The sequence below is a fragment of the Limanda limanda genome, chromosome 2 (genome assembly GCF_963576545.1).
Source record: "Limanda limanda chromosome 2, fLimLim1.1, whole genome shotgun sequence".
Classification (NCBI taxonomy): Eukaryota; Metazoa; Chordata; class Actinopteri; order Pleuronectiformes; family Pleuronectidae; genus Limanda; species Limanda limanda.
Window position 1 is genome coordinate 22,436,247 of NC_083637.1, and position 288,358 is coordinate 22,724,604.

A 288,358-nucleotide genomic window follows, 5' to 3' on the forward strand; every position below is an offset into this window, starting at 1 on the left:
AAGTTGAAGACTGATGCTGATTAAATTAGTGTACACACAATCATCTCTCCGTGGATCACCGGTCCGACTTCTCTGAACACGCCGTCGGGTTGCTGCGCGTTGAGAATCAGGAACTTCACAGCATCACAGATCACTTTGCTCTCCACTACCACCAGACTGCTGGCCATGGCAAACACCTTGGTAACGTACGCTGTCAGCCTTAGGGAGGGGAGAGAGGGTAATTGTTTAGTTCTATAAATTTGCTAATGAAATACACCCTCTCATAGTATAGTAGAATATACATTAGGAGACATTACATTACATATTAGAGGATGTTTACGTATGAGTTCATAGATGTTATGATGCCTCACCAGGAGCTACTTTGGTGTTCGGCGAACACAGCAAAAGAGCCATCAGGTTTACGGAAGACAAGCTCGTTGATGTAGCCTGGACACAAACAAAACACACAATGCTTTTACTGAATATAACTGATGACAGTTGTGTGTGTTAAAACTGAGTGAAAACCTTGGTTGTGTATGTGTCTGTGTTGTATTTAGTTAAGCTGCTTTCAGACATGAACTTAACTCCAGATAATCCCTTGACGTTCTACAGGGGAGGGAGCTGTATGTGAGAATACAAATGTCAGAGTGAGAGGCTCCAGAGTTTCTCTAAAAACTAAAAGTTTCTAAAAGCTCGGGATAAAGTTAAAATGAGCCGTTGTGAGCAAGAAATCCTCTGCAGGATTCACTGCTAGCGAGTGGGTGGGTTGATGACGTTTCTAACACACAATAGATACAAAATGAAAAAAGCGTAACGATATTTCACGATGAAAAAAACGTGCCATACATGTAGAAGATGTCAACATAGATTTTAGTGATAAGAGACAATGCTGGTGTTGATATGCTGTAAACAACCCTTGATCTCTGCAGCAAAATGTATATGTCACATCTTGCCACTGTCTGCTGAACCAGCACCCCCCCGAAAGCTCTGGAAATTTGTGTGTTGTTGTGAATGAGTCTAACGGAGAATACCCTGCTCTGTTGTTCATATGTGGAAGAAAAACTTGGGAGAAAGTATGGAACCAATTGTGTGATATTCTCTTGAGTTCAAGTCTGAAAACAGCTTGACTGTTGTAGCTCGGATATGTGGAGCAGGAGTAGTGTGATGGCCGCACCAGCAACCACAATTTGCTTAGTTCTTTTCGCACACGCACCCACCTTTAATTTATTAAATAACTGGACACATTTTGATTTCATATAACATACTTTTATTTATTAAATATTTTCTTTCTGTGATAATTAATTACATTTTCTTTGAGTTACCAGTTCCTGGGGGTTGTCGCTGGAGTCATCTGGCCATTCAGCAAAAGGAGGCACAGCTGCAGCAGGCAACCTTAAATGGTTTTGCGTACTAATTGGACTGCACCATGTATCGTGTTATCATGGGGAAGGACATCATTTAATTATCTCGATTTGTAGTTGTTAATAGGGATGAGCGAGTACAGCATTATCTGTATCTGTATCTGTATCTGTTAACCATATGAATTATCCGTATCCGTACTAGGAGTGGGCGGGGCCTAACCCGGAAGTGGGTGTGATTTAACCCGGAAGTGGGCTGGTTCAACATAACTTTCTTTTTAACTTTGAAATATTTTTATGATTTTTTTATTTTTATTTTTTTTAAATTTATTTCCACACCAGGTGTGTGTGTGTGTGTGTGTGTGTGTGTGTGTGTGTGTGTGTGTGAGATGCGAGGGACGTTCGCTGTCTCCCGGAGAGATGAGCACTCTGTGTTTTTGGTGTGGAAAGACGTGAATTGTATTCGTTTGCAAGTCATACAGACTGGTTTTGTTATTTTCACTTTACATTAACACTTAAAGTTTAGTGCAGTGTAATTGTTTAAATGCCAGTGTGATAATAAATGACAATTTCAAACCATACAAACTGTCATGTTGTACTGTATTTAATAGAGGTTTACTTTACTGTAAAGTAGGTGTGAATGTAGAGTGAAAATAACGGGGCCAGTCATTGTGACTTGTGGACGGATGTGGTTCGCGTCTTTCTGTGCTGGAAACACGGAGTGTTCATTTCTCCGGGAGACAGTGAACGTCCCTCGCATCTCCAGCGCTCCTCTACTGAGCCAATGCAGGTCTCGTGAAAAATTTTCCAAAGACTCGTACCCAAAGACCCAGTCGGGAAATGAACGAATCATTTCTGCTTCCTTGACTGAGCCTATGGAACAGTCCCGATGTGCAGTGAACCTGAGTGACTGAGAGACAGAGAGCTGTTCTGTGAGTGAGTGAGCAGAGCCGTGTGTGACGGGAGGAGCGCTGTGACGCTGTGTGAGGATTTTCATTCAGTCCGAGCACAGATAATGACTCCGATTACTCGTATAATAATCGTACTCGGCAAAAGTGCTTTATCCGTACCGGATACTCGTTTCAGCCGAGTATCCGGCTCATCTCTAGTTGTTAAATCCTTGATTATTGTTTGATATTTATATTTAGTTAATTTCCCTTAGTTAATATTATATGGTCTTGTACTGGGGGTTATGTTGTGGCTGTAGTTTGTTTTCAATGTTAGCATGCTTAAGTCTATCCCCCTCTTTGATTTTGAGTGGCTTGACCAGCCACCATATATGTTCCCCCATCTCAGTTGAGTGGGAGTCTTTCTTTTTTGTGATGCTGTTAACTGGTCTCCAGCAGTTACAGGAGGCTAGTGTAAGAAATTGACTATTTGTTAAAATTTATCTTTTTGGCATTTTGTTAAGGAAAACCAAATTAAAAAAACACCTTTTTTCCAAGAAAAACCCTGTGGCTCTCTTCCTTCTCGGTCCCTGACAGGTAGCATGTTGTGTCTCATTTGTTTTGATACCACTTCAGCCACAGTTAAATTAGATATGTGCGAGTAAATACATCTGAGTGATCTTACCGGTCTTGATATGCTGGAGGGCTGTATTTCGTTTCTGAAAGCCCACAGCCTCCCACTGGTTGGTTTTGTCCAAATAAGTGGTTGCAATGAGTGGTAGGGTCATGAAGATCATGTTCTGCTCTGCGCAGCTTGACGGCTGTTGGATAAGGGTACCCATCGACTGCCCACTAATTGCGTTCTCTACCATTGGAGCAATGTTTTCCATCCCTGCAAGCACACACAAACAGAAAAACCAAAGCACTTTAATTCAACAGGAATTCATGCAAATAAACATGAATTAATTTTACGGGCATGCGATACACGACATGTCAAAATGTTCCATAATCCCACCTGTCACAGAAATCTGTGTGCTAGTAGGTGTGTTCGGAACCAAATCTTTCCTTGGGATTCCACTGTTGATAGTTATCACTTGTTTACCTCCTGAAGAGAGAAACAGGATAAATTCAAATAATAATAAAAACACAATATTATTAAATTACTATCAAATGCAGCTGTTTATGCGGTAAACTCACCGACACCTTTGTTAGAGGGGTCTAGTGGTATAATCTGTTCCTTTTTTACCAGAACACCTTCTGGCTGAAAAAAAACATCACAAACAGACATTACAAATCACAACTACTTTTTAACTAATATATTATGGTGGTTTACAATAAAATACAGAGCAGTTTGTCTGTTAAAATATTCAATCCTTATTGGTCTGGTTCTTCTTCTTCTTCTTCTCAGTTGATGTTGCATTTTGAAAGGGCTGATACAGTTTGCATTTTAAGTCAAAGTAAAGCCCTAAAAGATTTCTGCTTCGCCAAACTTACTTTACCACAGGAGATTGCTGTTTGTTGCCCATTCAAGAAATCACTAGTCACAGTATTTTGCCCCTGACAGCTACATATTTGAACAGGAATAACTTTTGCATTTGATGAAATATGAAAATGAGGACTGCATTGTAGAATTGTAGTTTCTAATGACACAAAAGCTGTGTCCCAATTAAGGGGCTGCATTTGGGATCCAATGGCTGAATCCTTCTCCGGCCAAACCTATCCCAGGATTCATTGCGTGCCAGAGGCAAAGCCAACAAGCTAGGTATATGAGTGGCTGGGCTGCAGTAAGCGCAGCCATAGTAGCTAACGATGAGATGGTAAGAACGGGACAAGCGGGTGACACAAAAAGGAAATCCTTCCCATACCATCTGATTTATGCTAGGCCTTTGCGAACTTCGTGGCTCAGAACCTTCAGATTTGATGGCAGGGGGTGAATGCCTTTAGAGAGCCTGATGGAGTTATTTGGAATAATATTGACACACCTAATGAGAGCAGGATATGTTACAAATTTAAATGGCTACATACAAAAACTCAGGTTACACTGGTTGCCACACATACATCCACATCACACAGTAACAGGCCTCAGGTCGAGTACGTGAAGTTAACCGGCTGCATGGTGAGTGTTATACTTGCTAAAGGCCGGCGCATGCTTCTGCAACAGCGTCTGCGGCTTTTCCCGCAGTTGTGACGCAGGACTCGTCATTCATGGTTTTCCAAGCGTTGATCGTGCTGCAAAGCAATTCCCCGCCAGAACACTAGGCAGAGTAATGTTTTTTGTCGAAGTCGGCTCTTCTTCTTGCCACACATGAAGAAGAGCCGTTTATTTACAGCGCCACGGCGGCTCCTCAGAGCCTATTTCTGGCGGACAAATCCGCCAGTCAGTGACGGGTTATACTAGTGGTCATAGCTTCGGATCTTTTCTGCCAAGTGCTCTTCTATTTGGTCCATTTTCGTTCTTCTAAATCTTCCGTGGTTTCCGCCGGTTCCAGGCATGAAACCGGAAATGCGACTTCGGAAAGGATGTAGTTAGCAGACCAATCACAACCTTGCCTGCTACGTGAGGCTTGCGGAGCTTTGCCATCTAGTTAGAAAAATTGGGCGACGCACGTAAGCACGTAAGAAGGGATAAGTTAGCACGTAAGGGGCCCGGAAGGGCTCTTATGCTTACGGGCCCCTGAAAACGCAGAAGCATGCGCCGGCCTTAAGGTTCTGCCACTTCCGGCAAACATAAACAAAGTTGGAGACCCTCAAGGAGATCAACATTTAGCAAATGGTAAGATCAAGACAGAAAAAAATCAATGACACATCATACAAATAATTCTAAGCCTGGTCACACAGCTTGTCTACACTACTCCTCGCCATTTCTGTCACTCATGACGTGGCCCGTATGACACGCCCACTGACCCCATTAAGGTCTCACTACTGCCCAGACCTATTATGCGGTTATTGCATCTTGCTAACTAACATCTGGCTTTTTCCTGCAATGGGAATGGATACAATCATTTTTCACTCCAGAGTCAAATGGCTCTGCAGCAGACATGGGTTTGATCCGACCGGCAGTGATGGACAGGTGACACCCGGTTGAACGTGACAATTTCGCAAGATAGCAGTTTGTGACATAGAACATGATGCATCGGGGGGAAAAGGTAAACTCCTCTTCTGCCAATAGGAGAGGTGTCATTCACCTTTGTAACAGGTTTACCTGCCTTTAAATACCTGCTTACACCTGCTAAATGTGGTGCCAAAGAGATATATTACAGAGTGTGTTTCTCTTACCACCACCCGCAGCATCTTCTTGACTCCATCATTGAGTGATGAGTCTTTAACAGCTGCTTTGACTTCAATGCTGAATTGTCCTTCCTTCATGGGAATGATGACGAAGGGGACAGATCGTGTGGTGTGTCGCCCGACTCTGACCTCCTGACGATACCTTGAGCGTCTTGAAGCCGAGCTGCATACATGCTCCTCCTTAAGCAGATACACACGCACCTTGGGAAAGACACAGAGATAAATCAATGAGTGAGGTATATGTGGTATGTCGGTCAAAGATCTGCCTCAACAAAATGTGGATTTTTCTTCGATGATACCTCTTATATTTGACAATTTCAGGTAAAAGAAATTAACACTAATTTAATGGTTCAAATTGTTGTCCAAAAGAACATTTTGACCTTGAGAATGCGAAGGAGCCATGTCAGCCACTACTACACATATCCAGAGTTACTTCAGGTTTTCACAAGTAAGATTTAAGACTTTTTTGACCATAATGAATGAAATTTAAGACTTACGTCAATTACGACAGATACAAAGGAATATTGGAGTCATAATTGAAGATAAAGTGAAGTAGCAGAGTAGAGAATAATCCTGGAAACACAAACTATCTAACAAACTACAGGCTGTATCAGTGTACTGTGACAAACTCTGAACAAGGTGTTGACTCAGCTATCAGTCCCATGTTGGTCTTGTTTGTAGTTTTATTAGAGCGTGCTAATATCTACATCACAGAGAAAGAACTACACATATAGAGAGATATTAGAATCTATGAATGAAGCCAAAACATTTCTCTCAGAAATGAATGATGGTAATCTTAAAGTGCAACTGATTTAGAATTAAATGACCTACCTAAACATATTCAAGACTTAGTATGTTGCATTTTACCACATTTAAGACCCTTTACAGCCTAAAATTCAACCAATTAAAGACTTTGTTAGACTTTTTTTCCCACAAAAAACCCTATGAAAGCCAGGAGAAACAACCACATAAATATCTACTTTTGCTTTCTTTGACATCAGTGAGAAAAATTATCATCCTCTCATTGACCCCATCGTGAGACAACAAAGCTTCGTGCTCAGACTTACTGTGATACCATCAGGGGTGTAGTTGTGGAGGATCGCCTTAACTTCCAGCTGCTCGCCACGGACAGCAGAGTAGGGCAGTCTGAGATCGATGAAGAAGTCCTTCCGGACAATCACTTCCAATGGTTCGCCAATGCAGATTCCTTAACGATGAGAAGGATAAGAAGTGGTGAAACAGAGAAGCAAGAAAATGGGGGATGAGAGAGATTTAAGATGATCGTGGTACGACGAGTCCTCACCGTGGGTTCTTGACAGACTGATGCCAGTGAACTGCCAGGTTGTGATTGAGTCATGCAAAGGAACGCTCTTCACAAAGGATGTGGAGGTACTGAATCAAAAAAAACAAGTGCACTGACTCAGAGAGGTTTTCAACGTTGGTGGTGTCAGGAACGAAGTGTAGTATTTTTGAATGTCTATATTAGTTGCCTCACCAGTTCGGTGTTTGTTGCGGGCAAGAAGGCAGTTCGATGTCTGACCACAGCCAACTCTCAGGGAACTTGGTGCGAGAAACAATTTCATTGCTGTCCATGTAACTGTTGTCGTCCTCCTCACCTGGAAAGTCATTAACAAAGAAGGTTACCACTTTGATTGTCTCAAAACCACCAGTCTGACCCATAGATCTTAAATAGAGATGGCCACAAAAGTGAAGCCTGTCTCGGTCGCCACCTGGTGGCTGGCTGCAGTGTACGGGATATATCTGGCCTCCTCTAGGGCTGCCTTTAATGTTGATGACATTTCTTAAACTCGACAGATGCAAAAATGAAGAAAACTTCTGGATGAAAAATCTGTGTCACAGACGTAGAAAACACCGACGAAGATGTCAAAAGAGTTTTTGGCAATAACATTGATCAAACTAGCTACACGTCAAATAAATCGTGTCTGTCCTTTTAGGTAGTTCCTAATACACTGATGTTTGTTCAAGTTTGAATTTTTCTGATGAGTTAAAACAAAATTACATTACTTATTTTATGATGGATTCGTGATTGGTTGAGCGCCTGGCTCCTAGCCCTGATCGCAACTGCTCAGACTGGACATTTTGGATTTGAATTTCTAAATAGTAGAGAAAGCGGAGACATGTCGTCCATCTTTATGTACAATCTATTACCTGGCCTCGGATGACCCACTCAGCCCTCTTCCCCCCTTCCCTCATCACCCATCTCTTACTGCGGGCCAAGTCGAGCTGATCCTGCTTCAATTCGTCACGCAGGTTCTCCACCTCTGTGCAGCAGTGCAGGAAAGCCTCAGCACAGGATGCACCGTCCGAGATGTACTCACTGCGCGTCTGACAAGTGTAAGACAGGGGGGTCTCCCTCATGCCATCCAAGCAACACTCACGCTGCAGTTCATTGGTATAATGACTCACTGGAAAGAGGGTTGAGGAGAGAGAGAGGTGAGAAGGAATGAAGTACAAAATGAAAGGGGAGCTGTTTGGAATAAAGCATTTTAAATTAAGGCAAATTAGAAACAGAGATACATAAACTAGTCAAGTGAGTCTTATCCACCTTACAGCCGTTCAATTTAATTAAAAATTGAAATAGTCATGTGTGGACTAGATAAATTAGAGTTGTGGTTCTTACCTAAGCTGGTCGTGACGTGCATTATAGTGGGAGATCGTTTCCTCCTGGTGAGGACCGGACATTTCCTCTCTGGAAATGCAGCACAGACTTAATGTTAAACAGAGCCAGTGATATAGTTTTACTTTGATCTTGGCGGTTGGATGAAATCAGTTTAATGTGAGAAAGGAAAACAAATAAGAGAAAATCCGTGTCACCTTGTCTGTAGGGAGTCCCCGAGGCAGTGCTGGACTCGAACAACAGGCCGGCATCGTAGAACACACTCATACTGTCCTTCCCTCCGCCGGGTGTGCAGCCTGTGTCATATTTCTCTACAATGTCCGACACCTGAACAGTGTGGAAGTCATTTACACATAGGCAGTGGCGTTTCTACATAAGGGGCAGGTGGGGCACTGCCCCACCAGATGGCGCTGGTGTGCAGAAAGCTAAATACTGCATATCTGAACTTTGTGGCAAAAATATATTTTATTTTATTTTATATGCAAAAAGCCTGAATGTGTGTGTGAATAAACGAGACTCACAAGCATTATAGTCTTGTTTTGGAGTCATTTGATTCGTGTGAGTTTCTGTCTGTGTGTTTGCTTTGTGAAACGCTTCCCTCTTGCCGTCCGTCTCTGCACTGGGCTTTGTGAAACGCGTTTCGCTTGCCGTACTTCTCTGCTGTGGGCACAACGGGCAAGCTGCAGACCAGTGCCATGGGAGCACCAATCAGCATGAAGCACACAGGCCACTGTTAACATTGGAAAGTAGTAATTATGCAGATGGGCCCTACGACGTTTCCCAGAGAGCTACTAGACTCCTAGCGTCAGCGTCACCCGGAAACAGGCTGACGCTCCGGTTCGACGTCACCTGAGCTAACAGGCTACCGCGTCAGTGAACACCACCCGGGTCTGTGATGAGGTTCACTTTTATCGGATGAATAATACATTTTGAAGTTCTGCTTGTTCTCCTGGTAGAGAGGCTGAAGACGTGTGAGCTCCCGTTTCTGAGGTGAGGTTTGTCAAGTTTAGTATTTGTATTTATCTGTAAAAGTAGTGATTCAGTACCTGCTGTACCTGGGTGTTAGCTTAGCTCGGCTAGCCCGCAGGCATCCCTGCAGCAGTAATAGCGATGCTAACGGGACCATAGCCTACGGAGTTATTGACCCGACATGAAGCCACATGATCCGGGCCACCAAGCAGAGAGAAGCGTTCGTTTATGAGGATGAGTGTGTTTGGAGAATAAGCTCCCCCACGTAAGATATCTAATTGATGTACATGTATGACTTTCTATATCTGTTTATTTTTGTTAAATGTTCCTCTAGGATGTCAAACACGAGATAACTGGAATCCAACCAGTCATCACTTCAACACTGACTCCAGGTACAGACATGTTTTCATAACTTACAAACAATCAAAGTAACACATAATAAGTCATCCAGAGGTTTGCTCAAGCAAAGAACCGCCGTGCCAACTTCCTTTTCAAGTGATCCGTATTGGTGAGTCAAAGCTTTTTTTTTTTTGAGCTGAAGGACATGTACAAAGTTTTGTTTAATAAATAATAAAAGTTATTTGAGCTAAGTTATTTGTCTAATCTTTTTACTTTGTTGCAATCATTTTACTTTAATGCTGTATTATAGGAAACATCTTTGTGTTGCGCTGAGTGCTAAAGAATGTGAAATATATTTGAAATAGGATTTCTGCTGCCTGCTGGCACTCAAAATGCAGCCCATAATATATCTTACTGGTGGTCTATATAGGCCTACTGCTTATAATAATCAGCTATCTCTATTTTTGTGACGGTGACATGACGTCATACAAAATTGCCCCACCAGAAATTTCAGGCTAAAATCGCCACTGCACATAGGGATAGAAAAGTTGCGAATCACCATAAGAAAGACGCATTTATAAAGTTCATCAGCAGCATGACTAGGGTTGGGTACCGAGAACTGGTTCCAATATGGCACCGGATGAGTCGCGCGTGGCTGCCGGTGGACAAACTCTTGTCTCTGAGATGCCCGCGTTACGCGTGTGTCAGGGCTCCCGTGCAGGTGTGGGAGGATCTCCACAGGAGACCTCTCCCCGTTGCTGGCTGGCCCCTGCCAGGCGCATCTCCTCCGTGGCGGTGTGCTGCGACCGGCTCTGGGTCGGCTTGGAAAGGCTGGAGGCGGGAGGAACGAAGACAACGCCGAAAAAGGTTTCACAAAAGCTTCTGCATTTTGGGGGGAACGACTGCGGGCCGAAGCCTGACTGCGACAGCCCCCGCCGCGGAGACACGGGGGTCTCCGAGTGATGGAAAAGCGACCCTGAGTCTTCAATTGGCTCAGGCACCGAAGTCAGAGTCACGAGTCAGAGTGTGTGTGTTTTGTATTTATTTTTATTTATTTAAGTATACTGTAAACTTTTGTTCACAGTTCATATATTATTCATAGTTTTACGTTTAAAAAGTGTTTTGTATTTATTTATATTTGAATCTACTTTAAACAGTTCATATATTTCGCAATAAAAAAAGCCTATCTTAAATGTCGTCAAGCGTCGTTTTGTGAGCGTATTTTTTTTTTAAGAATCGGTTCAGGCACCGTTTAGGCACGGGTATCGTTTTAAAAGTATCTGTTAACAGTGTTGTGCAAGTTCACACCTCTCATGAACTAGTTCAAAGTTCAGTTCATACAAGTAAACATGAGTAGTTCACGTTCATAGTTCACCATTTCAATTCTGAACTAGTTCATAGTTCAGTTCATTTCATAGTTTTAAGGTGGAAAGTGAGAATGAAAGACTTTACTTGTTTTTTAAAGGAAACTTTATCCATCACTACCCCTTGTCTTCAACTGTACTTCATATGTATCAATTCCTAAAATAAATGTTTTTTTTAATTATTGCTAATTTTGCCTTTTTATTTATTCATATCCTGCAAACAAAAGGCACAACAAATCATAGTGCTATGCCTTGCTATGAAGCAAATTATTAGGCTAGACCTTAAATTCTATCATTTAATTAATCATTTATAAAATAAATGTGTGGATAGAGGACAAAAAGTTTTTTGGGGGCTTTGTTTTATTTGTCTGCTGCATCTTCAGTTAAATAATGTAGGCTATGTAATATTGTAAAAAAAACAACATGAAATGAAAATTAAATGAAACATAGAAATGAAGATGGCTATTTTTATCGAACAGCTTTAGAGAGGTAGGTTGTTAACTTTTTTAGACAAAGTCCTGAAATATTACTTGGACAGCTTAACAAGTACTGATGACATGCATTTTTTAACTCTTTATACTGTAAACTGCACCCCTGTAGAACTCAGGTGCCCCTCTGTTATGGGACTTACAGACAACACTCTGAGAAAACAAACATGTAAACAATGTTATATCAAAGAATCACACAAGCTTGGTTAGTCCACAGACTAGACTACTGCTTTTTGTTAGCATTTAAAAGCAATTGCTTTTCAAAGTTGGCATCTCCCAACCTGTTTCTCCTGGGCCTAAAGATCTGGCCACCAATGCTGAATAGCCTCTCTACTGGAGCGCTCAAAGGGAGTGCTGTGTTGTATTTGACAAACAGCTTTGTCAGTTTTGGTAAGACTATGTACTCCGTGAAGTCATCATTGGTCTGTGCATCCAGGTAGATGTCCACCTCAGACTTTTTGACATTTGATGGGCGGTTAAATTTGTAAAAGGATTACCTTTTGCTCTCAGAGCCACCAGATGACTTGGCTTGATTAGAGTCCTTAGCTATGTCAACAGATTGAAATTCTTGCTTTAACATCATGCGATATTGCAAGGACTTAATCTCATCCTCCACCCAGTCCACCGTGAATGGCAGTAGTATAGCTGCCAGTATGTTTTCTTTCTTTTCGAGCATTCCTTCCACTCTTGTAGAGAGTGACTGTATCATGTTATGGATCAGGGGACGACATGCAATTAAACCTTGCGTAGCCATAGGCTCGAAACTCTCATCCAATAGGCCATTCAAATCGTTCTTCAGCTGAACAATAGTGGGAGCCAGGATCCCAAGGAATGTGTTTTTCTCCCCCTGAAGGATATTCAGGGCAGAGGCCAGGGGGCTCATCACATTCACAAACTTGTGAATGTAGTCGATTTCTTCTGGAGTAAATCGACGTAGGCCAAACTCATCACAGACAGTGTGCAGGAGGAGTCTGTCATATTCAGGATCCGTAGACATACTGGCCTGGGGAATCATAGTTGCTATGTTAGACAGTCTCTGCATGGAGAGAAACATAGAGTTCCAACGTGTATCATTTGGTGTTACAAAGCCAATCCCAAGCTTTTCCTCAACGAAATCGGAGGCTTTTGGACTCCTTTTCACTCTGTTCCATAGAGCAGATGCCTTTGAAAAGAAGGGCCTCGCTCGCCTTTTGTACTGTCCATCAGATACTTTTTCTGTGTCTTTGGCAACCAGATTAAAGTTGTGAGCCATGCACCTTCTGTGAGGTGGACGGCAAGGATCCTCTAAATCTGAGAGAGGTGCAGGCTCCATCCCATCATCCTCATCTGAGCTCTCACTAGCAGGGCCAGATTCTTCTGATGCATCATCTTCAGGTGCTTCATCAGCTGCATCATTAATGGCAACACTCGCTCCAAAACAGTTGAATGCTTTAACAAGATTTGAAGCGTTGTCCGTCACAGTGCACACAATTTTGTTTTGAATTTTAAAGTCCTTATACACATCTGCCAACACTTTTGGCAGACATCTCTTGAGATCTCTCCTCAGGAGATGGAAAACATTCCGTAACGTTTTAGCTAGACCTCAGATAATATTAGAACGGACTGGTAGTTAGGTTAATGTTCTGTGTTTTCTATGACTTAAGTTCAGCTAACTACACCATGTCAATAAGTATTTAGTTTTCCTGAGGGTCAGTGAACAGGTGGGGGGGGGGGGGGGGCACGTGACAGTTCTAGACCAATGGCTGTGGGGGTATGTGGGATGAAAGGCTTTATTGGCTGATGATTTGGCGTGTCAAGGTGGAATGAGGAAGTGAAATGAAGAATACGGTGGGGTTTGTTGGACTTTAATAAAGCTACACATAAAGAGAGAAGTTTCCTGTCGTCTATAAGCGAGTACGCTAAAATATGAACGTGTTCACCATTGAAATTCATTATTTGTCATTAGGTTGCGTTCAGTTCATCGTTTTCACAAAAGTGAATGCGTATTTTTGCGTTCGTTCATGCACAACACTGTCGGTTAAGCACCGGTATCGGAAAAAAAAAAAAACGATACCCATCCCTAAGCAAGACAGATAACTACAGTATACTGGATATTCATCACTATACATTACTACACAATAACTGTACATTATTACCTCCACCATGGAGGTTATGTTTTCACCTGTGTCTACTGGTTTGTTTGTTGGTGGATATTTTTGTAGGATTACACAAAACCACTGAACAAATTTCCCCCAAACTTAGTGGAGGAACGGTCCTGATTATTATTCTTTGGTCCAAATATGGCACAATTAAGGCACATCCGGTAATTTTTTTTGCTATTCTTTTAATGACAAATAAATAAGCACTTTCTTTTTTCATTTGTATTTGTACTATAATTTCTAGACTATCATATATTTGTGTCAAGAATTCACCCTCCTATTAACATTTTTATTTGTCTTATCATAGTTTTGTATATACTTATCCATTTGTCATTTCAGAACTCAGCCACTCCCCTCTGCTCTGCATTTCTGCCACAGATCCCATTACCAGTCCCACCAACAGAAGCACCTGCCTTCCATCAAATCATTAGTCCCCCAGTATATCTACCTGCCTGTTTCCTTTGTTCCCTGCCAGATTGTTTAGTGTGTTTCTACCTAGCCTTCCAGCGTATCCCTGTTTTGCCTGATCTTTACCTTGACCTGCCTTCTCGTCCCTGGATTCCCTTTTGCCTGCTCCTTGTCGGATTTGTTTGTAACCTGACTGACTGCCTGGCTTCTGACCCCTGCTACGTTAATAAACCAAGAACTCTGCTTATTCCAACTCTGCTTTATTGTCGTGCTTTTGGGTTCACGCTTGCCATTCTGCCGGCGGAGGAATTGTGACCCTCCAAAATAAGATGCTTTCACATATAGACTGACCACAAGATAATCTGACCTTCTCCAGCGCGGCTGTATGTGAGAACGCAAATGTCTAAGTAAAAGACTCGGAGCTGGAGATCCTCTGAAGGTTCACCGGCAAATGGATGGGTGTTTTCATTACCCTTCTAACACGTGACGGATGCAAAAGTGAAAAAAACTAATATCCCAAGATGAAAAAGCAGTGCCACACACGTAGAAGACCCCAATGAAAATGTGAAGAGAGCTTTTGGTGATATGGGACCACGCCACTGTCAATGTGCTGTAAACAGCAAACACAAGATCTCTGCAGCCGGATGAATACGTTACATTTTGAACACGTCTAAAGGCCGGAGCATGCTTCTGCGTTGTCAGGGGCCCGCAAGCACGCAGTTGTAACGCAGGACTTGTTCTCATTCATGGTTTTCCAACCGTTGCACGTGTTGCCATGCAATTCCCCGCCAGAAAACAGGCGGAGTAATGTTTTTTGTCAAAGTCGGCTCTTCTTCGTGTGTGGCACGAAGAAGAGCGATTTATTTACATCGCCACGGCGGCTCCTCAGAGCCTTTTTCTGGCGGAAAAATCCGCCGGTCAGTGACAGGTTATACTAGTGGTCATAGTTTCGGATCTCTTCTGCCAAGTGCTCTTCTATTTGGTCCATATTCGTTCTTCTAAATCTTCCGTGGTTTCCGCCGGTATTATCGGGCATGAACCGGAAATGCGACTCTGGAAATGATGTAGTCAGCCGACCAATCACAGCCCTTGCGGGCGGGTGACGCGGTCAAAACGCAGAAGCATGCTCCGGCCTTAAGTGGAGAATCTCCTCCTGCGTCATTCATTCAGTATGAAAGGCAAACTTTGGAGTCCATGTCTGAAACGACCTATATTGAAAACTTAAGAAGGGCACTTTATTTTAAATTAACCACTTTTGGAAATATTTCAATTGATAATGATAGAATAAAGAAATTGCCTTTTTCTGGGTGAGGCGGTGCTTGTTATTGAGAACGTAGACGGCTTTGTCCACTGCTACCAGTCCCACCAAGGCCTCAGGATCTCCGGTGACCTTCAGACCAAACATCCTGCGAGGCTCGTAGAGCCGACCAGATCTCGAAGATTCCAGCTTCAGCTAAACATGAAGGGAAGGGCGATGAATGAAGGAGACAAGCAGTTTTGTGCTTGATGAAAAACACATACAATAGTATTCCAAAAATTCTGAACCAACTTTTTCATTTTCTGCTTGTCTTGTTTTTTCTCGTAATTAGTTTAACTCTGTTAAAGCAGTGATGTGAGTCTTACCGAGCCAATGCAGGTGTCCTTGACATCCACCCACACAGAGTCTGACTCCACCTCATTGTCAGTTACATGATAATAGGCTATGATGCGGAATGATGGCAGCATGTCTTTAGTGATGGGAACACTCCGGGAAATCAACATTTCGCCTCTTGTCTTGTAACGGCCATGTTGGATCAACTGACCCCTGCTCAGTATCTATGGGCACAGATTCACACATAAGTACTTAAAACCGGAGTTTATACTTTACATAGGTTGAGGTACGAGGCAGAGAAAAACATCTCTCACCAGGTATGTGATGTCTTGATTTGACTGCTTTTTTAGATTGAGTTTGACTATCAGATTGTTTCCTAATTCCACCTCTGTATCCACACCTAAAAAAAATGATATTTTGCAATGAGTGCGAGACACTGAATTGTTCATGGTGCATACAGTACTTTATAATCACAGCCTTGTCCTATCATCTGAAGCAGGCACGTGCACAGACATTTTGGGGGGCAGGTGCTCAAACCCAAGAAAAAGGACACCCATCGCCAAAACTATTTATGAAATTAAAAACAATAATAATAAATAAATAAACTTACTGATTCTCCCTCATTTGTTTTACTAGTTGATGGCCTGATTCAATATAAAAGAGAGCTGCTACCCTGAGCAGCTTGTTGCAGTTCCCTGTCCTTCTGCTTTTAGAGTCTCTCTTTTCTTGGCATTATGCTAAAAATATTTAAATGAAATAAATCAATGTTGTGCATAATAATCAAGAGTGACTTACATAATCTCTATAAAGCTGACAACACAGTACACACACATTTTTGTTTACTGTTTTCTGACAGAGTGGAAGTATAAGCAGCATTACAATAATATACCACAATATACCTCACCAGACTGTCATGTAGCTCAACTTAAGACCTACGTTTCATTTTAATAATTACGATTTTAAATTAAACAAAACTAGTGAGCTTGTCTAATTGTAGAACAGTAAAACTGCCTTTAAATTCTCTGCCTTCCTGCCTGTCTGCCTGCCTGTCTGCCTGTCTGCCTGCCTGTCTGTCTGTCTGTCTGTCTGTCTGTCTGTCTGCCTGCCTGCCTGCCTGCCTGTCTGTCTGCCTGCCTGCCTGTCTGTCTGTCTGCCTGCCTGCCTGCCTGTCTGTCTGTCTGTCTGTCTGTCTGTCTGTCTGTCTGTCTGTCTGTCTGTCTGTCTGTCTGTCTGTCTGCCTGCCTGCCTGCCTGCCTGCCTGCCTGTCTGCCTGCCTGCCTGTCTGTCTGTCTGTCTGTCTGTCTGTCTGTCTGTCTGTCTGTCTGTCTGTCTGTCTGTCTGTCTGTCTGTCTGTCTGTCTGTCTGTCTGTCTGTCTGCCTGCCTGTCTGTCTGTCTGCCTGCCTGCCTGTCTGTCTGTCTGTCTGTCTGCCTGCCTGCCTGCCTGTCTGTCTGTCTGCCTGTCTGCCTGTCTGTCTGCCTGTCTGCCTGTCTGCCTGTATCTCTCTGCCTCTCTCTCTCTTCATTAAACATGGCAAACGTCAGTAAACAGCTGGACAAGGCTTTGAAATCATGGATTTCTTGATTTTTTTTTAATTTATTTTTTATGAAACGTCGGACCGCTAATGTTGTGGTTAATTTATCACCAAACAACGTCAGGGGATTGCACACACACCGTCATTACCTGTTTGTCTGATGCTGCGGGTCAGAGGAGAAGTGGCTGCAGCCGTTTGGCGCTCAGCGCTGCAAGAGGAGGAGGAGGGAGCGGAGGCTTGTGAGTGCCGCGGAGCATGTCGGGACGAAATTCTCACAATAACTCAAATAAATGCCCCGTTAGATATCAAAACACATTGGGGGAAATTGATGACAGAGAGGGTAATTTTTATTCTTAAATATTGATGAATAAAGAAAAAATTGGGCTCCAGCAGAAGGGGCTTTTTTCTCATCCAGGGCAAAGGGGCAGGTGCTTGAGCACCACTAGGGGTCTCTCTGTGCACGTGCCTGATCTGAAGTTATTTAGACTTACCAATGTGGATGTAGTTTTGGCTTTTAGTGTTGTATTTGTCAGCTGTCATGGTGGCTTTTGCTTGTCTCTCAGGTGAGATACGAGGATCTTTGGTCTTGGCCTTCAATGAGGGAAACACATGGTTATAAAGAAATACATATAAAAGATCTCAGCTCTGCACGGTCCCGTCGGATCTCAACATCTCATCCTATTGTTGAATGACACTGACGAGAACTGATGAGGGTTTTAAAGTCCTACTCAAGAATATTATTACATCTTTGAAACTCTTTGTTAAAAAAAAAACCTTGTGTAACGGGGGCAATTCTTAATAAAGTTTTATACTGTAGTGTTATTTCAACCGTTCTGGATGTTTTAATTTACCTGACAGGACGGCGTTGCCTATAGGCTGCGGGGAGGCAGTGAAGTCTATTTAGGGACTCCGTAGCTCTCCCCCTCTCCCTCTCTCTGTCTCTCCCCACTGCCGGTCCTGTGTGTGTGTGAGGAAGTGTAGTGTGGGCGCAGCAGGTGTGGACGCAAATTGTTTGTTGCGGTAAATTGCTGGAAGTCACTGTAATGTTAACGGAGATCACAAAGACAACGTTCCGCAAATATTAACTGCAGTTCTGTCCGTAGAGCCCAGCGTGCAGCTGTGTCTGTGTGTGTGTGTGTGTGTCCGACGGTGTCGGCGTCGCCGTGGATGCATGCTGTAACCTCCTCCAGTAATAAGAATATTACGTTACTTGTCGTCAAGACAGTAAGGATTTTTGATAAACTTGTTTAAATTGTGTGACCTAACTACAACATGTTTGTTTTATAGGGCTGCCTTCAGCAGAATAGTTAGGGTCACTGTTTTTTCCCAACTTTAGATTTCTTTCTGATTATTTGGTTTGATTATTTGTTTCTTTGTTTTATTTTATTTTATTTTTGGTTTATGGCAATGTGCAATATATATTAGGGCTGCTCAATTAATCGAAATATAATCGTGATTACGATTATTGGGTCAAACGATCTCCAAACTACTATAATCGAGTTGAAACGATTATTTGGCAGTTTTTTCTAAACGCACAAGCACATTTCAGTCCCTCCCCTGGAGCATTCAGCACGGCCCCGCTGACTGGCACTCGCTCTCAAGCAGCTGTGAAGAGAAGGAGAAGGTTGTGTGTGTGGGGACCAGAGGTATTTAAAAAACAGCGCGAGTGGAAAAAGGCAGACGGAGGGCAGCCCCGTCTGATCGACTCTTCGAATCGGACGAGCAGCAGCACCACACAGTGTAGCGGCCGCGCCGCGCAGCGTCCATTCTCCAGCGCGCAGCCGCCAGCTGTTCACACCGGACCCGCACGGGTCAGCTCACGATTCTCCGTTTGTTGTTGTATGGAACCTGTTCAATGTCGGGGTTCCGGGGTAAATGATGATGGTCCTCATAGCCGCCCCCCCACCCATCTTTTTCTCTCTCTCTCTGTGTGCTTGTAGTGGGGGGGGGGGGGGGGGGGGGCAGATGGGGACATTTAATAATGAGAGGAAATTTCAAAGTTCTCAGTTACAAAGTGTTTTATGGAGAATGTTGCCATCATTAAGGGTTTGAATAACCACGCACGATATCCTGCATGGTTTCACGGAGGAATGAGACACGCAGCTGTAATCGGTGTTTACCGGAACCGGAAGTGACTGGTACTTCCGGTAAGTCATTAAACAAAATAAGGGCACATTAATAATCGTTTGAATAATCGTGATTTCATTTTTGTCCAAAATAATCGTGATTATGATTTTTTCCATAATCGAGCAGCCCTAATATATATGGTTGACTGGATCTGTGCAATCCAGCTGTAATAACTTGAATAGTGGTGAGTTATTGGCTCCATCAACTAGAGGCCCTCTTTTGTAATTTTGTGGTATTATATCGCTTGCAGTGTTTCTTAAAGTGTGCTGTGTTTGTTTTAATGCATGCTATTTTAGCATTGTACAATTGGGTCTGGAGCCTTTAATTTCTCTCTTTTTAATCTGTTATTGGTATCAAGTCCACGCCAGTCCTTCAACCTTTGCACATGTCACTGTACTGTTTGATCAGTCTTTTTAAATCATTTGCACATATTGAATAAATTGTATATTTCTGAATTCTCAGCCTCCCGTCCTGGTTATTCTGGATACATGTGGTGAACCCAATTGACATTCAACTGTCATCTCTTAACCTTTTTGACCACTCGTAACACCTTAACATGGCTTAAATGTAACACTTCACCTTCCTTCCTACGTCTGTGACTAGGAACGGTGAATATGCTAATATGACCTCTGTGGCGGAGGAGCCTTTTCCAGCTACAGAGGCTTTATCCATACTACTATGTTATACTAAAATGATCTCTGTCAATGTGAGTGCATAGGCTCGTTTCAGGAAAAAACCCATCTATAATAAAACATGAAAGTTACATGACCACATACACTTGTCATGCAAATGCCGGTGTACACAAGAGCTGCTATAGGAATCGATTTTTTTCTCCACGTTGCCGGTTGTATAATTGTACAATGCAGAATTTAACGACACTTGTAATTGATTACCCATGATGCATTCTAAACTGGAGGCCAAGGCTAATGCTGTCTGTTTTTTATTCTCGAATAGGGTCATGTGATAGGCTTCGTTTCCAAATGAGCTGTGTCGTATAAAGAGCAAACATTAAAAAAAAAAAAAAATCAAGAAACTTCAGACACTTACATTGATCTCTAGTCTTTGATCTCCGGCCACTGTGTTGACTGTAAGCTTTGCATACCCATTTGCTGCGGTTATACCCTGCACCTGACCTGGATCCACCACCACTTCAACACCTTGTGCCGGAGTTCCATCTGGATTTGTGACTTCAATCTGTCATCAAGGAAACAAACAGCCAAACTATGAGAATATTCACTTGTATTATCAAAGCATTTAAGCAGTTAATCACATCTTATTAAAGGCAAACAATCTCTATTACATCATTTTGTATGCAGTGTATGTACTGTGCAATAATAGACAGAACAGAACAATGGTGAATGTTAGCACAAAACTAATTAGGGCCACTCAGATCTGGCGAACATGAGCGGACTGCCCAAGTGCCATCATTCCACGCAGTATGTGGGCTGGATGACAGTGGGACAGTGTAGGCTAAAACAATTTTGCTATGTGGGATTGGAATAGTTAACCTGATTTGAGTAGGTATTATCTTACCTTTAAAATACTAACTCAAGACAACAACAACAGCAGAAATAATAATAATAATAATAATACAATATTTATAACTATACATTTTATTTCACTGCTCCTTTACAGACACCCAAAGACACCTTGCGATATATTACTAATAAACACATGAATAATTTAAATGGTTTTGTATTTATATAGCGCTTTTCTAGTCTTGATGACCACTCAAAGCGCTTTAGAGTACAGTGTTTTACATTCACCCATTCACACACACATTCATTGCTTTTAAACAAAAACAAACATTGAAATTGGATTAGTGTTTTGTTCATGTTTTTTTGTACAGTCAGTTCAGACAATATTTGTGATTGCATATATATTATCCATAGATATTTTTATTTATATAACATGGGTAATTTTACTTTATTTCAGGTTGCCTGGTAAAAACTGGTACAAAACGTACAAATACAGCTAACGTTTTTACAGTATTTTGTCTGTGGAATAATGAGCACTGTCTCCAGCATAAACACATGATATGAAATGTATGAATTACTGCTTGTCCTCTGGAATAAAATGTGTTCATGGTGCATTATCACAATATAGAACATCACTGTCATTTTATACAATTTTAAAAACCTGTCAGGGCTTTACCGCAACAGCCAAGGTCATTCCCGGATGAAAAAATTTGGGCGTTTTCTTGAAGTGGATGGTGTAGGGTGATGTGACAATCTGGATACCTCTCAACTCTGCCTCCACCATCTCACCACCTGTGCAGAAACACAAACGCACACCCACCCACAGCCTCATTACATTTGTTCACATTCTAAACTGATATATGAAAATGGTAAATTCTGATGCACATATCCTAAATGAGATTTATATTTTTGCTCATAATGTGGATATTTGTCAATGACATTGAATAAGTCCTTGGAGCTGCTGAATCAGACATGCTGAAATGGCACAAACTCACAGTCTGTCTTTCTTACCGCTCTCTGTCAGCACACTGCCGGCCACAAATATCGGACGCCCCACCAGTTCATTGATATCCTGGAAGGTCTGTGTGATGTGTTGTCTCTTAAGTTGGACCATCCCAGTACCATTCTCGATCTAATGTGACATAAAACATAAAAAACAATTAAACACAGTATAGTGGCACAGTAGAACAGTAAGCAAACAGTTGGAGGTATTGGTCAGTCTGGCTTCATTCTGAACATCATGAATATTTAATATCTGCATATAGGAATGTGACAATGCACTGAAATGCATTGCAACTGGCAAATTGACAGACAGAATTATAGTATGTGCTCACCAATATTCTCTGAAGAGAGCTGGGGAAGCTTATCTTCTGACCATCATTCTGAACCCCAAATACCACGTATGCTGTGCCACTCACCTTTTCACCAAACAGATAACTAAAAGCCAGAAGCAAAGGTTTAAACCCACAAAGAAGAAAAACTGGACAGTTCAAATTGGGATCATAAAAATGTGACAATAACAATAACAATAATACATCAGATTTTTATAGCGCTTTTCAATGCTCTCAAAGAGGCTTTACAAAAATAAGGAAACAATCAAAAAACTCTTTAATACAAATAAATAGAAAATGATAATAGTGAAGTACACTAAGAAAATAAAAAAACTAAATCAAAACAATGGCAGATCCAGGAGTAGGACCAGTGGGCACCACTGGCCCCAGTTGAAATCTGATTGGGTCCTGAAGTGACCATGTCCTGTAAGTGGTCTTTTTATTAAGAAATAAAAAATTTTTATCATAATAATGAAAACAAGGTCAGTAACTCACAGTACCAGCAAACATTTTGAATTGTTAAGACTTTTTATTTTCTAAGCTTTTTTGAAGAACACACTGTGGTTGAACAAGAAACACTTTTCAAAATGTATTCAATGATAAGTGGCTTTGCTTAAAGCTTTCGAGCCAAACAAGGAATGCTTAAATGTGCACCTTACTGGATCAAGATTTATGCATTGATGTTGGATATTTAATTGGTCCAACATGTAAATTGTTGTCCATTTATGGCCCCTGCTTTAGAAAAATCCTAGATCCACCACTGAGCAATGATAACAGACTAAATCAGCAAAAGCTCCAACACATCCTCTAATTCAATCAATCCACTAATGACAACTCTTCTCTGTAGAGCCACAAAACAAAAACCTTCACATACGTAGCTTTGATGTTGATGCTGAGATCCGGACTGTCGACATAGAAGAAGGAGCTAGAAGGCGTCAGTTTCACCTCAAAACTGGGCAGCACTAAAAAATGTAAAATGTTTTATATCAAGTAAGTTTATTGTGGAAGTAGAAATTAATGAATGCTTTTTAGGTTTTACAGTAAATAACGCTTGAGGTAAAAGGGACTCACTATATTCTTTGACCTCGAACTCTGCAGAAAAGCTCTCCTGTGGGTTGCTGTGGAACTTAGCCACAACTTTCCAAAGTCCAGGGCTGCATATATGCACACACACACAGACACACACACACACACACACACACACACGCATGCACACACACGCACGCACGCACGCACACACACACACACACACACACACACACACACACACACACACACACACACACACACACACACACACACACACACACGTGCAAAAATTAGAATTAAAATGTCTGAAGATGAGAAAAACTGGATTTAAAGTACTCAGGTTGACTCTCTAATAAATCCTGAAGTTTGTCACTGTTCTATTATTTCTGTCAGTCCAATAGACTTAAACTGTCAGGTTGTAAATAAAGATTAATAAGCAGACGGCCGCCCAAAATAGTTTAATTTAATTTAATCAAATACTAACCTGACAATCTCAGCGAGTTGGAAAACTCCAGAGTGGATCCCTGATTTCAGAGAGACTGGATCCAGAGGTAAAACGATGCCTATAGGAGTCTAAAAATAAAAAGCATTGGACAACCATTAACACTGAACCCTGCCACTTATAGTGAAGTCTAACAATACAAACAACCAAGAGTTTTCAACGACATCCCTCCGTATTATCAGCTCAATGACAGACACTTGGCTTTTTCAACAATGCTTCTTTACTTGTACAATGAGTGATGGGACGGCTCTTACAACAGATCCCTTGAAACGTGAAATTTTTACTCTGAGGAACAAGGTCCACTAAAGGTATTTTTTAAAGAATTTTAATTCTAAGAATTCGTTGTAGATTATGGTGAAAGCTAGGAAATGATGTGCCATTGAGCTGATTATAATTCAATTTTTTTTTGAAAAATTCAAAGTTAAAATGCAATACCACAAACTCAATGGCAATTGAAGTTTCGTTCCTCTCCACCGGCTCCATGCCGGGCGTCACTGCAAACATCCTGAAATGAACTGACAGGAAGAGAGACAGAGGTTTATCTTACAGTGCAGTCATTGATAAAAAAGAAAGAAATGATGGCCTACTTGCAGAGATATGGGTGAGTTTGTCAGCGCTGAAGTCGTATTGAACTGACCTTTACTGTTTGGGGTGTAGAGGGTCTTGTCAGTCTGGATGAAGATGTAACCAGACAGGAGGGACACCAAGACGACTTTCTCCAGCAGGCGGTCGGGGAACTGAGCTTGTAGGTAGACGTACTGCTTCACGTTGGGGTCCTTGCTAAAGTCTCCAGCAGGGATCTGATGGCAGCATGTAGAGAAATGAGGAAATGTGAACGAGGAGCAGGACGAACATGTGTGAGGAGCATTTTTCTCGGAGTTCATGTTAGAAAATGACGCCAGGTCACAGCAACAGTGGTTCACATACCCTTATTTGTCCCAGTGCCTGGAAGTCTCCTGCACTGGTAAGAGTCACAGATGTGTTTGCCAGCCTGGTTTTCTTGGTTGGATGGTTCATCACGTTGATATCGACCCTGATGTTTCCTCCTGTGCAGTCTTGACACTCCACAAAGACATTTTCGGCCGTTCCTACGCGCAGCAAGTTGGGGGCAGACATCACCTTCCTACAGAGCAGGAGGAAAAGACAAAGATAAAAAAACACACTGTCATCTCTTTGCACTGTGTGCTCATACACGGCAGAATTTGTATCAGACAATGCCAGGGTGTAATCTAGCCCACCTACAGCATGGAATCATGGCATTGAGTGATCTGCTCCTGTTTGCTAGATCTGGGCCACAATTAAACCATAACAATACTGCAAGTCAACCAAAGGTGACCTGAACTTTATTTTGTGGTGTTTGCGCCATAGTCACCATTTACCATATGGGCCACTATAGCTCTACATCCAGATAGCATTTTACCTAGAGCACGGCATGTTTCCAAAGAAGGAACCCATTTGTTTTGGTATATTTGGGCCACTTTTGCTATTTTACAAGTGGGCTATTTGAGGCTCATATCCATTTGTCCAGGCCACACGAAGGCCAGATGTGCAGCAGTGGCCCACATCCATATAAACTGACACTTATTTTACCTATACGAGGTTGTGTTTTCATCTGTGTGTGTTTGTGTGATTGTGTGTTTGTAGGCAGGATTATGCTAAACTACTGTACAAATTACCACGAAAATCCATTTTGTGGAGGGACATGGTGTGGGTCAGAAAAGAACACATGAAATCACACATTTGGAAAACATAAAAAGAGGACAAAGGTCCAGCATTGAAGCCGACTCCTTTCTTAGTCTGACAAATAGGCATATTAAGGCTTTGTTTGACAGCTTGCTGTACTAATTGGATTTGACTATGTTTGATTAGATATTCAAGTTAATAAGCCAACTTAAATGTGTTTACTCACGGGCCAAGATGAGCTATCACTTGTCACTGAAAGCAGGATCTAAATTTGGTATGTCATGTATGATCGAGTAAAAATATATGTTATTTAATGAGTAGATTAAAATATCTATACATATAAATTCCTGAAAATGCATTGATTGACCAATGTTCTGAATTAGTTATATTTTAATTCATTATGAATATATAAATATTAAAATAGCTGCAGGAAATATCCTAAGATGCTTCATAGACTATAGGTCCAATGAGGTTAATGATTCAAATAAGTGAATAAAAATGTTTCAAAAGAGTCTCCGCTCTGATTTCTTTGACAACTCACCACCTGCTGATGTCTATGAATGTGCTGCCTGATCGTATCTGTGTCAAGACACAAGTGCTTGCGTACCATGCTGCGAACGGATCGGGCCCAGTCTACATCCTGGACATAGTTAAACCTTACACCCCAGCCCATCCACTCCACTCTGCATCTGCCAATCAGTTTGCTGCTCCCGCACTGCGAGCTAGACACCCAACAAAATCACGACTGTTTGCTGTCCTGGCTCCTAAATGGTGGAACGAGCTCACCATTGACATCAGGACAAAGGGAGGCTAAAGACACACCTCTTCCAAATACTGTACATCTTGGTTAAGAAGATAATGTCTAATAATAATCCTAAACTCCGGTGTCTACATATATATATATATATATATATATATATATAATAATAACAAAGTAAGTTTAGTTGCACTTATATGTAGGACTTTGTAGTTTGTCTTTTTTTGAAGCTAATTGTACTTACATGGTTCTTGCTGTTCTGAGTTTGTTCCTCATGGTTAAATGCACTTATTGTTAATTGCTTTGGATATAAGCAGTTTACTGACTGAATTTGTTAAAGAGTCGAGGCCCCATCACGTGTGTTTTACCTTAACATTGAAATGCTATGTGATGAAATGTAATGTAAAGTTGTTAATGAACTTTTGGACCTTGGCAGCAGTGTGCGCGCTACTGAATGCTGTCCTAGTTTTGTTGTTTGCTTTTCAGGCACCAACCTACTGGCTCAGAGTCTGTGCTAAAACTTTCATTTATCTAAATTACAAGTTAAACATTTCATCATGTCTCTGGACTTTGTTTGCTTTGTCCTTTCTAACACATCACTGTGCAAACTCAGGACAAAATCCAGCCTTACTTATATGATTTTAAGAACAACATAACCTTGAGTTATGAAACTCAAACTGGACAGGGTAAGAACTAAATTCGTTCACTTCTGAAACCCTCTCCATACCACAGAGGACCAAGCATTAGACTTGGGGGGGCAGAACCTCCTTAATAGCTCTGGATTTCCCCTAATTTATCAGGCTGCACCGACCTGTCCACTTTCAGACCGCTATTCAAAACTCACCTCTTCAGAACTGTCTTCAATGTATAATGATGTTATGTATTTATCCAAGTTCCTTCCAAAGCGCTATACAAATAAGATTCATTAATATTATTATTATTATTATTACTATATGTAAAAAATGTCATATCTCTCTATAAAAAATAGGAGGGGGGGGTTTCTGGTTTTGCCTGTGTCTGCATGGATCCCCTCTAAAAGTAAATGGGTTCTTTCGTTGCCCATGTAAAATTGGAAATCCACTCAGAATGCATTCGCGTTATCCTGCTGAAAAACAAATGGACAGGGATGAAAACATAAACTCCCCGGCAGACGTAACAAAGACAGATCTACTCACAGTGGAGCTCCATCAACCAGTGAGGTGACAAAGGGAAAGGCCAGCGAGGCCAGCAGCCACAGTGGAGTCCTACTCATCCTCCTCGCTGATTCTGTTCTGCTGACAATGTCGACTGTTGCACTGCCGCTGCCTCATTTTTATATTCTCGCCTCCCTCCTCTACATAGTTCACCTCCACACCGACTCACCAGCCCCTTCCCAGAGTTCTCTGAACACATGTCCTCACCTTTGTGAAGATAAAGATAAGAAGAACATAAGAGAATCAATACTGGTCAAAAGAACCGACTGATGCAAAACATACTCACAAATAAACACTGCTTTAGCCATGGAGAGTTTTTTAAATGAGACATAAAAAAAATCTTTTTTTTGTTTTTATTAGAAACTTCCAGTTATTTATAGTTTTTCTGAGATTGCTGATTCAGAACACACACACAGTCACAAATCACACACAAGCAAACACACTCACAGACCTCCAGTGGGAGGGACACAGTGTTGTGTAATTGCTGGTTAAAGTTAAAGGCTTTTTTGGAATGTCGTAATCTGAGAATTCAGGTTCCAATTATGTGGATACTGAATTATTATCTTTTGAATGGTTATGTTCAGGCACTCAGAGGACTTGGTAAATGTTCGTCATCTGGTTAAATTCATTGAAAGATTACCTGTCTGACCCAGATCTTCTGCTGCGTTCTTTGTGTGCCAAACTCCTGAAAATGTCTGTACCTAATTTACCAGATTTCCTAAAACAGCTCCTGTCTAACTCCCAGTGCCACATGTAAAGGGGCACAGACTAGAAAGCCCTACACATACATCTACATACCATTGCCATTATTTTATCAGTTTTTGATCAAACAGGATCGAACAGGATTGAGCGACAACAGATCACTGAAGAAATACTGCAATCTATTGATCACATCTCACAACATGTCAAAACTGTTTAAACTGCATATTGTTTGACTATAAGTTAACTATAACTGAAGTTATCCAATCATGTTTTTACCATCTCAGTAATATTGCCAAAAATTTGATCCAAAAATAACAGGAGCAGAAACAATCATACATGCTTTTATTACCTTGTGCTGTGATTGAAGCAAAGACCTTTCTCTGATCTTCATCTGAATATCCTGAAACGACTGTAGTTTCTACAATTCAACTAAAGCTCAGCAGCCAGACTTTTAAACAGAACTAAGATATATGATCAGATCACACCTGTTGGTTTCCAGTTTTCTTTTAGATTGATTCTAAAATGTATTGATTATTTTTAAGGCTTTTCATGAATCTGGCCCATGGCTAAATCTTTTAATTCCCTATTTACCTCTGCACAGCTTGCGATCTGTGGATAAGGGTTTGCAGTCACTTCCTGAATCCAGGCTGAACACTAGGGGGGACAGAGTGTTTGCCTTCAAGTCCCCAAAGCTCTGGAATGAGAAGCTTACATCTTTTGAGTCTCGGCTATAGAAACACTTTTTACAGAAGGAATATGCCTGAATTTACTTGTTCTTTTACTTCTGTTATTATTATCATTGTCATCTATACACCTCTTGTGAATTTTAACCATTTCTCAGGTAATGTGTAAATCCTAAGGGGAAAAATTAAGACATATTTAGAGCGTTATTATCGGTGAGTTTGGGCAGTTTGGGGCAGATCCTCTACTTATAAAGGATTTACATTTGGTGAATAGGGGTGTAGGCTGATTTGAAACCTGTAACTACCACCAATGTGCGGCTGAGAAAATAGTGTTGCTTTAGCTGAGGCTTGTTTTGATCTAAAAGGACTGTTGGCAGAGGTATGTGGCCTAAAAACCTTTTTATTCAAGAAGGCGTTTTTACTTTGAGTTGAGTTTTAGGACTTTGATTTTAACTATGTACTTGTGGCACTCTGAGATTCTCGGATGAAGAGTGCCTTACAAATACAATTTATTTATTTATTTATTTATTTATTTATTTATTTATTTATTTATTTATTTATTTATTTATTTATTTATTTATTTATTTATTTATTTATTTATTTAGTTATTTATTTATTTATTTATTTATTTATTTATTTATTTATTCTGAGTGCTATTCTTATTTTGCCTTTGACTTATTCTGCCCCAGTGTGTCATTGTTCTGCACGTCAGCACTGTTATTTGGCCATGAGCACAGTTTGTTTGATTAGTATCAATAACACCACAGAGCAGACAGCTTAGCTGACAAACTCAACTCAGCACTTGGCCTCTTCTCTCTGATCATTTAACCCAAGCCTCCATGATGTCTGATTGATGGAATTGATTAGCATTCTCCAAGCCACATATTCTCTGAAGTAAGCTCTGTGAATTAATACAAAAATAAAGACGAGAAAATACTAATAAGTCATGGCAAAAAGAATATGAGGGAGAGAGTGTGGTATATTTTAGCTAATAACTCTTTTGAACATGGTTATAAAACATGATGACATCTTAAAAGCTTAAGCGTCTTGACTCTCTTTGAACACTATTCCAGGTGTTATTCGTTAGCTCTTTCCCCCTTAGAATACTTTCGACCTGTACAATGAAGACGTCTTACACTACAAGATACTAAACATTTCCTTATTTAATGTTATCTCTAGGTTTGGGGCCCCACCTCCCACCTATAAAACTTCTTGCCCTGCAGGGAGAAGACAGACTTCACTATTTGGCCTGGGTGATTTCTCAGAGTTCTAGAGCTCGTCTTGACCTGTACTGCTGTTGTGTAATAAACATCATTATACTTGTAAGTACTGGGTCCGCGGTCCTTTCCTTCATCATCAACTTCTATAACCACATCAACCTCTCGGCCGACCAGAATACACTTCAAGAGGAAGCCACAATTTGATGATACGTGCGCTGAATAAAGTCACAACACCTGCAAATACAGAAAAAAACACTGCAAATAGCGAAAAGGACACCAGAAATGTTTCCAGGGTGATGAACTGTGGCTGCAGTTTAATGCTTTGTGACTAGGGGTGTAACGATTCATTTTAACAACGATTCGATTCGAATCACGATTCAAGGTGACTTGAAATCGATTCAGTTACTTTACTGGACAGTGCAGGCAAAGTTTCCGAGATCCCTGTTGTTTCTTGTAAGGAAATCAGGTTTAAATTAATTAAGGATATTATAAACAAGCAAACAACAATCAATGTCAAATGTATTAACCTTTTATTTGAATCAAGTGCAACCATTTTCAATGTAAACATTACACAATAAAGTGCAACCACCTGCTACTTCTGCTGTTGTTTTCAACATAAAAATAATACAGTATCAAAAATAAAGTGCAACCAACATTTCTTAAGTTTGAATTAACAGTAGGTTTACCTGCTACTTCTGCTGTTGTTTTCAACATAAAAAGAGTACAATAGTAATACCAAAAATAAAGTGCAACCAACATTCTTCAGGTTGAATTAACAGTGGGTTTACCTGCTACTTCTGCTGTTGCAGAGGTTTTCAACATAAAAAGAGTACAATAATAAAGTGCAACCAACTTATTTTCAGGTTAAATGAGCAGTGGTTGAACCTGCTACTACTCTGATTTTAATAAACAAACAGCAGTGCACTAATATTTAACAAAAGATCAGGTGTAACTAGGGTTGCAAAATTCCGTGAATATTCAAAGTTGGAAACTTTCCATGGGAATTAACGGGAATTAACGGGAATATACGGGAATTAAGGGGAATAAACGGGAATATACCGGAATAAACTGGAAATGTTGTGGGTAATTTATACTAACTGTATTTACCTTGTCATATACTGACATAAATATGAACATTTTATTGTGTCATAGGCTGATTTAAGCCCTGAGGAAACTTTGGGCACTTGACTTAATATGCTTCTGCGTCGTTGTGTCATTCTTAACATAGGTCTTTGCACAGTATTTGCAAATGTACACAGCCTTTCCTTCTACATTGGCTGGGGTGAAATGTCTCCACACATGAGATAGTGCACATGGCATTGTTCTGTAGAATAAGTTGAGAAAAAAGTTTGTAAAAAAACACTAATGCAATGCCAGAGATATAAATAGTTAGCCATACAATTGGAACCGCTGTAAACATATTTTACAATTGATGGATAAATGAATGGAAATAGGCTAGATGAACAGATGAACAATCCTCAATCAGCATGCTAATATATTTTCCCAGTAATATCATCGAAACTTACCTGACTAGTCCTGCACACTACAGCAGGCCTCAGTAGCCCTGCTGTAGTGTGAAGGATGCTGGGAATTATCTGTGCATGTGATGGAAGAATGCACAGTGGAGGGTTGAAACTCAACGTGCAGCATGTGCTGCATTCCATACATCTTTAAAATAGAGTTTTGAATGATGTTTTTATTGCTCAGCGGTTAATTTGTGTAGTTTTTTTTTTTTCAAAATTCCCCAAATTCCCGAGCCAAACTTCCCATGGAAAGTTTCCGGAAAGTTTCCGGAAATTTACCGGAAGCTTTCCGCCCCTTTGCAACCCTAGGTGTAACCAACTACTCTTCAATGACTCTACAGATTTTTTTTCAAAAATATCAGCTGATCCACATGATCTGGTCGCAGAACACTTCTCTGTGCGTTTACTATATCCCCAGCAGTACTAAAAACTCGCTCTGCTGGCACACTGGTGCCTGGGATACAGAGGTACCGTTTAGCAAGTGTTGAAAGTAGTGGTAGCTCGTTCTCCTGTGATCTCCACCACTTCGTGGCATTTTCAGTCGAGGCCTGAGGTTTCTGCAGAGCTGGAGTTACCTTCTGCTGCTGCTGCAGCGGTAACACTGCTAGAGGTGCCTAGACTGTCGGCGTTTTGTTTAATCCCATGGCGCCTTAGTAGATGGTTGGAATGATTCGTCGTGTTTCTGTGGTTTTTTATTTGGCTTCTACATATTCTACAAACAGCGACCGACTTATTTAGAACACCTCCGTGTTTGCAAAAGCCAAAATGTTTCCACACTGGATCGATAAGTTGGCTCGTAAATTTCTTGCTCGCCGTCTCCTCCGCCATCCGCCATGCTGTGTTTTGTTGTTGTTCTGAGTTTCGCGCAGCTGCCGGTGCGTACCAATGACGTCACAGACAGGCAGACTGAATCGAGTAACGTTTAACATGTCTAAAGTGCTAAAAAACTAAAAAACAAACACACATCCATACAGTTTTTGTGCTTAAATCCAATGTGCAGTTTCCAAGTATCGATACAAAAAGATTATGTACCATTTCAATCGATTTTTAATCGATATATGTCGTCCGGAATGCTGATTTGCTGAGCACAGATCGATTCAGTTGGATCGCAGGAATATAAATCGATTAATCGACTTAGTGGATGAATCGTTACACCCCTATTTGTGACGTTAGGTCTGCTACTCTTCAGTGGTGATGGAACCTCAGCCAGGTTTATCACTTTTTTGTGACTGATGAAGATGTTTTCCGTATTTGCACGTGTAATTTTTTCAATTTGCAGTGCGTTGAGCTCTCTCGGCCCACATAGATATTCACCAGTTTCTGATTGGTGCAGGCAGGACATGTGACTTGGCTCATTTGCCAGCGCACAGGCAGGTGGAGGAGGGCAGGTGAGGGGCAAATCGATTCAGCCCTCCCGCGTCAGGGCGACTGTTAGGATTTTAAATCTATGTTTGTCTGTGTGTGTGTGTGTCTGTGAAGATGTCAATAGAACTGAACTCTAAGCAGATGCGTCCACGCTGTGGTCGTTGTGTAATCCTCCTGTACCAAGTACTTTTCTCTACAAACTACTGCAAATATTAATTGATCCATAGTGTGTGAGTTCCACATCACAACAGATTACAGAGTTTGATTGAAAAAAGACACTGACAATGAGATTAAGACCATTACATTTTAATCAACAAAATGCAGGTATTAAGGTTTAAATCCTTCACATCTCACAGCAGCAAAAAAAAAAGATTTAAAAAAGAAAGCGTTTTCTCCTGTGTTACGCTACTGCTGACATCCAAAGAGCTGGTACTGCTGGACCATCTCCTCCAAGCCCTGACACGTTGGTCTGTGCTCCTCGACTTGACACTCAGCATCTGTGGGCCAGTACTCGATCCAGGTTCTTTCCCCGAGCACGTACTGATACCTGTGGAGAGCAGAGTGAAATACCACATGTGAAAATATCATGGAACATGATGTCGAAAAAGTGCAGAAACAGTAAATAACATGGGAGCTGCAGTTGTTTAAACACAAAGAAACTTACAATTGATGTTGTTCGTCTCTGTGAATATCCTTTGACGTGCCCATGATGAGGTACGTTCTGTCTTCGCCCAGATCTAAAGAATTCCTGCAGTGTGGATAACTCAGGAATGTGCGATCTTTCCCCTGAGGACCCACATCGAAACTTCCTGCGATTGAAATAAATGAGAGAAGATGCTTTAAGATTGAATGGAGGGCTAATGGAAATGTGTAACATAAATGAATAGTGAGACATCTTAGCGGTCTAACGGGGGTTTACATGCAGGTGCTGGGCTGTACCCCCACTGTTTTTTCCTCTGGTGATGCAAGCTAAGTTAGCCTGCTTCTAGGGGTAGATTTCTACTTAACAACCAGAAATCATCTTTTCATGTGCCCCTCTGCACAAATCTAAATAGATATGCTTTCTTTAAATTGGCAATTATTGCTCTGTGTGCCTACAGAAACAACAATGCAGGAAAAAAGAGCACCTTTTCAACTGGTCAAAAAGAACCTTAACATTCACTAATGGGAATGGATTCAATCTGTATTCAATATATATATTCAATGACTAAGCAGTAGACACTGGTTTTACGAGGCTCTTATCAGCAGTGATAAAAACATGACAGCCGGGTGAACGCACTAATTTGGTAAGACAGCAAGATGAGAGAGCACCTCATGAGTTGGTTGTGACGTCAAGTTCACTCAGTTCAGCTGTAGCTATGCCACCTACCCCTCTTCACACCTACCCTTTTTTTTGGCTGGACTCATCTGACTTCTCAGTTTAGTCCAGAAACAAAACAGCAAGCATCGGACCAAGGTCTGAACCAATGGACCACATTTTTGTCAAAGTTGAGACGGCATTAAAGAATAGAGGACAGATAAAATCGTGCCTGAAGTTTGTAATGCTGCTAGTAATACCAAGAAACCAACTGGTTCATTAATTTTCTCCACCTGCCAAACTGACAACAGGTCTGTCTACAAACTAATCAAAATGAAGTATAGGCAGACAGCCCACATAGGTGATGGTGACAAGACGTTACAAAAAAAACAGAAACCAAAACAACAGATCAATGCAAACAATGTAGACAAGACAAGATCCTGGTTTTGGATCTTGGTACAAACCTTCTGTGAAAACAGCCTTAGAAATATATTCAATAAAACACATGGTGATTTTCAATTTTCGATGGTTCACAGAGGAGATAAATACCCACCTTCTTTGATCACTTCCAATATCCTCATTGTGTAAATGTCAGTAGACAAACCGTCTGTGAAGTTCTCCAGTCTCACTTTGTACACTGAGGACAGACAAGATGCAGATTGTTACCTCACTTATTTGATTATTTAACAATCAGTCACTTACAAAAACACACAATATGTTCAGGTTTAAACAAATCTCAACTCAAGTGCAGAACATTTTTAGTGCATCTTACCGAAATCTATTCTGCTGGTAGGAGTAGTCTCACAAGATTTTTCTGTGCGCAGATCATTGCTGATCTTGCCCTTCTTCTGCATACTGCAGTTCTCTGGAAATAAACAATAGGCACAAAGGAAATACACAAGTGATGACTTGATTAATTGAGAACATGTGTTGGTGTATGGATTAATGAGGTGAGATACTAAAAGGCTGCAGGTAACAGACAATAGAGGATGATGAAAGCACTACATTAGTGTCATGTGTTGAGCGTGTCTTTGCATGTTCTCCCCGTGTTTGAGTGAGATTTCTTCGGTTACTGTGGCTTCCTCCAACAGTCGAAATTTAAGCAGGAGATTGTAGGTGTGAATGTGAGTGTGAACGGGTGTTGTCTCTGTATGTTGGCCCCTGATTTATCCAAGGTGTACCCTGCCTTTGCCCAACGTCAGCAGGGATTGGCTCCAGCATCCCCCCCGTGACCCTCAAAGGATAAGGGGTATAGATAGTGGATGGATGTATGGATGGCTTTTGTCTTCAAAGTGACACCATCCTGTTTACCTTCGGCACATGTGCACTCATCATTTCTGCAGAGCATCAGCAGCTGTCCAGCTTTCCTCTCTGGGTGATAGAATTTCACACAATGTCTGTCTGCAATGGAAAGGAGATATACAGTGGCTTACATCAGTGAAAATCAACAGTAAACACTTGATAGGATATTTTTTGAAGTGTGTGCAATTTGGTGCAGCTTGATTGAATTATGGCAACTGTTAGGCCTTGGGGAAGGTAAGTGCTCTACTGAGTGTCATTCTAAGTGTGTTTGAGGCTTACGGTCATAATATTCATAGACAGAAACAGTGGCTGGCTGTAAGACGCCCACTTTCATCTTCTGGTGAATCCTAAATGTGATCTCCTCTGGTCGTGTGTGAGAAACCTGCGGAGAATTTTTGTAGCAAATGTGATGTAGAGAACGAACAAGGTCTAGAGAAAAAGGGGAAAGGGGGAAGAATGGCTTGCATCTCACCTTGTCCAGGTAGATGATCAGTGAGCCTCTTTCTGACAGGACAGGGTTCATCTCATATTTTGAAATAGTGCGGGCACGACCTTTAGACAACTACACACACAAACAAACCGTGTCAGACACCTTTCCAAACCATTAAACATCTCTTTTCTCACATTGGCTCTATGTGTGTATGTGTGTATCTGTAAAAGCTCTTACTAAGTCCAAGTCATTAGTGTTGACGGTGAAGCCAGTCAGCAAACCGACATCCAAGATTGACATGCTGGCATCTCGCTCCTTGTCCTTATATCTGTGTAGGAAATGTACAATGTTCAATTAAACGAGACAGTTAAAACAATATAAAAAGCACTTCAGTCAGTATTGTTTCTTTATTGTACTTACAAAACCTCTATTTTCAGCTTGTATATCATCTCATCTGCATCCATTTTGTCTGTAAAATCAAATTAACACACAAGCATTAAATCCTCTCTCATAAAGAAAAAAAAACTTGGCAGAATGATGGCGACACAGCAGGAAAAACACAGTTTGCAGTTACACAAAAAAAATAAACGCATACAAGGAAACAAACAGAGAAAATGACAAATGATCACAACAAATAAAAATGAAGAGACAAGCAAATTACCTGGAATGAGCTTCACTGACATGTTGAACTTCTCACAGTCGCTCTCCTTCTCTTTAGGTAGAACATAATACAGCGACACCATCTGTCACACAGAAAATATCACATAAATAAGCTTTTGTCATACAAGCTTTGTTGACACTAGGTTAAAATATATCTGGTCGGATCTGGGATCAATAAAGAACAGATAAACAGCAGATGATAAAAAACATTTTACTTACTGTCATTGTTGCTTCTCCTGATCCTGTAGCAGTCACTTTCACATCCTGGTTTATATCATTGATCTGAGGATATAAAATACACACAAGTACACTCTGGATCAGCAGAGGAAACAAAAAGAAAAGCAACATGCAAGTTTGTGTGTGAGAGTGTGTACTCACTTTAGATGTTCTTGTGGTATAGTGGTTTTCCCGGCTGAAGCTAAACTTATCAGGCTTTGCCCTGCCCGGCAACAAGATATCCACATTCAGATCATACGCTGGTTCTTTAGCACTGGCCCAGTACTCTGCTACAGCCTGGTACACTATGATGGTAGCCTGGAGAAAGAGAAAGAGGGAGGGGGAGAAAATAACACTTTTAAAAACATAAGATATAGTTCATAGGTCCAGATTCATTTACACAACATAAAGTAAGATCTGAAGTTCAACTCAATTAAATCCTTGGGGCAATTTAAGTTGTCAATCTCAGTTTATTTTACCTCCAGCTTTCCTTGTTTTAGTTGATTAATTTGCTTTAATTGATTAATTTGCTTTGAATAACATTTCTTGAACTGTTATTTTGTAAATTATATATCAACCTAAATGTATTCCTGGGTTAAAGTAAAGATTGAATGAATGAATGTCAATTCAAAGGCCTGATAACTAGCTAGAGGTTAGGGCTGTTCGGTTATGGAAAAAATCATAATCACGATTATTCAATCGATTATTATGTGCCCTTATTTTGACGTCTATGCTTTATTCTTTAGATGACTAGAGCGTGCGCAATAAAGTGAATCACTTCCAGTTCAGGTAAACACAGATTACGGCTGAGTGTCTTATTCCTCCGTGTAACCAGGATATCGGTGCAAGGTTATTCAAACCCTTTATGATGGCCAGCCTTAGCCTGGGTGCCAGACGAACTTAGCCCCGCCCACAACATTTGAGGTTGGGAAGTTCAGTCTGGTGTTGCTCCGTTAGGGAGAAACTATGCCCGAACAGAAGCTGTTCGGACCAATCAAATTGTCAGGGCGGGCTTTATACGATGATGGACAGATGATCAACAGTAACGTAAACAAACACGTCACCAAAGAGCACTTGGGTTGAATTCGTTTTCAACAAACATGCCTGCCGCTGGAGAGCTGAGATGTGTAGATGCTGCCATTGAGTCTGTTTCGATATCGCATTCATTTTGAAAGAGGAACAGAGAAACGCGATCAAGGCATGGTGATGCAACTCGGCGTGCACGACGAGGTGGACATTATTTTTTCATCGATAAAACTATTGCATGTTCGCTATGTGGCAGAAGGTTGCCCTGAACGTGGTTGCCCTGAACGCAGCACAGAGAGGACGTTAGCAGCTGGAGGAAGCTGCCCAGAGCTAGCCGCCGCTGCTCGGCTTCATGTCCGCACACGGACCGTCAGTTCACGGGTCTGGGAACCCGGACAGACCCGGGTCTGGGTGAGGGGTTCCGGGAGTGAGGGCGTGACAACAACCAAACTGAGAGGTCGAGAACCGTCAAATCGAGCTAGCTCTCAGCGGCTAGCTGCTCTCTCAGCGGGGCTCAAGAGTACAGCAGCGCTTATTTACAAGTGTAACTGTGGTGGATGTGTCATTTTGTAAATTATCAGTGATCTGCGATCTGTTGCTTTGGTCGTTGTGATGTTTTCACACTTCCGGGTTGGACAGCAGAGGGGGTTGGCTCAGGCATTACAATTGGACCTGCAGCCAGCATCAACGTGTCTGCTTCTTTCATGTCCTTTCCCCTGATTTTAGGTAAGGACAGGTGTTGGAATATGGTGACTGAATGCATTTAATGTATGTTTTAGGTCGTGGTGAGAGCCCTGGTGATTGTATATTTGTTACTGGTAGTTTTGATAGTTTAGTTTTAGGAAGTTTAAAACATCAAAGAGCTGCCCCGATGCGCCATGCTTACTGGGTGAGCCGCAGACAGCGCATGCTCTAGATGTGCGGGCACCGCGCGGCGCTGTGTGTATTGTGTTGTTTGTTCATGAATGCCACATGTGTGTTTTATATCTTGTATATGTCATTTGTACGATTTTCCTGATGTGTTAATATTTGTTCATGCATTACAATTGGACCTGCAGCCAGCATCAACGTGTCTGCTTCTTTCATGTCCTTTCCCCTGATTTTAGGGGCGTAACATTTGGAGGCATTGCTGGGATGTGTGTACGGTCTGGATCAGCTTCGACAGGAAGTAGATGTCCTCAACCGTCACGCAGCCCTTTATAATTTACACAGACATCAACAGCCAGTGGTGAAGTCTCTACAGTGGGATCCTGACAACGTGAGGACGGCGTACATGTTATCTGAGGTGTTATTAAACACCAGGAGAGCTGCTACCAACCTTCCTCGCAAGAGTTAAAGGGACCACAAGTCAACGTTCATCCCCACGCTCTGCTGGAAAGATGAGTTCTTCAGAGATGGAACAGCTACAGCTGGAGACAATCAGAGAACTGTGTGTACTTCCTAGAGGTATTCTGGTGGACTGTTGTGACTTTCTAATCATCGCAGGGCCAGAGTTTGAGTTTGTAACTGGCAAGAGTCGCACTGCTCTCATGACACTTATTTCAAACCACAAACAGAGGGAGGAGCTTGAAGAGCTGGAGGACAAGGGAATGTCTTCTCTACTGCACTTTCAGGATAAAATGGCTGAGCTCCAGGTAGTTGCCTATAGTGACACACAAGAACAAGAAAAAACGCAGGGAGAAGCTGTGAATGAGGAACAGATGAAGAAGGATCAGGAACGGGAAAAGATATGAACGAGATCGAGGCCTTGCAGCTCCAGTTGGAAAAGACACAGAAACCAAGTGAGGAAGATAAGCAAGTGGACAAAGAAAAGAAAAAAAGGTTTTCCAGCAACAACAACGCACAGAGCAGTCCTGTACCTCCCCCATGGCACAAGGATTTTAAAATATCTGGCCAAATCGGTGAACCAGGACAAAAAGAGAAGCTTACATTTTCAAGTTTAGCCCGTCAAATTGAACATGGCCTAAGTAAAAGGTATCCAGAACTTGAGATTGTCGATGCAGTGATAAGAGCAATTTCTCCTGGTATGCAACTACGCAGCTATTTGGGAAAATTAACCTGACATTGGGCACATTGAGACATATACTTCGGTCTCATTATCAGGAGAAGAGTGCAACCGAGCTCTATAAACCACTAACCTGTGAGGTGCAGGGCATCAAAGAAACCCCACAGAACTTCCTTATCCGAACCTTCGACCTGAGACAGAAGATTTAGCTTGCCTCGCAGGAAGCAGAGTCAGGCCTTAAATATGACCCAAGCTTAGTACAGAACATGTTCCTGCACACTGTGTTAACTGGTCTACAGAGTGATAACGTGAAACGTGATCTCCAACCATATCTTGAACAGACTGACATCTCAGATGAGTTGTTACTTGAGCGAATGAATGCAGCGTGTGCATGTGAGGCTGAGAGACAAAGTAAGAGAAAATTAATAGGACAACAACGTCCTGTCATAACTCAGTCAGCCCAGTCCAAAGATACCCCCGTTGAGAAAGAAGAGAAATTGTCTGCCCAACAAAGCTCAGATAAAATCTCCCCTATGGTTCTCTCCCAGCTTGAAGAGATGAGGTCTGAGATGGCTGTACTGAAAGATCTCAAAGCTGAAGTTTCTCAAATCAGAGAGTCTATGCAGCAGCCTCAGTACACACATAGACAATATCCACCAGCAGGTGGGGCCGAGGGCACATCAGTTCAGCAATTTCCAGGCCAGCAGATGCAAGAACCACAAGGATACTGGTCCAATCCTGGTCTTGGACAGCGAGGGGAGACTGCCCAGTACCAGCAGCGGTTTGCCCCACGGCGCAGTTTTCCTCCACCAAACTGTGGACGTATGAGGAGATGTTTCGGTTGTCAACAGCGGGGAACTGAAGAGTATTGCACACACTGTTACAGATGTGGCAGCAGTGAGCACTTCCTGGCTGGCTGCTGGGCTCAAGTTGGAGGGAACACTTTAAACGGGGAAGGGTTGCTCGCACGGGACAGGGAGTGACCAATTACACAACAGTGTCCCCACATTGTGCAAACTGTGGGAAAACGGTTAAAACAGTAACATTAAAGCAATGTGCCTCATGTAAAAAAGTGCTCTACTTTTCAAAACCATGTCAAGTTGATAATTGGCCTGTGCACCAAGAGAAATATGCACCACTTCTATGTATGAACATGAACTCTCCCCCTACAAGAAAAAAACGGGCAAACATGGCTCCACTGGTGGGGAGAAAGTATCTGTTTGACTGTTACATCCATGATAAAAGGGTTCAAGCCTTGTGGGACTCAGGCTCCCAAGTGACAATAATTGATGAGTTATGGAAAGAAGAATACTTGCCTGACACAAGACTAAAAGACATTTCTGAAATACTGGACACAGCCGACACACTAGACATAGTGGCAGCAAATGGTGAAAACATGCCATATGCAGGGTGGGTAGAAGTCACTTTCAGACTAGCTGCAGGAGAAGCTCCAATGACAGAATCGTAGTCCCCACACTTGTAATGAGAGGAAATAAGCTTATTCGACCAATAATTGGCTCGATTGTTATTGAGCTCATTATAGACAGCGAACTGAAACAGTCCAACACCACTGACCGGGAACAGATGGGTTATGCAGTGAGGGCAGTATTTCCTGACCTAGGACAGACTCAAGCAAAAGCCTTTGTGGAACAAATTCGTGCGGAGCAGATAAATGAGTATGCTGTCAAGACAAAGAAGGAGAGGATCAACATCCCGAAACACACGTCTATGCAGGTGGAGGGCCATGTGCACGTGTTCACCACAAGATCACACTGATCATGGAGCCCGATGTGAACCCCTGCTGGACAGAGGGGCTCGAATTCTGTGACACACTCGTAAAAGTGATTAAAGGTAACAAACCGTCCATTATTGTGAGGGTGCAGAACCCCACAGACCATGACATAGTGTTGGCAGGGAGAACTGTGATTGGCACTGCCCAGACCATTCAGGCAGTTTACCCAGCCTCCATATTAGAAGGATCCAGCCCTGCCCCTCACATGATGGATAACATGAAAGTGGAAAGTAACCAAGCCGCTGACGATGCATGGGACCCACCTGTGAATTTGAGCCACCTTAGTGAGTGAGAGCGAGCAAGAGCTCACCAGATGTTAAGGGAGGAGTCTGCCTCCTTTTCACGAGCAGAGGATGACATTGGCTGCGTAGAAAAACTGCAACTCAGAATATCACTGAAAGACACAGAACCTGTTTGCATAAACCTATCTGTCAGTGCCTAAGCCATTATACCGGGAAATGAAAGACTATTTGCATGATCTCATCACACAGGGCTGGGTTCAGAAATCAAATTCACCATATGCATCACCAGTCGTCTGTGTTCGAAAAAAAGATGGGAGTTTAAGACTATGTATTGACTTCCGTGAGGTGAACAGGAAAACTCTCCCGGACCGCCAGCCTATTCCCAGACTACAAGATATCATGGATGGTCTTGGAGGAAACTCATGGTTCTCACTGCTGGACCAAGGTAAAGCCTATCACCAGGGTTTCATGGCCAAAGAGAGCAGACCTGTGACTGCTTTTGTAACTCCCTGGGGCCTCTATGAATGGATTAGGATCCCCTTTGGCCTAATGAACGCCCCAGCTGCCTTCCAGCGTTGCATGGAGGAATGTTTGGCAGGATTGAGAGATGAGATCTGTATTCCATATTTAGATGACACGTGGGTCTTTAGCAAATAATTTAACGACCATGTAGAGGATGTGAGGACAGTATTACAGCGACTACGGCAGTATGGGATAAAGCTGCAGCCGAGTAAATGTGAAGTGTTCAGACTTGAGGTCCCATACCTCGGGCGGATGGTGTCTGCTGAGGGCAGTAAAATGGACCCGGCTGATACTCTGGCTGTGAGAGCTTTAAAGGAGAAGAAGCCAAGAACTGTAGGAGAGGTGAGGGCAGTCATGGGACTTCTGAGCTACTACCAACAGTACATTCAGAACTTCTCTCGAATAGCGGGACCCCTGTATGCTCAACTAGAATCCGACCCTGAGGCATCTAAACAAAAAAACAGCTATGCAAAGACAAGGAATGTAAAAGGAAAAAGCAAAGGGGCACCTTCACACAAGCCTATTACATGGACTGACCAGCACCAGCAGATCCTGGAAAAACTGATCGACTGTTTGGTGGAGCCACCTATACTTGGATTTCTTGACTTCCACAAATCCTTCATCCTGCACACAGATGCTTCAAATCAAGGCCTAGGGGCAGTGTTGTATCAAGAACAGGAGGGACAGTTACGTGTTATAGCATATGCATCCCGCACACTGACCAAAGCTGAGAAGAATTACCATCTTCATTCAGGTAAATTAGAATTTCTAGCATTGAAGTGGGCTGTTACTGAACGTTTTCGAGATTATTTGATTAGTTCACCGTGCACGGTGTACACGGATAACAACCCGCTTACTTATGTATTGTCGACAGCCAAACTCAACGCCACAGGATATAGGTGGGTTGCGGAACTGGCAGATTTTCACTTAACTATCAGATATCGTCCGGGAAAAGAGAACTGTGATGCTGATAGTCTTTCAAGAATGCCCTATGAAATAGTAACAATGATAGAAGAATGTACAGAGGAAATGTCTTCTCCTTCCATACAAGCAACAGTGCAAGCAATGGAAACAGTAGATGTGAACACAGTGTGGTTCACAGGAGCTATCGAGAGTGCAGAGAGAGATGTGGGGGCACCTATGCTTTTCTCTAGATCAGTTATTCGTCAAGCCCAGAAAGACGATCAGAATGTTGGCCCTGTGGTACATGCAAAACAGTCAGATAAGAAGCCGGTGGGGCAGGAACTGAAATTATTCAGTGCTCAGAGCAGAGGCCTGTTTCAGGTAGCTGGTTTTGAGGCAACCCCGAGTTTGTTCGCTCTGAGTTAGTGGAAACTCTGGGTTTTCCGTTTCAGGTAGCAGGTTCAGCGCAACCGAGAGTTAGTTGCTGCGGCAACATACGCCGTGGACCTAACCTGCTCGGGAGGTGGTTAGACCTACTCTGAGTTTGTTGTCTATAAGGCTGAAGGCAGCTCTCCGACAGAAGGAAGTGTTAGAAATGGCATGTCCTTTTCTACGAGAGCCCGTGGACGTAGAGGCTGCGATCCTCAGAAGGAATCTCCGTGAGGAACGATTATTAAGACCCCGGTTGGATATACTTTCTTTTCCTGATAATTTTCTTCACGAGCACTATCGTTTTTCAGCGCAATCAATCATTTATTTAGACCACCTTCTCAGCCCCCATGTTAACTGTCAAACGCACCGGGGGCATGCTTTAAGTTCAATACAAATTATTTGTGTGGCACTCCGTTTTTTTGCAAACGGCAGCTTTCTTTACAACGTCGGTGACGCCGAGCACATTTCAAAGGCAACCGTGTGTCGGTCTGTCAGAAATGTGACTTTGGCACTGAAACGTTTTCTTTACACGTTTGTGATGTTTCCAAGTCACCAACCTATACGAACAATCAAGGAAGAGTTCTACAGAATTGCAGGTAACAGTAGCAACAATGTAGCCTATTTGTTTCTTGGAACGTTTTAATGTAATAAATAATGTGCACAATTTAATTAAATTAATTAATTTGTAATGTTCTAGATTTTCCGGGTGTCATCGGGTGCATCGATGGAACTCATATTCCTATTAAAGCTCCTTCAGTGAATGAAGGAGACTATGTTAATAGGAAGTCCTTCCACAGCATCAATGTGCAGGTACAGGTGAAGGCCTAGACCTTCAGCATTTTAAATTAAAGATACTTAACAAAACAGCCTCTGTATCTAATTATACTCCTCTGCAATTTGAAGGTTGTATGTGATGCCAGAAATATCATCACCCAAGTGGAGGCAAAGTGGCCGGGGTCTGTGCATGACACACGCATATTTCGGGAGTCTAATCTGAGCACTCGCTTTGCCCGTGGTGAGTTAAGCCTATATTTGAAGGATTTAGAATCCATATTTGTTCAGATGATTAATATTTCACCTGTATCGTAGGAGAGTTCGACGGTCATGTTTTAGGTGACAGAGGGTACCCCTGCCAGCCTTGCCTTCTGACCCCGTATGCCGATCCCGTGCCAGGACCACAGCAGCGCTACAACCTGGCGCATATGAGGACGAGAGCCAGGGTCGAAAACACGTTCGGGATCCTGAAGGCAAGATTCCAGTGCCTCCAAATGCTGCGAGTCACACCAGAAAGGGCATGTGACATAATAATTGCATGTGTGGTTCTACACAACATCGCGATTTTGAGAGGGGAAAATTGCCCACCTGCATTTGCAGATGAGCAGCACATAAACCCAAACCATGCCATGGATCCACAGGACGGAAGGGTGGTTAGAGAAAGACTCTGCCAAAATCATTTTGTTTGAGTTTTCTATGTAGTTAAATGTATTTTATTATTTCCGAAATGTTTTCTTTGGCATTCTTTCGCCTTCCTGTATGATAGTAAACTCGTGTGACAGACCCAGCCTCTGGTAGGGGGTGACACTGTTCAACAAAATAACTTGTCCCACCACAGCCCGTGTTCTAATAAAGACAATCTACTTTTTATGAGGATTTCTTTATTTCCTGAAAGCACAAAAAAAAAAAGGTCATTCATATTGGATATGTTTTTGGAGCAGGAAACAGTATCCCAGTTTGTACCTCACCCACCTTTAACTTATGTTCCAAAATTTGGATCTCCAAAGCATCCTTTTGCATCTTTTGCCTAATGTGGTCCATTTCCAAGTCTGCTTTGTTTATTTGTTTTCCCAGATAGATTTTATAGAGCTCTTTGACTGGAAGCTATAGGAATGCAAAAGATGACATTGGATTTCACAGTGCCAAGTACAGCGTTTCATTATAATTCCAGGGAGAATCTTATAGAGGTAAGCTGTGAAGTAGAGCTAGAAGTGGATGGCCTCTCATTGAATTCAATTTCATCCTGTTTGAGAAAAAGAAGATGTCAGTTTTAAACTGTACAACGCTATCATCAACTTTTAGATGTTAATTTTAAAAGGTGTTAACCTCAATAGGCCTTTCCTCTTCCCTGTCAAATGCTGCAGACAATGTTTCTCCATCATCTTCCTGTAATGACATTAACAGTTGTGTTCAGCAATTATCAAGACATTATTAATAATCTGTGGAAGGTGAAGAATTGTTACAATTGCATGGAGGTTGGTGAGGGCATCTGGTTCCAGTAGGGCGATGACGCCATCAGTAACTGGAAGAAGATGATTAGACAGTGAAATTATTACTTGAGCCAGAATATTGCCCCATCTAATTTGCAACGCGCTGGGTTGCATGTACATATTTAATTATTTTGAATAACCAACCTCTGATAAAGGCACTTCTATCCTGGGGGGTGGGGGGATCAGAGGAGCTCCCTCCAGGGATGCCCTCAGCCACAGGACGCATACTCTGTTGGCTGAGGGCCATCTCCTCAGCCTCTGTGAGGGCTGCAGGTGGTGGACCCCCTCCAGTCTTCCGGGCCTCTGCTTTTTTTCGATTTGCTAACATGGAGGAAAATGTTACCCTAATATTCAGTAAGCGCTATTTTGAAGACACATATATATGTATATACACATACATACATACACACACACATACATACATACATACATACATACATACATACATACATACATACATACATACATACATACATACATACATACATACATACATACATACATACATACATACATACATACATACATACATACATACATACATACATACATATAATGCATTTTGCCTAGGAGTAGCCTTCTAATATATCTAAATCCTATTAAATATTGGCAGTGTTGGGGTGGCTGAGAAATGTACTACTTACATTTACTGCTTAAATATAGACCCATCACATGTTGAATATAGCTGTTAAATTAGGTAGAGCAGGCAAAACAGCACAATTGATTTGATTTCAATTAAACATTAGTTTACCTGTTTGAACTATATTTTTGTACTTCATTTTCATTTGCTGCCAAGTCCTCTTGGGGCAACTCGGGTTGTTCCTGTGTAAATTGACACACACACACACACACACAATTTACATATTGAATAAGTGGAAGATATTAAACTTTCCTCTTATTTTATTTTACTATTTTATTTTACTCACGCATTGACTTGTTTGGCTATTTCCTGCCAAGCTCTCTCTCGCGCTGCCGTGGCGGTATTACTTTTTTTGGTGAAAATGGGTACCTGCTCGGCATATGCGTGCATTAATATTTCCAATTCCGTGGGTGAAAAGTAACTGGATCTACGTTTTTGGTCCATGTTTGATCATGTTATCAGAGATCCATTGATGATGGCTCTTTATAGTCAACAGGCACGCCCCCAACCCAGCGTGAACACACTCAGAGTTGATTAAGCCAACGCTGATCACCTGTTCTGAAACCAAAAACCCAGAGTTGCTTTTCAACCCTGAACTCTGAGTCAACCAACTCAGAGCGCAGGATTAAACTCAGAGTATGTTAAACCAGCTACCTGAAACAGGCCTCAGGTGTTTACTCAGGGATTGGGAGAAACTCAGCCTAGATGGAGACGGTATACTTCACCGAGAGACTGCCAACAGAAAACAACTGGTGCTACCAGAGAAGTACAAGGCAACATTTCTGAGACAACTTCACAACGAAATGGGACACCAAGGTATGGAACAAACAACATCCCTCATTCGAGATCGTTTCTTCTGGCCACACATGCAGCAAGAGATAGAGCATTACGTGTCTCAGATTTGTACATGCCTCAAACAGAAGAAGCCCTCTAGACAGACTTGAGCCCCTCTCACTCCCATCGTCACGACGCAGCCATTTGAATTGATATCCATTGACTTCCTACACTTAGACAAATGTAAAGGGGGTTATGAATACATACTGGTGATAGTGGATAATTTTACACGATTTGCACAAGCTTATGCTACAACTTCTAAATCAGCCAAGACAGTTGCAGATAAGGTGTTATGATTATGCACTGAAGTTTGGATTTCCTTTGAGAATTCACCATGATCAGGGAGCCGAATTTGAAAATCAGTTATTTGCACAGCTACAGAAGAACTGTGGAGTGATTGGTTCAAGAACCGAACCGTATCACCCAGAAGGGAATTGTCAAGTCGAACGTTTAAACAGAACACTGCTGCAAATGTTGAAGACGCTCACTGAAAAGCAGAAATCAAATTGGAAAGAGTCACTACCCAAGCTCATTTATGCATATAACAGCACGCCCTGTGAAGTTACTGGATTCTCCCCATTCTATCTCCTATTTGGGAGGTCACCAAGGCTGCCTGTTGATTTAATGTTTGGTTTGACTCCTGAGACAGGCACTGCAGATCATCAGGAATATATGAGAAGATGGAAACAACAGATGCAAGAGGCTTATGACATAACAGCAGAAAATGCAAAGAAATGCACTGAGAGGAGCAAGATAAACTATGACTGCAAAGTAAGGAGTTCTGTGCTGCATGAGGGTGACCGTGTCCTCGTTTGCAACCTGACACCCAGAGGTGGGACGGGAAAGCTTCGGAGCCACTGGGAGGATTCCATTCATAAAGTCATCCGTCAAATGGGAAAAGACATGCCCATATATGAAGTACTGCCGGAGCAAGGTAAAGGGAGAGGAAGCAGGATACTACACCGTAATCTCCTGTTGCCATGTGACCACCTTCCGCTAGAGATCCAGCTAAAGCCTGCAACATCAAAGAGACAACTAACAGCTCGGACCAGCAGAGACAAGAAGGAACCTTATCAAGAAGAGGAGGAGAATGATAGTGACGATGATGACTACGATGATGACTGTGGGTATTATCAGTTGCCCAGGATTCAGCCTCAGCCTGTGATGAAGCCACGGGTAATCACAGACAGAGAGGATGCTGACAGGGAACTCACAAAATGTGCAGCATCAGTGTCAGGACATACCCCAACCGCAAGAGGCTCAGGACAGAGGAGTGGCGTTGGATGAAGAGGAGACATTAGGCTAAGGAGAGAGAGTTGAAGAAGAACTTGCTTTGGGAGAGAGAATACAAGCACCGCCGTCACCTGTTCCGAGTGAAAATAACAGAGAAACTGAAACAGGATGCCAGCGACCGGTGAGAGAGAGACGACCACCGAGGATTTTCACATACAACCAGCTAGGCAACCCAGTTTGTAACAGCGTTGGACCCCAAAGCAACTTCAGGTACTGGTGCCCGCCAGGATCCTACAGAGCAATCCAAGGAACAAGCATGTGGATGGCCCCAGTGCAGCAGTTTAACTACCAGCCTGTTGTTCCTCACCGAGAAGGCATTTATGCACACGCCCCACATACACTCATGGACTGTTAAAGAAAGCAGAGTGCTCAGATATCCATACACTCATGGACTGTAAAAAAAAAAAAAAAACCTTAGTGTTTATATAAATATGCATTCATGGACTGTTGAGAAAGCTGAGTGTTCCGACAAGCTTCATGAGATGATGAACTTTCTATGAGCGTTGTATGTAGACCATATGTGTGGACCATTTAAAAAAGAAACAGTTGCATTATATGCCCTTGCTGACTACTGTAAACATTGATATGTTATATTAATGTTGGCTATGATGTCGGGACGACATCTGTGTTGAAGGGGAGTGTGTGGTGGATGTGTAATTTTGTAAATTATCAGTGATCTGCGATCTGTTGCTTTGGCCTGTCTGCGATCTGTTGCTTTGGTCGTTGTGATGTTTTCACACTTCCGGGTTGGACAGCAGAGGGGGTTGGCTCAGGCATTACAATTGGACCTTCAGCCAGCATCAATGTGTCTGCTTCTTTCATGTCCTTTCCCCTGATTTTAGGTAAGGACAGGTGTTGGAATATGGTGACTGATTGCATTTAATGTATGTTTTAGGTCATGGTGAGAGCCCTGGTGATTGTATATTTGTTACTGGTAGTTTTGATAGTTTAGTTTTAGGAAGTTTAAAACATCAAAGAGCTGCCCCGATGCGCCACGCTTACTGGGTGAGCCGCAGACAGCGCATGCTCTAGATGTGCGGGCAGTGCGCGGCGCTGTGTGTATTGTATTGTTTGTTCATGAATGCCACATGTGTGTTTTATATCTTGTATATGTCATTTGTACGATTTTCCTGATGTGTTAATATTTATTCATGCATTACAATTGGACCTGCAGCCAGCATCAACGTGTCTGCTTCTTTCATGTCCTTTCCCCTGATTTTAGGGGCGTAACATAACCATTGAACGGATTCGGTTTAACTGCCACAAGAGTTGTTCATCTTGTAATAAGATCTCAATGAGGAAACACGCTGTGTTTTGTTTTTTTTACTGTGGTATCGAAATTGGCATCGAGAATCGTGTTATTTTACTGGTATTGGCACCTACTACTGAATTTTTGGTATCTTGACACCCCTACTTACAAATGGTAAGATAAAGTCTTGACTGTCTCGACGCTTAACATAGGTCACATACTACGTTGCTCTGATTAGTTGTAGGTCTATCCAATTGAGGGTTCCGTTGAAACATGCCCCACAATCACAGCCCAATGGAGCGGTCTCAGACTCATATTCTGACTAGAATTATGAGTAAGACAACGTCAGGCTAGGCAACCCTAACACTCTCCAAAAAAACACTTTGTAACTGAGAACTACAAGCACACAAGCAGACAGACAGAGAGAGAGAGGGGGGGGGCTATGAGGACCATCATCATTTACCCCCAATCCCCTACATTGAACGGGTTACATACAACAACAAGCGGAGAATCACGGGCTGACCGGCGCGGAGAAATGCGGGTCCGGCAAGAACAGCCGGGTGGCAGCGCGTAGAGAATGGACGCTGCGCGGCGCGGCCCCTCCATTGTGTGGTGCTAATCCTCGTCGTATTCTTCGAATCCGAAGTGTTCCCATACAAGAGAACTTCTTCAACCCTTTTCGTCAATCAAACGGGGCTGCCCTCCCTCTGCCATTTTCCACTCGCGCTGTTTTTTAAATACCGCCGGTCACCACACATACAACTCGCCTCCTTCACAGCTGCTTGAGAGTGAGCGCCAGTCAGCTGGGCCGCGCTGAATGCTTTGGGGGAAGGACTGAATTGCGCATGTGCGTCTCTTTCGAAAAAAGGCCAAATAATCGTTTCAACTCGATTATAGTAGTTTGGAGATCGTTTGACTCCATAATCAAAATCACGATTAAAATTCGATTAATTGAGCAGCCCTACTAGAGGTGCATATTGAGAGAGTGCTTTGTTACCTGAGTTGATCCAAATCCTCCGCCCACTTTCTGCTGTTGGTTGAACCATCTCACGATAGGTCGGGCTTCTTCGAAGGCCTTTATCAACAGAGGGGGAGAAAAGGGTTGAAGTCCCTGTGAGTGAGCATCGGTTTTGATTGGGTTTTCAGTAGGGATGCACCGATCCGCTTTTTTCACCTCCGATACCGATATTTGAGGTTTAGTATCGGCCGATACCGATCCGATACGATATAGAAAAACAGCGTGAAATTATGGTAACAAACTGTAAGTTTCATTGGGGGGAAAAGACTGGGATCATGAGACTTGACTTAAACATTTCTTTCCTATTTTTTTAAAAACAAATAAACAGATAAAAATGTACTGAATTACTTATTTATTTAATAATTGTGCACCAGTTAAACAATCTTAATCATAAAAATATAGTGTGACTGGTTCAGTTCAATTAGGGTAAATAAATAATAAAATAATAAAGGAGCTGAAATTGAGAAAACAATAGCTTTACGAGCTTGGTTGGTAGACTTTCAAAATAAATAGCTCTTTATATAGTTTAGTGCAAATGGGGATTAAACATCCATTACAAAAGCATCAAAACAATAGCTTCTCTAGCTTGGTAAAACAACAGCCTCGACTTGTGGCTGAAAACCCTGAGCAGGCGGCGGTGGGGGTCGTCTCCCTCTGCTAGCTAGCCAGCTAGCTCACACAGCCACACAAACAGCGGTCCGTCGGAGAGCCGCTCCCTCTGTTAAAAATAGTCTGAGTCCAAATGTTACTCGTCGGTGCTCGGACCCGTGTGCCCCTCGCCTGTCTCTGTCGGTGCAGTGGCTCGGCCCCATGCACCATGCCCGTGCTTTAATCCCGGTTAGCTGACTTTGTAGCTAGCAGACGGCGGTGCTACAACTCTCACGTGAAATTTGCTTTATGAGGTTTGTCGTATTATAACTACACGTTTTAGTACCACCCCTCGGAACATTCACTTTACAGATGTTGCACGTAGCCGTGGAGCTTGTTGGCTGAGGTAATAGCTCCAGATAGCCGATCCTTTCGCTCGCTCTATTTTGTAAACACTGTACGCTCCGCACGGCGTGTTGCTTGCCTATGACGTCACTCACAGCGCACAGTATAGAATTACACTGAATAGATCAGCCGATATGGATCGGCCCAATGTCACTGATACCCGATCTAGAAATTTCTTAAATATCGGTACCGATACCGATACAAATATCGGATCGGTGCATCCCTAGTTTTCAGAAGCCCACCATGTAAATTAGTTGTTTCTATCATTGGAATTCTTCCTTGCAGAGACATGGCGCTCTCCTGATACAAGTAATCGATTATCAATGGTTAGCAGTGTTTTTGTACTGTACAAGAAAATTGCAACCAGCATAAGCACAGGCCAAGCAAGCAGCCCATTCCAAATTGTTATTTCAGAACAGGCACTGCACTAGTATAATAATCCCTCCAGCCTTTTAATGAGGAGGCATGGCTTGTGACTGTTATTGTGTGTAGCTCGACATGCTGGTCAAACACACATACTGTAAGTGGGACATGCTTACCCCGACCTTGACCAGAGCCAGAAGAGCGTAAGCTGTGGCCTCCAGAGTGTAAACACGTCCCTTAACTACAGGCCAGTGGGACAGCTCTGAGGGGGATTAAACAGACAAAGTAACTTTTTAATACAAAGACGAACTTGTGACACACTTCAGTGACTAAGAATATCTAATTTTGCCTAAAAAATGAAATAAAAACAGGAGGAATTGGAAAATGTGAGCAAATACTAGCTTATTTACATGAAAAATCCAAATTATAATGGATTACTAAGGCAAATACAGATATTTAACATTTAGTTTTTAATATATGCATTTATGTTAAATATTTCTGAAATAAGACTTGATATTCAACGATAAAAAATATATACTTTACAGGCAACAATGTTTGTTTAATTGTTAGCAGGATAATGCAAAAGCTATTCAACTGATTTTCATGAAATTATGTGGAGAGGCGGGGCATGACAAAAGAAAGAAAATATTACAATAATGAATTTTGGTGCAGAGTTGGATCCGGGGACTGACATATTTGTTAACATCTCAGTGAATAATCCATGGATCTTGATGAGACCAATCAGACTTTTAAGGGGACTAATAGTCATGAGTCATTATAATTTGGTGAAGATGCAAATAAAAATCTGGATCTAGTGAACTTAAATGTGGTTTCAGAATGGGATTGTTGGGCTTTGGCAGAGGTATGTGTTATATTATTGGCTTAAATCTTCCCATAATATATATGTTGTTCGGGCTCTAATTAATTATGGATGTGTTTTATATTTGCTTGTACACATCCATATACTATTGTTGTGTGGCAGCACCTGGAGAAGCGAACTTGAAGAGGACTTCCCGGTTCAGTTTGCCTTGGTTGGCCAAGGCGTAGGATGTCATGGCAACAGCATATGGGTTGGTGAGGCTGGCCAAACGCCTCTCCAGGTACCTCACCGCTTTGTCTACACTGCCTGGAAGACTCTGAGCATAAGGAAAAAAAGAGGATGAGGGGAATCACAATAATACATCTTACACAATGCATTGCAAGAAGTAGAAAGTACAGATATTTGCTGATACATACACTACCGTTCAAAAGTTTGGGGTCACTTAGAAATGTCCTTATTTTTCAAAGAAAAGCACTGTTTTTTTCAATGAAGATAACATTAAATTAATCAGAAATACACTATACATTTTTAATGTTGTAAATGACTATTCTAGGTGTAAACGTCTGTTTTTTTAATGAAATATCTACATCGGTGTATAGAGGCCCATTTCCAGTAACTATCACTCCAGTGTTCTAATGGTACATTGTGTTTGCCAAACGCCTTAGAAGACTAATGGATGATTAGAAAACCCTTGAAAACCCTTGTGCAATTATGTTAGCACAGCTGGAAACTGTTTAGCTGGTGAGAGAAGCTATAAAACTGGCCTTCCTTTGAGCTAGTTGAGTATCAGGAGCATCACATTTGTGGGTTCGATTATACTCTCAAACTTGCCAGAAAAAGAGGACTTTCATGTAAAACTCGCCAGTCTATTCTTGTTCTTAGAAATGAAGGCTATTCCATGAAAATGTTCTACAACGGTGTGTACTACTCCCTTCAGAGAACAGCACAAACGGGCTCTTACCAGAGTAGAAAGAGAAGTGGGATGCCCCGGTGCACAACTCAGCAAGAAGACAAGTATATGAGAGTCTCTAGTTTGAGAAATAGACGCCTCACAGGTGCTCAACTGGCAGCTTCTTTAAATGGTACCCACAAAACGCCTGTGTCAACGGCTACAGCAGGGGTGCCCACACTTTATAGGCTTGTGAGCTACTCTTGAAATGACCAGCTCAACAAGATCTACCGAAAAGATAATGTTGGTATCAACCCCCATATCTGAGACTGGCCAATAAAAAGAAAGGATTGATATGGGCAAAAGAACACAGACATTGGACAGAGGAAGATTGGAAAAAAGTGTTATGGACAGACGAATCAAAGTTTGTGGTGTTTGGAACACACAGAAGAACATTTGTGAGACGCAGAACAGGTGAAAAGATGCTGGAAGAGTGCCTGACGCCTTCTGTCAAGCATGGTGGAGGTAATGTGATGGTCTGGGGCTGCTTTGGTGCTGGTAAAGCGGAAGATTTGTACAAGGTAAAAGGGATTTTAAATAAGGAAGGCTATCACTCCATTTTGCCACGCCATGCCATACCCTGTGGACAGCGTTTGATTGGAGCCAATTTCCTCCTACAACAGGATAATGACCCAAAGCACACCTCCAAATTATGCAAGAACTATTTAGAGAAGAAGCAGGCAGCTGGTATGCTGTCTGTAATGGAGTGGCCAGCGCAGTCACCAGATCTCAACCCCATTGAGCTGTTGTGGGAGCAGCTTGACCGTATGGTACGCAAGAGATGCCCATCAAGCCAATCCAATTTGTTCGAGATGCTTCAGGAAGCGTGGGGTGAAATTTCTACAGATTACCTCAACAAATTAACAGCTAGAATGCCAAAGGTCTGCAATGCTGCAATTGCTGCAAATGGAGCATTCTTTGACGAAAGCAAAGTTTGAAGAACAAAATTAATATTTCAAATAAAAATCATTATTACTAACCTTGTCAATGACTTGACTATATTTTCTATTCATTTTGCAACTCATTTGATAAATAAAAGTTAGAGTTTTCATGGAAAACACGACATTGTCTGGGTGACCTCAAACTTTTGAACGGTAGTGTATATCACTGCATGAAAAGAAGCGTTTGTGTCAATCTGTGTCGCAGAGAAGTGTTGGCACATCCTTCGGTTAACGACTTTCACACGTATCTGCAGGCAGCAAAGGAAACGCTCAGGGTTCCTGCAGTTGTCAAGCCTGTGAGCTGTTGAGATTTGACCCCCCCTGCTCCAACTCCTAGAGGACGCTTTCACATGCAAATGACAATGCTCTGAGCTTCACAAATGCAAATCAGTTTCCCTGAGAGCAGATAACACCAATGTGTAAGAGGCACCAACAAGCTATCTGGCTGAGTAAACCAGGCTTAAAATAAATATTAAACCTGAAATTTTAAATTGTTCTTAAGTAAGTAAGTGTGCTATAATGAATTATATTGTATACCACGAACAAAGGTCAATGCAGTCAAAAGAAATGAAACAATGCACTTTATTTCAAATTTTTATTGTCATCCAATCCTAAATCTCAACAACTGTACAGAGTGGCATGATTACAGTCACTTTTTCAATTGTGCTGGTTAAATGCACAGAGGAAGTGTAAACCACACCTCTACCAGCAAATAAATGATGCTGGGTATGATCATCTGTGTCCTGTAAGCTCCAAACTTCTACTGGCTTTCCATAAAAATATCTGTCCTCCCAAAATACTGGCATCAAATTCACATGTCAATGGCAAACTAAGCTGTTCCATGAATTATAAATGGTACCTTTTCACCACTACTTTCAAAATTGCTATGAAACATTCATTGATTTAATGATTTATTTTTTCAGTGTAATATTTAATCCCCCATGGACTGCACAGTGACAAAACACAGCAGCCGGCTGTTTGGATACAACATACATCTCCACTCAGTTTGATTATTATTTTAAATATAAAGGAGACACAATATAGAGCTTAAATTCCTTCATAATTTGAACTTCAATTGTCTAATTGTTGTTATTAAACTTTCTCAGTATTCCATTAAAACAGTCAACACTTTTATCCAAAGCGACTTACGATAAGTGCATTCAACTATAAGGTTACGAACACAGAACAGCGTGAATCATGTGTGTAAATGTACTAAACACCACAAAAAATAAACCTGGCCTCAGTCAAATACTTATCCCATATGAAGTAACCGCTGCTCACGTCACCCGCTCGCGTCATCAGCTGATGGACTCGTCCAATCAGAGCCTCGTAAACGCCGTGCAGCAGCGTTGAGTGTCCCGCAGACAGGAAGCGGGTCGTGTTTAGCTTGTCCCGTACGAGTGACTCTGTCTTCGGGGTGAATAACTTGCTGAAGTCGACACGACGCTGTTCCCTGGAGGAGAAGATGAGTGCGTGTGGAGGCAGAGCCGCGGGCCCGGTGTGGACGAGTCGAGGCGGAGAAGACGGGCGCACAGTCCCTGAGTTACGGTGAGCTAGAGACGCCATGCTAACCACTAAGCTAACCCTACATCTGAAAGCATGTCCGCCACTCTTTGGGATAGCGAGAAAGTTGCTAAAATACGAATACAGCATCGAGTGCTGGAGCAGATCTAGTGCATGTGTAAATATGTATGAATTACTTAGATATAACAGTTTGTTCTCGTTAAGTTTTTTCATCAACGTGACTTTTTTCTGTATGTTTTCACAGCCTCAGCCCCCCCCCCCCCCCACACACACACACAAACAAAGAGGCTGAGACGCTGTAAGTCCGGATTTAAAGTGCAGAAAATTAAGCCATTGAATGAAAGTAACTGTTTATGAATTGTTTTGGTGTTTTCTTGCTGTGGATCTTCCAACGGTGATGCAGCGCGGCTATTTCCGTTTATTAATAATAAAGTCATGTTACATGTGTTGTTTTCCAGCTGCCTGTCCATGGCGTACAAAGACACACTATGAGCCAGTATGATCCGACCAGACCTTACATCAGCATTGAGGAGTTGTCGGAGAAGAAAGAGGGTAAGGTTATATTCATTAAATAATTTTCCAGTTACATGTAAAGGTGTATGTTGTAATTGAACTGTGCTAATTTTACTGAATGTGTTTACAGCTGATTGAAGCGGGACAGATGACATGGATCCATCCTTCCACAGCCAGGAGTGCACCGACCTGTGTCCCACACTTCATATAAGACTGGAAGCTACACTGATCTCACAGCTACACACCACAGACGTCTACACACTGGAGAAGAGTCCCACAAAGAAGTCATGACCCAGAGGCTGCAGAGAAACATTTCAAGCCTCATCTGAGTTTTTGTACAATATTTTTGCTGTATGTAAATAAAGCTTTCACTCCACATATACCTTGTTCACATTTGTTCCCTGTACAATATGTTCACCTATAACATCAAGCATCACATGAATGTTTAGTTTTAATTAACTGCAATGCTTTTGGTAAAGGCTTACTTATAAATAATAATAAATATTAATATATACATTTTTATTATAAATATTGTGTGGGAGGGGCTTACCCCACGTGCGGAATGCTGTGACCCAACGTGTGCACTGCAATGACCCATAAGGTGACCAATAGCAACACTTCTACCAACCAATCACGAGTGACATTAGTTTCAAGGGTCTGTGGTTTCCTCCAATGGTGAGTAGAGAGAGGTTCTAGCCAGCGGCTGGACTCCGATTCATATGCTAATTAGATCACACGTCGCGATCGGTCCGCGAGGCTCAGCGAGCCCCCCCGCGGCTCTCTCCTTTGTTCTCCAAATCCCCCTTAAGGTCCGCAAACGCCGATAGACCCACCTTGTCTTCACTGGCGAACGCCGAGGTAACATCATGGAAACAGTTGGTTACAGCAGGGGATTAGGCCTGTCCGTAGATGTTCACTGTGACAATAATACTGCTTTTCGTCTAGTGTATTTTGTGGTAACCCTGGCCCTAAAAGTGAAAAGTACCTGAAAATTCTACTTAATAATAAACTTCAGTACATTATCAAAGTAAATGTACTTTTTGAGCAGTAAATCTGCCACAAGTATTATTGTAACTGTATGTGCCGTGCAAGAACAGGAAGGTTGACAGGAGGGGCAGTTGTAAATAAGGGGGCAGGGCTCAGCCAATGGTTTCATAATGAGAAGTGAGTAAACGAAGAAATACAAGATAGCCAGTACTCACACTAACATTGGCAGCACATATAGTCTGTGACTCCTGCATGGCGATGAGGATGAAGGCCGTCATGGAGGCATCGGAATCGGAGCCACGCACATCACCCTACACACACGTATTTGTATATGGTGATATAATTTGTAATGTTATTCTTCATGTCCATTAAGTTGAAGACTTATGTTGATGAAATTAGTGTACACACAATCATCTCTTCGTGGATCACCGGTCCGCCTTCTCTGAACACGCCGTCAGGTTGCTGCGCGTTGAGAATTAGGAACTTCACAGCGTCACAGATCACTTTGCTCTCCACTGCCACCAGACTGCTGGCCATGGCAAACACCTTGGTAACGTACGCTGTCAGCCTTAGGGAGGGGAGAGGGGATAATTGTTTCGTTCTATAAATTTGCTAATGAAATATACCCTTCCTCTCATAGTATAGTAGAATATACGTTATGATACATTACATTACATATTAGAGGATGTTTACATATGAGTTCATAGATGTTATGATGCCTCACCAGGAGCTACTTTTGTAGTTGACGTACACAGCAAAAGAGCCATCAGGTTTACGGAAGACAAGCTCATTGTTGTAGCCTGGACACAAACAAAACACACAATGCTTTTACTGAATATAACTGATGGCAGTTTGTTTGTAAAAACTGGGTGAAAACCTTAATTGTGTATGTATAGGGGACAGGTGATAATAAATATTTAACCAAAGACGATTTACACTAATGGGCTTTAAGGAGCTGTGGGGTTACCAAGGTAACGAGTGCACTGGGGGTGGTTAAAAGCTGATGTTTTGGTGGTACCCGGAAGTCTCTGTGTGGTCGATTTGTTTGTGAAAATAAACACACGCCGAGAGGCGCACAAAACTAGAAGATCTCCGGATTACATGATTCCCTCGACTCCTACATTGGTGACCTTGATTACGCTGGACGTGGCGATAAACGCAGTCGCGCTTAAGCTCCCGGAGTTTTGGGAATCGCAACCAGTGGCCTGGTTTGCTCAGATGGAGGCGCAGTTCGCGCTGAGAGACATTACAGCGGATACCACTAAGTATTATTATATTGTCGCGGCTCTCAATAGCGCAACAGCGGGCAGAGTGGTGAGCATATTGGAAAATCATCCAGAGCACGATAAATATGGTGCGCTGAAGGATCACCTGTTGAAGGCTTTCGGGGTCTCCGACTCTGAGCGCGCCCGCCGGCTTCTGTCACTTAACAGCCTCGGCGACTCCAAGCCTTCGGAGTTATTGGATAAGATGCTGTCTCTCCTGGGAAACCACAAGCCGGCGCTTCTGCAAGGACCGCACCTGAGTCGGCAGATGTTCAAGCAGCTGCCGACTCAGGTGCGGTCTGCTTTGGCCAACACGAGCATCACGGATTGCCGGGCACTGGCTGAGGAAGCCGATAAGTTTTTCCTGGCGGGACAGCAGAGCTGCGCGGCAGCTTGGGACTCACCCGGTGACGGTCCATGGCGCCACGGGGACACGGCCGTGGTCAGCGCCGCAGCTGTGAAGAGGCAACAGAGCTCCCACCTGTGTTTTTACCATGCATGGTATGGTTCTAAAGCTAAACGGTGTTGCTCCCCATGCAGTTACAGCAAGATGGGAAACGGCTCGGCCCGCGCTCACTAGCTGCCATGAGCGCCGGCAGGACATGCAAGTTGCTGTTTATTCAGGATTCCATTTCTGGCAGGGCTTTCTGTGCGACACGGGAGCGCAGATAAGCGTCTTGCCCGCATCACAAGTGGACATGCTGAGCGACAGGCACAGGCCCCTGCTGCAAGCTGCCAACGGCACCCTCATCCGCACCTACGGGATAAGGTACGTGGAGCTGTGTTTTGGGGACCAACATTTCAGCTGGGACTTTATAACAGCCAAAGTTACTGTTCCCCTGCTAGGGGCAGATTTCCTGTGCAATTATGGGCTGTTAGTAGATATCAAAGGCCACCGCCTAATTGATGCAGTGACTTTTTGTTCTTATACCTGCTCAATCGGAGTATCAGACTTTGTGGGGGTGTCCAGCATTATACCTACCACGGATGAGTTCCACCGCCTCCTGATACAATTTCCGAGCTTAACAAAGCCCACGTTCTCATCTAACAGCACCAAACATGGCGTGGAACATCATATGTCTACAGCAGGCCCACCAGTTCATGCCCGTAACCGGCACCTAGACCTGGTAAAGCTGGTGATTGCTAAGGCTGAGTTTGAGAACATGGAGCGCCTTGGGATTATTCGTCGTTCCAGTAGCCCATGGTCTTCACCGCTGCATATTGTGGCAAAGAAAGGCGGTGGCTGGCGCCCGTGCGGCGATTACCGCCGGCTCAATGACTCAACAACACCCGATCGTTATCCTGTCCCTCATATCCAGGACTTTTCTGCCCGTTTGGCTGATAAAGTCATATTTTCCAAGGTGGACCTAGTCCGTGGCTATCACTAGGTGCCTGTGCACCCACTGGATGTACCCAAGACAGCGGTTATCAAACCATTTGGCCTCTTCGAATTCCTTCGGATGCCGTTCGGTCTTATAAAATGCAGCACAGACTTTCCAGCGACTGATGGATACAGTACTGAGGGACCTTCCTTTTTTATTTGTTTATCTGGATGATATACTGGTGGCTAGTGCTTCTAAGACAGTGCACACGTCTCACCTTTTGACACTCTTTGAGCGACTCAGTCAGCATGGCCTGATTATAAACCCAGCCAAGTAACAGTTTGGGCAAAGGACGGTGCAGTTCCTCTCCCTTCAAAGGTGGAAGCTGTAACAAATTTCCCATGCCCACTCTCAGTGAAGTCTCTGCAGGAGTTTTTGGGCATGGTGAACTTTTACCACCTCTTTATTCCGCATGTGTTACGCCCCTAAAATAAGGGAAAAGGACAGGAAAGAAGCAGACACGTTGATGCAGGTTTCAGGTCCAAGTGAGAGCCCTGGTGATGTTCTATTTGTTACTGGTAGTTTTGATAGTTCGTTTTAGGAAGTTTAAAACATGAAAGAGCTGGCCCGATGCGCCATGCTTACTGGGTGGGCAGCAGACGGCGCATGGTCTAGATGTGCGGGCAGCATGCGGCGCTGTGTGTGTGGTGTTGTTTGTTCATGAATGCCACATGTGTGTTTTTATATCTTGTATATGTCATGTGTACGATTTTCCTGATTTGTTAATATTTGATCGTGCAATACACTTGGACTTGAAGCCTCCATCAACGTGTTTGCTTCTTTCCTGTCCTTTCCCCTGATTTTAGGGGCGTAACACATGCAGCACAGCTAATGCAACCCCTTTATGATGCTCTGAAGGGTAAAGCGGCCAGGCACGCAGTGATTTGGACGGAGGAAAGGAATAAAGCGTTTGAGGATGCTAAGGCAGCTTTGGCTAAGGCGACGATGCTGGCACACCCCGCACCCAATGTACCGACATCCATCACGAGCGATGCTTTGGACTATGCAGTTGGAGCGGTGCATGAGCAGTGGGTCAAGGGGGCCTGGCAGCAGTGTTTATTTTGGCAGCTATTTTTTATTTAGTCTTAGTCTTAGACGAAAATGCATATTAGTTTTAGTCACATTTAGTCATTTTTATCCTTCTTAGTTTTAGTCTAGATTTCGTCGACGAAAACTAATTACATTTTAGTCGTTTTTGTCACATTTAATAGCCACATTAAACTCCTTATCTTCCCTTCTCGGGCCCAGGGAACCCCTGTGTCTACAACTGCATACTAGTCTAGCTTTCAGTACTTAGGTTGTCCATTAGATATCCCTCCTATAGGTCTATAGCAGGGGTCGGCAACCTTTACTATCAAAAGAGCCATTTTGCCCCCTCTTCCCCCAAATAAAATTTGTCTGGAGCCGCAAAACATATTTGATAACAAAGCTGATAAAATTTTATATAAAGTTATACTATACTAATCTGTAGATTATTGCATTTATGAAATTATAGAACAACAATAAAGAAAACTGTTGACATTTTATTTATTTTTACCTGTTACAACAAAGGGAAACACCAAATGCTTATGAAGAGGAGAAGAAAATACACAGGCAAGTGTAGGCCTACTTTGAAATAAATTAAACGCAGAACTATGTAGGGTTATTTGAGTCATCCCCATATTTGTGGGAAATGTATGAAATAAGAAGTACCCTATTTTGAAATAAATAAAAACATATAGCTGCAGCCTATATATTTTAGTTGGCGAAATGTGAAAACAAAAAGTGAGCTGATTTACAGTACATTCTATAGAGAGCTGCTAGGCCGCTATCATGCCGTCCGACACTTTCGTTTCCTGCTAGAGGGCCGAAGTTTCACAGCGTACGTGGACCACAAGCCTTTGACGTTCGCCATGGTTAAAGTAGCAGAGCCGTGGTCTGCCCGCCAGCAGCGCCAGCTTTCCTTCATTTCGGAGTTTTCAACAGATATACAACATGTGGCAGGCAAGCACAACCCGGTGGCTGACTGCCTCTCCCGAGTGATCACTGGAGCCGTCCAGCTTGGTGTGGACTATGATTGCATGGCAGCAGATCAAATTTCGGATCCAGATGTTCAGGCGCTGAGGACGGCTGAGACAGGACTGAGGTTGGAGGATGTTGCTTTTGGTGCTGCTGGCACTACACTCCTATGTGATGTTTCCACAGGCCAGACACGACCAGTCTTTCCCACAGGATGGAGACGACTGATTTTCGACGCTGTCCATGGCCTGTCACACCCAGGAAAAAGACCTTCACAGAAGTTGGTAGCAGCAAAGTTTGTCTGGCATGGACTTAAAAAGGATGTGCGGAAGTGGGCTGAAACATGTGTGGTGTGCCAACGCTCTAAAGTCCACAGCCACACTAAGGCCCCCCTGGCACATTTCTTAGTACCCGAAAGAAGGTTCGACCATGTTAACCTGGACCTGGTTGGGCCCCTGACAACCTCTCAGGGCTTCACACACCTTCTCACCATGGTTGACAGAACCACACGTTGGCCGGAAGCTGTGCCGTTGGTGTCAACAGCAGCGGCTGATGTGGCTCGGGCATTTATCATCACCTGGGTTGCTCGGTTCGGCGTCCCATCTGACATTTCGTCTGACCGGGGCCCGCAGTTTACATCTGAACTCGGTGGCAGAGAACCTGGGGACTAAACTTCACCGCACCACGGCATACCATCCACAGGCTAAGGGGCTGTGCGAGCGGTTCCACCAATCTATGAAAGCTGCTCTACGTGCCAGCCTCAAGGACGGTAACTGGGTCGACAGGCTTCCATGGGTCATGTTGGGGCTTAGGACCGCCACTAAGGAAGACCTACAGGTTTCATCTGCCGAGTTCGTGTATGGCCAGCCATTGAGAGTCCCTGGGGATTTTGTCCCTGACACTACAGTTTCTTGGTCAGCAGCACAACAACGAGCTACGCTCCTGGACAATGCCAAGGTTTTCGCACCAGTTCCCACATCGCAACACAGCATCCCTCGTTCTCATATCCCTGTCAAACTTCATTCTGCGGGATATGTGTTCATTCGTCAGGACGCTCATCTTGCCTCTGTCTGCTGAAGACAGAGGCAAGATGTGACATATAAATGGAGAATCTCCTGCTGTGTTGTTCATATTTGGAAGAAAAACTTTGGAGAAAGTACGGACCCAATTGTGTGATATTCTCTTGAGTTCAAGTCTGAAAACAGCTTGAGTGTTGTAGCTCGGATATGTGGAGCAGGGTAGCATGTTGTGTCTCATTTGTTTTGATACCACTTCAGCCACAGTTAAATTAGGTATGTGCGAGTAAATACATCTGAGTGATCTTACCGGTCTTGATATGCTGGAGGGCTGCGTTTCGTTTCTGAAAGCCCACAGCCTCCCACTGGTTGGTTTTGTCCAAATAAGTGGTTGCAATGAGTGGTAGGGTCATGTAGATCATGTTCTCCTCTCCGCAGCCTCCTGGCTGGCGGATTAGGCTACCCATCGACTGCCCACTGATTGCGTTCTCTACCATTGGAGCAATGTTTTCAATCCCTGCAAGCACACACACAAACGGAAAAACCAAAGCACTTTAAATCAACAGGAGGAAACTTGCAAATAAACATGAATTCATTTTACGGGCATGCGATACACGACATGTCCAAATGTATCATAATCCCACCTGTCACAGAAATCTGTGTGCTAGTAGATGTGTTCCGAACCAACACGTTCCTTGGGATTCCACTGTTGATAGTTATCACTTGTTTACCTCCTGAAGAGAGAAACAGGATAAATTCTAGAAATAATAAAAACACAATATTACTACATTACTATCAAATGGAACTATTTATGTGGTAAACTCACCGACACCTTTTTTAGAGGGGTCTAGTGGTATAATCTGTGGCTTTTTAACCAGAACACCTTCTGGCTGGAAAAAAAAAAGCAGAAACAAACATCACAAATCACAACTACTTTTTAACTAATATATTATGCTGGTTAACAATAAAATACAGAGCGGCTTGTCTGTTAAAATATTCAATCCTTATTGGTCTGATTCTTTTTCTCAGCTGATGTTGCATTTTGAAACGGTGATAGAGTTTGCATTTGAAGTCAAAGTAAAGCCCTTAAAGATTTCTACTTCGCCAAACTTACTTTACTACAGGAGATCGCTGTTTGTTGCCCATTCATGAAATCACTAGTCATCATCAGTATTTTGCCATCGACAGCTATATATGTGAAAAGCAATAAGGAAATAGGAAAATGAGGACTGCATTTTAGAATTATAGTTTCTAATGACACAAAAGCTGTGTCCCAATTAAGGGGCTGCATTTGGGATCCAATGGGTGAATCCTTCTCTGGCCAAACCTATCCCAGGATTCATTGCTTGCCAGAGGCAAAGCCAACGTGCTCGGTATACGAGTGGCTGGGCGCAGTAAGCGCAGCCATAGTAGCTAACGATGAGATGGTAAGAACGGGACAAGCTGGTGACACAAAAAGGAAATCCTTCCCAAACCATCTGATTTATGCTGGGCCTTTGCGAACTTTGTGGCTCAGAACCTTCAGATTTGATGGCAGGGGGTGAATGCCTTTATAGAGCCTGATGGAGTTATTGGGAATGATATTGACACACCTAATGAGAGCAGGATATGTTGCAAATTGAAATGGCTACATACAAATACTCAAGTTACACTGGTTGCAAACGGCTGAAAGCAGCCACACATGCATCCACATCACACAGTAACAGGCCTCAGGTCGAGTACGTGTAGGCAACCGGCTGCATGGTGAGTGTTATACTTGCTATGGTTCTGCCACTTCCGGTAAACATAAATAAAGATGGAGACTCTCAAGGAGATCAACATTTAGCAAATGTAAGATCAAGACAGAAAAATCAACGACACATCATACAAATAATTCTAAGCCTGGTCACACAGCTTGTCTACACTACTCCTCGCCATTTCTGTCAATCATGATGTGGCCCGTATGACACGCCCCCGACCCCATTAAGGTCTCACTACTGCCCGACCTTATAATGCGATTATTGCATCTTGCTAACTAACATCTGGCTTTTTCCTGCAATGGGAATGGATACAATTGTTATTCACTCCAGAGTCAAATGGCTCTGCAGCAGAAATGGGTTTGATCCGACTGGCAGTGATGGACAGGTGACACCCGATTGAACGTGACAATTTAGCAAGACAGTAGTTAGTGACGTAGAACATGATGCACCAGGGGGGAAAAAGGCAAACTCCTCTTCAGGCAATGGGAAAGTGTCATTCACCTTTGTAACAGGTTAACCTGCTTTTAAATACCTGCTTACACCTGCTAAATGTGGTGCAAAATAGATAAATTACAGAGTATGTTTCTCTTACCACCACCCACAGCATCTTCTTGACTCCATCATTGAGTGATGAGTCTTTAGCAGCTGCTTTGACCTCAATGCTGAATTGTCCTTCCTTCATGGGAATGATGACGAAGGGGACAGATCGTGTGGTGTGTGGCCCGACTCTGACCTCCTGACGATACCTTGCGTGTTTAGAAGCCGAGCTGCACACATGCTCCTCCTCAAGCAGATCCACACGCACCTTGAGAAAGACACAGAGATACATCAATGAGTGAGGTATATGTGCAGTCGGTCAAAGATCTGCCTCAAGAGGATGCGGATTCTTCTTCGATGATTCCTCTCATATTTGACAATTTCAGGTAAAAGAAATTAACACTAATTTAATGGTTCAGATTGTTGTCCAAAAGAACATTTTGACCTTGAGAATGCGAAGGAGACATGTCAGACACTACTACACATATCCAGGGTTTCTTCATGGTTTCACAAGTAAGATTTCAGACTTTTTTGACCATAATGAATGAAATGAAGTAGCAGAGTAGAGAATAACCCTGGAAATACCAACTATCTCACAAACTACAGGCAGTATCAGTGTACTGTAACAAACTCTGAACAAGGTGTTGACTCAGCTATCAGTCCCATGTTGGTCTTGTTTGTAGTTTTATTAGAGCGTGCTAATATCTACATCACAGAGAAAGAACTACACATGTAGAGATATAAGAAGCTATGCATGAAGCCAAAACATTTCTCTTAGAAATGAAAAATGGTAATGATTTAGAATTAAATGACCTACCTAAACATATTCAAGACTTAGTATGTTGCATTTTACCACATTTAAGACCCTTTACAGCCTAAAATTCAACCAATTTCACTAGACTAAAAGCAGTATTATTGTCACAGGAAATCTCTTGGGACAGGCCTAATCCCCTGCATTTACCTACGGTTTTCATGACGTTACCTCGGCGTTCGCCAGTGACAATAAGCTGAGAGAAACGACTTGAACGTCCCTTATGGGGGATATGGAGAACAAAGGAGAGAGCCGCGGGGGGTCTCGCAGAGCCTCGCGGAGCGATCGCGACGTGTGATCGAATTAGCATATGAATCGGAGTTCAGCCGCTGGCAAGAACCTCTCTCTACTCACCATTGGAGGAAACCACAGACCCTTAAAACTAAATGTCACTCGTGATTGGCTGGTAGAAGTGTTGCTATTGGTCACCCTATGGGTCATTGCAGTGCACACGTGGGGTCACAGCATTCCACACGTGGGGTAAGCCCCTCCCACACAATATTAATAATAAAAATGTATATATTAATATTCATTATTATTTATTAGTAAGCCTTTACCAAAAGCACTGCAGTTAATTAAAACTAAACATTCATGTGATGCTTGATGTTATAGGTGAACATATTGTACAGGGAACATATGTGAACAAGGTATATGTGGAGTCAAAGCTTTATTTATATACAGCACAAATATTGTACAAAAACTCAGGTGAGGCTTGAAATGTTTCTCTGCAGCCTCTGGGTCATGACTTCTTTGTGGGACTCTGTGTGAATCTTCTCCAGTGTGTAGACGTCTGTGGTGTGTAGCTGTGAGATCCAGTGTAGCTTCCAGTCTTATTTGAAGTGTGGCACACAGGTCGGTGAGCTCCTGGCTGTGGAAGGATGGATCCATGTCATCTGTCCCGCTTCAATCAGCTGTAAACACATTCAGTAAAATTAGCACAGTTCAATGACAACATACAGCTATAGATGTAACTGGAAAAATTATTTAATGAATATAACCTTACCCTCTTTCTTCTCCGACAACTCCTGAACTCCTCAATGCTGATGCAAGGTCTTGTTGGATCAAACTGGCTCATAGTGTGTCTTTGTACGTCATGGACAGGCAGCTGGAAAACAACATGAGTAACATGATTTTATTATTAATAAATGGAAATAGCCGCGCTGCATCACCGTTGGAAGATCCACAGCAAAAAAACACCAAAACAATTCATAAACAGTGACTTACATTCAATGGCTTAATTTTCGCACTTTAAATCCGGACTTTCAGCGTCTCGGCCTCACGCGCAGTGACCGCCACGTTGTGTTTGTTTCTGTGTGTGTGGGGGGGGCTGAGGCTGTGAAAACAGAGAAATAAGTCACGTTGATGAAAAAACTTAACGAGAACAAACTGTTACATCTAAGTAATTCATACATATTTACACATGCACTAGTTCTGCTCAAGCACTCGATGCTGTGTTCGTATTTTAGCAACTTTCTCGCTATCCCAAAGTTGCTGGCATGCTTTCAGATGTACGAGTTAGCTTAGTGGTAGCTAGCAATGGCGTCTCCTAGCTTAGCTCTTACCTTAACTCAGGGACTGTGCGTCCGTCTTCTCCGCCTCGACTCGTCCACACCGGGCCCGCGGCTCTGCTTACACACGCACTCATCTTCTCCTCCAGGGAAAAGCGTCGTGTCGACTTCAGCAAGTTATTTACCCCGAGAACAGAGTCACTCGTCCCGACCATGCTAACAAGAGCCGCTTCCTGTCTGCGGGACACTCGACGCTGCACGGCGTTTACGAAGCTGATGACGAGAGCGGGTGACGTGAGGTTTTCACAGTAAATCTCCACAACTGTCCTTGTCATCTTAAAGCAGCGGTTACATCAGCTTTTAAACCTTCATATGGGATAGGGCTGAACGATTTGGGGAAATAATCTAATTGCGATTTTTTCCCCCCAATATTGCGATTGCGATTTAATACGCAATTTTTTTATTTGAACCAATTTTTTTCCCCCAACAAAACGTAATGAATGATTTAAATATGACCAACACAATATTAGATACATTTAGTGTTAAATAATATTTAAAATTATAGGTGTCTTACTGCTCCCAAGTCAGAAACATTTCACACAACTGAAACATAGAATTTGCCTCTACTATACTTTGAAAATATTTTGTAAAATCAAAGTAAATAAAGTTATAAATAAAAAACGGAGAAATGCACAGGCCACAAAGTCAATCAGTACAACTCTATGTATAAACAGTTTCCTGAAGTTAATGAAATGGTCCCACTCCTCAGACTGTGATTTTTAACCCTTTCGAACACAAGTCACGTAACAGACAGAGTGTGTGTGTGTGTGTGGAGCCACAACACAGCAGACATGAGGCGGTGTAAAGACTATGAGCATCCCGGTCATGTCCGGGTGGTCGTGTAACGTACGGAGGCGCCGGGCCTCAGCAGGAACACCCCAATGCTGAACACCTCCGTCTCGCCGATGTGCTTGTAGGTGACCGGGGGGGTCTGGAGCCCCGCCTCCCCGGCGCTCGGCTCGCCGCCCCGGAGCTCGGCTTGCTTTTCCGGGGAGCGATTTTCAGGTCCGCCGCCCACAACGCGATCACCAGCGAGATGAGCTTGCTCTGTGTTTGCGCCACGTAGGTGACGCAGGCCTGCTTCGCTATCTTCTGGATCAGCGGAGTTGTGTTGTCCCGCGGCAGTCTGGCTGCGGGTGCGGACGGTAGCCCGATGCGCTACTCTCATTCGCACGTAATAATCGCGTACGCTGGTATGTTTTGTCACTATAATTCATGGAAAACAGCTTAGTGTGCCATTGACATGTGAATTTGATGCCAGTATTTTGGGAGGACAGATATTTTTATGGAAAGCCGATAGAAGTTTGGAGCTTACAGGACACAGACACATCATACCTAGCATAATTTCTTCCTGTTGAGCGGATTGCTGGTAGAGGTGTGGTTAACAAATCCTCTGTGCATTTAACCAGCACAATTGAAAAAGTGACTGTAATCATGCCACTCTGTACAGTGGTTGAGATTCAGGATTGTTTTGGATGACAATAAAAATTTGTAATAAAGTGCATTGTTTCATTTGACAGCATTGACCTTTGTTCGTGGTATACAATGTAATTCATTATAGCACACTTACTTATTTAAGAACAATTTAAAATTTCAGGTTTTATATATATTTTCAGCCTGGTGTACTCAGCCAGATAATTAAGTTGCTGCCTCTTAGAAAAAGGTGTTATCTGCTCTGAGGGGAACTATCCTGATTAGCATTTGTGAAGCTCAGAGCATTGTCATTTGCATGTGAAAGCCTCCTCTAGGCGTAGGAGCAGGGGGGTCACCTCACAACAGATATCAGGCTTGAAAACTGCAGGAAACAGGAGAGTTTCCTTTGCTGCCTGCAGATTCGTGTGAAAAGCTGTTAACCGAAGAGTGTGCCAACACTTTCCTGCGACACATAATGACACAAACGCTTCTTTTCATGCAGTGTTTAAGACTTTGTTAGACTTTTTTCCCACAAAAAACCCTATGAAAGCCAGGAGAAACAACCACTGAAATATCTACTTTTGCTTTCTTTGACATAAGTGAGAAAAATTATCATCCTCTCATTGACTCCATCGTGAAACAACAAAGCATCGTGCTCAGACTTACTGTGATAACATCAGGGGTGTAGTTGTGGAGGATCGCCTTTACTTCCAGCTGCTCGTCACGGACAGCAGAGTAGGGCAGTCTGAGATCGATGAAGAAGTCCTTCCGGACAATCACTTCCAATGGTTCGCCAATGCAGATTCCTTAACGATGAGAAGGATAAGAAGTGGTGAAACAGAGAAGCAAGAAAATGGGGGATGAGAGAGATTTAAGTTGATCGTGGTACGACGAGTCCTCACCGCGGGTTCTTGACAGACTGATGCCAGTGAACTGCCAGGTTGTGATTGAGTCTTGCAAAGGAACACTCTCTTCACAATGGATGTGGAGTCACTGAATCAAACAAAAAAAATGCACAGACTCAGAGAGGTTTTAAACATTGGTGGTGTCGTGAACAGAGTATAGTATTTTTGAATGTCTATATTAGTTGCCTCACCAGTTCGGTGTTTGTTGCGGGCAAGAAGGCAGTTCGATGTCTGACCACAGCCAACTCTCAGGGAACTTAGTGCGAGAAACAATTTCATTGCTGTCCATGTAACTGTTGTCATCCTCCTCACCTGGAGAGTCATTAACAAGGAAGGTTACCACTTTGATTGTCTCAAAACCACTAGACTAGTGTTAATTTCGTTGACGAAAACTATGACGAAAAATATTCGTTAACAACCTTTTTCCTGTGACTAAGACGAGACGAAGACGTAACGAAAACGGATCTTTGAAAATAAAAACTATGACTAAATCTATTTCAACTTTCGTTGACAAGACGAGACGGGACGAAAATGTTGGTGGTTGACTAAGTCACAATAATTTTTTAAAACATCATCGGATCAGGCCGTCATGAAGAACCAGGACCGGGCGAGTGTGTGTTTCTGTGTGTGTGTGTGTGTGCTCCCAGATAGCGCATCGGTCCCAGGGCTCCGCCCCCACGCACTCGCTCAGAGACACAGTGAGATCAGAGCTCGTTCACGTGAAGCAGGCCGGTCACTGACTCACCGGCTGCTTCCTAACTATGGAAACAGTGAAAACACAGAGTTTCTTTGCTCAGGGATCAGCGCTGCAGCTTCTTGATCAGAGCAGAGGCTGCAGTTGGTTTCTACCGAGCTTCAGTATCTGTGTTCGCCTCCAGTCTGATCTGCTTTCACTTTTTGTTTTCACATTTCGCCAACTAAAATATATTAGGCTGCAGCTATGTTTTTATTTATTTCAAAATATGGTACTTCTTATTTCATACATTTCCCACAAATATGGGGAGGACTCAAATAGCCCTACATGGTTCTGCGTTTAATTTATTGCAAAGTATGCCTACACTTGCCTGTGTATTTTCTTCTCCTCTTCATAAGCATTTGGTGTTTCCCTTTGTTGTAACAGGTAAAAATAGAAATAAAATGCCAACAGTTTTTTATGCCAAATTTCATTTGGGGGGGGAAGAGGGGGCAAAATGGCTCTTTTGATAGTAAAGGTTGCCGACCCCTGCTATAGACCTTTAAGGATATCTAATGAACAACCTAAGTACTGCAAGCTAGACTAGTATGCAGTTGTAGACACAGGGGTTCCCTGGGCCTGAGAAGGGAAGATAAGGAGTTTAATGTGGCTATTAAATGCGACTAAAACTAGACTAAAATGTAATTAGTATTCGTCGATTAAAACTAGACTAAAACTAAGGATAAAAATGACTAAATGTGACTAAAACTAAAATGCATTTTTGTTTCAAGACTAAGACTAAGACTAAATCAAAAATAGCTGCCAAAATTAACACTGCACCAGTCTGACCCATAGATCTTAAATAGAGATGGACACAAAAGTGAAGCCTGTCTTGGTCGCCACCTTGTGGCTGGCTGCAGTATACGGGATACATCTGGCCTCCTCTAGAGCTGCCTTTTATGTTGATGACATTTATTAAACTCAACATTTATTAAACTCGACAGATGTAAAAATGAAGAAAACTTCAAAAAGATACAAATATCTCTAGATCATAAATCGGTGTCACACAAGTAGAAGACATCGACGAAGATGTGGACATTTTGGATTTGAATTTCTAAATGGTGGGAGTAAGCGGAGACATGTCGTCCATCTTTATGTACAGTCTATTATCTGGCCCTGGATGACCCACCCATCCCTCTTCCCCCACTTCCCTCATCACCCATCTCTTACTGCGGGCCAAGTTGAGCTGATCCTGCTTCAATTCGTCTCGCAGGTTCTCCACCTCTGTGCAGCAGTGCAGGAAAGCCTCAGCACAGGATGCACCGTCCGAGATGTACTCACTGCGCGTCTGACAAGTGTAAGACAGGGGGGTCTCCCTCATGCCATCCAAGCAACACTCACGCTGCAGTTCATTGGTATAATTACTCACTGGAAAGAGGGTCGAGGAGAAACAGAGGTGAGAAGGGATGAAGTACAAAATGAAAGGGGGGCTGTTTGGAATAAGGCATTTTAAATTAAGGCAAATTAGAAACAAATATACATGAACTAGTCAAGTCCGTCTTATCCACCTTATGGCCGTTCATTTATATTCAAAATTGAAATAGTCATGTGTGGACTAGATAAATTAGAGTTGTGGTTCTTACCTAAGCTGGTCGTGACGTGCATTATAGTGGGAGATCGTTTCCTCCTGGTGAGGACCGGACATTTCCTCTCTGGAAATGCAACACAGACTAAGTGTTAAACAGAGCCACTGACGGAGGATATAGTTTGACTTTGATCTTGACGCTTGGATGAAATCAGTTTAATGTGAGAAAGGAAAACAAATGAGAGAAAATCAGTGTCACCTTGTCTGTAGGGAGTCCCCGAGGCAGTGCTGGACTCGAACAACAGGCCGGCATCGTAGAACACACTCATACTGTCCTTCCCTCCGCCGGGTGTGCAGCCTGTGTCGTATTTCTCTACAATGTCCCACACCTGAACAGTGTGGAAGTCATTTACACAAAGTTGCGAAATTAAGGAAATAAATCAAGTTCTGAATCACCATAAGAAAGACGTATTTCTAAAGTGCATCAGCAGCATGACAGATAACTACAGTATACTGGATATTCCTCACTATACATGTACATTATTACCTCCACCGAGGAGGTTATGTTTTCACCTGTGTCTACTGGTTTGTTTGTTGGCGGACATTTTTGTAAGCAGGATTACAGAAAACCGCTGAACCAATTTCCCCCAAACTTGGTGGAGGAACGGCCCTGATTATTATTCTTTGGTTCAAATATGGATTAAGGCACATCCGGTAATTTTTTTGCTATTCTTTTAATGACAAATAAACAAGCACTATCTTTTCTCATTTGTATTTGTACTATAATTTCTAGACTATCTTATACTGGGCCTTGGCGGAGGAATTGTGACCCTCCAAAATAAGGTGCTTTCACACCTGACCACGAGATAATCTGACCTTCTCCAGCGCGGCTGTATGTGAGAACGCAAATGTCTAAGTAAGAGACTCGGAGCTGGAGATCCTCTGAAGGTTCACCGGCAAACAAATGGGCATTTTCATTACCCTTCTAACAAGTGACGGATGCAAAAGGGAAAAAAAAAAATATCACACGATGAAAAATCGGTGCCACACACATAGAGGACCCCGATGAAAATGTGAAGAGAGCTTTTGGTGATATGGGTCGACACCACTGTCAATGTGCTGTAAACAGAAAACACGAGATCTCTGCAGCCGGATGAATACGTTTCATCCTGCCTGCTGCACCTCCCCTCACAGGAACGCTTTAGAGATTTTCTGTGCTGTTGTGAACACGTGTAAACGCAGAATCTCCTCCTGAGTCATTCATTAGGGCCCAAGCACCGAATGGTGAGAGGCCCTATTGAATCAGTAAGGATTATTATTATTTTTCCGGCAAAAGGATGGGCTTTTTGAGGGCTTTAACGTGCTCAAAAAGTTTCTAAACTTTGCAGTAAACTAGTAAGTGGTGAAAATTTACGTATTCTGGAGTATTTGGAAATGGGCGTGGCAAAATGGCTCAACAGCGCCCCCTGGAACCCAGCCCCTAAGTTTCCACATAACCGATTTTCACCAAAATCGAGCCAGAGGTGTTTCGTGACAAATCATGAAAAAAAGTCTCATGGGGCATTATGAAAAACGCAACAGAAAGCCCGCCATTTTGGATTTAGTTGCCATTTTGGCCATTTTGGCCATTTTTGCTTTGACGTACTTGTCCCAGGGCTTTCATCAAATCAACTTCAAATTTAGATGAGTGTCATCACAACAAGATGGAGAAAAAAACTGACTTAAAAAATCAACTTTTCGTCACACCGTGTGACCGTGGCGTGGCGTCAAAGTTTGATTAAACGCCATCAAAACTCGAGGTTCTGTACCTCACACATATTTGGTCCAATCGGGTCCAAACTACACACATAAGACAAGAGTCTGATGACATCTCCACAGAAATCATGACTTTAAATCACAGCGCCCCCTGGTGGCAACAGGAAATGTCTTGTTTTTTGCATGTCTTACACTTGGATTTATTCCTTCTCATTCACTGACCTCAACCATGTCAAACTGTATCAAATGGGTCTCAAGACATTGATAATGAAGACATAAGATTACTGTGACTTTTCGTCAAACGCCATATAAATGGCGTGGCATCAAAGTTCATCAATTGGCCGTGAAACACGGAATTGCTGTAACTTCCGTGTTCATGGTTCCATCTCACTCAAACTACATGTGTGTTTTAACATCCCCCCCTGAAGATAGTCATATGGTTCTAAGAAATTGGCGTGGCAAAAGAACTGACTAGCTAAAGGGCAGCCCCGGCACTACGATTGACCGACATGTACAAAAATCCATTATGGCATGTGTCTTTTCATAACAAACAAATAAGTCTCTTGGATCAATATGTTAGACCAAACAGGAAGTCCGCCATTTTGAATTTAGTGGCCATTTTGACCATATTCACCATTTTTAATTTGACATACTTGTTCCGGGATTTCATCAGTTCAACTTTAAATTCAGATGAGTGTCATCACAACAATATGGAGTTAAAAACTGATTTAGGGATAGATTTTTCGTCACACCGTGTGACCGTGGCGTGGCGTCAAAGTTAATCAACTCGCCGTGAAACACGGAATGCTGTTACTTCAGTGTTCATGGTTCTATCTCACTCAAACTACATGTGTGTATCAACAGCCCCCCCCTGAAGATATTCATATGGTTTTAAGGCCGTGTGACCGTGGCGTCGAAGTTTGATTAAACGCCATCAAAACATGACTAGAGTCCCGGCCTGATGACATCTACACAGAAATTATGACTTGAAATCACAGCGCCCACTGGTGGCTACAGGAAGTGAAGCGTTTATCTTTATCACAGAGAGGAAAACACATCCAACGCGGAGACGTGCGCTTGGTCATCGTTCGCTCTCTCCCCGGACCACAACAGGCTTCAACGTGCGGGTGCTCGGGCCCGCAAGTGCTACAACGTAGCCCTAGTTCAGTATAAAAGGCAAACTTCGGAGTTCATGTCTGAAACGACCTATATTGAATTTTTTTTTAATTAATCTCCTTTGGAAATATTTAAATTGATAATGATAAAATAAAGAAATTGCCTTTTCTGGGTGAGGCGGTGCTTGTTATTGAGAACGTAGACACTTTTGTCCACTGCTACCAGTCCCACCAAGGCCTCAGGATCTCCGGTGACCTTCAGACCAAACATCCTGCGAGGCTTGTAGGACGGAGCATCTGTAGAAGATTCCAGCTTCAGCTGAACATGAAGGGAAGGGCGATGAATGGAGACGAGCAGTTTTGTGCTTGATGAAAAACACATACAAAAATTACAGAACCAACTTCTTCTTCACACAACTCTGCTTGTCTTGTTTTTTGTCTCGTAATTAGTTTAACTCTGTAAAAGCAGTGATGTGAGTCTTACCGAGCCCATGCAGGTGTCCTTGACATCCACCCACACGGAGTCTGACACCACCTCATTGTCAGTTAGATGATAATAGGCTATGATGCGGAATGATGGCAGCATGTCTTTGGTGATGGGAACTATCAAGGCAATCAACACTTGGCCTCTTGTCTTGTAACGGCCATGTTGGATCAACTGACCCCTGCTCAGGATCTAGGGGCACAGATTCACACATAAGTACTTAAAACCGGAGTTTATACTTTACATAGGTCGAGGTACGAGGCAGAGAAAAACATCTCTCACCAGGTATGTGATGTCACTGTCTTGATTTGACTGCTTTTTTAGATTGAGGTTGACTTTCAGATTGTTTCCTAATTCCAGCTCCGCTGTATCCACACCTACAAAAATGATATTTTGCAATGAGTGCGAAACACTGAACAGTTCATGGCGCATACAGTACTTTATAATCACAGCCTTGTCCTACCATCTGAAGTTATTAAAGGCCGATATATGCTTCTCCGTTTTGACTGACACGGACTGAAACGGACAAAGGAACGCCCTCTCCGAGCGCCTCTGAGAGCTTTTCGTGCACCTGATTTTTCTAACTATCCGTGGGCATGGCGGAGAGCCTCGGGACAGCCCTTGGCTGTGATTGGTCCGCTAACAACAGCATTTCGGAACGACATAATTTCCGGACCTCAAACTTCCTGTTTCCTTCCCTGTATCACAATAAACCCAAACACAACTATGATTCTACGATAAATGTGACATGTGTGTTAAGCCAGCGGAGTTGTCCAGCTGACGGTGGCTGGTTAGAGCACTGACCGTGTGTACGGTCACATACGGTTATAACGAACTTTCATAACGGCGGTGGAAACAGCGCAAATTCCCGCTGTCACGACTTTAATTCCACTTCTATCATGATTCATGACACTGTTTCTCAAATACCGACAGGTTAGAAGCAAACACTGGGCAGTAGTTAGTATCAGGAGTCCCTGCTGACTGTGTGTGGAAGCTGGAGGGGAAGCTACCTGCCTCCGTGTAGCTTCAAGCTCTGGGATTACAGTTCAGAAACAAGACCGGGGAACCGCTGCGCTAAGAAACGATAACATCAGCATTTTGACCCGCTGGGTGTCACTTTATTTCATTTAGTTGCCATCGTTCACTGTATGTGAGGAAAGCCGGGAAGAGGTAAATCATATATATATATCTATGAGGTAAATAAACAAACGTGGACTTCTTCTACCCACAAATGAGGTAGGCTTCTCTGAGCTCGTCTTCTGTGCGCCACCTACTGTTTGGCGGTGAATTGTTTTCTCGACGTACAGTTGTCAGAGAAGCATAAATCAAAAAGAGTCCGTGGGATCCGTGCGTCCCTCCGCGTAGCCGGGGAAGCATACTGGAGCCTTTAGACTTACCTATGTGGATGTAGTTTTGGCTTTTAGTGTTGTACTTCGCAGCTGTCATGGTGGCTTTTGCTTGCCTCTCAGGTGTGATACGATCATCTTTGGTCTTGGCCTTCAATTAAAGACACACATGGTTATAAAAAAATACATATAAAAGATCTCAGCTCTGCACTGTCCCGTCCGATCTCATCCTATCATTGAATGACACTGACGAGAATTGATGAGGTTTTAAAGTCCTACTCCAGAAGTTTATTACATCTTTAAAACTCTTTGTTGAAAAAAAATCCTTGTATCACCTTAAGATGGCTTAAATGTAACACTTCATCTTCCTTCATCCTACTATGTTATACTAAAATGATCTCTGTCAATGTGAGTGCTTTGGCTCGTTTCAGGAGAAAATCCCATCTATAATAACACACAAATTACATGACCACATACACTTGGCATGCACATGCCGGTGTACACAGGAATTGCTCCAGGAATGGATGGTTTCTTTCACATGTTACCGGTTGGATCATTGTACAATGCAGAATTTAACAACACTTGTAATTGATTATCCAATTTTGTTCTACACTGGAGGCCAAGTCTGATGCCGTCTGTTTTTTCTTCTGGAATCGGGTCATGTGATAGGCGCCTGTTTCTTAACGAACTGTGTCATGTCATTAGCAAAAATTAAAATCAAGAAACTTCAGACACTTACATTGATCTCTAGTCTTTGATCTCCGGACACTGTGTTGACTGTAAGCTTTGCATACCCATTTGCTGCGGTTATACCCTGCACCTGACCTGGATCCACCACCACTTCAACACCTTGTGCTGGGGTTCCATCTGGATTTGTGACTTCAATCTGTCATCAAGGAAACAAACAGCCAAACAATGAGAAATATTCACCTGTATTATCAAAGCATACAGTTAATTACAGCTTATTAAGGGCAAACAATCTCTATTACATCATTTTGCATGCAGTGTATGTACTGTGCAATAATAGACAGAACAGAACAATGGTGAATGTTAGCGCAAAACTAATTAGGGCCACTCAGATCTGGCGAACAGGAGCGGACTGCCCGAGTGCCATCATTCCACGCAGTATGTGGGCTGGATGACAGTGGGACGGCGTAGGCCAAAACCATTTTGCTATGTGGGATTCGAATAGTTAACCTGTTGATTTGAGTAGTAATTATCTAACCTTTAAAATACAAAATCAAGACAACAACAACAGCAGAAATAATAATAATAATACAATATTAATAACTATACATTGTATTTCAATGCGCCTTGACAGACACCCAAAGACATCTTGTGATACATTACCAATAAACACATGAATAATTTAAGCAAAACCAAACATCGAAATTGGATTAGTGTTTTGTTGATTTTTTTTTGTACAGTCAGTTCAGACAATATTTGTTATTGCATTTATATTATCCAAAGATATTTCTAATTATATTACATGGGTAATTTTATTTTATTTCAGGTTGCCTTGTAAAAACTGGTACGAATTAACGTACAAATACAGCTAACTTTTTTACAGTATTTTGTCTGGAATAAAGAGCACTGTCACTGTCATTTCATATAATTGTAAAAATCTGTCAGGGCTTTACTGCAACATCGAAGGTCATTTCCGGTTTGAAAAATTTTGGCGTTTTCTTGAAGTGGATGGTGTAGGGTGATGTGACAATCTGGATACCTCTCAACTCTGCCTCCACCATCTCCCCACCTGTGCAGAAACACAAACGCACACCCACCCACAGCCTCATTACATTTGTCCACATTCTAAACTGATATATGAAAATGGTAATTTCTTATGCACATATCCTAAATGAAGTTTATATTTTTGCTCATAGCGTGGATATTTCTCAATGACATTGAATAAGTCCTTGGAGCTGCTGAATCAGATATGCTGAAATGGCAAAAAAACTCACAGTTTGTCTTTCTTACCGCTCTCTGTCAGCACACTGACGGCTACAAATATCGGACTCCCCACCAGTTTATTAATATCCTGGAAAGTCTGTGTGATGTGTTGTCTCTTCAGTTGGACCATCCCATTACCATTCTCGAGCTAATGTGACATAACACATAAGAAACAATTAAACACAGTATAGTGGCACAGTAGAACAGTAAGCAAACAGTTGGAGGTACTGGTCAGTCTGGCTTCATTCTGAACATCATGAATATTTAATATCTGCAGATAGGAATGTGACAATGCAATGAAATGCATTGCAACTGGCAAATTGGCAGACAGAATTATAGTATGTGCTCACCAATATTCTCTGAAGAGAGCTGGGGAAGCTTATCTTCCGACCATCATACTGAACCCCAAATACCACGTATGCTGTGCCACTCACCTCTTCACCAAACAGATAGCTAAAAGCCAGAAGCAAAGGTTTAAACCCACAAAGAAGAAAAACTGGACAGGTAAAATTGGGATCATCGAAAAGTGACAATAATAATAATAATAATACATTAGATTTATAAAGCGCTTTTCAATGCTCTCAATGCACTTTACAAAATAAGGAGACAATCAATAAACTCTTTAATACAAATAAAGAGAAAATGATAATAACAAGTATACTAAGAAGATAAAAAACTAAATCAAACCAATGGCGGATCCAGGGGTAGGACCAACGGGCACCACTGGCCCCAGTTGAAATCTTTTTATTTTTTAAGCTTTTTTGAAGAACACAATTGTTGACAATACACCACTGTTCACACACATACACACACTTTAACGTGTAGTCAGATACACATAGCGTAAACACACAAACATAACACATAGTTTTTCTCCTGCTTCTCAACCTCAGAATGGTTCATACTCCTTAAAAAGGGAGTCTGCCTTAGAGGACAGATAACAGGTTTTCAAACCTCTGGCTTCATGAATCACTTCATTATATTAGTTGTGAGACTCCCTCACACACACACACAGCGGACAGATTAGACTAGAGATTTTCATGCCTTTCTCACAGTTTTCTATGACCTCACTTCACACACACATAAAATAAGCGCACACACGAGGCAATATGCTCATGAACTTTAGTAACCGCGACACGGCTTGCACGTCATCACGCAACGCCAGGAGGAGGACCAAACGACGCCAGGAGGACGACCCGACGAGATCCGACCAATCCCAATCCAAGAAGAACTTCTGTCAAGCCCAGTATCGATATATAAGCTTTGTACGCACTCTGACTAAATGCCATTTTCCTGTACAGGATCAGTGGACCATGCATGATCATTTGCTAGACACCGCAGTTTCCTGACCTGTGACCTCTGAATAAACTTGATTAATTTTAACTTGAGAACGACGCCTCCGGCCTTTGATTTCCACCCGCAACAAAATGGTAGCATTGAGGATGGTTTTAGACGATTGGAAGAGCGGAGTGGAAACAACAAGTCGGGGAGGAGGCCGTCTCTCGGACGGGAAAGAATCGTCCTGAAGTGACTTGTATTGCCTTGGGAAACTGATCAAACAGCGCTGTACTATTAAAAGGTGAGCAGAGCCTATTTAATTGAAATCTGCATATTGTTGTGATAGAGAAAACCTAAATTTTTGATCAGAAGTCCTGAGGGTTAGTACAAGTTACATATGATAAATTTAACAAAGTAATTAAAATGGTCTGAAAATGCTGTGTATTATGCAATGGTGACGGTTGTATTTTAATAAAGAAACGAAGACACACACTGTAAATAAATATGCCTGATCTCCAGGTTTGTGTTTGAGTAGTAGTTTCAATTTTCACTAATCAGGTCTCCCACTTCAAAAATAGAAACGAAGACAAAACACTGTAAATACATATGCCTGCTGTCCAGGTTTGTGTTTGAGTAGTAGTTCAAATTTTTCACTAATCAGGTCTCCCACTTCAAAAATAGAAACGAAGACAAAACACTGTAAATACATATGCCTGCTGTCCAGGTTTGTGTTTGAGTAGTAGTTCAAATTTTACACAAATCAGGTCTCCCACTTCAAAAATAGAAACGAAGACAAAACACTGTAAATACATATGCCTGCTGTCCAGGTTTGTGTTTGAGTAGTAGTTCAAATTTTACACACACACTGTAAATAACTATGCCTGATCTGCAGGTTTGTTGTGTGAGCAGTAGCTAACTCAAATTCGGTATCCCACTTAAAAAAGACAATATATATGACAATCAGTGTTGGAGCCCTGACACCAGGCCAGGGATGGAGGTCACGTGCCACCCGTGGATGTTTTGAGATTGAAATGTCAAGTTATATGAAGATTTTAACTGCTCTTACTGCAGCTCTCTCGAATCAGGTCTCCAGGGCCCTGGCGACTGATCCGGAGGAAGCTGCAGAACCGAAGGTAAAAGTAGGTGACTGGATAAGAGTCAAGGTTCACAAGAGAAAGTGGCCAGAACCCAGGTGGACTGGACCGTACGAAGTGATGGAGGTTACTTCACACTCGGCCCAGGTTAAAGGTAAATCAGGCGCACCTTGGCACCACCTGACACATTGTACCCCAGCACCTTCACCTTCCTGCCCTTTGGCTGAAATAAGAACTGATTTGAATAATGCCACAGGAGCTTTACAAACCAGACACACCATTGTTTCAATTGGGCACAAATAACGGAAGGCTGTTACGAATAAGGATTTGAAAGAGGAAATTACTTATATAAAAATTATTATACTACTATTGATTATATAATATAGAGAGGATGTGAAGTAACTAGTATGAATGGAAGTGTGTGGCTGTTGGACTGAGTGACTGGTAGAAAACCTTGGGGCGCGGCCCTTTGAATCTCAAAAGAGGGAGTCCGGTCTCTGCCCGAAATTTTAAAAAAAAAGGTGGCAGAGAGCGCGCTTGGGCTGTGAATGTTCGTGTGCTTGTGTGCAGGGAGATAACTCCCAGTGTGTGTGGGAGTAGGAGTGTTTGTGTGTGTGTAAACGAGAGAAATGTCTCAAGGTCAGCTGGCTGACTGAAGACACAGAAAAAACTGACGGAGCGACAAACTGACTGGAAAACGACTTTTTCCTAAACTAGTGGGTGGTATATGCGCTTGCCATCTGATATATGTTGTATGTATGAACGGGAGGGGTAAATGTGTTTAGGACTTGCCAAAGAAAGATTAAGACTTGCACAGCAGAGGATGAAAAGGGGGAGGGCCAGAACTCTTACAGCTTACAACTGGCGTTAAGATCACAAAGAGGCTTGGTTGTTTGTTTTTATGTAATTTGTTTGTTTGTTTGTTTTTAATATTGCTCCATTCAGAAGTAATGAATTCCAGAGGGAATTGTTAAAATTACACTTTTTGGCACAAATTTGTTCTTTCAGATATTTCCAAAATATATCTTATCAATTAGAGGAAAGCAGAAAGGTTCTGGCCTCCAAAGTTCTATATAAAACCCAATCATTTGATCTTATTTTATTTTCTACCTGATGATAAATTCAAACTTAACTTTAAACTTAATTCTGTGCTGCCTAATTCCATATTCATATCATCCACTTAAAATTCAATAGTCAAGACATGTTTAATCTATTTACAGTTGGAATTTAAACTAGAAGTTTGATTCAACCCCCATGTAACTCTGGAGAGTCCTAAAATAAATATGTTTCACCATTGAAGAAGAATAAATTAAAATCCAGTTAAAGGTCAGAGGTCAAATACACTTTAACTCATAGCCGGTTTCATCTTAAATGAAATGCAGAAACCATAATACAAGGCCCTCTGGTTACACACTTATTTGAATGTCATATCTATAATTAGATTTAAATTTATTTTGGACCCTTTAACTTTCAAACTCTGGAAAGAAGGTTTTTATTTTGTTGTTTTGTTTCACCAGTTATCTTAACATCTATGGCTCTTAATTTGAAAGGTGATGGTAAGGTCCAATTATTGTTTTTATTTCATCATGAAGGAAATTGTGGCAGAATAACTTTTACATTGTTTTGAATTGTTTCAGCTGTCAACTCTGAGACGTTTGATTGAATCTAATCTCTCACACATTTGTATTTTGTATGTGATTCCTGTTTTATCACAGGACAGTTTGACGTCAAAGCTTCTGAATTATCGTGTTATGGAGCAGTCAATGAATTTTGGAAAATGGCTTGAACTCAAATACTCAAACACTGTCATATATGCTGCATATTGAAATTCAACTTGTTTAACCTTTTATTTTTAATGGTCCACTGATTTGGCCGACCACACCTCAAAAGTTTTATGAAATTGTTGAATACAAAAAGAGGGTATGTATGTTTTGATTTGATTATTTTGTTTGTTTCTTTTAATTATAAATTTATATAATCTACTTTAATCTCAATTACGCATCGCAGTAAATTAATAATTTTTCTGTTTGTCTTCCTTTCAAACTCTGGGAACTGGGCTTCATGAATTCCACAACTCACTCCCATCCGGTGTTAACTCCACCTCCTCCACCACGACCGACAATACGCCCTGCGTCTGGCTTGGTACAGTGCAAGCTCAAACACATGGCCTGTTGGCAAGTATTAATTCCACGAAAGGATCTTTACAAGGCTAAGATCCAGATCATTGACTCTTAAAGACTGAAAAAGCCTCACTGACAATTCTTGATAATTTTGTTCCTGGAGCAGATCTGAAAAAAGCTGAAATCTGCATAGATCGCTCCTGTACCCTGTATGGTCACACAGACACGAATGGCCCTGGCCCCTTCTACTGGCAGGGAGGGTTATGTGTGTACTGATAGGAAGTGATTGAAAGACATTTTTTCCAAACTGCCCCTGGTGGCTGGGTGACCAGTGCCCTCTCCACCTCTACGCACCATGACATGACATAGCTGTAGACTCTGCTCTGATGAAGGAAAACGTGCCTCATCCCCAGCTGTTCTGTGGATGCTGAACTGGGGATGGATGCTGTGGTTGCTGTGGATGCTGAAGGGGAAACTGATGCTGTGAAGCTGAAGCTGAGGAAGATGGAGATGACGACGCGACGATGATGATGAGGAGGGGGACGGGTTTGCACTGGATGGGATAAAGGTTGAGGGGAACATGAACTCGCCAGTAAGTGGTCAAACCCTAAAGGGGGATTAAAAGAGAGTCTGGAGGGATTTCAACTTTTTAACTATAGTCTGTGTCTGATTGAACTCTTAAGCAATAAAGATAGAAACAGTTTTAGCTAGATATTATACTTCATACAAATGATTTCAATAACTGTTGCTGCTTAGTGATAATAATGAAACTTTCACCTGTTCTCACTTCTCGTTCTGATTAAAGCATAATTTCCTTGGCTACATTAGACATCAAACAGAGTTACAGGAGCTGCCTCTCCTGGGGCAAAGTCAGTCTGACATTGTTTGGGTTCAGTTTGTTCCGAATGTTTACAGTCAGGTTTGTTTTGAGATTTTTTGTTTGCTGGCTGTGATTCTTTGAATCACAGCTATGTTTTGACGTTTTTGTTTTTGGGTTTTACTGAGTATTAAGTTGGGTTTGTTTTTCTGCCTTGCCCTTTTCTGCCCTTTGCCTTCCCAGTGTTCTCCTGCCTTTGATTTCCACCCGCAACACAATGCGGTTGAACAAGAAACACTTTCAAAAATATATTCAATGATAAGTGGCTTTGCTTAAAACTATCCAGCCAAACAAGGAATGCTTAAATGTGCACCTTACTGGATCAAGAGTTATGGATTAACGTTGGATATTTAATTGGTTCCTGATGTAAATTGTTGGCCATTTATGGCCCCTGCTTTAGAAAAATCCTAGATCCACCACTGAGCAATGACAACACACTAAATCAGCAAAAGCTCCAACACAACCTCTAATTCAATCAATCCACTAATGACAACTCTTCTCCGTAGAGCCACAAAACAAAAACCTTCACATACGTAGCTTTGATGTTGATGGTGAGATCCGGACTGTCGACATAGAAGAAGGAGCTCGAAGGCGTCAGTTTCACCTCAAAACTGGGCAGCACTAAAAAATGTAAAATGTATTATATCAAGTAAGTTTATTGTGGAAGTAAAAATGAATGAATGCTTTTTAGGTTTTACAGTAAATAACGCTTGAGGTAAAAGGGACTCACTATATTCTTTGACCTCGAACTCTGCAGAAAAGCTCTCCTGTGGGTTGCTTTGGAACTTAGCCACAACTTTCCAAAGTCCAGGGCTGCATGCACACATACACAAACACACACACACACACATGCAAAAATTAGAATTAAAATGTCTGAAGATGAGAAAAAACTGCATTTAAAGTACTCCGGTTGACTCTCTAATAAATCATGAAGTCTGTCACTGTTCTGTTATTTCTTACAGTCCAAAAGACTAAAACTGTCAGGTTGTAAATAAAGATTAATAAGCAGACGGCCGCCCAAAATAATTGAATTGAATTTATTCAAATACTAACCTGACAATTTCAGCGAGTTGGAAAACTCCAGAGTGGATCCCTGATTTCAGAGAGACTGGATCCAGAGGTAAAACGATGCCTTCAGGAGTCTAAAAATAAAAATCATTGGACAACCATTAACACTGAACCCTGCCACTTATAGCGAAGTCTAACAATACAAACAACCAAGAGTTTGCAACGACATCCCTCCGTGTTATCAGCTCAATGACGGACACTTGGCTTTTTCAACAATGCTTCTTTACTTGTACAATGAGTGATCCCTTGAAACGTGACATTTTTACTCTGAGGAACAAGTTCCAGTGAAGGTATTTTTTGAAGAATTTCAATTCTAAGAATGTGTTTTAGATGATGGTGAAAGCTAGTAAATGATGTGCCATTGAGCTGATAATAATTCAAATTTTTTTTGTAAAATACAAAGTTAAAATGCAATACCACAAACTCGATGGCAATGGAAGTTTCGTCCCTCTCCACCGGCTCCATGCCGGGCGTCACTGCAAACATCCTGAAATGAACTGACAGGAAGAGAGACCGAGGTTTATCTTACAGTGCAGTCATTCATAAAAAAGAAAAAAATGATGGCCTACTTGCAGAGATATGGGTGAGTTTGTCAGCGCTGAAGTCGTATTGAACTGACCTTTACTGTTTGGGGTGTAGAGGGTCTTGTCAGTCTGGATGAAGATGTAGCCAGACTGAAAGGACACCAAGACGACTTTCTCCAGAAGGCGGTCGGGGAACTGAGCTTGTAGGTAGACGTACTTCTTCACGTTGGGGTCCTTGCTAAAGTCTCCAGCAGGGATCTGATGGCAGCATGTAGCGAAATGAGGAAATGTGAATGAGGAGCAGGACGAACATGTGTGAGGAGCATTTCTCTCGGAGTTCATGTTAGAAAATGACGCCAGGTCACAGCAACAGTGGTTCACATACCGTTATTTGTCCCAGTGCCTGGAAGTCTCCTGCACTGGTAAGCGTCACAGATGTGGTTGCAAGCCTTTTGTTCTTGGTTGGATGGTTCATCACGTTGATATCAACACTGATGTTTCCTCCTGTGCAGTCTTGACACTCCACAAAGACATTTTCTGCCGTTCCTACGCGCAGCAAATTGGGGGCAGACATCACCTTCCTACAGACCAGGAGGAAAAGACAAAGAAAAAAACACACACTGTCATCTCTTTGCTCCATTTGCTCATACAGGGTAGAATTTGTATCAGACACCGCCACAGTGTCATCTAGCCCACCAACAGCATGGAATCATGGCAATTGAGCAATCTACTCCTGTTTGCTAGATCTGGGCCACAATTAAACCATAGCAATACTGCGAGGAAACCAAAGGTGACCTGAACCTGTTTTGTGGTGTTTGGGCCATAGTCAACATTTACCATATGGGCCACTATAGGTCATCCAGATTATATTTACCTAGAGCAGGGCAGGTTTCCAAAAACGAACCCATTTGTTTTGGTATATTTGGGCCACTTTTGCTTTTTTACAAGTGGGCTATTTGAGGCTCATATCCATTTGTCCAGGCCACACGAAGGCCAGATGTGCAGCAGTGGCCCACATCCATATGAACTGACACTTATTTTACCTATATGAGGTTGTGTTTTCATCTTTATGTGTTTGTTTGATTGTTTGTTTGTAGGCAGGATTGTGCTAAACTACTGGACAAATTACCACGGAATTTTGTGAAGGGATGTGGTGTGGGTTGTTGGGATTTTAAATTTGTATATGCCTGTGTGTGTGAGATCCCTCCTTTCACACCATTTCATGGTCAGAAAAGAACCCATGAAATCTTCATATATTTGGAAAACATCCTGGACATAGTTAAACCTTACACCCCGGCCGTCCACTCCACTCTGCATCTGCCAATCAGCTTGCTGCTCCCGCACTGCGAGCTAGACGCCCAACAAAATCACGACTGTTTGCTGTCCTGGCTCCTAAATGGTGGAACGAGCTCACCATTGACATCAGGACAAAGGCAAGCTAAAGACACACCTCTTCCGACTACACCTTGGTTAAGAAGATAATGTCTAATAATAATCCTCAACTCTGGTGTGTACATATATATATATATATATATATATATTTAAATATATATAATACAAAAAAGTAAGTTTAGTTGCACTTATATGTAGGACTTTGTAGTTTGTCTTTTTTTGAAGCTAATTGTACTTACGTGGTTCTTGCTGTTCTGGGTTTGTTCCTTATGGTTGAATGCACTTTTTGTAAATTACTTTGGATAAAAGCAGTTTATTGACTGAATTTGTTAAAGAGTTGAGGCCCCATCACGTGTGTTTTACCTTAACATTGAAATGCTATGTGATGAAATGTAATGTAATGTTGTTAATGAACTTTTGGACCTTGGCAGCAGTGTGCGCGCTACTGAGTGCTGTTCTAGTTTTGTTGTTTGCTTTTCAGGCACCAACCTACTGGCTCAGAGTCTGTGCTAAAGCTTTCATTTATCTAAATTACAAGTTAAACATTTCATCATGTCTCTGGACTTTGTTTGCTTTGTCCTTTCCAACACATCACTGTGCAAACTCAGGACAAAATCCAGCCTTACTTACATGATTTTAAGAACAACATAACCTTGAGTTTTTAAACTCAAACTGGACAGGGTAAGAACTAAATTCGTTCACTTCTGAAACCCTCTCCATACCACAGAGGACCAAGCATTAGACTTGGGGGGGCAGAACCTCCTTAATAGCTCTGGATTTCCCCTAATTTATCAGGCTGCACCGACCTGTCCACTTTCAGACCGCTATTCAAAACTCACCTCTTCAGAACTGTCTTCAATGTATAATGATGTTATGTATTTATCCAAGTTCCTTCAAAAGCGCTATACAAATATGATTCATTAATATTATTATTATTATTATTATTATAAGTAAAAAATGTCATATCTCTCTATGTAATAAAAAATAGGGGGGATGGATTTGCCTGTGTCTGCATGGAGCCCCTATAAAAGTAAATGGGTTCTTTCGTTGCCCATGTAAAATTGGAAATCTACTCAGTATGCTTTTGCGTTTTCCTGCTGAAAAACAAATGGACAGGGATGAAAACATAAACTCCCCGGCAGACGTAACAAAGACAGATCTACTCACAGTGGAGCTCCATCAACCAGTGAGGGGACAGAGGCAAAGGCCAGCGAGGCCAGCAGCCACAGTGGAGTCCTACTCATCCTCCTCGCTGATTCTGTTCTGCTGACAATGTCGACTGTTGCACTGCCGCTCCCTCCTTTTTATATTCTCGCCTCCCTCCTCTACTTAGTTCACCTCCACACCGACTCACCAGCCCCTTCCCAGAGTTCTCTGAACACGTCATCACCTTTGTGAAGATAAAGATAAACATAAGAGAATCAATACTGGTCAACAGAACCGACTGATGCAAAACATACTCACAAATAAACACTGCCATGGAATTTTTTTTCAAATTAGACATAAAAAAATGCTTTTTTTTGTTTTTATTAGAAACTTTGAGTTACTTTTAGTTTTTCTGAGATTGCTGATTCAGAACACACACACTCACAAGTCACACACAAGCAAACACACACTTACAGACTTCCAGTGGGAGGGACACAGTGTTGTGTAATTGCTGGTTAAAGTTAAAGGCTTTTTTGGAATGTCGTAATCAGAGAATTCAGGTTCCAATTATGTGGATACTGAATTATTATCTTTTAAATGGTTATGTTCAGGCACTCAGAGGACTTGGTTAATTTTCGTCATCTGGTTAAATACATTAAAAGATTACCTGTCTGACCCAGATCTCCTTCTGCGTTCTTTGTGTGCCAAATTCCTGAAAATGTCTGTACCTAATTTACCAGATTTCCTGTCTAAAAACAGCTCCTGTCTAACTCCCAGTGCCACACGGCTCCATGAAGTAAAGGGGCACAGCCTAGAAAGCCCTACACATACATCTACATAGCATTGCCATTATTTTATCAGTTTTTGATCAAACAGGATCGAACAGGATTGGGCGACAACAGATCACTGAAGAAATACTGCAATCGACCACATCTCACAACATGTCAAAACTGTTTAAACTGCATATTGTTTGACATATTGTTTGAAGTTAACTATAACTAAAGTTATCCAATCGTGTTTTTACCATCTCAGTAATACTGCCAAAAATGTTATCCAAAAATAAGAGTAGTAGAAACAATCATACATGCTTTTATTACCTTGTGCTTTGATTAAAGCAGTTTCTACAATTCAAAAAAAGCTCAGCAGCCAGACATTTAAATAGAACTAAGAGATATGATCAGATCACACCTGTTGGTTTCCAGTTTTCTTTTAGATTGATTCTAAAATGTATTGATTATTTTTAAGGCTTTTCATGAATCTGGCCCCGGGCTAAATCTTTTAATTCCCTATTAACCTCTGTGCAGCTTGCAATCTGTGGGTAAGGGTCTGCAGTCACTTCCTGAATCCAGGCTGAACACTAGGGTTAGGGTTCACCTTCATCATAATCCATCATAATGTTCATTTAAATTTTATGAGAGGCTTCTGCATCACATTCCCATTCCGTTTTTGTTCACAGTATTTGCTTGACCAGATTTTCTTGTGACTCAATTTAGCCAGTAGAAGCACAGCATTTCAGTTACCGTAAAATTGTCTGTTATTACTGTCACAGTTCCTCTGGGCCTTTAGTGCCCTTCCCCCTCTACTCTCTCCTTTTCCCCACAGGTGCTGCTCATCTTGTTAGATGACTCGGCGGAGGCTCACCAGAGAGCGCACCTGCACTCATCACGCTGGCCTATATCTACCCTGGCTGTGCACCGAGTCATCGCCAGTTCGTCCTCGTCACTACCGTTGTAGTTATTCGTTCCTGGCCCCGCTATCTGTTTCTGGATGAGACCTCTGATCGTAACCCCCGTCTTTCTTTGCCTCTGTTCACTAGGACTTAAACCTTGGACCCTCCTGTCTACCTCACGGCTGAAGACCTCACGGAGCTATCAGCTGTCCCGTCATTCTGTTCTCTCCAACTTCAATAAACACCCTTGAACGCACCACCCTTTTTGGCTCTGTGTTGCCTCTGCTCTGGGGTCCCTCTCGAGACCTTAGTTGTCACAATTACTGCTGCAAATATTAATTGATCCATAGTGTGTGAGTTGTCCTAAATTCCACATCACAACAGATTACAGAGTTTGATTGAAAAAAGACACTGACAATGAGATTAATACCATTACATTTTTATCAACACAATGCAGGTATTTAGGTTTAAATCCTTCACATCTCACATCAGCAAAAAAAAATGATTTAAAAAAGAAAGCGTTTTCTCCTGTGGTACGCTACTGCTGACATCCAAAGAGCTGGTACTGCTGGACCATCTCCTCCAAGCCCTGACACGTTGGTCTGTGCTCCTCGACTTGACACTCTGCGTCTGTGGGCCAGTACTCTATCCAGGTTCTTTCCCCGAGCACGTACTGATACCTGTGGAGAGCAGAGTGAAATACCACATGTGAAAATATCATGGAACATGATGTCGAAAAAGTGCAGAAACAGTAGATAACATGGGTGCTGTAGTTGTTTAAACACAAAGAAACTTACAATTGATGTTGTTCGTCTCTGTGAATATCCTTTGACGTGCCCATGATGAGGTACGTTCTGTCTTCGCCCAGATCTAAAGAATTCCTGCAGTGTGGATAACTCAGGAATGTGCGATCTTTCCCCTGAGGACCCACATCGAAACTTCCTGTGATTGAAATAAATGAGAGAAGATGCTTTAGGATTGAATGGAGGGCTAATGGAAATGTGTAACATAAATGAATGGTGAGACATTTTGGCGGTCTAAAGGGGGTTTACATGAAGGGGCTGGGCTGTACCCCCACTGTTTTTGCCTCTGGCGATGCAAGCTAAGTTAGCCTGCTTTTAGGGGTAGTTTTCTACTTTACAATCAGAAATCAACCTTTTCATGTGCCCCTCTGCACAAATCTAAATAGATATGCTTTCTTTAAATTGGCCATTATTGCTCTGTGTGCCTACAGAAACAACAATGCAGGAAAAAAGGTCTGGCTTTTGTCTGCAATGGGAATGGATTCAATCTGTATTCACTTCCAGGGCAAATGACTAAGCAGTAGACACTGGTTTTACGAGGCTCTTATCAGCAGTGATAAAAACATGACAGCCGGGTGAACGCACTAATTTGGTAAGACAGCAAGATGAGAGAGCACCTCATGAGTTGGTTGTGACGTCAAGTTCACTCAGTTCAGCTGTGGCTATGCCAACTACACCTCTTCCCACCTACCCTTTTTTCTTGTCCGGACTCATCTGACTTCTCAGTTTAGTCCAGAAACAAAATAGCAGGCATCGGACCAAGGTCTGAACCAATGGACCACATTTTTGTCAAAGTTGAGACGGCATTAAAGAATAGAGGACAGATAAGATCGTGCCTGAAGTTTGTAATGCTGCTGGTAATACCAAGAAATGGTTCATTAATTTTCTCCACCTGCCAAACTGACAACAGGTCTGTCTATCAAAATGAAGAATAGGCAGACAGCCCACATAGGTGATGGTGACAGGACGTTACAAAAAAAACAGAAACCAAAACAACAGATTAATGCAAACAATGATGCCAAGACAAGATCCTGGTTTTGGATCTTGGTACAAACCTTCTGTGAAAACGGCCTTAGAAATATATGCAATAAAACAAAAGGTGATTTTCAATTTTCGATGGTTCACAGAGGAGATAAATACCCACCTTCTTTGATCACTTCCAATATCCTCATAGTGTAAATGTCAGTAGACAAACTGTCTGTGAAGTTCTCCAGTCTCACTTTGTACACTGAGGACAGACAAGATGCAGATTGTTACCTCACCTATTTGACTATTTAACAATCAGTCACTTACAAAAACACACAATATGTTCAGGTTTAAACAAATCTCAACTCAAGTGCAGACCATTTTTAGTGCATCTTACCGAAATCTATTTTGCTGGTAGGAGTAGTCTCACAAGATTTTTCTGTGCGCAGATCATTGCTGATATTGCCCTTCTTCTGCATACTGCAGTTCTCTGGAAATAAACAATAGGCACAAAGTATACACAATAAGTGATGACTTGATTAATTGAGAACATGTGTTGGTGTATGGATTAATGAGGTGAGATACTAAAAGGCTGCAGGTGACAGACAATAGAGGATGATGAAAGCACTACATTAGTGTCATGTGTTGAGTGTGTCTTTGCATGTTCTCCTCATGTTTGCGTGAGATTTCTTCGGTTACTGTGGCTTCCTCCAACAGTCGAAATTTAAGCAGGAGATTGTAGGTGTGGGTGTGAACGGGTGTTGTCTCTGTATGTTGGCCCCTGATTTATCCAAGGTGTACCCTGCCTTCGCCCAACATCAGCAGGGATTGGCTCCAGCATCCCCCCGTGACCCTCAAAGGCTCAGGGGTATAGATAGTGGATGGATGTATGGATGGCTTTTGTCTTCAAAGTGACACCACCCTGTTTACCTTCGGCACATGTGCACTCATCATTTCTGCAGAGCATCAGCAGCTGTCCAGCTTTCCTCTCTGGGTGATAGAATTTCACACAATGTCTGTCTGCAATGGAAAGGAAATATACAGTGGCTTACATCAGTGAAAATCAACATTAAACGCTTGATAGGATATTTTTTGAAGTGTGTGCAATTTGGTGCAGCTTGATTCAATTATGGCCACTGTTAGGCCTTGGCGAAGGTAAGTGCTCTACTGAGTGTCATTCTAAGTGTGTTTGAGGCTTACGGTCATAATATTCATAGACAGAAACAGTGGCTGGCTGTAAGACGCCCACTTTCATCTTCTGGTGAATCCTAAATGTGATCTCCTCTGGTCGAGTGTGAGAAACCTGCGGAGAAATTTGTAGCAAATGTGATGTAGAGAACGAACAAGGTCTAGAGAAAAAGGGGAAAGGGGGAAGAAAGGCTTGCGTCTCACCTTGTCCAGGTAGATGATCAGTGAGCCTCTTTCTGACAGGACAGGGTTCATCTCATATTTTGAAATAGTGCGGGCACGACCTTTAGACAACTACAAACACAAACAAACCGTGTCAGACACCTTTCCAAACCATTAAACATCTCCTTTCTAACATTTGCTCTATGTGTGTATGTGTGTTTCTGTAAAAGCTCTTACTAAGTCCAAGTCATTAGTGTTGACGGTGAAGCCAGTCAGCAAACCGATATCCAAGATTGACATGCTGGCATCTCGCTCCTTGTCCTTATATCTGTGTAGGAAATGTACAATGTTCAATTAAACAAGACAGTTAAAACAATATGAAAAACACTTCAGTCAGTATTGTTTCTTTATTGTACTTACAAAACCTCTATTTTCAGCCTGTATATCATCTCATCTGCATGCATTTTGTCTGGACAAGCAAGATAACACACAAGCATTAAATCCTCTCTCATAAAGAAAAAAAATCTTGGCAGAATGATGGCGACTCAGCAGGAAAAACACAGTTTGCAGTGACACAAACAAAATAAACGCATACAAGGAAACAAAAAGAGAAAATGACAAATGATCACAACAAATAAAAATTAAGAGACAAGCAAATTACCTGGGATGAGCTTCACTGACATGTTGAACTTCTGACAGTCGCTCTCCTTCTCTTTCGGTAGAACATAATACAGCGACACCATCTGTCACACAGAAAATATCACATAAATAAGCTTTTGTCGTACAAGCTTTGTTGACACTAGGTTAAAATGTATCTGGTCGGATCTGGGATCAATAAAGAACAGATAAACAGCAGATGATAAAAAACATTTTACTTACTGTCACTGTTGCTTCTCCTGATCCTGTGGCAGTCACTTTCACATCCTGGTTTATATCATTGATCTGAGGATATAAAATACACACAAGTACACACTGGATCAGCAGAGGAAACAAAAAGAAAAGCAACATGTAAGTTTGTGTGTGAGAGTGTGTACTCACTTTAGATGTTCTTGTGGTATAGCTGTTTTCCCGGCTGAAGCTAAACTTATCAGGCTTTGCCCTGCCCGGCAACAAGATATCCACATTCAGATCATACGCTGGTTCTTTAGCACTGGCCCAGTACTCTGCTACAGCCTGGTACACTATGATGGTAGCCTGGAGATAGAGAAAGAGGGAGGGGGAGAAAATAACACTTTTAAAAACCAAAGATATTGTTCATAGGTCCAGATTCATTTACACAACATAAAGTAAGATCTGAAGTTCAACTCAATTTAATCCATTCTGACGTCTATGCTTTATTCTTTAAATGACTAGAGCGTGCGCAATAAAGTGAATCAATAAAGTTATTCAAACCCTTAATGATGGCCACTCTTAGCCTGGGTACCAGATGAACTTAGCCCCGCCCACAACATTTGAGGTTGGGAAGTTCAGTCTGGTGTTGCTCCGTTGGAGAGAAACTTTGCCCGAACAGAAGCTGTTCGGACCAATTAAATTGTCAGGACGGGCTTTATACGATGATGGACAGATGATCAACAGTAACGTAAACAAACACGTCACCAAAGAGCACTTGGGTTGAATTCGTTTTCAACAAACATGCCTGACGCTGGAGAGCTGAGATGTGTAGATGCTGCCATTGAGTCTGTTTCGATAGCGCATTCATTTTGAAAGAGGGACAGAGAAACGCGAACAAGGCATGGCGATGCAACTCGGCATGCACGACGAGGTGGACATTACTTTTTCATGGATAAAACTATTGCATGTTCACTATGTGGCAGAAGGTTGCCCTGAACGTGGTTGCCCTGAACGCAGCACAGAGAGGACGTTAGCAGCTGGAGGAAGCTGCCCGGAACTAGCCTCCGCTGCTCGGCTTCATGTCTGCACACGGACTGTCAGTTCAGGGGGAAGGGAACCCAGATAGACCCGGGTCTGGGTGAGGGGTTCTGGGAGTGAGGGCGTGACAACAACCGGACTGAGAGGTCGAGAACCGTCAAATCGAGCTAGCTCTCAGCGGCTAGCTGCTCTCTCAGCTGGGCTCAAGAGTACAGCGGCGCTTATTTACAAGTGTAACCATTGAACGGATTCCGTTTAACTCCCACAAGAGTTGTTCATCTTGTAATAAAGATCTCAATAGTAAGGGCATTTTGGCAGATATTTGACCAATCTGGGAACTAAATCCTTACCAAGAAATGTCTTCACAATTGTGTTTAGGAAGGTGTGTAATATCATGTCTTAAAATGTTGAAATTCAACTCCCGTGGGAAACCTCCTAAAAAATTGATCAAAGTTGGGGTACCTGTAACCGATTTTTGAAAAATCGAAAATGTTAAATTTGGCTTTAAGTAACTTGTGAGGGGTCAAACTAGGGTTTTTTCATGATTCTGAGTTGATTGCAAGCATTAGTTTTTCACAAAAACCACTCCTTAGTGCAAAAACAGCCACCCCCATTTTTCCCACTCACTGCATTTTCAGCCATTATTCACGAATTAAGGGTTCCAAACCCCCCTGCCTCCCCAAAAACAATAAAAAATAAAAATAACCCAGTTAACACCATGAAAAATTCTATCTTTTTTCTATTTGTCTAAAGCAATAGCCTCATGGAAAGGTAATAATTGTCAGGGCAGCATTAGTTTTTCACCAAAACTGCTCCTTAGTGGAAAAACAGACATTTGAATGTCACACGCTTCATGTGTCAATGTCTGAGTAACAATTGTCAGGGTCGATCAGAGTGGCGTCCCTAGCAACAGTCTACATAGCAACGTTCTAATGTAGTTAGTAGCTAGTGCTAGACATGCTGAAGCCATTTGCAACCGTCTTTGATGTGCGTCGTTGACAGACACTACTTTTTCTGTCTGATATGTAAGTATTGTACATCCTTTTTTAACAACTTGAAATAATTCATGTCACTACATTGATACTATGCAAGTAACATAAAAGTTGGCAACCTAGCTCACTTAGTTGGCTAACAGTAAATAACACAGTTAGCTATCTAACGTTAACTCCCACTTGGCTAAGCCTTGTTAGCTGGGTAACTGTGAATAACATGGTCAGTTAGCCAACTCTTATGTGTGTATTAGACACTCCAAACTGCATCTGATGGCAAACTGCACCATTTTATTTTCTTGAATGCCTGCTGACTCCCCCATTAGCTATATAGCTAGGTTACAGCAGTGTATTTTCCTAGAGAGGATTTTTGCAGTTAATGTTACTGTAAAGCTGATCTCCTGTTTTCCTCTTCAATATAATATATTAGACAGAAGTTATTCCTGCACATGACAGAGTTGTCTTTATTGTCACAAAAATACTTTACTACGTAATATTTAATATAATATAAATTATATTCTACCATGTTTTACTGTGTAGGACATTATAGTCTAGCAGTATGGATGAAGATGTTGCTCTTCCACCTATGCTCAATTGCTTCATCTGTGAAGGCCCGGTGACGCCAGCTCAGAGGCTCACACAGGCAACTCTTAAAGGCTACTCTACTTTTATGGAACATGCAGAAGCAGAAGAATTCTTTGCAACCAACCTGCCCATCTCTACATAGATAACCCAGAGGCTGCCAGAAAGAGATATAGAATGCCGGATAATTTGACTGCAGATAGACTAAAGAAAAGCTTGCTGAAGACAGCACGGAGTCGTGGGGACGATTGGAGCACTGAAGTCGTTGGACGCCTGGAAGGGATCAATGACTTGGTGGCAGAGGAAACTCTGTATCATTTGCGCTGCAAAGTTCTTTTTGAGACAGGTAGTCATTACTCTGAGATTGAAGATAGAGGACAGAGGAAGAGAGGACAGAAGAAAATTGATGAGGAGCGAGAGGCTGTTTTTAATGAACTCTGTGAATGGTTAGACTCAGAACTTGAGCATGGGGTGATGACACTTGATCAAGTCCATGAAAAGCTGCAACAGTTTGATCAGTCACCAGATAAGAGCCTCTCTTATTCAAAGAAATGGCTAAAGAAGAAACTCGAAGCGAAATACCATGACACATTGTATTTCACATCACAGGAGAGAAGGGCAGCTGTGCTCTGCCTCAAATATAACACTAGCAACATTCTGCGAGAGCATCATGCTAATCTTGAGCTTGGAGATGAGAAGACTCAGATCATAAAGACTGCACTAAAATTCATATGCAACGACATTGCCATGATTGATCTAGATCCAAAGTCATACCCCACTGCACACAGCATGACTGATATCCATAGTCAGCTGGCACTTGTTCCTGAGAGCCTTGAGATGTTCTTGAAACTGATAGTGAAGACAGATAAAGGAGTAGCTGTTTGGGGGCAGAACTTTATAAAGGCCTCTCGGCCTCGGTCAGGAGTATTGCCATACCAGATGGGGCTTGCCATACAACTGGATCATAGATTTGGGTCAAAATGGATGCTCAACAAGTTACACCAGCTGGGATACACTGAGTCTTACTCAGAGACACAGAACTACAAATACTGCTTCATCAATGACAGGAGCAGAGATGGCATCTCTGATACTTCTGGCACTCTTGATACCATTGTTGAAGAAACTGATGATCAGACAGATGATGAAGTTGAGGTTGATGCTGCGCTTGAGCATCTATCAGTTAGGGTTGATAGGGTTCATTGTTTTTGGGGAGGCGGGGGGGGGTTGGAACCCTTTATTCGTGATCAACTCTTGCAATCAACTCAGAATCATGAAAAACCCCTAGTTTGACCCCTCACAAGTTACTTAAAGCCAAATTTAACATTTTCGATTTTTCAAAAATCGGTTACAGGTACCCCAACTTTGAGCAATTTTTTAGGAGGTTTCCCACGGGAGTTGAATTTCAACATTTTAAGACATGATATTACACACCTTCCTAAACACAATTGTGAAGACATTTCTTGGTAAGGATTTAGTTCCCAGATTTTCATATGTTGCCCTCACTACAATGAGGAAACACACTGTGTTTTTTTTTTTTTTACTGTGGTATCAAAATTGGCATCGAGAATCATGTTATTTTACTGGTATTGGCACCTACTACTGAATTTTTGGTATTGTGACACCCCTACTTACAAATGGTAAGATAAAGTCTTGACTGTCTTGACGCTTAACATTAGTCACATACTACGTTGCTTTGATTAGTTGTAGGTCTATCCAATTGAGCGAAGAGGCATTTTTTTTCCTGGTTCCGTTGAAACATGCCCCATAATCACAGCCCAATGGAGCGGTCTCAGACTCATATTCTGACTAGAATTATGAGTATGACAACGTCAGGCTAGGCAACCCTAACACTCTCCAAAAAAACACATTGTAACTGAGAACTACAAGCACACAAGCAGACAGACAGACAGAGAAAGAGAGGGGTGGGGGGGGACTATGAGGACCATCATCATTTACCCCCGAGCCCCTACATTGAACGGGTTACATACAACAACAAGCGGAGAATCGCGGGCTGACCGGCGCGGAGAAATGCGGGTCCGGTGATAACAGCCGGGTGGCAGCGCGTAGAGAATGGATGCTGCGCGGCGCGGCCGCTACATTGTGTGGTGCTAATCCTCGTCGTATTTTTCGAATCCGAAGTGTTCCCATACAAGAGAACTTCTTCAACCCTTTTTGTCGATCAAACGGGGATGCCCTCCCTCTGCCATTTTCCACTCGCACTGTTTTTAAATACCGCCGGTCACCACACACACAACTCGCCTCCTTCACTTCACAGCTGCTGGAGAGTGAGCGCCAGTCAGCTGGGCCGCGCTGAATGCTTTAGGGGAAGGCGGTGGACTAGTGGCAGAAACTTGGACTATGGGCAGAAAAGGTCTCTGGTTCGTCTCTGGTTCGACTCCACGGAGAAACAACAAAAAGACAAACCTGGATTGATCTGTCCAAAAATCCAAGAGGATTCTCCCTACCCTGTCTAGTGCCCCTGAGCAAGGCGCCTTACTCCCCCAACATCTGCTCCCCTGGCGCCGTACATGGCTGCCCAGTGCTCTGTGTGTCCTGCACCAGATGGGTTAAAAGCAGAGGTTAAATTTCCCTCCTTGCATGAGTGTGCTTGTGCATGTCTGTGCATGTGTTTGGGACAAATAAATGTATTTTATTCTTAATCTCTTAATCTTAATTGCGCATGTGCGTCTCTTTCAAAAAAATGCCAAATAATCGTTTCAAATCGATTATAGTAGTTTGGAGATCGTTTGACCCCATAATCAAAATCACGATTAAAATTTGATTAATTGAGCAGCCCTACTAGAGGTGCATATTGAGAGAGTGCTTTGTTACCTGAGTTGATCCAAATCCTCCGCCCACCTTCTGCTGTTGGTTGAACCATCTCACGATAGGTCGGGCTTCTTCGAAGGCCTTTATCAACAGAGGGGGAGAAAAGGGTTGACGTCCCTGTGAGCGAGCATCGGTTTTTATTGGGTTTTCAGAAGCCCACCATGTAAATTAGTTTTTTCTATCATTGGAATTCTTCCTTGCAGAGACTTGGCGCTCTCCTGATACAAGTAATCGATTATCAATGGTTAGCAATGTTTTTTTACTGTACAAGAAAATTGCAACCAGCATTAGCACAGGCCAAGCAAGCAGCCCATTCCAAATTGTTATTTCAGAACAGGCACTGCACTAGTCTAATAATCCCGCAAGCCTTTTAATGAGGAGGCATGGTTTGAGACTGTTATTGTGTGTAGCTCGACATGCTGGTCAAACATACATACTGTAAGTGGGACATGCTTACCCCGACCTTGACCAGAGCCAGAAGAGCGTAAGCTGTGGCCTCCAGTGTGTAAACACGTCCCTTAACTACAGGCCAGTGGGACAGCTCTGAGGGGGATTAAACAGACAAAGTAACTTTTTAATACAAAGACGAACTTGTGACACACTTCAGTGACTAAGAATATCTAATTTTGCCTAAAAAAAATGAAATAAAAACAGGAGGAATTGGAAAATGTGAGCAAATACAAGCTTATTTACATGAAAATCCAAATTATAATGGAGAACAAAGGCAAATACAGAGATTTTACATTTATTTTTTAATATGTACATTTATGTTAAATATTTCTGAAATAAGACTTGATATTCAACGATAAAAAATATATACTTTACAGTCAACAATGTTTGTTTAATTGTTAGCAGCATTATGCAAAAGCTATTCAACTGATTTTCATGAAATTATGTGGAGAGGGGGGGCATGACAAAAGAAAGAAAATATTACAATGATCAATTTTGGTGCAGAGTTGGATCCGGGGACTGACATATTTGTTAATATCTCAGAGAATAATCCATGGATCTTGATGAGACCAATCAGACTTTTTAGGGGACTAATAGTCATGAGTCATTATAATTTGGTGAAGATGCAAATAAAAATCTGGATCTAGTGAACTTAAATGTGGTTTCAGAATGGGATTGTTGGGCTTTGGCAGAGGTATGTGTTATATTATTGGCTTAAATCTTCCCATAATATATATGTTGTTCGGGCTCTAATTAATTATGGATGTGTTTTATATTTGCTTTTACACATCCATATACTATTGTTGTGTGGCAGCACCTGGAGAAGCGAACTTGAAGAGGACTTCCCGGTTCAGTTTGCCTTGGTTGGCCAAGGCGTAGGATGTCATGGCAACAGCATATGGGTTGGTGAGGCTGGCCAAACGCCTCTCCAGGTACCTCACCGCTTTGTCTACACTGCCTGGAAGTCTCTGAGCATAAGGAGAGGAAAAAAAGAGGATTTTTCAAAGAAAAGCACTGTTTTTTTCAATGAAGATAACATAAAATTAATCAGAAATACACTATATACATTTTTAATGTTGTAAATGACTATTCTAGGTGTAAACGTCTGTTTTTTTAATGAAATATCTACATCGGTGTATAGAGGCCCATTTCCAGCAACTATCACTCCAGTGTTCTAATGGTACATTGTGTTTGCCAAACGCCTTAGAAGACTAATGGATGATTAGAAAACCCTTGAAAACCCTTGTGCAATTATGTTAGCACAGCTGGAAACTGTTTAGCTGGTGAGAGAAGCTATAAAACTGGCCTTTCTTTGAGCTAGTTGAGTATCAGGAGCATCACATTTGTGGGTTCGATTATACTCTCAAACTTGCCAGAAAAAGAGAACTTTCATGTGAAACTCACCAATCTGTTATTGTTCTTAGAAATTAAGGCTATTCCATGAAAATTTCCTACAACAGTGTGTACTACTCCCTTCAGAGAACAGCACAAACGGGCTCTAACCAGAGTAGAAAGAGAAGTGGGATGCCCTGGTGCACAACTCAGCAAGAAGACAAGTATATTAGAGTCTCTAGTTTGAGAAATAGACGCCTCACAGGTGCTCAACTGGCAGCTTCTTTAAATTGTACCCACAAAACGCCTGTGTCAACGTCTACAGCAGGGGTTCCCACACTTTATAGGCTTGTGAGCTACTCTTGAAATGACCAGCTCAACAAGATCTACCGACAAGTTAATGTTGGTATCCACCCAAAAGAACACAGACATTGGACAGAGGAAGATTGGAAAAAAGTGTTATGGGCATACGAATCAAAGTTTGAGGTGTTTGGAACACACAGAAGAACATTTGTGAGACGCAGAACAGGTGAAAAGATGCTGGAAGAGTTCCTGACGCCATCTGTCAAGCATGGTGGAGGTAATGTGATGGTCTGGGGCTGCTTTGGTGCTGGTAAAGTGGGAGATTTGTACAAGGTAAAAGGGATTATAAATAAGGAAGGCTATCACTCCATTTTGCCACGCCATGCCATACCCTGTGGACAGCGCTGGATTGGAGCCAATTTCCTCCTACAACAGGACAATGACCCAAAGCACACCTCCAACTTATGCAAGAACTATTTAGAGAAGAAGCAGGCAGCTGGTATGCTGTCTGTAATGTTGTGGGAGCAGCTTGACCGTATGGAATGCAAGAGTTGCCCATCAAGCCAATCCAATTTGTGGGAGGCACTTCAGGAAGTGTGGGGTGAAATTTCTACAGATTATCTCAACAAATTAACAGCTAGAATGCCAAAGGTCTGCAATGCTGCAATTGCTGAAAATGGAGCATTCTTGGACAAAAGCAAAGTTTGAAGAACAAAATTAATATTTCAAACAAACATCCTTATTTCTAACCTTGTCAATGACTTGACTATATTTTCAATTCTTTTTGCAACTTATTTGATAAATAAAAGTTCGAGTTTTCATGGAAAACACGACATTGTCAGGGTGACCTCAAACTTTTGAACGGTAGTGTATATTTTGTGGTAACCCTGGCCCTAAAAGTGAAAAGTACCTGAAAATTAATCTACTTAATAATAAACTTCAGTACATTATCAAAGTAAATGTACTTTTTGAGCAGCAAATCTCCCACAAGTATTATTGTAACTGGATGTGCCATGCAAGAACAGGAAGGTTGACAGGAGGGGCAGTAGTAAATAAGGGGGCAGGGCTCAGCCAATGGTTTCACAATGAGAAGTGAGTAAACTAAGAAATACAAGATAGCCAGTACTCACACTAACAGTGGCAGCACATATAGTCCGTGCCTCCTGCATGGCGATGAGGATGAAGGCCGTCATGGAGGCATCGGAATCGGAGCCACGCACATCACCCTACAACACGCATAAGCCCAAATTTAATTCTATTTGTATATGGTGATATAATTTGTAATGTTATTCTTCTTGTCCATTAAGTTGAAGACTGATGTTGATGAAATTAGTGTACGCACAATCATCTCTCCGTGGGACACCCTTCCGACTTCTCTGAACACGCCGTCAGGTTGCTGCGCGTTGAGAATCAGGAACTTCACAGCGTCACAGATCACTTTGCTCTCCACTACCACCAGACTGCTGGCCATGGCAAACACCTTGGTAACGTACGCTGTCAGCCTTAGGGAGGGGAGAGGGGATAATTGTTTCGTTCTATAAATTTGCTAATGAAATATACCCTTCCTCTCATAGTATAGTAGAATATACATTATGAGACATTACATTACATATTCGAGGATGTTTACATATGAGTTCATAGATGTTATGATGCCTCACCAGGAGCTACTTTTGTAGTTGACGTACACAGCAAAAGAGCCATCAGGTTTACGGAAGACAAGCTCATTGATGTAGCCTGGACACAAACAAAACACACAATGCTTTTACGGAATATAACTGATGGCAGTTTTGTTTGTAAAAACTGGGTGAAAACCTTAATTGTGTATGTGTAGGGGACAGGTGATAATACATAATTCACCAAAGACGATTTACACTAATGGGGTTTGCACACTTAAGGAGCTGTGGGGTTACCAAGGTAACGAGTGCACTGGGGGTGGTTAAAAGCGGATGTTTTGGTGGCACCCGGAAGTCTCTGTGTGGTCGATTTGTTTGTGAAAATAAACACACGCCGAGAGGCGCACAAAACTAGAAGATCTCTGGATTACATGATTCCCTCGACTCCTACATATGTGTCTATGTGTTGTATTTAGTTAAGCTGCTGTCAGGGGGGGGGGGGGGGGGGTTGTCAGAGGCTCCAGAATTGTGGAGAGAGTAAAAGAGTTAAAGAGTAAAAGCTCTGGATAAGGTTAAAATGAGCCGTTGTGAGCAAGAAATCCTCGGCAGGATTCACTGCAAGCGAGTGGGTGGGTTGATGACGTTTCTAACGTGAAAAATATACAAAAATGAGAAAAACAGTACAGATATTTCGGGATGAAAAGCTGTGCCATACATGTAGAAGAAACTGACAAAGATGTAAACAGAGATTTGAGTGATAAGAGACAATGCTGGTGTTGATATGCTGTAAACAACCCTTGATCTCTGCAGCAGAATTTTTATGTCACGTCTTGCCTCTGTCTGCTGAAGACAGAGGCAAGATGTGACATATAAATGGAGAATCTCCTGCTGTGTTGTTCATATTTGGAAGAAAAACTTTGGAGAAAGTACGGACCCAATTGTGTGATATTCTCCTGAGTTCAAGTCTGAAAACAGCTTGAGTGTTGTAGCTCGGATATGTGGAGCAGGGGTAGCATGTTGTGTCTCATTTGTTTTGATACCACTTCAGCCACAGTGAAATTAGGTATGTGCGAGTAAATACATATGAGTGATCTTACCGGTCTTGATATGCTGGAGGGCTGTGTTTCGTTTCTCTAAGCCCACAGCCTCCCACTGGTTGGTTTTGTCCAAATAAGTGGTTGCAATGAGTGGTAGGGTCATGTAGATCATGTTCTCCTCTCCGCAGCCTCCTGGCTGGCGGATAAGGCTACCCATCGACTGCCCACTGATTGCGTTCTCTACCATTGGAGCAATGTTTTCCATCCCTGCAAGCACACACACAAACAGAAAAACCAAAGCACTCTAAATCAACAGGAGGAAACGTGCAAATAAACATGAATTCATTTCACGGGCATGCGATACACGACATGTCCCAAAGTACCATAATCCCACCTGTCACAGAAATCTGTGTGCTAGTAGGTGTGTTCGGAACCAAAACGTTCCTTGGGATTCCACTGTTGATAGTTATCACTTGTTTACCTCCTGAGGAGAGAAACAGGATAAATTCAAGTAATAATAAAAACACAATATTACTACATTACTATCAAATGCAGCTGTTTATGTGGTAAACTCACCGACACCTTTTTTAGAGGGGTCTAGTGGTACAATCTGTGGCTTTTTAATCAGAACACCTTCTGGCTGGAAAAAAATTAGAAACAAACATCACAAATCACAACTACTTTTTAACTAATATATTATGCTGGTTAACAATAAAATACAGAGCGGTTTGTCTGTTAAAATATTCAATCCTTATTGGTCTGATTCTTTTTCTCAACTGATGTTGCATTTTGAAACGGTGATACAGTTTGCATTTGAAGTCAAAGTAAAGCCCTTAAAGATTTCTTCTTCGCCAAACTTACTTTACCACAGGAGATCGCTGTTTGTTGCCCATTCATGAAAACACAAGTCATCATCAGTATTTTGCCACTGACAGCTTTATATGTGAAAAGCAATAAGGAAATAGGAAAATGAGGACTGCATTTTAGAATTGTAGTTTCTAATGACACAAAAGCTGTGTCCCAATTAAGGGGCTGCATTTGGGATCCAATGGGTGAATCCTTCTCTGGCCAAACCTATCCCAGGATTCATTGTGTGCCAGAGGCAAAGCCAACGTGCTCGGTATACGAGTGGCTGGGCTGCAGTAAGCGCATTCATAGTAGCTAACGATGAGATGGTAAGAACGGGACAAGCTGGTGACACAAAAAGGAAATCCTCCCCAAACCATCTGCTTCATTCTGGGCCTTTACGAACTTCATGGCTCATAACCTTTAAATTTGATGGCAGGGGGTGAATGCCTTTATAGAGCCTGATGGAGTTATTGGGAATGATATTGACACACCTAATGAGAGCAGGATATGTTGCAAATTGAAATGGCTACATACAAAAACTCAGTTTACACTGGTTGCAAAGGGCTGAAAGCAGCCACACATACATCCACATCACACAGTAACAGGCCTCAGGTCGAGTACGTGTAGGCAACCGGCTGCATGGTGAGCGTTATACTTGCTAAGGTTCTGCCACTTCCGGTAAACATAAACAAAGATGGAGACCCTCAAGGAGATCAACATTTAGCAAATGTAAGATCAAGACAGAAAAATCAACGACACATCATACAAATAATTCCTTGGCTGGTAACACAGCTTGTCTACAGTACTCCTCGCCATTTCTGTCAATCATGACGTGGCCCGTATGACACGCCCCCGACCCCATTAAGGTTTCACTACTGCCCGACCTTATAATGCGATTATTGCATCTTGCTAACTAACATCTGGCTTTTTCCTGCAATGGGAATGGATACAATTGTTATTCACTCCAGAGTCAAATGGCTCTGCAGCAGACATGGGTTTGATCCAACTGGTAGTGATGGACAGGTGACACCCGATTGAACGTGACAATTTCGCAAGACAGTAGTTAGTGACGTAGAACATGATGCACCAGGGGGAAAAAAGGCAAACTCCTCTTCAGGCAATGGGAAAGGTGTCATTCACCTTTGTAACAGGTTTACCTGCCTTTAAATACCTGCTTACACCTGCTAAATGTGGTGCAAAAGAGGTATATTACAGAGTATGTTTCTCTTACCACCACCCACAGCATCTTCTTGACTCCATCATTGAGTGATGAGTCTTTAACAGCTGCTTTGACCTCAATGCTGAATTGTCCTTCCTTCATGGGAATGATGACAAAGGGGACAGATCGTGTGGTGTGTGGCCCGACTCTGACCTCCTGACGATACCTTGCGTGTTTAGAAGCCGAGCTGCACACATGCTCCTCCTCAAGCAGATCCACACGCACCTTGAGAAAGACACAGACATCAATGAGTGAGGTATATGTGATATGTCGGTCAAAGATCTGCCTCAAGAAGATGCGGATTCTTCTTCGATGATTCCTCTCGTTTTTGACAATTTCAGTTAAAAGAAATTAACACTAATTGAATGGTTCAGATTGTTGTCCAAAAGAACATTTTGACCTTGAGAATGCGAAGGAGACATGTCAGCCACTACTACACATATCCAGGGTTTCTTCAGGGTATCACAAGTAAGATTTCAGTCTTTTTTGACCATAATGAATGAAATGAAGTAGCAGAGTAGAGAATAACCCTGGTGTACTGTAACAAACTTGGATCAAGGTGTTGGTAGACTAATTTATCAGTCCCATGTTGGTCTTGTTTGTAGTTTTATTAGAGCGTGCTAATATCTACATCACAGATAAAGAACTACACATGTAGAGATATAAGAAGCTATGCATGAAGCCAAAAAAATTCTCTTAAAAATGAAAAATGGTAATGATTTAGAATTAAATGACCTACCTAAACATATTCAAAACGTAGTATGTTGCATTTTGCCACATTAAAGTCTAAAATTCAACCAATTTAAGACTTTGTTAGACTTGTTTTCCCACAAAAAAACATATGAAAGCCAGGAGAAACAACCACTGAAATATCTACTTTTGCTTTCTTTGACATCAGTGATAAAAATGATCATCCTCTCATTGACTCCATCGTGAAACAACAAAGCATCGTGCTCAGACTTACTGTGATAACATCAGGGGTGTAGTTGTGGAGGATCGCCTTTACTTCCAGCTGCTCGCCACGGACAGCAGAGTAGGGCAGTCTGAGATCGATGAAGAAGTCCTTCCGGACAATCACTTCCAATGGTTCGCCAATGCAGATTCCTTAACGATGAGAAGGATAAGAAGTGGTGAAACAGAGAAGAAAGAAAATGGGGGATGAGAGATGCTTAAGATGATCGTGGTACGACTGAAATTCACAGAGTCCTCACCGCGGGTATTTGACAGACTGATGCCAGTGAACTGCCAGGTTGTGATTGAGTCTTGCAAAGGAACGCTCTTCACAATGGATGTGGAGACACTGAATCAAACAAAAAAGTGCACGGACTCAGAGAGGTTTTCAACATCGGTGGTGTCATGAACGAAGTATAGTATTTTTGAATGTCTATTTTAGTTGCCTCACCAGTTCGGTGTTTGTTGCGGGCAAGAAGGCAGTTCGATGTCTGACCACAGCCAACTCTCAGGGAACTTGGTGCGAGAAACAATTTCATTGCTGTCCATGTAACTGTTGTCGTCCTCCTCACCTGGAGAGTCATTAACAAAAAAGGTTACCACTTTCATTGTCTCAAAACCACCATTCTGACCGATAGACCTTAAATAGATTTGGACACAAAAGTGAAGCCTGTCTTGGCTGCCACCTGGTGGCAGGCTGCAGTATACAGGATACATCTGGCCTCCTCTAGAGCTGCTTTTTATGTTGATGACATTAATTCAACATTCAACTAAACTCAACATTTACTCGACTCGACAGATGCAAAATTGAAGAAAACTTAAAAAAGATACAAATATCTCTAGATCAAAAATCTGTGTCACACAAGTAGAAGACACCGACGAAGATGTGGACATTTTGGATTTGAATTTCTAAATAGTGGGAGTAAGCGGAGACATGTCGTCCATCTTTATGTACAATCTATTGTCTGGCCCTGGATGACCCACCCAGCCCTCTTCCCCCCCCTCCCTCATCATCCATCTCTTACTGCGGGCCAAGTTGAGCTGATCCTGCTTCAATTCGTCTCGCAGGTTCTCCACCTCTGTGCAGCAGTGCAGGAAAGCCTCAGCACAGGATGCACCGTCCGAGATGTACTCACTGCGCATCTGACAAGTGTAAGACAGGGGGGTCTCCCTCATGCCATCCAAGCAACACTCACGCTGCAGTTCATTGGTATAATGACTCACTGGAAAGAGGGTCGAGGAGAAACAGAGATGAGAATGGATGAAGTACAAAATGAAAGGGGGGCTGTTTGGAATGAGGCATTTTAAATTAAGGCAAATTAGAAACAGATATGCATGAAATAGTCAAGTCAGTCTTATCCACCTTACGGCCGTTCATTTTTATTCAAAATTGAAATAGTCATGTGTGGACTAGATAAATTAGAGTTGTGGTTCTTACCTAAGCTGGTCGTGACGTGCATTATAGTGGGAGATCGTTTCCTCCTGGTGAGGACCGGACATTTCCTCTCTGGAAATGCAACACAGACTAAGTGTTAAACAGAGCCACTGACGGAGGATATAGTTTGACTTTGATCTTGACGGTTGGATGAAATCAGTTTAATGTGAGAAAGGAAAACAAATTAGAGAAAATCTGTGTCACCTTGTCTGTAGGGAGTCCCCGAGGCAGTGCTGGACTCGAACAACAGGCCGGCATCGTAGAACACACTCATACTGTCCTTCCCTCCGCCGGGTGTGCAGCCTGTGTCGTATTTCTCTACAATGTCCCACACCTGAACAGTGTGGAAGTCATTTACACACAGGGATACAAAGTTGCGAAATTAAGGAAATAAATCAAGTTCTGAATCACCATAAGAAAGACGTATTTCTAAAGTGCATCAGCAGCATGACAGATAACAACAGTACACTGGATATTCATCACTATATATGTTCATTGTTACCTCCACTAAGGAGGTTATGTTTTCACTTGTGTCTACTGGTTTGTTTGTTGGTGGATATTTTTGTCAGCAGGATTACAGAAAACCGCTGAACCAGTTTCTCACAAACTTGGTGGAGGAACCGTCCTGATTATTATTCTTTGGTCCAAATATGGATTAAGGCACATCCGGTAATTTTTTTGCTATTCTTTGAATGACAAATAAACAAGCACTATCTTTTCTCATTTGTATTTGTACTATAATTTCTAGACTATCATATACTGGTCCTTGGCGGAGGAATTGTGACCCTCCAAAATAAGGTGCTTTCACACCTGACCACGAGATAATCTGACCTTCTCCAGCGCGGCTGTATGTGAGAACGCAAATGTCTAAGTAAGAGACTCAGAGCTGGAGATCCTCTGAAGGTTCACCGGCAAACGAATGGGCGTTTTCATTACCCTTCTAACATGTGACGGATGCAAAAGGCAAAAAAACAAATATCCCAAGATAAAAAATCTGTGCAACACACATAGAAGACCCCGATGAAAATGTGAAGAGAGCTTTTGGTGATATGGGCCGACGCCACTGTCAATGTGCTGTAAACAGAAAACACGAGATCTCTGCAGCCGGATGAATACGTTTCATCCTGTCTGCTGCGCCTCCCCTCACATGAACGCTTCAGAGATTTCTGTGCTGTTGTGAACACGTCTAAGCGGAGAATCTCCTCCTGCGTCATTCATTCAGTATGAAAGGAAAACTTCAGAGTTCATGTCTGAAACGACCTATATTGAATGTTTTTTTAATTAACCTCTTTTGGAAATATTTCAATTGATGATGATAAAATAAAGAAATTGCCTTTTTCTGGGTGAGGCGATGCTTGTTATTGAGAACGTAGACACCTTTGTCCACTGCTACCAGTCCCACCAAGGCCTCTGGATCTCCGGTGACCTTCAGATCAAACATCCTGCGAGGCTCGTAGGACGGAGCAAGTATCGAAGGTTCCAGCTTCAGCTAAACATGAAGGGAAGGGCGATGAAATGAGACGAGCAGTTTTGTGCTTGATGAAAAACACATAAACATGTATTCCAAAAATACAGAATCAACTTCTTCACACTCTGCTTGTCTTGTTTCTTCTCGTAATTAATTTAACTCTGTAAAAACAGTGATGTGAGTTTACCGAGCCCATGCAGGTGTCCTTGACATCCACCCACACGGAGTCTGACTCCACCTCATTGTCAGTTAGATGATAATAGGCTATGATGCGGAATGATGGCAGCATGTCTTTGGTGATGCGAACTCTCAGGGCAATCAACATTTCGCCTCTTGTCTTGTAACGGCCATGTTGGATCAACTGACCCCTGCTCAGGATCTATGGGGACAGATTCACCCATAAGTACATAAAACCGGAGTTTATACTTTATATAGGTCGAGCCACGTGCCAGAGAAAAACATCTCTCACCAGGTATGTGATGTCACTGTCTTGATTTGACTGCTTTTTTAGATTGAGGTTGACTTTCAGATTGTTTCCTAATTCCAGCTCTGCTGTATCCACACCTACAAAAATTATATTTTGCAATGAGTGCGAGACACTGAACAGTTCATGGCGCATACAGTAATTTATAATCACAGCCTTGTCCTACCAACTGAAGTTATTAAAGGCCGATATATGCTCCTCCGTTTTGACTGACACGGACTGAAACGGACAAAGGAACGCCCTCTCCGCGCCTCGGAGAGCTTTTCGTGCACCTGATTTTTCTAACTATCCGTGGGCATCGCGGAGAGCCTCGGGACAGCCCTTGGCTGTGATTGGTCCGCTAACGACAGCATTTCGGAACGACATCATTTCCGGACCTCAAAGTTCCTGTTTCATTGCTTATTTAAGAATAAACCCAAACACAACTACGATTCTACAATTAATGTGACAAGTGTGTTAAGCCAGCGGAGTTGTCCGGCTGACGGTGGCTGGTTAGAGCACTGACCGTGTGTACGGTCACATACGGTTATAACGAACTTTCATAACGGCGGTGGTAACAGCGCAAATTCCCGCTGTCACGACTTTAATTCCACAACTATCATGACACTGTTTCTCAAATACCGACAGGTTAGAAGCAAACACTGGGCAGTAGTTAGTATCAGGAGTCGCTGCTGACTGTGTATTGAAGCTGGGGGGGAAGCTACCTGCCTCTGTGTAGCTTCAAGCTGTGGGATTAGCAACGAAGTTCGGAAACAAGACTGGGGAACCGCTGCGCTAAGAAAACATAACATCAGCATTTTGACCCGCTGGGTGTCACTTTATTTTATTTAGTTGCCATCGTTCACTGTATGTGAGGAAAGCCAGGAGGAGGTAAATCATATATATATCTATGAGGTAAATAAACAAACGTGGACTTCTTCTACGCACAAATGAGGTAGGCTTCTCTGAGCTCGTCTTCTGTGGCCACCTACTGTTTGGCGGTGAATTGTTTTCTCGACGTACAGTTGTCAGAGAAGCATAAATCAAAAAGAGTCCGTGGGATCCGTGCGTCCCTCCGCGGAGCCAGACAAGCATACTGGAGCCTTTAGACTTACCTATGTGGATGTAGTTTTGGCTTTTAGTGTTGTACTTCGCACTCGTCATGGTGGCTTTTGCTTGCCTCTCAGGTGTGATACGATCATCTTTGGTCTTGGCCTTCAATTAAAGACACACATGGTTAAGATCTCAGCTCTGCACTGTCCCGTCCAATCTCATCCTATCGTTGAATGTGACTGACGAGAATTGATGAGGGTTTTCCAGAAGTTTATTAGATCTTTAAAACTCTTTGTTGAAAAAAAATTCTTGTATCACCTTAAGATGGCTTAAATGTAACATTTCCTCTTCCTTCCTACTACTATGTTATACTAAAATGATCTCTGTCAATGTGAGTGCTTTGGCTCGTTTCAGGAGAAAATCCCATCTATAATAACACACAAATTACATGACCACATACACTTGGCATGCACATGCCGGTGTACACAGGAATTGCTCTAGGAATCGATGGTTTCCTTCACATGTTACCGGTTGGATCATTGTACAATGCAGAATTTAACAACACTTGTAATTGATTATCCAATTTTGTTCTACACTGGAGGCCAAGTCTGATGCCGTCTGTTTTTTCTTCTGGAATCGGGTCATGGGATAGGCGCCTGTTTCCAAACTAACTGTGTCATATAAAGAGCAAAAATTAAAATCAAGAAACTTCAGACACTTACATTGATCTCTAGTCTTTGATCTCCGGCCACTGTGTTGACTGTAAGCTTTGCATAGCCATTTGCTGCGGTTATACCCTGCACCTGACCTGGATCCACCACCACTTCAACACCTTGTGCTGGGGTTCCATCTGGATTTGTGACTTCAATCTGTCATCAAGGAAACAAACAGCCAAACAATGAGAAATATTCACCTGTATTATCAAAGCATACAGTTAATTACAGCTTATTAAGGGCAAACAATCTCTATTACATCATTGTGCATGCAGTGTATGTACTGTGCAATAATAGACAGTAGAGATGAGCCGGATACTCGGCTGAAACGAGTATCCGGTACGGATAAAGCACTTTTGCCGAGTACGATTATTATACGAGTAATCTGAGTCATTATCTGTGCTCGGACTGAATGAAAATCCTCACACAGCGTCACAGCACTCCTCCCGTCACACACGGCTCTGCTCACTCACTCACAGAACAGCTCTCTGTCTCTCAGTCACTCAGGTTCACTGCGCATCGGGACTGTTCCATAGGCTCAGTCAAGGAAGCAGAAATGATTCGTTCATTTCCCGACTGGGTCTTCGGGTACGAGTCTTTGGAAAAATTTTCACGAGACCTGCATTGGCTCAGTAGAGGAGCGCTGCAGATGCGAGGGACGTTCACTGTCTCCCGGAGAAGTGAACGCTCTGTGTTTTTAGTATGGAAGGACGTGAATTGTATTTGTTCACGGGTCATGGTGACTGGTTTTGTTGTTTTCACTTTACATTTACACTTACTTTACATTAAAGTAAACCTCTATTAAATACAGTACAACATGACAGTTTGTATGGTTTGAAATTGTCATTTATTATCACACTGGCATTTAATTATCACGGCAAACAATTACACTGCACTAAACTTTAAGTGTTAATGTAAGGTGAAAATAGCAAGGCCAGTCTGTGTGACTTGTGAACGAATGTGGATAGCGTCTTTCTGTGCTGGGGACACAGAGTGTTCGTTTCTCCGGGAGACAGTGAACGTCCCTCGCATCTCACTCACACACACACACACACACACGCACACACACACACACACCTGGTGTGGAAATAAATTTAAAAAAAATAAAAAAATCATAAAAAAATTTCAAAGTTAAAAAAGAAAGTTATGTTGAACCAGCCCACTCCCGGGTTAAATCACACCCACTTCCGGGTTAGGCCCCGCCCACTCCGAGTACGGATACGGATAATTCATATGGTTAACAGATACAGATACAGATAATGCTGTACTCGCTCATCCCTACTAGGCAGAACAGAACAAGGGTGAATGTTAGCGCAAAACTAATTAGGGCCACTCAGATCTGGCGAACAGGAGCGACTGCCCGAGTGCCATCATTCCACGCAGTATGTGGGCTGGATGACAGTGGGACAGTGTACGCCAAAACCATTTTGCTATGTGGGATTCGAATAGTTAACCTGTTGATTTGAGTAGTAATTATCTAACCTTTAAAATACAAAATCAAGACAACAACAGCAGAAATAATAATAATAATACAATGTATAGTTATTAATATTGTATGAAAGACACATTGTGATTTATTAGCAATAAACATATGAATAATTTAAGCAAAACCAAACATCGAAATTGGATTAGGGTTTTGTTCATTTTTTTTGGTACAGTCAGTTTAGACAATATTTGTAATTGCATATATATTATCCAAAGATATTTTTAATTATATTACATGGGTAATTTTATTTTATTTCAGGTTGCCTTGTAAAAACTGGTACGAAACAACGTACAAATACAGCTAACTTTTTTACAGTATTTTGTCTGTGGAGTAAGGAGCACTGTCACTGTCATTTTATATAATTGTAAAAATCTGTCAGGTCTTTACCGCAACATCGAAGGTCATTCCCGGTTTGAAAAATTTGGGAGTTTTCTTGAAGTGGATGGTGTAGGGTGATGTGACAATCTGGATACCTCTCAACTCTGCCTGCACCATCTCACCACCTGTGCAGAAACACAAACGCACACCCACCCACAGCCTCATTACATTTGTTCACATTCTAAACTGATATATGAAAATGGTCATTTCTTATGCACATATCCTAAATGAAGTTTATATTTTTGCTCATAGCGTGGATATTTCTCAATGACATTGAATAAGTCCTTGGAGCTGCTGAATCAGATATGCTGAAATGGCAAAAAACCTCACAGTTTGTCTTTCTTACCGCTCTCTGTCAGCACACTGACGGCTACAAATATCGGACTCCCCACCAGTTTATTAATATCCTGGAAAGTCTGTGTGATGTGTTGTCTCTTCAGTTGGACCATCCCATTACCATTCTCGAGCTAATGTGACATAACACATAAGAAACAATTAAACACAGTATAGTGGCACAGTAGAACAGTAAGCCAACAGTTGGAGGTACTGGTCAGCCTGGCTTCATTCTGAACATCATGAATATTTAATATCTGCAGATAGGAATGTGACAATGCAATGAAATCCATTGCAACTGGCAAATTGGCAGACAGAATTATAGTATGTGCTCACCAATATTCTCTGAAGAGAGCTGGGGAAGCTTATCTTCTGACGATCATACTGAACCCCAAATACCACGAATGCTGTGCCACTCACCTCTTCACCAAACAGATAGCTAAAAGCCAGAAGCAAAGGTTTAAACCCACAAAGAAGAAAAACTGGACAGTTAAAATTGGGATCATCGAAATGTGACTAATAATAATAATACATCGGATTTATAAAGCGCTTTTCAATGATCTCAATGCACTTTACAAAAATAAGGAGACAATCGATAAACTCTTTAATACAAATAAAACAAAAATGATAATAACAAGTACAATAAGAAAATAAAAAACTAAATCAAAGCAATGGCGGATCCAGGGGTAGGACCAGCGGGCACCACTGGCCCCAGTTGAATTATTTTTATTTTTTAAGCTTTTTTGAAGAACACAATGCGGTTGAACAAGAAACACTTTTCAAAATATATTCAATGATAAGTGGCTTTGCTTAAAACTATCGAGCCAAACAAGGAATGCTTAAATGTGCACCTTACTGGATCAAGAGTTATGCATTGATGTTGGATCTTTAATTGGTCCCTCATGTAAATTGTGGGCCCTTTATGGCCCCTGATTTAGAAAAATCCTAGATCCACCACTGAGCAATGACAACAGACTAAATCAGCAAAAGCTCCAACACATCCTCTAATTCAATCAATCCACTAATGACAACTCTTCTCTGTAGAGCCACAAAACAAAAACCTTCACATACGTAGCTTTGATGTTGATGGTGAGATCCGGACTGTCGACATAGAAGAAGGAGCTCGAAGGCGTCAGTTTCACCTCAAAACTGGGCAGCACTAAAAAATGTAAAATGTATTATATCAAGTAAGATTATTGTGGAAGTAAAAATGAATGAATGCTTTTTAGGTTTTACAGTAAATAATGCTTGAGGTAAAAGGGACTCACCATATTCTTTGACCTCGAACTCTGCAGAAAAGCTCTCCTGTGGGTTGCTTTGGAACTTAGCCACAACTTTCCAAAGTCCAGGGCTGCATGCATGCACACACACACACACACACACACACACAAGCAAAAATTAGAATTAAAATGTCTGAAGATGAGAAAAACTGCATTTAAATTACTCAGGTTGACTCTCTAATAAATCATGAAGTCTGTCACTGTTCTGTTATTTCTTACAGTCCAATAGACTTAAACTGTCAGGTTGTAAAAAAGATTAATAAGCAGACGGCCGCCCAAAATAGTTTAATTTAATTTAATCAAATACTAACCTGACAATTTCAGCGAGTTCAAAAACTCCAGAGTGGATCCCTGATTTCAGAGAGACTGGATCCAGAGGTAAAACGATGCCTTCAGGAGTCTTAAAATAAAAATCATTGGACAACCATTAACACTGAACCCTGCCACTTATAGTGAAGTCTAACAATAAAAACAACTAGAGATGAGCCGGATACTCGGCTGAAACGAGTATCCGGTACAGATAATGCACTTTTTCATCGCCGATCACGAGTATAATACGAGTAATCTGAGTCATTATCTGTGCTCGGACTGAATGAAAATCCTCACACAGCGTCAGAGCACTCCTCCCGTCACACACGGCTCTGCTCACTCACTCACAGAACAGCTCTCTGTCTCTCAGTCACTCAGGTTCACTGCGCATCGGGACTGTTCCATAGGCTCAGTCAAGGAAGCAGAAATGATTCGTTCATTTCCCGACTGGGTCTTCGGGTACGAGTCTTTGGAAAATTTTTCACGAGACCTGCATTGGCTCAGTAGAGGAGCGCTGGAGATGCGAGGGACGTTCACTGTCTCCCGGAGAAATGAACACTCTGTGTTTTTAGTATAGAAAGATGTGAATTATATTTGTTCACAAGTCATAATGACTGTTTTTTTTATTTTCAATTTTCATTTACACTTACTTTACAGTAAAGTAAACCTCTATTAAATACAGTACAACACGACAGTTTGTATGGTTTGAAATGGTCATTTATTATCACACTGGCATTTAATTATCACGGCAAACAATTACACTGCACTAAACTTTAAGTGTTAATGTAAAGTGAAAATAACAAAACCAGTCTGTATGAGTATGAACGAATATAATTCACGTCTTTCTATACTAAAAACACAGAGTGTTCATTTCTCTGGGAGACAGTGAACGTTCCTCGCATCTCACTCACACACACAAACACACACACACACACACACACCTGGTGTGGAAATAAATTTAAAAAAAATAAAAATAAAAAAATCATAAAAAAATTTCAAAGTTAAAAAAGAAAGTTATGTTGAACCAGCCCACTTCCGGGTTAAATCACACCCACTTCTGGGTTAGGCCCCGCCCACTCCGAGTACGGATACGGAGAATTCATATGGTTAACAGATACAGATACAGATAATGCTGTACTCGCTCATCCCTAGAAACAACCAAGACTTTTCAACGACAGCTCAATGACAGACACTTGGCTATTTCAACAATGCTTCTTTACTTGTACAAGGGGTGATGGGACGGCTGTTACAACAGATCCCTTGAAACGTGACATTTTTACTCTGAGGAACAAGGTCCACTGAAGGTATTTTTTAAAGAATTTTAATTCTAAGAATTCGTTGGAGATGATGGTGAAAGCTAGTAAATTATGTGCCATTGAGCTGATTATAATTCAATTTTTTTTGTAAAATGCAAAGTTAAAATGCAATACCACAAACTCAATGGCAATGGAAGTTTTGTCCCTCTCCACCGGCTCCATGCCGGGCGTCACTCCAAACATCCTGAAATGAACTGACAGGGAGAGAGACAGAGGTTTATCTTACAGTGAGTGCAGTCATTCATAAAAAAGAAAAAATGATGGCCTACTTGCAGAGATATGGGTGAGTTCGTCAGTGCTGAAGTCGTATTGAACTGACCTTTACTGTTTGGGATGTAGAGGGTCTTGTCAGTCTGGATGAAGATGTAGCCAGACTGGAAGGACACCAAGACGACTTTCTCCAGCAGGCGGTCGGGGAACTGAGCCTGTAGGTAGACGTACTGCTTCACATTGGGGTCCTTGCTAAAGTCTCCAGCAGGGATCTGATGGCAGCATGTAGAGAAATGAGTGTGTGAACGAGGGGCAGGACGAACATGTGTGAGGAGCATTTTTCTCGGAGTTCATGTTAGAAAATGACGCCAGGTCACAGCAACAGTGGTTCACATACCCTTATTTGTCCCAGTGCCTGGAAGTCTCCTGCACTGGTAAGCGTCACAGACGTGGTTGCCAGCCTGTTTTTCTTGGTTGGATGGTTCATCACGTTGATATCGACACTGATGTTTCCTCCTGTGCAGTCTTGACACTCCACAAAGACATTTTCTGCCGTTCCTACACGCAGCAAGTTGGGGGACGACATCACCTTCCTACAGACCAGGTGGAAAAGACAAAAAAAAAAAAAAACCACTGTCATCTCTTTGCTCCATCTGCTCATACAGGGCAGAATTTGTATCAGACACCGCCTTGTTTAATCTAGCCCACCAACAGCATGGAATCATGGCAATTGAGCAATCTACTCCTGTTTGCCACAATTTAACAATAGCAATACCGCAAACCAAACCAAATGTGACCTGAACTTGTTTTGTGGTGTTTGGGCCATAGTTAACATTTACCATATGGGCCATATGGGTCTACATCCAGATTATATTTTACCTAGAGCACGGCATGTTTCCAAAAAGGAACCTATTTGTTTTGGTCTATTTGGGCCACTTTTGCTAAGTGGGCTATTTGAGGCTCATAACCATTTGTCCAGGCCACACGAAGGCCAGATGTGCAGCAGGGGAATCGGGCCCAGTCTACATCCTGGACATAGTTAAACCTTACACCCCGGCTCGTCCACTCCACTCTGCATCTGCCAATCAGCTTGTTGCTCCCACACTGCGAGCTAGACACCCAACAAAATCACGACTGTTTGCTGTCCTGGCTCCTAAATGGTGGAACGAGCTCATCATTGACATCAGGACAAAGGCAGGCTAAAGACACACCTCTTCCGACTACACCTTGGTTAAGAAGATAATGTCTAATAATAATCCTCAACTCTGGTGTGTACATATATATATATATATATATATATATATATATATATATATATATATATATATATATATATAAATATATATAATATTAAAAAGTAAGTTTAGTTGCACTTATATGTAGGACTTTGTAGTTTGTTTGTTTTTGAAGCTAATTGTACGGTACGGTTCTTGCTGCTTGTTCCTTATGGTTGAATGCACTTATTGTAAATTGCTTTGGATAAAAGCCGTTTACTGAATTTGTCAAAGAGTCGAGGCCCCATCACGTGTGTTTTACCTTAACATTGAAATGCTACGTGATGAAATGTAATGTAATGTTGTTAATGAACTTTTGGACCTTGGCAGCAGTGTGCGCGCTACTGAGTGCTGTTCTAGTTTTGTTGTTTGCTTTTCAGGCACCAACCTACTGGCTCAGAGTCTGTGCTAAAGCTTTCATTTATCTAAATTACAAGTTAAACATTTCATCATGTCTCTGGACTTTATTTACTTTGTCTTTTCCAACACATCACGGTGCAAACTGAGGACAAAATCCAGCCTTACTTACATGATTTTAAGAACAACATAACCTTGAGTTATGAAACTCTAAACTGGACAGGGTAAGAACTGAATTCGTTCACATCTGAAACCCTCTCCATACCACAGAGGACCAAGCATTAGGCTTGGGGGGGCAGAACCTCCTTAATAGCTCTGGATTTCCCCTAATTTATCAGGCTGCACCGGCCTGTCCACTTTCAGACCGCTATTCAAAACTCACCTCTTCAGAACTGTCTTCAATGTATAATGATGTTATGTATTGATCCAAGTTCCTTCAAAAGCGCTATACAAATAAGATTCATTATTATTATTATTATTATTATTACTATAAGTAAAAAATGTCATATCTCTCTATGTAATAAAACATAGGGGGGGGGGGGGTTCTGGATTTGCCTGTGTCTGCATGGAACCCCTCTTAAAGTAAATGGGTTCTTTCGTTGCCCATGTAAAATTGGAAATCCACTCAGTATGCATTTGCGTTATCCTGCTGAAAAACAAATGGACAGGGATGAAAACTCCCCGGCAGACATAACAAAGACAGATCTACTCACAGTGGAGCTGCATCAACCAGTGAGGTGACAGAGGCAAAGGCCAGCGAGGCCAGCAGCCACAGTGGAGTCCTACTCATCCTCCTCGCTGATTCTGTTCTGCTGACAATGTCGACTGTTGCACTGCCACTCCCTCCTTTTTATATTCTCGCCTCCCTCCTCTACTTAGTTCACCTCCACACCGACTCAGCAGCGCCTTCCCAGAGTTCTCTGAACACATGTCATCACCTTTGTGAAGATAAAGATAAACATAAGAGAATCAATACTGGTCAACAGAACCGACTGATGCAAAACATACTCACAAATAAACACTGCTTTAGCCATGGACAGTTTTTTAAATGAGACATAAAAAAATGCTTTTTTTTGTTTTTATTATAAACTTCCAGTTATTTATAGTTCTTCTGAGATTGCTGATTCAGAACACACACACATAGTCACAAATCACACACAAGCAAACACACACTCAAAAACCTCCAGTGGGAGGGACACAGTGTTGTGTAATTGCTGGTTAAAGTTAAAGGCTTTTTTGGAATGTTGTTATCTGAGAATTCAGGTTCCAATTATGTGGACACTGAAATATTATCTTTTGAATGGTTATGTTCAGGCACTCAGAGGACTTGGTAAATGTTCGTCATCTGGTTAAATACATTAAAAGATTACCTGTCTGACCCAGATCTCCTGCTGAGTTCTTTGTGTGCCAAACTCCTGAAAATGTCTGTAACTAATTTACCAGATTTCCTGTCTAAAAACAGCTCCTGTCTAACTCCCAGTGCCGCAAGGCTCCATGAAGTATTGCGGCGTAGCCTAGGAAGCTTTACACATACATCTACATATCATTGCCATTATTTTAACAGTTTTTTGATCAAACAAACAAATATTTCCTCTAAGAGTTGCCGAACTTGACTCAGAACAGGATTGGGCCACATAAGATCACTGAAGAAATATTGCAACCTATTGACCACATCTCACAACATGTCAAAACTGTTAAAACTGCACATTGTTAGACTATAAGTTAACTATTACATAAGTTATCCAATCGTGTTTTTACCGTCTCAGTAATATTGCCAAAAATTTGATGCAGATATTGAGTACCAGAAACAATCATACATGCTTTTATTACCTTGTGCTTTGATTAAAGCAAATACCTTTCCTCTGATCTTCATCTGAAAATCCTGAAACGACTGTAGTTTCTACAATTCAACTAAAGCTCATGGGGGCAGGCGGCAGATGCTCTCTGTCTGCTGGTGGGAGTGTGCTCACCTGTGTGTGCGCGCACGTGTGTGTGTGTGTGTGTGAGTGCATCGGGTTGGAACTCCGCACTGTGCGATACAGAGAAATCTAAACGCGTGACCTTCAGGGGCCCCCCCCAATATAATGTAAGGGGAAACACTGGAACCACATATGCTTAGGATGCCATCAACACAGACTCACCTTCAACATGTCACCTTAATACTTGTCCAACAATTGAATCACCTAATTTAATGTTCATTTAAATTTTATAAGAGGCTGCTGCATCACATTCCCATTGCGTTTTCATTCACAGTATTTGTTTGACCTGATTTTCTTGTGAACCCATATTTAGCCAGTAGAAGCACAGCATTTCAGTTACAGTAAAACTGTCTGTTATGACTGCCGCAAATATTAATTGATCCATAGTGTGTGAGTTGTCTAAAAAATTCACATCACAGCAGATTACAGAGTTTGATTGAAAAAAGACACTGACAATGACATTAAGACCGATACATTTTAATCAACACAATGCAGGTATTAAGGTTTTAATCCTTCACATCTCACAGCAGCAAATAAAAATGATTTAAAAAAGAAAGCATTTTCTCTTGTGTTACGCTACTGCTGACATCCAAAGAGCTGGTACTGCTGGACCATATCCTCCAAGCCCAAACACGTTGGTCTGTGCTCCTCGACTTGACACTCGGCGTCTGTGGGCCAGTACTCGATCCAGGTTCTTTCCCCGAGCACGTACTGATACCTGTGGAGAGCAGAGTGAAATACCACATGTGAAAATATCATGGAACATGATGTCGAAAAAGTGCAGAGACAGTAGAGAACATGGGAGCTGCAGTTGTTTAAACACAAAGAAACTTACAATTGATGTTGTTCGTCTCTGTGAATATCCTTTGACGTGCCCATGATGAGGTACGTTCTGTCTTCGCCCTGATCTAAAGACTCCCTGCAGTGTGGATAACTCAGGAATGTGCGCTCTTTCCCCTGAGGACCCACATCGAAACTTCCTGCGATTGAAATATATGAGAGAAGATGCTTTGGGTTGAGACGGCATTAAAGAATAGAGGACAGACAAAGAAGTGCAAGCTGCTTGCAGTCTCTAGTACCAATAATATCGAGCCTGAAGTTTGTAATGCTGCTAGTAATACCATAATGATATTACTGTGGCAACGAAATCAACTGGCTCATTAATTTTCTCCACCTGCCGAACTGACAACAGGTCTGTCTACAAACTAATCAAAAAACAACCGATCAAATGCAAATAATGTAGAAAAGACATGATCCTGGTTTTGGACCTTGGTAAAAACGGCCTAAAAAAACCCTAAAAAAAGGTGATTAAAATTTCCGATGGTTCACAGAGGAGATAAATACCCACCTTCTTTGATCACTTCCAATATCCTCATTGTGTAAATGTCAGTAGACAAGCCGTCTGTGAAGTTCTCCAGTCTCACTTTGTACACTGAGGACATACAAGATGCAGATTGATACCTCGCTATTTAGATTTTTTAACAATCACTTACACAAACATACAATATGTTCAGGCTTAAACAAATCTCAACTTAAGTGCAGACCATTTTAAGTGCATCTCACCAAAATCTATTTTGCTGGTAGGAGTAGTCTCACAAGATTTTTCTGTGCGCAGATCATTGCTGATCTTGCCCTTCTTCTGCATACTGCAGTTCTCTGGAAAGAAACAATAGGCACAAAGTAAATACACAAGTGATGACTCGATTAATTGAGAACATGTGTTGGTGTATGGATGCATCGACCGGAGACATCAGCTTCTGGAGATTTACTGTGCGCCACTTTCCACGACCACCTGCTTCCAACTCATTTAATCTTCACCCAAATTTAATGAGGTGAGATACTAAAAGGCTGCAGGTAACAGACAATGGAGGATGATGAAAGCACTATGTAGCGCCTCTAACCTTATTGTTAGAAAGCAACTCCCATTCCTCTAGGTTCAGGAAGTCGGACTCTGACTGGAAATTGAACAGTGATCATTTATTGCCTTACAAACAATTATTATTTAACAGTGCATAGCATTGGGAACAAAAACAACAATAGAGCTCTTTCAATAAAATAATAAAATAAAATAATAAAACAAAGTTCAAAGAAAAGTATCCTTTCTTCTATAACAGAAGATGGGGTTTCAACACTGTGTTTGTTCTACTACCCGGGTAGGTTTTATGGTGAACGTTCTTATCTGATTCTGTATCAAAGGAAAGTGAGATGTCTGGAGCGGATCCCGATCTCCGTCCGCTGTCAATCGCCTGGCTCACCACTGAACCACCAAGGGTTCAGAATTCTTATCAATCTATAAAAAAAACAATCGGAGTCCAACAGAGGCTTAGGCCTACACGGCTGAAGCAGCTCCGCTCTCTCTCTCTCTCGTACAAACGCACAAAGCTCTCTCCCAGGTTGGTCAGCTCACTGCACGGGCAGCTCTCTCGTCAATGTCTCGAGTGAGTCTCAGGTAGAGGACACGCTGTGTGGTCGTGACCATGGATGCAGGGCTAACGCGCCACCTTGTGGTGGGCGCGTTAAACTCTCTCTAAATGATATATATGGGTCTGGTATCCATGTGGGTTACAACTACATTACAGTCATGTGTTGAGCGTGTCTTTGCATGTTCTCCCTGTGTTTGCGTTAGATTTCTTCGGTTACTGTGGCTTCCTCCAACAGTCGAAGGTTAAGCAGGAGATTGTAGGTGTGAATGTGAGTGTGAACGGTTGTTGTCTCTGTATGCTGGCCCCTGATTTACCCAAGGTGTACCCTGCCTTCGCCCAACGTCAGCAGGGATTGGCTCCAGTAACCCCCCCCGTGACTCTCAAAGGATAAGGAGTATAGATAGTGGATGGATGTATGGATGGCTTTTGTCTTCAAAGAGACACCACCTTGTTTACCTTCGGCACATGTGCACTCATCATTTCTGCAGAGCCTCAGTAGCTGTCCAGCTCTCCTCTCTGGGTGATAGAATTTCACACAATGTCTTTCTGCAATGGAAAGGAAATATACAGTGGCTTACATCAGTGAAAATCAACATTAAACACTTGATAGGATGTTTTTTTAAGTGTGTGCAATTTGGTGCAGCTTGATTGAATTATGGCAACTGTTAGGCCTTGAGGAAGGTAAGTGCTCTACTGAGTGTCATTCTAAGTGCGTTTGAGGCTTACGGTCATAATATTCATAGACAGAAACAGTAGCTGGCTGTAAGACGCCCACTTTCATCTTCTGGTGAATCCTAAATGTGATCTCCTCTGGTCGTGTGTGAGAAACCTGCGGAGAAATTTGTAGCAAATGTGAAGTAGAGACTAAACAAGGTCTAGAGAAAAAGGGGAAAGGGGGAAGAAAGGCTTGCGTCTCACCTTGTCCAGGTAGATGATCAGTGAGCCTCTTTCTGACAGGACAGTGTTCATCTCATATTTTGAAATAGTGCGGGCACGTCCTTTAGACAACTACACACACAAACAAACCGTGTCAGACACCTTTCAAAACCATTAAACATCTCCTTTCTCACATTGGCTCTATGTGTATGTGTGTATCTGTAAAAGCTCTTACTAAGTCCAAGTCATTAGTGTTGACGGTGAAGCCAGTCAGCAAACCGATATCCAAGATTGACATGGTGGCATCTCGCTCCTTGTCCTTATATCTGTGTAGGAAATGTACAATGTTCAATTAAACGAGACAGTTAAAACAATATGAAAAACACTTCAGTCAGTATTGTTTCTTTATTGTACTTACAAAACCTCTATTATCAGCTTGTATATCATCTCATCTGCATCCATTTTGTCTGTAAAAGCAAGATAACACACAAGAATTAAATCCTCTCTCATAAAGAAAAGAAAATTGGGCAGAGTGATGGCGACTCAGCAGGAAAATCACAGTCGCATACAGGGAGACATAGAAAATGACAAATTATTACAACATATAAAAATGAAGAGACAAGCAAATTACCTGGGATGAGCTTCACTGAAATGTTGAATTTCTGACAGTCGCTCTCCTTCTCTTTAGGTAGAGCATAATACAGCGACACCATCTGTCACACAGAAAATATCACATAAATTAGCTTTTGTCGTACAAGCTTTGTTGACACTAGGTTAAAATGTATCTGGTCGGATCTGGGATCAATAAAGAACATATAAACAGCAGATGATAGAGCAAAGAACAAAAAAAACATTTTACTTACTGTCACTGTTGCTTCTCCTGATCCTGTGGCAGTCACTTTCACATCCTGGTTTATATCATTGATCTGAGGATATAAAATACACACAAGTACACACTGTATCAGCAGAGGCAACAAAAAGAAAAGCAACATGCAAGTTTGTGTGTGAGAGTGTGTACTCACTTTAGATGTTCTTGTGGTATAGCTGTTTTCCCGGTTGAAGCTAAACTTTTCAGTCTTTGCCCTGCCCGGCAACAAGATATCCACATTCAGATCATACGCTGGTTCTTTAGCACTGGCCCAGTACTCTGCTACAGCCTGGTACACTATGATGGTAGCCTGGAAATAGAGAAAGAGGGAGGGGGAGAAAATAACACTTTTAAAAACCAAAGATATTGTTCATAGGTCCAGATTAATTTACACAACATAAAGTAAGATCTAATGTTCAACTTAATTAAATTCTTGGAGCAATTTAAGTTGTAAATCTCAGTTTATTTTACCTCCAGCTTTTCTTCTTTTAGTTGATTAATTTGCTTTAATTGATTAATTTGCTTTGAATAACATTTCATGAACTGTTATTTTGTAAATGAGGTATCAACCTTAATGTATTCCTGGGTTAAAGTAAAGATTGAATGAATGAATGACAATTCAAAGACCCGATAACTAGCTAGAGGTTAGGGCTGCTCGATTATGGAAAAAATCATAATCACGATTATTCAATCGATTATTATGTGCCCGTATTCTGACGTCTATGCTTTATTCTTTTAATGACTAGAGAGTGCGCAGTAAAGTGAATCACTTCCGGTTAACACCGATGACGGCTGCGTGTCTTATTTCTCCCTGAAACAAGGATATTGGTGCGCATTCATTCAAACCCTTTATGATGGCAACCCTAACACTCTCCAACAAAACACTTTGTAAATGAGAACTTTGAAATCCTATGGGGGCTATGAGGACCATCATCATTTACCCCCGAACCCCTTCATTGAGGGGGTTACTTACAACAACAAGCGGAGAATCGCGGGCTGACCGGTGTCGTGTATTCGTTAGAGTAGAACATGTTGGTGTGTGTTCAAAACATAATGACAGGCTTACGTTTATGATACCTGCCTTCTGGACTCTCAGACATTCTCAGAGAGTCCTCCAGATGTTTATCTTAGAAGTTCTCTACCTTTTTGAAATGACCTTTGACTCTCAGAGTGACCTCTCACTTGCTAATGGATGGGAGTAGAAGGAATGTTCTTGACCAATGTGTCTTCATGTTCGGACACAAAAACATGTCCCTCTTTAGTCAGAGATCCCATGGGGGACGCCATTTACCTGAAGTCATGGGCGGAACCAATCTCTCTATATATACTGTGTGTCCGACCCCTGCAAGTCAGACTTCACCTTTTGGCTGTGTGATTTCTCCGAGTCTCTAGAGCTCGTGCTGACCTGTGAAACTTCTGTGTAATAAACTCTGTTATAATGTAAGTATTGGGTCCGCGGTCCTTTCCTTCATCATCAACTTCTACAACCACATCAACCTCTCGGCTGACCAGAAATATACGTCACCGGCGCGGAGAAATGCAGGTCCGGTGAGAACAGCCGGGTGGCAGCGCGTAGAGAATGGACGCTGCGCGGCGCGGACGCTACATTGTGTGGTGCTGCTCCTCGTCGGATTCTTCAAATCCGAAGTGTTCCCATACAAGAGAACTTCTTCAACCCTTTTTGTCGATCAAACGGGGCTGCCGTCCCTCTGCCATTTTCCACTCGCACTGTTTTTTAAATACCGCCGGTCACCACACACACAACTCGCCTCCTTCACTTCACAGCTGCTGGAGAGTGAGCGCCAGTCAGCGGGGCCGCGCTTTTGGGGAAGGACTGAATTGCGCATGTGCGTCTATTTCGAAAAAATGCCAAATAATCGTTTCAACTTGATTACAGTTGTTTGGAGATCGTTTGACCCCATAATCGAAATCACGATTAAAATTTGATTAATTGAGCAGCCCTACTAGAGGTGCATATTGAGAGAGTGCTTTGTTACCTGAGTTGATCCAAATCCTCCGTCCACCTTCTGCTGTTGGTTGAACCATCTCACGATAGGTCGGGCTTCTTCGAAGGCCTTTATCAACAGAGGGGGAGAAAAGGGTCTAAGTTCCTGTGAGCGAGCATCGGTTTTGGTTAGGTTTTCAAAAGCCCACCATGTAAATTAGTTTTTTCTATCATGGCAATTCTTCCTTGCAGAGACATGGCGCTCGCCTGATACAAGTAATCGGTTATCAATGGTTAGCAATGTTTTTTTACTGTACAAGAAAAATTGCAACCAGCATTAGCACAGGCCAAGCAAGCAGCCCATTCCAAATTGTTATTTTAGAGCAGGCACTGCACTAGTCTAATAATCCCTCCAGCCTTTTAATGAGAAGGCATGGCTTGTGACTGTTATTGTGTGTATGTTACGGACAGTGATCTGTATGTCCTGTATGTATACATGTATTGTGTTCTGTCTTGTGTTGTTGTTTTGTCTCCACATCCTGGTAGACTGGTGATGCCTGCAGGGACTGGAAGGGGAAGCTCTCGGGCAGGACGCGCCAGTGAAGTGGCCACAGAAGAAGAAGCATCATGGCCGCTCATCTCACCTGGTTCCAATCTTCAAATCACCACACCTGTTTCAGATATCAACCCTTCCCCTTTAAATAGTCCTTTTTTTGTTTTGTTGGCGAGAGGAGGCTTTTGTGTTGAGCTGTGGCAGAGCTCTGATTGTTTTGTTTGGTTTTGGTGTTTGCTGGTGTATTGAGTTAGTTTTACCAGTATTATTTAAGTTGTTAGCAGCCCACTGATAGTCCTTGTTGATCCCTGTGTTGCTTTGTTTAAATAAATACTGTCTTTGTCTTATATCGGGTCTTGTCTTCTGTGTGACTGCACCCTCACTTCTTCAAAGCTGTTGCATTTATGTTATGTCCTGCTACGAGCCACCAGGGGGCGTAACAGTGTAGCTCGACATGCTGGTCAAACACACATACTGTAAGTGGGACATGCTTACCCCGACCTTGACCAGAGCCAGAAGAGCGTAAGCTGTGGCCTCCAGTGTGTAAATATGTCCCTTAACTACAGGCCAGTGAGACCGCTCTGAGGGGGATTAAACAGACAAAGTAACTTTTTAATACATAGAAGAACTTGTGACAAACTTCAGTGACTAAGAATATCTAATTTTGCTTAAAAAATGAAATAAAAACAGGAGGAATGGGAAAATGTGATCAAACACAAGCTTATTTACATGAAAATCCAATTTATAATGGATTATTAAGGCAAATAAAGATATTTGACATTTAGTTTTTAGTATGTAAATCTATGTTAAATATTTCTGAAATAAGACTTGATATTCAACTATAAAATAGATATACTTTACAGACAATGTTTGTTTATTTGTTTGCAGGATAATGCAAAAGCTATTCAACTGATTTTCATGAAATTGTGTGGAGAGGCGGGGCATGACAAAAGAAAGAAAATATTACAATAATGAATTTTGGTGCAGAGTTGGATTGGGGGACTAATCAAGTTTTCTTTTTTACTTTACTTTAACATGATTTGGGCCTTTATTGACTTGGACATATTTGTTGATATAACAGAGAATAATCCATGGATCTTGATAAGACCAATCAGACTTTTTAGGGGACTAATAGTCACGAGTCATTATAATTTGGTGATAATGGAAATAAAAATCTGGATCTAGTGAACTTAAATGTGGTTTTAGAATGGGACTGTTGGGCTTTGGCAGAGGTATGTTATAATATTGGTTTAAATATTCCCATAATATCAATGTTGTTCGGGCTCTAATTAATTGTTGATGTGTTTTATATTTGCTTGTACACATCCATATACTATTGTTGTGTGGCAGCACCTGGAGAAGCGAACTTGAAGAAGACTTCTCGGTTCAGTTTGCCTTCGTTGGCCAAGGCGTACGATGTCATGGCAACAGCATATGGGTTGGTGAGGCTGGCCAAACGCCTCTCCAGGTACTGCACCGCTTTGTCTACACTGCCTGGAAGACTCTGCGCCTCAGGAGAGGAAAAAAAGAGGATGAGGGAAATCACAATAATACATGTTACACAATGCATTGCAAGGAGTAGAAAGTACAGATATTTGCTGATACATGTATTGTGTGGGAACCCTGACCCTAAAAGTGTAAAGTACCTGACAATTAATCTACTTAATAATAAACTACAGTACAGTATCAAAGTAAATGTACTTTTTGAGCAGTAAATATGCCACAAGTATTTTTGTAACTGTATGTGCCGTGCAAGAACAGGAAGGTTGACAGGAGGGGCAGTAGTAAATAAGGGGGCAGGGCTCAACCAATGGTTTCATAATGAGAAGTAAGTAACTGAAGATGGCCAGTACTCACACTAACAGTGGCATTACATAGAGTCCGTGACTCCTGCATGGCGATGAGGATGAAGGCCGTCATGGAGGCATCGGAATCGGAGCCACGCACATCACCCTACAAACATACATATGCCCAAATTTCATTCTATTTGTATATGGTGATATCATTTTTAATGTTATTCTTCATGTCCATTAATTTGAAGACTGATGTTGATGAAATTAGTGTACGCACAATCATCCCTCCGCTGTACACGATTCCGACTTCTCTGAACACGCCGTCAGTTTGCTGCGCGTTGAGAATCAGGAACTTCACAGCATCACAGATCACGTGGCTCTCAACTTTCACCAGACTGTTGGCCATGGCAAACACCTTGGTAACGTATGCTGTCAGCCTTAGGGAGGGGAGAGGTGGTAATTGTTTAGAACTATAAATTTGCTATGAAATATACCCTCTCATAGTATAGTAGAATATACGTTAGGAGACATTACATTACAAACTGGAGGATGTTTACATATGAGTTCATAGATGTTATGATGCCTCACCAGGAGCTACTTTGGCGATGGGGGTACACAGAAAAAGAGCCATCAGGTTTACGGAAGACAAGCTCGTTGTTGTAGCCTGGACACAAACAAAACACACAATGCTTTAACTGAATATAACTGATGGCAGTTTTGTTTGTGAAAACTGGGTGAAAACCTTAGTTGTGTATGTGTCTATGCGTTGTATTTAGTTAAGCTGCTTTCGGACAAGAACCTAACTCCAGATAATCCCTTGACGTTCTCCGGGGGGGGTCACTGGCAGAGTGAGAGGCTCCAGAGTTTTCCTGCCAGCCTCTGGGTAAAAGCTCTGGATAAAGTTAAAATGAGCCGTTGTGAGCAAGAAATCCTCGGCAGGATTCACTGCAAGCGAGTGGGTGGGTTGATGACGTTTGTATCGCGAAAAAGATACAAAAAGAGAAAAAGGGTACCGATATTTCAGGATGAAAAAGCCGTGCCATACATGTAGAAGAAATTGACAAAGATGTCAACAGAGATTTTAGTGATAAGAGACAATGCTGAAGATGATATGCTGTAAACAACCCTTGATCTCTGCAGCAGAATTTATATGTCCCAAGTCCAATTGACTCCCATATTAAACCTGTTTACAGCCTTGTACAAAAATTGGTTTTAGTCTCAATTGCGAGATTCTTCCTTCATGACAACTCTGAGGGGGGTGAATTAAGCGATATAGATGTTTGAAATTCACGTGACGTCACAGTAAACTCGCCGACTGTCACTCCTAGCCTGGTGTCTGCTCGGCTCTCCCGGAGCTAACAGGCTAATCCCTGTTAGAGTGAGCACAGCCTGACACCGTGGAGAGGCTTCCACCCACACATCGGATGAGTTACACGGTTAGAAGAGCTGCTTGTTCTCCTGACGGAGCAACTAGAGGCGTCTGCGCTCCTGTTTCTGTGGTAAGTGAAGTTTAGTCTTTTATTTAGATGTGTTAGTAGTGATTCGCAGGGACCTGTATCTCTGTACCAGGCTCGCTAGCTTAGCTACGCTCGCCAGCAGTCAAGAGACCACCAGTAATAGGATGCTAACCGGGCTAACTGGACGGGAGTTTTTACATACACATACCGGCCTGCACCGATCCACCCAGCAGAGAGAAGCGGTAGAGTTTGATGATGAATCTTTTAAACTGAGACAGGAGACTGTGTGTGTCCGGAGAATTAGCTCCACCACGTAAGATAACTAATGTTATGTAAAGTTGTTTAACTCGCCCACCCATTTGACTTGACTGTGTTACACAGATTCTTATTCTGCAGAAACAGATTTACTGTGATCAACTGATACTTGAGTATTTAAAGTCACATCTGCATTATAAGAGCAGCTGTTTAAAGTAGCATTAAGTCTCTTAAAGCTCTTTATTCAGAGTATTGGTGTTGTGTTGTAACTAGGGCTGTCAAAAGATTAAAAAAAATTAACTAATTAATCTCACATTTTGAAATTCATTAATCGCGATTAAAAGTTTGTTTTTCTTCTAAAGACTAAATCTAATGAATTAACAAGAAATCACTTCAGACAGCGTGTATTTTATTTTTTCAAAGAGACTCAGGCCTATAACACCTACCTATAAAGTGGCAGCCATGTCGTTAAATATCATGTATGATAAATTGTGTAAAAAAAAAATATTTAAACACAACAGCTGAAAATATTCCCAATGTCCTTGGAAAAAATTACACTGCTTCTTTCTTCAGTGAAACATCCAGATTAGTAAAAGGTAAAAAAAAAGTGTATTTGAGACACCATTACGAATACGTATTCTCCACATAGGCTTGAATGAAGAATACGTAGTTTACCCTCCACACCCGACATTGAGCGGAGCAAACTGCGGAGAAGTTCTTGAAGATGGATGACATTAAATTAATAATTGAAGTGGAGAAGTAGTACAGTGAGCTGTACGATTCTCGGCCGTGTTGTTTAAAGACAACATTAAAAAGGACAAATGCTGGGACACCGTTGCAGTTAATGACAAATATCAGCTGTATGTGTGATCACGGAGAGGAATTGCAGGATGACCGCCGCGGAGTTCAGCGTGTCCGGTGTGCAGCCTGGCCCCGGCGTGCTAGGGATCTACGCGACGCTTACGCGTCCGGTGTGCAGCCGGCGTAGGACTACACAAACGAACATGCGCACAAACACACACACACAGTTCGAGGAAGATTAAAAAAATGCACATGAGAGGACGGAAAGAGTGGAGTTGCCTGTGTGACGGTCTCTGTTTGCACTGCTGCGTTCTTCATTCACTTCACTTGACTCAGGCTTAGTGAAACAGTTTAACTTTATTTTCTGTAACATATAACGGGACACAGTCACAGTTATCTACAAAAGAAAAGTTGCATATTACTAAACCAGTTTCATACACTAAAATAACCATTAGAAACTAACTAAAACACTAACAGACAGAGCGACACAACTCACTCAGACCGGGGGAAACTGCTTCTGAGATAATAAAGGGTGCGCTCCTACACTATTCCCCAGAAGTTCCTGCTGTGGGCCTTCAAAATAAGACAGACACGGCAAAATAAAAGAAATATAGTTCAGCCAGCGCTGAGCCAGGGTAGCAGCGAGCAGACCCTTGTTTCGCTGGATCCGTTTGATCATCTCCAAGGCAGAATTCCACCGGGTGGCAACATCTTGAACTAGCAACTCTTCCTGCTGTCCTTGTGCAGTTTGCTGTGCTTTCATTCAGACGGGACTAATCATTTGACGGGCTGTGTTTGAAGGGCGACGCTGGCAGCTTGCTCAAGGAGCTGAATTTTCTTCCGCACACCGGATGTAAACAAAGCTGCGTTAACTGCGTTAAAATATTTTATCGCATTAATCTAGGTCACAATAATCTCATAGATTAACGCTTTAACTTTGACAGCCCTAGTTGTAACATATTACAGTGAAAACTAAACGTGTCTGCTACCTTCAGTTTTTACATTGTTAATCTTAGGCAGACTTCACCGAATTATTGTGTTAATTATAAATAAATTATAGTAAGTGTAACTTTACTGGAATAGACAGTCACATAGAGAACCTGAGGCTGATGTCCACAACCTATTTCCTAAGCTGAAATGACTATGATCTGATGAACTTAGTAATAAACTTTTATTTTTACCATGTAAAAGTCTGTTAAGGAGTTAACCTTGCACATGTATGACTTAATATATCTGTGTATTTGTGTTTAATGTTCCTCTAGGATGTCCAACATGAGACATCACTTCAACAATGACTCCAGGTACAGACCTGTTTTCATAACTTACAAACAATCAAAGCAAAGTATTGCACATAATACATAATATATTAAATAATATATGCAATACTTTTAATGTGAAAGAACTCCATACTGTACATTCATTGTCTTGGTAGTGCACAGTTTAATCCAAAAGCAATACATAGTTGAATATCCACAGAAAATAAGGACACAAACTTTGTTCATAAGTAACATTTCCTCGACAATAATGCCATACTTTTATGTTTCCTGTCATTTTATCAGGGACAGGCGAGCCTGTAGGACACAGCTGTGCTGACTGTTTTCTGTCTCTTAAGGCAAAGAAGAAAAATAAAACACTGGGTTCTTATCTAAAGTGTATCAAATCAGAAATCAAGTCACAACTAAACAGACGACTGAAGTTAACTTGCTCCAATCTTTTCATTAGACGTGTTAAATAAACGGTAACTTATAAAAATTACACATTAAAAACCACTTGAGGCATGTAAGCATATGATTATGATGATATATAAATAAATAGGTTTTGTTGTTGTATAGTTTCAAGGTTATTACTTTCGTTCATGGTTAAGTTTGCGACCATCCTCCAGCACAGCGTTAGCCGTTAGCTGCGCCGGTTAGCATGTTGCTGGTAGCCGTTAGCTCCCCCGGTTAGCATGTCGCGATTAGCCGGTTAGCCGTAGCCTGAGCTAACCAGTCAACTCGAGCTCTGCTAGCGTCGCTAAGCTGTGAGTCGGCACTCACGCTGCTCGTCCTTGCCCATTGATTGGTTAGCGAGGAGGAGTAGGCACCGTTAAGATGGCGCAGGGGGAACGCCTCCTACTAGTCTCATTCTCCCTCTGTAGAAACCAGCGGGTGACGTCACGGACCCTCCCCCATTTACATATACAGCCGTGGCCAAAAGTTTTGAGAATGACACAAGTATTGGTTTTCACAAAGTGTGTTGCTTCAGTGTTTTTAGATATTTTTATCAGATGTTACTATGGTATACTGAAATATAATTACAAGCATTTCATAAGTGTCAAAGGATTTTATTGAGAATTACATTAAGAATCTGCAAAGAGTATTTGCAGTGTTAACCCTTCTTTTTTAAGACCTCTGCAATTCACCCTGGCAAGCTGTCAATAAACTTCTGGACCACATCCTGACTGATGGCAGCCCATTCTTGCATAATCAATGCTTGGACTTTGTCAGAATTTGTGGGTTTTTGTTTGTCCACCTGCCTCTTGACGATTGACCACAAATTCTCAATGGGATTAGGGTCTGGGGAGTTTCCTAGCCATGGACCCAGAATTTCAATGTTTTGTTCCCCGAGCCACTTAGTTATCACTTTTGCCTTATGGCAAGGTGCTCCATTATGCTGGAAAAGGCATTGTTTGTCACCAAACTGTCCTTGGATGGTTGGGAGAAGTAGCTTTCGGAGGATGTTTTGGCTGAGAAGCAACCCCACACATGACTGGTCTCAGGATGCTTTACTGCTGGCACGACACAGGACTGATGGTAGCGCTCACCTTTTCTTGTCCAGACAAGCTTTTTTCCAGATGCCCCAAACAATCGGTAAGGGGATTCATCAGAAAAGAGGACTTTTCCCCAATCCTCAGCAGTCCAATCCCAGTACATTTGACAGAATATCAGTCTGTCCCTGAGGTTTTTCCTGGAGAGAAGTGGCTTCTTTGCTGCCCTTCTTGACACCAGGCCATCCTCCAAAAGTCTTCGCCTCACTGTTCGTCAATGCCAATGCACTCACACCTGCCTGCTGCCATTCCTGAGCAACCTCTGCAGTAGTGGTGCCCCGATCCTGCAGTTGAATCAACTATTGGAGACGTCCTGGCGCTTGCTGGACTTCCTTGGGCGCCCTGCAGCCTTCTTCCAACAATTAAACCTCTCTCCTTGAAGTTCTTGATGATCCGATAAATGGTAAATTTAGGTACAATCTTACTGGCAGCAATATCCTGGCCTCTGAAGCCCTTTTTGTGCAAAGCAATGATGATTGCACGTGTTTCCTTGCAGGTAACCATGGTTAACAGAGGAAGAACAATGATTTCAAGCAACATCCTCCTTTTAAAGCTTCCAGTCTGCTATTCTGTCTCAATCAGCATGACAGAGTGATCTCCAGACTTTTCCCTGTCAACACTCTCACCTGTGTTAACAAGAGAATCACTGACATGATGTCAGCTAGTCCTTCTGTGGCAGGGCTGACATGCAGTGGAAATGTTTTTTTTTGGGGATTAAGTTCATTATCGTGGCAAAGAGGGACTTTGCAATTAATTGCAATTTCTTTGCTTGATGTGAATGAGTCTAAGTGGAGAATCTCCTGCTGTGTTGTCATATGTGGAAGAAGAACTTGGGAGAAAGTATGGACCCAATTGTGTGATATTCTCTTGAGTTCAAGTCTGAAAACAGCTTGAGTGTTGTAGCTCGGATATGTGGAGCAGGGGTAGCATGTTGTGTCTCATTTGTTTTGATACCACTTCAGCCACAGTGAAATTAGGTATGTGCGAGAAAATACATTTGAGTGATCTTACCGGTCTTGATATGCTGGAGGGCTGTGTTTCGTTTCTCTAAGCCCACAGCCTCCCACTGGTTGGTTTTGTCCAAATAAGTGGTTGCAATGAGTGGTAGGGTCATGTAGATCATGTTCTGCTCTCCGCAGCCTCCTGGCTGTTGGATAAGGGTACCCATTGACTGCCCACTGATTGCGTTCTCTACCATTGAAGCAATGTTTTCCCTCCCTGCAGGCACACACACAAACAGAAAAACCAAAGCACTTTAAATCAACAGGAGAAGACGTGCAAATAAACATGAATTAATATTACGGGCATGCGATATACGACATGTCCAAATGTACCATAATCCCACCTGTCACAGAAATCTGTGTGCTAGTAGGTGTGTTTGGAACCAAATCTTTCCTTTGGATTCCACTGTTGATAATTATCTCTTGTTTACCTCCTGAAGAGAGAAACAGGATAAATTCAAGTAATAATTTAAACACAATACTACTACATTACTATCAAATGCAACTGTTTATGTGGTAAACTCACCGACACCTTTGTTAGAGGGGTCTAGTGGTATAATCTGTTGCTTTTTAACCAGAACACCTTCTGGCTGGAAAAAAACAGCAGAAACAAACATTACAAATCACAACTACTTTTAAAGTAATATATTATGCTGGTTAACAATAAAATACAGAGCAGTTTGTCTGTTAAAATATTCAATCCTTATTGGTCTGATTCTTTTTCTCAGTTGATGTTGCATTTTGAAAGGGCTGATACAGTTTGCATTTGAAGTCAAAGTAAAGCCCTAAATGATCAAATATTAAACATTCATATTTAAAATATTAATATTAAATCATGACTTTAATTTGTTAAAGTTACCTCGGGGTACCACCCTCCAAAGAAGGGAAAAGTTAGCCAATTTATTGATTAAGATCAGTCTCATTTAGATCTAGTTCAATTAGAAATCTCAATATTTACTATTAAAGATGATATAATGAACAGGGAAGGTTTAAGGAAGTCTTGACAGTGTAGAGGTTGGCAAAATTCACTTATGCAACATTAGTGAAAGAACATTTGTGATAGAAAAACATTTGTTATGATAAAGTATAAAAACACAAATTACTAACAAACGTACTAGCTAAACAAAGATGTGTATGTGAGTATGTAAATTAGGATGCTTCCCAAAATGGCTGACTAAGGTTCACACCTTCTTCAGCATGCCTTCAAAATGGTGGTTTGGCCCACTTAAGTTAACTTAAGCCCCCCCTCTTCTTCTTCTGAAGTAATGGAGATAAGGAAGTTTAGGGATATGCGTGTGTCTGTGTGAATGGTAAACAGAGAATGAAAGGGTCTGTGTAGAGCGTAACTAACATTAACTTTCATTTAACTTATTAACACAATATCACCACATAAATCAAACGTATAAACACCACACAGAATCAAATAAACAGTCTTGCTTAGTCTAGTTTAATTATTTAGCCCGATATGTGACCAGTCCTTAGAAAGGGAGAAAGTTGCTGTGCAGTTCGCCGTATGTTCTGCAGGTTGTGTAAAGTCTTCTGGCTTTGTTGTAAGGTTTCTGCATACGCGGTTCTGTTGAGCTGTGGCTCGGTCGCTGGTCAAAGTTCTCCTGCAGGACATCGAGTCTCTACTAGGATTTTGTAGAGCTTGAAGGGTGAGGAGGTTTCCTTGATAAGGTGAGCTGGAAGCTAGACCTTTGCGCTCCTCTTGTAGATTGGGTGGGAAGACAAGATTTGCTGGAGCAGCCAAGCCGCCCCTCCCCCCCTCTCGGAGATGCAGGAGAAACGGCTGGCCGCCTGCTGTCCTCGGTGGGTAGATGGAAAAGAGAAAGAATTGGGGCAGACCTGTCCTTATATTGGCCTGGTGACCTCACAGGTCATGGGGCCAGAGTGACCAATAGGAGGTGAGCCTTGTGGCTTTTCACACCTCTGTGTGATGTTGTTGAAACAATGGAACATGAAGCGTTCTGGGAGACTGAGTTCGGGGGGCTTCTTCAGAACAAATCGCCATGCTTGTTTCCAGGCTTTGACCACAGGTAGGCCGAAAAATAAGCTTTGCTTTTAAAAAAACTGTGTCCCAACAGTCCCAAATAAGGGGCTGCATTTGGAATCCAATGGGTGAATCCTTCTCCGGCCAAACCTATCCCAGGATTCATTGCGTGCCAGAGTCAAAGCCAACGAGCTTGTCACAGTCTGCTCATCTCCTGTCTGCTGGTATTTTTCCACTCATCTCTCTCTCTGCTCCACTCCAACTGTTAGCCACGCCTCCTCATCAGGCCAACTCTCCACACCTGTGACAGCCCTGGCTGCATTTAAGCCTGCTCCTGTCTCTGCTTCAGTGCCAGATTGTCTTGTGTTATGCCTGACCTCCAGCGTTTCTTTCCCCGGACTGATCACCTGTTGCCGACCTGCCTGCCTCGTCTCTGCCCTGGATATTACCTCAGCCTTCTGTCTTCGACCACGAGTTTCGCCTATCCCCTCCTGGAAACGCACCTGCTCGGCTCTGTGGCTACACAGCTCACCACTGGACCCGTCTGCCATCTAGGTAATCCTCCTGCTGTTGCCTTTAGTCTGCAACACCAGGCTCACTCCTTCCCAGATCTCGCAGAGGATCACTGTGAGCAAAGACTTTTTCACCCTGCCACTGTAAGAACTGTTAAAGACTGCAGTGAATAATAAAGTTCATTACTGACTGAGATCTCGTCTGCCTGTGCTGCTTTTGGGTCCTCACCATATACGTGACAGAGCTAGGTATATGAGTGGCTAGGCTGCAGTAAGCGCAGCCATAGTAGCTAACGATGAGATGGTAAGAACGGGACAAGCTAGTGACACAAAAAGGAAATCCTCCCCAGACCATCTGATTTATGCTGGGCCTTTGCGAACTTCGTTCGTTCAGATTTGATGACAGGGGGTGAATGCTTTTATAGAGCCCGATGGAGTTATTGGGAATGATATTGACACACTTAATGAGAGCAGGATATGTTACAACTTAAAATGGCTACATACAAAAACTCAGGTATCACTGGTTGCAAAGGGCTGACAGCAGCCACACATACATCCACATCACACAATAACATGCCTCAGGTCGAGTACGTGAAGGCAACCGGCTGCATGGTGAGCATTATACTTGCTAAGGTTCTGCCACTTCCGGTAAACATAAACAAAGATGGAGACCCTCAAGGAGATCAACATTTAGCAAATGGTAAGATCAAGACAGAAAAATCAACGACACATCATACAAATAATTCCAAACCTGGTCACACAGCTTGTCTACAGTACTCCTTGTCATTTCTGTCAATCATGACGTGGCCCTGATGACGCGCCCCCTGACCCCATTAAGGTTTGTGACGTAGAAAATGATGCACCAGGGGGGGAAAAGGCAAACTTCTGGCAATAGGAAAGGTGTCGTTCACCTTTGTAACAGGTTTACCTGCCTTTAAATACCTGCTTTCACCTGCTAAATGTGGTGCAAAAGAGGTATATTACAGTGTGTGTTTCTCTTACCACCACACGCAGCATCTTCTTGACTCCATCATTGACTGATGAGTCTTTAACAGCTGCTTTGACCTCAATGCTGACTTGTCCTTCCTTCATGGGAATGATGACAAAGGGGACAGATCGTGTGGTTTGTCGCCCGACTCTGACCTCCTGACGATACCTTGAGCGTTTAGAAGCCGAGCTGCACACATGCTCCTCCTCAAGCAGATCCACACGCACCTTGGGAAAGACACAAAGATACATCAATGAGTTTGGTATATGGGCAGCTGGTGAAAGATCTGCCTCAAGAAGATGCAGTTTCTTCTTCGTTGATTCCTCTCATATTTGATAATTTCAGGTACACTTTGATGTAAATAAAAGAAATTAACAGTAATTGAATGGTTGAAATTGTTGTCCAAAAGTATTTGTTTTTGTCATAATTGAATATAAAGTGAAGTAGCAGAGTGGAGAATAACCCTGGAAACACAAACTATCTCACAAACTACAGGCAGTAATAGTGTACTGTGACAAACACTGAACAAGGTGTTTGTAGACTCAGCATGTAGACTCAAATGTTCATCCTCTCATTGACTCCATCGTGAAACAACAAAGCATCGCACTCAGACTTACTGTGATAACATCAGGGGTGTAGTTGTGGAGGACCGCCTTTACTTCCAGTTGCTCTCCACGGACAGCAGAGTAGGGCAGTCTGAGATCGATGAAGAAGTTCTTCCGGACAATCACTTCCAATGGTTCGCCAATGCAGATTCCTTAACGATGAGAAGGATAAGAAGTGGTGAAACAGAGAAGAAAGAAAATGGGGGGTGAGAGAGGTTTAAGATGATCGTGGTACGACTGAAATTCACAGAGTCCTCACCACGGGTTCTTGACAGACTGATGCCAGTGAACTGCCAGGTTGTGATTGAGTCTTGCAAAGGAACGCTCTTCACAAAGGATGTGGAGGCACTGAATCAAACAAAAAAAGTGCACAGACTCAAAGAGGTTTTCAACGTTGGTGGTGTCAAACATGAACAAACTAAAGTATTTTTGAATGTCTATTTTAGTTGCCTCACCAGTTCGGTGTTTGTTGCGGGCAAGAAGGCAGTTCGATGTCTGACCACAGCCAACTCTCAGGGAAATTGGTGCGAGAAACAATTTCATTGCTGTCCATGTAACTGTTGTCATCCTCCTCACCTGGAGAGTCATTAACAAGGAAGGTTACCACTTTGATTGTCTCACAACCACCAGTCAGACCCATAGATCTTAAAGGGCACCTATTATGAAAATTCCACTTTTGTAGTGCTTCTACACGTTAATTTGGGTATCTGGCATGTCTACCGTCCCAAAAACTCTGGAAAAAAACAACTCCCGTGATTTGTTGTGGTTCCTCTCTGTCAGAAACAATACCCTAGAGGGCGTCAAATGGGATTACGACCCGAACTGACGTCATAGTCTCAGGCGTTAGCTAACGCTAGCTCCGGGGGGACAGCTGTCTCCTAGCTCCAGGGACTCCTGGGAGCTGTCTCCTAGCTCTGGGGGCTCCTGGAGCTAGCTCCGGGGGCTAGCAAGCTAGCTCCAGGGAGCCATCTCCTTGCTCCGGGGCTCTGGGAGCGAACGAGCTAGCCCCCCCGGAGCTAAACTGGCCGCTAACTGGAGCTGCTATGGCTGCTAACTGAAGCTATGGGCAGTGGGCTATGGGCAGTGGGAGGTAACTGCTACCACTGCGGGCCTGCGCTGGGGAGCTGGGGCTCTCGCAGCCAGGCTTCAGCCCACCTGACTCTGGCTCAAAACGATATGGTTGCAAGATTGTATCTGCGTCTCCAGCACTCAAAACAGGTCAATCTGAGGAGGGCTGTTTTAGACCGGGTAAAAAGGGTGCTGTTTTAAATGATCCTTGTGGTATTTTGACCAAAATATGTTACAGAAATTTCATTAAGACCCCAAGGAACCATATCAATTGTAGTAAAATGGGCATACGATGCGACCTTTAAATAGAGATGGACACAAAAGTGAAGCCTGTCTCGCAGTGGCAGGATGCAGTATACGGGATACATCTGGCCTCCTCTAGAGTTGCCTTTTATGTTGATGACATTTATAAAACTCGACAGATGCAAAAATTAAGAAAACTTAAAGATACAAATATCTCTAGATCAACAATCGGTGTCACACGGGTAGAAGAAACCGACGAAGATGTGGACATTTTGGATTTGAACTTCTAAATAGTGGGAGAAAGCGGCTATTTTCATGTACAATCTATTGTCTGGCCCTGGATGACCCACCCAGCCCTCTTCCCCCACTTCCCTCATCATCCATCTCTTACTGCGGGCCAAGTCGAGCTGATCCTGCTTCAATTCGTCTCGCAGGTTCTCCACCTCTGTGCAGCAGTGCAGGAAAGCCTCAGCACAGGATGCACCATCCGAGATGTACTCACTGCGCATCTGACAAGTGTAAGACAGGGGGGTCTCCCTCATGCCATCCAAGCAACACTCACGCTGCAGTTCATTGGTATAATGACTCACTGGAAAGAGGGTCGAGGAGAAACAGAGGTGAGAAGGGATGAAGTACAAAATGAAAGGGGAGCTGTTTGATTTATGGCAAATAAGAAATAGAGATGCATAAACTAGTCAAGTCAGTCTTATCCACCTTACGGCCGTTCACTTTTATTCAAAATTCAAACAGTCATGTGTGGATTAGATAGTTTAGAGTTGTGGTTCTTACCTAAGCTGGTCGTGACGTGCATTATAGTGGGAGATCGTTTCCTCCTGGTGAGGACCGGACATTTCCTCTCTGGAAATGCGACACGGATTAAATGTTAAACAAAGCCACTGACAGATGATATAGTATGACTTTGATCTTAACTGATGGATGAAGTTAGTTCAATGTGAGAAAGGAAAACAAATCGGACAAAAACGGTGTCACCTAGTCTGTAGGGAGTCCCCGAGGCAGTGCTGGACTCGAACATCAGGCCGGCATCGTAGAACACACTCATACTGTCCTTCCCTCCGCCGGGTGTGCAGCCTGTGTCGTATTTCTCTACAATGTCCCACACCTGAACAGTGTGGAAGTTTGTTTGTTGGTGGATATTTTTGTCAGCAAGATTGCACAGAACCACTGAACCAATTTCCCCCAAACTTGGTGGAGGAATGGTCCTGATTATTATTCTTTGGTCCAAATATGGATTAAGGCACATACGGTAATTTTTTTGCTTTTCTTTTAATGACAAATAAATAAGCACTTTCTTTTTTCATTTGTATTTGTACTATAATTTCTAGACCATCATATATTGGGCCTTGGCAGAGGAATTGTTAACCTCCAAAATAAGATGCTTTCACAACGCAAATGTCTAAGTAAGAGACTCAGAGCTGGAGATCCTTTGAAGGTTCACCTGCAAATATATTGGCGTTTTCATTACCCTTCTATCACGTGACGGATGCAAAAGGGAAAAAAACAAATATCCACAGATGAAAAATCGGTGCCACACATGTGGAAGACCCCGATGAAAATGTGAAGAGAGCTTTTGTTGATATGGGCTGATGCCACTGTCAATGTAAACAAAAAACACGAGATCTCTGCAGCAGGATGAATATGTTTCATCCTGCCTGCTGCGCCTCCCCTCACATGAATGCTTCAGAGATTTCTGTGCTGTTGTGAACACGTCTAAGCGGAGAATCTCCTCCTGCGTCATTCATTCAGTATGAAAGGCAAACTTCGGAGTTCATGTCTGAAAGGCCCTAGATTGAAAACTTAAAAAGGGCACTTTATTTTAAATTAACCACTTTTGGAAATATTTCAATTGATAATGATAGAATAAAGAAATTGCCTTTTTCTGGGTCAGGCGGTGCTTGTTATTGAGAACGTAGACGCCTTTGTCCACTGCTACCAGTCCCACCAAGGCCTCAGGATCTCCGGTGACCTTCAGACCAAACATCCTGCGAGGCTCGTAGGACGGAGCAAGTATCGAAGGTTCCAGCTTCAGCTAAACATGAAGGGAAGGGCGATGAATGAAGGAGACAAGCAGTTTTGTGCTTGATGAAAAACACATAAAAATGTATTCCAAAAATACAGAACCAACTTCTTCACCCTCTGCTTGTCTTGTTTCTTCTCGTAATTAGTTTAACTCTGTAAAAGCAGTGATGTGAGTCTTACCGAGCCCATGCAGGTGTCCTTGACATCCACCCACACGGAGTCTGACTCCACCTCATTGTCAGTTAGATGATAATAGGCTATGATGCGGAACGATGGCAGCATGTCTTTGATGATGCGAACTCTCAGGGCAATCAACATTTCGCCTCTCGTCTTGTAACGGCCATGTTGGATCAACTGACCCCTGCTCAGGATCTAGGGGCACAGATTCACCCATAAGAACTTAAAACCGGAGTTTATACTTGACATAGGTCGAGCCACGTGCCAGAGAAAAACATCTCTCACCAGGTATGTGATTTGACTGCTTTTTTAGATAAAGGTTGACTTTCAGATTGTTTCCTAATTCCAGCTCTGTTGTATCCACACCTACAAAAATGATATTTTGCAATGAGTGCGAGACACTGAATAGCTCATGGCGCATACAGTGCTTTATAATCACAGCCTTTTCCTATCATCTGAATTTATTTAGACTTACCTATGTGGATGTAGTTTTGGCTTTTAGTGTTGTACTTTGCAGCTGTCATGGTGGCTTTCGCTTGCCTCTCACGTGTGATATGAGGATCTTTGGTCGTGGCCTTCAATTAGAGACACACTTGGTTATAAAGAAATACATATAAAATATCTCAGCTCTGCACCATCCCGTCCATTCTCCTCCCATTGTTGAATGACACTGACGAGAATTGATGAGGGTTTTAAAGTCCTACTCCAGAAGTTTATTACATCTTTAAAACTCCTTGTATCAACTTAAGATGGCTTAAATGTAACACTTCACTTTCTTTCCTACGTCCGTGACTCTTTCTGTGAATATGCTACTATGACCTCTGTGGCGGAGGAGCCTTGTACCGCTACAGAGGCTTTATCCATACTACTATGTTATTCTAAAATGATCTCTGTCAATGTGAGTGCTTTGGCTAGTTTCAGGAAAAAAATCCCATCTAAATAACACATGTAAAGTTACATGACCACGTACACTTGTCATGCAAATGCCGGTGTACACAGGAGCTGCTCTAGGAATCAATTTTTTTCTCCACATGTTACCGGTTGTATAATTGTACAATGCAGAATTTAACAACACTTGTAATTGATTATCCATGATGGGTTCTACACTGGAGACCAAGGCTAATGCCGTCTGTTTTTTCTTCTGGAATAGGGTGGAATGTGATAGGCGCCTGTTTCCAAACGAACTGTGTCATATAAAGAGCAAAAATTTAAATCAAGAAACTTCAGACACTTACATTGATCGTCAGTCTTTGATCTCCGGCCACTGTGTTGACTGTAAGCTTTGCATACCCATTTGCTGCAGTTATACCCTGCACCTGACCTGGATCCACCACCACTTCAACATCTTGTGCTGGAATTCCATCTGAATTTGTGACTTCAATCTGTCATCAAGGAAACAAACAGCCAAACAATGAGAAATATTCACCTGTATTATCAAAGCATACAGTTAATTACAGCTTATTAAGGGCAAACAATCTCTATTACATAATTTTGTATGCAGTGTATGTACTGTGCAATAATAGACAGAACAGAACAATGGTGAATGTTAGCACAAAACGAATTAGGGCCACTCAGATCTGGGGAACTGGAGCAGACTGCCCAAGTCCCATCATTCAACACAGTATGTGGGCTGGATGACAGTGGGACAGTGTAGGCCAAAACAATTTTGCTATTTGGGATTGGAATAGGTAACCTGTTGATTTGAGTAGTAATTAGCTAACCTTTAAAATACAAACTCAAGACAACAACAACAACAGAAATAATAATAATAATATAATATTAATAACTATACATTTTATTTCACTGCGCCTTGACAAAAGACACCTTGCAATATATTACTAACAAACACATGGATTTGGATTAGTGTTTTGTTCATGTTTTTTTTGTACAGTCAGTTCAGACAATATTTGTGATTGCATATGTATATCATCCATAGATATATTTAATTATATAACATAGGTTATTTTATTTTATTTCAGGTTGCCTGATAAAAGCTGATCCAATTAGCTTGAACAGCTTACTTTTTTTACAGTATTTTGTCAGTGGATTAATGAGCACTGTCTCCAGCAAATAAATGATACGCATGATATGAAATGTTTGAATTACTGATTGCCCTCTGGAATATAATTTGTTAATGTTGCATCATTGAAATATAGAACGTCACTGTGTCATTTCATATAATTGAATGGAAAATCTGTCAGGCCTTTACCGCAACATCGAAGGTCATTCCCGGTTTGAAAAATTTTGGTGTTTTCTTGAAGTGGATGGTGTAGGGTGATGTGACAATCTGGATACCTCTCAACTCTGCCTCCACCATCTCCCCACCTGTGCAGAAACATAAACGCACACTCACCCACAGCCTCATTACATTTGTTCACATTCTAAACTGATATATGAAAATGGTAATTTCTGATGCACATGTTCTTAATGAAGTCTATATGTTTGCTCATCCATAGTGTGGATATTTGTCAATGACATTGAATAAGTCCTTGGAGCTGCTGAATCAGATATGCTGAAATGGCAAAAGCTCACAGTTTGTCTTTCTTACCACTCTCTGTCAGCACACTGACGGTTACAAATATCGGACTCCCCACCAGTTTATTGATATCCTGGAAGGTCTGTGTGATGTGCTGTCTCTTCAGTTGAACCTTCCCATTACCATTCTCGATCTAATGTGACATAAAACATAAGAAACAATTAAACACAGTATAGTGGCACAGTAGAACAGTCAGCAAACAGTTGGAGTTATTGGTCAGTCTGGCCTCATTCTGAACATCATGAATATTTAATATCTGCAGATAGGAATATGACAATGCAATGAAATGCAATGCAACTGGCAAATTGGCAGACAGAATTATATTATGTGCTCACCAATATTCTCTGAAGAGAGCTGGGGAAGCTTATCTTCTTACCATCATACTGAACCCCAAATACCACGTATGCTGTGCCACTCACCTCTTCACCAAACAGATAACTAAAAGCCAGAAGCAAAGGTTTAAACCCGCAAAGAAGAAAAACTGGACCGTTAAAATTTGGATCATCAAAATGTGATAATGATAAAAATAATACATCAGATTTTTATAGCGCTTTTCAATGCTCTCAAAGAGGCTTTACAAAAATAAGGTGACAATCAATAAACTCTTTAATGCAAATAAAAAGAAAATTATAATAATGAAGTATAATAAGAAAATAAAAAACTAAATCAAAACTATGGCGGATCCAGGGGTAGGACCAGCAGGCACTACTGGCCCCAGTTGAAATCTGATTGGGCCCTGAAGTGACCATGTCCTGTAAGTGTTTTTTTTTCTAAGAAATAAATTTTTTTTATCATACTAATGAAAACAAGGTCAGTGACTAACAATACTTAGAATTTTTTTTAATTTTTAAGACTTTTATTTTCTAAACTTTTCTGAAGAACACAATGTGGTTGAACAAGAAACGCTTTTAAAAATATATTCAATGATAAGTGGCTTTTCTAAAAGCTATCGAGCCAAACAAGGAATGCTTAAATGTGCACCTTACTGAATCAAGATTTATGCATTGATTTTGGATATTTAATTTGTCCCTCATGTAAATTGTGGGCCCTTTATGGCCCCTGCTTTAGAAAAATCCTAGATCCACCACTGAGCAATGACAACAGACTAAATCAGCAAAAGCTCCAACACATCCTCTAATTCAATCAATCCACTAATGACAACTCTTCTCTGTAGAGCCACAAAACAAAAACCTTCACATACGTAGCTTTGATGTTGATGGTGAGATCCGGACTGTCGACATAGAAGAAGGAGCTCGAAGGCGTCAGTTTCACCTCAAAACTGGGCAGCACTAAAAAATGAAAAATGTATTATATCAAGTAAGTTTATTGTTGAAGTAAAAATTAATGAATGCTTTTTAGGTTTAACAGTAAATAATGCTTGAGATAAAAGGGACTCACCATATTCTTTGACCTCAAACTCTGAAGAAAAGTTCTCCTGTGGGTTGCTGTGGAACTTAGCCACAACTTTCCAAAGTCCAGGGCTGCATGCATGCACACACACAAACACACACACATGCAAAAATTAGAATTAAAATGTCTGAAGATGAGAAAAACTGCATTTAAATTACTCAGGTTGACTCTCTAATAAATAATGAAGTCTGTCACTGTTCTGTTATTTCTGACAGTCCAATACACTTAAACTGTCAGGTTGTAAATAAAGATTAATAAGCAGACGGCCGCCCAAAATAGTTTAATTTAATTTAATCAAATACTAACCTGACAATTTCAGCGAGTTGGAAAACTCCAGAGTGGATCCCTGATTTCAGAGAGACTGGATCCAGAGGTAAAACGATGCCTTCAGGAGTCTAAAAATAAAAATCATTGGACAACCATTAACACTGAACCATGCCACTTATAGGGAAGTCTAACAATACAAACAACCAAGAGTTTTCAACGACATCCCTCCCTGTTATCAGCTCAATGACGGACACTTGGCTATTTCAACAATGCTTTTTTACTTGTACAATGAGTGATGGGACGGCTGTTACAACAGATCCCTTGACATGTGACGTTTTTACTCTGAGGAACAAGGTCCACTGAAGGTATTTAAAAAAAAAATTAAATCTGAGAATTCGTTGGAGATGATGGTGAAAGCTAAGAAATGATGTGCCATTGAGCTGATTATAATTCAATTTTTTTTTGTAAAATGCAAAGTTAAAATGCAATACCACAAACTCAATGGCAATGGAAGTTTCGTCCCTCTCCACCGGCTCCATGCCGGGCGTCACTGCAAACATCCTGAAATGAACTGACAGGAAGAGAGACAGAGGTTTATCTTACAGTGAGTGCAGTCATTCATAAAAAAGAAAAAATGATGGCCTACTTGAAGAGATATGGGTGAGTTTGTCAGCGCTGAAGTCGTATTGAACTGACCTTTACTGTTTGGGGTGTAGAGGGTCTTGTCAGTCTGGATGAAGATGTAACCAGACTGGAAGGACACCAAGACGACTTTCTCCAGCAGGCGGTCAGGGAACTGAGCTTGTAGGTAGACGTACTGCTTCACGTTGGGGTCCTTGCTAAAGTCTCCAGCAGGGATCTGATGGCAGCATGTAGAGAAATGAGTGTGTGAACGAGGAGCAGGACGAACATGTGCGAGGAGCATTTTTCCCGGAGTTCATGGTAGAAAATGACGCCAGGTCACAGCAACAGTGGTTCACATACCGTTATTTGTCCCAGTGCCTGGAAGTCTCCTGCACTGGTAAGCGTCACAGTTTTGGTTGCCAGCCTTTTGTTCTTGGTTGGATGGTTCATCACGTTGATATCGACATCGATGTTTGCTCCTGTGCAGTCTTGACACTCCACAAAGACATTTTCGGCCGTTCCTACGCGCAGCAAGTTGGGGGCAGACATCACCTTCCTACAGAGCAGGAGGAAAAGACAAAGATAAAAAAACACACTGTCATCTCTTTGCTCCATCTAGTCATACAGGGCAGAATTCTAATCAGACACCGCCACAGTGTAATCTAGCTCACCTACAGCATAGAATCATGGCAATTGAGCGATCTGCCACTTTTGCTATTTTACAAGTGGGCTATTTTAGGCTCATACCCATTTTGTCCAGGCCACACGAAGGCCAGACGTGCAGCAGTGACCCACATCCATATGAACTGACATTTTTTTTACCTATAGGAGGTTGTGTTTTCATCTGTATGTGTTGTGTGATTGTATGTTTGTTGGCAGGATTATGCTAAACTACTGGACAAATAACCACGAAAATCAATTTTGTGCAGGGACGTGGTGTGGGTCAAAAAAGAACCCATGAAATCTTCACAAGTTTGAAAAACATAAAAAGAGGACAAAGACCCAGCATTGAAGCAGACTCCTTTCTGATTCTGACAAATAGGCAAATTAAAGCTACTTCGGCTTTGTTTGACAGCTTGCTGTACTATTTGGATTTGACTATGTTCAGTTAGATATTCAAGTTAATAAGCCAACTTTAATGTGTTTACTCACGGTCCAAGAGGAGCTATCACTTATCACTGAAAGCAGGATTTAAATTTGGCATGTCAGGTATGATCGAGTAAAAATGTATGTTATTTAATGAGTAGATTAAAATATCTATACACATAAATTCCTGAATATGCATTGATATACCAAAGTTTTTAATTCATAATGATTATATAAATATTAAAATAACAGCAGGAAATATCCTAAGATGCTTCATAGTCTATAGGTCCAATGAGGTTAATGATTCAGCTAAGTGAATAAAAATGTTTCAAAACAGTCTCCGCTCTGATTTCTTTGACAACTCACATCCAGCTGATTTCTATGAATGTGCTGTGTTAAAGGTAGGATGTATATAAGCGGTTGAGCTACGTGGAATCAGGAGGACTTGGAGATGAAGGTGTAAGATGGGAATTTTTATTGTCCCATATATAAGGCCGACAAGGCAGAATTAACAAGGTAAACATAAAATAAAACAAAAGAGCGCAAAAACAAACACTTGGAAATAAGAAAATAAATTGGCACATTGGCCCAAACAAATAATTAAAATAACAATATACTTCTAAGAAAACGCTTCTCGGGTAGTTATGGGTCATCCATGTCGAGGCTTCGAAGCGTGAGTCGAGTTATCCAGGAAGATTTTTGTGTAGCGCGTACCGAGGCTTGTGTTGATGACGTATGTGATGACGATCAAAACCTCGCGAGCCGGCCGAACCACGTGACTGTTTCAGAAACTGGTTCGCGGTTTGGTGTGCGATTCAAAATAAAAGGGTCCGCGAAATGCAACGGATGCCCCCCCCCTCACATGTACTTGTCTTGGGACTTTATCAGGCGTTTGCTTGCAATATATTCTAGAGTATTTGTTTTGGGGGGGGGGGGGGGGATTTATTTCTTAACTTGTACAAACTTGCGGTATCTTTTCTTTGTACCCCAGCTTGATCTGTGCTCTGTGAAAGGATATTTTCTAAAGCCGGTGAAATTATAAAAAAAAAAAAAAAAGCTGTTGAAAAGCTGTTGTTTTAAATAAAAAGTTAATAATGTATTTATTGGCATCACAAACATCACTCATTCATTTATTCAATTCAAAGCTTCATGCACCAAATAGTCCAGGCAAAGTAACGTTTTATGACCGACTACATCGGCCCAATCTTCATCTCTTTGTGCTGCAGTCTTTCTTGCAACAACAGCGGACTACAGCTAGTATTTCTGGTGGTGCCGCAGGCTGATCGGTTATTATCGGCATAAATATCCAATCCAAAACATGCCACCCCCAGTCTTTTGGGTCCATATGTTCACTTCCCCTTTTCCACTCCATCATTTGGTAAAAGACCCGAAGACTATGGAACTTTGCAGCTGTTGACGTTGGAGGGAGAGTTTGAGGTTCCACTGGAGATGAGTTCTGAGTTACTGTATCACAGAATCGCCTGTATCTCAGCATATCCAGTGATTCATCTTTTTCGCCCCCATACAGTGATACTAGAGCTTTTTCACCTGCTGCAATGATGATGTATTTTCCCACATTTTCCTGTTACTTGCTGAACACCTTAGCTTGTTCAAGAATGCTAGTGTCATTCTTTATTCTTTCGTGTTGGGGGGGCTCGTGTGCCTCGGTGACCCTGAGGACTATACCGGCGGGGGTTATACCCCTGGCAGGTACTATCAAACCAGGCAGTTTTAAGGTTAGAGGCCAGTCTAAAAGCAGCATTGCCATCACCCATTGGCAGTAGGATGATTGGATGAAGAATGGGCCGATGTATTTGTCATACATACGAATGGTGTTTCTGCCAATGCAAATAAGGACATATTCAATATGTGTGGAGCTCATGTGCATATTCAAATTCCTTTCAAATGAAACTTGTAATACAAAAAAAGTTTCTTTTCATGTATACTTTTACTATGTAAAGTGTAATTGGGGTAGGAGTAAAGGAAAAAATTAAGCCTATTTGGGTGTATTTTGGGCATCGATAAGTGTATAGCTCATTTGCATTTTCAAATTCATTTGCAAAGAAACTTGTAATTTTACGTTTCATGGTTACTTTCATTGTGTAAAGTTTCATTTTTATAGGAGTAAAGGAAAAAAATAGCCCCTTTGGGGTGTATTGTTGCCTGGCCTTATTGGCACACATTGATTAGAATTAAACATATTTCCTCAACTAGGATTTCTTAGGACTTTTAGTATGTTGTTCTGGACACCTCATAGAAATGATCTATGCTGAAAAAAATTATTTTACAATTACTTCTATTTTTGGCTCCAAAATGGGCTACTTTGCCTGGACTAAGAGCCATGGTGTCATTATAATTGCATTTACATGTAATGTCCACTTGATGGTGCAGAGGAGCAAATGAAGCCCCATGAAACTTCGGCCCATGTGCGAACAAATTGGATGGAATGCTTCAAAGCTTCATGAAGCTTCATCTCGCCATCACTATTCTCGGGAGAGCTCTTAGACTTACGTCCTTCCATCAGCAGCTCCTAGACTTACGTCTTCCCATCAGCAGCCTCCTTTACAGAATGAACAGACCGGCTTAAATGGGACCTAACCCCGCCCCTTACAATTGGAACAAACCAACATAGTATCAAACGCAGGGGTGTCACAGGCAAGGCAATCACCAAAGCTTTAACAGCTAAAACAACAAATTCCCTATGGCTGGAAAAATACCCGGCAACATATTTACCAAACAATTGCTCCATGAAGGCATAGCCAACTAATAATAGAACAGCATAAACAATATTAGAACCCCGCAGGTTCACTTCTGGTCAGTGTTGGGGAGTAACGGAATACATGTAACGGCGTTACGTATTTAGAATACAAATTATGAGTAACTGTATTCCGTTACAGTTACAAAATAAATAGATGGTATTCAGAATACAGTTACATTGTTGAAATCAGTGGATTACATGACGGTACTTCTCGAGTTTATTCACTCTCTCGTAAATCAACCGGCGGCAAAGCCCCCAGGAAGCAGCTGGAGAGCAGGGCTGCCGTAAGAGAGCCCGGACCCCGGCGGCGTGAAGAAGCCTCACCGCTACAGGCCCGGGACCGAGGCTCTGAGAGAGTTCCGTCGCTACCAGAAATCTACGGAGCTGCTGATCCGCAAGCTGCCCTTCCAGCGCCTGGTGACAGAAGACCGACCTGCGCTTCCAGAGCTCCGCTGTCATGGCTCTGCAGGAGACCAGCGAGGCACGCCGGGTTCACACCGGACGCTGAAGCGCCGGGCAGCGCTGATAATATCACCCGTTGACCCAGTAGTATAAAAGCATAAAGTCACTTGTTGCTCCAACATTAACTGCAACAGCGTCCCAATTTAATGTCATCTATCTTCAAGAACTTCTCCGCTGTTTGTTCCGTTCAATGTCGGGTGTCGAGGGTAAATTACGTATTCTCCGCCCCCCCCCCCTCTCTTTTTATCTTTATGACTGCTTGTGTGTCTGTAGTGGATGGGCAGAAGGGGGCATTTAATAATGTGATCGGTAAAATTGGTAAAATTAAAACTCCAGGACAACAGAAGGTGAATACAAACTATTGGATGCATGCTTTTTCATTCATTTATATCATATAAAATGTCATCAATATCGTTTAAAATCATTTTTCAGTGTGTTTCCTGGAGCGATACGCTCGCGTCAAGCGCAAAAAAAATAGACTCGACGCCGAAACGATCGCTGCACTGCAAGGCAGCCTTGGCTCAGGGGGGGGGGGGGGTCCTTCAGCGTCCGGTGGGGCCGGCACAGAGGTGGGAGTGGATGGGAGCCGGACATCCAGCTGGCCCGCCGCATCGGCGGAGAGAGAGTTTAAACTGCTGCTGCTCCACTGACTATAACAACGCCGCAATCATGCACTTAAAAAATGCAATACAAACCGGAAGTATTCCAAGTATTCAGAATACGTTACTCAGATTAGTTAATGTAATGGAATACGTTACAGACAGTGTTGGGAAGGATACTTTCAAAACGTATTCCGTTACAGAATACAGAATACATGCACAAAAATGTAATCTGTAACGTATTCCATTACATTAACTAATCTGAGTAACGTATTCTGAATACTTGGAATACTTCCGGTTTGTATTGCATTTTTTAAGTGTATGATTGCGGCGTTGTTATAGTCAGTGGAGCAGCAGCAGTTTAAACTCTCTCTCCACCGATGCTGCGGGCCCGCTGGATGTCCGGCTCCCATCCACTCCCACCTCTGTGCGGGTCTCACCGGAGGCTGAACCCCCCCTGCGCCAAGGCTGCCTCGCGCCGTGCAGCGATCGTTTCGGCGTCGGGTCTATTTTTTGCGCTTGACGCGAGCGTATCGCTCCAGGAAACACACTGAAAAAGGATTTTAAACGATATTGATGACCTATTTTATATGATATAAATGATAAAGCATGCATCCCATAGTTTGTATTCCCCTTCTGTTGTCCTGGAGTTTTAAATAAAGAGAGGGGGCGGAGAATACGTAATTTACCCTCGACACCCGACATTGAACGGAGCAAACAGCGGAGAAGTTCTTGGAGATGGATGACATTAAATTGGGACGCTGTTGCAGTTAATGTTGGAGCAACAAGTGACCATATGCTTTTATACTACTGGGTCAACGGGTGATATTATTTTAGCGTCGCTTCAGCGTCCGGTGTGAACCCTGCGTGCCTCGCTGGTCTCCTGCAGAGCCATGACAGCGGAGCTCTGGGAGCGCAGGTCGGTCTTCTCTCACCAGGCGCTGGAAGGGCAGCTTGCGGATCAGCAGCTCCGTAGATTTCTGGTAGCGACGGAACTCTCTCAGAGCCTCGGTCCCGGGGCCTGTAACGGTCCCGAGCGGGTAGCGGTGAGGCTTCTTCACGCCGCCGGGGTCCGGGCGCTATTACGGCAGCCCTGGTCTCCAGCTGCTTCCTGGGGGCTTTGCCTCCGGTGGATTTACGAGACAGTGATTAAACTCGTGAAACAGAGAAGTGCCGTCATGTAATCCACTGATTTCAACAATGTAACTGTATTCTGAATACCATCTATTTAATTTGTAACTGTAACGGAATACAGTTACTCATAATTTGTATTCTAAATACGTAACGCCGTTACATGTATTCCGTTACTCCCCAACACTGGTTACAGATTACATTTTTGGGCATGTATTCTGTATTCTGTAACGGAATACGTTTTGAAAGTATCCTTCCCAACACTGCTTCTGGTTACCCCGGAAGTCGAGCACCTATTTACCTCCGATTCACGGGCTGCTCACCTTTCCCAAACAAACAAAGACGCAACACTGAACAACGGTAAGACAAACGCTGTGTAATATGGAATTAATGGGAGATTTTAAACAAAATAAACGAAACATTTATAACACAAGACCTTGTATGGCGTGGTGATTTTAACAGAAAACCAACTGGTACAAAGGTATTTAAACTGTAGTGGTGTAATGGTTGAAGGAAGCTTTTGCACTATGCACGGAAAAGTTTGGATGAAAAATGGACGGGTTAACAAACATAAACACGGTATACGGACCCGGACAACAGACATGCAACACATACAGTTAACATTTGTAATGATTACACGTGTAAATGAGGCAGTGTATTACTGCCGTGACGGTCGCCGTGCGCACAGTCACATGCTGCCTGATCGTATCTGTTTCAAGACACTAGTGCTTGCGTACCATGCTGCGAACGGATCGGGCCCAGTCTACATCCTGGACATGGTTTAACCTTACACCGCAGCCCGTCCACTCCACTCTGCATCTGCCAATCAGCTTGCTGCTCCCGCACTGCGAGCTAGACACCCAACAAAATCACGACTGTTTGCTGTCCCGGCTCCTAAATGGTGGAACGAGCTCACCATTGACATCAGGACAAATGCAGGCTAAAGACACACCTCTTCCGACTTCACCTTGGTTAAGAAGATAATGTCTAATAGTAATCCTCAACTCTGGTGTTAACATATTATATATATATAAAAAGTAAGTTTAGTTGCGCTTATATTAGTGGAGGAAATAACAGCAATATTTTGGGGAAATCATTCAAATGGTGATACAAGCGTGAAATTTGGTACAAATCATCTTTGAAGGTCACTCTTCGATTTAGGAATCGGGGCCACTCGAAATTCAAAAATGGCCGCCATTTATTTCAAGATGGCCACCATGGTTAGACTGATTTTGCATTTCAGCATAATCTTTGCCTATACTTTGTAGATGTCAATAATATCGGACTCCCATAGTATGTTTTTGAACATTTTCAAACAGGAGTTACCAGTTATAACCATCTGAAACATTTCTAAAACATGTCAGCTAGCTAACTGTGTTATAGGTCACGGGGGAAACTATGTGAATTTTAGGGTTAATTAGAGGGATAGAGGTATTTGGGGGATATACAGTATAGGAGAACAGTAAAAATAGTAGCTAGATTTGTGGCTAGTTGCTTTTTTTTTCTTCTTTTTTGCACTGTGGCATGCGACATTTCAAACCCAAAACCCAATAGTCGCTAGATTTGTTCGCTAGTCGCTTTTTCAGACATCGAAAAAGACTAGAATGAACGAACAATTTGATGGGCTGTCAGGTACTATATAAGGAGTAGCACTACCCTCTGTTCTCATTCCATATACAAACCAACCTTTAAGCTACTTTAAGAAAAAAAAAGGCAAAAGGTGTTCCTGAGCTTCCTGAAACATATACCAATATACGACAAGCATAATGTATGACCGATCAAGTTAAGCCACATCTTTTTGACAAAGCTTATAGTTAGAGCTAATTAGTGCGGAAGAAAGTAACTCGTCCTATGATCTAAAACAGGAAGCGTTTAGTTTAAAAAGGCATAGTGGTATTGATGTCTGATCTACTGAGTCTACTACATGGTTTTCATCGTACTACCATACAAACCAGTAGCCAGTCAGATTTACCTTGGGCCTAAGTGCACCCTCGGGTTCGGCCTGTATCATTGTATCATTGATTACATGGCAAAAACCCCTGATGACGCTAAGGCGCAAAGGGAATTTATGACACATGACACACGGAGCTTCTCTTTCCAGCTTCTCCTTCCTCTTCTCCATCCCTATCACATCAAAGTAATTCTTATCTCATCAGTACATGTTACTGACTTGAGCCCTTCCCCGGAGTCCCTTTGCCTTATCGCCCGCAGATCCAGGGCCACAGCTGTGGCCGCACCAAGGATTATGATTGTGGATCGCCTGTCGGAGGTCTCGGTGGTGGATCCAGTTTGGTGGATTCTGTATCGTGCCAGCTGATCGTAGTGGGAATGGTGGATCCTTTGTCACGTTGGCATCGGATGGTGGTGGACCACGACTGAGGCGGCGGCTGATGATGGATCCTAACTGGCGGCAGTGGACAATGACTGTGGACTAGTGGATCCCATCCTGATGCTGGATCGTGATCTTGCTGGCTGCTGACCAGAGACTATGATGCAGCAGGACTACTTGACATATAGTATTGAAGTTATCCTTCAAAATGTTTACCCTCATCGATGCTGCTAAAAACTTTAATCCCGATGATGTTTTCCTACACTTGACATCTGTTGCACTTGTGTCCGTCCTGGGAGACGGATCCTCACATGTGTCTCTCTGAGGTTTCTACGTATTTTTACCTGTTAAAAGGGTTTTTAGTAGTTTTTCCTGACTCTTGTTGAGGGTTAAGGACAGAGGATGTAACAACATGTTAAAGCCCTATGAGACGAATTGTGATTTGTGAATATGGGCTATACAAATAAAATTTGATTGATTGATTGATTGAATGATGCACGACTGCATCCGTTCGCCCGCAAGCAAAGGCCATATGATGCCATACCACCGATAAGTGCAGCCCTCAAGGAACACATTAAACGTGCAGCCTACCAAGCAGGAGCTGTCTGGGGCCAAGCAACTGTCACTCAACCAGTTTTACCAAGTCCTGCAGAATGGGGATGGAAACTGCAAGGAAAAAGGTGGTTGGTGAACTGGACAGCACTTCCACCAATTGCTGCAAGTTGCCAGGAATTAGCAAAATGCTCATGCAAAAACAGCTGTACTAATGGCAAGTGCAAATGTTTTCGTCTGACTCTGTCTTGTACAGCCTTGTGCAGCTGTGAATGTCACTGAGACGTTTGAGGCCCAATGAAGTTCTTTTGACTTGACACTGAAACAATTGCATTTTCAGACTTATTCTAGCCAAGTAATCGCTTGTAAAAATCGATAAAAAAATAACATAAATGACAAATAAAAGAAAAAATAACAAAAAGACAACATAAAAATGACAAAGTTACAAAAAAATATTTATCTATAACAATTGGTGAAATATTAACCCAAAAATGCAAGAAATATAGTTATGACTTGATGATTTGGCGGCCATCTTGAAAAATGACCGCCATTTTGGATTTTTGGATGGCCCCCATTCTAAAGTTAAAGAGATGACCCAGAAGAATGTTTATGCCAAATTTCATGCTTGTATCACAAAATGAACGATTGTTCCCCTTATTTCCTCTACTATATGTAGCACTTTGTAGTTTGGCTTTTTTTTAAGCTAATTGTACCTGGGTTTGCTCCTCATGGTTGAATGCACTTATTGTAAATTGCTTTGGATAAAAGCTGTTTACTGACTGAATTTGTTAAAGAGTCAAGGCCCCATCACGTGTGTTTTACCTTAACATTGAAATGCTACGTGATGAAATGTAATGTAATGTTGTTAATGAACTTTTGGACCTTGGCAGCAGTGTGCGTGCTACTGAGTGCTGCTCTAGTTTTGTTGTTTGCTTTTCAGGCACCAACCTACTGGCTCAGAGTCTGTGCTAAAGCTTTCATTTATCTAAATTACAAGTTAAACATTTCATCATGTCTCTGGACATTGTTTGCTTTGACCTTTCTAACACATCACGGTGCAAACTCAGGACAAAATCCGGCCTTACTGACATGATTTAAAAAACAACATAACCTTGACTTATGAAACTCTAAATTAGACAGTTTAAGAATTGAATTTGTTCACTTCTGAAACCCTCTCCATACCACAGAGGACCAAGCATTAGACTTGGGGAACAGAACCTCCTTAATAGCTGTGGATTTCCCCTAATTTATCAGGCTGCACTGACCTGTCAACTTTCAAACCGCTATTCAAAACTCACCTCTTCAGAACTGCCTTCAATGTAATATGTTATGTATTTATCCGAGTTCCTTCAAAAGAGCTATACAAATAAGATTTATTAATATTATTATTAGTATTATTATTAGTATAAGTACAGAATGTCATATCTCATCTTGTAAAAAAAAATAAGGGGGGGGTTCTGGATTTGCCCCGTGTCTGCATGGAACCCCTCTAAAATTAAATTGGTTCTTTTGTTGCCCATGTACAATTGGAAATCCACTCAGTATGCATTTGCGTTATCCTGCTGAAAAACAAACGGACAGGGATGAAAACATAAACTCCCCGGCAGACGTAACAAAGACAGATCTACTCACAGTGGAGCTCCATCAACCAGTGAGGTGACAGAGGCAAAGGCCAGCGAGGCCAGCAGCCACAGTGGAGTCCTACTCATCCTCTTCGCTGATTCTGTTCTGCTGACAATGTCGACTGTTGCACTGCCGCCCGCTCCCCTACTTTTTATATTCTCGCCTCCCTCCTCTACTTAGTTCACCTCCACACCGACTCACCAGCCCCCTCCTAGAGTTCTCTGAACACATGTCAACACAAACACAACTACACAATTTCCCAGCAGCAGTTGAGAAATTGTTCAGTTCTGATAAAGGTTATCACCTTTGTGAAGAAAAAGATCAACATAAGAGAATCAATACTGGTCAACAGAACCGACTGATGCAAAACATACTCACAAATAAACACTCCATCGCAGAAGCTATTCTGCTTTAGCCATAGACCGTTTTTTAATTGAGATTTAATGGATTAGAAACTAACAGTTATTTATAGTTCTTCTGAGATTGCTGCTTCAGAACACACACACAGTCACATATCACGCACAAGCAAACACACACTCACAAACCTCCAGTAGGGTGAACACAGTGTTGTGTAATTGCTGATTAAAGTTAAAGGCTTTTTTTGGAATGTCGTAATCTGGGAGTTTTTCCTATTGCACTCAGTTTTAAAGGATTATAGTAATATTTTGTATTGGTTTATACAAGTCTTCATAAAGAAAACGGATTTCACATAATTCCATGGCTCAATGAATTCAATTAGGCATTGAAAATGTATTTTGATGAATGGATTCACTCAAAGTGATATCCCATTGTTTTAAAATTATACAATCAAGTTCCAATTATGTGGATACTGAATTATTATCTTTTGAATGGTTATATTCAGGTACTCAGAGGACTTGGTAAATGTTCGTCATCTGGTTAAATACATTAAAAGATTACCTGTGTGACCCAGATCTCCTGCTGCTTTCTTTGTGTGCCAAACTCCTGAAAATGTACCTAATTTACCAGATTTCCTGTCTAAAAACACCTCCTGTCTAACTCCCAGTGCCACAAGGCTCCATGAAGTAAAGGGGCAGAGCCTAGAAAGCCTTACACATACATCTACATACCATTAACATTATTTTAACAGTTTTTTGATCAAACAAACAAATATTTCCTCTAAGAGTTGCCGAACTCGACTCAGAACAGGATTGGCTGACAACAGATCACTGAAGAAATACTGCCATCTATTGACCACATCTCACAACATGTCAAAACTGTTAAAACTGCATATTGTTAGACTATAAGTTAACTATTACATAAGTTATCCAATCGTGTTTTTACCGTCTCAGTAATATTGCCAAAAATTTGATCCAGAAATTAGAGTAGCAGAAACAATCATACATGCTTTTATTACCTTGTGCTTTGATTAAAGCAAATACCTTTCCTCTGATCTTCATCTGAAAATCCTGAAACGACTGTAGTTTCTACAATTCAACTAAAGCTCATGGTGGGGGGGGGGTGAAGCTCTCTGTCCGCTGGTGGGAGTGTGCTCACCTGTGTGTGCGCGCACGTGTGTGTTTGTGTGTGCGTGCATCGGGATGTAACTCCGCACTGCACGATACAGAGAAATCTAAACGTGCGACCATGCAGAGACGGAAATGACATGCTGTCGTATAAATACGATAAATAACATAAGGCCATTTAGTTTGTTTAATAAAAGAGACTAGCTATATACCTGTTTTATAGGAAAGTTAACCTTAAATGACTTGTGTTGACGTCTGGAGCTATATTAAAAAAAAAAAAAAAATGTAACTTGACCTTCCAGGGGTGCCGTTGGGGGGGTGGGGCGCCCTCCCCCCCAATAAGGGGAAACACTTGAACCACATATGCTTAGGGTGCCATCAACACAGACTCACCTTCAACACGTCACCTTAATACTTGTCCAACAATTGAATCACCTAATTTAATGTTCATTTAAATTTTATGAGAAGCTGCTGCATCACATTCCCATTGCGTTTTTATTCACAGTATTTGTTTGACCTGATTTTCTTGTGAACCCATATTTAGCCAGTAGAAGCACAGCATTTCAGTTACAGTAAAACTGTCTGTTATGACTGCTGCAAATATTAATTGATCCATAGTGTGTGAGTTGTCTAAAAAATTCACATCACAGCAGATTACAGAGTTTGGTTGAAAAAAGACACTGACAATGAGATTAAGACCATTACATTTTAATCAACGCAATGCAGGTATTAAGGTTTATCCTTCACATCTCACAGCAGCAAAAATGATTGAAAAAAGAAAGCGTTTTCTCTTGTGTTACGCTACTGCTGACATCCAAAGAGCTGGTACTGCTGGACCATCTCCTCCAAGCCCAAACACGTTGGTCTGTGCTCCTCGACTTGACACTCGGCGTCTGTGGGCCAGTACTCGATCCAGGTTCTTTCCCCGAGCACGTACTGATACCTGTGGAGAGCAGAGTGAAATACCACATGTGAAAATATCATGGAACATGATGTCGAAAAAGTGCAGAAACAGTAGATAACATGGGAGCTGCAGTTGTTTAAACACAAAGAAACTTACAATTGATGTTGTTCGTCTCTGTGAATATCCTTTGACGTGCCCATGATGAGGTACGTTCTGTCTTCGCCCAGATCTAAAGACTCCCTGCAGTGTGGATAACTCAGGAATGTGCGCTCTTTCCCCTGAGGACCCACATCGAAACTTCCTGCGATTGAAATAAATGAGAGAAGATGCTTTGAGCTGAGACGGCATTAAAGAATTGAGGACACACAAAGAAGTGCAAGCTGCTTGCAGTCTCTAGTAGCAATAATATCGTGCCTGAAGTTTGTAATGCTGCTAGTAATACCATAATGATATTACTGTGGCAACAAAATAAACTGGTTCATTAATTTTCTCCACCTGCCGAACTGACAACAGGTCTGTCTACAAACTAATCAAAAAACAACCGATCAAATGCAAACAATGTAGAAAAGACATGATCCTGGTTTTGGAGCTTGGTAAAAACGGCCTAAGAAATATATTCAATAAAACAAAAGGTGATTTAAATTTCTGATGGTTCACAGAGGAGATAAATACCCACCTTCTTTGATCACTTCCAATATCCTCATTGTGTAAATGTCAGTAGACAAACCGTCTGTGAATTTCTCCAGTCTCACTTTGTACACTGAGGACAGACAAGATGCAGATTGATACCTCGCTATTTAGATTTTTTAACAATCACTTACACAAACATACAATATGTTCAGGCTTAAACAAATCTCAACTCAAGTGCAGACCATTTTAGGTGCATCTTACCGAAATCTATTTTGCTGGTAGGAGTAGTCTCACAAGATTTTTCTGTGCGCAGATCATTGCTGATCTTGCCCTTCTTCTGCATACTGCAATTCTCTGGAAAGAAACAATAGGCACAAAGTAAATACACAAGTGATGACTTAATTGAGAACATGTGTTGGTGTATGGATGCATCGACCGGAGACATCAGCTTCTGGAGAATTACTGTGCACCACTTTCCACGACCACCTGCTTCCAACTCATTTAACCGTCACCCAAATTTAATGAGGTGAGATACTTAAAGGCTGCAGGTAACAGACAATGGAGGATGATGAAAGCACTACATTAGTGTCATGTGTTGAGCGTGTCTTTGCATGTTCTCCTCATGTTTGCGTGATATTTCTTCGGTTACTGTGGCTTCCTCCATCAGTCGAAAGTTAAGCAGGAGATTGTAGGTGTGAATGTGAGTGTGAACGGTTGTTGTCTCTGTATGTTGGCCCCTGATTTATCCAAGGTGTACCCTGCCTTCGACCAACATCAGCAGGGATTGGCTCCAACATCCCCATGTGACCCTCAAAGGATAAGGGGTATAGATAGTGGATGGATGTATGGATGGCTTTTGTCTTCAAAGAGACAACACCCTGTTTACCTTCGGCACATGTGCACTCATCATTTCTGCAGAGCCTCAGCAGCTGTCCAGCTCTCCTCTCTGGGTGATAGAATTTCACACAATGTCTTTCTGCAATGGAAAGGAAATATATACAGTGGCTTACATCAGTGAAAATCAACATTAAACACTTGATAGGATATTTTTTGAAGTGTGTGCAATTTGGTGCAGCTTGATTGAATTATGGCAACTGTTAGACCTTGGCGAAGGTAAGTGCTCTACTGAGTGTCATTCTAAGTGTGTTTGAGGCTTACGGTCATAATATTCATAGACAGAAACAGTGGCTGGCTGTAAGACGCCCACTTTCATCGTCTGCTGAATCCTAAATGTGATCTCCTCTGGTCGTGTGTGAGAAACCTGCGGAGAAATTTGTAGCAAATGTGATGTAGAGACCGAACAAGGTCTAGAGAAAAAGGGGAAAGGGGGAAGAAAGGCTTGCATCTCACCTTGTCCAGGTAGATGATCAGTGAGCCTCTATCTGACAGGACAGTGTTCATCTCATATTTTGAAATAGTGTGGGCACGTCCTTTAGACAACTACACACACAAACAAACCGTGTCAGACACCTTTTAAAACCATTAAACATCTCCTTTCTCACATTGGCTCTATGTGTGTATCTGTAAAAGCTCTTACTAAGTCCAAGTCATTAGTGTTGACGGTGAAGCCAGTCAGCAAACCGATATCCAAGATTGACATGGTGGCATCTCGCTCCTTGTCCTTATATCTGTGTAGGAAATGTACAATGTTCAATTAAACGAGAGAGTTACAACAATATGAAAAACACTTCAGTCAGTATTGTTTCATTATTGTACTTACAAAACCTCTATTTTCAGCTTGTATATCATCTCATCTGCATCCATTTTATCTGGAAAAGCAAGATACCACACAAGCGTTCTTCTCTCAAAGAAAAAAAAACTTGGCAGAATGATGCCGACTTAGCAGGAAAAATACAGTTTGCAGTTGCATAACAAAATAGACACATTCAAGGAGACAAACAGAGAAAATGACAAATGATCACAACAAATAAAAATGAAGAGACAAGCAAATTACCCGGGATGAGCTTCACCGACATGTTGAACTTCTGACAGTCGCTCTCCTTCTCTTTAGGTAGAGCATAATACAGCGACACCATCTGTCACACAGAAAATATCACATAAATCAGCTTTTGTCGTACAAGCTTTGTTGACACTAGGTTAAAATGTATCTGGTCGGATCTGGGATCAATAAAGAACTGATACACAGCAGATGATAGAGCAAAGAACAAAAAAAACATTTTACTTACTGTCACTGTTGCTTCTCCTGATCCTGTGGCAGTCACTTTCACATCCTGGTTTATATCATTGATCTGAGGATATAAAATACACACGTGTAAAATACACACTGGATCAGCAGAGGAAACAAAAAGAAAAGCAACATGCAAGTTTGTGTGTGAGAGTGTGTACTCACTTTAGATGTTCTTGTGGTATAGTGGTTTTCCCGGCTGAAGCTAAACTTATCAGGCTTTGCCCTGCCCGGCAATAAGATATCCACATTCAGATCATACGCTGGTTCTTTAGCACTGGCCCAGTACTCTGCTACAGCCTGGTACACTATGATGGTAGCCTGGAGATAGAGAAAGAGGGAGGGGGAGAAAATAACACTTTTAAAAACCAAAGATATTGTTCAAAGGTCCAGGTTCATTTATACAACATAAAGTAAGATCTAAAGTTCAACTCAATTTAATCCTTGGGGCAATTTAAGTTGTCAATCTCATCTTATTTTACCTCCTGGTTTTCTTCTTTTAGTTGATTCATTTGCTTTAATTGATTTATTTGCTTTGAATATCATTTCATGAACTGTTACTTGTAAAGGAGGTATCAACCTAAATGTATTCCTGGGTTAAAGTAAAGGTTTAATGAATGAATGACAATTCAAAGGCCTGATAACTAGCTAGAGGTTAGGGCTGCTCGATTATGGAAAAAAATCAAAATCACGATTATTCAATCGATTATTATGTGCCCGTATTCTGACATCGTTCTTTATTCTTTTAAATAACTAGAGCGTGCGCAATAAAGTGAATCACTTCCGGTTCAGAACAGCCGGGTGGCAGCGCGTAGAGAATGGACGTTGTGTGGTTCTGCTCCTCGCTGGATTCTTCGAATCCGAAGTGTTCCCAAACAAGAGAACTTTTTCTACCCTTTTTGTCGATCAAACGGGGCTGCCCTCCCGCTGCCATTTTCCAATCGCGCTGTTTTTTAAATACCGCCGGTCACCACACACACAACTCGCCTCCTTCACAGCTGCTTGAGAGTGAGCGCCAGTCAGCTGTGCTGCACTGAATGCTTTGGGGAAGGACTGAATTGCGCATGTGCGTCTCTTTCGAAAAAATGCCAAATAATCGTTTCAACTTGATTATAGTAGTTTGGAGATCGTTTGACCCCATAATCAAAATCACGATTAAAATTTGATTAATTGAGCAGCCCTACTAGAGGTGCATATTGAGAGAGTGCTTTGTTACCTGAGTTGATCCAAATCCTCCGCCCACCTTCTGCTGTTGGTTGAACCATCTCACGATAGGTCGGGCTTCTTCGAAGGCCTTTATCAACAGAGGGGGAGAAAAGGGTTGAAGTCCCTGTGAGCGAGCATTGGTTTTGGTTGGGTTTTCACAAGCCCACCATGTAAATTAGTTGTTTCTATCATTGGAATTCTTCCTTGCAGAGACTTGGCGCTCCCCTGATACAAGTAATCAATTATCAATGGTTAGAAATGTTTTTTTACTGTACAAGAAAATTGCAACCAGCATTTGCACAGGCCAAGCAGCAGCCTATTCCAAATTGTTATTTCAGTACAGGCACTGCACTAGTCTAATAATCCCTCCAGCCTTTTAATGAGGAGGCATGGCTTGAGACTGTTATTGTGTGTAGCTCGACATGCTGGTCAAACACACATACTGTAAGTGGGACATGCTTACCCCGACCTTGACCAGAGCCAGAAGAGCGTAAGCTGTGGCCTCCAGTGTGTAAACACGTCCCTTAACTACAGGCCAGTGGGACAGCTCTGAGGGGGATTAAACAGACAAAGTAACTTTTTAATACAAAGACGAACTTGTGACACACTACAGTGACTAAGAATATCTAATTTTGCCTTAAAAATGAAATAAAAACAGGAGGAATTGGAAAATGTGAGCAAACACAAGCTTATTTACATGAAAATCCAAATTATAATGGATTATTAAGGCAAATACAGATATTTAACATTTAGTTTTTAATATATGCATTTATGTTAAATATTTCTGAAATAAGACTTGATATTCAACGATAAAAAATATATACTCTACAGGCAACAATGTTTGTTTAATTGTTAGCAGGATTATGCAAAAGCTATTCAACTGATTTTCATGAAATTGTGTGGAGAGGCGGGGCATGACAAAAGAAAAAAACTATTACAATAATGAATTTTGGTACAGAGTTGGATCGGGGGACTGATCAAGTTTTCTTTTTTACTTTACTTTACGTGATTTGGGGCTTTTTTTGACTTGGACATATTTGTTAATATCTCAGAGAATTATCCATGGATCTTGATAAGACCAATCAGACATTTTAGGGGACTAATGGTCATAAGTCATTATAATTTGGTGAAGATGCAAATAAAAATCTGGATCTAGTGAACTTAAATGTGGTTTTAGAATGGGACTGTTGGGCTTTGGCAGAGGTATGTGTTAAAATATTGGTTTAAATATTCCCATAATATCAATGTTGTTCGGGCTCTAATTAATTGTTTTATATTTGCTTGTACACATCCATATACTATTGTTGTGTGGCAGCACCTGGAGAAGCGAACTTGAAGAGGACTTCTCGGTTCAGTTTGCCTTCGTTGGCCAAGGCGTACGATGTCATGGCAACAGCATATGGGTTGGTGAGGCTGGCCAAACGCCTCTCTAGGTACTGCACCGCTTTGTCTACACTGCCTGGAAGACTCTGGGCATCAGGAGAGGAAAAAAAGAGGATGAGGGGAATCACAATAATAAATGTTACACAATGCATTGCAAGGAGTAGGAAGTACAGATATTTGCTGATACATACACTCAGAGTTGGGCAAAAAAACATCAAAATGTATTTTGATACAAAATACCCCTAAAATAAATGTATCAAAATAAAATACAAAATACTGGCGCCAGAAAATTTCACAAAATACAATACATGTATTTTTTATTTAAAATATAGGAAATACTTTCTGGATTTTCTGTTTTTCTCACAATTTGGTATAGCAGAGCATACAAAGCGCTGGTGAACAGTCACAGAATGTCAGTGTAACTAAGCAAAGCTATTAAAAGACAACAACTTTATTGATTATACACTACCGTTCAAACGTTTGGGGTCACTTAGAAATTTCCTTATTTTTCAAAGAAAAGTTTTTTTCAATGAAGATAACATTAAATTAATCAGAATAAATGACTATCCTAGGTGTAAACGTCTGGTTTTTAATGAAATATCTACATCGGTGTATAGAGGCCCATTTCCAGCAACTATCACTCCAGTGTTCTAATGGTACATTGTGTTTGCCAAACGCCTTAGAAGATTAATTGGTGATTAGAAAACCCTTGAAAACCCTTGTGCAATTATGTTAGCACAGCTGGAAACTGTTTAGCTGGTGAGAGAAGCTATAAAACTGGCCTTCCTTTGAGCTAGTTGAGTATCTGGAGCATCACATTTGTGGGTTCGATTATACTCTCAAACTTGCCAGAAAAAGAGGACTTTCATGTAAAACTCGCCAGTCTATTCTTGTTCTTAGAAATTAAGGCTATCTCATGAAAATTTTCTACAACGGTGTGTACTACTCCCTTCAGAGAACAGCACAAACGGGCTCTAACCAGAGTAGAAGGAGAAGTGGGAGGCCCAGGTGCACAACTCAGCAAGAAGACAAGTATATTAGAGTCTCTAGTTTGAGAAATAGACGCCTCACAGGTGCTCAACTGGCAGCTCCTTTAAATGGTACCCACAAAACGCCTGTGTCAACGTCTACAGCAGGGGTGCCCACACATTATAGGCTTGTGAGCTACTCTTGAAATGACCAGCTCAACAAGATCTACCGAAAAGATAATGTTGGTATCCACCCCCATATCTGAGACTGGCCAATAAAAAGAAAGTATTGATATGGGCAAAAGAACACAGACATTGGACAGAGGAAGATTGGAAAAAAGTGTTATGGACAGACGAATCAAAGTTTGAGGTGTTTGGAACACACAGAAGAAAATTTGTGAGACGCAGAACTAGGGGTGTCACGATACCAAAAATTCAGTAGTCGGTGCCAATACCAGTAAAATAACACGATTCTCGATGCCAATTTCGATACCACGGTAAAAAAAAAGTGCATTATTTGGATGTTGTTAATGTCATATACGGTAATTCAATGTGCTTGCGCTGCGCATATACTGAGGGTTATACGGTAGTTGCGGTCGCATGTGAGTGACGCTTTGTTGTGAGACACGTTATGCATTAAATGATACATCTGCCTCACGCCGGGTTTACACCGGACGCTGAAGCGACTCGTAAGCGCAGCACCAAGCCTTAAATAACAGCTGGCTCCCATCCACTCCCATGCGCCGCTTCAGCTTCCGGTGTAAACAACCATGTGCCGGCGCGCTAAGGATTAGCGCGGAACGGCGGCGTTGCTTCCGTGTCCGGTGTAAACCCGGCGTCAAACGCAAAATACTTCCATACACGACTCTTTGTGCCTTTTTAATAAACAAGTCGAGGTGGGGCGAACGCTGCAGCCGCAGTTGCCGTCTTGGTTTTCAGAATGTAAACGTCGACTTGCGCAGCACCGATGCTAATGCTAAGTTGCTAACAGCTGCTGGCATCGAAGCTGACGGTGCCTACGGTACTTCAAAAACTTGGGCATCGGCATCGTTTTGTTATGTTAGTATCAAAAGGTATCGTAGGTATCGGTTCTCGTGACATCCCTACGCAGAACAGGTGAAAAGATGCTGGAAGAGTTCCTGACGCCATCTGTCAAGCATGGTGGAGGTATTGTGATGGTCTGGGGCTGCTTTGGTGCTGGTAAAGTGGAAGATTTGTACAAGGTAAAAGGGATTTTAAATAAGGAAGGCTATCACTCCATGCCATACCCTGTGGACAGCGCTTGATTTGAGCCGATTTCCTCCTACAACAGGATAATGACCCAAAGCACACCTCCAAATTATGCAAGAACTATTTAGAGAAGAAGCAGGCAGCTGGTATGCTGTCTGTAATGGAGTGGCCAGTGCAGTTACTAGATCTCAACCCCTTTGAGCAATTGTGGGAGCAGCTTGACTGTATGGTACGCAAGAGTTGCCCATCAAGCCAATCCAATTTGTGGGAGGTGCTTCAGGAAGCGTAGGGTGACATTTCTACAGATTACCTCAACAAATTCACAGCTAGAATGCCAAAGGTCTGCAATGCTGCAATTGCTGCAAATGGAGCATTCTTTGACGAAAGCAAAGTTTGAAAAACAAAATTAATATTTCAAATAAAAATCATTATTCTAACCTTGTCAATGACTTATATACTTATATATTTTCTATTCATTTTGCAACTCATTTGATAAATACAAATTAGAGTTTTCATGGAAAACACGAAATTGTCTGGGTGACCTCAAACTTTTGAACGGTAGTGTATATTTTGTGGTAACCCTGGCCCTAAAAGTGAAAAGTACCTGAAAATGAATTCTACTTAATACTTGATAAACTTCAGTACATTATCAAAGTAAATGTACTTTTTGAGCAGGAAATCTGCCACAAGTATTAGAAGAAATACAAAATATCCAATACTCACACTAACAGTGGCAGCACATATAGTCCGTGACTCCTGCATGGCGATGAGGATGAAGGCCGTCATGGAGGCATCGGAATCGGAGCCACGCACATCACCCTACAACACGCATATGCCCAAATTTAATTCTATTTGTATATGGTGATATAATTTGTAATGTTATTCTTCATGTCCATTAATTTGAAGACTGATGTTGATGAAATTAGTGTACGCACAATCATCTCTCCGTGGGACACCCTTCCGACTTCTCTGAACACGCCGTCAGGTTGCTGCGCGTTGAGAATCAGGAACTTCACAGCGTCACAGATCACTTTGCTCTCCACTGCCACCAGACTGTTGGCCATGGCGAACACCTTGGTAACGTACGCTGTCAGCCTTAGGGAGGGGAGAGGGGGTAATTGTTTAGAACTATAAATTTGCTATGAAATATACCCTCTCATAGTATAGTAGAATATACGTTAGGAGACATTACATTACATGCTGGAGGATGTTTACATATGAGTTCATAGATGTTATGATGCCTCACCAGGAGCTACTTTGGTGTTTGGCCCACACAGCAAAAGAGCCATCAGGTTTACGGTAGGCAAGCTCGTTGTTGTAGCCTGGACACAAACAAAACACACAATGGTTTTACTGAATATAACTGATGGCAGATTTGTTTGTTAACACTGGGTGAAAACCTTAGTTTTGTATGTGTCTATGTGTTGTATTTAGTTAAGCTGCTTTCAGGGGGGGGGGGGGGGTCAGAGTGAGAGGCAAGAAATCCTCGGCAGGATTCACTGCAAGCGAGTGGGTGGGTTGATGACATTTCTAACGCGAAACAGATACAACATTAGAAAAACAGTACAGATATTTCTGGATGAAAAGCTGTGCCATATATGTAGAAGAAACTGACAAAGATGTAAACAGAGATTTTAGTGATAAAAGACAATGCTGGTGTTGATATGCTGTAAACAACCCTTGATCTCTGCAGCAGAGTTTATATGTCACATCTGCTGAAGACAGAGGCAAGATGTGATATATAAATGGAGAGTCTCCTGCTGTGTTGTTCATATTTGGAAGAAAAACTTGGGAGAAAGTACGGAACCAATTGTGTGATATTCTCAGAGGTAGCATGTTGTGTCTAATTTGTTTTGATACCACTTCAGCCACAGTGAAATTAGGCATGTGTTAGTAAATACATCTGAGTGATCTTACCGGTCTTGATATGCTGGAGGGCTGTGTCTCGCTTCTCTAAGCCCACAGCCTCCCACTGGTTGGTTTTGTCCAAATAAGTGGTTGCAATGAGTGGTAGGGTCATGTAGATCATGTTCTGCTCTCCGCAGCCTCCTGGCTGGCGGATAAGGCTACCCATCGACTGCCCACTAATTGCGTTCTCTACCATTGGAGCAATGTTTTCCGTCCCTGCAGGCACACACACAAACAGAAAAACCAAAGCACTTTAAATCAACAGGAGGAAACGTGCAAATAAACATGAATTCATGCGATACACGACATGTCCAAATGTATCATAATCCCACCTGTCACAGAAATCTGTGTGCTAGTAGGTGTGTTTGGAACCAAATCTTTCCTTGGGATTCCACTGTTGATAATTATCTCTTGTTTACCTCCTGAAGAGAGAAACAGGATGAATTCAAGTCATAATAAAAACACAATATTACTACATTACTATCAAATGCAACTGTTTATGTGGTAAACTCACCGACACCTTTTTTAGAGGGGTCTAGTGGTATAATCTGTGGCTTTTTAACCAGAACACCTTCTGGCTGGAAAAAAACAGCAGAAACAAACATCACAAATCACAACTACTTTTTAACTAATATATTATGCTGGTTAACAATAAAATACAGAGCGGTTTGTCTGTTAAAATATTCAATCCTTATTGGTCTGATTCTTTTTCTCAGCTGATGTTGCATTTTGAAAGGCCTGATACAGTTTGCATTTGAAGTCAAAGTAAAGCCCCAAAAGATTTCTGTTTCGCCAAACTTACTTTATCACAGGAGATTGCTGTTTGTTGCCCATTCATGAAATCACTAATCATCATCAGTATTTTGCCACTGACAGCTATATATGTGAACAGCAATAAGGAAATAGGAAAATGAGGACTGCATTGTAGAATTGTAGTTTCTAATGATACAAAAGCTGTGTCCCAATTAAGGGGCTGCATTTGGGATCCAATGGGTGAATCCTTCTCCGGCCAAACCTATCCCAGGATTCATTGCGTGCAAAGCCAACGTGCTGGGTATACGAGTGGCTGGGTTGCAGTAAGCGCAGCCATAGTAGCTAACGATGAGATGGTAAGAACGGGACAAGCTGGTGACACAAAAACGAAATCCTTCCCAGACCATCTGATTTATGCTGGGCCTTTGCGAACTTCGTGGCTCAGAACCTTCAGATTTGATGGCAGGGGGTGAATGCCTTCATAGAGTCTGATGGAGTTATTGGGAATGATATTTGACCCACCTAATGAGAGCAGGATATGTTACAAATTTAAATGGCTACATACAAAAACTCAGGTTACACTGGTTGCAACGGGCTGAAAGCAGCCACACATACATCCACATCACACAGTAACAGGCCTCAGGTCGAGTACGTGTAGGCAACCGGCTGCATGGTGGCGTTATACTTGCTAAGGTTCTGCCACTTCCAGTAAACATAAATAAAGATGGAGACCCTCAAGGAGATCAACATTTAGCAAATGGTAAGATCAAGACAGAAAATCAACGACACATCATACAAATAATTCCAAGCCTGGTCACACAGCTTGTCTACAGTACTCCTCGCCATTTCTGTCAATCATGACATGGCCCTGATGACGCGCCCACTGACCCCATTAAGGTTTGTGACGTAGAACATGATGCACCAGGGGGAAAAAAGGCAAACTCCTCTTCTGCCAATGGGAAAGGTGTCATTCACCTTTGTAGCAGGTTTACCTGCCTTTAAATACCTGCTTACACCTGCTAAATGTGGTGCAAAAGAGATATATTACAGAGTGTGTTTCTCTTACCACCACCCGCAGCATCTTCATGACTCCATCATTGAGTGATGAGTCTTTAACAGCTGCTTTGACCTCAATGCTGAATTGTCCTTCCTTCATGGGAATGATGACGAAGGGGACAGATCGTGTGGTGTGTGGCCCGACTCTGACCTCCTGACGATACCTTGCGTGTTTAGAAGCCGAGCTGCACACATGCTCCTCCTCAAGCAGATCCACACGCACCTTGGGAAAGACACAGAGATAAATCAATGAGTGAGGTATATGTGATATGTCGGTCAAAGATCTTCCCCAACAAAATGTGGATTTTTCTTCGATGATTCCTCTCATATTTGACAATTTCAGGTAAAAGAAATTAACACTAATTTAATGGTTGAAATTGTTGTCCAAAAGAACATTTTGACCTTGAGAAACGCGAAGGAGCCATATCAGCCACTACTACACATATCCAGGGTTTCTTCAGGGTTTCACAAGTAAGATTTCGGACTTTTTTGACCATAATGAATGAAATTTAAGACTTATGTAAATTACGACAGACACAAAGGAATATTGGAGTCATAGAATTATTTATTTTCCCATAATTGAAGATAAAGTGAAGTAGCCGAGTAGAGAATAACCCTGGAAACACCAACTATCTCACAAACTACAGGCTGTATCAGTGTACTGTGACAAACTCTGAACAAGGTGTTGACTCAGCTATCAGTCCCATGTTGGTCTTGTTTGTAGTTTTATTAGAGCGTGCTAATATCTACATCACAGAGAGAGAACTACACATATAGAGATATTAGAAGCTATGCATGAAGCCAAAACATTTCTCTCAGAAATGAAAAATGGTAATCTTAAAGTGCAACTGATTTAGAATTAAATGACCTACCTAAACATATTCAAGACTTAGTATGTTGCATTTGACCACATTAAAGACCCTTTACAGCCTAAAATTCAACCAATTTAAGACTTTGTTAGACTTTTTAAGATCCCACAAAAAACCCTATGAAAGCCAGGAGAAACAACCACTGAAATATCTACTTATGCTTTCTTTGACATCAGTGAGAAAAATGATCATCCTCTCATTGACTCCATCGTGAAACAACAAAGCATCGTGCTCAGACTTACTGTGATACCATCAGGGGTGTAGTTGTGGAGGATCGCCTTTACTTCCAGCTGCTCTCCACGGACAGCAGAGTAGGGCAGTCTGAGATCGATGAAGAAGTCCTTCCGGACAATCACTTCCAATGGTTCGCCAATGCAGATTCCTTAACGATGAGAAGGATAAGAAGTGGTGAAACAGAGAAGCAAGAAAATGGGGGATGAGAGAGATTTAAGATGAACGTGGTACGACGAGTCCTCACCGCGGGTTCTTGACAGACTGATGCCAGTGAACTGCCAGGTTGTGATTGAGTCTTGCAAAGGAACGCTCTTCACAATGGATGTGGAGTCACTGAATCAAACAAAAAAAATTCACAGACTCAGAGAGGTTATAAACATTGGTGGTGTCATGAACAGAGTATAGTATTTTTGAATGTCTATATTAGTTGCCTCACCAGTTCGGTGTTTGTTGCGGGCAAGAAGGCAGTTCGATGTCTGACCACAGCCAACTCTCAGGGAACTTGGTGCGAGAAACAATTTCATTGCTGTCCATGTAACTGTTGTCATCCTCCTCACCTGGAGAGTCATTAACAAGGAAGGTTACCACTTTGATTGTCTCAAAACCACTAGTCTAGTGTTAATTTCGTTGACGAAAACTACAACGAAAAATATTCGTTAACAACCTTTTTCCTGTGACTAAGACGAGACGAAGACGTAACGAAAACGGATCTTTGAAAATAAAAACTATGACTAAATCTATTTCAACTTTCGTTGACGAGACGAGACGGGACGAAAATGTTGGTGGTTGACTAAGTCACAATAATTTTTTAAAACATCATCGGATCAGGCCGTCATGAAGAACCAGGACCGGGCGAGTGTGTGTTTCTGTGTGTGTGTGTGTGTGTGTGCTCCCAGATAGCGCACCGGTCCCAGGGCTCCGCCCCCACGCACTCGCTCAGAGACACAGTGAGATCAGAGCTCGTTCAGGTGAAGCAGGCCGGTCACTGACTCACCGGCTGCTTCTTAACTATGGAAACAGTGAAAACACAGAGTTTCTTTGGTCTCAGCTGCTCAGAGATCAGCGCCGCAGCTTCTTGATCAGAGCAGAGGCTGCAGTTGGTTTCTACCGAGCTTCAGTATCTGTGTTCGCCTCCAGTCTGATCTGCTTTCACTTTTTGTTTTCAAATTTCGCCAACTAAAATATATTAGGCTGCAGCTATGTTTTTATTTATTTAAAAATATGGTACTTCTTATTTCATACATTTCCCACAAATATGGGGAGGACTCAAATAGCCCTACATGGTTCTGCGTTTAATTTATTGCAAAGTATGCCTACACTTGCCTGTGTATTTTCTTCTCCTCTTCATAAGCATTTGGTGTTTCTCTTTGTTGTAACAGGTAAAAATAGAAATAAAATGCCAACAGTTTTTTATGCCAAATTTCATTTGGGGGGGAAGAGGGGGCAAAATGGCTCTTTTGATAGTAAAGGTTGCCGACCCCTGCTATAGACCTATAAGGATATCTAATGAACAACCTAAGTACTGCAAGCTAGACTAGTATGCAGTTGTAGACACAGGGGTTCCCTGGGCCTGAGAAGGGAAGATAAGGAGTTTAATGTGGCTATTAAATGCGACTAAAACTAGACTAAAATGTAATTAGTATTCGTCGATTAAAACTAGACTAAAACTAAGGATAAAAATGACTAAATGTGACTAAAACTAAAATGCATTTTTGTTTCAAGACTAAGACTAAGACTAAATCAAAAATAGCTGCCAAAATTAACACTGCACCAGTCTGACCCATAGATCTTAAATAGAGATGGACACAAAAGTGAAGCCTGTCTTGGTCGCCACCTTGTGGCTGGCTGCAGTATACGGGATACATCTGGCCTCCTCTAGAGCTGCCTTTTATGTTGATGACATTTATTAAACTCAACATTTATTAAACTCGACAGATGTAAAAATGAAGAAAACTTCAAAAAGATACAAATATCTCTAGATCATAAATCGGTGTCACACAAGTAGAAGACATCGACGAAGATGTGGACATTTTGGATTTGAATTTCTAAATGGTGGGAGTAAGCGGAGACATGTCGTCCATCTTTATGTACAATCTATTATCTGGCCCTGGATGACCCACCCAGCCCTCTTCCCCTCCCTCCCTCATCATCCATCTCTTACTGCGGGCCAAGTTGAGCTGATCCTGCTTCAATTCGTCACGCAGGTTCTCCACCTCTGTGCAGCAGTGCAGGAAAGCCTCAGCACAGGATGCACCGTCCAAGATGTACTCACTGCGCGTCTGGCAAGTGTAAGACAGGGGGGTCTCCCTCATGCCATCCAAGCAACACTCACGCTGCAGTTCATTGGTATAATTACTCACTGGAAAGAGGGTCGAGGAGAAACAGAGGTGAGAAGGGATGAAGTACAAAATGAAAGGGGGGCTGTTTGGAATAAAGCATTTTAAATTAAGGCAAATTAGAAACAGATATACATGAACTAGTCAAGTCAGTCTTATCCACCTTACGGCCGTTCATTTTTATTCAAAATTGAAATAGTCATGTGTGGACTAGATAAATTAGAGTTGTGGTTCTTACCTAAGCTGGTCGTGACGTGCATTATAGTGGGAGATCGTTTCCTCCTGGTGAGGACCGGACATTTCCTCTCTGGAAATGTAACACAGACTACGTGTTAAACAGAGCCACTGACGGAGGATATAGTTTGACTTTGATCTTGACGGTTGGATTAAATCAGTTTAATGTGAGAAGGGAAAACAAATTAGAGACAATCTGTGTCACCTTGTCTGTAGGGAGTCCCCGAGGCAGTGCTGGACTCGAACAACAGGCCGGCATCGTAGAACACACTCATACTGTCCTTCCCTCCGCCGGGTGTGCAGCCTGTGTCGTATTTCTCTACAATGTCCCACACCTGAAAAGTGTGGAAGTCATTTACACACAGGGATACAAAGTTGCGGAATTAAGGAAATAAATCAAGTTCTGAATCACCATAAGAGAGACGTATTTCTAAAGTGCATCAGCAGCATGACAGATAACTACAATACACTGGATATTCATCACTATACATGTTCATTGTTACCTCCACTAAGGAGGTTATGTTTTCACCTGTGTCTACTGGTTTGTTTGTTGGTGGATATTTTTGTCAGCAGGATTACACAAAACCACTGAACCAATTTACCCCAAGCTTGGTGGAGGAACGGTCCTGATTATAATTCTTTGGTCCAAATATGGATTAAGGCACGTCCGGTAATTTTTTTGGCTTTTCTTTTAACGACAAGTAAATAAGCACTTGTTTCATTTGAATTTGTACTATAATTTCTAGACTATCATATATTGAGCCTTGGCAGAGGAATTGTGACCCTCCAAAATCAGATGCTTTCACACATGGACTGACCACGAGATAATCTGACCTTCTCCAGCGCGGCTGTATGTGAGAACGCAAATGTCTAAGTAAGAGAATTGGAGCTGGAGATCCTCTGAAGGTTCATCGGCAAACGAATGGGCGTTTTCATTACACTTCTAACACGTGACGGATGCAAAAGGGAAAAAAACAAATATCCCAAGATGAAAAATCGGTGCCACACACGTAGAAGACCCCGATCAAAATGTGAAGAGAGCTTTTGGTGATATGGGCCGATGCAACTGTCAAAGAATACGTTTATTCCTGCCTGCTGCGCCTCCCCTCACAGGAACGCTTCAGAGATTTCTGTGCTGTTGTGAACACGTCTAAGTGGAGAATCTCCTCCTGCGTCATTTTTTCAGTATGGAAGGCAAACTTCGGAGTTCATGTCTGAAACGACCTATATTGAAAACTTAAAAAGGGCACTTTATTTTAAATTAACCACTTTTGGAAATATTTCAATTGATAATGATAGAATAAAGAAATTGCCTTTTTCTGGGTGAGGCGGTGCTTGTTATTGAGAACGTAGACGCCTTTGTCCACTGCTACCAGTCCCACCAAGGCCTCTGGATCTCCGGTGACCTTCAGACCAAACATCCTGCGAGGCTCGTAGGACGGAGCAAGTCTCGAAGATTCCAGCTTCAGCTAAACATGAAGGGAAGGGCGATGAATGAAGGAGAAGAACAGTTTTGTGCTTGATGAAAAACACATAAAAATGTATTCCAAAAATACAGAACCAACTTCTTCACTTTCTGCCTGTCTTGTTTCTTCTCGTAATTAGTTTAACTCTGTAAAAGCAGTGATGTGAGTCTTACCGAGCCCATGCAGGTGTCCTTGACATCCACCCACACGGAGTCTGACACCACCTCATTGTCAGTTAGATGATAATAGGCTATGATGCGGAATGATGGCAGCATGTCTTTGGTGATGGGAACTATCAGGGCAATCAACACTTGGCCTCTTGTCTTGTAACGGCCATGTTGGATCAACTGACCCCTGCTCAGGATCTAGGGGCACAGATTCACACATAAGTACTTAAAACCGGAGTTTATTCTTTACATAGATCGAGGTAAGAGGCAGAAAAAAACATCTCTCACCAGGTATGTGATGTCACTGTCTTGATTTGACTGCTTTTTTAGATTGAGGTTGACTTTCAGATTGTTTCCTAATTCCAGCTCTGCTGTATCCACACCTACAAAATTGATATTTTGCAATGAGTGCGACACACTGAATAGTTCACGGCGCATACAGTACTTTATAATCACAGCATTGTCCTATATTCTGACGTTATTTAGACTTACCTATGTGGATGTAGTTTTGGCTTTTAGTGTTGTACTTCGCAGCTGTCATGGTGGCTTTCGCTTGCCTCTCAGGTGTGATACGATCATCTTTGGTCTTGGCCTTCAAAAAGAGACACACATGGTTATAAAGAAATACATATAAAAGATCTCAGCTCTGCACAGTCCAGTCCTATTGTTGAATGACACTGACGAGAATTGATGAGGGTTTTAAAGTCCTATTTATTACATCTTTAAAACTCTTTGTTTAACAAAAAATCCTTGTATTACCTTAAAATGGCTAAAATGTAACAATTCATCTTCTTTGTATCGGTCAATATGCTAATATGACCTCTGTGGCGGAGGAGCCTTTTCCCGCTACTGAGGCTTTATCAATACTACTATGTTACACTAAAATGATCTCTGTCAATGTGAGTGCTTTGGCTCGTTTAAAAAAAAAATCCCATCTATAATAACACACAAATTACATGGCCACATACACTAGGCATGCACATGCCGGTGTACACAGGAATTGCTCAATGAATCAATGGTTTCCTTCACATGTAACCGGTTGTATCATTGTACAATGCAGAATTTAACAACACTTGTAATTGATTATCCATGATGCGTTCTACACTGGAGGCCAAGGCTACTGCCGTCTGTTTTTCTTCTGGAATCGGGTCATGTGATAGGCGCCTGTTTCCTAACGAACTGTGTCATATATTTAGCAAAAATTAAAATCAAGAAACTTCAGACACTTACATTGATCTCTAGTCTTGGAACTCCGGCCACTGTGTTGACTGTAAGCTTTGCATAGCCATTTTCTGCGGTTATACCCTGCACCTCACCTGGATTCACCACCACTGCAACACCTTGTGCTGGAGTTCCATCTGGATTTGTGACTTCAATCTGTCATCAAGGAAACAAACAGCCAAACAATGAGAAATACTCACCTGTATTATCAAAGCATACAGTTAATCACATCTTACTAATGGCAAACAATCTCTATAACATAATTTTGTATGCAGTGTATGTACTGTGCAATAATAGACAGAACAGAACAATGGTGAATGTTAGCGCAAAACTAATTAGGGCCACTCGGACCTGGCAAACAGGAGCGGACTGCCCAAGTGCCATCATTCCACACAGTATGTGGGCTGGATGACAGTGGGACTATGTTGTATGAGTGCTATGTTGGATTGGAATAGTTAACCTGTTGATTTGAGTAGTAATTATCTAACCTTTAAAATACAAACTCAAGACAACAACAACAGCAGAAATAATAATAATAATACAATATTAATAACTATACATTGTATTTCACTGCGCCTTGACAGACACCCAAAGACACCTTGTGATATATTACCAATAAACACATGAATAATTTAAGCAAAACCAAACATTGAAATTGGATTAGTGTTTTGTTCATTTTTTTTGTACAGTCAGTTCAGACAATATTTGTAATTGCATATATATATTATCCATATATATTTTTAATTATATTACATGGGTAATTTTATTTTATTTTAGGATGCCTGGTAAAAACTGGTACGAAACAACGTACAAATACAGCTAACTTTTTTACAGTATTTTGTCTGTGGAATAAGGAGCACTGTCTCCAGCAAATAAATAAACATGAAAGGAAATGTATGAATTACTGCGTGCCCTCTGGAATATAATTTGTTTATGTTGCATCATCGAAATACAGAACGTCACTTTCATTTTATATAATTTTAAAAATCTGTCAGGGCTTTACCGCAACATCGAAGGTCATTCCCGGTTTGAAAAATTTGGGAGTTTTCTTGAAGTGGATGGTGTAGGGTGATGTGACAATCTGGATACCTCTCAACTCTGCCTCCACCATCTCACCACCTGTGCAGAAACACAAATGCACACCCACCCACAGCCTCATTACATTTGTTCACATTCTAAACTGATATATGAAAATGGTCATTTCTTATGCACATATCCTAAATGAAGTTTATATTTTTGCTCATAGCGTGGATATTTCTCAATGACATTGAATAAGTCCTTGGAGCTGCTGAATCAGACTTGCTTAAATGGCAAAAAAACTCACAGTTTGTCTTTCTTACCGCTCTCTGTCAGCACACTGACGGCTACAAATATCGGACTCCCCACCAGTTTATTGATATCCTGGAAGGTCTGTGTGATGTGTTGTCTCTTAAGTTGGACCATCCCATTACCATTCTCGATCTAATGTGACATAACACATAAGAAACAATTAAACACACTATAGTGGCACAGTAGAACAGTAAGCCAACAGTTGGAGGTACTGGTCAGTCAGGCTTCATTCTGAACATCATGAATATTTAATATCTGCAATGCAATGAAATGCAATGCAACTGGCAAATTGGCAGAATTTTAGTATGTGCTCACCAATATTCTCTGAAGAGAGCTGGGGAAGCTTATCTTCCGACCATCATACTGAACCCCAAATACCACGTATGCTGTGCCACTCACCTCTTCACCAAACAGATAACTAAAAGCCAGAAGCAAAGGTTTAAACCCACAAAGAAGAAAAACTGGACAGTTCAAATTGGGATCATCAAAATGTGACAATAATAATAATACATCAGATTTATATAGCGCTTTTCAATGCTCTCAATGCGCTTTACAAAAATAAGGAGACAATCGATAAACTCTTTTACACAAATAAAAAGAAAATGATAATAAAAAGTATACTAAAAAATTAAAAAACAAAATCAAAGCAATGGCGGATCCAGGGGTAGGACCAGCGGGCACCACTGGCCCCAGTTGAAATCTTTTTATTTTTTAAGCTTTTTTGAAGAACACAATGCGGTTGAACAAGAAACACTTTTCAAAATATATTCAATGATAAGTGGCTTTGCTTAAAACTATCGAGACAAACAAGGAATGCTTAAATGTGCACCTTACTGGATCAAGAGTTATGCATTGATGTTGGATATTTAATTGGTTCCTCATGTAAATTGGGGCCATTTATGGCCCCTGCTTTAGAAAAATCCTAGATCCACCACTGAGCAATGACAACAGACTAAATCAGCAAAAGCTCCAACACAACCTCTAATTCAATCAATCCACTAATGACAACTCTTCTCTGTAGAGCCACAAAACAAAAACCTTCACATACGTAGCTTTGATGTTGATGGTGAGATCCGGACTGTCGACATAGAAGAAGGAGCTCGAAGGCGTCAGTTTCACCTCAAAACTGGGCAGCACTAAAAAATGAAAAATGTATTATATCAAGTAAGTTTATTGTGGAAGTAAAAATTAATGAATGCTTTTTAGGTTTTACAGTAAATAATGCTTGAGGTAAAAGGGACTCACCATATTCTTTGACCTCGAACTCTGCAGAAAAGCTCTCCTGTGGGTTGCTGTGGAACTTAGCCACAACTTTCCAAAGTCCAGGGCTGCATGCATACACACACACAAACACACACACACACACACATGCAAACATTTGAATTCAAATGTCTGAAGATGAGAAAAACTGCATTTAAAGTACTCAGGTTGACTCTCTAATAAATCATGAAGTCTGTCACTGTTCTGTTATTTCTTTCAGTCCAATAGACTAAAGCTGTCAAGTTGTTAATAAGGATTAATAAGCCGATGGCTGCCCAAAATAGTTTAATTTAATTTAATCAAATACTAACCTGACAATTTCAGCGAGTTGGTAATCTCCAGAGTGGATCCCTGATTTCAGAGAGACTGGATCAAGAGGTAAAACGATGCCTTCAGGAGTCTAAAAATAAAAATTATTGGACAACCATTAACACTGAACCCTGCCACTTATAGTGAAGTCTAACAATACAAACAACCAAGAGTTTTTAACGACACCCCTCCGTGTTATCAGGTCAATGACGGACACTTGGCTATTTCAACAATGCTTCTTTACTTGTACAATGAGTGATCCCTTGAAACGTGACATTTTTACTCTGAGGAACAAGTTCCAGTGAAGGTATTTTAAAAAATGTTTAAATCTGAGAATTCGTTTGAGATGATGGTGAAAGCTAGGAAATGAAAATGCAAAGTTAAAATGCAATACCACAAACTCAATGGCAATGGAAGCTTCACTTTGAGTTTGCACGTCCCTCTCCACCGGCTCCATGCCGGGCGTCACTGCAAACATCCTGAAATGAACTGACAGGAAGAGAGACAGAGGTTTATCTTACAGTGCAGTCATTCATAAAAAAGAAAGAAATGATGGCCTACTTGCAGAGATATGGGTGAGTTTGTCAGCGCTGAAGTCGTATTGAACTGACCTTTACTGTTTGGGGTGTAGAGGGTCTTGTCAGTCTGGATGAAGATGTAGCCAGACTGAAAGGACACCAAGACGACTTTCTCCAGCAGGCGGTCAGGGAACTGAGCTTGTAGGTAGACGTACTGCTTCACGTTGGGGTCCTTGCTAAAGTCTCCAGCAGGGATCTGATGGCAGCATGTAGAGAAATGAGTGTGTGAACGAGGAGCAGGACGAACATGTGCGAGGAGCATTTCTCTCGGAGTTCATGTTAGAAAATGACGCCAGGTCACAGCAACAGTGGTTCACATACCGTTATTTTTCCCAATGCCTGGAAGTCTCCTGCACTGGTAAGCGTCACAGATGTGGTTGCCAGCCTTTTGTTCTTGGTTGGATGGTTCATCACGTTGATATCGACCCTGATGTTTCCTCCTGTGCAGTCTTGACACTCCACAAAGACATTTTCTACCGTTCCTACGCGCAGCAAGTTGGGGGCAGACATCACCTTCCTACAGAGCAAAAACACACTGTCATCTCTTTGCTCCATCTGCTCATACAGGGCAGAATTTGTATCAGACACCGCCACAGTGTAATCTAGCCCACCAACAGCCTGGAATCATGGCAATTGAGCGATCTGCCACTTTTGCTATTTTACAAGTGGGCTATTTGAGGCTCATATCCATTTTTTCCAGGTCACACGAAGGCCACACGTGCAGCAGTGACCCACATCCATATGAACTGACACTTTTTTTTACCTATAGGAGGTTGTGTTTTCATCTGTATGTGGTTGTTTGATTTTTTGTTTGTAGGCAGGATTATGCTAAACTACTGGACAAATAATCACGAAAATCCATTTTGTGGAGGGATGTGGTTTGGGTCAGAAAAGAACCCATGAAATCTTCACACATTTGCTAAACATAAAAAGAGGACAAAGGTCCAGCATTGAAGCAGACTCCTTTCTTAGTCTGACAAATAGGCAAATTAAAGCTACTTCGGCTTTGTTTGACAGCTTGCTGTACTAATTGGATTTGACTATGTTCGATCAGATATTCAAGTTAATAAGCCAACTTAAATGTGTTTACTCACGGGCCAAGATGAGCTATCACTTGTCACTGAAAGCAGGATTTAAATTTGGCATGTCATGTATGATCGAGTAAAAATATATGTTATTTAATGAGTAGATTAAAATATCTATACATATAAATTCCTGAAAATGCATTGAAATACCAACGTTTTGAATTAGTTATATTTTAATTTATAATGATTATATAAATATTAAAATAGCTGCAGGAAATATCCTAAGATGCTTCATAGACTATAGGTCCAATGATTCAGCTAAGTGAATAAAAATGTTTTATAACAGTCTCTGCTCTGATTTCTTTGACAACTCACACCCTGCTGATGTCTATGAATGTGCTGCATGATCGTATCTGTTTCAAGACACTAGATTAAGATTAAGATACATTTATTTATCCCACACACATGCACAGACATGCACAGGGACACTCATGCAAGGGGAAATTAAACCTCTGCTTTTAACCCATCTGGTGCAGGACACACAGAGCAGTGGGCAGCCGTGTACAGCGCTCGGGGAGCAGATGTTAGGGGAGTAAGGTGCCTTGCTCAGGGGCACTAGACAGGGTAGGGAGAATCCTCTTGGATTTTTGGACAGATCAATCCAGGTTCGTCTTTTTGTTGTTTCTCCGTGGAGTCGAACCAGCGACGAACCAGAGACCTTGCCCATAGTCCAAGTTTCTGCCACTAGTTCACCGCCTCTCCAATAGTATGTGCGTACCATGCTGCGAACGGATCGGGCCCAGTCTACATCCTGGACAATCAGCTAGCTGCTCCTGCACTGCGAGATAGACACCCAACAAAATCACGACTGTTTGCTGTCCTGGCTCCTAAATGGTGGAACGAGCTCACCATTGACATCAGGACAAAGGCAGGCTAAAGACACAACTCTTCTGACTACACCTTGGTCAAGAAGATAATGTCTAATAATAATCCTCAACTCTGGTGTTTACATATATATATAATAAAAAAAGTAGGTTTAGTTGCACTTATATGTAGCACTTTGTAGTTTGGCTTTTTTTTTAAGCTAATTGTACTTACGTGGCTTGCTGTTATGGGTTTGTTCCTCATGGTTGAATGCACTTATGTAAATGCTTTGGATAAAAGCAATTTACTGAATTTGTTAAAGAGTTGAGGCCCCATCACGTGTGTTTTACCTTAACATTGAAATGCTACGTGATGAAATGTAATGTAATGTTGTTAATGAACTTTTGGACCTTGGCAGCAGTGTGCGCGCTACTGAGTGCTGTTCTAGTTTTGTTGTTTGCTTTTCAGGCACCGACCTACTGGCTCAGAGTCTGTGCTAAAGCTTTCATTTATCTACATTACAAGTTAAACATTTCATCATGTCTCTGGACTTTGTTTGCTTTGTCCTTTCTAACACATCACGGTGCAAACTCAGGACAAAATCCAGCCTTACTGACATGATTTAAAAAACAACATAACCTTGACTTATGAAACTCTAAATTGGACAGTGTAAGAATTGAATTCCTTCACTTCTGAAATCCTCTCCATACCACAGAGGACCAAGCATTAGACTTTGGGGGGCAGAACCTCCTAAATAGCTGCCCCCTCCCTGTGGAACTCCCCTTAGTTATCAGGCTGCACCGACCTGTCCACTTTCAAACCGCTATTCAAAACTCACCTCTTCAGAACTGCCTTCAATGTAATATATTATGTATTTATCCGAGTTCCTTCAAAAGCGCTATACAAATAAGATTTATCAATATTATTATTATTATTACTATAAGTAAAAAATGTCATATATCTCCTTATAAAAAAAAATAGGGGGGGTTCTGGATTTGCCCCGTGTCTGCATGGAACCCCTCTAAAAGTAAATGGGTTATTTTGTTGCCCATGTACAATTGTAAATCCACTCATGCATTTGCGTTATCCTGCTGAAAAACAAATGGACAGGGATGAAAACTCCCCGGCAGACGTAACAAAGACAGATCTACTCACAGTGGAGCTCCATCAACCAGTGAGGTGACAGAGGCAAAGGCCAGCGAGGCCAGCAGCCACAGTGGAGTCCTACTCATCCTCCTCGCTGATTCTGTTCTGCTGACAATGTCGACTGTTGCACTGCCGCTCCCTCCTTTTTATATTCTCGCCTCCCTCCTCTACTTAGTTCACCTCCACACCGACTCACCAGCCCCTTCCCAGAGTTCTCTGAACAAATGTCAACACAAACACAACTACACAATTTCCCAGCAGCAGTTGAGAAATTGTTCAGTTCCGATAAAGGTTATCACCTTTGTGAAGAAAAAGATAAACATAAGAGAATCAATACTGGTCAACAGAACCGACTGATGCAAAACATACTCACAAATAAACACTTAATCGCAGAAGCTATTCTGCTTTAGCCATGGACAGTTTTTTAAATGAGACATTAAAAAAAATGTTTTGATTAGAAACTTCCAGTCATATATAGTTCTTCTGAGATTGCTGATTCAGAACACAGACACAGTCACAATTCACACACAGGCAAACACATACTCACAAACCTCCAGTGGGGTGAGCACAGTGTTGTGTAATTGCTGGTTAAAGTTAAAGGCTTTTTTTGGAATGTCGTTATCTGGAAATGTTTCCTATTGCGCTCTGTTACAAAAGGATTATGGTCATATTTTGTATTAGTTTATATAATTCTTTATTAAAAAAATGGATTTCACATAACTCCATGGCTCAATGAATTCAATTAGGCCTTGAAAATGTATTTTGATGAATGGATTCACTAAAAGCTATATCCCATTGTTTTAAAATTATACAATCAGGTTCCAATTATGTGGATACTGAATTATTATCTTTTGAATGTTTATGTTCAGGCGCTCAGAGGACTTGGTAAATGTTCGTCATCTGGTTAAATACATTAAAAGACTACCTGTCTGACCCAGATCTCCTGCTGCGTTCTTTGTGTGCCAAACTCCTGAAAATGTCTGTAACTAATTTACCAGATTTCCTGTCTAGAAACAGCTCCTGTCTAACTCCCAGTGCCACAAAGCTCCATGAAGTAAAGGGGCGTAGCCTAGAAAGCCCTTCACATACATCTAAATACCATTAACATTATTTTAAAGGACCCATCGTATGCTTATTTCACCACAGTTGATATGGTTCCTTGGGGTCTTGATGAAATGTCTGTAACATACTTTGGTCAGAATACCACATGGATCATTTAAAACAGCAACCCTTTTACCCTGTCTAAAACAGCCCTCCTCAGATTGACCTGTGTTGAGTGCCCCCCCCCCCCCCCCCCCCCTACCCTCTTCCCTCCTTCACGAGATACAAGCGCCCAGATTTTTAGCTATCCATTACCTCTGTAGAAATATGGCTACTGGAGACGAAGATACAATCTTGCAACCATATCGTTTTGAACCAGAGTCAGGTGGCCCAAGCCTGCCAGCTCCCCAGCGCAGCAGCAGCATCCTTCCACACTGTTGAGTCAACGTTTAGAGGTGTCCCGGGGATTTCCAACTCGACGATCGGCATGTTTATGCGGCCACTTAGATGTCTGACGGGTAACTAGTGTTAGCCGGGGAGCCGGGCTCTCTCTCTCTCCCCGGAGCCAGTGAGATGATGGTGGGGTGTGGTCCAAGGCCATGTAGCGAGACTCCCTACATGGGCATGGTGTGACTATTACGTATTTTTCGCTCGTAATCCCATTCAATGCACTCTAGCATATCGTTTCTGACATAGAGGAACCACAACAAATTGCGAGAGTTGTTTTTTTCCAGAGTTTTTGGGACGGTAGGCATGCCAGATACCCAAATTAACGTGTAGAACAGGGGCGTCGTTGGCCAAATAATTATTGGGATTTTTTTTTTTATGTGTAAAACTATTGTTTTACACATGGACAAGTTATTTATAACTCTAACATGCTACATATGTGAGTGTGTTTCTGGTTTGTATGTTTTCTCCCCCCTCAAATTACAATCCAATAGCCTCTCATCATACTTAACAGTAAAAGACCGGGCACTAGGACCGGGCTGGCTTTCTCACTCTGCCAAGTAACGTCTCTCATCAAGACAGCAGGATTACAGCCAAGGAGTTTAGCTCATAGTAAATGATACACGGAGTGTAATTGTAAGTACAGGTAGTTACAGAATGTGGCTATCTGTAGTTGTTAACGATTGTTACCTGCTTAAATTTAGGTTTACTTGAGGCAAATGAAAGGCAATATTGTAATGAGCCATGTTAACACTAAGCTCATTAACCTTTGCTTCCAAACCACCCCCGTCCCTGTCAACGTCCCGATGACCTCACTTCCTCAGAACGGGAATGGAATGCACTGAACACTCATCATGTTTTCTCAATGGTATGACTATGGCCATGGAAACATGATTACATTTTTAAAATCGCCTGTGCATTGGATGCTATTTTTGAAATAATTTGAATGTATTTTTGTGTATTGTGTATCTTATTCCCTCATAATACAACAAATAAACAACTCAGAAGTTGACACTGGCAGGTCGATTCTCCATCCATCGTGTGTGGTCCCTTTAAGAATTAGGATTTGGGAGTGACGCAGATATGAAAACTAGTAAATCCGTCTTTCTTTTACAAGCAGGGAAATTATTTCTCTCTATTTGAGAAAAGTTCATATTTGTGTTGTCAAATTTCACAATGACCCTGAAATTCTGTCTCTTCTGTTATCTTATACTGAATGAATGCAAGCAAAGATACAGAGAAAAATCACACTCTTTCTGATTGAACCAATCTATGAACTGTCTGAAACAATGGATATCCGCAGCCCCAAATGAGCCCAAAAAAATTGGCGCGCGCTGCACGAGCAAACATTCAGCATTCTCAGGGGCTAAGCCCCCCCTTTCTTTCAATCCTAGAAACACCCCTGGTGAAGAAGCACTACAAAAGTGGAATTTTCCCAATATGGGCCCCTTTACAGTTTTTGATCAAACAGGATCGAACAGGATTGGGCGACAACAGATCACTGAAGAAATAATGCAATCTATTGACCACATCTCACAACATCTCAAAACTGTTAAAACTGCATATTGTTTGACTATAAGTTAACTATTACATAAGTTATCCAATCGTGTTTTTACCATGTAGGTAATATTGCCAACAATTTGATCCAAAAATAAGAGTAGCAGAAACAATCATACATGCTTTTATTACCTTGTGCTTTGATGAAAATCCTGAAACGACTGTAGTTTCTAAAATTCAAGTAAAGCTCAGCAGCCAGACTTTTAAATAGAACTAAGAGATATGATCAGATCACACCTGTTGGCTCCCAGTTTTCTTTTACATTGATTCTAAAATGTATAAATTATTTTTTTAGGCTTTTCATGAACCTGGCCCCGGGCTAAATCTTTTAATTCCCTATTTACCTCTGCGCAGCCTGCGATTTGTGGGTAAGGGTCTTCAGTCTCTTCCTGAATCCAGGCTGAACACCAGGGTGGACAGAGTGTTTGCCCTCAAGTCCCCAAAGCTCTGGAATGAGAAGCTTACTTCTTTTGAGTCTCGGCTATAGAAACACTTTTTACAGAAGGAATATGCCTGAATTTACTTGGGCTGCCAAATTATAATTATCTTTTATTTCTATCATGATTATCATAATCATCTATGTACCTCTTATGAATTGAAATGTGTAATTTGATTAGTATCAATCACACCACAGAGCAGACAGCTCAGCTGACAAACTCAACTCAGCACAAGGCCTCTTCTCTCTAATCATTTAACCCAAGCCTCCATGATGTCTGATTGATGGAATTTATTAGCATTCTCCAAGCTACAAATTCTCTGCAGTAAGCTCTGTGAATTAACACAAAAATAAAGACAAGAAAATACTAGTAAGTCATGGCAAAAAGAATATAAGGGAGAGGAAGAGATAAGTACGGTGGTCGACAGAGCTCAATGCACTGCAAATGAAGAAAACTCATGCAAATAGAGAAAAAACATGTTCAAATTAAGAAAACGACGTTGCAAATAGCGAATAAGGACACCAGAAATGTTTCCAGGGTGATGAACGTGGCTGCAGTTCCATTCTTTGTGACGTTAGGTCTGCTACTCTTCAGTGGTGATGGAACCTCAGCCAGGTTCATCACTGTGTTGTGACTGATGATGTTTTTTGTATTTGCACGTGTTCTTTTTTCAATTTGCAGTGCGTTGAGCTCTCTCGGCCCACGTAGATATTCACCAGTTTCTGATTGGCGCAGGCAGGACATGTGACTTGGCTCATTTGCCAGCGCACAGGCAGGTGGAGGAGGGCAGGTGAGGGGCAAATAGTTTCAGCCCTGCCGCGACAGGGCGACCTCATGCCCGCTGGAGCATGAGGTTCATCGGTCAACCGGAAGCATCTCGCCTTTGAATCAAAGGGTCGACTCTGCCGGGCACCTGGCAGGTAACCGCGACTTCATCAGACATTTCCCCGCAGGAAAAGATAAACAAATAAAACACGTAGTCCACGATCACAGCTTGACAAGTGTGTGTGAGCGTCGGGAAGGCGGCAGCAGCTCTGTTCCTCCTCCACCTGTCTGCTCAGGGCAGCAGCTCCGTCCCTCCTCCACCTGTCTGCTCAGGGCAGCAGCTGGGCGGAGGAGGAGGAGGAAGTGGTCAGACAGGTGCAGCAGGACCTGCCGCATTCCGCCGTGCGCAGGTATGCGTCCGCGTTGTGGAGGCGACACAGACGTGCGGTGGCTTTTGTTTTGTTCCAGGATTAGAGAGGAAATGAACGTGTAGTGTGAGAGTTATTGGAGGTAAACGCATTGTCCTCACACGGAAGAAGGAACTACTCGTCAGTGTCAGGACATTTATGGTGAGGTGATTGTTTTGTCCGTTTGTCTCTATGGGTTTTCACCAGGTGATAGTCGGTGGTTTCGGTGTGTACCTATCCCAGGACCAGTTTATAGACCCGCTCACACACCCAGTCTTTAGTGATTGCATGCCTGAGGGCGTAATAATGTATGCATTTGAATTGGTCGATGCAATTTTTCCTATTTTCTCAACTGAAGTCTTTTTTTTTATGTTAAATGCAGAAAGATGACTCACTATTTACCCAAAGATAAAAAAAAACATGTCATTGGATTATTTCCATAATATTCAGCAATATTGATGATTGGCTGTTGAAATAATTGTATGAACAAACTATAAACTTTTGATGTTGTCACTTGCCCCTTTTTGTTTTTCTATTTTCATATATTCTCAGACTAAATGATTAATTGATTATCAAGAACAATGTGTGTTAATTAGACGTGTGTGTGTGTGTCATACATTCTCATGCTGTGACATTAAAAGGATATTTTCGTCTTTTACATTCATACGGACAACAACAATGTTGAAAAATGCCTCAACTCACAATATCAAAGAAAGCGAAAAAAAAGATTTTATGTTATGCTGCTAACTTATGCACAAATGCAGATGAAAACCCTGATTGAAAACGGAACCCTCTGACATCCTGAACTGTGTGCGCTTCCCTCCCCAGCTCTCCATCACTATGGCGACGCAGGTGTTGATGCCCCCTGCTGTGTCGGCGTTTGTCTCTGCCGCGCTCTCCCTGCTCAGCTTGACGCTGCTGCTGCTGCTGTGTGTCATCAGGAAGAAGCGGAGGATGGAGGGAACATACAGGCCCAGTGCGGAGGAGAGGAAACAGACGGGGGCGGAGGGATCTGAGAAGCCCGGCCTGCCGCTGCCGCTGCCCAAAGAGGAACGACTCATATGATGGACGCGGCCTTGCACGCCGTCTTTCCTCTGTCACTGTGTAAACCCGTGGATCAATTCCTGCTGCTTTCTAATGAAGCGCTGTTGCTAATCTATTATCTACGTTTGTATTCTGCACCATGAATCTTCACAGAACACTTTGTGCTGCACCTTTTCATCCCCGGAGAGGACACACAGACTGAATGGACTGTCCACTCCAGGGCCTGTTTCACTGCGTTAGAAGAGGGAATATGTCATGAGTTAATATTCCCTTTTTCTTAACAAGGTACTCCCTGTGTTCTACCACATGAGGGATATGAGCTTGAGTTTATTTTGTATTTGTACAGGAACACTGTAAGTCTATATTTATATGTATAAAACTTTTCTAGATTAATGATATTGAATAAACAACAATGACTGTGATGCACTTTTAAGTCAACTCTTTGGAGCTCAATTTCATATTAAAAACTTCAAAATCAATGTTCACAGTGTTTTGTAAAAAAACCAACAATGTGCACACCCAGTGCTGCAGCTCTTTCTCTTCATTAACTTGGAGCATTGAAGGCCGGGGGAGGCTCGATTGTTCAAAATGTAAACTTTATTCTGTACAAGTTACCAAACATGCGGAAATTATCCTCAGCATTTGTCCGTTTTCTCTGGGCATGAGCTCATAGAGACTTTCTCACACACACACGTGGTTGTAGAATACTCACATACTCGTGAATCTGACAAATAATCCCTCATAATAGCTGATCCGTAAACCAATCAGGGTCCTCACTGTTAACACATTCATTTAGTTCTTGTTTTCAGCCGTGCTTCCAGTCCGTCAAGGTAAACAAGATTCAAATTAACCAAAAAATATTCTCACTATTTATCGCTTGACAAAAGTTTGTGTCCTGAAGAATGACTTTGTCGACCTGAGCCACACGGTGCTGTAGTTTATTTTGACTCGATCACATAATCAAACTGCAGCTGAAAGTTGACGTCAATAAATTAACTCTTTACTCTGGTTTTGTTTTAGCTAAAGAAGTGCTTGACTGTTCTTGGAGTGTATGGTTTTTGAAAGACCCTTAAGGTCAAAGGGGACTGGCCTCACAAAACATGAACATGATATCTCAAGTCTGCCTTTAGGGAATTTCTTCAAATTTTGACCTCATGAGTCCAGAAAAAATATATAGTTAATATATTCTGAATTCTGAATGACATCTTCAATAGCAACAACCAGGGAAACCTAGTGACTTGTCAACACCAACAACAAAACAGCATCGTCCTTTAAGCTTCAAATCTCTTCTTAAGTTCAGACACTTTGATGAGAGGGGAGTCTTCCTCCTTATGCACCTCCGGGCAGTCGTTCTCCTCTGATGTACCGGAGTGACGTGGCAGGACATGGTGGGTTTGTGTGTTCTCCTTGCTCCACAACACGTTGACCGGTTTCCCAGGTTCAGCCGAGCCCTTGGTGCTGGACCTCACCTGAATGCTCTGGCTGGATCCATGACACTGGAAGCGTTCTACAGCAGACAGCACTCTCGGCGTAGAGGGGATTTGTCTGAACTCTCGCTCTGATTTATTCACTGCCTCTTCACAACTTTTTTCCTGGCCTGCTGGAGGTTGAGGCCCTGGAGAAGCTGTGTTCTCTGGATTGGCTCTCTCCTGCTGTACTTGCTGCTCCTCTACCGTGTTGTGATCATGGGGATTCAGTTTTATAAGTGTGTTTAAAGATCTTTTTACCTCTTTTTCTTTGTCGTCCTGGCTCTCATTTATCTCTTCTGTTGCTACACCTTTTTGTATTTGATCTGTTTCTCTGTGTCCTTCAGTTACCCCGTCACTCTGATTTCTCTCATCCTCCCTCTTTTCTGTTAACCCTTCATCCTCTCGCTTGTCTTTCACTGGTTCCTCTCCTTGGCTCTCTCTCATTTCCTCACCTTCTTTCTTTCTCTTCTCCTCAAACTCCACTTCCTTAAATGTATTTGTGTTTTCTGTTTCTCCTCCTGGGTTCCCATTTATCACTACCTCTACCTCTTCCTGCTTCTCTCCATCCTCCCTCTGTCCTCTATTTTTTTCCTCTTTTTCACATCCCGTCAGAAGTCTCTCTGACTCCTCGTCCTCTGGTACCCTAATGTCTAGGTACGGCCAATCAGAGTCCCCCGTCACATCTGACAACTCTTCTGTGGTTTCCAGATTCCAGCTGTGCAGGCTGCCACTGCCGCTGATGGACAGGCACAAGCTCTCCTGGCTGGGGTTGACTCGACCAAACTGGAATCACAGCAACAGCCCCTGTTAGACTATAGTATTTATGTGTGTGTCTGTTTGTGTGTGTGTGTATGAGTTCCTCCTCTTCTTACCTTTGTGATATAATCATGAGTGTCTGGCCCGAACAGATCCAGGCTCCGGGTGCCGTACAGCACGCCACGGTCATTGTAACTGCGGGAGCTGAGGGTGTCAAAAATCTCCCCGAGCAGATCCATCTCCTCCGGGTCACACAGCAGCGTATCTTCCCCCTCATCTTCATCCTTCTGGAGCTCAGAGTCAGGCTCAACCACCGGCTCCGACACAGCTCTAAGAACAGAACAAAGGATGAAACTCACTTTCTTTAAGTACATCCAAATATAATTTAAAATAATATAATATAATACATATGTAAATGTATTCAATAACCCATTGACAGTCTAGTACATCCTAGTTACCTTTATATGGAGCCAGTTTTACTGTTGGGTCGAATAGGAGCTTCTTAGAATTTCTATTGATTGTCTGGTTTATTCTCAGTATTAACTTATTCTTTTGCCAGCTTTTAGTTAATGTTCAGCAGCACAGAAAAATGTGTTTGCTCGTTCAATAAAAATTGAAAAAAACCACATTGAGCAATGAGCGCTTCTTTTCTTTTTCCTGAATACGTTTCATCCAGTTTGTTGGTTTATTTGGATTCTGGACGGCTTAATCTGTTAAAATACGTGCAAGCTCTTACTTTTAAAGAATAGTTTGAAACTACAGCTGTGAGACAAATAAATAAAGGTAAAACACATAATAAGTCCCTCTGAAATTAATTGGACTAAACCAGCAAAAAATCGAAACACTCCAGTAAAGTACATGCCGCAAAACTGCATAAAAGTACAGTATTTATGTCACTATACTTTGTTCCTTTGCGACCCTGCTCACCCATCCCATGTATCTCCTGTGTCCTTCATGTTGTCCTGGTCTCTGGGGGACCTGAATTTGTGCAAGGGCCGACGGGGACGTGGCTGATAAGAGGCGACATAGACACAAAGCAACATCCCCACAAACAACATGACAAATGTTGGGGTGGATCACAATGAAGCAAAAGAAACAGGGCAACACGAGCAGTGGGAGACAGTGGAACAGGCATGATGGGGTCGTTAATATATGTGGACGGGATCTCCAATTTAATAAGAAGCTTAAAATGAATGAGGCTGATGTGTGCAAATGGACGTGTGGTTGTTTTGAAAGAGGTCACACCTTCCCAAAGTGCTGTGTGATCGGCAGGCGATCCTGCAGGCAATCAGATTGGCCACGGCGATGTGCCACTGATCCTCCTCTCTGCAGGGTGTGGTCTTCATTGTGGGCCTGCAATGCACACACACAAACAGGAAGGAGGGAAGAAGTGACAAGGCCAACTTTGGCAGAATTTGCACAAAACAAGGCGCATGCCCACATAAACACGAGCCCACCTTGTGCAGCAGCAGGTTTTTCAGACCAGACTTGGCGAGACCTTTGGCCTGGGAGGGAATAAAACAGATGATGAGGAGAATTGTGTTGGCGCTGCACACAACATTCACCTGCTGCACCCCTCCCAACACAAACACCTCTACTCACCCTCATGTGAGCTTTGGACTTCATGTTGAGGATTAGCGCTCCTCCTCCTTTCTGTCAAGAATGCAAACGCAGCAGTGTTGCACTTTTGATCAAGTTGGGAAAACAAAATCCCCAAATACAAAAGTGTATCACTAAAGATAAAAATAACTTACCTTTAAATTACCAACTAACTGCTGATACGATTTGCTTGTTCCTGCAGATCAACAGATATACAGAGGATAAGTGATAAGTGAGTAATAGAACATTTGAGACAAACTAACATTCAGACACACACCAGCTGTTGCTTCACACTTTAGGATCTCTTCCTCGAAGAGGTCATCTGGTTCCTCTCCCTTGTTGAGAATATCCAGGCGGCCATCTATGAACTAAAACAAGACAAATATTATTTATTGTTCACGAACAGGATCATTTCAACAAACTGTATTTTAGAGTCAATTATGTGGCTTTAACCACGTGGAAGTACCAAGTCTGATGTAATATAACCAAACAAATTAGGTGAAAAATTCCATTATATTAATAATCTAAAATCAAAGGATGTCTGAGACATTAGGTATAACCAGCTTCAACCTTTCACTTCTGTTCTCTGCCCTACGATGCTCTCTTCACTGTTTAACCGTATTTCTCCAGCAGAGGGCAGCACAGGGTTTACCTCTTTGAAGAGCTGAAGGTGAACAGCACTCTGTAGAAACTGCCTCATACTTTGAGATTTGTGATCTAGAAACATCTTCTCACTGAAACGTATTTCACCTTCCTGCAAAGAAGAACAGAGAGAGAGATAAAGAGTCCAAATAGACAAACACAGGACTTCTGTTCTGACCTGATAAAGCAGAGTTGTAAATGTACCTACTCAGCTGAGAATGACGAATAAGTGAAGTCAACGTCATGACCAACAACAAGACCCAATCAGCAAGTGGTTCTGAGTGTCTACGTCATCATTTTCATCCAGACTACACCGGAGCGTTCAAACTAAAACAGGGCCAACAGTGTTTCCAAACATCTCTGTTTCAGTGGCTCTAAAGCTCCGGAGTAGTATGGACACCATGTGTGTCTGTAGCAGAGTTGGAGTGCTTTCAAATGAAAATGGATGAATGTGGATAAATCCTGATAAAATCAAGTCTGCACTGATTGGCCAGTACAGTAACTTTCCAGACCCATCACATACACAAGAAACCTATTTGACAGACTTCAGGAGAGAAAACCTGAGAAAAGCAGAATATGACTCCTTTAAAGTGCCATCTCTTAATTACCCAGTGAGTGAGTGACTGACCTCGTGAGTCTGCAGTGCGTCCCTGTAGCCTCCGAACAGCAGAGCCTGAGCTCTCAGGAAGGCCAGAGAGACTCCACAGCCTGGAGACACGGCCTGACGCTTCAAACACAGCTTCAGCCCAGACATCTGGAAACAGTTTCACCGACACAGCTCTGACATTAATCTTGGATGAACCTACAGTGCCACAGTTGTTAACTAATCACGGTCAAAACAGCAACTTTCCATCAAGTGAAGATGAGGAGGGAGTGTGTAGGGTGAAAGAGGGAGCAAACGTTTAGTCTTTTGTCTTTTGTCTGTTCTTCCATCCCAGGAACTTTCCCAAGGGCCAAGGGATCATTTCAGTCACTCTTATACTCTTGTATTGTCACCAGAGCCAGGTTTACACGTCCCAAAATGAAAGTGCCCCGGGGATTTTGCTATTGGCTTTTGGTAGAATGTTTTAGGGCATATTACCGAACACCAAAACCTACAGCTGCTGCAATGTTTTATTATATCCAAAATAACTACAGTTTCTTTACTGGTTTTATTGACCTCACCTTGGCTCTTCACATATGGAGAAAATGCATAGGCCTGTCTAAGATATAGACCTTTACTTTCAAGTTCAGTTCCTGTGGTTAACACTCATCACCTGGTTCTGTGCTACAGACCATCATCTAAAAATAGCTTTTAAATAACTTTCCAGTCAAATTTCCCTTATGATACAAACAAAACGAATGAGAGACCCATACAGAATCACTAAAAAAGCAAACAATCCTGCACACAGAGAATGTATTACCACTTCTGAAGGTATCCTTTTAAGGTCGTCAAAGGGCGTCTCTAGAGAGTTTGTGTCCACATTTAGAATGACAACTTCTTCCAACCCTCGACTCCTCACCTTCTGTCAGACACACACAGACAAGTCTTTTAATCATTTACATCACAAACCTGCTGGTAGATTTGAAAGGTTTGGTATTTGACTGAAGCAGTTTTAATCAGTTTACCTCAGCTAGACTGGTGTGGACCCCTATTAGGTAAGGCATAGGTGCACTGTAACCAAATGAAAAACTTGTATTAATCCAAGGTCAGGGAACAGGAGGCTGACGGGATGGACAGATTCTTACCAGCAGTAGTCCAGTAGGTGAGGTGGCAGGATAGGTATGAAGATGTGTTGCCAGTACATGGGGTATAACAAAGTGCTGAATGCGTGCACACAAGACGTCAGCTACAAAGACAAAATGGAAAGCAGGTTTAGACGACAACAGCCCACAGGATTTCAAGGCAGCACAATGACAGAGTTTATGTCCATTCGTCTGTTTGATGGTTTGTTTGTATGATGAGTATTAGGGCCATATTTCATTTTCAGAAGAAAAAAAACGGAGGTATCAAGATTTAAGTCTCACTATTAAGATAATAAATCAATAATTGCATGACAAAAAAGTAATAAATTCCCAAATAAAGAAATAACCAGTGCTTGATGGAGTTTCGCTCATTTTGGCTCCCAGTTTCAATAGAAACTATGAAACCCCTTTGAGTATAATTCACATGTAACAAACTGCAACTCTGCAGTCGACCACTATCAAACTTCTCTTTCTCCACAAAAGAGGCCACTTCCTCCAAGTCTGCATGGTTCTTTTTTCGGAATAGACACTCTTTCTTGGCCAATCTGTTCAAAGTCTTGATATTTATGATGGTGTGGTGCTGAAAAGCCAAAAGATGAAATATTTTGTTATATGTGAAACTTATACTAAAGCATAACTTAAAAAGACGCTTTCCCAGTTTCACTGCAGGCGACAAGCTTGTTATTTCTGCTTTTTCCTCTCCAAAATGACATGTGTCCTAAAATGATGACTGCAGTTTCGTTATAAGTGGACTGAGATCTATTACTTCATGAATTGAATTTGAATTGAATTTAAGAGGACTGTTAGGCCTTGGTGGAGGTATGTACTCTATATGCCATTCTATTGCAATGTTTCAGCATTCATCAGAAGCTTGGGGTGGTTTCTGTCTTCACTGGGGGTTAGTAATCTGCTGAAGGGTGAACAGTTACGATTAGATATTATGTCAAGTATAGTTTCAAAAAAAGGGTAGTCAGTTCCAGAGAGTGAACACAGAGGCAAACACAATATGATAAAAATAGTAGAATGACTAATGTGATTCTTACAGTGCTGAGTTTGCTGGCAAAGATCAGAATGCGTCTCTCAAACAGCATGCTGGCGTAGAGCTGGAGCAGGTTGCCCACATCTACTGCCACAATCAGCTCTGTTAAGTTCCTCTGATAAACACACGCACACACACCAGTTAAAATGGGCAGTAAAGTATTTTGCACAAAACCCTTTAGGATTGCTTTACGAAGGATTTTTTTGAATCTGACAAACTCACATTTTCAGGGATGGAAGGGAGACTCCTGGGGTCTGGAGCAATAAAGTATGGAACCTGGTCAAAATGAGTGAAACAGACAAATGTTAATAAACCTGTGTGACTCAAATGAAAACATATTTTTTTGCTCGATTAGTATTTTCAGCATCATTCAGACTGAGTGAGCATCAAAGGTTACAGGATCAGACTTTGGAATCCACTTTTGTTGTGTAAAAGCTGTGATGTTTTTATGTTACACAACCTTCTGTAAGACCTTCAGCAAATCCAACGCCTGTTATTGTCCTTCATTGTGTTTACACAGGCTTTCATCATAACTGAATTACTCATCCATTCCTGTGCTGGATTAAACTTTGTCTTCACTTTCAAACAACACTGAATTAAAGCAACTCTTTGTGACTTTCAATGAGCAGCAGCGCCCTCTGCTGCCAGACGTTGTGATGAATTGTGTTGGGCTCCATTTCTAGTGATTAAGTGGTTTGAATGGAGAAGAAAAAACAAAGCCCATCAATCTCTTGACTGGAGCTCTGATTGTGTATAGTGACTCTGAGAGGGTAAACCCACTTACTGAACTGAAACACAACTATACGGAGAATTTCTCATGATCCCTGGCTTCCTGAATCAGAGGAGCTGTTGCTTACACAAATACACCAAACGTTTTAAAGAATTATTTTTATTTAAAAAGTTTACTCGAGGAACATGGCAGATAAATGCTGGTCTAAATTACTCCTTCGACGCCTTTTTAACTGATCTACAGTTTGGCTTCACTCGTGGACTTCCTGGATGTTATTCTGACAATATAAATTAGGGAAAATCAGTCGGTTAAACAATTCTAATCGGAGATCGTATCCACTCACCAAAGCTGCACAGAGCAAGAACAGACTTTGAGGGTGAAGAGTGGGAATGAAAGTGGCTCCATTCTCACAATTCCAAGTCAGTGAACAATCAATCTAATTCAGAAGCTGCTATTTTAAGGTTAAACATTTTTGCATAGTGTTGCTTTAAGATCCCACTAATGCAAACAACAGTTCTTGAATCAATAGTAATACATTTATTTGCTGCTACCATGCCAACCATGGGGTATTGCAAAATCAATTAGGAATCAAATCTGAAAAATGGGTTACAACTTGAATAATATTGTCTACATTTTGCACCAGGGAATTGTTTTAGGCTTTGAATCTTTCAAGAGGAGGATTTTCCATTTTGGAATGAAATGCAAAAATACACTCAGCTGTACCTTTGAGGCATAACTCGTAAGACAAAGGATTTTGGGGATGAGGTCAGTAAAGTCACGGGTTATGAATACATACAGACAAAATTTAAGATGTTAATGGTGTTGAGTTTGATTGATTCAAGGGCTGAGAGACACGGTTTTAGTCGGCACACATCAGGTTTAGTCAACAAGCACAGACAGCTGAAGTTGTCCAGCAGGAGTTAGTTTGTCTCTGCTTAGCAAATGTTCCAGACCACGTGAACTCCAGCAGGACTCACCCCCTCTTGACCCTCCGGGTGTCCGACAGGATGGGACACCCCTGTGCTGACCAATAGCTGCTCTCCCTCAGAAAAAAACACAACACGCTAACCACCGACAGAAAACAGCCGTAAAGTTGTGAGAATTGACCCCTGGTTGTTATTGGCTAATTAGAGATTTACCATTTGCAGAGTGACAGATCCAGCTGCCAGTGGTAGGGGCTGCTGGTAGAGAGCAGCCAGCAGCGCCTTCATCTCATTGGTCTGTTGAGAAGACAATGTCCGTGACGTTAATGATGCCATATGAAAGAATAATGCAGAAGCAGAAACATTAGACACAAGCTGTGGAAACTCACTTGTCCCTTTGTCAGGTAATCAGCCAAGCTGTTGAGAAGTTTGTAAAACACTTCAAACCAGGGAAGGTAACTGGATTTGAATGGAAGAAAAATGGGTTTAATTGAGGTGCTAGAGTCATGGTTGAACCTTCAGACACATGCACACACGCACGTACCTGAGTATGCAAAGGCAGGTCTGCATGCTGTTGGCGAGACGGCAGAAGCCGAAGCGTTGGCATCCCTCAAGGTCGGTGAGAACAAAGGTGAAGTGCTGCACGGCAACCCCAGCCCTCACTCTGAGCAGATGAAGAGTGTTGGACACATGGAAAACCAAAACAGTCTAGAAGCTGGAGTGAGCTGCAAACCATCCAGTTTATACTCACCTCTGTATGTCATATGGGAAGCAAAATCTAGGTAACGTCTGAAAGGACTCCTAGCAGAGAGAAATAAACAGAAACAAATCAGCTCAAGCGATCAGGAGTCTGCCGACGTGCCGGTGGATCTGTGAGGCTGCAGAGGCAGATGTTTGTTGGAGTGTCCTGCTGCTATTTCCAATTTTACTTCTCTCAAGCAGTAGTTTTTGTCTGCATGTTTTTGTTGATTAACAAAAACTACTATTAAATATTGGTCTGGTTCTGAACCAAGGGCCAGATTTAGGATTTTTTTCCCCCGGATCATTAACAGTCTGAGATGTTTAGGGGACTGATATTGATGACTGTGTACAATTTGGTGCAGATCCAAATAAAAAGACAAGTACCCATTTTTTATTTTATTTTATTTATTATTGTTATTATTTTACGTGGTATGTATGTTTGTGTGCGTGTTTATCTTTATTTATTTATTTTATTTTTTGTATGTATGTGTATGCAGTGAAGTTCACCTGCATTTCATTGTGCAACTTATGTGGGATGTGTCAATGTGTTTTGTAGGTTCTTATTGGAAATTAATAAAAAAAACATTGTTCAAAAAAAAAAAAAAAAAAAAAAAAGACAAGTACATCTCAAGCTGATGGTAATGTGATAAGTTTACTAAATAAAAGTTCGGGGCAGATACTGCAGCGAAATGAACAATCGGTGGAGTATCAACGTTGTTAACAGCTCATCATGAGGGAAATATGAAACAACAACAAAATTATAACTAGAATGTCACACAGTAGAGTACATAGCTCAGCCAAGACCCAACAGTCCCCTTATCAAACCCCACATTTAAACATAACGTCCCTGGTGGAGGTCAAAATTCATCCTCTGGGTATCATGATGTGTGATGATAAAAATCGTGGCAGTCCATGCAAAGATTAATTAGATATTATATTCTGCACCAAAGTGGTGAATGGACAAACCAATTGACATTACAATCTGTAGGACCAAGCTGCTAATGAGGCTAAAAACAAGCTGCGAGGGTCATAACTTCCTTCTGTTTGAGGGATCTGTTTGTCAGGTTATGCAAAAACTACAGATTTTATTGAAACTTGGGGAAAGGATGGGATTCAGGACCAAACCACCACATTTAGGCATAGATCCAAACAAAGGGGCGTATCCAGGATTCTATTTTTTTTTAGTTTCCTTAATATTGTTAAACTTTGAGGTGTTTTTTGTCATTTTCACTCATTTCAAAGTGAATATTATGAATATTGATAGAAGAAAACAGGCATATAAAGGGAACTGATATCTTTGGTAGACTCTACTCTGCTGAGTGTCATTCTAGTTTATGATGTGACATTATATCCACAAATATAATGTTACAGGGGCAGGAGACATTAGCGACTACCTCATCACTGAAGTCCTCTGGAAACTGAAACAGCACACAGGGATCTGTAACAGTCAAAGAAATGAATAAACATCTTAGCCCAGTTTTACAAGGCAGAGAGAAAATAAAGTGTATGTGGTAAATAATCACAAATGGCCAAATTCAATAACTGTCGCATCACAATAAAAAAAATGTTTGAACCCCTTCACCTTGTTCGTTAGTTGCTAAGTCCTTCACATAACCACAACATGTTCTCATCTGTTTTCGAATATGGCTAGACTGCAGGCTGTGTGGTTTGACTGATCACGTGACAGGAAGCACAAGCAACTCTCAGCTCTACAGAAACACCACACACTAAGTCTTAACATTGTACTGTTTCACGACACAGAAATAATCTAGAGGTGCTTTTTTGTTTTTGGAGCAAATCTCAGAGGGTGTTTAACAGTTGTGCCGTGTGCCAGACAAGAAGATGACGAGCAGAGTCAGAGGAAAGTGTTTCAGGAACAAGTTTGTGTCAACTTCTCTTTGACTGACAAATCACTATGCTCTTGTAGGTCACTCCCCCGTCTAAACTGGCCCTGCAGGGAATGGGACAGGGGCCTCACCTTTGTCTCTGGCGACAGGACAAGTTGCTTCAAAGAACCAGTAGAAGGTTTGCTCAGGGTTTTGTCTGAGAGCAAAGAGATAGATGTTAGAGACGTTTATAAAGTGTATTACCCATCAAACACATTTATGTTGAATTCAATCAATATTTTCAGCATAGGCAAATACGGAGAGAGTTAAGTGTGGTTACATTCAAATATTCATATAGATAGATAGATAGATAGATAGATAGATAGATAGATAGATAGATAGATAGATAGATAGATAGATAGATAGATAGATAGATAGATAGATAGATAGAAAGATAGATAGATAGATAGATAGATAGATAGATAGATAGATAGATAGATAGTAGATAGATAGATAGATAGATAGATAGATAGATAGATAGATAGATAGATAGATAGATAGATAGATAGATAGATAGATAGATAGATAGATAGAAAGAAAGATAGATAGAAAGATAGATAGATAGATAGATAGATAGATAGATAGATAGATAGATAGATAGATAGATAGAAAGAAAGAAAGAAAGAAAGAAAGATAGATAGATAGATAGATAGATAGATAGATAGATAGATAGATAGATAGATAGATAGATAGATAGATAGATAGATAGATAGATAGATAGATAGATAGATAGATAGATAGATAGATAGATAGATAGATAGATAGATAGATAGATAGATAGATAGATAGATAGATAGAGGAATCGGGCACATAGCACACTAAAACTAGATGTGAAAATATAAGAACAAAACTCTACAAAGTATTAACAATAAAGATCAAAAAATGTAAGAGAGTATAATTATCATTATATAACTAAATGTATTATTAAACAACCCGGTTCTTGTGGGTTTTGATCAAAAACTGGTCCAACATGAAATGTGTTATAAGTGATTTGAGGCTGCTGCAGGAAACTTCCTGTGCAGTTGCGAGAGGAAGTGATGAAAACCACAAGAACAGAGTGATGATGATGAAAGTAGAAGAAGAAAAATTACTTGATAAAACTTACTTCAGTCTGGAGCCCATGCTGTCCGAATGTGCTCGTGTCCATGTGTTAGTCCAGGGGGGCAGAGAGATAAGTTGCCACCCTGATGTGGTGTGTATGAAGATAGAGGACAGCAGAAACAGCAGTCTGCACAGACAGCGACAGAGTGAACCAACACTTCCTGATTTATCTCATTATGTGTGTTGTCAATGTATGTGTGCGGCGGTTGTACACCCCCTCTTCTTATCTCTTCATTGCTCAGTCTGTACTTATTGGAACGTTTGAGTCGTATGTATCTGCATGAGCAGCAACTGGAATGTCCAATTTGTAGAATAACATTTTTGCATTAACAAATATCACTGTCTTCCTGTGATTTCATTTTTCATTTCCATACTACAACTTTTAAAAGCTAATCATCTATTATATATAGTGGAATGGCCATTTTAAAACTCATTAAACAAGTGATTTCAACATTGAAGCTGTTTATTTTGTTTAAGGGTTGATCTATGTTGTGGGATGTAACAACATTTACTTCCTTACTGTATTTAAATACATTTTTCATTTATGTACCTTAAGTAGATTTATTTTCAAGTATTTTTAACTTGTACTCTAATACATCAGCCAATAACTACTTTCTACTCCAACACGTTTATACATGGTTATTGTATTTTGGAAATGAATAAATAAGAGAATTGTTCCAATGTAGGCAAAGACTCCATAATAATGAAAGGAATAGCGACTCCCTGCAATTACATTGACTTTTAATAATTTTATTATATTTGAAAGGAAGAACCCAATTACTCACTTTTACTCAAGTTGGAAAGTTGATGTGGCACTTTAAATTCTAATAATACAAAGTATATTTAAAACTTATTTTCCTCGGGTTGAAAAGTAGATACTCGTGAACATCAGTCTTGTTTGTACTTTTACTGAAGTTAAATGCTTGAGTACTCCTTCCACCACTGTGTATAAACCAGTATTGACCACACGACTATTTCTCCCTTAATGGTGTCTAGTTACCTTTCAAGAAAACGGGCTGGGTAAGTACTTCTATCATATCAGAACTATATACAGTCTATGATCAGAACATGCGTCGATACTGGCTTCATAGCGGAAGAGGAAACAGTGTCCATATCCTGCTCAGAGGAACCCCACTGCAAGATCTCACTGCCCCCTTGTGGTGATTAAGTAACATTACCCAATCTGTGGACAATACTGGTGTCCATTTTAGTTTCATGCTGACATCACGAGGAAAACCTGAGTCGCTGATTCTCTCCTTGGTCGATTCAGTTTAGTTCAACAACTGTTTAATCTACATAACTATATTTAATGTTGATCAGAGTGAAAGCTTTACTGACAAATATACATTGAAACCATCTCCTATATTAACACATCATTTTAAAAAGAATAAAAAAATGTTATGCATCAAACACAAATCTTTTTTCACAAGTTTATTTCAATCAATGGCAAATAGACAATTGCTCAGATATAGGTGAGTTGAACGTTTTATTGATGGAACTGCTGGGTGATCATTGAACATCACCAGAAGGCTACAGAACAAAGAGCACAAGCACAACTGTGTTAGCTACCACTACATGAGAACTAAGATGGAGGGTCAGCTTGGTGTTGTAAATCCTACTCAAGGTGGAGAGAGAGGAAGAGAGGAAAGAAAACAAAACAGAGGGAAGGGAGCAAGGGAATGAGTGGACTGTAAAAATAAAGAGTAGAGAGCAGAGTAGGGCTGAAGTCAGGGGAAGAATGGATGGAGTTGTGACGAGTGCAGTGGAGAAATGAGTGATTTCAGCCTTAGGCGACTTCTTCCTCTCCTTCCTCCTCGAACTCGCCCTCCTCGGCCGTGGCGTCCTGGTACTGCTGGTACTCGGACACCAGGTCGTTCATGTTGCTCTCTGCCTCAGTGAACTCCATCTCATCCATGCCCTCGCCTGTGTACCAATGGAGGAAGGCCTTTCTGCGGAACATGGCGGTGAACTGCTCGGAGATGCGCTTAAACAGCTCCTGGATGGCGGTGCTGTTGCCGATGAAGGTGGCGGCCATCTTGAGCCCACGTGGAGGGATGTCGCACACAGCTGTCTTGACGTTGTTGGGGATCCATTCCACAAAGTAGCTGCTGTTCTTGTTCTGCACGTTCAGCATCTGCTCGTCCACCTCCTTCATGGACATGCGCCCACGGAAGATGGCGGCCACTGTCAGGTAGCGGCCGTGGCGTGGGTCGCAGGCGGCCATCATGTTCTTGGCATCGAACATCTGTTGAGTGAGTTCGGGCACAGAGAGGGCTCTGTACTGCTGGCTGCCGCGGCTGGTCAGGGGGGCAAAGCCGGGCATGAAGAAGTGCAGACGAGGGAAGGGTACCATGTTGACGGCCAATTTACGGAGGTCGGCGTTGAGCTGGCCGGGGAAACGCAGGCATGTTGTCACGCCGCTCATGGTGGCAGAGACCAGATGGTTGAGGTCTCCGTAAGTGGGTGTGGTGAGTTTGAGGGTACGGAAGCAGATGTCATACAAGGCCTCGTTGTCGATGCAGTAAGTCTCATCTGTGTTCTCAACCAGCTGGTGGACAGACAGGGTGGCGTTGTAGGGCTCAACCACTGTGTCTGACACCTAGAGATGGAACATGCAGAGGTCAGGGAGCTGAAGAGTAAGAAAACATACAAACAATAAGAAATTGGACATAATCTCTGTACCTTAGGAGAGGGCACCACGCTGAAGGTGTTCATGATACGATCGGGGTACTCCTCGCGGATCTTGCTGATGAGCAGCGTTCCCATGCCGGAGCCGGTACCACCACCCAGGGAGTGTGTGAGCTGGAAACCCTGGAGACAGTCGCAGCTCTCAGCCTCCTTCCTCACTACGTCCATGACAGAGTCCACCAGCTCAGCCCCCTCTGTGTAGTGGCCCTTGGCCCAGTTGTTACCTGCTCCACTCTGGCCTGGAGGGAAAGGACTCATTACAATCTTCCCTTTGAATATTCACATCATTAAATCTACAAGTATTACTAAAACATTGTTTATATGACAACCAGTCTGATAGAGCTTAAATACAACAGCTACACAACTGTTCCTGGTCGCTCTCCTTTTCTCCCTCTCCTTTGTCTTCTTTTCAGCCCACCTCTCTTTTATCTCTGCTCACTCCAAACCGGTCAAACCAGATGATCACCCACAGAGATTCAAAAGGTCTTCCTGTGTAAAGGTTTGCTGAATGAGTTTCTATAATTTTTAAGGTCTAGCTATCTAAAAGTACCTTGTGATAATGTATGTTATCAGGCGACATACAAATTAAACTTATGAGTATTCAGCCTCATTTATCACTACTGCCTTAGTTTGTCCTTTCAACTCTGAAACTGTTTTACTTTGCAATTTAGACTACAGCAATTCTCATTTAAAAAGCTGATAATTTTATTATTTTTCTTGTGTAATGAGTGACTAAATGTGCATGTGTGTGACTGTGAAATGTACCGAAGACAAAGTTGTCTGGTCTGAAGAGCTGGCCAAAGGGGCCGGAGCGGACAGAGTCCATGGTGCCTGGCTCCAGATCCACCAAGATGGCCCTCGGGACGTATTTCCCACCTTGAACAGAAAAAGCATGGGTCAGAACTATCTTAGAAAAAAGACATAACAAATTAGTACGCATGCGTTTCTGTCTTTACCTGAGGCTTCATTGTAGTAGACATTTATTCTGTCCAGCTGCAGGTCGCTGTCTCCATGGTAACTGCCTGTTGGGTCGATGCCATGCTCATCACTGATCACCTCCCAGAACTGCGAACAGATTGGTGGGTGAGATTAGAGACCAGCTGGTAAAATCTTTGACAATACAGTGTGAAGTTAAATAATGAGCGAGCACAGGAGCTGATAGACTTTACAACCTGGTGCAGATGTTTAGCTACAGCAGCATCACCGTGATGTTTTAGAATATAGGACGAGATATCCCTAGTACATTTGAGCGTCTTCTCCACAATCTAGGTTATGTAGATGTTAGCAGGTGTCAGTGGCCACCAGCAGATGTGAGGGGCGCAAGTGTGCACCTGAGCACCATCAAATGTTTTTAGCTTACAAAGATACAGGCTGAACTTAAGTAAATTAAGGCTAAAGGTTAATCTGACCAATTGCTCGTACTATGAAAGCCATGTGGCCGGCTCAGTAGATCAGACACTATGCCTTTGTAAACTAAACACTTGAACAGAGGACAAAACGTTCTGCTGCACTAATCAAGGCCTACCGCCAATTAATGTAATAGGATGGTAGAGACACATCTCTATTTTGGCCTTTTAATCACAAGACATCTTCTAAGGTTGTTGCACCACAGGATGATCAGAATCTTGGGGCCCAGTTGGGATCTTTCATCCTGATCAATAGTCATTGGCTGCAGCGTTCTGCAGTGTGCGATGTTTCTTTTACGTTCTGACGCAGGGCTTGTCCGTGGATCCCCAGATCTTTCAGCAACCTGATGGTGGATGTTACAAGAAAACTCTGCAGCCAACCTCCACTGACCACTCCCATGGATGACGCCCTGTGCCCCTCATGGACAAATGATGCCCTTTGAATTGCATAGCAATTATTTTATATACGCATTTTATTGATATGTTGCTATAGAGGATATTGCTTTACTGCCCAAATACCATTTTGTTTCAGCAGAAAACAAATGATAGAATTATATTATAAGATAACCCATTCATGATACCAGCTTCTCTCCGCCCTGGGGGAGGGATCCCTCACTTGTGGTTATTTGGAGGTTCTGCAGTGTATATTGTTAAAACCTAAAATGCATGTCTGATCACGGTCTTCACCAATGATTTATTGATTAATGGTTGTATTTCTCCATCTCAGACACATTATTAACGATAGAACAGAAGAGTAACTGACGGATTAAATTAAATCTTGTTGGTTGACGCCCTAGAATGATATCTGAATATAAATTATTCTATCTCAAGTTTATCTTTACTCGACGGATCCCTGCACAGAGGCTGATGCCATTCACACTGCGTCATGCAGAGATGGGGATAAACCTCTGCGTTTGACCCAATTACGGATTTCATTTTATATGATCCAATGCGGGTAGGGGAAGGCGTGTGTGTGTGCGTGATGGGGGGGGGCGCGCCTGTCGGCGTTCTTGTGAATTGCGAGCCACACCTCGATCACACCACCCTCCATCTCACACACACGTACGCAGTGTTCTTTCGTCTGATTGTCTGGGTTCAGCCTGAAACACGGATCTGGTTTCTTCGCGCCTCTGTCTCCCAACGACGGCGCTAGGTTTGCGCGCCTCGTGTGAAATTCGGCGGGGACATCTCCGCGGCCACCGCCCATACTCGTGAGAGCGGCTGTGGGCACTCAACCCTCCCCTCCTCGCTGTGACCTAGTTACCGGCTGCGGTGCAGAGAAATGGCGTCGTGCCGGGGCTTAATGGCTCGGGTTGGGAGAAATGGCGTCGTGGCGGGGCTAACCGTCTCGGTCTGGGAGAAAAAGCGTCGTAACGGGGCTAACGGCCTCGTGTGGGGGGGGGGGGGAATAGCGTCGTGAATGGGCTTATTGTCTCCAGTGAGGGAGACGTGGCGTCGTGACGGGGCTTACTGGCTCGGGTGGGGAGACATGGCGTCGTGGCGGGGCAGAATACAATCGAGTCCAGTTAAAATAAAGCGGTGATCAGGTGGATTAGGGCCTCGGCGGCTGCGTACAAGCGTTACGTCCTACCTTTGCTCCAATCTGGTTTCCGCACTGGCCGGCCTGCAGATGCAGGATCTCACGCATGTTGTCGGTGCGGTGGTGGTGGCTCTGCTACGAAGAAGAAGCTGGTACCGTCTCCGGTGCTGCTGGCTGGATGCTGGCGGCTGGCTGTCGGTGGTGGCTGCTGCTGCGTCGGTGGACTCTCCCGGGTTGAATGGCGCAGAAGCTGTGGCTGTGCTATAAGGCTACGCAGTTCTCTAGTCATCTTGCTCCTCCCCCTCCTACTGCGCACGCGCCCTCCTTCCCGGTGCTGCAGCATGACGTCATCGCCATGGCAACGGGATCCGGCCCCAGCCGGTGGATCGGCCCTGTATGTGTGCGGGTGCCTGCAGGAGCGGTGGCGGCGGGCCCTGCCCTGCTGAGAGGGATGAGGGATAAACCGACTCACGGCTTAACTCACAGACCTGCGCCATGACTACCGATCCACCGTCAGCACACATCAACAAGGATGCTGTTCTATAAAGGCATATGAATACAGTAGTGGGTCTGGATGAGAGTAGCACCAGTCATTTCAATCAATCAAATCTAAACAGGAGTGAGCAAACCTAGCAAACACATCCTAGAGACCAGAAAGCGGCGGATCCCTCTAGCAGGGCGGAGAGGAGTGAAATAACTGTGTATCAGAGCACGTCAATAAAAGAATAAAACATTCATGAGAAAAGACTGACATCGATGGAGAGGTGTATCAATGTTCACAGTATGTTGACTAAAGAGAATGTGTGACAGAGATGCAGGTAGCAGCAACAATGACAATTGTAAATGACAGTAATAGTAGAATATGTGTCATGACTCTGCACTTATTACTCTGGCCTCCTGGATAAAAAGTGCTTGGGTTTTGATTACAGATCCTTTGCTTGTTTTTGCCTGAACCTGTGTTCCTTGTGTTTGGATTTACGTTTCTCCGTGAGTTCTGTTTCCTGTTTTATTCTGAAGTTTTCTTTCTCCTTGCGTATTTCTAGCTTGACTTCCTGTCTTTGTCCTGTTTCCCGCCCTTGTGATTGTCTCCACCTGATCCTCATTTGTCCAATTACCCCGGCCTAGCCTGTGTACCATGCACGTGTAGGGGGGGCTGGACCCGCCCTGAACCCGCCCCTTTGCCACTGATGCCCAAAAGTGCCGTTTTGTCAGAGGCATGTTTTCCTTTTTTTGTTTGTGTGTGAAATCCTGCCCTTCATGCAGGAACATTTAACAATGAATAATAATTTAGCTATAAATGAAAGGACTTGGCTGCCGTCAGTCACATGATGGGGTTTGGGGTTTGGGGTTTTGACTTGAGCTCACCCTGATGTGCCCTCTGCTGCGGCTGCCACCCGGACACCCAGCGCTGTCTGAGGCAGCGGGTGCAAACGCTTTAACACCGGTAAATGGGGTTTGCATGTATTTGCGTGTATTTCTACATTGACCGCACTGAGCAATGAATATGCATAGATGTGGTTAATAATGCTGTGCGCACTAAGGGAAATACATATGATGGCTGTTTTGTTTCTTTATTTATTTCTTATGTCATGGACGAGTACTACTGTCCACCATTTTACACACTGTGTGTGTGCCATAAAAAATTTAAAATCACAAAACAGTCCTTCAAGTCTTTTAGTGAATGGATTTGACTGTGATTTTTTTCATCCTCCCAATTATCAATACTAGTTTTTTATTTATTTAATTATCATTCAAATTAAAAAAAATATATATAAATTCAGAACAGGATGAAAATATTTTAAATATCCCAAAATATTATTTCAACAGAAGCAACAGTGATATGTACAGCAGCCCAATCACAATAACACAATATCTAACTGGAAAGAAATTTGTTTCAGTAGAATAAATAACATTGTTGACATGAAAATCCTGTGGAAAACGAAATGTCACTGTTTGTGTGTGTTTTCGGTGTATCATATTTTCCCCTGATATTTCATTCTAGTGCAATGCATGCCTTGTAAAGTGAGGCGATAAAAGCAAAAAAAGGGAGCTGTGTGAGGCTGCTAAAGGCAGCTGATCCCTGATAAGCTGGATTACAAAGAGCACAAGGTAAGAATAAGACATGTACCAGTTGTACAACACAATATTGCAATATTTTAGGTCTATTATTGATTAGGTGCAAAAGTAGATGATTATGGTTAATACAAGTGTAGATTAATGCTGCAATAGTAAATTGTGCCTTGTTCCCAGATGCACAGCAAGTGGAAAGTGATGCGTCAGAGGAGGGGACTGAGGCAGAGGCAGAGGAAGGAGAGAAAGAGGGAGGAGTGTGCCACAGCCCAGAGACAGAGAGCAGGGATGACTTGTTTAGTCAGCTCATATCTCTCCTATGTTTTCCTGTGCTTTTTTGGTTTGTTGAATATTCCTGAATTAAAGGATACTGTTTTGTTACACTTTTTGTTCTGCATTTGTGGGTTCTCCTGCTTCCATAACACGTGACAATATGTGAGGAAGCATATTCTATACCTTAGCAATTTCTTTATATCATAATCAACGATCAACGGCAACCACGACCCATAAGTCACAATCCAGGATGTGGCCGTCTGGATCCACCCATCCATTCATCCATCCACCCATCCATTATTTATACTGTCCTTTTATGGTTGTGGGGGGATCTTGAGCCAATCCCAGCTGCCATTTTGAAAGAGGCGTGGTACACCCTGGACATGTCACCAGAGTATCACAGAGTCAACACACAAAGACATCATCCAGTCATACCTTCCTGATCAATCTGCCCCAATCTGCAGTTCTTTCGAGTGTAGGAGGAAGCTGGAGTACCTCGAGAAAACCCACGCAGATATGGGGAGATCATGCAGACTCCACATAGAAAGACCCTGATCTCTTTGCTGTGAGGAAAACGTGCTTACCACAGCACCACTTTGCTGCCCGAGGTTGTGAAATGATTTCCATAAATCAAATACAATGTTAACCAAGAAGAAATGGCACATTCTGGCTATATTTGTTACAAATATGACAAAATAATAGTGACATTTTCAGATAAAATCATACAAATAAAAAAATCTGGCTTGTCTTTGTCTCCACATTATCCCTGAGATGATTCAGTCATAGCAGTCGCAGCAGATTAATTTGTAGCACCATAAAATGTTTCACAAACCTAATCAAATCAATATCTCGGGAATAATGGCCGTCTTAAGTCTTTGGCAGCCTTATTGTGGGGTTGGGGAACAGAGGAATTGAGAAACCTCTTAATTGGAAGCAAGTTGGAAGCAAATGAGGGATCCAGGACAGACATGTAAAAGATGAGCAGCAAAAAAAATTCAGGACAATTGTCTCACCTCACCTCTTCTTATCTCACCTCATCTAATTGCATCTGACCTGACCTCATCTAATCTGATGGAATCCGATTTTATAGCATCTCCCCTCCCTCATCTCTTCTCATCTAGACTCATCCATTCACATCTCACCTCATCTCACCTCATCCAATCACATCTCACCTCATCTCTTCTCATCTCACCTCATCCAATCACATCTCACTTCATCTCAGCTCATCTCATCTCATCTTGTCTCAAATCATCTCAACTAATCTAATCCCATCCCATCCCATCCCATTTCATCTCATCCCATCCCATCTCATCCCATCTCATCTCATCTCATCCCATCTCATCTCATCTCATCTCATCTCATCTCATCTAATCTCATCCCATCTCATCTCATCTCATCTCATCTCATCTCATCTAATCTAATCTCATTTCATCTCATCTCATCTCATCTCATCTCATCCCATCCCATCTCATCTCATCTCATCTCATCTCATCTCATTTCATCTCATCTCATCCCATCCCATCTCAGCTCAGCTTATCTCAACTCACTTTATGTAGTCCAGGGGCTGCTGGTCAATAGGGGGCGATACGGCGCCGCCCTCCCAAAGAAAAAAAGGAAGAAAATGATTGTGATAAATGTCATTAATAAGGGCCCGAGCACCAACGGTGGGAGGATTTTTATTTCCCTTTTGGGTTTTTTTCAGGGCCTAGACATGCTCAAATTCTAACCAAAGTTTGCAGGAAATTCAAAACCCTAAAATTATTTCAATTCTGGAGTAATTTGAAATGGACGTGGCAAAATGGCTCAACAGCGCAATCTAAGGAAAAGCTCTCAGTTAGCTTTCACCAATCTTAGCAAGAATCGTAGCCCGGGTGTATAATGACCAGACAAAAAGTCAGTGGTGCTATAGGAAAAACGCAACAGGTGGCCCGCCATTTTGTGATTTAGTGGCCATTTTGGCAGTTTTCTACACTACAGGTTTGACCTATATCTGACATTATCTGACATTAGTATTCATTCAGAGTTTAGTCTCTGACTACCTAACCAGTCCAGTCCAACATTAAAGGAGACATATTGTGCTTTTTCAGTTTCTTTCCCCTGGTGTGTCATATAGTTTTTATGTAAAATGCTTTAAAGTTAAAGTATGTGCAGTCAAATGAGCTGCTCTCACACACAGAAAAACTCCTGAAGGACCTGAAACACTTTGTCAGTAATATGGCAGATACATTTGCATTGTGTTGTGCCTGTTCTAAACCTTTGGAATGGGCTGTTCTATTGTCCTGTGGTGATGCTCTAGAGCTGGGCTCTTCAATTAGTTTGGAGCTGGGACCGGTTCTTGAAACTGAGGCAAAGTCAGGGGCCGGAGGATATGAGTAATCACGGTAACAAGAAATTACAACAACATACTGAAGGAGTCAATATATTTTATTTTGTGAAAGCTTTACAACATATGCCCAAGAGGACGCATAGGCCCAAGGATTCAAAAATCAAACCAGGTGAGCAATAACCAAGCCATATTAACAGACAATTGGAGAAATGCAATTAACTAACAAAAACATGCACTTAATTGTACATGGCTGTACCAACACAACTTTACTGGTCATTATCCTCAATACTTAAGATTAAACTGAAACAGATTTGAGTGACAGACAGAATCAAATGTATCTCCACCAACAAAGTGCATTGCATGGAACTGAATAGAATTGCAACAACTTAAAAGTGCATGGTAGTCTATCAAGGAAATGTCTTTTAAAATGAATCACTCTGTTCAGGTGAACTGTATCAGTTGTTTAGAATTTACTTAGAACAACTTCCAAGTGCATCAACAAGTACAAAATAAAACTGCATAGTAGGCCTCTGAATTGAATTACAACATAACAGAGGTTGCTTACCAGCAAGGCGTGCACAGGGCGTCATCCTGTTAATTCGTTCACTAATTATATTGTGAATCGTTCGAATTATTAATACGTGGCCACGCAATAATTAATTCAAGGCTGCATATTAACAATTCATTTAAAATTCCAAATTAATTCCTTAATTAAAAGAAATTCCACCAATTTAAATATGACAAAATATAATGATATACAACTAGCTGAATCAGTGGAAGCCCTGAGCCTGTTTCTCTGCAACAAGGCGGTCCAATCTAGGGCTAATAGTGACAATGACACCCGAAGTGTGTTGCTGATGTCCAGCCTACTCCGTAATTTCGCTTTGGTTGTCGTCACAGCAGAAAACTCCTCTTCGCACAGATATGATGTCGGAAATGGCAACAGAGTTTTTAGTGCTCTTGTGGCGATCTCAGGGTATTCTGCCGTGACTTTAATACAGAACACCGGTAGAGTTGTTTTCTCAAACATACTTTTAAGGCCGCCGTCATTTGCAATCTCCAGCAGCTTATCTTCTCCTTGCACAGACATGCTGGATTCACCTGGTTTGTTGACAAATGGGTCCGGCAAAGACCGTGTGGGTTTGTGTTTAGCGAAAAAGTCACGTGACCGAGGGCCGGATTCGGCCCGCGGGCTGTCTATTGAAGGGCCCTGCTCTAGAGTCTACTTCAGAATTATCCCTTTTCATTAGTGAGTCCACGTCAAACAGTTCTACAATATGTCCCTTTTATTATTGTTTGAGAGCTGGATGTTTACAACAACAGTCGGTTGTCTTTGAAACAATGAGAGGGATGTATTTCACCAACCTGGATAAAAAGGCAAATGACCCAAGGCTCCACACAGGGCCCCTGAAGCCCCTCATTTACCGTGAGCATGGTAACTTAGTAAATGACAGTCTTGTTTAGGAATTTGCACAACTATACTAAACTGATTTCAGATCTTTGAATTGGATGTGAATGCATCAAGTAAAACAAAGTGGCCGTTCAGTCGAATTATGGGCCTTCAGTGGAAACAATAAGTGCCTGAAGTTACACCTGATATCCACAGTGGGGCTGTAGAGGTCTGTTATTCTTTAGCTGATCACACTCACTTCCTATCATATGCACTCACCTTCTGTCCCTGTGTCTTTACTGGCCTTTACTCGTCTCTATGAATTTATTTACATTTAATACCTACATTACATTTTATGGCTTATAAAGATGTTTGTACCAACATCATCAAGCCTCCATGAGATTTTACAAAATATATTTTGTTGTGTTTATTTAAAGTGTCTCAGACCTATTAGCATTTGAATATACCACCTTGGAGTTTCATTCGTTTACCTTGTGAATCATTTTCATCTTGAGAAATAATTAGGGTGCATATATATCTATATCTATATATATATCTAAAGCTGATTTGCTCATGAAAGATGATGGTCACTCACAGCCTGTAGTTGGGTGAGTCTTAACCATTCGCTCATTTTCCTTTTTTAAAATATTGATATCTATCCAGAGTGCATTAAGTTTTAACAGACCTCTGGATGCCTGAGGAGGAAAGTGGAGCAATAAAAGAACACACACACACACACACACACACTGCTGAAATGGCCCCTTCCTTTCCTTGGCTGGATATGAAGTGTGCAGTGCATATTGTCATGATGTCATATGTTCAAAACGCTACATCAAACCCTAAGCGCCTCAGGTCACTTTCTCCTATAGTGTCACATCCGTCTCTCTCTTGCAGTCTCACCTCCCACATCACGACTGTGACCATCATCACTGCGTCTCCTGCTTTACATCGGTCCAGTTTAATCCACCCTTTCCTTCCACAGCATGCTTCGTTAGAAGGTCACACATGGAAAACACACGCACACAGGCCACACGTCTGCCTCTAGCACTGTTACTGCTCCTAAATTTCAAGGTGATTTAAATATGTTACTCTGAAGGGAATGCCTGACGATCAGTTTGTCATTTCCCGCAGGAGCTGCCAGATATGTCCCTTGTCATTAAGGGGAGTCATGACACCACTTGGTCTGTTGGAATCATCTGAGGGTTGGTGAGCACTTTGAAAGGACACACTGTTATGTCCACACACAGTTCAAGAAAAATACTTCAAGTAAGAATGGAATTGGGGAAGGACAAAATCCAAACTGGTGAAGCGAAGGTAGATACAAGTTAATTCACTTTCTAACTAGACCTATAGTTTGTGTTATTTGTATTAGTTCTAATATACTGTATAATTATATCATACTGTAAGTTTGTGTCATAACGATCAAAACCTACATATTCACACAAATATTAATGTTAAAGGTGAATAAAGGTTACGCAATACATGAGTTATAGTTTAACTCTGCATAAACCTGGTTGCGAATCAAAGTAGAAGTGCAGGCAAATATAATAGAGTATTGACTGAAAAAAGGTAGAAACATAATATGTGGGTGTGCAATGAGTTTAATTAAAAATACATGTAAATGCATAGGCATGTGGATGTTTTTTCGTTTTATTCCTCTCAGGTTCAACATTCGAAATTTAATTTCAGTCAATAAAACAGTCTCTTTTAATGCATCCCAATTTAAACATTGTCTTTCATAGGATGTTCAACAGAGAAGAGCACACAAAAGGGAAACAGAAATAACTATAATGCAAATTTAACAGTAAAAGGTGCTAGTATTAAAAAACATTATAATGCAATTTCTCTTAATTCAGCCACACTGAGTTCAAGGCTCCATTAAGCTACAGTAATTTGATGATATGAGATGTAGAAATGTGTTCACTTTCAGGAATTTAACTGTTTGGTTAATTTAGATGTGTCACTATCTCTTTAATGTAGGGCATTGTAGGCTTTAATGTAGGGCACTGCGGCTCAATGGCAGCCATTTTGACATGAATATGTCACAGGTAATCAGAGGCGAACTCTCATGATCTGATAATAAAACACATTGATGTTTTAGGCATTTCAGTCACTGGATTAGTCAGTCAAAAGCCACAAGTAAGAGGTCATTAATAAATTATATCACTTGGTTTTTAGGTGATGACATCAGCAAACATTTGGTTTTGTGCAGGGGCAGATTCTAAAGATCAAGTAAGACATGAACATAAATTACATAATATTTGATCTTAACTCTCATGTGTCAGGAATTGGGGAAAAGCATGACTCAAACACAGGAGCCACTACATTATCTAAAAAGGTCCTTTAATAAGGCACAAATAATTCTACAAACAGACAAGATACAAAAGCATGCACAGTCCAAAAAACTAGGTTGAAAGAAACTAAATAAAACCAAAACAAAATCACTTGGAACATTTTGACACTGGAAACACACAAAGACAGAGTTTATTCACAGAATCACATTTGCCAGCATGCGTTCCATGAATGAGTCATTTCAAACTCCAGACACGTTTTCCAAAATTATGTCTAAATGAAGTTTTGTCCACTTTTGGAGAAATGTAATAACATGGAATAGCTGCAGTATAATTACAGTTCTTATGCAAAAAGTGAAATCAAGTCTCAGATCTTGTTAATGACTTCTGACGAGTCACATCTCGAGTGAAGGTTGTCAGTACAGCTCTGACTATGTGTAACAACGTCATTTTGTGTTTGATGAATAAGACACACAAGCTGCCTTTAGTGTGTTAAACATGTAAATGTGGCACATATTACATTTAACGAGATGAAATCTTACAAACAGGATGTAGCGGAGGGAATCATTACACAATGTAATTGACACACAAGTTTTTCAGCTTTTTCTACTTTCTCTTTCCTTTTTAGGAAACACAGATGAGCTTTATTGTAAAAGATGGTTCTCTTTTTGCTGCAATTAAATAGATAGTTAAGATGGATTGCTCTCAAACATCCATTGATGCTGAGTGAATACTGTATGAGATATCTCAGCTCTGCACTGTATTTGAGTAAAAGATTTAACAACCAGTGTGAAAGCTTTGGCGGGATCTGTCGGCACAAATGGAATGGAACAATAATCATGTTGTCCTTCGTGTAGATCAGGAGCGGCTCTCCCACGTAGTCTGCCATGTTGCACCGTTGTGTTTCTACAGTGGACTGGAACACACAAACCGAACACTGGCACTTATACAGTTTAAACTTAAAGGGATAGTTCACAGACATGTTTTAATTCATTCATTATCTCACCACAATGCTGATGGAGTGGTTTGCAGCCCAAGTAACATGCCTCCATACTCCTCGCGTGGTGTCATCCAGGTGTCCGCAAGCCCTGACATTCACATTCAACTCGAAACTGCGTCATTTACACCAGGTTTGAAGCCTAAATGTTGTCTGATATCCTCCTTGCCGGCGCCTTCACCTTGATAACAAATCAAGTAGATAACCAACCTAAGGTGACTGAATCAACTGCAACCAGAATTTGATTTCAGAATTTTGGTTGAAGCCCAGCCTGACCCGATTCCTCTCAGGATCCGTCAGGGCCCGACAGGCTCAGGTATCCTCACTCTGCTATACATATTAAACAGGGAAGGTGAGGCAATGAAGATGAAACATTTGAAGACCTGCTATTAAACTGTCAGAGGTCACAAGATGTTTGGGCTTAAATTAAAACTGTTGGTTTTAACAAAGTAAACTGTCAATCTGTTATGCGTGGTATTTATGCTCAGAAAAAATGTTCTGTCAACACCTAGAACATTTTCTCGACACCGATTAGTACAGTAGTTTTTCAAAGATACGTGATGTGCTGGACTGTTTCACTAAACTACAATCCTCAGTGGCATCGTCTTAAATAATAAGTAAACTGAAAATACACAGAAGTTTAATATAAATCAACAGACACTCAAGTTGTGGCACTTACTCTCTTTACAAACTGTATTGTTGTGGACTTTTGAACCAATTGTATCAGTTTTGGGTTTTACTGATCACGAAGAGGTCCTACTATGTTTCCTTTGCCCCATTTTTAAGCACATACATTTTCCCTGTGTGAAGATTTCATAAAGCAAGTGGTATTCATTTGGTTACAATATGCAACACCACCACTGGATGTCACTAAAAATAATTCATGAAACTAGGAACAGCATCAGTCACAAACATCACAGGGTTTTCTGTCACTTCTCTCTGCAAAGATTCTTCTTCCTTGTTATCTTCTTTGAAATATCAAGCCTTCATGTCACTGGAGTTTTGCTGGAAAGTGGAGCACCTGAGAGAAACCCCCCAAAAGCACTAGCAAAATCTTCAAAGAATCAATCCATGCATTGTAAGGACAAAAACACATGTTAAAAACACTGAGGCGACAAAACATCTACTCTGTGACAAAAGCAGGACATAAGAAGAAGAAAGATTAGTTCATATTCTGGTTACAGGGCAATAAACAAACCACTCAGCCGCTGTGCTGCCTTTATTACCTCAGATGAGTGTCTTTATCTGCAGACCGCCTGTTTTATCTTCTGGAAATGATTTGAGCTATGTGAAGCCTCTTGAAATTTGTGACACATCCCTCTTTACCATATGAAGGATGGATAACGAGAAGTTGTGCTTAAATATTTTTGTCATAGGCTTGCTTTAATACAACTGAGTATTGTTTAATATTGTCATTGAGTTAATTACAGTTTGATTCTGCTTTGCTAACTGCTTCTCGAAGTCATCTCACAATGCCCACATCTCTTGAGCAGGAGTCCCTCTCTTTCTCCGGGATTACAAGAGATTTGAGTGCAAAAATTAAGCGTGCATGAATCAATCTGCAGCGTCTCTCAGCATGTGCTTTGAGATAAAATTATTTTTTAATGTGTGTCGATGAAGCAGAGCTTAAAAGAATTAACAAAAAAGCATTATATCGAGTGATGAGTGAAATTCGCACTTGTATGGATATTAAGTTATGGCTCACAGGCATGTTGTCATGCACATTCACAGTGCGCCGCCAAAAGCACTCATATTAGCCCATTATCATAATTACAGACATTAGGCGGGCAAAACAACTAAATTAACATCCAAATAAACAAGCCAAATGCAGCTCCATGGAACTAATTTGTGAAGTATGCCCTAAAGAAGCAGTTCCAGTTGTATGGAATAGAAACGTCAATTCTGCCTCTCGTGTCGCCTCCTCAGCCTCCCTCTTGCATTCAATTTTTTCTGTATCAAGGACTAGAAACACAGGCTTTCAAATCATCTCACAGCTTTACAGTTAGAAAACATGACACCCGTTGTGAAGGGCTGAGAAAATGCATGTATGTGAACGATCATTGCAATGGCAGTCTGTTACATTCACACATGCACAGATCAGAAATAGACAGAGGTTTCCTATTTCCACAGCTGAAACTTCAAGATGGCATTTCTCTGTTATTCCTGCACATGCACATTAATTATTCAGTGGGTGATCAATAGCCTGCAGCATTGGTGACTCATGGAAAGACTAAACCAAACCATTCAGCCTTCAGAACGATGGGGTCTTTCTAAATAAGCTGGTTGGTTTAAAAACATAATGTGAAGGGTTTCATTTTATAAAAATCCTGATGAATATCAAATATTTTAAATTTGAATTCTAAATCATTGCATTTGCAGTTTCTCTTTCATGCTGTTTTTTATTATAGAGAAATGAAAAAGTCACCTTTATTTTTTTAAATAAAGGGGGATCTTTCAACCTCCTCCTCCTTTCTGTTCTTGTTTGTCTTGGCCTTGTTTTGATCAATCGAAAATCTTCACTTCCTGCAGCAGACCCTAAATGTACAGACAAACAGACAGATAGAGGGATGGGTGCATGGACAGAGATAACAAAGGAACACAGAATATTCTAAAGGAAGGATGATGATGAGTATATTATCCTTGTGACTCCTTTTTCAGTGTTGGTCATGGAATAAATTGTGAATGTTCTTTGAACGTCTGAAGCTTTACTGCTCTTAGCTTAAGCAGAACACTAAAAAGTAAGGCAGGATAATGTAAGTCACCACGCTGCTTTCAGACATGCACTGAATAGTAAACTGCATTTAATTTTATAGCACTTTTCTAGTCTTGTTTTTATCCCTCAAAGCACTTTACAGTTCAGTTTTTTCCATCCACACACACATTCAAACATTGCGTCTATGGGCAGCACCTTTTTTATGTGGTTCCAGTATCTTGCACAAAGACACCTCAGCATGCAGATGGGAAAGACTGGTATCGAACCGATGACCTGGTTAGAGAATGACCGCTGATTATACCAATGCCAATCAACTTGCTGATCCCTCACCGAGGGCTAACCACTCAACAAAATCACGACTCTTTGCTGTCCTGGCTCCTAAATGGTGGAGCGAGCTCCCCAGTGACATCAGGACATCAGAAAGTCTAAATAACGCTGCAAACCAAAGACACATCTCTTCCGACTAGAGGTTGGATAAAAAAAGAATAATATATATATATATATAAAAATATATTTAGTAGCACTTAAATGGCACTTACATATAGCACTATGTAGTTTGGCTTTCTTGAAGAAAATGTAATTGCTTGATTCTTGTTGTTCTGGGTTTGTACCCTCATGGTTGAATGCACTTATTATAAGTAGCTTTGGATAAAAGCGTCAGCTAAATCAAATGTAATAATGTAATGTGTGGATGTGCTGTAAACAAACTCAAATGATCTCCGCAGAGACAAAAATACATTACATTCTGCCTCTGCCTGCTTCAACACCCGTCACTGGAATCATCCGTAGATTTCGCTGCGTTGCTCATGTGTGAAAGAAAACTTTCATAAAAAGTCTGGAGCCAATTAAGAGTTCGGTCAAGGGTTTGAAAATGGCTTAATTGACTGACCTGTTTGTCTCAAACCTGACCTCTGTTTGTTCACATAATGTTTACGTGACATTTTGTGGAATAGTCTGAATTACTCTCTTACAAAGATTTAGATGAGAAAATCACTCTTATGCCTGTGTGTTAAATTTAAAGCTATATCCGGAGGGAACAAAATACACCTTTGTGCACTTCTAAAGCTCAATAACATGTTTGGTCATGTTTGTTTAACCTGATGGTTTGTTACACATAAATCTAACTGGTTGTGATTGGTCTAAACCCAAACCACTGTTGTTTATCTCAAAGCTCTGTAGTTCGGCCACAAGAGTGGCAACATGGATTCTTGCCAGTCGTTTTACAAAGTAATTGTGTATTTATTCTGTTACACAAAACAATAAAAAACTACGTGAATGTTTGTTGGCAAGGAGCAGTAACTTCTCAGAGTATAGTTGTCACTTGGAAGGTACCAGAAGTTAATTAAAAATTGTGATGGCTCGTGAACTTGATTTTTTTTTGACAGAACCAGCCTGGCTGCTTCCCATTATTTCCAGTATTTAGCTTATGCAAAGCTAACTGTCTTTTGGCATCATCTGCTCATCAAACTCTCCAATATATTCTATTATACACACAAAAAATATCTATCTACCAAATTTTGAACACGAGAGTCCTAAAATAGCTTTAAAAATTGGCTATAGAAAACGTGAAGAAAACACTTATTAGCTTAAAGAGTTACGCAAACCCATGCATGGGAGAAACAAAAGCAGACAGCAACCAAGTTCGGTTAAGTAATGAAGTGGGTGTTTTGTTATAATTTTTTCATCAAATACCTATTTGAGAGCCTTTAAGCAGTTAGGTTGTGTCATTAATCATCTCGTGGATTGATTTCTGATGTCACATCCTTAAAGAACTTTTTGAAAAATGATGTACTTTCTTCTCAAAAGAAAAAAAATCCAAAATGGAGGGAGGGCAAAGGAGGAAATCTGTTTAAATTAAATATCAGCTCCAAATGTTGTCAGCAGTTGCAGTGTTATGAAAATCACAGACCCTGTGAAAAATGTTGAGAAATCTCTTTGTCTTTGAAACTGTGGTTGGCTGGAGTGGAGGTTATCCAAACTCAATCATCCAGACAGACTGTGAGCGTGTCTTTGCCCCTGTTTGAAAACCTAAAAGAACACAAATTCAGTTGAATACTTTTAAAGCTCGAATCAACAGTATCAAGCAAACAAAATTGGAAGAAGACTTGTGACTGAGCCCTGAGACTGACGACAAGTCATGTTTCATGTCAAGGTGTTGCCTCAAAGTCAGTGACGCCACATGAGAGAAAAACAGAGTGAATCATTGAACACCGGAGGGCAGAGCTAATTGACTGAGCGGCTTCAGTCAGGAACAAAAATAATGATTCTTTTAGACGCCCACTGCACATTGTGCTCATAACCATCAAATCATTTTGATGAGGCTTTGTCACTTTATCCTGATCCTAAGGTGAGGTTGACCTTGTCTGCCATCCCTACCTGGTTTTTGGAGATAATTATGATTAATACACAGTGGTGCAAGAGGGTGCTCGGTTCAAATCCTGGTTCGGTCGCGGTCTTTCTCTGTGGAGTTTACATTCTTTCCCCGTTTCTATGCTGGTTTTTAATGGACTCTGGCTTCCTCCCACAATCTAAAGACACAAAGATTGGGATTTGGTTAATTGGAGACACTAAATTGACCATAAGGGTGAATATTATCCCTGCAATATGCTGACGACCTGTTTAGGATGTACAGCATCTCTCTCAGCTGGAATCAGCACCAGCCCCCGCCTGAGCGTGAGCTGAACCCCAAGAATGCCTGATTACCTTAGTCCACAGCAACAGAAATTTTGTGAGAACCACTTTTAATTCTTGGATCGGCTTAGTACAGGAGACAGCAACGACACCATGGACGACTCCCCCCAACGAGGCCCTATGCCGCTAGCTCTATGCAAAAAGTTTTGTAATGTTAGAGGTTTGGTTGAAGACAGAAAAGTCTAAGCATGTGTACATGCACCTGGGACGGTGGTTGGGGGTTTGGTTTTAAACTTTAGCATATTGTGTTGTGTATACACAGTCTGCACTCGCTATGGTTATAAATTTGATTGAAGATTAGATGATATACTATATACAGTATGTTGTGGTTTGGTCTCATGTGTTCTCTTTTTTCACTTCCCTTTGGCCTGGGCCCCCAAAGTCCCATGCAACACTCCTGAATCACTACATACAATATATTTCGATGCTCAATCAATCAGAAGTTCATCATTTTATGGCTGTTGGTTGGTCCATCACTCTGGTCCAGACTGAATTTTTTCGACAAATACTAGATTTCCTGACCTTTCCAGCAGCAGCATGAGGTGTTCGTGTTCAGAAATGTCACAAAGTGCAATCATAATGTTGACTATTTATTTCGTCAAAGTTTTGGTAAAGCCATGATATTTGGTGCAGACTATGTATGTACATATTTCCTTCAGGAATAATTTGTCTAACTTTCGTCTCATGACTTTCCATCTAGCGCCAATATCAAGTCAAAACTTCAGTAACTGGGTTAAATACTAAGTAAGCTACTTACAAAGCTAATGCCATCTGCTTAACCATGTGGATGCTAACAAGCTAAACCAACAGAATGAACATTGCCGTTACAATACCTACCAGCCTTATCATTGAATGCAAGATAGCACAATGTGGTACGTTACCTCAATGGCAGTTTAGCAGCGCTGTATGTGAGAACACAAATGTCAGTTGCTCTGGACATTCTCCTGAGTTTTTCAGTTGTCAGCCACTGATAAAACTCAGTGTTAGAAAACAGCAGGTTTGTGTGAGGAGATATCCCCCACGAGCGATTGGGAGCATTGATGATGTTTATAACACATGAAATGAAAAACAAAGAGAATACAAATACCTCAGGATGAAAAAAAGGAGCCATACATGTAAGACGCAGATAAAGATCTAAACTTGGAAAGAGAACTATGATGCTTTTAAGGGCAGACACCAGTGTCGATGTACTGTAACAAAAAGCCACATGATTTTGGAATGGGAATATCACATTAAATCTTGCCTCCTGGTGCTTCCACACCCTTGCCTGATGTGAATGTGTCTGATCCAAAAAGTTTCCAGTTGTCCAGACATTTTCCGGAATTCTAAAAGCGCTGTTAGTTAATGTTCCCCAACAAACATGACCAACAGCATGGGAACTTAATGCAGTTGGTTGGGTGGATAAGTTGTTGCTACTGACAGCAATCAATCAATATCAAACAGAGGATGGAGTACATTTAATCTTTAGTAAAAAAAAAAAATGTGTCTGATTATCTGCCTTGGGTGTTTTTCATCAACAAACAACACTGTACAATTATCAATCAGCTTCATGATTCTCATCTGATGAAGGTTTGAAGTTTGCATCTACTGAAGAAAAGGAGCAGGAACAGAATATACAAATATTATTTTCTCTTTTTGTTTCTTTCTGTTTTTTAACAGTGCTTTACAAAATCTCAATACCACCTTCAAAGGACATTTTTCACATTTCATTAAAGAGTCACACATAATAAAATTTACAGCGGACCACCTTATGTTACAGGACACCAGATTTTAGGTTCACCTCTGGCTTTGTCATTCTGCTTTTAACTCACCCTACATCTTCCACGGTCAACAAACCCCAGAGTTAACTGCCTTTTATGGATTATTGAGATGGAGATTCATGGAGTTGATGACAGGGAAAAAGAGGGGGAACTGGGTGAGTGATGAGAAAGAGGATTGGGGAAAGTCAGTGGATGTCGACAAGTCTGAGTTATTTCACCCGTGGCTTTGGATCTCATGGACTTCTAGTTCAGATGTGTCTGTAGATACATGCTGCACAACATCGGGAGAATACGCCCCCTTCTCACTCAGAAGGAAGTACAGGTTCTGGTCCAGGCTCTGGTCATCTCACTCCTAGACTACTGCAACTCCGTCCTGGTTGGTCTGCCTGCTAGTGCCATCCGACCTCTGCACCTCATCCAGAATGCAACAGCTCCACTGTTCTTCAACCTACCTAAGTTATCTCACACTACACCGCTCCTCCACTCCCTTCCTGTTTACCAGTGGCTGCCCGAATCCACTTCCAGACACTAGTACTTGTGTACAGATCGGGGCCAGTCTACATCCAGGACATCGTTAAAAATCACAACCATTTGGGAGCCAGGACAGCTGAAAGTCTACACATCTTCTGCCGCAGGGTAAAAACACATCTCTTACGACTACACCCTGGTTAAGAAGATGATGGCCTAATAATCAAAAAAGTTAAAATTACACTTACATGGCACTTACATGTAGCACTTTGTAGTTTGGCCTTTTTGAAGCTAATGTGCTGACATTATTCTTGCTGTTCAGGGTTTGTACCATCATGGTTGAAAGCACTTATTTGAAGTCCCTTTGGATAAAAGCATTAGCTGAAAGATATGTTATGTAATGTAATAATCTACATTTAAAAAGTATGAATACAAGAAAAAAAAATGTATTAAGGAGTGATAAGCAAGGAAAAAATATGAAACAGAAGGTAATGGGAGGAATATGGACTCTGTGTGCCTATAGGCTTTTAGTGATGCGGCCTGGTTTTCCTGATCTGCTGTTTTTTATCCTCTGTTGCAGCCTGTACCTGTTTATGAGTTAAGCCATGTCCACAAATCTAAAGAGGATAGACTTCACAGATCTGCTTTTCTTCTCCAGATAATATTATCAGCCTGATAGTAATCTGATTGATTTTTTATCCTACACATCAGAAAACTGTGGATCCTGGTGGCAGCTGATCGTGAACTATGATTACAAAAAGACTGCTTGACATACAGTACGCCTACTCAAATATTCTACCATTACTGACAATAACTCCTCAATTCCAATTTCTTTGCTGCTCGCGTCTATCAGACATTTTCTTATGTATAAATATTGACCATTATGTAAAAAACTATTTCTTCTAATCAAGGTTTAAATACTGTTATTTAAGGGTTAAGGACAGAGGATGTCACACCTTGTTAAGTCTTTTGAGACAAATTCTGATTGGTGAAAATGGGCTTTAGAAATAAAACTTGATTGATGATTGATTGAAAAGAGTAATTTTGGATAAAGCCATCTGATCCAGGACATGGACTATATTCATTTTACATGTTCTGATAGCAGCCAACATTTAAAATACCAAAGAATCAGCAGTGACCACAGTTACCTACGTGTTACATTCTGAACACTCTTAGGATCTCTGCAGACACTCGAAAGACTGGATGGACCGGCCAAAGAAAGTTTAGTGGTGTATGACATCATTGACATGAATTATCAAATGCTAGTTCAGGGAAATAAGAGGGGACGAGGGACTGTAAGAACATTGGAAACGAACTACCAACTGTCTGTGAACACCGAACCAAAACCTCAAAGTTACTGAGGAAGACCACAAGATGAAGCTTGAAGCTTTACACACTGAGTAAGTACTCCATGGGATCAAAATTCCAAGGTCAAGAATAAATCTTCAGGCTCATCGAGTTCAGTTTTAATGGTTGTGGTTTTGGTGCCTTACATCACAGTTAAACAGCAGTTACAGCATCTTAAGCCTCAGGGATGTGATGCATTTTTAAATGAATAGGAATACATGGGGGAAGTATAAAGAACTGGACTTGCCATTTGCCGTGCTGCAGCAACAAAATCACCTTCGGCCAGCCGAAAAGGTATTTCCGAATATCCGAGTATAGGTCCGTTCTCCAAAGAGAGGAGTGTTTTCATTGCTGTTTTTTGGTTTGTCTCTCAGCAGGATTACCCAATGTCTGTGGAAAGAATTGTCTTGAAACTTGATGGAACGATGGGATATTTTACAAAAAAGAACCCGTTCACTTTGGCACAGATCATGACAAAGGGGTGGGGCCAAGATATTTTAAAAGTTTCTTTAACATTGCAAAAGTTCTCATAATTTTCCCAGGGAATAATAAATGGATGGTAGGCCTTGGCAGAGCTATGCACTCTAATGAGTACCATTCTAGGTTGTGTTAATAAATCTGAATCCATAAATACCTGGTATAGAAAAGAGTTTATACACCGTGTTATCATCAGTGTTTAGTCTATGGGCCTAGTGGAAAGGCCTAGGTGAGGCAGGGGTCCCTACAATGCACACACAGAAAACTGCAAGAAAATAAATAAAATAAGCTTAAGAGAATGGAAGAAACCAAACCCATATATAAACATTCATAAAAAAAAGTGTATTGCCTTGATTTAAGATATCTCATATTTTGTATCTGCTCTTGCTATGTCGTCTCCCTCATCCTCTCTCTTTCTTTTTTCTCACAATCTATTTAGCTTGTCCTTGTTTCTACTTCACCTTTAAAAAGAAATAGGATATGGGCTTTTACGGGAAAAACAATAATTTATCACTTATTAAAATGATAAACTGTAGGTATTACATCTTACATTTAATTTGACAAATGTACAGCTGTGACCCTGTTTTAATTTTCTGACAAAATAGGAGATACATGTGCTGAAGGTATGAGACTTCATTGTTTTAGCCCACTCCTGGATTTTCCATCTCCGGCACAGCAAGAGGTTTTCATAGACAAAACAGATGACAAGATGTGTGTGTGTGTGTGTGTGTGTGTGTGTGTGTGTGTGTGTGTGTGTGTGTGTGTGTGTGTGTGTGTGTGTGTGTGTGTGTGTGTGTGTCACAGTGGGTAAAAGTGAAAGGAGCTTCTGTGATAACGACCAAAACATCCAGACCTCGACTCAGGATCAGCGGTCTGAGGCAAAGAGAAATTTCCAGTGGAGTCCTCTGCCGTCTCCACCACTGTACTCTCTCTCTCTCTCTCACACACACACACACACACACACACACACACACACACACACACACACACACACACACACACACACACACACACACACACACACACACACACACACACACACACACACACACACACACACACACACACACACACACACACACACACACACACACACAATGGGCAGAGGAAAGAAAGACTAGAGAAAACGACTGAACCTCACAAAGATTGCCTTTTTTCATTTTAGAAACCTTGCAATAGTAAGACCATACCTCACTCTGGAAGATGCCAAAAAGGGGACTCATGCCTTTATACTTCCTCGCCTGAACAACTGTAATGCACTATATTCAGGATTACCGACTACAACTTAAAATTCAGCAGCCAGGGTAAACGAGAAAAAGAGATCACATTACTCCGGTTTTAGAATCTTTAAACTGGGTTCCAGTCTCACTGAGGATTGATAAATTTAAATTATTTTATTTGTTTGTGAGTGTCTTAATCGTACACCTACCTCATACATCTCTGACTGTTTATCGGAATATGTTCCAAATCGTTCCCTCAGGTTGTCTGCCGCGGACCTGCTCGATATCCCAAAAACAAACTATGAAAAGTTTGTGGAAGCAGTTTTTTTCTTGCTATGCACCAAAGGTTTGGAACAAACTATGACTACACATGAGACAAACTTCCTCTGTTGATAGTTTTAAGAGACAACTCAAATGTGATGCATAAATAAATTTATTATAATTATTATATGATCAGTTCTTTGCCTTCTGATGAGGAGGTGTGATGAGGGGTAGAGTGGTCGTCCTCCAACCTGAAGGTCGGCGGTTCGATCCCCAGTCTGAACCATCTGCATGCCTAAGTGTCCTTGGGCAAGATGCTGAACCCTCAATAGCCCCCCATAGAATAACAAAGTGCTGCAAGTAGGTTCACTGTATGAATGTGTGTGTGAATGGGTGAATGTGAAACTGTACTGTAAAGAGCTTTGAGTGGTCATCATCAGACTAGAAAAGCACTATATAAATACAAATCCATCAGAAACAGCTTCAGGGTACCTCCTTATGTGTCAGCGCTTCCTCCTCGGACACTGACAAAGTTAAGAGTTTATAGAGACAGAAATGGACGGATCTGCTACTGCATTGCACGCTCAGTTTAATATTTTGCACCCTTGGTTGAACAATGAATCGTTACTCATACGGCAATGAACAATCACGATCCAGTTCCAATGACCAATACAAACAGTGGGAGGAAAAAAGCAGCCGCGTGGCCAACTAGCTAAAGTAGATAGGATTAAATTGAATTAAAAGGTGACCGATATGAAATGTCCAATCAGATTGAATAAAGGTGGTGACGTCTTTGGGTTTAAACACTGTTGGAAACATTTGGATAATGTAACACGAGTCAACAAAATGCATCAGTCGACTTGGTTTTAGACATTTTAATGAAAGATTCTTACATATTATATCTTGCAGTTGAACGCTGCAGCAACAAGGCTGCTGACATCAGATAATGTGGACAACACAGTCATTATGAAGATGCCAGTCAAAGTTAGTTTGTCTCAAATTTTGCTCCGTCTACCAGCAGCTCACCCGCACTACCACCAGTTGGATGTGTTGAAGTTGCATGTGCCAGATGACTTTGGTAAAGAGGCGCCTGTGTATGTTTGTCAATAAACTCACCTCCCACCAACTTCCTATTGTTTACAAGTTCTCAGAGACGTGTTCCAGCATAATCCGTCCATCAGGGAACACCTAGTTTTCATTGTCGTGTCCAGTTTTATAACCCTTTATAACCAATCGGTAAATCATGTTAATTAGAGTCTAGTCTCCAAATGTAGGGCAAAACATAGATATTAAACGACAAAGACAAAGACGTATCAGTAAGTCAAGCCTTTGGAATCACCACGGCAGGAGATGAAGTTGTGTGTATTCTCACGCTGCAGATAAAAGCCATTTAAAATATATCTAAACTCGATGCTTATCAACATTTGGTGCACACTGATCACTTTAGGTGTTCACAATCAGTCACCACAATACTAAATGATTTTGTTCTGGAACTGGGTCTGTGATAAACCAAGAATTAAAGAATAAATACAACAGCAACAGATGCAAACATGAAACAAAGAAGGGATTTAGATGAGGAGGAGGAGGAGGAGGAGGAGGAGGAGGAGGAGGAGGAGGAGGAGGAGGAGGAGGAGGAGGAGGATGGTGTCAGTGCTGCAGCAGCTGGGGGTTATAAAAGTAATAGATGCACTCTTGTTTATCGGCTCAATTAATTCATGTTGATTCGGCTCATTGTGCGGTTTCAATTCTCCACGGACTTTCTGTTCTCTTTGTATGAATCTTTGAGCGTGGTCACTGACCTCGAAGGCTCACACACTACTTACTGAAAATTGAATAATAATCAAAAGCCCCTGTTCCTCTCCAAACCGAGCCTCTGTATAATCCTACAGCAACACACATGACACACACAATACACACATACATCAAGAATGTATGACATGTCGTATGAATTAATCAGACGTGATAACAAACAGTTGACAGACACAATGCAGCTGTGCTGGCAGCAAAGTGGTGAAGAGCCTTGGGGACATAATGGAGAGGCCGGCAGATTATTCTACAGGCAAGCACATCCCACTTATATGTACACTGCACTCACATGTACACTGCACTCACATGTACGATGCACTCACATGTACGCTGCAATCACATGCATGCATTTACATATACGCCAAGCGACCCTATTGATTAATGTATACACATGATGATGAGCCTAATTATTCCTTCTCCTCAAAACACAGTGTCCACATACAGCAACAATGTTCGGCCTTGAGCAACCTCGTCCAATCTCAAATGCATCACAACTGTGATCATTTTAATGAAATCCACAATTATTGTGCTCAAGTGCAGATCTGTTCATTTATTATAACTTTCATCAAGGCAGTTATGATTCACATGCTTTTGTTCATTAGTCTGTGAGTTAGCAACAGTACACAAAAACAGAACAACTAATTTCCATGAAACTTGTTGGAAGGAAGAATCTTTGTTTCATTTTGTAAAATATTGAAAGATAGGCCATTTTCGACATCATAGTTGATTTCTCTGAGAATAATTTGTGGATCTTGATGAAAAAATCTGACATATTTAGGTGTGAGAAATACAGTTTCTTCCTAAGACAAAATGGATTGTACCACTTGTGTGTGTGTATGTATGTGTGTGTGTGCGCTAAATATGACGCTAAGCCTACGTTTGTTTAGTGTAGCTTAGCATCAAGACTGGAGACATAAGGGAAAGCTAGCCTGGATGTGTCTTCAGACATCAAAATCTTGAGCACCTCTAAGGCATTTTTAACATGTTATATCTCCTCAGAAAAAAAAGAAGTTATAGTCAAACCAGGCAACGAGCAGAGACTTGAGAACGACTGCACTAAAATGAGTATAACACCCAATAACTACACAATGTTGTTGTTACAGGTGTGAATTTTGTTGCCAACCCTCTCAGAGTAAAACTCCTAGAGAGCTGCAAAGTGACAGAAGGAGGAAAGAAAATATCTGTCTGCAGATCCAATAGCTCTCCCATCGTACCATTGCTGATTCACATGTTTCTCCTCTGAGACAATCCTTATCACATTATCAGTCTCTGCTCTGGTTTCTTCACTCTCTGTAATACAACTGGGTGAGGTCACAGGGCCCGGCAGCTTGGATGACCTGGAACGGTCCCTGTGGGAAACTGAACACCGCCTTGTGCTTTTTGAAATTCAGAAGCCGTCTGTGCCAAATGTGGCTTTGCATTTCAAAGTGTGAACATTCTTGTATCCACATGTAGAGGAACATGTTGTGGTGATAAGCTCTGAGAGTTTAAAGCACACACACGCACACACACACACACGCACACACACACACACACACACACACACACACACACACACACACACACACACACACACACACACACACACACACACACACGTATGAAGTTCACTAGCCTTATGAGGAGTTTCCACTGTTTACGTTCACCCGTCAATTTAACTCTTACCACTATATACATTTTCTTAGCCCTGACCCTGACAACACACACATACACACACTTATGGGATGATTAAATTATTTGTCATTAAAAACGTTGAACAAACACAGCAGATGAGTCCCTGTGGACACATTTCTCCCAAAATGTGCTACTGTTTACACAGACCACAGCATGAGAGAGGAGATAAGAGCAGAGGACCCAGTGACTGCCAATACACTACATCTATTTAAATGTATACATGATCATACACGGTTGGTTCTCAGAGGCTCAGGTTGTTGAACTCAGATACAGCCGTGTGAATCATCAGCCAACAAACTAGCTTTTAATAAACTAAAGCCTTTCCCTGAATCAATGTATTTTACCTATACTCACCACACAATCACTTGAAAGCACTTGAAAGCACTGAAAGCAATTCAGTATTATCCTTCCATAAAACGTTTAAATTTTTTGTTAATTTTTTTTTAGCTTCCCTGCTTGGTAAATTCATTTCACTGGCTCCATAGGGCCCCTCATGTCGAAATAACTGATTTTGATGGTAAAAGAGCATTAGCAGGAAATAAGACAACCCCGACTATGATCAAATATATGTGGAAACTGTGATTGATTCACTGGAATGAAATTCCAATCTGTGCAAGGAGCAGGAACTGTGTGGAAGGTAGGAAAATTACACACAACCCTGTGGCCGCCATCATTTTTTCGTCGTCTTCTTTGTAAGACAAGGAGCAGACAAGTAAACAGTTTAAGAGTTATTCTTGACAAGTATATGTCCTTTTACTGCCACACAAAACAAATTTCACTGTTATGATATTTCACCTCGGTAACACTTGTTACATCTAGGCCTGAGTTTGAATTTGAATTGATGCAAACTTCCCTGCATTAGATCCTTATGAAATTGCCTTTTTTTAATCCTCCTCCTCACCCACAAAGCCAAGGATTGTTACACACCATCATATCTTAAAAAGCCCATATTTACCTAGACACAAAACTCGAATGCTGCTCTCCCAGAATACAGGATTACTTGTTGTTCTTGTAGTTTCCATAAGTAGAATGGTGGGAAGAGCCTTCAGCTACCACACACCTTGTTTTAGAGTAGACTGAAAACCTTTCTGTGTGTGAATGTGTACAAGCATGTGCCATGGCGGCAGACTGAAGTCACCTGACTGAGCCACCTCGCTTACGTCACTTTACTGATGTCACATAAAAGGTCATTAGCAATCGGGTGTAATCACAATGTAATGCCTTTTGCAGCGTGATTATACTTTCACAGTGTATTCACGCTCTCAGGTTACCTGCCACAGCTTTACCTGAACTGCCGCCACATTTTCATCATTCCATTTCCCACAGAGACTCTCCCGTCTAAAAACTCTGATGCTCTCAGTGAGGTATTGATGGTTTGATGCCATAGGGAATATTCATTCAGCTGTTTGACTTGAGACTGGCTCCTATTTACAAAGTGACAGTGAAGTATTGGCAGCGAGTGTTTGTTGGAGAGAGTCTTCAAGTGTCCAGAGACGGTAGCTATATCATTCAAGCTGATGCAAGGCCAGACGTGACTTAATTTGGTGTGATTCATGTGCTTTCTGCAGCAGGCTTGTCCACTCACCACACGCTGTCATTGGAGTAATCACTGGTCACATCAATCATCTGCCTTATACCGTAATGTGTTATTCTGGGCTTCTCCACTCATCCCTTTCCTCACTTCTTCATTAAACTCACTGAAGTCATATGTGCAAAAAAAAGAAATGCAGCTCATCTCATCACACCAGGTTGTTGAAGACATGGAAACTGTAGGTCTGATGCGAGGATACGTTGCAAGGGTCGAGGAGAAATCCTTTTAGTGGCATGAGGTGCAGCAGTGGCACTTTTCTGGCCGACACGTCATTAGTGGTTATGGAAGTTAGAGCCAAGTGCAAAAAGAAATCAGCATCTATCTCTGTCTGCTTCTTTATTGCTGTTACAACTATTACAACTTAATGAGCCTTCAGTCAGTGCTTTCTGTAGCAGTCGCAGGGCCGGCAGGGCTGATGTTGAGGAGGCACAGTCTGGATCTCTAGACTCAGAGCAGTCACACAACCTGCACAATGTTCCACACACATCACACAAAGCAATTTTAGGTCCACAGCTCAAACAGGAGGCTGATGAAAGCAAATTAAAGGTTTCGTGTTGTTCCACACCTATTGAGACACATTGTAAAAATGTCACAATCTTTGCATATTCTGCTATTATAAAGGATTACAGACTTGGAAAATAAAATGATTTAGCATGTACATAGGGAAGTTGTGCCAATAGACCATTAGGATAAGTGAATGGAATGCTATTGAATTTTGTGCATAAAATAAATGTTATTATTAAAGATTCATGAAATTTGTAGTCTTCTTACTTCATCTGACACCCTCAAAGCATTATCTGTTTGAGTTTAGGACTGCTCTATACTATAGGATGACCACCGAGCAGATTTTTGACCAGATTCGCTCCTTTTGACATTAGTGGAGGCGTTCAATTCCGATTGGAGGCCAGTCTGAGCTGATCATCAGCCCTAATAATCCTGAAGTGCGAGGGATTTACAAAATAATTGTAGTGCTACCAATTAAGTTGGAGCCTCCCCAATCTTGGTAGTCAGCTCAGACGGAATACTGAGCATGAGACTCACAATAGCCAATAAGAACAAGACGACTAGGAAAGGTTGCCGAGCGGATGTTCTTATTCTTCTCTCAGTTTTAGTTTTTCACTAAACATGCAGCTAGCTGATGACATAGATCATCCTACATGTCTGTTTGTCGTCTGAAATCACGTTTGATAACGCAGAGTTTCTGTGAGATCCCAAGTCTCTGGAATCGACCACTGTGAAGTCGTTTCCTACTAACATTCCAGAAAGTCAGATTTTCTTCTCTTTGTGACCATTAAGGGAAAGACCACTCTCTAATTGAAGCTTTACTGTGGGAACAACATTTGATTCATATCACAAACTCTAATTACATTGTGTTCACGAGGCGTGCTCAGATTATTATTGAATGCAGACACTCAGAGTAACATATTGCTGTGGGCAGTGTTTTTTCCTCTTCTGTTAAACCTCACCCAGTCTTCACTTGTTCTTGGACTCAAGTACTTTCCACAATAGAGACGTCACGGCTGATTGATTTCTGCTCCTTGTCATTGCCATGTCTTTGTTGGGAGCTGTTTTTGTCCTGTTCCGAAAATAACACCTCCTGATTTCGTGTTGCGCGTGGATACAACTTCCTCTCCAGTTTTAACCCACAGGAAGTCATAGACTCAGGCGACACACACACACACACACACACACACACACACACACACACACACACACACACACGCCCATGATGAAGCGGATGATTTCAAACCAATTCTTGCCTCCAAAGGTCAGGGAAATGTTGAAGAAAATTGGATTTAGCCTTCAAATAGCCTATTTATTCATTCAATACCAAATTTAATATGTTTAAACTTATTCTGAAATCATAGTGGACTTGAAGATGATGCTCAGTAATGATGCTCTGCTCCATCTCCTTCCAATCACAGACCCACTCTCTGCTTTCACACTTTAAACCAGGCGGGAGATATTTATGAAACTGAGTATTTGCTGGACTCATGATGACCCTAACATAGAACTAAAATAGAACGTAATTCATGTCATTAATACCTGGAATAGAAATGTCCATTTGGCTGAAGTTCAGATTAACAATTTTGATGGAAATCTGGAAAGAGGCTGGAAACACCAAATTTGTCTTTGTGTATTCAATAGGGGCTTTCTGCAGAAAGGATCAACACAGAGAGTCACAGGGATCTCAGAGTGAAGATGGACTACAGTCAAATGCAAGGATATTATATAGGAGGACTTAGGCTATCCCTCAGAACCAGTACAGACTGGTTCTGTAGGCGCAGGTTGAGAGAGGAATCTAAACACAGACAACTGATTTACATGTGTTTTCCTTTGGAGATAAGCAGACATACATTCAGTTCTAGAGTAACAAAGTGGGTAAAGGGTCTGGCAGTTTTCAGGTCATGAAGTTCAGAGCCTAAAACAGCTCAGGTCATAAAAGTATTTGGACAGGGCTGCAAAAACTTACTTTCCAACTACAAAATGGTTTCAACCACACTTAGTAAATGTTTCAAATACACTTTGCTTGAATGAAATAAATCCACCACAAACTGAATCATCCTGAGAGTTTTGTGGAGGATGTGTGGATTTCTGGACACTGCAATATGTTTTCACTGACCCTTCATGGTTATAATGTATTTTCCATAATCCTCCCTGCAGACTTCACATATGCCCATGGGAGCATTAGCTGCTCCTGGTAGTTAGAAGAATATGACAGTCCTTAAATGGATGCTGCCTGTGTGGGTACGTACAAAATCAAGAGTTTGCTTTAGTGATGTCTTAGCTTGGGTTTTAAATTTTTTTGCCTGAGCTAGAAAATACGCTAAACCGTTTGCTTGTCAATAGTAAATTGAAGCACTTTCACACCTTGTTTGGTCCAAACACTTGTTTTGTAAGTGTTTGCAAAAGCAGACTTTAGAAGATAAGTATAATTATGCTTTTGCAGTGATACTGTCTTTTCACTAATGAGTCTTTAGCTGAACATAAGACAACACTATTATTCTGTGCTCTCAGAGTTACAAGTAATGATATACACATGTGAAACAGGTTTTCGGACAAGTTAACAAAATGCCTAATCTGTATTTTCACATCCAGATGATGTTACTCAGTGTATCCAAAGTTATTGATGCTGGCACTCGCTTCTGCAAGCATCACTGCACAGTCTGTCTGCCCACAAGAATTCCCTTTGCAGCAAAGTTTTGCGAAATTTGTAAACTAATTTAAATTAGACAAGCTTTAAAAAAATGAATCAAAAGTGTAGCTACTCAATTTTATTTTGTGATCAATTTCGTTTTTTATTTAATTTTAACTTGCAACTCCATGATTAGACCTAGCAAACTATTTCTCATGTCTTTGTCTAAAATAACAAAACATTTTTTTAATTGTTGGTTATAAGGTTGTTGAGACCACATTTGCCGCTACTTTACCATCCTGTAATGATCTGTTATATCTAACACCAAAAAAATTCTGCTAAAATGCTATTTTAGTGCATTTTTTAAGCATGGGTACAGTCCATTATGAAACTACTGATGCAGTTATTCATATCTAATATTACAAATAACCCTGATTATTCTGAAAATGTGCAAAACACCCACTCCAGGCACTAATGTGATTCAGATAATTTAATTTGCGTGGGATTTTTTTATGGTCTCAAAACCTCTAATATCTTCCATATATTGTTGTGTTATCGTGTAGTCATAACCATATTTTCTGTCGTGTCATTCAGGTGATTCCCCCTGTGAGACATTATAATATAGTGAATATTCTCTGGTGGCTTCATCCTGCCTCTCAGACAGAGCCGCCTGTAGTTCCAGTGGTTTATATACAAGCATGATGAGGGAGGTGTTTTCACAGAGGTTCCCAGATCAATCAATCACACACACACACACACACACACACACACACACACACACACACACACACACACACACACACACACACACACACACACACACACACACACACACACACGTTATTGTACACGTGTGCTTGGCCAATCTATAATTCATCCCCTGACAACTTATTAGCTTCTGCACATCAAGACTGACATGAGTTTATAATTTAATGCTGCAGTAATCTCCAATGGAAACCCGTTGATTGATAACAGGTCCAGTGATCGGCTTTGCAGTCGAGCATGGTGTGGAATGACTGTGCAATAATATGCACACGTGAGCACTCACAGGAGGAATTTGTTTTCAATTTATTCGTCTTATTTTTCAGATCATAAACGAACATGCAGTACGATTTTCTGCAGTGGAACCCTCCACATTATATCAGTTACTTTCTTCACTTTTATGTCACAAATTTGAAGTGCACAGCACGTTCGAAATCTGCTTGTTTGGAATGGATTGTTTGTTTGACCTGTGTCTATTCTTCTGAATTATTCCTTGTCATTAGTGAGTCCTTCTTGAACAAATCTACAATATACTGTCACTGTTTATTGTTTGTGTGCTGCTGGACATTGTGTGCAGAGCTTTTTAGAATCAGTAAATCACGGAAAGTGAAGTTGGAAAACAGCGTGCTCGTCCTGTCTGTTTTTTCTGCAATGAAGATTGATAGTCATTTAGCACTGTGTGGCTTACATGTACATTTTAATGATTCACTTTGGTTCAAATTGTTGTATTTTTTCATACATTGCATGCTGTACATTTATTTAATTGTGTGTCCAAATTGCACCAAATTTAACAATAAGCTAGATATGCGTTCCACAGACAGAGAGACTATTTGTGCAATTAGTAGGTAGATGCATGTCAGCTCCTGATCAGAAGACTCACTCCATACAAGCAAAAGAGCGAATGTATCTCCACCACTCGTGTCTGGTTCTCATATTGACACAGTACATACTGACACTTTTTTATTTGCTGACAGAATTCACTTTAATTGGATCCACATCGAGACACATGAGACACAACAATTTGGCTTTTTATGTAAAACCTTACGCTTTCACTCTTTAATAACAGTTTAAATAAAAGGAGAGAGGCACAATCAGGTTCTGCAAAAAAAACTCTCGTCTATTCTCAGGGTAATTAGTCATGTTCAATTTCAACGTTGAGTCACCTGGACTGCAAGCAAAAACACAGAACAATGAATCCCTCCACCCATCCCCCTCTCTGTCTTTATAGTATTCACTTTTTATTCATATTTACATTATACAGTGCACTCTTCTACGCTTCAAACAACATATGTTTTCCGTGCTTGATCTAGAACTTTATCAGGAATTCATGAATATCCTTGTTCGGCTCCATCGTGATTTCAAATCGATTGACAATTCAATCAAGTCCATTTCTTCACTGAAAATGAATTCCCTAAACCTGATTTATCGTGTTTCCTGAAATGAAAGTAATGACAGTGGCGCCGTGAGGCACATCTTTAGTCAAGAAATACAAAAAGGAAACTGTTCCTCCATTGGCAATGTGGTGCTCTTTTCGACACAGAATATTCACATTATGTTGTGAAATGTAAAATGTTCACTTTAAAAAGGACTCCTCTCATCAGTGCATATCGTATTCTGTGCAAAAGAAAAAAATATTTTCTACCTTTGCCCTCATTTCTAAACAATACTGAATACCTGGCTTAATGGGCAGCTGCAGGGATGGTGACTGGAGCCAGATGATTGATGATGATGATGATGATGATGATGATGATGATGATGATGATGATGATGATGATGATGATGATGATGATGATGATGATGATGATGATGATGATGATGATGATGATGATGATGATGATGATGATGATGATGATGATGATGATGATGATGATGATGATGATGATGATGATGATGATGATGATGATGATGATGATGATGATGATGATGATGATGATGATAATACAACTTTCTGAGTGTGTGAAGGCGAATACAATTTTAAAATTAAGTCTCATCACTGAGCGACTCTAGCATACATACAGTTAAACACATTGTTTAAGTGTTACATATTTCTCCATTGGTCGTATACATTCAGACAGGAGAACCTGTTTAAAAAAGAGGAATAGCTCTGAAACAAAACAAGAAAGAATGGATTTTGCGCTTCGCACAATTGACGTGAAATGCACAATATTGTACTATAATTATTTTCTTGTAGGCTTTAAGCTTAATATCAGAGCACAGTCTTGATGATGACAGAGTCCGTCCGCTTTGAGGCTGATGGCAAACACTGTGTTATAGTAGTCAGTCGTCCCCAGTGATTAGCTCGCTCCCTTCTTTATTACAGTTTCGAGGCATCAGGATTTAAACTGTCGTCCACATTTGGGCTCATAAAACCAGAAAAGAAAAAATAAGACAAAACAAAACAAAGAATATTTTTTTTGTGGGAAAGTACCACAAGCGTGCGTTGCTGCAAACAGTAACACAACACAAGCATGATTCACAATGGCAACAACTGCACAGATGGAAAGATTTGGACAAGGTCGGAGGGCCGAAACGAAATCATACAAACACATACACACACGCACTGTAACATCACAGAGCTAAATTATTCCTGATGCTTGAAGTCATCGATTGTTTTTTTGCTCAAGGTCCTAAAACCAATAAATATGAATTGGCAGCCAGGCAGGTGAAAACATATTTCCTGTAGCATTATGCAGATGTTAACCTCCTGATCCCCGGAGGTCACTTCCTAATTCTCCTCTTCAGCACAATCAGTGTGATTTCTCTGACGTCTGCTTGTTCTCAGACATTGGTCTCCTCTCCTTTCAGAGAGTACAGGTGGCAGTGCGCCCTCTCTTCCAGGCACACGTCCTCTGTGGTGGTGCTACCATGGCTGCAGAGGCCGCGGCGTGGCCGGAAAGAGAACTGCAGGGAGTGTTTGCCCTTGGCGGACCGGCCCTTCCCCGTCCCGTTACTGTAGGAGACGACCAGCCGGCGGTTTTCCTCCTGTGCGATAGCGCATGATGGGCGTCTGGTGGTATTGTTAAGGCGTGGCGAGTCGCCACTGGGGTCATCAGGCAGATTGCCAGCAGCGATGCTGCCACTCTTGGCGTGGGGCGTGTGGCTGTGGGTGTGGCGGTACTCCTCATCAATGTCCTTACCCAGCTTCCACCTCTTCCACTTTTTTAGCATCTCAGACTGCACCTGAGGGATTATGGGACGGCAGAGAGAGTAGTGGGCGGACAGACACATGGAAGTATATGATGAAGATTAATAAGAGCACAGAGCACTTTATTAGATGGACGTCTCCTGCCAAAGAATACGTTACATAATATTGAGATTAGCAAATGGATGATGTTCTGTCCATCCCACTTTGTAGACAAAATAATAAAGTGGGGCCTGAGCAAAGATGGAGCTTTTAAGTTATAGACGGATAAAGCCAGCAACAGGAACACTGAGGATGAAGAATGTATAATTCCCCTTCATTACAAAAGGAAAGGAAGGAGGTGTAGCTATAGCAGAAATTAAATTAGGATTGTTCTTGACATGCAGGCACATCTGTCTTACCTCCTTGTTGACGAAGCAGTAGAGAATGGCGACCAGCAGGCCCTGCAATGGAAAGTGGACTTTTAGTATTTTATCTATATTAGATACTAAACAACATACCAGCAGTTTTTTGATCTTTTGGATATTATATATACATATATATATATATATATGTGAACACTGAAATTGAATGAGTTCCAAGATTTCAAAATTTGAAGAAATTCCTTAAAGGCCGACTTGAGATACTATAGCCTTGACCTTTGCCGTGTGTGTGTGTGTGTGTGTGTGTGTGTGTGTGTGTATGTGTGCATGTGTGTGTGTGTGTGTGTGTGTGTGTGTGTGTGTGTGTGTGTGTGTGTGCATGTGTGTGTGTGTGTGTGTGTGTGTGTGTGTGTGTGTGTGTGTGTGTGTGTGTGTGTGTGTGTGTGTGTGTGTGTGTGTGTGTGTGTGTGTGTGTGTGTGTGTGTGTGTGCGTGTGTGTAAAACAATGCATAACTAAGCCAGGGATGGAAGACGATGACTGGCTAGTGTCACACTTTTCAAGAAATCAGCTTTGCAAAGATGGAAATGAAAGATTAAATGAATTAAAATGATTGCCGGTCTTCTCTGGTACACAATACATTCTGTATGTAAACAGAACCATTACTTGTTTATGAGAAAATGACACAATGCACCTTTAACTACAAAGAGGTCCTACTGTTTCTTCATTATTTATCAATTTGTATTGTGGTTTTCCTACAAGTCCAGATGATTACATTTTCCCAATTTGAAAGTGGGGAAACATTTTGCAGTAGAACTCCAGTAAAATGGATAAAGACTTGCAATTTGACTGAACACATAAATGAAAAAAGAGCCAAGCACCCAGTTTTATTATAATCAAAGTTATCTGAAAGTACATATACATTAAAGAAACAAGTCCCCTAGGATTCATCTTCTACATCCAAAACGACACGTGGAAACATATTCATGTTCAATATTTTATGAAATAGAAGGGTGTTAGGTTTGCCTGTAATGTCGACTCTCACCTGGAAGGAGTTGAACAGGAGGTCACAGAACAGACGAATGAGACGCAGCATGGAGCCTTTGGGAACCGACTCGTCGATGACGAAGGTGAAAAGGATGGCGTGAATCCCAAGCAGGGGGATGAGAGTCAGAGTGGACTTTGCAAGTCTGGAACCGAGAAAGAAAATGAGGAACAGTTGCAAAGATTATATTACAAGAAACTAGAACGGTCAGCTGCAACTCATTTTACTAACGTACGACCTTCATCCTATTGACTCACCGTCATCGAGGTGTTTTGAGAATTGACAGTATTAAATGATTACAAAACTTTAAGTGGTATTAACATTTATATGAAGATAATGCTCTTCAGTATAGTAATTCTGAAATTAAATGCAAATTGCTAAACTGTTTACTTCCAAGATTTTAAAGCAGCTGTAATCAGTGTATTAAAATTCCATAAATAGGGATTAATCACCACCTTCTCTTCAGGCCTTCAGAATATTGCAGTATTATTTCTGCTCATGATCTGGCCGGCAGCTTTGTCGTGGTTCAGACTCATCGTTCTCACCGAGCACCACTGGACACCATCTGCCTGGCAAAAATCTCCATCAACCCCCCCCCCCATGTAGAAATGGGACGGAGTTCTCTCACCTGAACTTGTAGTCAGTGTATCTCATCTGATGAGCTCTGAGTTTAGACATCAGGATCTTTATGATGCTGATAAAAATAAAGAAGTTGATCTATAATAAGAAGAGAAGAGAATTTAAGTGGAGGCAGTCATGTAAGCAAAATATGTTTAAGCGATAAGGAGAGGAAGAGAGAGAGAGAGAGAGAGAGAGAGAGAGAGAGAGAGAGAGAGAGAGAGAGAGAGAGGCTGCCTAAAATGCCCATAACTGGACTGTCATTTAGTAAATCCTGAGTATTTTTTGTGATCTGTTGGATTTGACCTGGCCCTACACACACACACACACACACACACACACAGACACACACACACAAACACATCATCGGGACAAAATGCACATTTTACCAAACTTGGAGCGTTATGAGTGCTGTAATAATTAATGTTCTCTGTCATCAGAGGGGGTTCTGCACTTGATCACAATGTGTGTGAGACTGCACGCAAACACAGCTTATTGAGGTGTGTGTGTGTGTGTGGAGATCGTTGAACTGCAGGATTGTGTTAGGGATTATTGTAGGATGACATGGGACATCTGTTACACAACCATGCAACAACTGTTTCACCTGATACAATAAAGAGAGTTTTTCCACACTGTTTGTACACCACTGCACGACTTAGTGCAGGAACTGTTTTTGTGAGGTCGTGACTGTTACTATAAATATGCACTTGCATGCTTATAAGTGTGTCTCTATGGGAACAAGAGGCAGGAAACACGAGAGGAAGTCTACAACTTGATTCCTTGTGTGTACGTGTGTGTCTGTGTGTGTGTGTGTGTGCTTGTGTGTGTGTGTGTGTGTGTGTGTGTGTGTGTGTGTGTGTGTGTGTGTGTGTGTGTGTGTGGGTGGGTGGGTGTGTGTGTCTGTATGTGTGAAAGTGGGGTGCAAATCCATATAAATTAATATCCACTTTCACCTGTCAAGCTTCCAAAATAGAATGGGGAATGTTGAAATAAAAATAATTAATATGTATTATTATGAATTAATTTTAATAACAAATGTATTTAATTATTGTGTTTAATTAATATTATAATAAGCCACAGTTAGATTCTCAATGTAATAAAGCTGTTACATTTGGTGGAGAGATATAGGGTTGTGAGTTGGGTAAATTGGAGTGAACAAAAAAAACAACTAACTGTATTTTTGTTTAATGAGATTGTTATTTTTTTGAGCATATGAAACAAATTGTAAAACTTGTGGTTACTCCTTGTAAAGCGAAAAAGAACAAAGATAAAAAATTGTTTACAAACGAAAATCACAGTTTTTCCATTTAGACGTGAACATGTTTGCATGAAACATGACACAGATTTGAAAATCTTCTCTCTGGATGAGTGTGTGATAAACGTTTGATTCATTTCAAACTCAGTTATTAAGGATCAGTCTGTCAAATGCTTCATCACTAGATCGTTCACGTTCTGGTGTTTTTTAATGCAGATTTCTAAGAGTCTGCCCTTTATTACTTTGTGTGGGTCCACAAACACCTTCAGCTCTCAGCGCTTCATCTCCGGTGTCTGCAGCGTTTTCATCTGCAACATGTTGGAATAACTCAACCCTTTTCAGCTCGGCTGCAACGATGTGGCCAGCACTACAAATACAACTGTCAGTCATTACCTACTTCCTGTGTCACCAGCATCAGGTTGGGAGTTCCCTGTTCGAGCACATCTCAATTTTAAAAGTAAAAACTGTTGTCTTAAACTTATGATGAATTTGTCGCAAGGTCACAGGCAGGAACAAAATTCTCACAAAATATCTGGACTTCAGTTTACTTTGGTCGGCACTTGCTGTTTTTTAACATGCATTTTGATTAAATGTGTTATATTAATGAATTGTTTGATTGATCATCAATCAATTCATTCATTGAAAATACTTTGACAGAGTAATTGGACATTATATTATATGCACAGAGTCTGCAGATAATCTCATGTCACATTCCTTCTTCCTCAATACTTTGCTCAAGAATGAATGAATTGTTCCTACACAACATTAGACCCATTAGAGGCTGCACTTGACAGCACAGTGCAGTGTTCTGTCAATGGTTTTAGTGTGGTGAGATCATAGTGGTACTGATACACAAGAATGAACGTCAGGAATTAGTCACATTACTTAAAAAGAAAGAAAGAAAAGTGTTCTTATGTGTTTATTTGACCCTTTGTCCTAAGCTGCCTGCTCTATGTACTCATATATTCACAACATCTGCCAAGACACAAGTGGTCAAGTCAGCGGTAGTGTGTGCGTGTGTGTGTGTGTGTCCCTGGACTTCTTTGTCTGAATCTCTTACATCATTTTGTTCAATTACAAAAATGCCAGACGGAGAATAAGGGGACATGAGACTTACCAGATAAGCAAACAGAATAGGAGAGCGGATGATCCACCAATATCCCATGTTAATATTCCTCTCCCAGCACCTACACACACACAAGCAATTTGTAGTTATCATTAAAATTAAGATGTTCTTTCTGTATCCAAAGACACTTCACATATTCATACACAGGAGTATTAGAAGATTTAAGGAACTCAAAAGTAAAGACCATTAGACGTTATTAGGAAGTGGATTAAACTTACTCCTCGTTCTCATACAGATATTTCACTGTGATCCACGGCAACACGAAGATGAGTGGTGCACCTGAGAACGAGGGAGGAAACCCGAGTTAACAGAAAACATGGAGATTGGATGTGATGTCAAAGGCTAGTGGCAGAGGGCATAATGTCCGTCGATTCATCTATTCATCACTCCCATTCTTTTGATCAAAATATTTTAAAAATGTCTTGAGGAACTTTAATCAAATATTCAGTTGGACTAACGGAAGAAATTATGTGATTACGGTGGTGGAATGTCAAATGGAAGGTGACCACAGAACAGGTTTTGGGTACAAACGTTAATTTGGAGTCATTGATGAACTGATTTGATTTTGGTGGTCAAAAGCTCTTCTTCCTATTGGGTGGGTTATCTTAAGAACACCTCGAGATAATTTTTTTCAAATTCAGCTCAAATGTTCACTTACACTCACAAATTAATTGATTTGATTTAATCTAGACTGAAGCTGCGCTGGTCAGAAGAGGCAAACAGCCATAGGGTGGAAAAACACCTTTAAAATTTTAGAGACTGCAACTAAATCTTTGTTGGGTTGTTGTCTGCAGCAGTACAACAACAATAAAGAATCTCACACATCTTACTTGATACTTCCTGTTGTTGATGACTGTGTAATGCTAACACCTGATCTGTCAGGGCACTGTTTGTCGATCTCTGTGCAGTGTCTCTCTCACAATCTGCGTTGTGTGTTTCAGGAGAGCTATACATGATGATTTCCTGTCAGTGTGAGTGGACGAGTTGGTTCTTACCCCAGCCGATGGCCAGGTAAATGAAGAAATACTTCCTCTCGCTGAACACTGTGATGACCAGCAGGCTGTGCAGGTATATGCCCTCCACCAGCAGCCAATAGTTGTTGGCCATCACGCTGTACTGCATCATCACCATGGCACCACGGCACCACATCACAGCCTGACGGGCACACAGGACAGGGACGGTGTGAACAAGAATTAAGATAAGGTGCAAAAGCAGAAAAGGTCACTTGCAGTCAGGGCTTCACACGGGACTGACAAACACTCTGCTTCAGCTCAGTTGAATTAACTGAGTCACTTGAACAATTCAGAGTGTGCTGACCCAAGCATGTGTCCGCGTGTCGCTGCTGCTCCTGGGGTCCAGAGTGAGGGTGAGCAGGGCGTCTTTCACCAGGATGGACATGGCTCTCAGGATGAAGGAGGCAAACAGGTTCATGTGGATGTTGTTCCTCATACAGTGGAGCTTCCTGCAGCAGAGGAGTCACAGTGTGTGATGGCTTTGATTGGAGTTTTACATGTTGGGTTCACTGCTTTGTTCTTTCCCTCCCTCTTACCACATGTGTCCTTCCTTCCATCCTTCCTTCCTTCCTTCCTTCCTTCCTTCCTTCCTTCCTTCCTTCCTTCCTTCCTTCCTTCCTTCCTTCCTTCCTTCCTTCCTTCCTTCCTTCCTTCCTTCCTTCCTTCCTTCCTTCCTTCCTTCCTTCCTTCCTTCCTTCCTTCCTTCCTTCCTTCCTTCCTTCCTTCCTTCCTTCCTTCCTTCCTTCCTTCCTTCCTTCCTTCCTTCCTTCCTTCCTTCCTTCCTTCCTCCCTTCCTCCCTTCTTTCCTTCCTTCAATCAATAGCTGTGTCCCAATACAGGGAAAAGAGATTGCATGTCAATACTGAATGACTAGGCTGTCCCATTTCGAATTCTCCTTCAAATGCTGCAAAGGATCCAACTGGTGGATCCTCCTCAGACCAGACTGTCCCAGGATTAATTTTGCTCAGGTGACAAACTGTGGTTCAAAGAGATAAAGGCATTGGCAAGTGATGGGTCCATAACATCTGATTTGTACGCTTGATTGTATGTATCAGGCTTCAACTCAACGGAACAGTGAACCAAGGGGCCTTCAAACCTTCTGGTCCTGTTCAACTACAACTCTGTTGCTAGGCGACAGCGGTAAGGGCAGGACAAGCAGGAGACGCAGATCACAGAAATCCTTCGTAGACCAGACTAGGTCAGTTCGGCCTTTGGGACTTACGTGGCTCCTGAATTGGGACACAGCTCATGTCATTCATTCTTAAATTTGTCCCTCTTTTGTTCTTTCGCTCATCATTGTCCCACTTCTGTCTTTCCTTCTCTTGTTCCTTTCATCAATCCTTACCTAAGTTATGGTTCTCTCCTTTCATTCGTTGCTTCATTTTTTTTCTTACTGTGACCTACTTCCAACTGTCACCTCCTGACCCTAACCCGTCTTTCCTTGGTTCCCTCCTTTGTTTCTCTCATACTTGCCCTCTCTATTCAATCCTTTCCTTTTTCTTTTCATTAATCCTTCCCTTCTTTCCTCTTCGTACATGTTCTACCTGAAGGTGATGAGGATTCCCAGTGCCAGTAGCAGAGCTCCCAGGGAGAGAGAATAGCCCACTGTGTACATGATCCGTAACTGACTGAGGATGCGTCCATACTGCTGCTGCAAAACCAACACACACACACACAAAGAAGATTAAATTTGGATAAAAAAAGGGGAAAAAACGAGGTCCTATTTGAACAGATGGGAGGACGTTCACACGCTGAGTCATTTCACATCTTGTCATGTTAAACTGTCAAGTAAGTGAAAGTTACAATATTGTTGAGCCATCTGCCACTGCTAGCAGCTTCATTAATGGTAACAGTGACTTAAATCTTCATACACACACATGCACACACTCACACACACTGTATGGTGTACACACACACCTCACCGGGGTCGTCCTCACATTCGCTGGTGTTCTTCTTTGCCCACTGACCGTCTTCTCTGCAGACTCTGTACACCAGACCCTGTTGAACTGTTCACACACAGAGACACACACACATCATTAGAAAGTACACTTTCCTATGACTGAGTTTAAGGGCCATTATTGACCTCAAATTTGGGGGATAATATTTGTTTATATTATGAATTAATCCTTGTCAAATTATCATAATATTATCAATTAATCCTCGAAATCTCAGATTTTTTCCCCTTTAATGGCCTTTAAAAAACTAAACATATATGACTAACTTTGCTGCATCTGAAAATACGTGTTGCACAAAAAATGTACCTGTTGAAATCTATTTCCCCATGAAAATTGTTCTGTGGTCGAAACCGTTCACGGCACGAAGATGAGATAAAATCCTAAATGCTGAAATCCGACACGAAATTCAAACCTCTGTCCAAAAATACTAATACTAAAACAAATGAAATGTGGTGGAACAGAGGCAAACACTGAGAAACTGTGTTGGACGTCATCTCTTTCCAATCGATGGAGATGGAGAGACTCCTGCCAGCTCACACAGGATGTAACAGAGACAAGCTCCACTTACCACCTATTCACAGCCTCCCGGATCAAACCTGAACATGAAAATGATCAATCAACAAAAAAAGAGCAACATATGATCAGATCTGGACTCTCCATGCTGTGGAACAACACAAGACTTCACGTCAATTGCAAATGACTGAGGCAGCTCCACAGGACACGTGTTCACGCTGCCGTCTGAGACCCAGCGTGAAGCCATTCTCAGGCAGACACTGCAGCACAGTGACAGCTAAACTAACATGTGGCCTTCCTATCCAATTAATACTCCATCCACTCGATGACTAAACCCACTGCACACTTTCTGATTCCACAGTTCACCCAACACATTCCTGGCTTCTTTCATCCCTCTGAATGACAAGGACATGTAATGATCAGCGTTTCCTTTGTAAAGCACTCTCCATTCACTTCTCTGAAGGAGGACTTTAATTACAGCATGTAATCACATCACTGTATCCTGGCAGTTTTTATAGGTCTAACAAGTCAGAAAAACTTCTCGCTCAGCTGTACAAACCTTTAGCATTGAGAGGGAAATATTTTATATTTTATTTTATAAGTTTGTTTATTGAAAATACTTTAAAGCTAAAGTTGTCAGTCAACATATGAACGTGCGTCTGGTCTCAGCTGTGTCTCAATTCACAAAATCGACTGTTTCCTTTTTATCCCTGAGCAATGAATGATCCAATGTGGGGATTATTTTCAGACCATCGTGAAAAATCTTTTTAGGTCTTCCTGTAGTCATTGCACTTTTGTGAACTGTTTTTCAAACCGATAATGGCGGTGACAACCGACCAGACAAAACCGTCTGATGCTTGTGCCCCTTGCTGGGAAGTGTCCCCCTCCAAATGGAACCAGGGGTGGGGCTAGAAAATCTTTCCCCTAGGAATTGGGACAGTACCCGCTACGTCATTAGCAGTCAAACAACGTTATTATTACAGTGACAAACAATATCAACTAACGTTCTTACATTAACATCAGCCATCAACCAACATTATTTCAGTGACAAACAATATCAACTAACGTTCTTACATTAACATCAGCTATCAACCAACATTATTACAGTGACACATCTGACAACTACAGGTCAGACGGGACAGATCTATTGATCATTACACAGTCAGTCGTTGGTCCTGTCCATTGAAACGTCTGCTCCGCACTGAAAACGTTCCAACATGAGCAGGAACGTTTGCAAAATGGGTGTATCAGGATGGGCAAGTAGTATGTAAGTAAGATAGAAACAAGCAAATCCTTGGTTGACTAGACCGTCTCATTTTGGTTCAGCCTTTGTGTCCTCCAAGATGGTGGCCTCTGAATTGGAAGATTTTAACCTAGTAGTAGCTGCTAGAAGATGTTGCTGTGAGAGGGTTATAACAATATATTATTTAGAAGCTAAATGCTGCAAAAATCTTAACAGCAGAGTCAAGTGATTATTCCCTGTATCACTACAAGTAACACCATGTACATTAAATACAACCATTTGAACAATTTGTTAATATTATGAATACAGCAAAATATGTTGTGTGTATGTTGCATGATTGTGTAATCACAGTAATCATCTCTTCTGTCTTGCATGCAGGCAGATATATAAACAACCACCCATTGTGACTGCACACACTCACAAACAGACCTTTACGGTGCCATGGCAGGAACCATGGGCAGGAGACATTGACAGTGGTTCCTGGGAGTCCATCAGGCCAGCAGGCGTACAGGTCGAATGTCCTGTTACACACCAGCCCTGCGGTGGAGAGCACATCTGTGAAATACGTGCTGAAGGCTCTCTGTAGGTCACACTCACTTCCCTCGCCTGTGTGCAGCTGTCATGCAGACATGAGCTCACGCTGGGGGGAGAGGGGCTCACCTGTGGCGGGGGGCGTGGTGTTGAGGTAGTCCAGGCACTGGTTCCTGTAGCTGCTCCACTTCTCTTTCACAAGCTCCAAGGAGTTAGTAGAGGAAACCTGGAGGAAGTCAAAACTGTCTGAAGCTTCGTGTCTGATTTCATAGACTGTCGGTGTGTGTAATGAATCAAGGGCACATCCCAGGCTGTGTGGGGGTGTGAGAGAGAGAGAGAGAGGCCGTACCTTAGTGCAGCTGCAGAGCATGAGCAAGGCCAAGGGGAGACACACCTGGGACATCCCACTGATGCTGGGAGGATGGCGGTCGGGGGGGACCAGAATTTAGAGGAGGCCCAACACATGAGGCAGCCTCGGCCCTATCTCGCACACACACAATATGGAGAAGCTTGTTAGCAGGAGACAGCATGTGTGTGTGTGTGTGTGTGTGTGTGTTTCACCTTCAACAGAAAGAGAGATGGAGTGAAATAATGAAGATGTCAATGAACACGATTTTGGTTTTGCCTTATCTCACAACCCGTGTGTGATCAAACGCCACATCACTGCTGTTTTGATATAATCCATGAACCTCCACATTGTCAGTTATACACAAACCCAATCAGACAGGAACTAACACTCTTGTTTTAAGCTGTTCATTTGTCAGTTGTTGGTCTCATTAACCAAAAATCACATTTATTCCTCATCATATAGAAAAACTAATAAACGTGAAAATTACCAGGTTACAGAGTTTCACACAAAACACTGAGATAAACAATGTCTACAAAAATGTTTCTTTCTCTCACATTTCTCTACACAGTTTCTACAGTTTTAAATTAAGAGTAAATGCCATAAATATTACATATATTAAAAATATTACCCATAAAATAAAAGTTGTAATCCTGTAAATTATAGATTTTATTTAGAGGATTATTCAATTGCTAACTGGCCTTGGATGTTAATTTACATTAAATATTTAAATTAAATACACATCCTATTGCTGATTTTATGCATTTGTATCTGTGTAGAATAAAAACATTGTTAGACCGTATTAGAATAGCTCTTTACTGTTGTTTTCACAGTGTATACATTAATTGTATGGTTGCCACACAGATGATGAGATTGGACGGTGGAGAGAAGTGGGTCGGAGAATGGCGTGGTGCCTTCAAGGAAAAATAAAGATTTCCCCATGTGTGTAAGTGTAGGGCTTTTCCTGCGGTGTCATCTTCACCCACGCAGATGGAGAACAAAACGAAATCTGAAACGTTTCTGCAAAAAACACCTTGACCGTGGAAACATTTTTGGCTAAAACGTTTCAAATTCCATTCTGTTCCAGTCTCTGTGCTTCTGCTGAAGAGCTTTCACATGTGTTTCTGTTCGTGAGTGTATTTGTGTCCATTAGCGTGAATTGCTGTCACCATCATAGATCTAAGCCCAGCAACCATTCCCTCACATGACAACAATAAAATTAACTGGTGCAGAGTTTTCTTCCTGTAACAGACCTTTTTTCTGTCTGGAGCTGTCACAGTAATAACTTTCCTCTTTACGGCCGCATATAGCTCTCATCAGCTGAGCGTTCACACAGAAAGAGAACAGTTTTTAATCTGAGAGATTAATGTACCACTGTTTATGATGAAATACATAGAGGATTTCACCAATGTATGTAATACAGAATGCCTCCTTATCAAGGCAACTATGGACTCATATAATTAATAAAATGGTTTCACTCTGCTTCCCTCTCCCCTGAGGGTTTTTGCTTTTCTCATTCCGTTGACTCACAGTTTAATGAGTCTCTATGTTTTATATTATTTCCTCTATGTTTTTCATACTGCCAGCAAATCCCATGAAAAGACATAAAGCAACAATTAACTCCTCAGACTAAGTATTGTCTGTCCCCCTATATCTGGGTATATCTTATTCCTCTATATGTGCTGTGCAGCACCATTATAAAAAAGACATCAGTGAGACGCCCTTTTGCAAGGAAGACATGTTCTTGTACCATGGGCATGAATCACCGCCACACACACACTCTCCTGCTGCCGTAATTAATCATTGTATCACCAAATGTGTACTAATCCACATACAAACTCATATTCGTTTTACTCTGATATCCCATCAACAGTGATGTACAGTAGCTGGTGAGTGAATAAAATGTATTTTGACCCAACGTGTGTTTCAGGGCTATATCAAAGTTTGTTTTTTTCAGCAGCATGTTTCTATTTTTTTTAATTTACCCACAGCACTGAGCGGAGGACAGCACATAATCACTCGACTGCCTCCAAATGGGTTTTGCAGTCTGTGTAAATCTCTGGTGCTTCCATTGACGTAGCACCTCAGGTTGAAGGCCAGTGATTAAATCCTCCAGACGTTCTGCAGTATGGCTTTTCTCGCTGCCTCAGGGTTAAATTTACCGCTGTAATTTGATGTTGTGTTTGCATTCACAAAATCTGAATTGAGTTTTTTAGAAAGCCTTTTGTGGCAGTTATTCATTTTTTCCCTTTTTTTTAAATAAAGAAGCAAAAATTCGGCAGAACAGAAATCCTCTTCCTGTCAAACAATAAAAGTCCAAAGTCATATGATCTTATGACCCTCAGACTATTGCAAATAGGCGAGAGGGCGGTGTATAACAGGGCAAACATACAGAGACAAACAACTAGTCACACTCACATTTACACCTAGGGTCAATTGAGTACTATTGAACCTAAGCCCAATCCACAGGTCTTTGAACTTGGTGAGTATAGGAGTACCTGCAGAAAACCCATGCAAAATACAGGGAAGAACATGCAAACTACACAAAGAAAGACTCCTGGTCAAATGAAACAAAAGCCTGCTGTGAGTCGACAGCTCTAAACACTGTTCCCCCTTGCCACCCACCATTTAATTATACTTAATGTTATTAAATTTTACTTGAACACTTTTTGTGAGCTGCTGCGGTCACTGACCCGCAGCGTGGAGTCTTCTGAATAACTGAGGTGGATCTTTCTTACATAAGAGTTCAGGGGAAAAAGCTTTTCGTCCGATGAATACACAAATGTGTGTGTGTGTGTGTGTGTGTGTGTGTTTGTGTGTGTAAGAGAGTTATTGAGAATTGAGACGGAGTGAAAGATAGACAGAGAGAAAATATCTCCACAACAATGTTCACAGATTTGTATAGTCACAATCAGCCTGTGTGAGTCACTGCTTCTGCTTTGGAATATTCCTGAAATCAAAACTCATGAATAGCGCTCCCAAACACACACACACACACACACACATATATAAATATAAATATATACACACATGCAGTCACACATACGTCCCTTCTTTCACCAGTGAAAAATTAGGTGGAAGTGAAGTGAAAGATAATTACCGACTGGACTTTGCACTTTCAGCTATTAACCCAATAGCCTCCTGCTCTTCTTTTGATGAATTCAACAACATCCCTGATAACAGTAATCTATTATTATGTTTTGTCTCAACCCTACAACGCAGGAGAAATGAAAGTCTGTCTCTTTAATTTTTCATCTTTGAGACGACAGCTCTTTTCTTTCCCTGTCCTTATCCTGTGTCAGAAGTGAGAACGTGCCTCTCTCTCTACCGCCCACACATTTCCATGGAATTGCGCATGTATGTTTGTCCTGGGGAAAAACATGTTGTATGGCGAAGGGCGGGACGGGGTGGACCCTGTGACAGTAAATCATTTGAAAAATCTAAGAAATACTACTTATCACGTATAGACTTTATTGATCCTTAAGGCTCAAATGACCAATAATGAAGTCTATCAGGAAGACAGAGTGTTGCCCATTTTCATTAAGGCCATACTGTCGGCATTGATGTGTGTTTGTATTTGTGGCGTAGTGTTATTGAATAATTGCATTATCCACCGGGACCTACCCCCCCGCCAATTATGTTGTTTAACGCGATGAGCTGTCTCTATGTGATGAGGCGCAGGCAATTAGGCAGAGTATGGAGAGAATGTAGGTGGTAACAGAGGCAGAAGTGCACTGTAATGGAGCTGAACACAGCTGTAATTATGTTGCTTCTGCCTGACAGATTACTGCTCATAAGCTCCAATATTCTCTCTCTGCATGACTTTTCGTCCACATTATTTCTTTTTCTTTCCTTCTTTTGGCCCATTTAAAACTACTGTCAGGAAATGATTCCCATTTTAAAAGGTCAGTTCTCCCAAATGAAAAAAAACAAACCTTTTTTCCTCGCTAACGTCTTGAGGTATAGATGCAAATGACCTTTCGTTTTTTCCACGGCTCTTAATTTACGTGCAGATGTCAAGAGGATGATGTAGGACTATTTTATGTATGATATGGAGTAACACTACAAAATTTAACCATACTTTCATTTATCTTAAAAATGAGCATGCATAAAGAAGAAGAAGATACACTTTATTAATCCCACACACATGCACAAACATGCAAAGACACACTCATGCATTGGGGAAATTAGTCCTCTGCATTTCACCCATCTGGTGCAGGACACACTGCAGAGCAGAGCAGTGGGCTGCCAGGTACGGCGCCCGGGGAGCAGATGTTGGGGGAGTAAGGTGCCTTGCTCAGGGGCACTAGACAGGGTAGGGAGAAGAGTCCTTTTGAACTTTGGACAGGTCCAGGTTCGTTACACCATCCAGGCAAGTTTCCGCCAAAACTCAGAGGAGACGAACCGTGGAGTCGAACCAGCATCGAACCAGAGACCCCTTCTCTGCCAGTAGTCCAAGTTTTCTGCCACTAGTCCACCGCCTCTCCCAGAGACTGTAAATAAAGATGGACGAAGGATCTCCACTGTTTATTATTAATTCACATATTTACATCGTATAATTCGATTTCAGAGATTCTGGCCTAATAGTAGATGGTCATGTTTTTAACTACACTTGATTAGGGGAAGGATGTGTCACTCAAAGTACTGAAACATTACATGGCATACAAGTCTTCATTTATTCTCGATTTTTCTACCAAACAAATATTTTAGGCTGGAAAGACATGTTGCTGCTTTTCAATATTTCCCACGCTACAAGTAAACTTTAACTATTCTCGACTTTAACGTTAGTATCAGCGGAAATGTAAAAAATGCACATCTGCATTTGCAGTTACAACAAGAAGTAGGACATGTTTTGTTGTTTCAGTCAAACGACCTTCAACTGGGAAGCACGTGAGTGAAGTCACACGTGTACATTTTCAGCTTGCTGTCCTCTTCGGTGACAGTAGTCAAGGCAAATCAGGTGGTGACGACCACAAGGGTGTGTGTGTGCGGGTGTGTTTGTGTGTGTGTGCATGCAAGCGTGCCAGGCCGTGTGTTATGATTAACTGAGGTGGGTGATGGAGGTGACCCACAAGCAGCACCTTCAGCAGACGTTACGCTTCACAAACTGAGCAAGAGTCACCTTTTTTCTCCTTCCTTTTCATCTCTCTCTCTCTCTTTGTCTTTCTTCCTCTCATCAGACGTTCTCCTTGTCCTCTCCCCGCTCTCCTACTTTGCAACTCCCCGATCAGTCCGAAGTATCTCGGATTTGTCAGAGAGGTGAGGAGGCACATGTCTAATGTGCATTACACAGCTCTACTTCATCACCACGCTAGTGACCTGTAGTGTTTTGTATGTAAAGTACCAAAGCATCTGTGCATTAGGAAGACAAAGTGTTAGCACCCTTCACAACAAGAAAAAAAACAGCTCGTTGCTGCATGGATTCCAAATTTGGAGCTGATGACAACATCCACAACAAGTCGCTCTTTTTTGTGTAATAAGATACAATCATGGCAACGCTGCGTGTGAAGGCAAGTGTCCAGCGGGAAGGTGCGGAGGAACCCAGCGGTGTCCAGATGAGCGCCTGGAAAAAGGATGCGCGTGTGAGCACTTGATAGAGAGGAAGAGACAGATTCCGATGGGAACACATGGGAAGACGGCCTGGCCAGTGCAGAACATACCATTCCCAGTGTCCCGTGGAGAATGCCAAGAGCCAGACCCTAAATCTTCAGCCGTGTGCTCCCCGGACTCCTCCATAAAAATGCTTTTCTTGTACCACAGATATCCTGCTCACTATACAGTATGTTGGTCTTCAGCCTCGTATAGCTCCCATACACACCCACCCGCTCATATGGAAACACACAACACCTCATTCCTTTGCCAACACGTATGCACACAAACACAACTTACACAACTAAATGAATTAGTACAAAATGTATCACCTCATGCAACTTACTGCAGGTTTATGTGTCTAAGGAAAGCAGCAGCTTATGGTAAACAAACCTGTTGCCCAGGATTAAAAAGACTATAACCATAAGGAGAATATCGAGAGGTTTAAGATAGGGTTGGTAATTTGTTTATGATGTTTTACCTGGTTTTTAGCATGTCCCAATAACCAACAATATAATGAAGGTGTCTGTGGCCCTCATAGAACTGTAATTAACACAACCAATCATTTCAGCCGGACTGAATGAAATGATTTGCTAGCGTACCTGTCCGTCTACGACCTGCCTGCCCAGGACTTTTCAACTGAAGAGACACCACTGAAGCAGGGACGAAGTTAACCAGTGAGTCACGTAATAGTCGGCTTCAAGCAATTGTGTGTTAATGTGTTTTGGGGCCAGGGGATTGGAAGTATCAGTAACTGCTCTTGTAAACTTTTACAGTCTTACCAGCCCAAGATCTGAGCTATAGTTTGATGGTTTTGGAAGAATGCCTATTCAGTGTCTGGGGGGTTAGGTGAGCAGGTCGATAGCACTCTCATGTTCGGACTGTAAATAAGTAGCTTCAGCCAGCAGTCGGTTAGATTAGCTTAATATATAAAGTGGAAACAGGTGAATACAACTAGCCTGGCTTTTACCCCAACAACCAGTTCCTTCTAAAGCTCAAAAAGCCAAGGTTTAAAAATGCAAAATTTAGGTTTTACTGATGGTTTTGTGTTGGACTGTTTCTTGCCTGGGTGATTTAACTTCCACACGGAAGATGTAACTTTGTGAACTTCAGACTAGAGGTTCGAGAAGTGCAAGAAGGTGGATTTTGTTACTTTGGACACAGACAAAAGGTGAACAAAGTTAACACAGGAGGTGTTTTGCTCAAAGTTAACAGTGGCTGACTATAGCAAACATATGCAGAAATCAAGAAAAAAGGGGCAATTCACGTGGAAGACGCGGTCGAAGATTTCAACTTGGAAAGGCTTTCGTTGATATGGGAAGCTGCTGTCAATGTGCTTTCAACAAAAACATGTGATCTCTGCAGCGCAATTTATAGGTTACGTCCTGTCTCCTGCAGGCGGCACCCCCCCCCCCCTCGTTAGAATGCTATAGAGATTTTTCTGTTGTTGTGAACTAGTCAAGGTCAAAGTATAGAACTGTTTACAGGCTTAGCAGCTGTCATGTTATGTAATTACTGAAATTGAAATTGTAATCCCTTATAGCACTTTCTTCAATAAATCACCACATTATTGTAACACTTTACAAGGTACTGTATTACCTCTTCTTCACTGGAAATTGACACAGAATCAAGGGACAGGTGTAAAGGACAAAAGGACAGATGGACCAGGTCCTTAACGTCACAGCTGAGTGCATAAGTGTGTATCATATCCAAACTCACCTCCCAACCTGCCTGTCATGCGTTTGCTGCTGGTGCATCTGCTAAACACTCCAGGACACACGCTGTCACACCTGTGACAGCCGAAAACATGAGGGACACACAGGTCTCTGGCTGCCTGATACACAGGAGCGACCAGCGGGGGAGAAAACGCACATGAACGGTGCACAAAGCCTAAACAGCAGCGGCTCTTTCTGTGAGCTGGATGCTGCATGGAAGCTGATACAAAAGAGCCAGCTGTTACATTTAAAGACGTGAAAAACAATCTTGTACGTTCAGAAATCGTCTTTGAGCTGCTCAATTAAAACAAACTCCTGCGTTTGCCTGCATACATACATTCATGTTTGAAGAAACCGATACAGATGTTTTTCTGACCTACAGGGAGGAATACTGACACAACATTTGGAAAAGTGTAACTTCACATTATTTGATTAGTCTTAATTTATTCGTTTATTCAGCAGGGGCCATGCACAACACAACTGCTGGGCCAGATGTAGCTGTATAGCTGATTTGCATATAAAAGTCCATACAAAATTAACTGCAAAGCAACTGATCATATTTACAAACATTGCGTCACGTGTCCCAATTCAAGGGTCTGCTTTTGACTGAAGACTGATTGTGTCACAGCGTGTGCGATTAGACCAACCTATTCCAGGATTCTGCTACAAATGTTGAAAAACTACCACCCAGGCTACACTGCCTGCATGAGCGGTGGACATGCTCCGCGGAACGTCTTGCCTTTCATTTAGGCGTCCGTATCATCAGGTTAGAGCAGTCACACCCTTCACAGTCCACAAAGCCCAGGAAGGCTCCTGCTAAATTGGGACAAATCTATAGGCTCCATGTTAAAAAAAATGGTTCCAAAGGTCAATGATCACATGATTAATTTGTCTTGAGCCATGTTGAGCGTTGTTTTAAGCTTCTGCATAGTTTGATATATAGATAAGCTCTATTTTCCACTGATCTGACCGAGAGTGCTGACAGTGCAAATGCCGTGTTCATTCATTTAATAGTGCAATTACCTCTGACTGATGGAGACTTTGACACTGGCATTTGCAGAATGACACCCATTGTTCAAGTGGCGTTGGCATATCAATTTTACATTAAAACATTCCATACCACAAGATTCTCCCTATTCTCTGTCATGTAAATGTCAGATTTGCATCGGGGGAAATCCATGATTTGGAAGTTACTGTGATTGATGTTTTCATCTCAATTCTGTGCAGCCTCTCGGAGCGGTGAACTTTGAGGAGAAAAGACGAGATTTTAACTAACTTGTTGAAAACAAGTTAGTTAAAATCGGCTCAAAATGTAAACTGCTATTTCCAGGCAGCTTCCTGAAAATGAACTGGCACACAACACACCATGGGCAGATAAAATAGCCGATGCTTTATATGGACGTAATTTGATGAAATAAAGGTAATTATCTATACTGACTGAAAACCAAAGGCTATTTACAAACCCCAGAGGTTGGTTAAATAAGCATAATTTTGAACATAACATGACACTGCTATGGCTTCAAGGGGAAAGCACATTGGGCCAAGTCGAAGCTCCACATCCCTCCCAGCACCGGTTACCATGGCTGTTGTTACCGGGCAGATTCTGCATCAAATCTTCAGCAATTGTGGCAGAAATATGAAAAACATGGACACTGGGAATTAACATGCATTCACAACACAAACTTAGCCTTGAAATGTAACCGTTTTGTCTGAGGTTGATGAGAGTACCTTCGCCTTCGTTACCATGACAACAGAGAATTAGATCCCCTCACAAAACCGGGCAACTCTTTCTGGGATTAAAAACCTTGAAGGGATGATTTTGTGAGCGTGTTAATAGTTTGAAATCATCAGACATATTCAAATTCAGCATTTTTGATTGTCGATGTCATATCTTGTTTCACCTCTCATACCATCATTATTTTCCTGTGTTGGATGAGTTAATTCTTTTGAGACTTATTTACTTTTAATTCATTTTCATTTAAAAAACAATTATGCAATCGTCCAATCAATTTGAAAATCCAGATAGGTATTGAAATGAGGCTTGTGTATCTCAATCCCTCTTGTTTGTTTTAGAATTGATCAAAATCATGACTTTTGTAATTACAAAAATATGCTGTTCAGATTCAAACACTGAAGACTTCTACAACATTTATTAATATTGATCTTATTAATATGACATGTCATTTAGGCTTTTGGGTTAAAATTACCACTTCATTGAAGTTGTTGGTACCTTGTTGTCAAGGTTACCATAATATCCACATGGATAAGATCACAGCACGATTTGTGGTTATGGTTAAAACAAACCAACACTTACTGTCCGTATGAAACAGGAAACCAACAAATTCATTTTAAATAACATTTTGTTTGTCCCTCTAAAATAACGTCTCCCTATTGGACAGACAACTTAATAATATGATGCTTGCTGCAGCACAACTGATGAACAAACAAACCACAAAGACATGAACTATCAGTTTAACTTATTTATATCAATGTGGTTCTTGATATGAACAACAGGGCCCAACGTGGTCACACTGGGATTTAGCGAGAGAAAGGTGATGTCTTTCAAATCTTGTCATCAAACAGGATTTCATAATATCTGAATCGTCAAGAGCAGGTGGAGGGTGATTTGGAGCTGTCAATCACATTTGATTAAAATGAAAAAAACACCCCCACAAAGTCCTGATGAAGCGGATAACTAATTCATGAATAAATCTTGTGTTTTTTTCTTCCATGCTTTAAAACTTAGACTTTAGATTCTTTAGTCAAAAACATTGAATGATGCAGAAGTCCTTCACACTGCAGTTGTCAGGAGTGTTCACCCTGCATGTCTTTCAGAACCGACACAAGGTTGTTTTATTTGTTTTGGTACTGACTGATCCTGGGTCCCAGAGAGAAGATTTAAAAATGTTTTTCCTGCCAGAAATGTTGGCAAAGTTTTCCTTATACCTCTTGAGTTGAATTTATGAGTTTGATAAATCGTTGTCATGAGTCTAATTAGTGATAGACGTCCATAGGTTTAGTGATTCCATGGCATCGTATATTGCTTGATGGCTGCTTCAATGATTTACACACAGTTGACTGTGATTCATGTTTTCATCACCTGTTGTGAACAGAAATAACTGATTTACTCGCCGTTTACAAATGTTGCACACTTGAAAGATTTCATCCAGCAGAGTTGTTGCCTGATTTCTATTCACAATACATTATGTTTTCCTTTCATTGTTTAAAACCCCCCCTGCTGTTATCAAAACTACTTTATCTTGTATAAATTCACAAAGCATGTTGGGGGTATCACTGTAATTCATTCCAAACCCATTAAAAAGATTATTATTTCTCGATTTTTTGGATTTCTCTCTGATGGGCTCGATTTAAATCTCAGCGGTATGAAAAATGAGCCAAGTAAACACAGGGCAGTCAATTTAGTCTCTGTCAGATAGAATATATTCAAGATTTAGTGTGGAAACATAACTAGATGATTGTGTTAAAGCTAAATAGACCCATATGGCCCTGAGGCATAGAGACACACAAGATTAATGTACATGTGCGTGTTTGTGTGTGCGTGTTTGTGTGTGTGTGTGTGTGTGTGTGTATGTGTGTGTGTGTGTGTGTGCATGAATTTACATCCTGAAAAGCCTAGCTCATAACTCAGCGGAGTTTGTTTCCCCCTTTAAATCATATTACACATAATCCAATTTATTGCGTTGTCTTCAGAGAAGCTTTCACCTAAAACTCAAAAACAGCATCCTCTTAAATTCTAGTCACAAACTTCAAAATAAACGCATATGTCAAAACTTTACTAAAACTATAACTGTCCCATAATCCAAACTACTGGTTCTTGAATGCCACAGCGTGTATGGGCTGTGTCAGTGGGTACTGATAAATGACTTAAATTTTTTCTCAGGTTGGAGGGTTACATTTAGACATGGGAATGTGGAGTAGACTAAGTAGACATTTAAAAAAATGACTTCCAAAACTTGGATGAAATGAATGGTTTTAGAAGCTGGGTGAGAGGAGAGTTAGTGTAAGGACAAATGAGAGTCGTTTTCACTCATAAGATGGACGACATGACTGTTCCCAAAATCTGAAGCGTCATGTTGTCGCTTCTCCAATCAGGTGACATGCCTCCTCTCCACATGCCTCTTTAATACACCCCCTCCCAATTTGGTGATCTATTTAAGCTGCAAGAACTTCCAATCACTCCCCTCGCTTGCCCTCCGCCACTGCTGTGTCAGTATTGCTGCCAATTGATTGTGCCCCTCCACAACCTGTAGGCTCCAACAGGGACGTTATAAATATTTGCTAATCACTGCCATTATGTCTATGAAATCATATCTGGGGGAGTGATGAAGGGGGAGACTATAGACACAATATCTTCTGCTGCAATACACATTTAAAGTTGTCTGACTGAAATACAACTTAAAGCAATTCCTTATTTCAAATTTTAGCCATTATTCTTCCAAAAGGAGGATTTCAAATAAAATCTGCGTGTCTCCTTGTGACTCTTGAGGTGATCACGACAGATGAGCGGCAGCATCAGTTGCAACAGGAACATTTACAGGATCACAGGAAACACTGCAACATGTGAAAGTAGGGGATTTTCTTGTGAAGACATAAATGTCTCTTGGTTTAATGAGGGTCGTGTGTCTTTGGCACAGTTATTTTGGGGCTGAAACGTTTGAGAACCCCTGTGTTACACTATTATAAGACAGTGTGACAATAAATATAACAGCAAAAAGAGCTGTCTTCATCCACTTCTTCCTCTCTTTCTTCCTGCTAAAAGAGTTTATTTTCTCTAAACGTCTATCTCTCTATAACATTATAAGGTTGCTTCTTTATTGTGTAAAGTGCCTCGAGATGTCATATGTTGTGATTTGTTGCTATATAAACTGAATCATACAGCGGAGGAGGAGGAGGCTCCATACACACTGAAATTGGTCTTCCAAAGTGACAGGGAATCATATTTATTTTCCTTTTTATTTGCTGTATGTGGCAGTTTTTACTTTTTTTTATCAAATATAAAAAAAATGTAAAGTCAGTTCACACACGCATGTCATTACTGTGGCAGAATACAGCTCAGATTGAGCTGTGCAGGGACCAATGTCATGTAATGCACTCGTTAATGTTATCAGTTACTTACACCTTCAACATGTCAACATGTCTGCTGGGAAATAAATGTCTGTGAGATGTGCAGTTACAATACAGTTACTTTAATTGACTTGATATCTTACTTATTGTGAAGCACTTTGTAACTGTAGTAGTGTGCTACATCATCATTCATTTCATTTGGGCCAAATGATATGACTGGTCGGTGCAACTGTCTGTCACTAACCAAGCTGCATGCACCCTGTTTGTGCTCTCACAACGATTAAACTTTGCCACTTTTGTTCAACTTTGACCTGCAAATTAACAGATGAAACAGTGATGCACTTTGTCATCACTTTATCACAGTAAAAGACGACTATGCTTGTACAAACAGACTCTAATCTTAAAAAACGAACGTGCAGGTCTCTTATGAATTTTGGAACATACTCCTTTAAGTCAAACCTTTGGTTGACTTGTATCACAGGTAGCGGTGTGTTCACTCACTGTTTTCTTATTTACTGTGACATTTTTTCAGTGGGTTAAAGGTTACGGAGATGTCTTACACTATGATTCTAGTGCAGAGAAACAGATATGTAACTGCTGTTGTAGATGAGATCGTTGGAGAGGCTCAATGGAAACTGATAATGTGCCTGGGGAGAATGTGGTCCAGAGGATGTAGGATGTGCCACACACTACTGGTGTATGATTACACACACACACACACACACACAAACAAACACACACACACAAACACACACACAAACAGTGCAAGAAGAATCTCAGACATACTGCCAACTCTATGTTCAGCAGTTTTAGATCCTTTCCATATGAGGGAGTATGTATGCCCTTGGTGTTTGGGTCTGTGGGACCCGTTTTCAATGTTTGCTAAAAGACAAATGATGCAATTATTTTTTCAACCTCAGACTCATTGGCAGTGTTTCTTTTTCTGTAAAGAACATGAAAAAGAACATATTATTAACGACTGCAAACTGAACACCTTCCTTCACATTTATTTTACATATGTGGCGCTCGGAATCTCTGGACCCAAAAGTAATACAAATGTGGAAATTGTACTATGTACCGTCACTCTTACCTCCTCCTACCTGGGCATGCTGCTGGTGCTGCAACATGGTTACATTTCAAACATCTACACCTCTCTGCTCCGCCATACCTGCACATTTTACCCTCTGTCTTATGTTATTACCATTTTACTCTATTATTCTCAGCTGCGAATTGGGATATGACAAACAACAAATGTACAGCTTTGACTTTGTGGCACCTTATCACAATCGATCAAGACGGAAAAAAGATTCTCTGCTTAGAGGGTGAAATGATTTGTGACGAGAGAGAAGTTTTCAGAATATGAGGATCACATTTCTGTCAATTCAGAGTCTGACAGAGAAGAGGAGGAGAATGACCATCAGTCAGCTCCACAAATAGCCCGTCAGCAGCCAGCCACAGGACCAGGACCAGGCCATCAGCAGCCAGCAAGTGGAAAAATATGGATGACAAATAACGGTGAAATTGAATGGTCCTTTTGCCTAAAGAATGAGCCACCCCCGCATGGCTGCCAATGTGATAAGAATGCAACCAGGGCAAACACGGCTGGCGGGTACTCATTTGCAGGATACCAAGTCTCTTTTCATTCGGGAACTTTTCATCCCAGATGCTATTTGGAGGGGCAGCATGTTATTATCCTTGCTGGAGTTTTCAGATCCTAAGGGGAATCCACAGACGTCCTGTGGGATACAGAAACTTGCAGATAACTTTTCTGTGCAACAGTATCTGTGGTAGCAGAAAGACGAGCTAGCAGAACCTTCATCATTCTAGGTTGCAGCCAGTAGCAGCAAAAGGAACAATGCAATGTGTGTGGACCCAAGATGGATGACACAGTAAACATGCATCAAGTGCAAGAAATACAGGTCAGCATGTAAAGCTTGTGTTCAATTGGACTGATGTTGTTGTGTGGACTGACACGGATAATGTATCTGTTTATTGGGGCTCGTGTTGTGTAGACTGACATGAGTGTGTTCAATTTCTAATTAAGTTCAAAGTAATAAACATCAGTAGTGATGAAATACCTCATATCATATTGTTTTTTTTCTACCCATATCTTGATTGCAACTGATATTAATTTTTTATTGCATTTAATCACAAAAAAACGAAGAGCACTTATATTCATACATTTTATGTAACCGGGGTTTGTCAGCAAATATGAATCTAATTATTAATGTATGCTGTCTATAATGTTTGTAACTGGGATAAAATGAACATCTGTTGAGTATTTTAAATTGTTATCGCTATATTGATATAAAAGATTAAATGATGCATTGAAGAGACACGTGAACATTTGCTGAGGAACAAAAACATGAAAATCACACAAGGGTTAAAAAAGAGTGAGTGATAAATTCAGGATTTTAAGTGCATGTGATCCAGTTTCTAGCATAACTCATCTCAGGTCCATTTCAAACATATAACTGTTTCACATGCACCTCCTTCTCCAAACTGCTTCACCGTGTCTGTCCTGAGTTGTTTAAATATTGTAAAAACTTCAGTTAGAAATTAAAAGCAGCCTTTTTTCCACCCACTGGCCAGATGAGGTGACGTATGTGCAATCTCTGGAGGCAGCTCACACGAGGTGTTTGATGATATGGTGTCAGAGTGTTCATCTGGTGAAGCCAACTGTTCACGTTTCTTCATGGAGTATCTAATTTTAGTCTTAATCAACACTCATTATGCATAAGGCCATGCACCCACACATGCACACAATCACAAACACACACAGAAAATTGTGCCACTGTGTCACTTCATTTCCTGCGAGACCCTTTGGAAATGTTCTGTAGATGTAACCATACCATACATCGCCTTTAAAAAACAACCCTGCATACACACAAATACCACATCCACATATCATATCAGCACACTGATATATATATATCAGCAGTATTGTAATACAGTGAGCAGTACATGCTGAGACAGGGCTGTGGTTGGAGAGATGCTAGTATAACAATGTAGAGAAGCCCCCAGAGGAAACAGGAGAAGAGGAACATAATGTTCATCTGAAGGCGAGCCGCGCCACACAGCTCGCCATTCAACGTGAATTCACAGGGACGACCCGGCACGGGGAGCATGATGGGATTCAAATTCACGCTGAAAGCTCATCTCAACAGCTGGAAAAAACAATTTGACCATTCACCCCACAGCAACCTTAGTGTTCACCCCAAATGAATTTCTTCTCGACTGTCTGCGTGTTCACCCATGTAATCACCATTCCCAGTTGCCTATAGAGTAACATCATGTAACCTGAGTGTCAGAGCTGGTATGTTCAGTCCCTCTATAATGCCCCTCCACCGCTGGCTCTGTCCTGTCCATGCTATTTCCCACTGTCCATTATTAATGGAGCCAGGCCTGCTCTGCACGGAGTCAGTAGCCATGACGAACCTGCAGCTACACACAAATATTTACACTCAAAAGGATTAGCGAGCGTGTCTGCATGAGTGTGAGTGCTGCGGATCAGAGTAGTTGTGTTAACTGCCAATACAGAACTGTGCTGTCCACACCTGAAGAGAAAACAGCTGTAAAAATATAAGTGTGTGTGTGTGTGTGTGTGTGTGTGTGTGTGTGTGTGTGTGTGTGTGTGTGTGTGTGTGTGTGTGTGTGTGCATATAGAACAGAGCATTGATCCGAGGAAATCAGCAGTATTGCATTATCAACAAAACCGATGGATGGATCACAAACTCACAACACATACTGGAGGGAGTGTGTGTGTGTATGTGTGTGTGACTGATTGAAAAAACTAAACTACACGGAGAGGTCTCGCAGGAACCTGTAGGAACTGAAGTGGATGACAGTCAGACATGGCAACGTCAATGTCAGCGTCAGAGCGTCAGAGCTGAGAAGAGCTTTGTCATTTAGATATCAACATGTCGGCCGTCTGTCCAACCAGCCTCGCGCTTGTTCTGTCACAAAAATATGAAGGGAAATCAATTGTAGTGAGGAGGATAGAGGGTATACACACGTAACACTGGCTGTGTTGTGTGTTAGCGCCATCCTGCAGGTGAATACACAAGCCTGCACAAGTGAAATTAAGCCGGATGTCAGCTGATGAGGTTTTCCATACACAGTGAGATTTGAAATTGTCTTTGCTCGTCAGCCTCTAAAGAAATCTTATACCACTCATGCTATGGTATAATTGTATCATGTGGATCGTAGGCTGTATATAACATCTCCACTTCCTCCCACTATAGCGAGAAGCCCAGCCAAAATATTCCATATACAAATTCTGCCATCTTGCCCATTGGGTGCGAAAGTCTGTGCAAGGTGCCGCCAATATGAGCTGAACCAATCCTGAGCCAATCTCAGCTGTCAACCATAATGTTTCACTCTGTTTTTATTGCATCAAATAACGAATTAACTTACCAGAAGAAACTCTGCGTGTGATAAGAATGACAGATGCCATTTTTTATCACAATTTATTTTACGTGTACTATGAATTTACTTTTTAGTTTGTTCCATGTCCGATCAGCTGTAATGGAAGATGTGGGGTTTATGACCTATACCGTAGCCATCCACCAGGGGACGTTTGAGATGCTTTGGCTTCACTTTTAGGGAGCAGTCATGCTGTTCGTCTGTATAAACAATCTATGATCTTGGAAATCTTGGAGAGTAGCAAGGAGTTATGGGCCCAAGGAAAGATTAAAGACACAACTCTTTCATCCCAAATAAACAGAGATTGTCTGCATCTGGAAACCTAGACCACTGTATAAACATATTGTAAGAACGCATGTGTTAGTAGATTTAAACAGTGAAAAATGGATATAGAAGGTATTTCCAATTGGCTGGTTTTCTCAATATCATACATATCCTTTGATGAAGCTGAAGAACAAACGCAAAAAAGAAAGCAACTCTAATGTGATTCTTTTACTATGACACTGCCACACTCTGTCATGCCAAGATTATTACAAATGGAAAGAAATACAAATCTCCTTTTATACAGTCTCCTTCTAAGAGAGAAAGAAAGTGTGTGGTTGTGTGTCAGAGGAACCTTGAGCAGAGCTAAATGGCTTCGTGACTCTCTCCTACAGACCTTGGGAGAAAGAAAGCTTATTGTCAATGAAGTAGCTTCTAGCTGTGACTTAACTCTTTTTTTTAAATGTTCACAATAAGTCATGGTCGGATAGACAACAGAGATTCATGAGGAAAAAAAATAACTTTAACGTTAAACCTTGTAAATGGTAAATGGATTTGTATTTATATAGCGCTTTTCTAGTCTGATGATGACCACTCACAACATTTACTGCATACAAGCAGAACTAGGACTGTCCAATCTTTTTAAAAGGCAGTAGGAGGAATAAACAAAGTACATTTATTTCATGTATCTGTACTTTACTTAGGAAACTTTATCTTCGGGTACCTTTCACGTGTACTCCTCAAGGCACTATACATGAGCACACATCTGTACTTTCTACTGCACTACATTTTTACATAGCATTGTGTCACATGATCACATAGTTATTTTTATGTAAAAATCTATGTTTATCTATAACCAGGGGAGAATTGATCCACTGATCCAGTCTGAGTGGGCAGGGGCGAGCCTATTCATTCATATGAATGTAAGTGTAAGTTCTTTAATGTGACTGGGTCTGTTATTCTTGAATTAAAGTAAATATACAATGTAGATATAGTGATATCAACAATAGGCATAGTTAATGATGTAGTAGGGAATAGAAATAGGAGATTTTGATCAATTGTGTGTTTATTAATAGTCAGGGATATTGATAACATTGATTATTTTCTTCATAGCAACATAAGACACAGTGCAGTGTTTTTGCATCTGATGAAGCTGTGAAGTCATGGATGTAGTCAATCTGGTCTCTCCTGAAGCATCCCCCCCCCCACCCCATCAGCAACTCTGCTGTTTTCCACCTGAACACAGGGTATTTGACAAGTCACAACAAACATAATCTCAGTAACCTTTCAAGCCTTTTTCACCCATGACACCAGCTACTGTTCTGACTTATGCGTGTGTGTAAATGGTAAATAGACTGTAATTATAAAGCGCGTTTCTTGTCCTGTGACCACTCAAAGCTATTTAGACTAATTTACCCACTCACACACACATTCACACAGCTCTTTTAAACTCAGCGCTTTTCTCTATCCATCCATTTTTCTATTTTCTAGCCATCAGGGGAAACTTGAGTGTCTTGCCCAAGGACATTTCTGCAATGGGGCTTGAACCACTGCCTTCTGAATTTTAGACAATCTGCTCTTCCTCTTGAGCCGCAGCCAACCGTGGGTATTTTGGTGCTGAATGATTGTTTATTTTCACAGCTTGATTCTGAGCATGTGCTCTATGGTGCTTCAATAACTTTGCAGTTTTCAATTTAGTGAGAGCACAGAATGCAAGTGTATTTTGATTAGACAGAGTTGCTGATGGGGTGGGGGGGGGGGGGTGCTTCAGGAGAGACCAGATTGACTACATCCATGACTTCACAGCTTCATCAGATGCAAAAACACTGCACTGTGTCTTATGTTGCTATGAAGAAAATAATCAATGTATTTTGATTAGACTGATATATGTAAATGTACTTTGGTTTTGGCTGTTAGGCACGTAGTTCTGTTCTCTTTTACATCCCTAAACCATATTTTACAGCATTAAGACAGATTTTCCAAGATGTTATCTAGATTGTTAAAACTTGTGCATTAATTGACAAATCAAGGCAACAAATTGAACGAGTTGTTAAATCACCTAAAAGCCACAAGCTGGCCAAACTGTTTCTACCAGTTTCAATACAGTACAATTTAACACTTTTTAAAAGAAATTTGAGACCATAATGACGGCAATTTAAGACCGAACTCAAGTACGAGAACTATGCAGAAATATCAGAGTCCCAAAATTACTTTTTTCTTTCCTCTAATTGGAGATAAGTCTCATAGAGAATAACCCTGGTAGACCACAGTCTTTCCCATGGCCAAGACAGACATTTATCCTGACAGGACCTGACAGCTGCACGTTGGTCTTGTTTGCAGTTTTATTACAACGTGCTGATATCTGTATTTCTGAGAAAGAACTACAAACTATGCATTCCTCCAAAACATATCTCTTAAAAAAATGAAATTCATTGAAAAATGTGCGACAGGATCATTAAATCAACATTACCAATATTTAAGACCTAAATATATTTAAGACGCAGTGTGTAACATTTTAATGTTGTACTGTTTTTGAGGCCTACAATTCAGATTTAAACATTCTTAAGTCTTTAAACCCTGTCTCATGTTGACGATATCTGTTTCAATGAGGTGATTTTAAGTAGGATGTTGAACTCCGTATGTCTGCATGTTTGCTTTGTTTGAGTTGTAGGGACCGTAGAGGTGGAGGGATGGAACCTGAAGGAGGAGCTTGGATATTTTAATCAGCCTCTCGATCTGCTCTGCTTACCATCCACAGCATCTGGATCAGGCTGAGCAGTTGCTCCACACACTGATGATTATGACGATGGTCGCCCGTGCTGCGGAGGCTGATTGTTTTTTTTATTAGGCCGTGATCAAGAGGCTCAAACCAACAAGAGCAATTCACGACTGACCTCAAGGGTTGTTATTCAAAAATCAATATCCTCACTGCTCTGCGTGTTGCTTCCCTTGCGCTGCTGACGAGGATCTCTGAACTCTGTTGTTCTCTCATACTGAAACTACACCTGAGAGCAGAAGAGCAGCTCCAGCGGAGATAAGAGTTTAATCTGTTCCGTTCTGTCGCCCCTTTGGCAGCAAGGACATTAATTATTGCATTTAAGGTTTTCACCCGACGCCTGCAGAGGTGTATTAAATATGTAAGAGACTCTGGAACGCTGAACCAAAATATTCATGTTTTCAACTCATATCACATGGTATCAGTCATACCCTCGTTCTCTCCAGCCTAATCCTTAAATACACTAGATGTCAGATACAATCAACTTCCTCTTCCTTTTTCCACTTCCCTGTTGTTGTTTGGCTACAGTTTATTAATTCTGGAAACTATTAAGATTCATAAAAGAGCTCAGATCATGTTCAAATAACTTAAGTTACCATTGATAATTGGCTAATTGTTAGGAATGTTACACCAATCTTTTTTACAAGTACATACAGAACAAATAGACAACAATGATCATGCAAAATACAATTTTCCTCTAGTTCAGTGGGGCACAAAAAGTGCCATTTTACCTTCGCAAGTTATGTTTTCTTTGCTGTTTGTCAGAAGGATTATGTGAAAATTACTAAACTGATTTGATTTGCATTTGGTGAAAGAGTTGTGTGTGAGCTAAGGAAGAACCCATTTTGGAGCAGCGGCAGAAGGACGTTCTCTTTGTTCATTTTGACATTTTTGTGAATTTCTCAAGAAATAATGAAAAAATCTTGATTGAAAAAAAAAATCCGACATACTCAGAGGTCTGATATCTATGAGTGTGTGTAATTTGTCTAGGCCTGATTGGGCTTTGGCGGAGGTATGCACTCTACTGAGTGCCATTCTAGTTGTAGAATAAGTACTCTTTAGTACTCAATTTAGCATTGCACTCCTGCACATAGGGCTTGACCATGGCCCAATGATACCATGATGAAAATGTTCTTATCAGACAATATCGATAATTATAATTTGAATTATCACGGTAATGTTTCTTTTAAGTTTAAAGACAGATTTTGCTCCTGAGTGAAGGTTGTGGTTTTAAACTCTTCTCTATGAGCAGAGCATGACAAATAATTCTACACATCTGACAAAGATCTATTATGTTTTAAACCTCCTCACTGTGCCTACACAGTGCAGAAAAAAACATACATATATATATTTACATTTTGTGATATGGCTATTGATGAAAATCATATGACGATAATTAATGGTATTGTTTTATTGCCCAGCCTTAGCTGACATATACAGCCGAACCTGGCATATACAAATATTTTCAAGCCATTCTGTAAACGTTGTGCACCACTAACTTCTCCTCCTGCTCACGTGTTCTCAATGTAAAACAAAACGTGTCTCACAGTCCCAGAAGATCTCCAGCTGATTTGAGATTTGTTTACTCTTCAATTTGAAAGATGGGGATAAAAGTCTAAATACAGCTGGAGTTCGAGCTGGAACACAAGTGGATGAGATATTTCTGGTTGAGTCCTGCAGGGCTGTTCATGTTCAGTAAGTCCGCTACTGAGGAATCATTCATAAGTTTCTCTGCAGTGCCACAGACCTGACTGCGCTCGCCCACTGTCCTCTCTCTCTCTCTGTCGCACTCAATCACAGTGTCTCCAATCTGACGACAGGATGTATGAAATAACCCCTGCAGCTCTTCAATCACAGGATTACCACAGATGTGTGCTGAAACTGTTTTGGGCCTTTGTCAGTGTGATTGTGCCTGATCAGGTTCACGTGAAGCTCACATCCTGTCACTTCTCACAGATGCTGCAGCAGCCAACACCAATTATCTCATCAACAGATTTCCTCTTTTTTTAATGTAAAATCAGAGAAGGATTCCAAAAATGTGTGTTTTATTAAAATGTCCTTTAGTTTGACGAAAAAGTGACATCTCTGCGTGCTGTACCACAGATGCAGCATGTCTCTGTTTTCGTTTTGTGGCTCTACAGTACATCATACTGTATATTGTAGCATAACCATCAATATGATGATTAGGAAACATAACCTGGAAATTCCTTCATTGTGTCCGGGGAGACAAAGTCTCTGTGTTTGTAAATTGTAAACACTTTGGGAGACACGGAATACTGACGATATCCTGCTGATGTAATCGTCAGATCAGAAATGACTTTCATTCTGGAGGCTAGATACAGATCACATGTTTTGTTGTTTCATTCGGAGGTCCAGTAAACCAGACCCTTGTGCTGTTTGCTTGTGATCTGTGTTTTCTGAGCGGCAGGACAAGAATGTCAAGACAACATCTAATAATAATCCAGACAAAATTTGTTAAAACATTTCTATAGAAACAAGAATGGCCACAAAGCACCTAACTTAACCAACGTCAAAGAGTCCACTTAAATTCAATCCAGACACACCAAATTACACATGTAAATATGTATTTCCATCAAGATATCTGTGTTATTACTTTAGAGATTCACAGAAATACCTTAAAACCTCTACCAAGGCACAACAGGCCCCTTATGAAACCACATTCAAAGACCAGACATTTATTTGGATCTGCAACAAATTGCACACACTTATAAATATCAGTTCCCTTAATGTCTTTTTTAATCAAGTTCCGTGAATTATTCACACATAAATCAACTAAATCAACCACATCCTTCCTACCAAGTTCCTAGTAATCTGTCTGGTAGTTATTGTAAAATACAGACGAACAAACGCAGAGGAAAATGTAATTTCCTTGGTGGAGTTCCCTTCAGATGAAAACCTCATGGTGAGGAAGAGCCAGGGGATCATCCTGTGGAGACCAATTTCATCACAATCCAGAGACATTTCAGTCTCAACTAAAGTGATGAACCGACACACCGACACTATCATCACTAGAGTCGTGCTGTTTTTTACTTGCTGCTGCACTAATTGTTGTCGATTGTGTGATGTTTAGTGGTGTCGCAAGTTTTATTTATTACAATAAGAAAGTTTTTTTCCTCATTACTGTTCTTAAAAGAGCTGATGTGATGAAGGCTGCTAATTCTAAACTTCGGAACTTTTTAAATTTATAATTACCTCAGTATTCATTTGTCACTGTCGCTGTTCGGTTCTATGCAAACAAGATGGATGGGAAGTGTCTGGACCTACTTCAGATGTCCCTGCAGAGAGCTGGGATATTGGTTGCCCCAACAACAGGCGTCATGACGACAGAGGAGCAGCATGACTAAATCATTAGTTGGAAGTGGGTGAAAGACGTGGAGGGGTAAGTGATATCCCAGAGGGTAAATGTTCACCTGTCTAATTATAAACACTGTGTCCACGAAGAGTACTGTCTTTTACATAGCAACGCACGCAAACACGTGCGCAGTGACAAGAATGCATTGTGTCCACAGCCAGACGTCCAATCGTCATTTCACAAAGCTCCGGGGGACATCACCTGTCTGGTACTATGATCTCAGCCCTGTCAGGCCTGCACATATCCTCAGTGATCTGGTTCATTCCTCAAATTTCTGACATTTCTTTGTATCTCAGAGATCAGAAATATGCCCACATGGGTTTGAGGAAGCATCCCGAGGTGAGGTCATTCACCACACGGGGTTTTCTGTCCATTTATGTATAAATGAAGTGAATCTGTCAGTTGTCTGGAGACAGCAGGCACAGCTGGTCTGTGTGGATGGTGTCAAAATGTCTCGTTTGACTCATCGGACTGTATCTCTCTCGCCCTTTTCTCCCCTCCCTCCTCCTCTTTCTCTGTTGATTCTACTGAGTACAGTGCAATATATATTAGCCCTTCATGTATAATGCATCAGCACAGCTCTGCTCCCAGCAGGGTTTAAGGCCCATTTGCTGCACTTAGTAAAAACCTACACAGTGATATTCCAGGCTTTTCCCTCATTCACATATTCGGTGCAGGAAACTCTGTTAAATCCACATTTTTTCAGCCATTTTTAACAGATGGAAATGTGTGTTTCAGAGAAGAAAAAGATACGATCTTTACAGCTTTGTCTACAGCCACAGCTAGAACTCTGTGGGGCTGTGCTGAAAGAAACACTAACAACAGAATGATAACATTCCCATTTTAGCTAAATTTATTCACAGTTTGTCTTTCACGCAGCAGGACAGTCTCTGGTTAGACACGTTTACAACAACTAAGAAATCTCCGGAGCGTTCAGGCACAGTGTGCAGGAGCAGGAGCAGGAGCAGGCGCAGGAGCAGGAGCAGGGGCAGGGGCAGGGGCAGGGGCAGGGGCAGGAGCAGGGGCAGGGGCAGGGGCAGGGGCAGGAGCAGGGGCAGGGGCAGGGGCAGGAGCAGGAGCAGGGGCATGGGCAGGAGCAGGGGCAGGGGCAGGGGCAGGGGCAGGGGCAGGGGCAGGGGCAGGGGCAGGGGCAGGAGCAGGGGCATGGGCAGGGGCAGGAGCAGGGGCATGGGCAGGGGCAGGGGCAGGAGCAGGGGCAGGGGCAGGGGCAGGGGCAGGGGCAGGGGCAGGGGCAGGGGCAGGGGCAGGGGCAGGAGCAGGAGCAGGAGCAGGAGCAGGAGCAGGAGCAGGAGCAGGAGCAGGAGCAGGAGCAGGAGCAGGACATGAAATCTGCTGTGGAGATCACATGTTTATGTTCACAGCACATTGATACTGGCGTTGGCCTGTATCACTAAAAGCTCTTGAATCTCATTGTCTTTCAAATTTGTCATCTGCATCTATATGTATTTGCCACATCTGTTTAATCCTGAGGTTAAAGTTGATCCTACTTGCCAGTCCTATGCCTTATTCCTGTCTGTGTGTAATTTATTCTGTTATTGCGTTTTTGAGTGAAGCACTTAAACTTGTTTTTTAAAGGTGTTATATAAATAAAATGTATAATTAGTATTGGTGGGTTAATAAAACTATTTTAAGAGGATGTTACCCAGTTACTTGAAGATCTTTGTTGATGTGTTACTCTACTTTCTTTGTGATGGCTAGATTTCCATCTTTCCAGCACTCTCCATTCATATAACCTTCTTCTCCTCTTCAGTTTTATCATTCTACTCTCTCTCTCTCCACAAGCTCACCAGACATCGTTTGTCTTTAATTGCTGTGAGAATACAAATTTATCAAAACATACATGAGCGGTACATTCTGCCACTGTGACACTCCCAAGTGAGGGGTTCAAATGAAAGTAAAGGTATATGGACAGGAACGTGGGAAGAATGGATGAGCAGATCCTACACACACACACACACACACACACACACACACACACACACACACACAATGCAGTGAGTGGGATAGGCAGAAGGCATGAGAGGTTCAATGTTATGCTTGAAGGTAGAGAGTGAGAATATGCAGGGAGATTAGGACCATGGTAATTTGAGAGCGAGCACTGCAGGAGGAATGGGTGAGTGTATGGGGAAAGAGATGTAGGGGAGGATAAAGAGATGGTTAATGTAGAGTATGAAGAGATAATGAAATAAAGAGAAGGGGAGGCAGAAAGAGCGGGACAATAAAGAGTGTCTTTAAATTACTCTCTTATCAGACGAGGTATAAAAAACAATGGGTTATGCTATTGCCAGTGATGGGTGAGGAGGGTGAGATAAGGGATTCAAATGCAGGCCATGGGACACTAAAAGTCAGAGTGGCGAAAGGGAGGAGTGCTGGAGTGAGGGATGACGCAGGGACACAATTAAATGTGATGGACCAATTCATGGTTTTCAATTTACCTGTCATACAGAAAGAGTCACAGAGCAGCATGGAGATTATAGTGAACTCAGTCACACGGGCACTGCAGGCAAACACTATGTAAGCAGGACAGTAAGGATGTATTGAGCTAATGGCTGAGATCGCATTTCAAATCGCCGCCTGTTTAAAAGCCGTGAACAGCTGCGAGTTAGTAAACTGTTTGAGCTGTGGAGTTCAGGTAACAGGCAGGAAACAGGGAGCTTTCATAGCCACTTTCATTGGTTCAGACATTTAGATCTCTCAGTTCCAAAATAACAAGTCAGACGCTGGATAGCGTTCAATTGTTCAAACTGCCTTAACTCAATGCTAATTTTAACAGCCCAGGCATCAGACAATGTGAAAACACACAGCAGCTGTTATTGGCCAGTGTGAAGCGTTGTGCCATCTATGTGGTGAAACAGATAGAGGCAGAGGAGGTAGTGTAGGGCAGATCTCCACTTACTGCAGTCCTACTTAATAAGCCTAACCAAGATCTTTCCAACTGCTATAGATGCCAATGTCACAGGTTGTCGTTACTTTATTGATTTGTTGCCAGTCGTCTTTTCTCAGGAAAGACGAGACAGGAGGTCAGTGTATGGCAGGTAACACGCTTAAAGGGCTGGACAGGATTGACCGACATGCGATGTCAATGGGGAAGGTCAGTTGACTCTCCTGGGACTCAGGTGTCGCCTTTTAGGCTCAACTGTCCGTTTAAATTAAAACAAGCCTTCTAGTTAACGCCACATTAGGTTTCTCAGCTACACATCAGAGTTTCTAGCCCTGTTTGTTTACATACAGTAGCTGAAGTACGCCAACGACCTTATGAAACCATATTTAAATCCACATTCAAAGTCAGACTTTGATTTGGATCTGCACAAAATTACACACATTCATCTATACCAAGAAAATAAAAATAAAATTCATCAAGATTCACACAAAATCTTTCAGAAATTGATAAAATTGTTGAAAAATTGCCCTATTTCGCACCATTAAAGAAAGTGGATTCTTCCCTAACTGATACTGCATCCTTCAACCAAGCTTCATCATAATCCCCCAAGTAGTTTTTGTTAAATGCTACGAACAAATACAGTTACACTGATGAAATAACAACCTAGCAGGGGGGGGTCATTTATACTCCCTTATACTGGTATTGGCCCCATAAATCCATGTCGTGCTACATCCTTCCTTCTTCACCACATCATGAGGCTATATGGTCATTGATTCCCTGAACAATTCATTTATCCAACACGAGTAGCGTGTTACAACACCTGATGCTAACCATACCATAACCATAGTTTATTATCCATAACCACGCACTTTACATTTATGAAGCTGCCAAGATATAGTAGATAGAAGTATCATTTTTGTATCCCATACCTGTCCATGTACTTATAATAGTCTATATATGCATATACACGTCAATTTCAGTTACTCCTTATATATAATGCACAAATGCAGTATACGTTCTTGTGCAATAATCCTGTGCCACTGCAAGTAAATATACTATCATTAAAAGAGGGCATGAGTGATAGAGAAGCGCTGTATATAAATGTATATAGAAGCATTGTATGAAAGTGTGTGCAAATGGGTGAATGTGACTCATAGCGTCAAACGCCTTGAGTGGCCATGAGGATTAAAAAAGCACCGAATGAATCCAATCCATTTATCTTTTTAATTCCCTAGATTTTTTGAATGTGGTGTGTCTGAATGCTAGTTTCTCATTGTGCAGTGTGAAAATGGAAAACAACAAAGTGCTTTTCATGAGATTTCATTCAATAAGAATTTAAGTATACTGAATCTTTGGAAAAATACTGTCACCTTATCTAATGTATTATTTTTGAATATAGCTGAAGGTTATGCTGCAGGTTTATTTTCTTTCTGTGGTTGTTAGTACAACAGGTTTTTATTATCAGGTTAGACTTGTGTTGCTTATTGCTTCTTCTCTTAGTAACATGCAAACACGGTTATAATCCCTGTAGTCATGATCCCTAATGATCTGTTACATGACAAGACTTTCCATGTTACCCATATGACAGCACAAGGACAGCGCTCATCTAACCTGTAACCAGTGTTTCCATAGCGAAAGCAATGTAACCAATTTAAATCAAAATTGTTTTGAAATTGAATTTCAAGCATGTAAAGTACAGCGTACAGCGTCACGTCCTGCAGCCCTGTGTTCAGTTCCTGTTTTAATTAGCCAAGGGGGGGGTCTTACGTTCATGACATCAGCATCAGAGATGGGGAGATTAATTAATGTGATCTATTTATCTTTGAAGGATCAAATGTCTACGTTTAATCATCCTGCGCCCCTCTGCTCTTAATGTGCTCGAAACATGTGTGTGAGTGTGTGTGTGTGTGTGTGTGTGTGTGTGTGTGTGTGTGTGTGTGTGTGTGTGTGTGTGTGTGTGTGTGTGTGTGTGTGTGTGTGTGTGTGTGTGTGTGTATGTGTGACCATGTATGTTTGAGAGTGTGTGTGAACTTCAACTTAGCAGAAACAAGTCTGGGCCAATGTTGATTAAATAAACAATTGTGTTTATAGAGCAGATCCTCTCCTAACACACATGCATAAAGAACACACACACACACCCTCATGCAGACGTGGTGCACCCTTCGACATGCTACACTGACACGCCATTTTGTTCTTGGCGCTCCTGACGGACAACTGAACTGCGTGGCTTGTTGTTGACGTTAATGGAGCAGTAACTGAGGCTCATTTGAGTTTCACAAAACAACCCCACACAAAGCACAATACTGTTTTGAAGAAAGGGGAGAAAAAAGTTTTAAGTTCAAGTTTAAGGTTTTCAGTTTGATTGAACCAATATAGGTTAACACAGGATCAAAATGGAAAGTGTCGGACGAGAAGGGCCGGTCAGCTCGGTAATGCAGTCGGAGCAATATTCATTATGAATACAAAGTAAGAGAAAAGATTTTAAATAAAGTAAAAGAGCTCAAGACAGAAAACAATACAATATACGTGAGGATGCGACTGTCGTGTAAAGCAACATCAGTAAAATCAACAAATTCTTACCCAGCTCACTGATGAAGTTTACATTAACTAAGTTAACTTGGACACCAATATTCTAATATTAACCCGATGAAGGCAAGAGTCTAAATTTGACACTGACATGTAAACAGCATTTTCTGATTACCTCAACCCGAATAAGATCAAACATTAATCAAATCAAGACATGTTAAGTATTCTGACCTTAGTTGCATTATGCAGAAATGTTTACGTCTTATTCTCATTTGAAAATCTTAATCGAGGTCAAGTAGATACCAGCTGCTTGACGTCACATTTCCTGTTCGTAAACAAGACAGAAAAATATAAGAGGAGTTGTAGCTTTTGCAAAGTTAGAAAGAAAAAAAAAAATGGTATACGGCAGGAAACTATTTCAACATGGGACCCAATGGTGTAGTGGACTATTCTCTGTAACATGTCAAGAGAATACCAATGGAACATTCTTAAAGCAACTCATGTTCCATAGTCCAAATAAGTTCAACGTCTAAATATCTGTGTCTGAAAATAGTCAGCGTTTATGTTGAGTTTTACAGCCTCAACCAGAGAAGAGGTGGAAAATGTAAAGATTTGTACCTGACATGGAGCAGCACGTTTCATGCAACAACCAAATCAGGAAGAGTAACTTTCAATACAGTTTGAATGAGTTTGTGTGCGATGTGTGACGGCCTCTGCAGGAGAGGGTGACTGATGAGAGAGTGACTGATGAGAGGCTCCTTGTGGAATGACTCACCCTCAACTCCCCCTGATGAATAAATAACACAAAGATGAAATAGAGGAGTCTACAAAAGACAATTTAATATGCAAGACAAGTTTTACATAAACCTCCTCTCTCCCAGGGCACGCGCATGTAGAGGGGTCTGAAACTTTGAAGTCCCAGTCGAAAGAGAAACAAAGCGTCCTGTCAGCATTATATGTGACCTTTATTTGTCCATGTAATGTCATTCACTTTGACTTGATGGACCTGTGAGTGGTTCCACAGAGGAACAGATGAAGTGCACAGTGGATTTGACTAGAAAGTGCAACACATTGTCCGGACGTTGCCCTCTGACTAAATGGCTGTGTTACACATTTAATCCACTAATCTGAATGAATCCCTGCAGAATAATTCTCAGGTGCCGTTTTGGGCTTTTTCGTGTTTTCTTGGGCTGTTGTGAGAGACGTGTGAGCCTGCTCTGGTATCATAGGTTGGACTGGGTGTATTATAGTACTAATTATAGAACCAGTAGTAGTTAAGTCACACATGAGCCTTCTTTTGTCATGTTTGTGTGTGTGTTAATAACTTTGTGAGGACCATTTTGAGCATAGACCCTACTTAGTGCAAAAGTTAAGACTTGCTTTAAGGGTTAGAATTAGGCTTAGGTTAGGATTAGGGCTTGGCATTTAGGCTTAATCCTTACATTTTTTTATTTTAAAATGAAAACAATCTCTGTTCATACAAGCTTTTGGCTCCATATGAGCTCTATCCCTGCCAATACTAACCCATCACAAAACATGTATCAGGTGATCACTTATGGTCACATATTGCTGAAATGATAGCTTGTCTCCTTCACATGTAAGCAGTTGCATCATTGTAAAATGTAGATTTTAACCACACAACAGCTGTTAGCAAAGACAACAGGGTCAGCGACGCTTGTAATTCATTTTCTTCTGGAAGGGGGTCATGTGATTGGAGCCTGACAAGATCCAATCAGCAAGCAGTTGTGAGTGTCCATCATCTGGGGAGAGGAAATTAATTTCGCCATTGACTGGCCTCAATTAGGTGTGTGTCTTTGTGTGTGTGTGTGTGTGTGTGTGTGTGTGTGTGTGTGTGTGTGTGTGTGTGTGTGTGTGTGTGTGTGTGTGTGTGTGTGTGTGTGTGTGTGTGTGTGTGTGTGTGTGTGTGTGTGTGTGTGTACGATCTTCTGGAGTGTATAGTTTAGCAACTGGAGTTCATCCAGGCTTTAAGGAGCAGGACAAAAAGGGCAGAAAACAACTCCCTGCTTCTGATGGCGCTGCGTTACATATCAATTGTTTATTGATTAATTTAAACAAAAAGTTGTGACTCGAGGTAAAGCAATTTAAGTTTTAATTGAACTTTCCAGTTCAACGACAACAACATCTTTGTTATAAACAAGTTCCTGGCTGACACTGGAGTAAATGCATTCATTAGTTCAAGTGTTGTCTCCTCATCCGTGGGACTAAATGATGCTCTGTGCTCGTAATAAACTCGACTGTCTGTGGTCAGTACTCCAGCAGCGAATCATAGTCTCAATATTGTCTTATGTATAATATCTTATCAGAATCGTGTTGCTAGGACAGAGCAAGGCTGCAGGTTCGCCTCCGTCTGCTGATGTAAGCATATTCTACAAGAGGGCATTTAAATGTTACATGGACCCAGTGGTGTTTTTGTGTAAGCAAACAAAATTTTACATTCAATTTCTCACCACAACACAATGGCTTTTCCCATTAGTATTCCCCTATAACGTCATATGTGAACTACATTATTTTATTTAAGTCCAGATTCTAGCTGTGTCAATGTGTCTGCTGTATACTCACTTTAAAAAATCCTAATTAATGAAAGAAGTGTCCAGAGTTTGAATGCTTCTCTGCAAACAGTCCCACAATGGAATGCTACCCGTTAATTCGATAATTAGAGACACTTTGTGGACTTGTCGGTCTGTGTTTGGTGAACGAGCGACAGAGTCATGGCCCTGATTTCCACTGTCGACACCAAAAGACCCGAATTATTGTCCGTTTCCCCCAGAGGCTAATTCTGTGTGAGCCCACAGACGATGGGCTCAGAGATCTATGTTGATGTAATTTGTAGTCGAGATGCTCACTGAAAGTCGAGCCTCTCTTACTCTCCCTCTAGCAATACTTTCAAATCAGTGCAACACACACACACGGTGCATCGCCAAGCATCAAATCTTTTCAGCGTCATCACTGATGCCGACACACTCCTACGACTACGCACACAGAAGAACAGCTGCTTCTCTCGACAGTTTTCATGCTTTGACACTGATTAATAGATGATCAGCAAATCCTGACAAGTGACTGTGTTACTCAACACTTCATGTTAACATAGAGACGGGACAGAGCAGGATATTATACTCCAGCATTAGCACATGTAGGTAACTATGAATTTGAGTGTAGATCTGCTCCAATGTGTATAATGTTCCGCCTCACGTTAATACCTCAGCCTAATGATGTATCTGATTCTAACTGAGCAGGAAGAATCTTCCAGAAGTAAAAGAGATTCCAATACTTGAATGGAACCAAAGTCATGGAGGAAGCCGTCACTTCCCACAATGGCTCTGACAGGCTACCTGCATCCTGCTGAATGAGACAACCCTCCGTCTTTGTCTGTGTATTGATTAGGAAGAAAAAAACCTTGAGCTTTTGACAACAGCGATCGTGTCAGGGGGAAGAAGTTAATGGAAAAAAGACATTAGCTTACTTTGTCTGCTTTCATGTTGTGAATCAATATCTGTCCCTTTGTAAATGTTTCCTATATGTGAGGCCAGACCAGCAGGAGCAGGAAAATCAAATCTCAGCAATCATACCATTACAAAAAGAGTGGTCTGACGTCTCGGGCGGTACAACTTAGGATATTACTTCTTAGAGAGGGAAAGCGAACGCAGAGGGGGCAAAGGACACGGAGGAGAGAAACAGAGAAATGGTTTTCAGAAACTGAATTCAAGCAAACATTTCTGTGACCTGAGACACGACTGTAAAAGCAGATGAGCTGGGTCACATCAGATCAGGAGAAGACAATTTGCCGACAGGTCCACATTTGTGAAGACAACAGATTTCTGCATCTCTGACCAGGGGCGGATTCAGAGGAGGGGCCAGGGGGCTCTGGCCCCCACGAAAATCTGATTGGCCCCTGAAGTGCCCCTGTCCAGCCAGCATGTTTTATTTATTTTTATTTTTAACTAGCCACCTTTTAACAATACTCAAATAATATAAGAACATTTGTTAAGAGGTGTTATTTTCAAAGCTTTTTTGGAGACCACAATCTATTTGAACAAGTAACAATTTTCAAAATACATTCAATGATGTGTGGCTTCTCACACAGGATCCAAACTGGTATCCTGTGTGTTGTATATTATTTGATAATAACCCTTTATTAGCAGTTGGGTCATTATCTATGAGATGATCAACACATGCACACTGTAATCCTACAGTAGATAATCCCTTATATGGATACAACAGTAATTTATGTCCGATATGGCCACTACAGGCTCCTGCAAACTCACTGTTGATGAACACAGCTGCAGTCTCAGTGCCTGAAGGCAGACTACAGGGACAGGGTTTGCAGCTGCACTACACAATATTACGTTTTCTCTGCAGACAGGGAAATGACAGCAGCGGAACATGGTCCTGTTTGATGAGCGGACGAGATATCTGTTCCACAGTCCGTGGACAAACGGCGCGTTTTATGACACAATGCAGGAAATAATCATTCAGCAGTCGCATATCGCTATTCAATATCCAGCCCGTCTGTGGCACTTCATATCACTACAACCACACCTCGCTTCATTTGAGGCCAGAAAATATTCCAAAGTCGTGCAATAAAGAGCCTGCATTTGTTCTTTCATTGCTTTGCAGAAAAAACTAAAACTTATAAGAAAGATAGAGTATGCCAAATGCCAAAGACATTCATCAAGACTTCTCCCTCTCATTCACCAGCACTGTAACAGCTGGATTTAGAGCTGAATTTATTATTTCCTCTAGTGTGGCATCATTTTGCATCTGCAACAACTTTATAATCATGACTTCAGATAACATCACTTGTTGACTTGTTTGTTGCGGACTGACGCACTTTCCTAGTTGATTGAAGAAGAGGTAGTCTCCTTCGTAACTCAGTTGTCCAGTTCATTCATCATGTAATCATAAAACCTTGTCCCTAACCTGAAACATGATTAAATCATCCCTAATCTGAACCTGACCACTATATTGGTCTTAAATCATTAGGACCAGGCTTTGTTCCCATGAGGTGTGCTGGTCCTGACAAGGTGTTTTTATACTGGAAAAGGTCCTGAAGAGGCTACAAAAACAAATCTGCTATGCACACACACACTCACACACAGCTAGAAAGCTTTGAAAGTGACAGCTCTGTTTTGTGAATGGCGGGACACGTTCATGTTCAGGAATGATGAAACAAAACGTTGTAATGTTTCTTTACGTCAACCTTTAAAAACCTGAAACGTGAGTTTCTCTCTCCAGAATGAAAGTGTTTATAGACCACACAGAGGAAAACTCCTCAGGAATAACATGACTCAAGAGTCAGAGAGTCCGAGAACAGATGAACAGAGCAAATTTCAAGAAGAAGACAAACACACCTCTTACCTCAGGGTCCAGACCACCTCTCACGCCCCTGGTACCCCACACCGCCCGATGCTCATCTCCTCAGCCGACCCATCATCACCACCGCAGGCCCAGTCCCGAAAGAGGATCGCATCACATCGCCACCGTGTCCACAGTGATGAGAAACAGAGGAAGAAAGAAAAAAGAAAGAAAGAAAGAAAGAAAGAAAGAAAGAAAGAAAGAAAGAAAGAAAGAAAGAAAGAAAGAAAGAAAGAAAGAAAGAAAGAAAGAAAGAAAGAAAGAAAGAAAGAAAGAAAGAAAGAGAGAGAGAGAGAGGGGGGGAGAGAGAGAGAGAGAGAGCGAGAGAGAGAAATAATGAAAGAAAAAAAGAAAGGAAGAACTTGTAACTTCTTAAATTTGTCCTTTCAGACTACAGTCCATGCTAACTTTTCTTTCTTCTCCTTTTCCCTTTGTATAATATAATATAAATCACTTTTCTGTATTCACTCTCTGCGGCTGCAGACTATTGGTGTCGGACTGACAGAGGCTCCGCGCTCCGCTGTTGAAGCTCCGCTCACTCTGGTCAAGCTCCTGACTCTACACGCTGAGTCCTGTGCCAACCTTCAAAATAAAGCTCAAAACAGAAACCTAAATTTGATGTTTCGTTGGTGATTGGATTGAAGCAGTGCCTATCATTGCAACCAAAGTTCAACCCCTTACCAACTCCAACAGTCTCAATTTAATCTTGATTAGTCCATTTTGCTATGAGATGAAAAACAGTATTGAATGTATGTATAGTATTTAGTATAGATTGTCCTGAATTTCAATATTTTTTATAAATGTGTCACACTGTCTCTGTGCAAATGCAGGAATACATGAGGGTGTGTGAAATGCATCTTGCCACTGGTTTAAGCTCATCTGCTGATTGAGAATTGCTGAATAACGAAAAAAGCCAACAAAGGCTAGGACGACCAGAACCATTCAAGATGTAAACAAATCCCTGAGTTGCAAATGGGAAACCACTGAAGATACGTTCCAATCTATACAATGAGAATCTGTCATAATTTTCAAGTGCTGTAATAAATTAATCTGTAAAGTGCTTGAATATGTGTTAACTATATTTATGTCACAACATTTAAGGGCTTGATAACATGTTTGAACTGTATAGTTGTCTACTTAAACCCTAAATTAGAAAGTCCATATGAACCATTATTTAACAGAGTGTTTTTATATTATTTCCATGATTGTTGGAGCACATGTTTATAGGAAACCATGAAGAAACCAACAGATCATATCCTGACCGTAAGCAATGAGCAAACACAAAGTCGGCTGATTCAGGGCTCTGTAAATTCTCTCCATCAGTGTCAGGTTTTCATCCTTTTCTGCAAATTTCACAGCCGATTGTGTTACAAGTCAAATAAAGCTGCTCATCAATGAGATTAGCTGAGTCAGCAGTTTCCTTCTTAAAAAATAAAATTATTGTACCTGATTTATCCCTGGTTATATGCAATGCTAGTTTTTCTTTATGTAGTTTAAAGGGATGCTTAAATTTCTGTCACTCGTTTAATGTTTTTATTGTTTAATTTATTCTGTTTGTATTTATTTTCACTTTTGTTTTTTTTATTTTTGAAGCACTTTGTAGCTGTTTTAAAAAGAGGGAAATAAACGAAGATATTATTTTTTTTGATCTTATTTCTATGCAGTCTTTCGATAGTCCATGTCTTTATTTTATTTTTATTGTGAAAAGCAATTCTTCCTACTTCTGGTTTGACTATTTCTTCCTATGTATAGCTTTGCGCAGGTCTGCAGGTCGGTGGT

At 41.5% G+C, this 288,358-nt stretch overlaps 6 protein-coding genes, 1 long non-coding RNA gene and 2 pseudogenes across 8 annotated transcripts in view; 1 reads left to right on the plus strand and 8 right to left on the minus strand.

The window, feature by feature from the left end:
- Positions 1-27,182, minus strand: part of LOC133026361 (complement C3-like) — a 35,575-nt gene extending 8,393 nt beyond the window's left edge. For both annotated transcript variants that reach the window (XM_061093262.1, XM_061093253.1), the window contains exons 1-27: positions 27,063-27,182; positions 24,375-24,570; positions 24,085-24,247; positions 23,883-23,962; positions 23,430-23,518; positions 22,988-23,070; positions 22,791-22,878; positions 21,920-22,022; positions 21,597-21,717; positions 21,262-21,377; positions 20,155-20,301; positions 17,472-17,571; positions 15,762-15,847; positions 15,480-15,671; positions 15,154-15,309; positions 8,348-8,477; positions 8,154-8,222; positions 7,741-7,938; positions 7,008-7,128; positions 6,816-6,904; positions 6,580-6,719; positions 5,501-5,713; positions 3,422-3,485; positions 3,240-3,329; positions 2,910-3,116; positions 351-426; positions 39-198 (exon numbers count right to left, since the gene is read on the minus strand). In XM_061093262.1, coding sequence (XP_060949245.1) covers positions 39-198; positions 351-426; positions 2,910-3,116; positions 3,240-3,329; positions 3,422-3,485; positions 5,501-5,713; positions 6,580-6,719; positions 6,816-6,904; positions 7,008-7,128; positions 7,741-7,938; positions 8,154-8,222; positions 8,348-8,477; positions 15,154-15,309; positions 15,480-15,671; positions 15,762-15,847; positions 17,472-17,571; positions 20,155-20,301; positions 21,262-21,377; positions 21,597-21,717; positions 21,920-22,022; positions 22,791-22,878; positions 22,988-23,070; positions 23,430-23,518; positions 23,883-23,962; positions 24,085-24,247; positions 24,375-24,570; positions 27,063-27,139 — 3,354 coding nt within the window. In that variant the 5' untranslated portion in view covers positions 27,140-27,182. The remainder of the gene's footprint in view (positions 1-38; positions 199-350; positions 427-2,909; positions 3,117-3,239; positions 3,330-3,421; positions 3,486-5,500; positions 5,714-6,579; positions 6,720-6,815; positions 6,905-7,007; positions 7,129-7,740; positions 7,939-8,153; positions 8,223-8,347; positions 8,478-15,153; positions 15,310-15,479; positions 15,672-15,761; positions 15,848-17,471; positions 17,572-20,154; positions 20,302-21,261; positions 21,378-21,596; positions 21,718-21,919; positions 22,023-22,790; positions 22,879-22,987; positions 23,071-23,429; positions 23,519-23,882; positions 23,963-24,084; positions 24,248-24,374; positions 24,571-27,062) is intronic.
- Positions 27,183-32,863: 5,681 nt separating this feature from the next.
- Positions 32,864-88,961, minus strand: LOC133026375 (complement C3-like; annotated as a pseudogene).
- Positions 56,636-57,183, plus strand: LOC133026383 (uncharacterized). The gene is made up of 2 exons (XR_009683191.1): positions 56,636-56,840; positions 56,932-57,183. It is a non-coding gene; the product is annotated as an uncharacterized LOC133026383 (long non-coding RNA).
- A 1,957-nt stretch (positions 88,962-90,918) lies between the features above and the next one.
- Positions 90,919-120,545, minus strand: LOC133026401 (complement C3-like). The gene is made up of 43 exons (XM_061093303.1): positions 120,426-120,545; positions 118,479-118,674; positions 118,191-118,353; positions 117,986-118,065; positions 116,558-116,646; positions 116,235-116,317; positions 116,038-116,125; positions 115,303-115,405; positions 114,980-115,100; positions 114,643-114,758; positions 112,779-112,925; positions 112,119-112,218; positions 111,010-111,104; positions 110,728-110,919; positions 110,406-110,561; positions 109,277-109,406; positions 109,076-109,144; positions 108,663-108,860; positions 108,089-108,209; positions 107,898-107,986; positions 107,651-107,790; positions 106,699-106,911; positions 105,195-105,258; positions 105,013-105,102; positions 104,679-104,885; positions 103,627-103,702; positions 103,311-103,470; positions 103,099-103,194; positions 101,151-101,301; positions 100,341-100,426; positions 99,887-99,964; positions 94,653-94,808; positions 94,494-94,556; positions 94,276-94,357; positions 94,035-94,083; positions 93,852-93,942; positions 93,657-93,746; positions 93,465-93,567; positions 93,195-93,284; positions 92,662-92,754; positions 92,443-92,526; positions 91,293-91,437; positions 90,919-91,175 (listed from the first exon to the last, which is right to left on the minus strand). The coding sequence occupies exons 1-43, from the start codon at positions 120,500-120,502 to the stop codon at positions 91,034-91,036; spliced, it is 4,962 nt and encodes a 1,653-aa protein (XP_060949286.1). The 5' UTR covers positions 120,503-120,545; the 3' UTR covers positions 90,919-91,033.
- Positions 120,546-122,152: 1,607 nt separating this feature from the next.
- Positions 122,153-159,588, minus strand: LOC133026410 (complement C3-like; annotated as a pseudogene).
- A 2,054-nt stretch (positions 159,589-161,642) lies between these two features.
- LOC133026390 (complement C3-like) lies at positions 161,643-186,336 on the minus strand. The gene is made up of 43 exons (XM_061093293.1): positions 186,221-186,336; positions 183,498-183,693; positions 183,210-183,372; positions 182,993-183,087; positions 182,601-182,689; positions 182,275-182,357; positions 182,078-182,165; positions 181,345-181,447; positions 181,041-181,161; positions 180,704-180,819; positions 179,710-179,856; positions 178,972-179,071; positions 178,768-178,862; positions 178,486-178,677; positions 178,160-178,315; positions 177,052-177,181; positions 176,851-176,919; positions 176,438-176,635; positions 174,713-174,833; positions 174,521-174,609; positions 174,285-174,424; positions 173,184-173,396; positions 171,879-171,942; positions 171,697-171,786; positions 171,374-171,580; positions 170,703-170,778; positions 170,392-170,551; positions 170,180-170,275; positions 167,194-167,344; positions 166,339-166,424; positions 165,886-165,963; positions 164,835-164,990; positions 164,671-164,733; positions 164,439-164,520; positions 164,205-164,253; positions 164,022-164,112; positions 163,835-163,924; positions 163,643-163,745; positions 163,371-163,460; positions 162,746-162,838; positions 162,531-162,614; positions 162,011-162,155; positions 161,643-161,893 (listed from the first exon to the last, which is right to left on the minus strand). The coding sequence occupies exons 1-43, from the start codon at positions 186,295-186,297 to the stop codon at positions 161,752-161,754; spliced, it is 4,977 nt and encodes a 1,658-aa protein (XP_060949276.1). The 5' UTR covers positions 186,298-186,336; the 3' UTR covers positions 161,643-161,751.
- Positions 186,337-192,488: 6,152 nt separating this feature from the next.
- Positions 192,489-205,584, minus strand: dennd1c (DENN domain containing 1C). Its single transcript, XM_061094268.1, has 24 exons — positions 205,521-205,584; positions 204,525-204,647; positions 203,512-203,576; positions 202,928-202,971; positions 201,544-201,593; positions 201,337-201,456; positions 201,182-201,251; positions 201,009-201,089; positions 200,847-200,912; positions 199,362-199,415; positions 199,144-199,254; positions 198,104-198,204; positions 197,984-198,029; positions 197,779-197,880; positions 197,004-197,129; positions 196,386-196,487; positions 196,011-196,101; positions 195,889-195,929; positions 195,737-195,787; positions 195,592-195,639; positions 195,380-195,487; positions 195,062-195,144; positions 194,251-194,464; positions 192,489-194,161 (listed from the first exon to the last, which is right to left on the minus strand). The coding sequence occupies exons 2-24, from the start codon at positions 204,539-204,541 to the stop codon at positions 193,181-193,183; spliced, it is 2,772 nt and encodes a 923-aa protein (XP_060950251.1). The 5' UTR covers positions 204,542-204,647; positions 205,521-205,584; the 3' UTR covers positions 192,489-193,180.
- Positions 205,585-205,936: 352 nt separating this feature from the next.
- On the minus strand, positions 205,937-210,403 carry zgc:65894 (uncharacterized protein LOC335798 homolog). The gene is made up of 5 exons (XM_061083783.1): positions 210,206-210,403; positions 208,165-208,273; positions 207,974-208,084; positions 207,203-207,447; positions 205,937-207,119 (listed from the first exon to the last, which is right to left on the minus strand). Exons 1-5 carry the CDS (start codon positions 210,260-210,262, stop codon positions 206,307-206,309), a joined length of 1,335 nt encoding a protein of 444 aa, XP_060939766.1. The 5' UTR covers positions 210,263-210,403; the 3' UTR covers positions 205,937-206,306.
- Positions 210,404-242,185: 31,782 nt separating this feature from the next.
- On the minus strand, positions 242,186-252,611 carry gcgrb (glucagon receptor b). Its single transcript, XM_061094439.1, has 13 exons — positions 252,558-252,611; positions 252,338-252,434; positions 252,107-252,214; positions 249,884-249,972; positions 249,511-249,617; positions 248,271-248,415; positions 247,949-248,108; positions 247,172-247,232; positions 246,945-247,014; positions 244,583-244,671; positions 243,955-244,099; positions 242,951-242,992; positions 242,186-242,587 (listed from the first exon to the last, which is right to left on the minus strand). Exons 1-13 carry the CDS (start codon positions 252,609-252,611, stop codon positions 242,186-242,188), a joined length of 1,569 nt encoding a protein of 522 aa, XP_060950422.1.
- Positions 252,612-288,358: the final 35,747 nt, after the last annotated feature.

What these genes read in the sequence shown, in the direction of transcription:
- LOC133026390 (XM_061093293.1), bottom strand. Translation starts at nt 186,297, where the DNA reads ATGAGTAGGACTCCACTGTGGCTGCTGGCCTCGCTGGCCTTTGCCTCT. An exon ending in CAGTGTGCTGACAGAGAGCG is followed by an intron (nt 180,820 to 181,040) that starts GTAAGAAAGACA and finishes GTTTCTGCACAG; the next exon opens with GTGGTGAGATGGTGGAGGCA. An exon ending in GGGGACTCCCTACAGACAAG is followed by an intron (nt 176,920 to 177,051) that starts GTGACACAGATT and finishes TTACATTTCCAG; the next exon opens with AGAGGAAATGTCCGGTCCTC.
- LOC133026401 (XM_061093303.1), bottom strand. Translation starts at nt 120,502, where the DNA reads ATGAGTAGGACTCCACTGTGGCTGCTGGCCTCGCTGGCCTTTGCCTCT. An exon ending in AACTACAAAAGTAGCTCCTG is followed by an intron (nt 103,471 to 103,626) that starts GTGAGGCATCAT and finishes CCCCTCCCTAAG; the next exon opens with GCTGACAGCGTACGTTACCA. An exon ending in ATACCACAAGAACATCTAAA is followed by an intron (nt 94,557 to 94,652) that starts GTGAGTACACAC and finishes TTATATCCTCAG; the next exon opens with ATCAATGATATAAACCAGGA.
- dennd1c (XM_061094268.1), bottom strand. An exon ending in ACCTGCCTTTGCATACTCAG is followed by an intron (nt 201,252 to 201,336) that starts GTACGTGCGTGT and finishes ATTCAAATCCAG; the next exon opens with TTACCTTCCCTGGTTTGAAG. An exon ending in AGTTAGTTGGTAATTTAAAG is followed by an intron (nt 195,788 to 195,888) that starts GTAAGTTATTTT and finishes CATTCTTGACAG; the next exon opens with AAAGGAGGAGGAGCGCTAAT.
- gcgrb (XM_061094439.1), bottom strand. Translation starts at nt 252,611, where the DNA reads ATGTCCCAGGTGTGTCTCCCCTTGGCCTTGCTCATGCTCTGCAGCTGC. An exon ending in TGCTCTGCAGCTGCACTAAG is followed by an intron (nt 252,435 to 252,557) that starts GTACGGCCTCTC and finishes GACTTCCTCCAG; the next exon opens with GTTTCCTCTACTAACTCCTT. An exon ending in GGAATCCTCATCACCTTCAG is followed by an intron (nt 248,416 to 249,510) that starts GTAGAACATGTA and finishes CCTCTGCTGCAG; the next exon opens with GAAGCTCCACTGTATGAGGA.
- zgc:65894 (XM_061083783.1), bottom strand. Translation starts at nt 210,262, where the DNA reads ATGCGTGAGATCCTGCATCTGCAGGCCGGCCAGTGCGGAAACCAGATT. An exon ending in GAAACCAGATTGGAGCAAAG is followed by an intron (nt 208,274 to 210,205) that starts GTAGGACGTAAC and finishes ATCTGTTCGCAG; the next exon opens with TTCTGGGAGGTGATCAGTGA. An exon ending in GCGTGGTGCCCTCTCCTAAG is followed by an intron (nt 207,120 to 207,202) that starts GTACAGAGATTA and finishes TTCCATCTCTAG; the next exon opens with GTGTCAGACACAGTGGTTGA.